Source organism: Corvus cornix, chromosome 3, assembly GCF_000738735.6.
Source record: "Corvus cornix cornix isolate S_Up_H32 chromosome 3, ASM73873v5, whole genome shotgun sequence".
NCBI classification, from domain to species: domain Eukaryota; kingdom Metazoa; phylum Chordata; class Aves; order Passeriformes; family Corvidae; genus Corvus; species Corvus cornix.
The window spans coordinates 21,016,154-21,284,692 of NC_047056.1; the positions used below are offsets into that span (position 1 = coordinate 21,016,154).

At 39.4% G+C, this 268,539-nt stretch overlaps 3 protein-coding genes across 7 annotated transcripts in view; 1 reads left to right on the plus strand and 2 right to left on the minus strand.

Moving 5' to 3' along the window:
• The window catches only part of USH2A (usherin), a 387,802-nt gene extending 386,670 nt beyond the window's left edge, over positions 1 to 1,132 (plus strand). Inside the window, 1 exon segment of the mRNA XM_039569529.1 lies at positions 515 to 1,132. Within this exon segment, the coding sequence (XP_039425463.1) occupies positions 515 to 604 (90 nt within the window). The 3' untranslated portion in view covers positions 605 to 1,132.
• Positions 1,133 to 1,474: 342 nt separating this feature from the next.
• On the minus strand, positions 1,475 to 26,924 carry KCTD3 (potassium channel tetramerization domain containing 3). The gene is made up of 18 exons (XM_039569530.1): positions 26,736 to 26,924; positions 23,042 to 23,095; positions 21,579 to 21,624; positions 20,641 to 20,714; positions 20,125 to 20,183; positions 19,837 to 19,917; positions 18,987 to 19,121; positions 18,059 to 18,149; positions 15,733 to 15,923; positions 11,801 to 11,916; positions 8,556 to 8,643; positions 8,307 to 8,423; positions 7,141 to 7,311; positions 5,827 to 5,982; positions 4,778 to 4,874; positions 3,311 to 3,495; positions 3,067 to 3,205; positions 1,475 to 2,727 (listed from the first exon to the last, which is right to left on the minus strand). Exons 1-18 carry the CDS (start codon positions 26,807 to 26,809, stop codon positions 2,145 to 2,147), a joined length of 2,457 nt encoding a protein of 818 aa, XP_039425464.1. The 5' UTR covers positions 26,810 to 26,924; the 3' UTR covers positions 1,475 to 2,144.
• Positions 26,925 to 109,237: 82,313 nt separating this feature from the next.
• On the minus strand, positions 109,238 to 238,004 carry KCNK2 (potassium two pore domain channel subfamily K member 2). 5 transcript variants are annotated; one of them, XM_010393593.4, is made up of 9 exons: positions 237,794 to 238,004; positions 215,437 to 215,511; positions 214,591 to 214,783; positions 184,467 to 184,777; positions 170,973 to 171,090; positions 136,954 to 137,114; positions 134,389 to 134,575; positions 125,897 to 126,036; positions 109,238 to 111,620 (listed from the first exon to the last, which is right to left on the minus strand). In XM_010393593.4, the coding sequence occupies exons 3-9, from the start codon at positions 214,622 to 214,624 to the stop codon at positions 111,303 to 111,305; spliced, it is 1,269 nt and encodes a 422-aa protein (XP_010391895.1). In that variant the 5' UTR covers positions 214,625 to 214,783; positions 215,437 to 215,511; positions 237,794 to 238,004; the 3' UTR covers positions 109,238 to 111,302. The 5 variants fall into 5 exon arrangements, with proteins under 5 accessions (XP_010391895.1, XP_010391896.1, XP_010391897.1 ...); XM_010393594.4 differs by lacking the exon at positions 237,794 to 238,004 and adding an exon at positions 234,010 to 234,220; XM_010393595.4 differs by lacking the exon at positions 237,794 to 238,004 and adding an exon at positions 220,381 to 220,499.
• Positions 238,005 to 268,539: the final 30,535 nt, after the last annotated feature.

The following is a 268,539-nucleotide window of genomic DNA, read 5'->3' on the forward strand; positions in this document are numbered from 1 at the left end:
GCCCAGGACACAAATCTGCAGTAACACTGCTCGTGCCCTCTTTATGCTATAGAAACAATTTATTTCTCTCCTGCTTTCAACTGTCTCTGGCCTAATGCAGGAGTGCAGGTGGAAGCTCAGACACTCCCTTGGAAGCTTGAAGAACAAAATCTTACCTAAACCACGTGTGTGATGTGGTTGTTAAGAAAACAAAAGTGTAAACATGTATTCTTTTCATAGCTCCAAGTTCTCAGTACACTGTAACAAACACTATATTATTGACCATTTGTCAGCTATATAGAGCAATTGAAGTAATTGATGGTATTTTTTTTACTGTGAAAATCTAACTGGCTTGGATTCAGGTGCTTGAATGCTTTAGATTCTTATCTTATCCTGGGAGGAAAGGGAAGACATTAGAAATGCACTTATTTATCTACTTAAGAACTATTTTTAGTGGATAGGAGGAAAGAGAAATACCCCTGGTACAGTCTGGTACAGCTTTGGTTGACATGCTTCTTTTTTCCCTTCCTTACAGTATGTAGATGAAGAGGATCTTGTCAATGTCATCAAAGGCTTCAGCACCGTCACCAAAGAGCACACCACATTCACTGACACCCACCTCTGAAGAACAAAACCACCTTTTCTAGAAAATGGAAGTGGGTAACTTGCCAAAAGCAGCCTGCATGGCCTTTGCAGGCAGGGATAGGTCTGCCGTTTCCCCACCCCATGCTTTGGAGTTAAAAGATAAAACTTTTTTTTGGGAGGGGATGTGGGAGGGTAAGTTGGCCTTTTTTTCAACATCTCTTTCACTGTATAGTAAAAACTGTGTGCTAGCACTGACAGCTCAGAAAGGTAAGAGAACAGTCTGAAGATCCCTAAGTCATACTGTAGTAAAAGACTGCGAAGGTAGAGACTCTCATCTTTGTCACTCATCCAGCTTTCCCAGCTGAGGAGGGTTGTAGGGGCACAGGAGGGAGGGAGGGAGGGGGGCAGCATGTTTGGTAAGGAAAAGTCTTTTACATGTCCAAAAACCAGAATGTGGCTAAAAGGGGCCTGCGCGGCAGGATCTCCATGTTTTCTCCTGGCCTGACAGAGCTCCACCACAAAATTGTGTTCATGCACAGGTGAATAAACAGCACTGAAGGAATTCTTATGAAGTTGTTCTAGCCTTTGTGTTCTCTCACTCCCTCTTCCCCACCCTCTCGACTCAAAAAGCCCAGCAAAAGAGGTCATTAATAAATGCTGAACTCCAAGCATGCTTTTTCACTTGCTGTCACATCCTTCCCTTCTGCTTATGTATTACGAATCCACAGGCAATAAAACCTGTTCACCATCCACAGTAAACTAGGTGCAAACAGCAAGCAGCCAGTGTGACACAGGTATGAAATACCATGTCAAGGCACTTGTAATTGAGAATTATTACACCATGACAGTAAACCTACTCCTATATTCATCTCTGTCCTTTTTCCAGAGAAAGTGACAAGGAGGCCCTCAAGAGACTGCCAGTTCTGTGTATTCTGCCAAGCATATTTTTATGCATTCTCTCAGTCACAATCAGCAAAATCCATCATCTGATACCACACATTTTCAGAAAGTACAAGCAACACTCCTCTGGCAATTTATTTGGACTAAGAGGCAAAATAATATGCTATTTTGAATAGCTTCCTCCTTAACCTGCACAAAACATTTCAGATATCAGACAGCAGCATACAGAGCAAGGAGCCCATTCATAAAACAAAACTGCAGAGGCAGCTCTGTGAATTAGGCAAAATCCACCACCCCAGACAGCAGCAGCTCTGTAGAGCAACATCTGGCTGCATCTGAAGGGTATCCTCTGCTCAGCAACCAAGTTTTCCTTTAGCACCGTCCCTTTCCCCAAAACAAAAACAATCACAACATATCACATGCCTGACCACATTTACGCAAGAACGCACAACAATATTTTGGACCAAGTACCGTACTACATTTTGGAGCATTACATAGAGCCACACATGGATGTGGACAACCCTTCAAAGCTTAGCAGCTAGGTACTTTTTCATAACCTTACAAATTTTATTCTGGTATCAGAACAAAATCCCATTCAAGAAACAACCTACAACACATAACATTATGCCTGCTACCAGCCAGAGGGCACCTGCACCTTGTTTTTGCCACCAGACCCATTTTCACAAGCCGTAGTCTTGGCAGGATGAGTCATTCTTCCGGTGTCGTGGTGAAGCAGCTGTCTTTGTAGGTGATGGAGAAGCTGCACCAGGTACTTCAGGCCCACCTTCAGCAAGGACTGGTGCAGAGGCCAGGAGAGGCACTTTCTTCCTTCCCAGGAAACCAGCTCCTTCAAACCCCATTTTCTTTTTGCTTTCTGCTTTGGTTTCATTTTCTTCTTCTGGTCCTCTTCTTTTGAGATCCAGAGAATTCTCTGGCAGGCGGTGAACCTCTGTACTGCAACACCCACCTGCATCTGTCACACCTGTGCCTCGTGCTTCAAGTGCTGTTGCTTGGACTGCCTTCCTCTCAGATGCACTGCTCTCAGCTGTTGCCTTCCTGGCCTCTGTCTGGCTTGAAATCCCATTTGTGGCAGCTGCCTTTTCTGTTGGGCTTTTGCTGGATAAGTTAAAAGCCTGGAAGTCCCGGTAACTGTGAAAGCTCTCTGTCCGCCTCGCTCTTGCCAAGAGGGGGCTTTCTCTGTATGGCCGCACAGAACCATACGTGGCAGTTTCGTGGATTGTTTCATGGTGCTGCAATTGGAGGCTTCAGAAAATACAAGAAGAGTAGATGTTAGGCTGAGAATAGCAGCCAGGTCTTCTGCACACCACTGCTCCCACCTACCACTGCAATTCCCACTACAGTAGCGATACACTCATCACAGCCACCACACAAAGGCTTCCAGATCACTTCAGACTCTCAGAGGATACTTTAGTCTGCACAAATACAAACCAGAAGAAACCAAGGAGTATGTGTGTGTAGTTCAAGCCACTAAGGGCATAAATTCAGGGGCTTAGCTACAGCATTCAAGTCACCAAACCCCTTTGCTTACCTGAAAAGTAAAACCTTTGGTGTCTGCAGCCAGTGCCACCCTTGGTGACTTACCTGGAATTAGATTCTCGAAGCCGGTTTGGCTGAACAACTGAGGTGGCAGGACTGATGTTGGGTGTGGCACAGCGAGAGGTACTCAAGTCACACTGGTCAAGCAGCTTGAGCAGCTCTTCTTCTGTGGGGCCACCAACATCTGCAAGAGAGAGAGCTCTTAGAGGCCAAATCCATTTACTGCAGTCAGACACATCTGAGGACACAAAAAAGAACCACACCACAGTCCTCGCATAACACAACTTACCTTTGTCTTCACTTTTATTAACCATGTCCATAGCTGTGGTCAGGTCCCACATCTGGATGCTGCCATTAGAATGTCCAGTGAAGAGGTAGCGGCGTGGCCGGGAGCCCATCCTGCTGGATCCTTCACATTCTCGCACAGTAAATGACGAGATGGTAGTGCAGTCAACTGCCTGGATCTCACAGATCCTACAGGAAGAGAAACCCCAAATTACCAGAATGATTGCACCTGGCAGAGTTTTGCCAGTGAAGTCAGAACTGGTTCAATTTTCTGAGAAGGCACCAAACTTGCCATGAGAAAAAGACTTTTCCGCCAGATGAAATTCCTTCCCCTGCATGCCTGGCACACTGCTCAGCTGCAGACAATCCCTTCCCACCCCAAGTCCATCTGCACTCTTACTGCTTGTTTACTGGGCAACACCAACGTGTTTTATGTCCATTTTCTATTTGCAATGATTAGAAAGCTAAGGCTCTCACAAGAATGACAGAAACCAGCCCCCTCCTATGCTAAACACTCTAGGAAATGAACCTGCAGAAACAGCAAATATAACCACACAGAAGATATGCATAAAGATCCAAAGATGATATATCCAATGTTATCTATAAAGATAACTTTTGTCATATCACAAGTGCAATTTCACTTGTCATGGCAGATCTCCATTTCTTTTTTCCCCTTTATTTCAGAAGTTTATGGGGAGTGAGGAGAAGAGAAGGACTCCCAAAACTAAGCTGCTCGTGCTCTGGGTTTGCTTTACTGGTGCTTTGCAGTGAACTTCTCACCCAAGCAGTGCCCAAATAAGTCATAGTGTTGAGGCATTAATGTTTTCATCCAGATTCAAAGTTATTAGACAAGAGATGCAAAAATGAAGCATAGAACTGAGATGCACTGTTTTTTCTGATCTCTTGTCATCTTCCTAGGCTAAGAGGAAGAAAAGCAGCTGTGGTTATTTGACAGCCATGCAGTAGAATATTATGAAGTCAAGCTTAAGAAATAATTGAATAGATGACCTAGAAAACAGTATCTCTGTTTTAAAGGTTCTAATACCTTCAAAGCCAAGTGCAAAGGAAGAGAGATACCCTGTCTACTTTTGTGAGCAGCATAATCACTGCCACCGTAAATTTCAGCATTAGTTTGGAAATTTAATGGTAGCATGGTACCATGGTTGAAAGTCACATATTCTGTAGAGGCACAGAAATGTTTGCTTTGTGAGCTCACCAGTGTTAGCCATCACGAAGTGAGTCTCTGATATCACACTACTCAAAAAGCCTTTTTTTGGCTTTAAGGTTATAACAATCGTTAAGTAACAGTTCTGTTCCTAGCACACAGACAAGAGTTCAGCCAGAGCTGTCAAGCACAGTAGAAGACTATTATGTGCAACTGCATGCACTCAGCATGGAGGAGGGAGACATCACCACCTGAACAGGTGTAGTCCTGCTCCTTTCACACTTAAAAACCTCAGCATGGATGTACCTTTTCCCAGTTGAAGACAGCCTTACAAACAGCTTATTCGTAATGGGAACAACTTTTTGGATAAACACCTGTTGATCATCACGTTCACCAAAGGGTCCTAGAGGAAAAAAAGAAAGATCACATATTTGTTTGTTTCAATTCCCTCACCTTTTTCCCCAATCAGTTGTGAAGACCCAGACTTATATGAGTATGACCACTGTAGTTTTAAAGCATCAGGAGCAGGGAGCCAAAAACCATCAGTAGCTAGCAAAAGCCAAATCAGTCTTTGTTGTTCTAAGGGACACACATTCTTACATTCTTAAATTCTTGTGTGTGTTCCTAGAGGAATTACTATGTCAGCACAAACCCTACACTAGGTCTTTATAATAACAGTAAGTACTTTGTTATTTTGCAGCTCCTAGATGTCTAAAGACTTAATCAGATTTCTTGCCATAGTACTGACCCCAGGCTGTGTTCACAGGGCATCCTATTCATCAAAGGTTCATTTGCAAGGCTCAGACCACCAAGGAATCTACCTGTCTACCCCTATTTACCAACATACATTCCTTCAGTACCTTGCTACAGCAATGCGCTAGCACCATTTGCCTCTGCAGTTGCAAGGCTTCGGTGAACTTTGTCACAACTTCAAAGTCATTTAAGAATTTTTTCCATGCTTTGTTTAACCCCAGCTGAACAGTGAACTGGAATTTGCAGACCAAATGTTTGCTATGCTCATCTGCTTAATACAGTCTCTTGTGCTTTCTCTCATTCTCTAGTTAAATCAGAATTGAAATGCTACATCAGTTTGCTCAAGGAAGAGGTATAGTATCGGTGTTCCAAAGGTTTTTTGTCCCTTCTGTCATTTGGAGTAAGTCCTTTAAGTGTACTCACTCTCTACAGCCTAAATAATAATTCCAAGTGACTATTACAGATCCTTGCCATAGTTTCAAGGGGAAAGCAGTGTATAAGAGCTTACACCCATCGGTTTACATGTTATAGGGCTGAAGGTCTGCTAAACCATTATGAGACTAGTGAAGTTACAGGCACAGCACAACCAAGAGACATCCTACCAATGTCATTTCCAGAACAATAGCTGCCATGACTCTCCGCTTCCTCCAGGGATAAGATTTTGAATGATGCAAGAGGTGTTGAGCCTGGCTGAGTCGAAATCATGCCCCGGAACCGAGTCACAGTCCATGTCCGTACATGGTTGTTATCAGCACAAACTAGGAAGGAAAAGATGGGCACTTACAAAGGATGACAAAACATTTAGATAAACTTCTCTAATGATTATCTACATTATAGTTTTTCCAGACTGAGTGATCAAAAATTTAGTCAATGTGAGGTCACATAGCATCTCCAGACAATTTTCTAACAGCCTACAAATTCTTGCTGATGTCCTGTTTTCGACTAGTTTTGTATCTTCCCTCAGAAATTCAAGAAGCTGAGACAGGTGCAACACAAAACTAAGGTCTGGTTTAGCACCAATAGCCTACAGCCCGCTTCAATCCTCTGTGTGCAGATGCTAGGACAAGGTGTCATGAGAGCAGCCTGGCAGCAGAACCCTCCTCACACAATAACCCTATTGAATTTAAATCACCAATTATCTCAGTTTTGTACATACACATGTGCCCTCTCCTGGTACTGAGGGTTTAGCAGCAACTTGCAGGGGAACAGATGACCTATGGGCTGTTTATTTGCAGTATAATTAGATACCATTTTCCTGTTCCTTTTTTTCAAATAATGGGATAGCAGCAAGATGTAAATCAGTTCTCTGCCATGCCCTGGCTGCTGGATTCTGGGTTAAATAGATTTTTACAGAGGAAGGAGCCACTGCATCTTCTCTGCAAGTAAGACACCTTCCTGAGCATAAGACAGGACAAGCAGAATAGCACAACAAACACTGGGAGACTGCTGAGAAAAGAAACAGAGACAGCCCTTTGAAGTCACAGGAAGGCTTTTTCTAGGGCCCAGGAGGAGATAGTGCACATTTTGCTGCAGCCCAGAAACCTCCTGAAAGGCTTTTAAAAGAAGACTAGTCCTGAAGGACCTATGCACAACAATAAAACTTGACAGAGATACATTTGTTTACAAACCCTTTTATTTCCACAAATGGCAACCTTGGAATAAGACACAAATGAAAGAGTGAGTTGTTCTAGTATCTGGTCAAATAAAACTTGTGCCTTTCAACTGCTAAAGGCTTTGAAGAATGCTTACTTTAAGAAAGAGGATCCAAGCAAATCTAGCCTTTCCCCTGCCCTCAAATCTGTCCAACTCATTTCTATTACATGTGGGAATGATGCAAGTTACAGAGCATAGCATACAAATACTGCATTGCTCAGGAGGAGGGGAGAACCACCAATCCACATCTGTGCACACCTTACCTGACACAAGGTGTTTCTCTGAGAGCATGATCTTCGTGACAGGGCTTCGATGAACCGTGAAGGTCTGAAAGAGCTGAGGGCCAGACCCAACTGTCTCAGGGTGCTGTACAATCACCCTCACTGCTCCAGAGCTCGTGCCATATGCAATCTCAATCCAATTGCCACTTACACCTAAAACAAGCAAGAACACAGTTGTTCCCCCAGGAATGAAAGCTTGGCTTACTGGGGGCCAGGGAAGGAGACAGTAGAAAACAGTATTTCCAAGCTTCCACAGTAAGAAAGCTATGGTTTTTAAACACTGTTTACTCATTGTTTTCCCATAAACAGGAAGGGCATTTTGCAACTAAAATAACCCCAAGGTCTGTAGCAATTCCATACTACATGCTTCAACATTGTCTTAACAAAAGCCTTCTTTCCCATTCTCTTCCTCCCTCCTGTGAAAAAAGTGAAAAAAGAAATGGCTAAAGTCAGATGATCAGATATTTTGGCACCCCTCACAGTGATATGATCTGTAAGTTCCACATAATATTTATTTTTCTGCCATAGTTGGAGGCAAATGGGAAAGCAAAGCAAAACAGGAAGAACTACAGTTAAAACAGTCACTATGGTATCGATATCATTATGCGAGTAACCACTTTCTTCCAGTCTGGGCTTTTTTGAGTTTTACTTTGCTTTGGGTTTTTGTTGTTGCTGTTGTTTCTCTTTTAATTTAAAAGATAACTGCACAATGATGACAAAAGGGTGCACAGACAGAATACCAAAGCATCATCCAGCTGCATAAGGAAATGTTTCTTACTCTGTTGGTTATAAAGTTAGACACAACAGCAAGGTTGTGTCTCCCCCTTACCCAGTTTGGCACAAACAATTTCAGCAAATACAATTCACAATCTAAGTGCTTCTCTTGTGCAAAAGGCTTAAAACCAACCAAGATACATTAGGCACAAGCATTAATATAGGAATACCTGTAAGTGTATGTACCTATTTATACAGATGTACAGGTGTAAGGGAAAACAGCTATGCCTAGTGTTCATCATTCATTTGAAGGTGATGAAATGAAGAAAAATTCTTTGTTTATGTTAAGGACTACCTTGTGTAATCCTGCTATGAAAAAAACCCCCCACATTTCTAACATACCCTCCGCGAAGAGACAGTGATAGAATACTAACTTGTTTTAGGTGTGAGGTAGACACTGAGGGCTGTTATAGCATCGTTGGAAGGATCATGGTACAATTCTGTCACAAGAAGATCATTGTCTTTCATTCGAAGTGGGAACTTCTGCATGTCTGTGGGGAGGAGACATTTATTACTCTCATTAGACAGAGTTGTTCTGATGCTACTTAAATCAACTAAAGAGAATAACAAAAATGCTGCTCAGTACCACCTCCTTTTTATTCCACCCTGCTCCCATTTCTTACCTATGTAGTAGATAGACCCATTGTTACAGCCCAGCAGCAGGAAAGACCCAGCAGTATCATAGCTTGTGATAGGAACAACATCCTGAACCTAGTGCATATAGAAAAGAAAGAATAATCAAATCAAGAATTTAGGTTGCTACTTCCTCAGTTTTCAGACATTTTTGGTATATTTTGTTTAACATCACTTGAGTTTGGTACTGGACTGAAGCCATTGTGCACACACTTGCATGTACAACGGCATTCCTTGAAGCACTGCATATTCCTCTACCAAACTGGATCTGAAGTCCTGGAGCTCAGCGGACACATGCAGACAAATCAGTACAACTGCTCTGGAAGATCCTTCTCCATGTGAAGGAACAGAGCTTAGAGAGTTGCAGCTAAACCACATCTTCAAAAGTGGATTTTTTTTCCTATATGCCAGGGAGTGTATTTCACCCTTTCTGTCCTCTCCCTTCTTCCATTTCTGACAAGTCCTTAGGAGATTTCTGGACCAAGGAACTAGATGTTACCTCTCTACACCTTCTTTTATCCCAAGTTTTGTATCCCTCTGCCAAACTGTGGAAATCTCTGCCTCTAGCAGATATATAATGAGGGCTAAAAATTCTTGTTCTGTTACAGTTTCTCACTTCCAACACACAACCACACCATGTAAACTGGAAGACAGCCCTGTCATATTTTACTTACTGGTCTACGACTCAAGGTGAAGGATTACACATGCCTTTTCTTTGCCTTCTAGGATTAAAAGGAGTGCTTATTCCTTTAAGAGGGACAGAGATCTCAAGCAAAGAAAAAGTTTAGTTTATCTTAGGTAAGATCACTTATTTCAGTAATTCTTTTTTCTTCAGCCCTGGAGAAGAAAAAGCCAAAAGCCATTTTGTCCAGAGCACTCAAACATGCACAGTATCATGGTATTTGTCCTGTACCTGTATGCTTCATTCAGTCAGTTAACTTAATGTACATTGAATACTAATTCATGGACATTTCAGCCTAAGTTCTCATTTCTCTCTGACCAGCAGCATCCCTCCAATTGCTACATAGACTTGAAAAATCATTTGCAAAATACTTACAATGAATCAGTTGGATAAAAGCAAAACAAACCAACCACAGAAACCTCCCCACATTTCAAAAAGCTCGGACTCTAAACCAGTAGCCCTTCCTAATTAAGTATGGCTGCAAGCCCCTAAAACATATTGTAAACGTTATCTTCTTTCCTTCTGCAGCAGACAGGAACACCAGAGGTGATCCAGCAGCTGCCATCTGCCAAGATGTGAACTTTCATTAGGAAACAGTCACTGGTAAAAAAGCATGGCCAGTGAGAAACCTCACTTTGCAGAGTAGGATTTTCTGTCACACTTTACTGCTTTATGTTGCCTCTTAAACTATAGCACTTAATATGCTGCTTCTTTAAGCTCTCCTCTGCTAAGAATTTCATTACTGATGTAACTAGCACCCACACCCTCCTCCTCCTCCTCCTTGTAGCATGCAACTGAAACACTGCCAGAGGAATAAGTACTAGGGAAACAACCTCAGCAGTCTGCTCAAATCTCCAAGAAGAGAAGAAGATAAAAGAACCAATCAGATGCTGAGATCAGAATTACATCTTCAGGGTGTAATACATCAGAGAACACCACATAAGGAAGAACAGATTTGCACAAACTAAGCCTCCTTAAAGCAGAACTTAGAAAGACATCAGCCTGAAAGAAGATCAAGTTCTTGCTCTGAAATGGGGAATCAGCACACTATTCTACCAAAATTTCTCTCACAGAGAGTATGACAGCATTTCAAGTCCAGAGCTGTGGACAGCTCATGGAAAGCAGTCAGTTAAATATCAGATATTCTCATTAGGAATTTTAAGATCAGCCCTGCCACTTTACATCTTTATGGGGTTCTTCAAGAAAAGAATGTGTTCTAAAGGGAGATGAAGATCTACAGGAAGACAGTTGTGGGTTGTTTTGGGTTTTTTACTAACAAAAGAGCCCAAGATTCAGAAAGCACCCTGAAACTTTGTTTTGGGTTTTTTTGTTGGTTTGGTTTTATGTGGGTGGTTTTTTGTTAATTTTTTGTTTGGTTGATTTTGTTGGTTTGTTTATGAAAGGAGCTATTCTCATCCTCTTGAAAAAAAACCAGCCAAAATGTTTTATAGACATATTGGCATATAAGCCTCTCAAAGATTTTCTACTCTTCAATAAGAAATACTTTCACCAAATGAATAGTCAGTCAAACTGAGGAATTATTTAGGTGATCAGAAAAATTTCTGTGGCTCCCCCAGAAACAAAGATGATGAATAGGACATCAGTTTTTATTTCTTATGACTTGCTCCTTTAGAAAATATTATTAAACACCAGTTTGCCACATAGCATTAAGTTGTCTCTTAACAGAAGATTTTGCAAGGCATCAGTAAAACTTTAAATAATGTTTTGTTTAATTCAAGGCCATGCTAACATGTCTGTGTCTGCTGCAGAAGCAGTGCTATCCCACACCTATTACCTGTGTTATTTGTTACTAGTACTGTCACATAAGAGTCAAATCAGAACTTAGTCAGCAAACAGTGCAGCAACCTCAGGTCAGTTCTGCCTCTTGAGATTTGCAAGGCATTTTTGGGATTGCTATTGCATCCAGGTTTTGTGCCACAAAGGTGTACATCTGGCTGTGTTATTTGAATGCTTGACTGTTTCTCAGACTCATACTGACTCCAGGGATCTCTCTATTTAATGTGCATTCTGACAACAGGAATCAAATCAGTGCAGCCAGAAGCATCCACACACAAGACAGTCATCTTTAAAATATAATCATGTGCTCTTCTGCTGAAGAGGAGTCTCCCATTGTAAAGCAGCTTTGGAGACCCCCAGATACCAGATTCCCTTCTTGTTTTCTTCTTCTTTCAGATGGTCCAGAAATTGCTGTCATACATTCCCCACAATTTTATTTCCTATGATCCTAGTGAAGTTTTACAGAGTTAGTAATCCATAACGAAGTTTAAATATATTGGCACTTGACATTTATTACCCCAAATCACACCATATCCTTTGATTTAAAAGCCTAAAAAGCTTGGTTGGTAGTAGCACCAAACAAGTCAACATTCTGTTCACAGGCACAACACCCAGGTGATAAACTCTGTAACACAAGTCAGGGCTGAAAACACTATGATGAGCATTTTCCATATATTTTTAGATTATTTTATTCTCTTTTTACTAGAAAGCTTTTTTTACCAGCTTGTAAAAAGTGATGTGGAAAATTGAACAGACCTGCCAATGCTGAGTCACAGCGTTCCATACTCCCACTTTCCCTGTGTGGCTTGTAGCCACCAGCTGGTTGCCAATGAAGAAGAGAGCATCTACAGGGACTCCAAGACTGAACACTCCTACAAAAAATGAAGATGCTGTGAAGCTCATCTAAAGTAAAGATAAAAACACAGTAACAATGGAATCTCTCCGTTATTATCACAACACATTTATTAGAGTAGCAAGCAAAGTAGCTGGGTTTGCAGTGTGCTAGGTGAGGCACCATGCATGCAGCAAACTGGGTTCCATTAAATGGCAGCATGATGTCTTCTCTGCTAATACCATTATTATTTGGAAAGGAGAAAGGAGGCAAGAGAAGCTAGAAGAGCCCTTATGAAATATACAAACCTTTTTCTACAGCCATCAAGTTCTCAAACAGCTTTAAAATTAAAAAAAAAAATCATATTACATCAAGCAGGAGTTTTTGTTGCTGTTTTGTGGTTTGTTTTTTTTTCTTCCTATGACTACGAAGTGTCATTTAAGAAACAGTAATTCCAAGGGTTTTACAACTTTGTACCATACTAGTTTGCAATTACCTGTTAAAGTATTAGAAGTTCTTGATCCCCTTTTTTTTAAGTCCAGTCAAGCAAAAATATTTTGAAAATGTATTTGAGGAACTAAATATGGCTACAAGGCTTCAGCCTTATTCTTGGGAAAATACTGAACAACTTAGATGTGACCCTACTTGAATACATTCTAATTTCTCTTCTAGCAGAAATGCTTGGACCCAGAAAAATAAGCAGCCTGCAAAAGCCTACTTCTTTCTTTCTATCTCCAGATCTTTTAGTTTGGTTGCGGTCCATAAGCAGAGAGTACAGGCTAACAGGCTATTGAAACTTGAAGCTATAGAGGGAAGCAGTTTCATATTCAACTATTCATATTCATTTCACATACTATTCAAATTTGGAAAATAAAACTTACCAGCAAACGCTGACCTTCCAAGTAAAGGAAATGTGTCATCAACATTTCACTCAATAAAAATCAAAACAGTGCAGAGCCTGACAGGCATCAGTGGCTGTGGTTATAGTTGACCTTAACATCTGGGGCCTTCCACAAAATCGATCGTTTCTTTAGAGCTTCCAAGTCTCACCAAAGATCCAACATGAATAACTTTAACTGAACTGTAAACTTGAATAGCAAACTACATTTTGTACTACTTATTCTTCATGTATTTAAAAGTTACAGCAAACTCAAAAGGTCTGAGGTAATTTCCAAGTTTGGCAGCAAACTGGCCCTGCAATTGACTTGGTTTGTAAATAATTCTAGGCTATGTTTTTCTGCCTGGTAAGTACAAAAGTACTGGGGATACATTACAACACCAAAGTGTCAAGCTTCACTCACAAGTTTCTTATTCCATCTTGCTCACTCTACATATTTATATTACTTCTCACTAGTATACCTTAACTGCAGCAGATAGATGTCGTCAAAACAAGAGTATCCAGTAGCAGGAAAATTCCTCAACATTGTTTTGGACAAATTCAAATGAATAGTGTCATTCCCACACAAGAATCAGGCCTCTGTAAGACCCAAGAAGGAATCTCAGGAAATTGTTTTAATTATGGTGCTAAACCATTTTCCAGGGCAAAGCACAATCATTCAATGCAGATAAGATTCAGCAGTACAGGCCCATGAAAAAGGCAGTAATAAAAAAATCCACAGAAACTACTAGAATTGATTACTCCAGAGAAGGATGAGGTTCAAGGAAATCAAGGAAGACAGCTTGAATGGTCTGGAGGAATTTGAAGTGTCAGTCCTGCTTAGGCTCAACAATCTTGAGACTTGTCCACAGGGGAGACAACACTATATGTAATGACAGGCTCTTGTCCTAAGGGTCCCTCTCAGTAAAATACTGCTTACAGCAGCAACCCCAGCAGCAGTGTCTTGTGTAAGTAATATTGAAAGGGAAGAAAGCGCTCTGGGAGAGCTCTATCACAAAGATGCCAGCCCACACAATTTGCTGGGGATGGTGTCGCCAGGCTCCAGCAACTGTTTGGAACAAGTAGTTTCTTTCACAAGATGACAGCAGTGTACTGTATCTCTAACACAAAGCAGCACTGCAAGCATTTGTCTCTACAAGGAAACAAAACAGCTACATTCAAGTTGTAACTACTAAACGCAAGCACTTTCTTAAACCAATCAACATGACCTACTATCCAAAGAACAGCAGTACATTTTGGTCAATGTCACTCTGACTGGGAAATTCATCCTGTAGGCACATTCTCTCTGCTTCGCCCCTCCTCCTGCCCCAAGTGGCAATTACTCTGTTTCACACTGTCACTTCAGTGCAGTACAGCCTGTTTAGCAAAGTCCTTGCTTCAGTTTTGTTGCCATTTTCAGTCATAGTCTAAGCTATCAGAACTTTATGATACTGGCATATTTTAGAGTTTTGATTTGAAAATAAAGTCTACAATGGTTTTTTGTGTTTCTTTGCACTTGATTTAAAAAAATCCAAGATGCTGCTTCTTGTATCTTACTGCAAATCCCAAGGTAACACAAGCAGCTAACTGAAAGCAGAAAATGCAGGAGGAATGTAATGGCACAGTGCTTAAAGCAATGCCTGTAACAGGAGTACAGCTGTCACACCAACTCTTCCCTGTCCTTAAGATTCAGTCAACAGGAGCATAAGAGAAGAAAAGGCTTCTCAGGTACGATAATTACTCACTGTGTTTAATGGAGAGAATTTCATCTTCAACTGTAAACACACCTTTTGTTTTTCTTTAATACAGTGGAATCTCCTTTTCCATTTTGCTAACCATGATTATATATAAGAACTCTAGGAGTCACAAGTAAAAGAGCTCATACAAGACCTTTGCCTTTCCCCATCTTCAAATATGACTTAGTGTTTCCACATATTCATGCAGGGAAAAAAAAAGCAACACCCATTAACATGGCTAAAAATTGCCTGAAGATCTGTCAAGTAAGGTCTTCTTTAAAGGCACATGAGTCAAAACTTGAATTTGGCCACTTTGACTTTAATTTATGGCCACTATAATTCTCAAGGCTTCAACTATGGAGACACATCTAATAACAAATTAGCTCAGCATTAAGTTTCAGAGAAAAGTGCTCACATAACCAGACTGCTGTCACACTTTGTTAGCAGTATCCACTGCCAGAGGAAACAGACATTACTGGCATAGCAGTGGTTATTCAAACACCAGGGATTAGGACAGAGGAAGTTCCAAATACCGTTCTCGTCAGTGCCTCCCAAATTTGCCCTATATTTGAACAGCAATGACTCAGACAAGCCATCAGAACAGTACCAGGGAATATTTACTTCTGGAAATGTCTTCTTGCTGTTTCTAAAGCTTACAATTTTGTGTCCTTCAGTGTCAAGGTGTGTAAGCAGTAATTCCTGTATGCTAAAAGGAATAGTGTGGGCTTTTTTTCCTACTCTGACACCCAAGTTATAAACCCAAGAAATTTTCATCTTCCAAATTCCGTTTATGAACCACATTTGACAGAGAACTGAAGTATTTTCATCATCTCCATGTAAAAATGTGGCTTTAGTAACACAAAGAAAAGGAAAGAGCAGAATCTCTTTGTATCTGTAGATTTCCACCTCCAAAGCTTAATTCCTCTGTATTATGGCCTAGATTCAAATGGAAGTCTAAGGGAAATTTTAACTCTTAATTTGAATTTTTACACAAAAACCTCAAACTGAACAGTAAGTATTGGTTACTATCTCTTGAGTAAACAGAGTTCTCTTTTATTCTCCATCTCTTTGATTTTGAGACAGGATTCCTGGTACAGAACTGAAGAAAGTTAATATACTCCAACAGTTTGCTGTACTATAGCTTGTTTGGTCAATCTGTGGAAGTGAATACTGAACACAAGGTGTCAGACTTCTTTCTAGTTACACACACAAAAGAAGAAACAAAACAGGAAATTATAGTTACCAATTTCACTGCCACTACCACCATCTTGAATGCTCCACAAGATAATGCTACTCTCTGAGGCAACTGCAACCATCTTGTCCTTGTCTCCATGAGGTCCTCCAACCACCTTGGCATTGAGAGCCACTCGCTCAATGGTCCAGTCCAGATAAGGACTTGTGAACACCTGCTGCCACCCAGATGACTCCTTGATTCTGGAAGGGCAAAGGGGAGAATGGGGAGCAGATGTCAGAGATTCAAGAACAGACAGCCCAGTCTAATCCTGAACGAGTGTGGATGATTCAGTCTTACACTCTAAGCCACAAAGCTTCAAATTCTAGTTAAGAACTACAGTCTACAAGAGCTGCACTTTTTCCCGTTTTGAAGTCTGATATTGCATATTATTTCAGTGCTCTGCAGCTACTGGAATCCTGTGCTGGGCTTTTTCTTCATATAAGCACATCTGATATAGAAGTTATAAGATGAACTCAAAAGTCTGGGTTAGACAAACGCTAGATAATGAGGTTCAGCATAAGATTTTAGAAGAAAACTCATTAATATCCTTATATATCATGCAAGAAACCCAATCATGCTTTAGCACAAAGCTCTGCTCTCCAGCCACAATTTCTGTTTATGGTATACTGTAAGCAGATAATACTAAATTGAGTGTAAATTTTATTTTTAGAGGATCATTTCCCTGTGCATTTTAAAGACTTACATGGTGTCAGCACTATTTATCTGACAACTTCAGGCAATAATTTAGATAATTTGCAATGGAGCTAAAGCAGACTAGATCTCTGCAGTCAAATGCTATAAATATTAAAATTAAAAGCAGGAAGATATGTGTACTTTTCAGCATTTTTGCCATTATTTCACTTCAGCATTGCATCCTGCTTGGAGCTGAAGCACCCCAGATCACTGTGCTCTAACCATTCAACATGCAGAAGTTGTAGTGAAGAGATTTAAGAGCACAACTGCAATAGCAAGACTTTGTCTTGGTTGCATTCATTCTCACAAACTTTATGATCAAATTTTAAAAACTTTTGTCATACTTTAAAAGAAAAAAAAAATCTTTAAGATGCACTGTGCTTTGCTGCAGAAGAATGGAGGATAGAAAATTCCACCATTGTATTCCTAGAGCCCATTCAGGTTTTGAAAGCAAAAAAAAAAAAAAATACAAGACTGCTACCTTGAGTATCTGTGAAGAAAAGCAGCACTTTAAACTGGCATGTTGACCTGCACCCTCTCTCAGCAACCATTCAAGTCTGACATGGTTCATCAAAAGCATCAATAATGGCATAATCTCAGTGGCAACAAGACTTGTTAAGTAGTTTGCCAAGCAGGAAAGAGGAAGAATTTTTCACTTAAAGTGAGCTAGCAGCCAAGGAAAACAGTCAGAGGTAAAATCCTAAGAAGGGGACAATTAGCACAAAACCAGTTGCAAATCATTTCCTCTTTCTCTGTCAGACCACATGAAGCATAATTGAAAACAAAACCCACATTTAATAAAAATTAAAGCCAAAAAAATTGCAGTGGTGAGTGCTAGTTAGATGTGATTTAAGTTACAAAGTTTAAGCAACTGAGTTAGTATTCTAGAGAGTGAATAAGGCAGCAAACTACAGCTTTAGCTTGGCAGTAATCAGAAAGAAACAGTTCACACTACACTCTTCTCCCTTCTGTTTTTGAACCACAGTATGACAGCCCTGTTAGACTGGTATGGGCAACAGCCTTGCTAAAACTTTCCATTACTTTCCATTGAAAAGACAGCCACCAATTAAATCAAGACTACGAGATGTGACCTAAAACCAGCTTCTGTAATATGGAGGTATTGCTTATGTTCACCTGATCTTAAAAAATAGCCAGTCTGTTTTCAAGACATTGAAGATATTTTTCAGCCATCCAAGTGAAGCAGCAAGTGTTTAACAGTTTTGTTCAGCTAAAAACCATGACATTTAAGGCAAGGCAGCAAAATTATGCAGCAAAAATTCATTAACTGTTTCAAGTTCCTTGATACTGTAACTTCACAGACTGTTTCTAAACCCACAGCAGGAAAAACTTTGAAGTGAAGTTTCATTTAAAAGACTGCTTTAAAACAGGCTTTTGAAACAGTTTTACTGCAGTCAATTTGCAACTTTTTCAAACAGTATCAAGAACTCACGTCAAGGCAGAAAAATCTGAGTTCCTATCAAGCAGTTTATTTTCACCAAAAAAAGCAACAACTCGTATTTAAAGAATCAGACTGAAGGCATTTAACTACTGCTATTTCAGAGTAAGCTTTTTGCTTTGCTCTTAGCCAAAGATTATATTTTTTTTTAGATTCCTGTAACCCGACAAAGAACACTACTCATACCTGTAGCAAACAGCAAAATGGGCGTAGGCAGCTACTATCCAATTGTGGTGGCCAGCTACTATTAAGACTTTCCGTGGGTCCACAGGAAATCCTAAAAACAACAAAGCTGAAGTCAGGCAAGTGACAAGCAGAGACATCTATAACAGGACAGAGCTCTCTGCTAGGATGTGCAACAGAAACTTTCATAATTAAGTTTTTCAAGAAATATTTTCAGCAATATTCTAGTTAGCAGTATTGTTCCTCACAGCCTTGATATGCTAAAGAACTAATGCCTGATGACTGTACCGTCTACCTCATTTCCCCCAGGACTGCCTGCTTCCAAACCTACAGCAGCTCACTAAGAAGAATCAGCAACTCATATCCTTATTTTATGTTACATACATTAACATAGTCAAGATTTTCCTAACACTGCTACAATTTACAGGATTGCAACAGAAATATGACATTTCTAACAGCATCATTTTGCTTGCAAAGTCAAAAGCTGGAAAACGACAGAATTAAGGTCTATCTCACTAACAATTTTTCTGTGAAGACTACCTTTACTCTGAAAACTTGACTCTTGCAGGGTAAGTGAGGCATCAGGAGCAAGAAAGAGGTGGAAGAACAGGAAGCAGGCCCTGAACAAAGACCAAAGAGACAGTGGCTCTCTGGTTTTATTATGGCTTTAGTACAGTGTGAGGCATTTGTCTAAGGGGTTGGGCTAAGACTGCATGAAGAACTTTGATTTGCCTTTCTCTCAAGCCTCACATTTGGATTGTGCAACAGTGAGCCTTCAATACTGCATAGGGAGTAGTGTTTAAGTATTCAGCAATTTTAACCATGCAAACACAGAACAGCAGATTTAAACCAGATACAGGCACACAGTTCTTATTTCCCAGAGACAATCATCTTTGCAATTTGATTTGGTTTTAAAACTGACACTCCTCACCTAGTCTGACTGTACCTTCCCCTGTACCAGCAAGTGTAGGCTGGACACCACCTCCATGCATCTCACTCTCAGTCTGACCCGTTCTGATGTCAGTCGGTGGCCCAGTAGTATTACTTATTTTACGGCTGGGAATGCCTATTAAAAAAAAAAAAAAAAGTTTTGTCCCCCTCCTTAAACTTTAGCAATATAACAGATTTTAGTTCACTTTCAAAATATAGGATTAACACCTGTGCATTTTGATCAAAAGTTTAATTTATCTGCTGTAAGAAACAGGAAATATTGTAACACTGAAACAAAAAGTGCTTTTGCTCTGTATGTTGACTTTCACAATTCAAGGAATTATCTTCAAAAAACTTGTTGATAAATGGCTAGACATCCTTTAGACTTCAGGCTAACACATGTACTGTGTTCATCTCTACAGAGAACTAAAAAAGTCAAACAGGTACTCATATTGGTAAGGAAAGCTCATTAGGGGTGATTTGTCACCTAGGCAATAGGACACCCAAGGTAACTACGTTCAGAAAGAAGAAAGCACCTCATGCTGATGACATTAAACTGAAAGGCTCCTGGAGAACCTCTGCTCTAGTCTACAACCAAACACAGCCTGCTTAGTACTAACATGCCACACCCCTTGCCCAGTACTCTAAACATGCTGTTTGTTACAGCACAGAGATGCAAGTCTTGGGTTTTAACCACAATAATGTTCAGTTCAACCATTTGTCCTTAGCTTTCCATAGGAAGGCTTTCTCAGGACAGTTTGACAGCCAGGGTAACCACCCCAGCCAATCATCCCCACAAACCAAAGCAGCAAGTGACTGCATGCAACATCAGATCATGAACACAAGAATACCTGGAGGAGGTAGGTAGCCATGAAAAAGGACACTGCCACAAGATGAGCGCTCCAGTTCTTCACACAGTAGCAATCTTCTCACTAAGGAGGAAACCCAGATATGACCACAGCTTTCACTTCCTTGATAACATTACATTATCTCAAATATCCTTCCTTTTTTGAAAACTTTTACTTTGGGAAAAAAAAACAAAACCCTTTGCCCTTCAGGGTCATAACTGTTCAGGATTTGTCAGTAGACCATTACTACAATAATAAATATGAGCTCACATTAAGAAAAAAAAAAATTACCTAAAGGAGTGATTCCATAGAATTCAGCTTCATGTCTGAGAACATTAATACTCACTCCCCTACAGAAATAGAAAAAAACAAACCAAAAGCAACAAGAACAAAGTGAGTCAATATCTTGAATATAAAGACTTGCATATAACTGGATATTACACAATCTAAATACCAAGCTACCTAACAGTTTACAGAATTACCACAAAATGCATTTAACATGTTGATGTTTGAGATTTCAAGGTGATCTTAATTTAACTTTCATTAAAATAAAGATACAGAAATAATAAAGAAATACACTGCAAGAAATGGTCTAAATTATAAGAATCTACTAGCAAAATAGAATGTCGCCGTTTCTGCCTCCACCATGACATACATGTATTCTAGACACGGCCCCACATTTGGAGGGAGCTCAGCCATATACCAGGCACCCAACCAGATAAGCAAAATGTAATATTTCTCATTTGAAAAAGTTTCTAACGCTTCTGATTGAATTAACTTTCATTTGAAATAATTAGAACTTCTTACCGTAAGTCTAACTCCTTTGTGCGAAGAAAATTTAAAATGGGTGCAAATGCTGCTGGATCTCGATCAATAAATATCTACAAAGAAAAATTTCTGTACTTGAGTACTATTATGGAGCAACCATCAACTAAAGTGCTATTTTATGCTGAATGTGGGAAGGAGAAGTTGAAGATGAGGTAGCAAGCAGACAAACAAAACCCAAAGTTTTTGAGCCTCTTCTTTGTTCTCGTTATTCTACTATCCACTAATTTAACATTCCTAAAGGACATATATACAAACACAGTTGCAAATAGATGGCACTTAATAAATCTGTTCTTTAGGTTCTCATCTCCACAAAGGAAAATGGATGCTTCCACTTTCTAGCATATGTTCAATATGCAGTAACTGTAATAAGATCTCAGGAGAGGTTTAGACGTTTTAAAATTCAATTACCATCAAAACTACCTCTACACTTTTAGAAAGTGCTTGTGTGCCTCACTATCACTCAACAACATTACTGTAACTGTAGTTTCCCATTTAAGAATATCATACCCACAGACTGGAATGACCATTTTGCTACATGTTTTTGCCAAAAAAAAAATAAAAGCTACATTTCCACGTTGGATTACTCAACTACATACATAATGCCTATCTAAAGAAAATTACAACTCCCTGCAATACAGCAGTTAGCATTTTCTCTGCTTAAGAAAAGCAGAGTTGCTGTTTCTGCATTACCTGCACAATGCAGAATAAGAATAGAAATATGTACATTATTCCAGTTACACTTAGCTTGAAACACAGATGAGAACCCAGAAAGCCAGAGATGTCACTAATTTTGATGGAAGTTTAGCCTGACTCAGGCAGTGTAATTCCATTAGCACCCACAGTGAAAATGCTTTAGGAGAGAACCTAACCAAAAGCAGAACATTGAATTAACGAGTTACAGCACATTCATTACTCACAGCACCAGTTTCATCCTTTAGTGTTGAAATTCTTCCACTCAGCAAACTGAAAAACAGGAAATCTTCTTTAGATGTCCCCCAGAAATGCACTGACACAAGCACAGTATAGCAACACTCTGGTTACTTAGCTCTAGTTGGTGACATTTTGGTAACACAGTGTATCTGAGCAAAGAAAACAGCCAGAATGCTGGAGGAGTGAAATATCTCTCCTGAACAAAGGACAAGTGTACGCACACCTAAGGAAAGGCTGAGAGCTGCATCATAAGGACCTTCAGATTCACAAAGAAAATAGACACAAGGCCTAGCCTGAAAGGATGAAGAAGTTTTCCAAGGCACTTAGAGGGCTGTATAGTTTGTTAAAATCTGATTAAATTGCTAAAAGCTGCTGAAGCAAAAAGGAAGAGGAGACCACCCAATCTGCAAGGATTTACTGGACAAGAATGGGATTAATTATTTTGACACAATTTTACTTCAAAGTTTTCTTCCATCAGATCAAAATACTTTTTCTCCAGACCCATATACAACACAATGCCAAAATCTCATTTTATAAGTAAGATGGACACCAACATCAACAGCTTTCATTTGATTCTGGATGACAATTATATGAGATTTTCCAGTATTGGATAACTTTCAGGACAACCTCCTTAGACAGCATATTTAGTGTTGAGAGACTGGGGAATACCATGAGACTTCCTCCTCCTTGTGCCTTTCCTTGCATGCCTCAAAAAAGGTGACATTTCCTTGGCATTTCATTTATCTGAACATTTCATTAAAATAGGAACAGGAAATGCTGCATATGTCAGCTGCCAGGCTTTTATTGGGAAAGAAGTTTAGAATATAAAAATTAAACGTAAGGAAGCAAAATTGCCAGCATTTAGGTTTTCCTTTGTGGGTTTAGGATTAACCGAGGTGATAGAGGTACAGCAGCTGCAGAACAAAATACAAACCTAAGCAGCACAACCTGCAGAAGTAGTAAAGGCAGTGACATAAAAGGAAGATGTTCAATAATTCAGCACTTCCTGTATCACAAGTTAAAACCCTCAAAACCTTGAGTTAACTCAGAGTAGAGCAATAACTCAAAAAAACCCCAAACCAAACAAAACCAAAAATGTTACAGGCAGTGCTAATGCATATGGCCAGCAAGATCACGACTGGTAATAGAGTCACAGCCACTGGCTTGTCCCTTTCCTGCAGAATTGGAGGTTATTTCCACAATACTCCATCTAAAAAGTGACAACTCCTCAGCACATATAAGCTGCCATGGCTACATTCAAGCAAGAGGATGCCTCTTGAATAACAGCTTATTTCAAATGAATCTGTCCCATTGCTTGAGAAGGGGGGGAAAAAATTAAGGATACTAATAAAGATACTATTTACAACGTAAATTAAGAACTGAGAACGTAAATATTATTTTAATGACTGTTAATTTGTCTTTGTTAAATGTGATGATATATTACAAATACCTGGAAAAAAATGAGTCTGGAATCCACATCAGTGTTTGTCTTGACGTGCTGAACCTATGAAAACAAAGTTACAAGTTCAGAAACAGCTATAAAGTTGGAAAGAAGCCTGCTTTATCTAACATTCTTTGATTTGCCCTACAAAGCTAATATCGAACAAGTCTGGGAAGTTTGAGATCTTTTAATATCTGCACAAAGTCAGAAGTTGCAGACTCTTTGCACAGATCGTCCTTCAGCATGAAGCAGGACTGTCTGGAGACCACAAAAGTATCATTTTTTTATCTGTTTGTAACACACTGTCCCAAACATCCTGTATTTCCTGGTTCTCCCACTTCAACATTCATGCTTGCAAAAATAAAAAAGGCCCACAAAAACCAAACACTGCTCCACACACAAAATCCAAACACTAAAATATAAATTTATCAACAGTGTGCAATATTTGTCAATAACTGCACACTACTCTGCTGCTCTTACTCAGGACTGAAACGGTGCTACATTATGCACTGCAAGAGACTACAGTGAGCTTCAAGTTAATATTTCATAGGAACTTGAATTATTTGCCATTTTGCTATTTGGGCCCCTCTTGGGGAGGCAGAGGGGCAATAACAATAACAGTTAAAAGAAAAAAATCATTGACTCTGAATCATATTGTGAAATAATACAAATTATAATATTACTTATGATGCCAGACAGTACTTTACATAATAAATAACTATGGATTATTTTATACTACTTCTGGTTTTGATTTAACATGAAGGAAGACAACTTAACTAGCAGCTTGGACAATGAGCTCATGCTCTGCATCACTCTCTGTACATATCCTCTTACTAGTGCCATGACTAAGAAACCTCTGGTGACCTCTTCATTAGTGGAAAACAAAAAAAAGAATATGCAAAAGTAAAATTCCATTACAACTCTCCATCTAGTACAGGATCACAAAATATTTTTGGAATAAAACTAAGTCATAATTTACCTAATTTTCACTACTAGTATTGTCCAGTTTTGAAGGGGAGAAAAATGTAAACAGACCCCATTACTTTATGCCCCCTAGGAGGCAGAAACACAAAGGCTTTACAGAACTACCACCCTGCATGAAATGTGGATTGTGCATCTGCTCACTGCAAACATCACAATGGCAAATCTGTCCTGAACAGAAAACCTACAGTACCAGTGTTCTAAGCACAAGCATGCACAAAGTCTTTTCTGGAAAAAAAAAACCAAAAAACCACTTCTCTAGCACTTCTAAGTAGTTTTGCTCAGCTTTTCTTATCAGTAATACAGGTGACTACCTCTGTCTACATTAAGAGTAAGGGATGATTCATTTGACTACATTATAACATGTGAAAACAATGAATTACATTAATTTTGTCCAGAATTAATCCAGACACTGCTTGTAACTATGGGGATTGATGCAGCATCACCACCATCTTCTTTCAATTTTATCAGCCTATTTAGACAGCACCAGGATTTCCTGTCTATAATTTAGCACTGTGGTACCAGTTTAGTAAGAAATAGCTCACACTAACATATACTTTAGAACTTTTAATACACAGACATTAATCTATGTAAACAACCAGAGTCCTCCTTTCCAGGATGCAGAAAGCAGCTTAGCCTGCAGTATTTACATGCATAGTTGTATCTGCAGCTCCATACAGCAGTCAGACAGGCATTGTATAAGGAAAACTAGGCAAACCCAGTGCAATATCCTCAAAACACTCCTAAGCATATGCCAGCTTTCAGTTATTTTAAAGCAAATATAATCAACTGGAAACAGACATGTCAAGTGTCAGTTATAAAACAAACATTTTAATAGTCTGCTGTCCTTGTGGAGTTACCTTGTAACCAGAGGGAGATACAGAGCCAAAAGAATTCACCCAATTTGTTACAGTAATTTCTATGAACATTAACTTGCAAGAGACTTCTGTTCACAGTAAAGGAATCCTCAGAAGTTGTGACCAGGAAGTGACGGAGCAGCCACACACAACAGAGAAGCCCTGATCATCCCAGGGAGCAGTGGGAACCTAGTGTCTGAACATGGAAAAGTTGGGGTGTCTGTGGTACATGCTCCAAAGTATAACTGGTGTCAGAAACAGAGGGGAGTGCTCATTTCCTCTTCTCATACAGTTCTACAAACAAAACTAAGAGTTCCAGGTTTCTAGTGAGTGTAATGAAGACTAAGGAAGAGGAGGAAATGTGTACAGAACCGCACTCTTGCCCATTTGCTGTGCACATCATCCACTCCACTATCAGCTGAAAGTCACCTGCCTTTCCAAGCTGAAAAACATGGCTCAGGTATAGTTTTCAAAAGACATGGGCACTACAAGGGAAGCTGAGCTTGCAAAAGACCAAAACTTCTCACTCAGAAGTACTATAGTAGAGGGTTTCCCTATCAAACAGGAAATATCCAAGCACACATTTCCTACTCCTTACATCCAAATGTTGACTAGAATCTAGACCATCAGCTAGAAATTAATTACATGCACTTGTTAGGTTGCCTCATTCTTCCTACTTCTCTGTGTAGGCAAGGCCTCTGAAGATGTGTATTTTTTACCTGATGTGTGTCCTGTACATAGTTCTCTGCAGAGGCATTTAATAAGGAAGATGAAACTAAGAATTTGAAGCAGCTTTTAGATTCCACAGGTAATAAAACCTTAGAAGATGAATTGCCCTGTAATTTCAAAGACAGAGTCTGCTGAAGAACTTATTCTGCATTAACACAAAATATGGTCCAAGCCTACATCCAAGTTACACTGAAAGCATCATTATAGGTGAGTTTTGCCTGTGCAAGTTACAAGCAGTTTCTCTGGGTTGAACCAGGTTCTTAATGTTTTATTAAAACACAGGGATTCTGCATCAATTTCTATGGCACTCTAAGAAAGGCAGCAGCACAGTTTAGTTATCAGATCAAGTTCATGTTCTGAGTAATGCAAGAAAATTCTTAAAATAGCTGTAGTAGTTCCTACTACTTATAGCTGGCTCCACGCTGTACACACTACTTGGGAAAACACATTACCTCAGTTTCCACTAGCTACGGTAATCCGAATGATTTCACGCCTGAGCATTCTGACAGGAATGTTTGCACTGTTTATCACGCAGATTCTGACCACAGCTGTCCCACAATTCTCTGCCTCAGCCTGCCAAAATGTCTACATCTGCCAGCTTCCACACTTTCCAGCGTACATTGGAAAACAATGCAACTCTTTATTCTCATGGATACCAGTATCATATCAGCGATTTTAATATCTTAGTCTCTGAGGCAGCTAGACAGACTGCTCACCAGAAGCCTATGCTTGTGATGGCAAAGCAAAGCTTCTATCCCTGAAGAAGCAGTATTCGCGGAGTCTCTAAGGTGTATGTAGAGCAGTACGTACCTAGGCTGCCGTGGCATTGCGGGCAGACACCACGCGGAGCTGCCAACACACCCCGTGTCCATCCCCCGGCACACCCGGCCCCTGCAAAGTGCTGGGCGAAGGCTCATCCCGGCCGTCCCGGCGGCAGCACCAGAGCGCAGAGCCCACGGAACCCCGCCGGGCAGTCCCAGGCGGGTCGGCACCGCCGCCCTCCCGGGCCGGGCCGGCCTAGCCCCCATAGCCGGGCAGCGCCTCCGCCGTGCGGGCCCGGCAGGGCCCCCTGGGCGCTGCCCCTCGCTCCGCTGCCCGCCGGAATGCGCCGGCCGCCACCGGGCCCGCCCGCTCACCTGGTGCCGCCCACGTTGAGCTGGATGATCTCCCCGCTCCCGGCGCCAGCGAAGCCGCCGCCGTTCCCCGCCATCTTCCCCGCCGCCTGCTCCAGCCGGCGCCCGCCGCCGCCTCCCGCCGAGACCTCGCGGTCGAGGGAAGCAGCGGCGGAGCCAGGCGAAGGCGGCGGGGAAGGAGGCGGCGGGGGGTCGGCCAGCGGCGGCCGGGGCAGGGTCGGCGCCCGGCCGGGCTGCGGCCCCGCGGGCTCCCGGCGCTCAGGCCCGGCCAGGGGCAGTACACGCCATGGCAGCGCGGCAGCACCGGCAGGAGGAGCGGGGCCGGCGCGGGCCAAAAGGCCGCAGAGCGCCGGCGGAACGCGGCCCGTGCAGGAGGCGGGGCCGGCCCGGCTGCGGCGGGAGGAGCCCGCAGCGCCCCGCGGGCAGCGACGCGCCCGGAAGGGGCCGGCGGGAGCACACCCGCCCCGGGAGCGGCGTCACGCCTCGGGGAGAGGAGCCGCGGCACCGGGATTCTCGTCTTGTGTGGTTTTAAAGGAACGGGGAGCCGCCCGTGCCGCCATCAGGCCCCAGCGACCCCCGCCTAAAATAAAGAGAAGGGCGACGGAGCTGGTGAAGGGTCTGGAAGTGCAAGTCCTGCGAGGAGCGGCTGAGGGTGTTCAGCCTGGAGAAAAGGAGGTTCAGGGGTCACCTTATCGCTCTCTACAGCTCCCTGAAAGGAGGGTGTAGTCAGTCTCTTCTCCCAGGCAACCAGTGTCAGGACAAGAGGACACAGCCTCAGGCTGCACCAGGGGAGGTTTAGGTTGGACCTTAGGATGAATTCCTTCGCAGAAAGGGTGATCAGACATTGGAATAGACTGCTCAGGGAGGTGGTGGAGGAAAGACTGGATGTGGCACTTGGTGCCATGCTTTATATGACAGGGGATGTTAGTCATAAGTTGGGCTTCAGAGGTCGTGAAAGCCATGACTAGAGTGAGGGCTCATTCGGCCTTGCATCCCCCCACTCCCAGGCACCCCAGGCTTAGAAGTTCAGGCCCCTAGTAAATGCCAATTCCATGTGAGAGAGGCATAGAAACAGAAAATTGCTTGAAAACAAGATGAGAAGGCAGTAGGCAGTGCTGTGTAGTTTAAAACCTGGGTTGCAGGCCACGATCATTAATCAAATTCACCAATTAAAGGACAAAAATATTAGACATGACATATCTGAGCCCACAATGCAGTTTCAGGAAAAAAATCCATCGCAGCACCCCATAAAGAAAAATTGAGGTGGAAATAAATGATAGTGCGGTTAGTAAAGGAAGTCATAAAATCATGGTTTGTATTTTTGAGGGTAGGCTTTATGATCAATTCCTACACTCAAACAAGGTAAAGAATAAGCAAACATGAGCCTGGTATTTTAATGTAAATTTTAAGTGGAATTTGCCTAGACGTTGAAAACCCACTGAAAGGATCCACACTTTTTAAATCAAATGTTTTTCTGTGGGAATGAATGGATAGACTTCAGGCATGCTCAAATATTGTATTTTGAAAACACTGTGAGCCTAGGAGTAAACTGCTTGAAGTTACCCTGGCTGCTTCCCAACTTGCATACCTTGGAAATTAAAGGTTTATTCCTCTAGTCATATTGTAGAGTTGAATTGACCAAAGCTATGAAGAGGCCCTTGCCAGACCATGAAGTTTTTTGGAGGAATGACTTCTCTATCACCAGACGCTATTGCTGTCACAGCTGTGCTAGCAGTCAGGAGCTGAGTGTCGAACCAGCATTGTGTGTAAAAGTCAAATACTTCTGTAATGTGTTCTGCATGTGTTAATACAGCTGCTTCTATGGTGTGTTTTGCCCTACAGCCCGAGGGAAAAGGAAAATTGAAAAGCAGCTGAACATGTCACCAAGCCCTAGGCTTTCATACTTTCTGTATGCTTTGGAGTCTGGCTGTAGTTTGCCTTTCTTCTTGGGCTCAAGAAGAGACATGCTTTCAGATTTCTGCTGAGTTGTCTTCTCCTTTCATGGAAATTATAGTAATAGGAAGTAATAAATGTTCAGGTGTGCTATCAGGCACAGAAGGAGACTGAACTTCTGTTATGTTCTGGTGAAGTCCTCTAACCATTAAAATATGGGATAAGAGAATGGGACGGGATATTTCTTTTCTTGTTGTTGCGAGGAAGACTGACACTCCCTACTTCAAGCCCCCAGCTTGGCTCCTAAACCATGTTTGCCTCACAGTGTCTAAATGCCATGAAATTTAAGTTTTGCCTCTTCTTAAATAAAACTTAACCATCACTGGCATTTGTCATTCGCTTAATGAAATTCCATCTGGGAAGAAGTAAAGCAAGAAAGTCAGCTGTGCATTGATGCATTCTCTTACAGCTGCAGTCCTCAAAGACTTCCACTAGATGCCTCTATTGTTATTAAACTTCCGAAATGTAATTCCTGTTTAGTCTAACCATTTAAGCCATGTTATCAAGACCTTTTCTCTTGATGTTGCAACTAAAGTACATTATTTGCAATCACTAAAAAAGCCCCCAAGCCCATTTCAAAGCACACATCTCATCAGATTTATACAATATACAAAGCAACTTTATGCTGCTAGTTTCTACGATCATTTTATTAATTCATAACCCCCTCCCAACTACCAGTCAAAAAAGGGTCACATGTGGACTCATATGCAAAAAGTAGACATCTGAATAAAACATATGTCCTTCCAAGTGATGACTGTACTGTTTAAGAAATAAGGAGGCCTGTGCAATGGGTTGTTGGCTCTGTGGTGACGCACACTAAAATTCAATTTCTTTAATTGCAATATTCAAGCTAAGACTACAAGGAAGGATTTCTTTCCCACTTTTTTCCATTTGGGTATTAGTACAGCTTTCTTGTGGAACACCCTGTATCCTGGCTAAGAAGCTAATTATTCCATTCAAAAGAAGTCAAATTCTGCTGTATAAACTGTAATAAGGGACGCCTCCCAATGGTACCCTTGCCCTTAAGCTACTTATAATAAAAGTCCAGAGAGGAATTGCTACTCTTTGGCAAGTTTGCCAGGTACCTGTTTTGCTAATTATTAACTGAGAAGCAATGTGGGTCCTGAAGGAGCCAAGGGAAGTTTGGTAATAAATTCCTTCTCTGTCTCCTAAGTAGATCCATAGAGAGGGAGATTTTCTCACAAAATATGAGACCTTTGTGACAGGGATCTTGTCTCTATAGCTTCCTGTAAACTGTCAGTCTTGATTGCTGGTGTAACACAATAACAATGCCAAATAAAAACATTTCTACCATCTGCTCTAAAGGGAGGAGCCTTGGAACCTCCCTACTAAAGTCACTCTGGAAAATGATGCCATGAGTCACTAGGAACAATGGTTCATGCATGCTCAGTTTTTCCTCAGTTTTTCAGCTTTGCTTACAATCACTTTGCTTGAAGGGCCTAAACTTTGAAGGTAATTCACTTAGTAGCTGGCATCCAGTAAAGAGTGCTAGAATAACTTCAAATAAGCCACAGGGGAGAGAGAAAGCTCGTGGGATTAGGCGGAGTATGCATTTCTTCATTCCTGAACATATGGTTGTTGCTTGCAAATTAGGAAACAACCTTTCTTTTCAGCGTCCAGATGCGGTGCTGCACAGTGGGTGGCTCCCAAGGAGGTTCCCTTTGCCCAGAGCAGCTCCACCCCACAGCTGAATAAAAAGGATGTTACCAGAAATGTCTATAAAGGCCTCTTTTTCCCATCTTAAAATAGAATGAAAGGAAGGAGATGATCCAGAATCAGGTCAGAAGCAGCTTCCCAGAAGGGGAAGAAAGAGTCATCAATGTTCTGTAAAGAACTCTGTATCCGGGTGTGCTGAATTCTGTGGAAAATTATTAAATCCTTCATTTTCAGAAAAAAAGGACCCAAAATCTTTGGCTCAACAAGTCAAGGGGAAATTATTTTTATGGTCCAGCACAGCATTTGTTCTCAGCTACCAAGTTTGGGATGTCCACTACTCCTGCTACAGAGCACTACTGAGGTCTGCTCCCCAGCTGACTGACTGCCAGGACCACATGCCACTCAACAGCTTTTCTGTCAGAATTTCTGCATTTGATATGTTCCCCTGCTAAAAAAAAAAAAAAAAAATCCAAGTCTACCATCTTTTTGAAAAGTCCTCTTCTTTATAGTAGTCTACACAAATTTAGTATACAAGTAAGGGTTAAATTAATCACAACCTAATAATTTGCAGTATATCCTGGTGGGGCTGGGTGAGCTGAGACGGCTCAAGTACAGTAAATTTGCAAGTGGTTTTACTAGTACGTGCAGTGTCCACAGTGTGGGGCTGTTTGCTAGTACATGTCAGTTGTGCAAGCCCAGGCTTTTTTGCTTTCAGGGCAGTGGCAAACACCACTGCTGCAGACTCCAGTTTGATTTGAAAACCCCTTGAAGTTCGTGTGCAGTGGACGCATTTGTTTTCATCATTTAAGTCATTCAGCTAAAGTTCTCTACATTTCTGTATGAAGTCAGATTCTGTTTATGAACTGGATGTAGCTAGTATCAAATATCTTCCCTGAGACTGACATCTATCCTACTCAAACAGGGTTAGATTGCAGTAAAGGAGCAGAGCTTCATTTATGTTGGACTGCTGTGCATTAAACATCCCTGTTCTTCAGTCTGGGTTTGTTTGTAAGAGCCACAGAGAGAATTAAACAACATAGGAAAGACTTTCTAAAGAAGAGAACACAAATTTTGAATATAAGTATATCAGATATATCTGTGAAAAACTTTGATATACTCAGTTACGTTGTTGTCTTTATGCTCCTTCTGTCACTTTTCAGTCCAACAGTGTTGATTATGCTCAAGCATTTCAACACTTGCTTTGTGGTTCCTTGTTTCAATTGCAACAACTGGAGAGTTAGAGACAGACACTTCATATTCTGTATGTGAAGTTGATACTGGAGCACCAAAAAGCTTTTTGACTTCTGTGAGCTAAAAGAACAGTTGTCATTTGGTCTAACCTACCAGCAAAATAACCCTATGCAACACCTTCTTCCTCGGTTGGACTCTTACCCTATGTTTGTAATAGATCTGGATGTCTTTCTTGATAGGCTGATGGGCAGCCACTGGAATCAAATCCACAGCATCAGCAGGTGACCTGTAAGCATTTAATTACCTTTCCGTGTAAAATTCATTCCATGTCTGCAATACATTCTTGTCTGCATTCTTTTTACAGCCATCAGTTTGCCTTCTAATGAAGAAATGTTGTAGTGAGTATTCAGCTGGGTATTTGTGGGCTGATCTAGACAACTGCTATTTAAAAACCAAAGTCTCATACCATACAACAGCACAAGGGGGCATGAGTTTTCAAAATATTTTCTTATTGAATGGTTTTCATTGCTGGCTTTGCCTGAAGGAAGAGATACCTGCTAATTCCTAGAAGTCCTTCCAGCTTGATCTTCTGTGTACTCATCGAGTTGATGAGTACTTAAACCCAGATATCCAGAAAGCTCATTTGTGAGCAAGGTGCCCTGAATTCACCTTGCCTCATTTACTGCAAAGGGTTCAAAACTGTGCCGTATCTATTTTTACTCACTGATTTTTTGAAATCACACATATCTGTGTGAACATCTGGGTGAAGCTTTTGGAGATTGAAAATATAAATTTAAACATGAGTTCCAATCTATTTTTCATCACTGTTAATATTTTAAGCAGGAACACCTATAATGTCAGCACCTTGCCTGAGTGACTGTCAACCAACACTTAGCAAAACGTGTGTGTGTGTATGTGTGTATATATAAAGACACTTGATGCTTGCGTCTACATGGGTAAGAAAAGGTCATTTTAGCAAATATTCTATTTACAATAATTTTTAGTAGCTAAGTTAGTGCCTGAATTTTTTGTCTCTGGAGTGGAAGAATGCTCTTGTCTGTTGTGTCTAAAATTGTTGGAGGAGGAGGATCATTTTTACCCCCTGTACATCTCTTCATGAGAGCTTTTTAATAATGTTGGCTGCCTAACACACATTTTAAAATCTTTAATCTTAGATGGTGAGGTCTAAGTAATGTTGAAACTAGTAAAACCTTCCATACAACTAACTAGATAATGTGGCTTTTTCTGTAGCAGCCAGTGCAGGTACAGTATCTCTAATCTGATTTTACCAGATTCTGTTCCTTGCAGGATGCTGTTCTCCAGTTGCTTATCATATTGCCAGTCTTCAGGCAAATTTCCCAGGTTGTTTCTCTCATGGGCTCTGTTTGGAAACTGAAAACTGTTCTGGATATCTAAAATAAGGAGATAAGATCTCATTTTAGAGAGGCTAACAATTCTTGGGTTTACTTGAAATATTTAAACATTACTTCAAATTTGGCAAGATCATCTCCTTTAAATATGGGGGATATGGGTTCTGTCAGCAACCTAATGAATAGCCACTGAAATTTGACCAAGCTATTAGTATCTGGGAACATAAATCCCAGCTGTTCAAAAACAACCTAGACTCTAAAGCATAGTCTGAGAAATCTCACTTGGAAAGGCTGTCAAATTTACAAATGTCCTTAGCACGCTATTATTGGACCAACAGATATTTCATTGTATTTTAAACGAATTTCCACTTATGAAGCAGCTATCCCTTTCTTCCTCCTGAAATAAAGTATAATTAAGAGTTTTCCAGGGAGGAACTGGGAAGCAGTGATTAGGCCTGTACATGCAGAGAAACAGAGCCTTGATCGCCAGCTGCTGGGCAACACAGCTGCTTCTTCCAGACTGGCCTGGGTGGTCCATAGGAAGCAGAAAGACCCGGAGTCAGGTGAGGGGGAGAGCCAAACTTTTGCAGGTCACCTGGAAGACTCTTGAGAATGTTACCTTTTCCTTACTTATTCTCCCTATTCTCATCTTCATTGACGATGATTTCTGATGGTGGGAGGTTTTTTGTTGTGTGATTTTCTTTGTCTCTCATATCTCAGTTGCATGGCAGAAACCTGTATTATTTTGGCATGGTTCATTAGCAGTATGTCAAACAACAAGAACATTTTAAAGTGCAAAATCCACTTCTAACAATATATAAAGGGCAAAACTGCATTATTTTCACACCTTGCCAGAACAATTGTTTCTTACCACAGAAGCAATTAATGTTACATCATCTTTCTTTTCATATTACAGTCACAGTGCTTGACTCAGGAAAGGTAATTTTCAGTTTTCTGTGTTACCATTACATACACATATGGAGTTTTATTCATGAAAAAATTATTCTAATTTTGAATAAAACTTCTGAAATCTCTTGAGAGGCTAAAGATGAATAATAAAGAAACCATTCAGCGCTTCTTGAAATGGACTCATTACAATGAAGATTGCCAATATTTTTTTCCTTTCATGTTTCTGGAAAAAAATCCCTAGAAATGCTGCAAAGATAAAAAAAAGTCTTCCACAGCAGAACTAAGACTTCTGTTTAAAAATCTATTGAAACATTGTCTTAGCTAATATTACTAGAGGGACAAAAAATATTAAATATGCAAGGTTTTTCATAACACAGAAGTCTCCAGCCATGGCTCAGACAGAGACCATTACTGTCATTTCACATTTATATCAATTAGTGTTCTATCCTTACCTTGCATACTGCTTTTCATCTTGTCGTCAGATATTGAAATAGAAATGTGAAAAGTTTCCTTGGGGTATGGTTTAGGGAGGGAGAGGAAGTAATTTAGAGAAGATGTTAGAGGGAATGAGTTGTGAGAGAAGAGTGGAAGCCACATTTAGGAGAAAGTATAACAGTTAATATTGAAAGGTCCTTGGTTTAAGTCAGTATTAAAATAATTAACTGAGGGGATCTTTCAAACTTTGGTGATAGCAATAAAAGACATAAATTAGCAAACAGAAGAAAAGATGAATGATGTCATTTGCAGTCTGTGAACCAAATAAATGGAAGAAAATGTGTCTGAAATATAACAAGGACACAACAAAGAATTTTGTATTTTAGTTAATATATCATGCTTTTAAACAAAATTAGCCATACATGTGCATAATGAAAATACCCATAGCTACACTTCATGTTTATTACCAGCAAAATGTCACCTCATGGTGGTAAGAAACCCATAATTTTGTTGTTCAATAAATTTCTGATACAGGGTTTCTGAATTGTTCCATGACAGATTTACTTTTGGACATTGAAAATCATTGAACTGGCTTAAAAGGGACTCACTTTCAACAGATGGGAACCTTGCTTTTTCTAAAGTTGTCTTGAGAATATCCTCATCTGAAAATCCTAATATTAATATATGAAAATTGTTATGTTATTTTCAAAATCATGACCGTAAAGTCCAATATCCTTTAGCAGTCCCTCGAGTCAGAGTTAATAAAATTCCAGCTATAGATTTTTCACCCCCACGGTTGGCAGAGAAATGCTATATAATTACAGGCTACAGGCTGGTTGATGGTGACTTCATGAGTCACACAAAAGGATAATGGGACATTTCTTTAATAAAATGCGTTTAATGAGTAATGTTTCTACTTATTCCTTTCTCATTTTAAATTGATACTTTAGCTTGATATCTCTGATTTCCTACATTTCCAGAAAAATGCTTCACATACTAGAATATACATAACTATGAGTCATGGGCTTTTCTGATTTTTGTTAAATTGTCAGTTTAATAACACAAGGTGTGAGAAGACAGTCAGCACCACATCAGATAAAATGCCAGTAGCAGCTCACTGGGAATGAAATAGCAGCAGTGTGGTTTCACTCCAGACTTCTTCATAGAACTGTGTTCCTTGATGCCATTCAGTAGTCCATTCCCATTTAAATGAAATTCACACCTGATATAGAAAAGAATTAAATTTAAAATGCTGAAATGTAATAATATAGAAATAAATAGTACATAAACTATAGCTTCATCTAATATTATCTGCATTTGTGCTTATTTTTTTCATTCTTAATTCATAGGATTATGAAATATACTTTTGTTTTCAAACAGCTGGGGATGACATTTCTGGTTTGTAAATCTTCAAATTGATTAATTAACACTTAATATATTACCATATTTATAATCTCAGAAACATTATATTTTAAACAACAACAAAAAAAGTTTTTTGCATTTCTCCAGGCTTGCACCTCTGTGTTTCTCCATTTACCCCTTGCTAGCCTATTTATCAGACCACCTCTTTTTCTCTACCTTGTACCCATCCAGCACAGGCTCCCCTGTCAGAAGGCAGTCAGCAACTACTCTTACTTGCACGTGCCACACACAAACACTCAAGTTACTGTTTCTCTTGGCCACCAGGTTGTGTTCCAGAGAAAGAATCCAGTTTCCAACCAATGAAATACTTTCTTTCCTATTCAGGATCACAGAATTGAACTGAGAGCCCGAACTGGAGTAAAGGGATACTGTTTAATCTAATCTGGACTTAATGCCATGGTTGTAGCAGGTTTGGTTACAGCACAGCGCAGATGCTTTAATAATGTTCAGACCTTCTTAAAGACCACAATATCTCCTTGTCATCCTGCTGATGACAATGGTATTTGTCAGGGCCTTCTTTATATCCAGGCTGTAGTGACCAAAGTTAAACAACGAAAAAGTGTCTTCCTAAACCTTGTCACTGACTGGATATCTTACGCCTGGGAGCACAAATATACTTTATCCTATGTAAAGTAAGTGTGCTTGGTTTTTTTTTCTTCATGTCCAATTCCTGTGGAGCTTCCTCTTTCTTTGAGTTACATAATTTAGTGGCTTCAGAAGGTTTTTTCCCCTTTTTCAGTCAAGCCCAACAAAATGCATGCCAATTATTAAAGGAAGACATAAAATTCTTCATCCTGTGTGTGGTAAGATTATCACTAATGCATTCAGGACAACAATTTTTCTTCATGATTGAAGCAATATAAAGTCTAAGACATTGTTTGTTTTGTAGTAAAGATCTGAAATTGATGCCCACTTAAAATACATTTTTTAAATTTTGTTAACAACATTTTGTGATAATGAATCATCTTACAGAAAACTCACAGCTATTTCTTATTGTGCTAAAGTCTCACAAGAAACTTAACATAGGGAATTGTTTAAACCACAGTAGATTAAAACCCTTAAAGAATTAGTAATATAAGGAAAGGGAAAAATACAAATATTTTTCTTTATTGAATATACAGTTAAAAAAGTAAAAGATGCCCAACAATATTCATATGCTGCGTACTGACATTACTTGAATGAATCTCATGAATTTTTAGCTGAAGTCTTTTATACCATGACGAATATATTGCTATTTAAGAGCTATTCTGTTCAAAGTAAAAAGGATACATACATAAAAGCAAAAATGATAATCAACTTAAACCAGTCAAAAGATAAACCCATTTTAATGGACCAGCTATAACATGAAAATAGGCAGCATTTATGATCCATCTAAATGGATATGGAGAGAGTGATTAAGTATTCAGCTGAGAGCCATATGACGTTGAGGTGGGTTTTCTTTTTAGTCCCTAGGAAAAAAATCAAATCTAATGGAAAGTAAAAGCTCTACACTTTGAGTGCACTTTTTGGAAATCTGGAAAACAAAAGTGTTTAAGTCAAGAGGGTGATAAAAGAGGATATGGGGAGTTGAGTGCACTTTTCTTTAATCTCATTAGCTATATTGAGAGTAGCCAAAAGCTGAATGACAGCTTTACTTAAATTCTGTGATTCTCAGAGGCTTTGGGTATTTGGCTATAGCATTAACTGCATCAGTTTTAATGTACTTCACTCTAAATAATAAAATATAAATACTAGTCTTTCCTTCTTTCAAAAATGAGAAAATGTCCTCATTAAGGCATGGTATAAGACTAAAAAAGATTATTGCTTGTATTTCGAAAAGAACTGCATACATTCTAGCTAAATTGGCTTTTCTACCTACTTTGCAGACATTTACCCTATTATTCTCTCATAAAATAAAACTAACAAATCATAAAGCTGTTTTCAAAGTTTTAAAAGGGCTATTCTATTTATTTGGCATTTCACATCATTCTCCCTTAAAAAAAATTAAAGATGCTTGAGAATTGGTACTTTAATATCCTGAAAACATGGAAACATATTCTCTATAGGAGTATCTGAAGAAAAAGATAGCTTCTCTTTCTTTTAGTCTATGTATAGATGAATATTGCCAGATTTCTAACATTGCTCCTTATCTAAGACTTCATCAGGTGCCTGTAGTGATTCATGCAAACATATTGCAAGTACCAAGAGATACTGCAGAGTTATGTATTGAAATAGGAAAAAAACCCCACAACTAAACTCCAGAGACTGATAAGAATACAGTAAGTGTAAGATTTAAGGAGTTTAGTTGGCCTATAATCTTAAATGCTCTTTTAAGGTGCGTCTAATCCTAAAGGGATGATCATACTTGTTTCTCTCTCTTCATTCTTGCTTCTTCTCTTCCTCTTCCTGCTTTGCCCTTCAAATGCAAATCCAGAGAGATGCCAATTTACAGCTAACCAAGGGCACCTTTGATTTACAAACATTTCTTCCAAGTTCACCAGAAAGAGAGATCCTTTCCTGATCATAATCCATAGTAAATGCATAAGCATTTTAAAATAAATGATACTCAACTCTACTTGTCCTGGAGATTAGGGCAAACCATGAAACTAGATGATTCTAAATCACTCAGATTGTATTTCCTCCTTCTCTTTCTTTTGTAGTGGAAATCAGCTGTGATTCTTTATAAAATGTTAGGACAGTCTCAGAGAAGGCTCCTTTCTTAGTTCTTCTGGCAGCCAACAAGAAGTGAAATGCCCCTCTGTGAGGAGGAGTAGAGAAACAAATCTCCTCTTTCAGTTAATTCTCCACTGAAGACAAATCATTGGTTTTGACTTCCAAATATTGCCAAAGATTGTATTCTTATATTAGGAATGGTCAGTACTTTGGGCCATCAGTGTCAAACTGAAGGAGGAACAAGCAGTTTAAGGTATTCCCCCTAAAAGACAGGAACAAAACTCTGCATTCTATTCCACTGAGTGTCTTAGAATATCAATAAATTTGGAATAATCAAAGATACATTTTCTTTAAGAAGTGTTCTTTATAAGCAAAAACATGAAACACGATGCTTCTTTAAAAAAAAACCAAACTTAACTTGTGGGATTGTGTTCTCCAGGATCAGATTAGGGTATCTATTCACAGGGAAAACTTTCCCTAGTATGATCTATCCAGTATGGACTGTGGTTTACCTATCAAAGGTCCAAAAAACACCACTGTAAACCAGGCAAGGAGCTGGTCACAGTATTTGATTTCTGTTAGAACAGCTCTTCAAGCTCAATGTAAATAGACAGCAAAATGTGGATAAATATGCAGTAGTATTTCTATATGGAATCATAGACAATCATATTTAAAGTATTGTGTAAAAATAACCTTGTGTTTTAGAGGGGTTGGTCCCCATTCCCTACCTTTCCTTCAAGTAAACCAGAACTTCAAACTTTGAATTTCATGCAACTTAAGATAAAACATCTGAATTTTTTACCTCTGAGTCACCTGAATAATACCATTATTGAAAGTGATACTGAACACATACCAGTGAGAGTACCCCCCTGGGTTTTAAAACGTTGGAGTAACAGACTCCTTTACTTGTCCGACAATTGATTGAGTTTTCAGATCTCTTCTGGGGTTTTTAAATGAGTTAAAAGCATGGCTCTTTCCTACTGTTCTTTGCTTTTAGAAGTATTACTGTCTATGCTCCATAATGTTGATGCTAAGCAGGATGAGGAACAATAATACAAAAAACATTAATAAAACCATAATCAAGCTTTATGAGAACATATATTTAGCAATGGGGTAACCTCAAGAGAAACAGAGACACGTATTCTGAAACACTGAGAAGGAAATGGTAACCTATAATGATCTTACACATCAAGGTTCTATTTGGATTTACTAACCAAACATCTAGAGGCAGGATTTCCTTGATGGTCACGGTCCATCAGCATTTATATTAACATCCTCAAGAAAAGGCCCTGAAGCAAAAGCATTTTTGATTTAGACTGTTTCTCTTTGGAAGCACAATCGATTTTATTCCTCCATATAGACACCTACTCCAAGTCCTTATGGCCAAAATGATTAATTTAAAACCTCTTCTATGTAACATAAAATTTAGTAGAAAACTTCTGTGTTTGCTAAATTTTAGGAGCCTCCATGGAAATCCACCTGAACAAAAATATCCTTCTTTTTTTTCATTGCTAGAAGAAAAAAAGTTGCTAATTTTAAACTCAGTAATACTTTGGGGGAGGTTGTTCTTTCAGATGAGCACACAAACTTCTGGAGAAAAAAATTATGAAACCAAAACCTTATTGACTTTGGGAACAATTTTATGAAGGAATAAATTCTTTCAAGTCATATCCACTGGTCATGGGCATTATAAAAGATGCTAAGAAAGACAGAATATACATAGACCTCTTGAAACAAAATGGTCTACAATAGCTGTGCTGCCAGCACATCAGCAGGTTGTTACTGACATGGAAGTGAGTGGTACCAGCTACAGAATCACTAAAACCACTGCTGTAATGTTGTGTGTTTCTGGGCAGTCTTCTAGCCACATGATGAGGTCTGATATTTCTTCATTTGTAAAACCTGATTTGATTATTGGCTAGAAAGAGTAGAGTCCCAGCTGGAGCATACCTGGCCTTTAATTCTGGGCTGTCCGAGCCATGCTACGTGGGTAAAGACCAGGAAGAAACCTATGTAGGAAAAGAGGTCATCAGAGAGCAGAATCACTATAGAAAATGGAAGTGTTATGCAAGATCTTTTTGTCTAAGAGAGGCTGGAGCATGCCCAGAGAAGGGCAATGAAGCTGGTGAACAATCTGGAGCACAAATCCTGTGAGGGTTGACCAAGTGAGCTGGGGGTGTTCAGCCTGGAGAAAAGGAGGCTCAGGGGGGACCTTATCACTCTCTGCAACTGCCTGAAAGGAGGGTGCAGCCAGGTGGGGATTGGTCTCTTCTCCCAAGAAACAATCAATAGGACAAGAGGGAAAGGCCTCAAGTTGCACCCGGGGAGGTTTACATGGGCTAAGGTGTTGGTAAGCATTAGAACCAGCTGAAGTGGTTGAATCACTATCCCTGGAGGTATTTAAAAGGTATGCAGATGTTGTACTTAGGGACATGGTTTAGTGGTGGACTTGAGTGTTAGGTTAATGGTTGGACTTGATGATCTTGAAGGTCTTTTCCAACCTAAATGATTCGACAAAAAATCTTCCAGAATCTTTTTACCTGTTCCTGGAGTTTGACAAGGTCTGTTTTACAGTTTTTCACACACCAAATTACTGTTCCCTTGTTTGTTAGAGTGAAGTGCTGCTAAAAAGCCAGAATAAGTTTAGCTTCTCTGCTATTGTTCTCGATGTTATGCATGTATTTGTAGCAAGTTAGGTAATTACACTTTGGTTGCAGGAACTTGCAAGTTGCAGAAACTTTCTTAGATTGTCTGTTCAACTTTACAGTATTTAATAAAATTTGCCCATGGCAAAGAAATAAATCAGGGCAGTGATACCTCCTTACTCACATAAATAATGTAACAGTTATATATTGGTTTTGGGTCAATAACTTCAAAAGCAATATTGTGGTCCAGGCAACTGGAGCCTAAGGTCTCTTAAACATTTGTATCCTTGGCTTATGGAAATAATTTCAATAAACTTTTGCTTAGTAGTCTCCTTGGAAAGAAGGAAAAGGAAACACCATCTGTTCTAATCAAACACAGGTAATTCAGATACTGCCTTCCCACATATTTGAATAACCCTTTAAACAAAACATACCCCTTTTGAAAGCATTAATCAACACATCCACACACATCTAACTAGAGTGTACATAACTTACAATAAATTAGAAAGTGCAGACTCAAATGTCAAATCCACCATAGCCAAAATTATTTTACATCTGTAAGATGAATCCTGTTACTTCAGGGATACCCATACTCAAATTGTTCTCGCCCAGCCCTGACACCTGAAAATGCAAAGAGCCAAGTAAGTTCAGGAGAAAAAAAGCACCCACACTAATGCTTAATTGTTTGGGGTCTTTTTTAGTAAAAATATGTATTTATTTCTAATATAGACTTAGAATAGTTTCTTCACTTTTCAATATTCCTAACTTTCACAAGGACCTTAGTGTAGTATTATAATACACTTTTATTGTTAATTAAAATAGGAGAAAAAAACAGCCCACGCAGAGCAGACCCTGAGATATAATACAGCTTCACAGCTCTTGGTGTTGAAACAGTACAGAACTCTAGTAATCAAGATTATATCTGTCAGTGCTGCAGCTTAAACTAAGCTGAAAGTTAAGGACAAAAATGTTAAAAGAAAGAGGAAAGCAGCCCAGCATGGTATAGAAGATTATAGAATAGCCATTCTCTTATCTAAAGGGATTCATGATTTTGATAATTAAAAATATTGAAATAATATCAATTTTTCATAGTAATAAAATTTCTGAGTTGTGGTATATGTACAGGTGTATTTAAAAGAAAAACCTGTGAGACAGTTTTATAAGCAGGCAATATGGTTTCCTCAATCCCTTTTACAACACAGGCTTGAAAAGGGCAAGATGACAGAGACATTTGAATGCACTGTACATTGCCTTTTATTGAGTCGGCTTCATTAAAATGGGGAGTATGTAAAAGACTGGAAAAACCCCAATAACCAAAAGAAAGTAGACCAGTGACTATAAGGAGAATTCCTTGTAATCTACTCCGCTGCTCACTTCAGAGCTGTTGTCAAAAAAGAGCTGACAAGAGTGAAAATTCTACATGGCATCTGCATTGGTGTCTGTAAATCCAAGCCATAAGGCACCAGATCAAATTTTCTCTTAATTAGAAAAGATCCTTCACCAGAAAGCCAGCAGCCCATATCCCAGTCAAGAATATTCTATTACACAATCTAAGGAAATATTTTATTAAACACTGAGTAACCAAAATTTGTATTAGTTTCAGTTTCTAAATTTGAAATGATAACTGAGGAGTAATAAACACATTGATCACCAAGACAAAACCACAGTAAGGAACTTTTTTTTTTTAAATTTTTGTTCAACTATGAAAACATATTTGGATCCACTGCAGCTTTAATGTCTAAAGTTCAGACCTTTTTAATATATAATGCAGTCCTTCCTTATACTGGATGTTCACTAATAATGGTGTCTACCACATAAAATGTTAGTTTTGTAGATAGGTATTGATAGATATTAATGATTCATCTGTTAGGAAAGCAAGGATGTAACAATGAGTAGTTTTATTGAGTACATCATACTGCATTACAAATCACAAGACTAAAACAGATTCCAAGAGTATCATCCAAGCTAGACCCTGCTCTGTGACAGGATCAGGTATCATTGTCAGTACAGACACTACCCTGCCTGCATACTTTGCACTGAATGATTGCTTTGAAGTAAATATATTCTTTTCAATAGCTGGTATATCAATAGCTAGAAAACTCACCATTGCAAGTGTCATGCAAGCTGTGAGGCAAATACTGGCTGGTGCAGGGGGGCAGCCAATGCCATGAGTTACACAATGCCTCTTGATGACAAACAGTTGCCTCTTCAGTGCTAAAAAGGTGTAATTACCCTACAGCCATGTTGTTCAGCAGGTCAGGTATATTTACTTTCATGGTCAATCTTGTCCAGACATTCTGGATCCTCTAATCAGTGGTGAAAGTTTGTGAAAAATATTTTTATAGGTGTATAAATAGAGAATGTCTTGAAAATCCTTACTGGGGTGAATAGCTCTTATTTATGGGAAAGACCATGGAAATCCATTCCTCTGTTAATTATGCAGATTGACTTAGTATGTGGCATACAGAGAAGTGTTGCTTTGCTTTAAGTTAGTTCCTAGTTTTACAATGCTGGAGCAGAACTGCAAAATTGCAGTAGAAAAACCTGCTGGTTGTAAACTCCTGACTACAGCTCAAGGAGAAAGACAAGGAACATTGTGACAAAGCACAAAGCTTAACTGGGGAAAATAAAGCAAAACAGTAAAGCACAAACGGGTATTAAAACTAAATTAATATAAACACCTCACCCTGAGGTCTTATTTCATTAGCGAACTATGGATCACAGTAGTACACACTAAAACATGCCAGCTATGTTTTATTATTTTGTTTTCCATCTCTTTATGTTATTTAAAACATGTATCATGATGGCATTCTAATGTAGCCGTGTATCAAAGAAATAACTTTAAAACAGTCTGGCTCCTACCATCTCTTTCTGAAGAGAGCTTATTGTGGAAAGAGGAGAGAAACTGATACATTTCTTCTTCCAAGGAGCAGCAGAAGCAGGGCTGCTCCACAATGGGGGATGAGGCAGGAGCTGTGGGTGACCCTGACAGCATCCTAACCCACCACAGCACAGTCCCACAGGAGCTCAGCTGGACAAACGAAGTGCTGCAAACAGGTCCACTGGCAGACACCAGATATGTCCGGGGATGAATCAAGTCCAGGGGTCATTCAGGGAGCCCCAGGACCCTGGGACTCTGCCAGCCAGAGGCAGCAGGGGACAGGGCTAAAAATAAGCATAAAAATCACCTTAACAAAGATGTAGATCAACAACTCCGGGCTGGGCTCATTTGGAGGTACTGGAGCCCATGGGCTCCGGGAATGAGGAGTCCCTAACAATTAATGCCTTCAGGCATCAGAATGAGCATCAACCAAAGATGCAATCATGAGCAGCATGATGGAGAGGGCCTGCAGCTTCAGACTCTTGCTGAGCAAAATGGCTTTTGTTAAAGTATTGCTCTAGATTAAATGTGTTCCCAACTCTATGTGGCAAATTCACATGGGAGATCCTAGATTGGCCAACCTGTTGTGTATGGCAGATGGGGTCTCTGAAAAGAGCCAGTGTGCTGAACAGCAGAAGTGACAGCACCAGTCCTGTGGTGGAGGTCTTGGAGACTTGTTCGAGAAATGGAAAAAGCTATCTCCACTGGGATAACAAGAGTACTGGTTGAAAAACAGTGTAGAGAGGTCTGATGCCTTTTTTGTTCAAAACCTGTGCCTTCAGCAATATGGATTTTGCAGCACAGGCATTTGCAAAGTGCAAAATCAACTCTGTTTGCTCTTGTGCCAACCTCTTAAAGGTACGTTCTTTCCTTGATTATATTGGCTTTGGAGGTATTAATCTCAATTTATATGAATATGAAGACAGATAAGATTTAGGTCCTTAAACTTAATTTTCAGTTGTCTTGAGATTACTTATGATGAATTCCTGTTTCAACCTAAGTAAACCCAGTAGTGCACAAGTACATGTAATTAAATACACAGAGCACAGTGAAAGCTTCTTTGGCAGACTGATAAATAACAGAGAACAGCACTTGATCTTTTTATCAGATCCAGTGACACTTCAGCTCCCATTAATATGGTGACCATAACATTAACAGAGAACCAATCACTAATGCCTATTTCCTATTCTGTGAAGCTGACAAATAGAACAAATTTACCTTTTCCAAATGCCATAATTTTGCTACTAAACATGATGATGAAAAATTTCTCATGAACATGAGCCAATTTTGGTTTTGTCCAATACTTGTGGGCAAACACGATGGTTATTTGGCTGTGTAAATGCATAATTGCTACCTTATAAAACCACAGTGATGCTGCTTGTCTTACATAAAAATTCCTGCCTTGCTTATGACCTGAAAATGCCTTGGCTTTATCCTTTATACAAGGTGAAGTATAAATTGTACCTCTTGTGCTGTCATTTCACATCTCAGGCTTTTCTCTTCCATTATCACTTTTGTTGTAGCTCTTCACCCACTTTTTGGAAGATATTATGAGCAGTATGGTGGGAGGAATGTTACATAAATGATTCAGGTGACACTTTGTACTAACTAGATGTCACGTTTCTTCAAAAGTTGCCTTTTGGGTTGAAGATTCTCAGAGAAATGCTGATCTGTTCAACTATCAGGTTTATCCTACTGTAAAAAAGAAGAGAGGTTTTCACAAATTATGAAAAGCTTCAGCTTTATCCTGAAAGCCATATCAGTCTTGATGACTGGTGTACAGGATTTACTGAATGTGGTTGAATCTGATTGCTAATGAATGGTCTTTTGACTCATCAAAGAAATCTTGGTTCTTACTTGTGACATCGATGCAAAACAATAATTAAAAGCTAAATACAGAATTAGCATGCAGATGAAACTGCCTTTTTTTTTTTTTTAAAGACATGGTCTATTCAAAACAGACTTGCTGCCACAGCACAGCTATGACAAGAAGTTGTGAATTTCTCGTCAATGCTTTTCTAAGACTTCTGTAAACATGTAAAGGACTTCAGGCCAAATCCTCCAACATCCCTGTCTACTTTCTTCCTTACAAATCAATGAGAATGAGGTCCTCAAATACCTTTCATTTAAAGTACTATCTTTGGGAAAACAAGTGTAAAAGCAAATAAAAATTAAAGCAAATTACAGCAAAAGAGAATGACACTTGAAGCACAAGTATTTAAATTAAGGTCAAGGTTCTAGTTAGATACAACATCATAAAAAGCTAAATATATCTTTTAAACACTTCTGTCAGTGAATTCTGGTAGGAAATAATGAGATTACAAAATGAAACAAAAATGCTACAGTAATAAATACCTTACCCTGCATTAAATATGCAGCCAAGTCTTGATTATCCCACACAGATTGCTGGGTTGCACTTTGGTTCGTTCTGGCTTGAGTTTATGGGCAAGATTTGGGCCATCCAATTTGCTGAGACCTATGGGTACCTTTTGATTATTGAATCATGGCTTGCAATCTGCTGCAGCTTTGTGATTACAGTGCAAATGAGTTATTCATAGATGATCAACTTCTTCTTTCTTGATGGTAATGAGGAGACACCTATCAGTTCAAACATAAACAGGAAATTAAGAGCCAAAGTAATGACTCTCTTTTGCTAGCAAACATTTTCCTTTCCAATTACACATGCATATGAAGGATTACTTCTTAGAGGGATACCCATTGCATGAAAGCATAAGCAATATTTCTATACAAGTATATAAATAAAAGCTCTAATAAAAAATAATAGATGTTGTTAAAAACACCAGAGATTTTATTTTTACATTCAAAACTGCTAACTACTAAATGAGTTAACTGGTTCAGGTCTCCTTATCAAATATACATGAGTTCATACATATTTTGGAGCCAGATTTCTCAACAAGTTATGTTATAAAAATTTTCATTTGAAAGGGGATGCAGAGTAAAGCTTAAAAATTTATTCACTCTGAGCAAAGTAAGGATATCCCTATAAATATAATGAAGAGCATATATTAATATTTGATCTAACTTTGACATGTTTAGTAATTATTTTCCAGCAAGATGAAGCCACTGTTGCAATAAGGCAGCTGCAGAATGCAAAAGAAGGAGGAAGAACAGGCAAGAATATCTGTTTGCAGTAGAAGAATGAAATGCTGTGTCTCTGATGAAGTGCCTCAGCCATGGGCTGCTTCAGCAGATACTGAAGGCATGGGACTGCTTTTGGTGACTTTAGCATGTTCAGAAAGAGCTCTTATTTTTATATATTCATCTGTCCATCCAACAAGGCAATATTTTTACAAGAAGATATTCTGAAACATCTGCTTGAGCCTACAAGACTGTCAGTGGTTGTCAATCATTGACTATTTTTAACAATTTCTCTCCCATTGCTGGGTCTTAAATTTCTCTCTGAACTTTTTCCTGTTAAAGTAGCCATTCCACCAAAAGATCTCATGGAACATAGTGTAAACAGTGAATTCATAACACAAAACATGGGAACATACTCTCCAAAAGTCACAATTAATAAAATGAAAGTAATGTTTCTTTTTTATTGTGGCTCTCATTAGATCTATATCTAAGTAAATTCAGACATTAGGAAAACGGGAAAGAGGAACAGTTCTTTATGAATTCACCATGAGCTTTTCAGTGTGAGTGAAGATTCATTAAAAAAAAAACATTATTCAGGATATTTGGGGAATCTAGAGGGAGTTTTTCATTATATATGAGGTGTTTTCAGTATCATAACAAATGCATGCCACAGACCCTCAAAATGAAATGACCTGAGCTCCTGCAGAATAAATAAAACTTGTTTAGAAAAAAATAGGAAACTGAATAGCAGAAATTTCTCTATTCCTGACAGTTTTCCCCATTTTAGCACTCCAGTCTAGAATATCATTTTTAGGAGCAATGAAACTAAACTTGACAGAAGCTTAGACTGTGAAAAGTTATAAATAATTTGAACCAATCTAGGAGTTTGCACGCTCATAATTTTTATCACACTTTCATCCTCAGAAATATCGTTAGACTTCTTCTAGCTTCTCTGTATTAAAGCAGTTCATCAGTTGAAGAAGCTGAGTTTAAGTAATATGTATGACATTCATGAGAAGCCATCTGGCTTTTGTAACATCAAGGCAGGATGCCTTTTTGCTGCCTGATCTTCTGAGTGACAGCCCATGTCCTCCTTGCTTCTCAGGATATCTGGTTGATGTTATTTTAGATCCTAACTGTTCAATCCTTCCCTTCCCAGTTCCAACTGATTCTTAGTGCTTTTGGGTACAGGGACACAGAAATTCTCTTTCAAAACTCTTTATTTCCTTCTCTCCCACATCTCTAGTGAAGGGACACCTGCTAAAACAGACATTTCTTTCCTTTTGAAATGAAAAGGTCTGAGGAGGGGAAACACCAAACCTGGGAGCACAGCAGGGGTTTACACCTAGCCAGGCCAGAAGCTGCCATAGGCAGCACACCTAAGAGCTACCATGTGCACAAAAATAACATCTGTGCTGACCAGTGAGGAACAGGGATCAGTGCACAGCTGTACAGCTCTTCCTCAGGGAGATATGTGCTAGACTGAGAGGGTGGAAGAAGGCAGGAAGGATTAGATTTCTGATGTGGCCTTGGAGTCCTCCACTTACCAAAGATCATCTGAACACTTCATGAATTTGTTCTCTTAACACGACACTGAAGCAAGAGGAGAAATCTGTGCTTCTGATTCAAAGCTCACATCTCACCCTCGAGGCTGCTGACCACTACACACACAACCCAGGGCCAGACATCATCTAACATGATTTTATGCCTATTGTGATGGGTGCTGCCTTTGGGATAGCAGGAAAGAGCATACCTACTGCCCTGGGAAGCGTAGGAAGCCCTTGCTCCCAGTCTGCAACCTTGGGGTAGCCAACTCCACCAGATAGCAGCACAAGCCTGGGAATCTCATCTGCTTTAGCCTATATTCCTTCTAAACCTTCCTGTTATGTCTACACAGACATGCCTTTTAGTCATTGAAGACAAAGTCTGTCTCGGCTTGGGAATAAAGCAATTTAAATCTGCATCCATAGCTGGTCATGGGTTAAATTTCCCAAATGTCAGCTGACAGCACACACTGTCAATGTGCAAAAAAGTGCTCCCACTTTTCTCTCCACAGTGTGCTGGCCTGTAAAAATGATAGAATTTAAACATATACCAGCTATTTTGATAAGATACATCCTTAGAAAAGAATGGAGGATTGCTGGCTTTACTGCAGAGGGTAGATTCACCCTGTGTGAATTTGTTTTGTACAAGTATTTTTACTTTTACTTGCCTCTGGGTTTCAGGAAGGAGAAGGGGAACTGAGAGGGAATTGTAGCCAAGAGGACATGCTGTTTGCAAGCCTTTATTGTCTCTGAAAAATGCATTAAATACTTTTCTTGATAAGTTTCTCCCAGGCAATGAATTACAACAAATGAAAAATGTAATTAATCCTTCCTGTGCCTCCTCTTTCCTCCACCTGCTTTTCTGGACACTCAGGAAAGGCACGTGAACTGAAGCTAATTTTGGTCTTCAGGTCTCATCCAGTAGTTTCAGAATGTCAAAACAAGACTTTATGTTTAGACACACAAACACAGATTAAGGACTTGTCCCTGAACTGTTCACTTAGGGTGGACTGGAATCTTTGTCTATTTATCCTGTATGTGGGATTTACACTAGGGAAAAGATATAGACTCAGAAAATTCTATCTCTGGCCATGCTGCCTCTTGTCCCACAGGGCAAACTGGCTACAGCAGCCACTCCACACCCTTTCTGTGCCTCTGGTGGCCAAGTTCATGTTGAAGGCTAAACTCTTATTTCATATGTTAGACATCAAGTATTGTCACAAGAAATGCAGACAGGTGGTTTTGGAGGAAATGCAGGAACTGATGGGTTTGATCACCTTACAGGGGACCCAATTCACAATAAAATACTTGCTTTTGGACAGGAGATTTAAAGAAAGAAATCCACTTCCAGACCTACAGATTGTGTCATCAGTACTCACTTTGCAAAGCTCTTTTCTATAATTTCCAGCAATTGACTTGGCTTTAGACAAGATGGAAAAGGATGGAATTAAGGAGTACTACTGTGGTGTGTGTTTCTCTGTAGACCAGTTTATACAGAGTGAGAAGTGACAGGCCCTTCAATAACTTTTGAAGTTTTTATTTACTATCACTTTTCTTCCCCCTGACTCCACACGCAGAACTAAACCAGTGCAACTTAAGACTTTATATTTTATTGAAAATATTTTTAGAAGTTTTTCAAGGATATAGATGCTGAATACCACTGAATATCATGCACTTAAGTTATGAAAACCAAAGGGCCTTTGATCACAGTTTACTATGGGTTTCATTATTTAGTATTCCAGTTCCAGAAAGAAAGATACTGTTTTGCAATATCCATAACTTTTTTTTCCCCTCTAGAGCCTTCTACCTTGATAAAACAAGAATTGCAAAATATGTTTTCAACTGCTGGGGTACTTTTTATGTTATTTTCAAAAAACCCAAACCCAAACAACAACAGCAAAAAAACCCAAACACACAAAGAAACCACAACAAAAAAATCCTACCCCCCAAGAAACTAAACCTAACCAAAAGAGAAAAGATAAAAACCCAACAAAACACCAACTAACCAACCCTATATAATACCAAACCTCTACATTTCCCCTCCAATTTAAATAATTATTATTTTAAGCACTCTCTTGATTGAAACATATTACGGACATTTACTGTAATGTAAACAACAGCAGTGGTGCATTGGGATTATGGGGAGAATAACTGGAGACTATGGGGAGAATAATTGGAGATTATGCCTCTCTGCAGCCCCACGCTACCCGAAACTCTCAGCTTTGTTCTTGTTCTAACTCTAAACCCTAATAAACAGCCTTGGCTTATCACAAAACACCCAGCCCTGGCCTACATGAACAGCTCCTGGGGGAGGAATCCTCCTGTCACCTAAACAATCTTTGGCAGCCCCTTTGCAGCCCAGCTCCAACAGCAGGCCTAGGCCATCTCTCCACCCCAGCCACAACACCAACCCAAGCTCTAGGCCCTGTCAGAGGCTTGTGCCAAGTCCATGCTTGGGGCACAAACAAGTCCTCAGTGAGGAAACCTTGCATCGTTCACCATCTTTCAGCAGCCCCTGGCTGCCACCTGCAGTTTTAGTCTCAGTCTGTCTCCTGGATAGCCTTAGCCCAAGACCCACAGCAGTGACAAACAGAAACAAGTCTCGGGGGAGAGTTCTTAGAAGAGTCTGTGCTCTCCTTTGCCAGGTTCCTTCTAATCCTACACCACCTGAAGCTCTGGACTTTGTAGCTACCCAATCATTTACTCAAAACCAAAGGCTAGGCTTTGACCAAGCCTTAGCCAAAGACCAGCATCATGGTCTACATCAACAAGCTGCTGAGAAGCATTGTTTTTGCAGTCTGCAGCATCCCTTGTCACACCTGTGTAATCCAGCACCACTTGGAGCTGTAGGTTTGCTCTCTCTCCCAGCCTTAATCCTGACCCTGTGCTTTAACAGAGTGCTGGCCTTAAATACTCATCCACGGGCCACAGGAGCAAGTTCTAACAGGAGAAGGAGTGGTGCTTGTAAAAGCAGTGGTGTTTGTTTTGACTAACAATATATTTCACTTAATGCACAGTGCTATAAATAAGTTATAACTGTATATTTTTAATCTAGGAAATTACCCTGGAAGAATATTTTAGCAGGTTTTTTTCCAGAGTGGCTTAAATTACGGGAGCTGCTTTGCCTTAGGGATGCTAATATTTCATACTTATATTAAAATATGGATAAGGTGAAATAGTATTTCATTGTTAAAACTGTATTTAATTTAGATTCAATTTAATACTTGGTGGAAAACGTTAATTGTTCTCTTTTTATGTGCTGTTGCTTTATAGCATATTAATATACCAGGCTACATCCACAGCCTAATACTAAAGTTTAAGCTTCTACAAATACAGACTTACATTAAAGAATTTACACTGTGAAATAGATGTAGAAAATTCCTATTATACTTATTTTACTGGTGTGGGAAGTAAGCAAAAATATCATAATCAGAGATTTAAAAAGGAGAGGCAGGTGTCTAAACAGGGTCTGAGGCAGATTTTAGATAAAGTTGGAGTTACTGTCCTGGAGTCTCCAGTCCACGTGGATATCTAAACGAGAATCATTCTGATCCTGTTGTTGAAGATATCTGGCCTTAAAATATCCTTAACCCCTAAAAATTCTGCTTTCAGACACACAAAGAAAAATATTTTTAAGAGTCCTATAGTACCAGATGATCACTGCATGTCTAAAGGCACAGAAAGCAGAAACCCCTCTTGAAAAAAACCAACCTCCAAGCTTCCATGTTTATTCATTAGGCATTAGACCCTACTCAAAGGACAAGTCTTTTACTTTATCCTATGGATAATAGAACAGAATTGAATTGCTGGCATCTTCCACACATTGAAGTGCTATTCTTTTTTCAAATCTGTTCCAAGGCTTAATGTTCGTAATGAAATTACTCTTTCAAGGGTGATTTAAATACACAACTCTGAGGCTGAGCTGCCAACATTTGACCACCTTCAGAAATAAAGGTTTCATGCAGAAGCTTTTGTGTAATTTGTTGTATTATTGACAGCAGAAAATGCCACAGATGTCTCAGTGTTACGTATTAGGAAAAGAATTGTTGAAGAAGGAAAGTTTGGGATAAAGCTGTACACAGATTCAGAAGTTTTTTATCAAAGTTGTAGACTTGAGACTATAAAAATAAATTCTTGAGAAGGGTTTCTTCTTTCTAAATATGTGTAGGAGCCAGTAGACAAGTTCTTTGTAGCAGGCATCAAGGAAAACAAGGAGGTGACAGTCTTCTGCTGTTCTCTTTCCCACCATGAGGACACCTTTGTTAAAGAAAGTATTACTCCCTCTGTTCTGATTCTTTTTTCTTCCCTTTTTGATGTAAAGACTGACATATGTAATATAAAAGACATGTTTCTCCAGATTAAATTATCAGTGCTCTGCCACTATCCTCTTGTTTGCTTCTTTCGATGCCCTTGTGCTCAGGGTCTGAGCCATCCAAACCTCCAGCTCTCTGCTCAGATCTCAGTTCTGCTTGTGAGTTCTTGGCAAGGCTTGGTTATTCTTCCATGAAGTAGGAGACGCACAAGATCCGGTCTGACAGTTTGGGGTTTAAAATAATTCACAGAGCTTGAAACAAAGTATTGGCTTGTTTGAAAGAAAAATTTTGTTATAGAAATTGTTAAAATGCACATTTCTGAATAAAACACTCACTGCCTGGTGTTGTTTAGTTGCAACCAAAATTTCCCCATTAAGTGAGGAACATACTTCTCTTAAACAGCTATAAAATTTCCCAAAACCGTGGTCCCCACAAGAAGCATGCTCCATTTGGTGACATCAGGGAATTGTTTTTAGAACTAAAACATTCCTGCTGGTGAGCACACTTGCAGCCTTTCCAACCAAGGAGAGATAAAACCAGCAGCCACTAAGCTTTGTAAGGATCACCACACTCAGTCAAATCACTGATAAAATGTCAAACCATGACGCAGGTCAGACCTGTGACTGGGTGTGACCCCTTAGTTTTATACCTTTCTGGGGGAGGGAGGTTGTGGTGACAAAAACAGCAAATGGGACAGAAAAGAAGGGTCAATAATGGATCTGCATATATATAAAGCAAAAAGGGAGGTAATACTAGGAGAAGAAGTCAGTAATTGAAAGCAGAAGGACTGGTCATTTCCAGATAGGCAAGTGGTATTTTAAGTGATGGAAGATACATTTTGCTTAAGCAGTTTCTTTTGATTAGTTTAGGTGGTTGCTGAGCATCCTGACTTTTTTAAAATAACGTTTTTGTTCCCTAGTTTTCTTCATGAACCACACAGGGACCCAAATACTGAGCTCAAAGATGCTGTTTCAACCTGAGGGTGAGGGAATCAGGTGTTCACAGGTTTAGTTCATTTCAAAGCCCTGCAGGAATTGGTAATGGAGGACAGGTCTCCAGAGATATTTCAGCACACAATCCTAAAGAAATCTAACGAGAATGTTGGTGCCTATTATGTCATTTTATAAGTTGAGTTCTAAGTCACTCAGTGTCCTAGTTGCAGAGGTGGGGGAGGAGCTTAGTGTGGTGTGGGTGCATCTAAATTGTTATTCTATACCACCCCCAGCATCACTCAGGGCTGTGGTTTTGGGATGAAGCTAAAGAAACTCAGCAAAGCAATATCGGGGTAGGGAAAATTCAGAGGTAACCACAACTTTGCACTGAAAAAAGAACCCTTTTTCTCCTTTTCTTCACCCACCAGAAAAATTCTCTTGAAAATTTTCAAGAGCGAATGATTTGCTTAACAACAATTTTAACATAAAATGCATGCCTTATGACACAGTTTTTTCTTCCTTGTTCCAGTAAAGTGTTACTATTCAATTTTCAGTGTATAAATTCTCAGAAGAAACTTTGAATGCTTGTTTTTCTATTAGACAAAAGGTATCACTTTCCATTTGTATCATTTACTTGGGCATATTAGAGCGATGGAGGAGAAGGGAAACTCTTGTATGTGGATAAAAGGAGAACAGAGAATAGCTATAGATGCAAAAATTTGGAGTCATGTAAATCATTGGGAATTTGGATTGTTATATAAACTGATAATGTATGCGTTCTCTTGGCATAGATAATCATTAATTGCTATTATTCATGCAAGTTGAAGAGTCTGCAATAGAGATGGCGTATGATACCAGCTGTGGGATTTTTTTCCACACTTGTCTTTGCCAGTCAATACATCTCATCTGTTAAGCCAACCATGATATTATCAAAAATACATGAAAATGCTTTGAAATATATTGTTTTAGAACTAAAGTGGCACAGGAAATTGAAGGATGCTTATGTGAAACATGAAAATTGCATCAGAGCATCTTCATAAACTATATATTTGGGCCATTATTCATATCTTCTGAGAAAGAAGATGGAGCAAGCAAGACAAGCTAACTGGCCTTCTCCAATGCAATTGGATATGCCATATATTTAAGACAGAGATACAAATTCTGGTACGCTAGTACTGATAAAATCAATTTCTATTCCCATTTCCTCCATCACCCCCTCCAAAGAAAAGGAAGGTAATTCTCAGCTTCTATCTGCCTTTTCATCCTCTCTGCTCAGCCTGCGGTAATGGAACTAACCCTCATGTCTGCATTGGGGCAAGGATTTTACATTGGTAGTTAATTCCTTCTCTTCAAATCAATTTATTGTTGGTTTCCTATAATTATATAAATACTGTGTGAGAGATGCATATCATTATTAAACTGTTATTTTTCTTATTTCCTTCATTACACTGGTGCTTTGGTACCCGTGTTTTTGCCCAAGCATCATGAAAAGCCAGGATTAAATTGCACATTATAAAGAAAAACTTACAGAAAAAATTGTAAATTAACTGTAATGCACTCAAAAAGTGATGCTGCTTAATATTATTCATGAGAAGACCAGTTTCTCTGCTGCAAAGGATGCCTCATTCTTAGCCCATTCTCAGAACTCAATTTGTCTAAAGGGTTGCTATCATACCCTTGCATAGTAAACACAACATTCCTATGTGACTGAAAAGCATAATATCAATTCCTATAAAAATAAACAGTCAATTTGAAAAAATATTAACTCAATATTTGCAGCATTTCCCCATCAGAAGAGTTTTAGATTTCTGGATAAATGTCAGAAACACAGTTCTGTATTTCTACATCACTACTTTATTCAGTGCATTTTAGCTGAGGTATTGGTGAAGCAGCAGCCTGGTTTTAGGGCAACCTGGTCCAGAGATTGGTCCCAATATTGTATTTAAATCCCCTAAACCACAATCTCCCTCTGCAGGACAATCCTACACCCATCTTACAGAGCCAAATTCATATTTGTAAATAAACAACAAAACTTTTAGAGGGTCTGCATACAGTGACAATGACATAATCAATCAAGATTTAAATCTAAGCAGTTACACAGTTACCATAACTCTGAAACTGGCAGAAATTTGCAAGTGAGGCTTTTAAAATAAATTTTAAAAATCAATAATCATGTAGTCGACCTGACAGAAGCTTATTTTCGCCTTACAGCAGATGTATAAACAATTCTGTTCATTACTAAGAAGTTCATCTTATTCTATTAGGTGGTAAGTGGGGTGTTAAAATTTATGTCAAAATATGCAGTAGAGTTCTATCTTTGAAACATGAGCCAAATTTACTCTGATTTAAGCTAATGCACATGCCTGAAAATCCATTGACTGCAAATAGGTGTAGAACTTGGCTTAGGACATTCCCTCCACATTGATTACAGTTTTCATTGGTTTATTTCTTCCATTTTTTTAATAGTTGGTGTTTGCCTATTATTGCTGCAGATGTTGACTTCAAAGTCGCAGACAGTAAAATTATTTGTTTACTACAGACTTCCTTCTGCCTGTTATCCTAACAATGTCTGTTAACTTCATTGATTAGTGAGACACTGATAACTTGGTCTGCTAAAATAGCACAGGAAGCTTGCATTCTCCTGGTTTTTATTTCCAAAGTGTTGCAGACCCCCTGTCATTTTTACTCAGCTTATGGTCTTTTTCACTGAATCTTACCAGGGATTCATGTGTCACCCCCACTTATATTAGTAACCTACTGGCAATTAGGAAAAAACAATAAACCCTCACCCCAAAAAACCCAAACCCAATACAGTACCTGACACCAAGGACTAAAACTGCAAATAGGCCACCAGCTGACCTTGATTATTATGACCACCTTCACCTTTGTCTTCCTCCCAGCCAAATTCTCATGGCTTATTTAAGCTCAGGCTCCAGAACTGTGTTGTCAGTTAGCCTTGTCCTTTGCTGTCCTGACTTGCTGACTGTTTTTTCTGGATTAACCTCAAGCCCTGTGTTGCATGTCCAGCCCCATCTCCTGTTGCCCCTGATTGGCATCCCTCAGTGGACACTGGATTTATTTTGCTTACCTCACCATGCCTGGGACTGTTAAGGGACCCTAAGAGTGATCCAGCCATGTCCTCTGATATTTTGGGACTGCCCTCTTGTGTCACCCTTGGCTCCCAGATCGTTCTCTCTCTTGGAGCAGCCCTGCTCTTGCTGACATTGGGTATCTTTGCATCTAAATCTTGAGCTTTGGCCCAGGAACAGAGCACTTATGGAGAGCATTTACAGAAGGTAGCATGTTCAATTAGAAACTATCCCATGCAGACCAGAGGGAATCATTAGGAAAATAGACATAGAAAACAGGTAGGTATTCCTATAGTTCTTACAGCTTGTGCTGTGGTAAGAGGCATACTGGAACAGATCAGAGAGTCATCCCAGCCCATTGTTTTGTCTCTTTCAGTGACAAATAGTAGATGTTCATAAAAGATTTCCAAAACGGGCACATCTCAAAAGATTCTTTCTTGCATACACTTCTGAAAGTATATAGATATAGAAACATCTGAGACAAGGTGACATCAAGTTTCTGCTTATAATCACCCCGAGTGGACATACCCTCTGTGACCTTTTGAATCCATTTAGATGTTAGACCTCTACAACATCCCACAGTAACCAGTGCCACTATGACGTTGTCCATTGTGTGGAAAAGAGCATCCCTTCATTGCGGGCCCACTGCATGGACGTTTTCTGCTTCTTGCACCAGCTGCTCAGAAACCAAATCTCAAGCAAAGCCACAAGGAAACTCAAGACAAAGCAGATCAAGGGGAAGAAAGGAGCAGCAAGCACAGGTGACAGTTCTCAAGCTGCAAAGTTGACAAACAGCATAACTTGTGTCCTCCTCCACTTTTCATGACTGAGATAACCCAAGAACGCGTTCCAGAAAACACACTGCATGCAGCTCGAGAGCCTAAATAAGCCAAAGCTCTGAGCACGAACAGGCCCAAGCCCCTTGTTTTTTTCCTTCTCAGCAGAATCCAAGTGACAAGAGTTCAAATCTGGATGTGCTTTATTTGGGCGCGAGGTAAACACTGGAGCCAGGGAGGGTTCCTGGGTGAAGTCAGCATAAATGCAAGGCATGCCTTCCCACGGAGCACGCTTTTTGGTGAGAGCAGTGAAACAACAAACAGCGCCGCAAGGAATAACAAGAAATTAAATACTTTGTGTTCGAATCTATCACAAATGTTTATCTAGCAAATACATAGTTCAAGTGCCTGAACTATCCAGATTGCTTTAATTTTTAAAAAAAATCTGCTGTGCTGACCATGTTCTGGGGGGGGGGTGGGGCAGGTTTTATTACAATCCATGGCACGTCGCTTCCCTGGCTGCACAGCAGAGCTGTCAAAGAAAGCTTTAAAGACCCTGTTTCACTGGGAGGAGCAGCCCCCTCCCATTTCCCAGGCAGCAGAGCTCGCATCATGAAACAAACAGGAGCTCCTGTCCTTCATGCAGGGCTTTAGTGTTTATTTCTTTGGAGGTCTAATCATGAAGGTTACTGGAAAATGTTCAATCTGACGAAAAAAATTTTCCCTGTTCAGCCATTTTCACTTCACAGTCAAGATGTGACAGACTCTGATAACTTTACAGAGTAGCTGGTGGCATTTCAGCAATTGCTGGCTGTCAGTCCATGTTCACCTATTGACACCTGCTTGCAGATTTACTTTGAAGTGAGCAGACAGGTTAAAATGACTATCAAACAGAAATCAAATATTCCGGGCTATTTTAATTATCAGGTTGTTCAGTGAAGCCCTCCCAAGGGTGCAAACAATATTTCTTTTTTAATCTAAAATGCACCATTCCTTTCTCTAATCTGAAGAATAGTCTCTCTGACACTAAATGTCATTTAGCCCATTAGTAATGGATTTTATCTGCACATATTTTCTTTTTAGTTTGACAATATAAGTATTACCTAGTTAGCCAGAAGATTTGAAAAGAACAGACTGTAGTCAAAAAATGCTCTACTAAAAGCAATCAAATATAAACAATTATAAAAGTAGGAAGACATACCTCTTACAGCAAAATTTTTTTAGTTAAATGATTAATTCAAAACTACATTTGCCTCTATTTTCTCTTAAAAACTTATCTATTTTCCCTTACAAAAGGGGAACTAAAGCCTTCATAATAACCCTGTGAATTGCTTACTCAGAATGCTGATGTTTTTTATGTTCTGCATTTTTATAGGCCAAATTCCTGCTTTAGCTCTGTGTTACTGTGGCATTCAGTACCGTCAGGGCTGCTAAATTATTTCAAGTCTGCAAGGAATAATAATGTCTTGGAATAGTGTTCTGCTGATATTTAACCTTAAAGGCTATGTTTCTGAGAAAACACTGATGTCATCCTCCCCCCCAATACAGGGTGCTTCTTTTATCAGCATAACAAAGCAGTAGAAGATAAAACAACAGACAAATTCCGAAGTTTTTATATCTGAGTTCTCTGCCTCAACTCTGATTTCACCCACACAAGTCTACCATCAGCACTATTTTGTCCTCTAATAAGGTCTAGCAGCACCCAGTTTTTTCCTATTGACTTGGGAAAAAAACCCAGATTATTGATTTACTTGATATTATTATTTAAATGGTTTTGTTACAAAAAAAAGGCAATAAAAAACGGTGGTTTCTAGTTTTATCACTTTTTTAAAATTCTACTTGCATTTTCTTCAGAAGCCAGCAACATGTACTAAAGCATCTTAATGTATTTCATCACTGTAATCTCCAGATCAACAGGTAGGCCGGAATGATTTTATTTATTTCTCTGCTAGATTAAAAGGCAACACGCTACCTTGAAATGCTAAAAATTATGCAATAAATCAAAGACCAAAACCATAATAATCATAACTCCAGTTCTGTGAAGATCAGAGGCATGAGCCATCTGAACTTCCGGACTAAAAGTGTGAGATTCTCCTGTAACTTTGTGTTGTGGTGTAAGCACAGATGGCAACTAAGTACCACACAGCTGCTTGCCCACCTCCCCACCCCCCAGGTAGGATGAGGAGAATTGGAAAAAAAACAATAAACAAGGTGAAAGAACAATTTAATTATGGAAATAAAGTAAAATAAACTACTGCTCATAATAATAACAACAACAATAAAACAAATAATTGCAATGAGAGGAAACAAAGAGAGAGAGAGAGAGAATTCCTCCTCGAAACAAACAAGTGATGCACAACACAGTTGTGCAGCCAAGTCCCCCCAGTTTAGGTACTGGACATGATGTTCTGTGGTATGGAATATTCTTTGGACAGTTCAGATCAGCTGTCATGGCTGTGTGCCCTTCCAGCTTCTTGTGCACCTCTGCACTGGCAGAGCATGGGAAACTTAAAAGTCCTTGACATAGAGTAAGCACTACTCAGTGAGAACCAAAACATCAGCGTGTTATCAACATTATTCTCATACTAAATCCAAAACACAACAGTGTACTATCTTCTAAGGACAAAATTGTCCCAGCTAAAATCAGGACACCTAATTTAGTGCAGTCCTAAATCTGGCCTTTCCCTGATTCTGTCCTAACTCAATAGTTTTATTTATGCTGAGAGCCCACTTACACGTGAAGTTAAGCAACCCTATTACAAATAATTCTCAGTTTCAGCAGCCTCTGGGAGACAAAATGATGCACCATAACAATAATCCATGTATGTCTGCAGAGCCCTCAGGAAACACCCATCTGCACTCAGTTCAAGCACACACCTCCATGCAGGCCTTTGTTTGCAGTGCTTCAGACCCCCATGCACATTTATTCTTGGCCATTCCTAAAACCATTTCCCAGAATGTCCAAAAGACCACAGTAACTTGTTAATCCTGGCAGAAACTTGCACCCAGAAAGCACCACAGAGTCCTGAATGTTAATGCTGATGTCTATCTGCAATACCAGCAGGCACTCCAGAAAGCCTGTGGAAGCTACAGGCTCCTGATTTTTTTGGCCAACTCTGTCATGTTTATGTATAAACGTAGTAATTAGTGAGATAAAATGTTTGCATGTACCACTCACCTGGTAGCAAAAGCAGGGCAGTTTGCCTGATGGACTTTGGAGCACCTCATGCTCAGGAGACACATATTTGATGCTACAAGCCCTGAGTGGATTCTACATGTGGAACAAGCACTCTGGCCTGGAATGTTTTTCTAGTACTCCTGAATGACCAAACCTGGATTCATACTTTGAGAGAACAAAGGATTTTCTTCTGCAGTTACATGAAAATTCAAGAAACTTTCTAGAGCTGAAGAGCTGGCAAATCTGCCGTGAAGATCCAGGCTTCATCTCACTCAAGACAAGCACAGAAGCAACAGCATTAAATCCTCATGGTTAGTCATAACTTAGGCTAGTTGCTGAATGCCAACTCTTAGCAGATGCTATAAAACGCATAAATCCAGCTAGCATGGAAGTTAATTTCAAGGATAATCCATGTCAAACAAATTATTTTCATTGGTTGCTGTATCTTTATATTTCATCAGGTGAGATCATCTAAGATAGGCAAAGTATTGCAGTCTTCATTTCCACAAGCCTGAAAACACCAATAATGTCTAAACTGCAGCCCCCCCAAATTATAGAATCATAGAATTGTTTGGGTTGGGAGGGACCTTAAAGATCATCTAGATCCAACCCCTCTGCCATGGATACCTTCCACTAGACCAGGCTGTTAAAAGCCCCATCCAACCTGGCCTTGAACCAGGAACAGGGCGTCCACCATTTCTCTGGGCAACCTGTCCCAGTGCCTCACCACTCTCACTACCCTTCTTTATATCTAAACCTCCTCTACTTCAGTTTGAAGCCATTCCCCCTTGTCCTGTCACTATGTGCCCTTATAGAAAGTCCCTCTCCAGCTCTCATGTAGCCCCTTTAGGTACTGGAAGGTGCTGCAAGGTCTCCCCAGAGCCTTCTCTTCTCCAGGTTGAACAACCCCAAGAGTCTCAGCCTGTCTGCTCAGAAGAGGTGTTCAGCTCTTGCATCATCAAGATCAGGTAATACCACAGAGATATTTACCTCTGATCAGAAGTATCAAGCCCTTTATTTCTACAAGGCTTCATTAAAGAGAAATGTTGATTTTTGACAGACTTCTGTAAGCACTGTAGAAGCAGAGCTGCTCTCCGGCCACGTGGTAAGGCTGCCCAGCTCTGGGGCACCCCAGGCTCACAGTGTCCACTGCCGGGTAAGTCTCCCATCATTGATCACCTGGGATTTGTTTTTCAGCCTAACCAAACACCATTAAATCAGATCCCCTCAACTGACTAGAGTTCTGCTAATCTTCCTTTTCACATTTGTACTTTTTCCTGTGAGAATGTACATAAAGTAACATTTAAAGTCTGGAGTTTTGCTTTTATGTTTTAGAAGAGATCAGAGTCCATCAAAATAGAAGTACATTTCCTCATGCCTTATTAGAAGTTCAATAAATTTTCATTAGTTCTATATCACTTTGATATCTCTGAAGTGCCAAAAAAAATAAGATATTTGCAAAGAGTCAGAATAATCGAGATTACTCTTAAAGATTATGGGGGCTTTATGCAAACTAGGTTTTATCACCTCAAAAAGATGGCATGCATGTCTTCTGAATCTCCCAAATTTATAAAATAAGGTGATTAGAGCTGCATGAATTCCAGATTAGTAAGAGGCTGTGAACTGAACCACAGAGAAACAGCCCACATTGTGCATTGACAGTTATTCACGGTTATTGTTATTTTCAGCTGGAAATGACTCTTGAAGAATCAGCAGAGCATTCCCTTACAGGAATTGTTTGTGCCCAAATCATATGCAATCACACAGGCCAAAGAAGAGCAGATTTTTGTTTCTTTTCTCAGGCATTGAACCCAAATAAGTGTTGACAAGTATTTTTGCTTGTGTTTCTAATAAATCTGTACTAGAGGGCTGAGAAAAACCAATACTACAAACCACATTATAAGGACACAAATGAGATAAAAGTGCAGAGGGAAGGTAGAAATAAATTCTGTGCCGAAGGAATTTAAATATTCCTTGGAAAGAGAAAGCAACACATTTACTCGTGTGTTTGTCTAGCTGTGGGTTCCCCAGGACACTGGATGGAGGGCAGCAGGAAGGGCCACCAAGACAGGCTGGGGTCTCTGGGGCTCCAGAAGAGGCTGCAAGATTTGGGGTTTATTTATACAGGGTGAAGCATCTCCAACAAGAAAGCAGGGTATGTTTGGAGGTTCATGCTGTGCCCCGGCTTCTGCCTAAACTCCTGTTTCTGTCCTCTAGAACCACCTGCACTTTTGCCAGCAAGGTTTCTAAGGCACCTACCTGGTTTCAGATAGGAAAATCCAGGCACAATCCTCTATTGCACTTCCACCTGAAAATAATTAAAAGCTCAAGGGTATTTTAGTAAGAATGTGCATTTTTTAGGACCTCAGAGACAGCCTTAATTAGTCTGATCTTTTGCAGGCACTTTTAGTTAAAGCAAATTGAGCAACAGCATCATCTTAGCTTGCAGTTCACGCTAAGATTTTTCTATAGTTTCAGCAGATACAAAACTCAGCCCACAAACTTATCCTCACAGTCAGCACAATCTGTTTGCAAGGGTCTGAGTTTGCTAAACTGTTTCCACTTCAGTTAAAATAGAAATCAATTAAAAAAACCAAACCAAAACAAAAAAAGGCCCCAACTAAAACAGTGCTAAACTTAGGGTCTGTTCACAGAATGGAACAAAATGCCGTTTTAAATATCCTGGATCTCAATCTAAACAAGATTACACACTTATACACATGACCATACTGTCACACAGAGCTGCTGCAACCCCCTCAAAAGGAGCAGAGCTGAAAGTAGCACAGTTTGTGCCTTGGAGCCGTTCACCATATACAGCACCTTCCCAGCATGTTTTACCAAATGCTTTAACTGCAGCAAGTCACCATATGCTACAACCACAGCATGCCACAAAATGTCAAGGGCACTGCCACACTTCAGACCCGCTCAGATTTCCTAAGTACAGCTCCAGGAGGACCTTGGAAATGGATGGCACCATGACACCTAAGGTATTAAAACCAAACAAAAACCTTTTCACAATCTTTGCCTGGCCATTAGGGGTGTCTGGGGAGACAATTTGATCTTAGCCCTAAATCAGTTTAACCATGAACATATAAGCAAAATTCTAGCATGTGGTGCCACAAGAATGTTGGAACACCTTTTCTTGTTTTGTCTGCAGTGGGTCAGCAGTAGTTCACAAAAAGTGAGCTGAATGTTGCATCAAGAGGAGAACGTTCATGCAAAACCATTCTCACCCTACCTCCTAAGAGGACCAGCTGTAAACAGGATTAGAACAATAAAAATACAGTGAAAACAGAGTAATCACTAGATTCCAACAAGGACCGCTAACTTTTTGAATACCATACTCCTATGTTGTTGCTACTTCTAAAAAAGTTCATCCAACACTAGCTTTGGGATTGGTTTATCTACAAGTAACCCACAAAGAAGGTGTTTGCATGATTTTCTTGAACTCTCTTAAAGTCTTCTACAAGATAAGTGCTCATGCAGAAAGTAGTGCTGGGGCAATTCACATGTGAAAAACCTTCCCAGGCCAAATATAAGATAAAAAACTCACCTTTTTCATGGTTACTACATTAACATCTATCTGGGGACTTATTTCCTGGCTGACACAAAATCTATTTAGCATGTTGTAGAGTTTAGCACATGTTAAGCTGGAAATTCCAATCTCTAAAGAAATAGCAAAAGTGCAAAGCAGTGCTTAACTCACAGAGACACTGGGGAGACTTTCTGGTTTTGCAAGCTAATGTCTTTCAGCACCCAGACTCTTGTGTGTGCCCATGCACTTCCCATATAATTTGTTCTGTGAAGAAGAGAAAAGAAAAACAAAACCCCAAAATTTCTGCTTTCTTGCCTTATTTTGCATCTGTGCAATGTACAAGCCACAGCCATGATCAGCATCGCACTGTACTAGGAACTGCACTAATGGAAAGAAAAATATTTTCTCCACCTTAAATAATTCATAATTTAAACCTGTAGGGCAAATGATAGTGAAGGCTGAAGTATCTTGCTAGCCAAAAACGTAATCAACTGCAAGTATGTTCAGTTCCAAATCATCTTATGTTTTCACTCATTCCTCATTTGATGAGAAAAACACTCCTGTTGCCATCACTGAGAACCCTTAACTAATTGAGGAGAGAGTTAATTTTCCTTCCCTCAAATCCCACACAGCTTGTGAACAAAATCGGGGCCATTTGTCTTGTTTGTCTCTGATGTCTGCCTGCTTTTCAAGGCTCTTTGCCTCTTTGCCTCAGCCTGTTTGAAGGAACTTTTCTTTAGGTACTAGAAGCCAGTTTAACTAATTTACACAGAAAAGAAGTTGCTTACGTGCACCAAATCATAACCAGAATTGGTTCTATAATGAGAGGCAAGGTAGAAAATACTCCAAGAGAATAGGAAATAACTTGGAGTGAATGATGGTGGAGAAAGGACCCTCTATGCAATATGTTAAAAAAAGGGAGACAAAATGAGGTCAATGAGAAGTCAAGACTTGCTAGGAAACAGTGGTGTAAATATGCCTATGTGCAACATGTGAAGGTAAAACAAAGAGCTGCAGAGCAGGGCTGCTAATGAAGCCAGCTTTCCTATTGATTTCTGTCTCCTGCTCGCTGTCTCAGGTACGAGTTCTGACTGAACCTTTCACTACCAGGGGGATTTTGTGAGGTCTCTCCTGTCTGGACTCCCTAATGAAGCACAAGCTCCAACTAAGCAGAAGGAGAACCACAGTTAGTCTGCATTTTTATCTGCCTACCTGTTTTCATGGGCCTTAGAGAAACCTCACTATTAAATTGTATTGAAAGTAACTGATGGACTAAAAAAGCTTCAAGGAAAGAAATGGATGCAGAGAGAAGCATATCAGTCCTGCACAGCATGGTTCAGGTGTAGATAAGCCTCCTACCTCCCAGAGTGGGGAAGATAAAAAAAAGAAAAGGAAAAAAGAAAAACCCCACGATTGGTAGAATAAAAAGAACACAACATCAAATGAATTAGGTCATCCACATCATGCCATGTAGAAAGGCACCCAGAAATTTTTTAAATGCACAGACATCCTCTCCTGTCCTATGTTCCACTTCACACCCCTTTCTGCTCCTGGTTATACCCAGGTGGACTTCCGTGCATGATTCCCAGTGACCATATGACAATTTGCATCTGGTGGTAATATGGGCTATCAAGCCAAAGCATTTGCTATGTAGATTATTTGAACTAAGCATTTTTACACAGGTAAGCATTTTGTCTTCTTTAAAAGATGGCATGGTAAATCAATAAGTGCAAAATGTTATTACATTATAGCAGCAGAAAGTATATGTAGAGCACTGTCTGGACTCTATTAGAAAGTTTAAATTGTCATATAGTGGACATTACTAAAAGGACTTACATACAAAGAAGAGTCCTGCTGCTAGTATGCTGAATTAAACAGCTGTGTGAACTGGCATTAGTCCTGTACCAGCAAGCAGCACGTTTTTGCAAGCAGAAGTCACCCCTCAATGCCATTCTGCTGTCCCTGCCTCCTGCCACACTGCTTGCTCTAACCATGGTAGAATCACAGTGACGAGAAACCTACGTACATTCCCCTACATTTTATTTTAAAGGTACTGATTCGTTGTACTTTGTTCTTTGCTATCATATAAATCAGGCTCCTTGCACTGCTACAGTTTATCTGCTTCTACTCAGCCTGGGGAAGACATCCTGAATTTCCTGGTCTCCAAGAGAAGGACGGAGCGAGCCAGCTGCCAGACTCCTGCAGGGATAGCAATGTTTGTTTGGACACTGTGCTGGTGCAGCAGACACTGGGATGAACTAACACACACTCACTGTTTCTGCCCCATCCCACCTAAAATAACGAAGGACAGGCAGCAGCTGGGAGCTGCCCTCGAGATGTTCCCTGACAAGGCTGCAAGCTCTGCAGTGCAAGGTGGGTCAGCAGCAAGCTGGAAGGGCACCCCAGCACTGGGGAGACTGGGAACAACTGCTGCCAGCATGCAGGAAACTACCACACACCTCTCCAAATGTCAACTGAAATCAGAAACACCCATGCACAGAAAATCCTGAGTCAAGATAATTGAGTTCAAATAACTCAGAGGGTTTCGGGGTTTTTTGTGGGGATTTTTGTTCTCTTGATTTTTCTTTTTTCTTTTTTAAAGCACTTTGATCTAGCACCTCAGTGTCTCTCCACTCTATACCACCTTGAAGTTCTGTCATCTCCCCTTTTCAAAATGACAGCTGAAGAGCAGCACAGAAGGATCTTCTGAAGAACCAGTTTGTTCTCTGGTTGTTTATGGATTGTTATTGAGACTTTCTCAAACACATGCTACCAGCAGAATATGCAGACAGGCATTCTAGCAACACAGCTGATGCATTTGAAGCAGAAAAAGAAATACGTGGAAAATGTAAAATCAGCCCTGCAAGCAGGTCCATTCACAGAGAAGATGTTTTCTTCAGATTAAATCAATTCTGAAGTAATTATGAGACAAATATCTGAAATGCAGTGTGTTACCACTCAATTTTTGCAGCCAATTAGCTGCCTTCTATGCTTGGGTTTAAGGATAAGAATTTAGGCATTTTGTTGCTGGGTCAAGAGGACTAGCTTGGAACTGGTTCCCAGCACTAAGCAACAGCCCTGTGTCTGCTTGCAGGGCTTTGGGTCTCTCCTCTGGCACAGGCTTACAAGCATTTTTGAGAAGATAGTCAAGCTTCAAACTTTGTGCAATCATTGCTGTGGAGAGCTGTCTTGTCACATCCTTTACTCTGAGTTGTAAGCAAGTTGGTAGGATAAAACACGTAGACAATTTTGAGCAGTTGCATTCTGTGATCTCTGGCTCCTTTCCCAAGTCATATATCAGTCACAATATTGTGTATAAGCTTGCAGTGATTTTTTTTCAAAACCTGTCAAATTCAGTTGATGCAAGATCAAAATCAGGAGAAGGAAGAGATCTCCTTTTGTTTTCAATTTAAGGAAGTGCATGACAGACAGCTCATTTACACTGCTGCCCATTGGTGAATTGTTATTACACTATTTAGACAAAATTGTCTTTTTGGCAGCTGTTCATTAGTGGTAACTGCATTACAAACAAAATAATTTGGTTTAGAGCTTCTCATCTTATTTTTGTAGGAATTAAGGAACAGAAATGGTTCTAAATGAATCAGAGTATGGATACCGAATTAGCAGTAATTGAAGTTCAACAGATTATCCAGTACTTCTTTGTCAGTAACCAAGAGCGTGAGCCCTCCTGGTAGCACACAACATCCTCACAGCTCACATCCATCAAAGCCGTGCAGGGCAGTTTCACCACCTGTCATCTTCACCACCTTCATCTTTTCTCATCCCCTGCACCCAGAAAGCAGCACCTAACACAACCACAGAGCTGCCAGCTCTCTGGACTGAGCAGAAAAGAAGGAGGTGAGAGCCCTCTGACTCTCCCCTCAGCCACAGATCATCAGTGGAAACTGCCTTCAGCAGCCTGGGGCTGCTCATGCCATGGGCAGACTCTAAAGCAGGTCTCATCTCCTGCCCTCACCTTCTCCTGCCTCTGCCTGTGCCATTCCCAGCCCCTCAGGAAGTCCTGGTCTACAGCTGTGGTCACTAAAAGGTGCTGCCAGGCATGTAGGCAGGCTCCTGACTGCTGCCCTTCCACCCTTCTTAAATATGAAATAATAGGGTGGGCTCCTTCAGCTTTTACCTTTCGGAGAGGGAAATACAGCAACCAAAGCAAACCTCACCTTAACCGAAAAAGTGGCCAAACAAAACCCTACCTCTCCATTTACATAGAGGCCTCCTGTTACTATCACCATTTCAGGAAATCTCAGTACTAAAGGCTGGATTTTTACCTGGTCACTTTCCACCTGTCTCTCAGGAACTCTTTTCCCAGTTTTCATACACTTTCAACAGTGCTCAGTAACCAGCTGAGAGACCCTTCTTCCGTAGGTTTCTTACTATATTACTTTTTCTTTATTTTTTTCTTGTCCAGAGCTGCTTGCCTTGGTGACTGAGTGCTAGTTTTGGTTACTGATTTAAATCTCCACCGAGTATTCTTGCACTTGTTTGGGCAAAGGAAAAATTTCCCCACTAGTGTTTTCAGTTTTCTAGACTATCACAAGCTGTATCTAACCACTTTGAACTTCTGTCTACAAAGCCCATGGCCCAAACTGGCATCAAATAAAAGCAAATTTGACCATAGAGAAGGTAGAAGCTGACAGAGGTGGCAACTTTATGTTAGACTTTGTATCAGACAGAGCTGCAAAGCCAAAAGGGACTACTTGTAAAAGTATGATAAATTCTTGCCTCAAGGATGATCGATAGGTAAAAATATTGTTTTAGCATACTGTTTCTAATATAGGACATCTGAAAAGGAGCATTATTAATGACACTTCTTGTGGTTCATTACTTCTGTGAGGAACAGAATTGCTTTGTAATTTAAAGATGAGAAGATTCTGCACATATAAGCAATAGAGTAAGAATGTTTAAAATTAAAAATCTTACACACCTGCTCACACAGGAGCACAGTTTCAGTCAATGAAGGGCTTTGTGCAGCTCTGTCCCTACGATGAAGCTGGACATTCTTTAACTAAAAAGCCCTGATATATAGTGTATATACAACATGTGCTTCTTCCCAGAATATATAGAAGTGTGGGATAATAGAGGGGTCTCTGTAAATCATCTGGTCCAACCTCTGCTCACCAGAGCTACCCTCCAGAGTTTGCCCCTGGGCAAAGGCACCAGAAAGAACAGGGTACAGACAAAAGCAGGGAGGAGCCTTTTTGTTGCCAGGGCTCCCTTGTGATCCAGCAGCCAGGCCGCCCACGCAGAGCAGTTTCATGTGCCCCAAATGACCAGGCATTTCAATATAAGCACATAATCTTGTGGTGTTGGGCATCCTCCAGCAGATTTCTGCCAACTGGCTGCAGCACTCTGCTCACTAAATCACAGGGCCCCACAAAACACAGGCAACACACAGCCCCTACCTCTGTTTGCCACTGCTGCCCAAGAAGCCCAAACAACTCCAATGAAGTATGGGCTTGAAGTGTAGCTTTATATAATATTTCATTTTGAGTGAAAGGAAAGATGATTTTTTCTTTCATTTTGATGTAATTTCTTCATAATTTGGGACTTACAATTTTGATGGAGCTCTTCAGGTCTAGAGGACTAAAGAAAACCGCAGTCTCAGATTATATGGAGGTCAGGATCTACCCAAAATTGGAGTCATGGAGCATGGAGTGATTTTACTGCTGATTTTTATCACTTACTCATACTTATTCCACACTTTCATCCCAATGGAGTGCAAAGACTACATTCTCAAAAGATACTGGTACTTTGTATGCAGTAATATATCTTTCTTGGAGATGCTTGTGAATTTAAAGATGGAAATTATAAAAATCACTTGGAACCAGTAATCTGGCAGAACTGTACTTTGCACCCAGCTTATACTAGCATGCTTAATAATGTGCACAAATTGTGCATAATTACTTTATAAACTAATTGCAATTTTTGTGGAGTTTAAGAGACTAAGTATATAACTAAATCATTACCTAATTTGGACTTCGCCTTAGAAGGAGAGAGGTTTAGCAGTAATATGCTGCTGAATGGGGGCTATCAAGAAGACAGGATTCCTCTTGGTGGCACAAAGAGAAAGAGTAAGAAGCAATTTTTGAACACTTGCTTTTTGAGCAAGGGAAATTCCAGATGGACATAAGAAAAAAGGTTTTGGTTAAACCTTGAAACAAAATGCCTCATAGAGACTGAGAATGCCCATCCATGAGTTTAAAATTTATGGTAGACTCTTGAGGGCCATTTTATGTTGTTCTCTGCTGTATCTTGCCCTCAGCTCTAAGTCACTGCATTCTTGAACCTGGATCTGCATAAACCTTCAAGGGGCACCATCAGATACAAGTGGAATTTCACTCTAAATTATCCCCTGCTATCTGGGGAGAGAGAGAAGCATCCATTTGCAAAGTGAACAAATAAAATGCTGGGTTTTTGAAGGAAATTCATGATAAGAGACATTCAAGAAGGATCTGTATGTCTGACTCCCTTTTAGGGTGGTATCTTTCTGTGCTGATGGAAAGCATTCTCCTGACTATCTCAACAGTCCAGGGGAGTGAGACAATGAAGACATTTATATCGCTGTTATGCTTAAAAATCTGAATTGTAAATGTTGACAGGACTGATCCTCATTTACACTTGGATGCCATTTTTACTTCACTCGCAAATAAAGATGATCAAACATTAAGAGTTGGAATTCATGCATTTTTAATACACACTGGTACAGAAGGCCAGAAAAGGCCAAATGAGGTATTCAGAACATCCCTTCCCTCTGATATAAACCACAGTAACTCTGCCAGGATTAATCAGGCTTTGGCCCTCTAAACATGAAATAGCAGCTAGCCTAAGGCTCAGAAAAGGGGCTAATTCTTCCTTTTACTGAGATTGCAGCTTGATCAGTACTTGAAATTGTATTGCTCTTCTTTTGTTTTCAATTTGGAATAGCTAAACTGAAAAGACACCACTCATTCATATTCTATGCTTCAAGGTTCTCCCAGCAATCAAGAGGATTGAAACTTGAAAGCAGCACACATTTAACGACATGGCTAAGGGTCCTGGATTTATTGCATTAGAACTCCAGCAAGTCCTACTACCTCTTGTGCTGTTATTACTTCTATTTTCAGGTTGTAGGGGTTTGGGGGTTTTTTGGCTGTATTTTAAGTGTGGTTGTTCTCCTTCCTTCAAATAAATTATCATTATGTCTTGAAGTTTGTCCTAGCGCATGGTCAGCCTCTCACACATCATTTTCTGTGCATCAACAATGCAAATTGCTGCTGACAATTTATGGACACAATTGCCTCTAAAGTTCTTACTCCTTTTTGTTTTAAGCCTGTGAGAAAGAAGCCTAATTAATCATTGTGGCTAGAAAAGTCCTCTTCTTTCCCAGGAAATAATTAAACAGCAGGTGAAATATACTTTTCACCTTGTGCCTCAGCCTGGTACAGGCTTCTCCCAGTTTGATTTCATTCAGCCTCCCTGGTAAGAGAACTGTTAAAACCTTTCAGTTATTTGTCAAAGGTACATTCATTCACTAAAATCTGCTTAAATATCAGCTTGCTTCTTATGTAGAGGAAGATCCTGTACAGCAGGAAGTTCCAGCTCTATTCTTAATTACACATCTGTAAATGCAGAATAAAAGTTTAAATAAATAGAAGTACCTTCTGCATCCCATCCGTAACAAGGCTGGTGTTGAACCCACTGATTTTTAATCAACATATGTAACTTAAGAGCAACCATCCACAAATACCACAGCATATATCAAAGTAGAAAATCCTACTTGAGGTAAAATTGACCTCCATATGAGAAATACCACACGTTATTAGCACTAACATCGGATTTTTGCCCAAATTGCTTCTGCTCTGACCTGTGTTTCCTTAGTTTTGTCTTGGAGTGGTCTGGATTTGATTTCAAGGATTAAAAAAGCAACATAATTTTATTTTAGTCTCATCCAAATTTCAAAAATTTCATTATGTTTTTATTCTCCTTCATGCTTATTGGGAGGAGGATTTTTCCTGAAGACAGACATTTTAATCTGCCCACATTTGCCAACATACTTACCAGGGTTTTCTGGTGGACACATAAATACAGAATTGGTTTAAAACTGCACTCCAGATACAATCCCTGCTTTGTATTTGCTTTCCCTTGTCCTGCTGGTGTCACTGAGGGCTGTAGTGGTGTCCTGAAGCTGGATAATATTTGTTAGGTTTTTTAGTGCCAGCTTCAAGATCTGAATAGCGTGGTGTTTCCTGGGTTGGACTTCCCATCTCTCTCCTTTCCCAACATATTGTGTGTGGCTGAGATGGAGGCAGAGCAACACATCTTGCCACACAAGGCAGCAGAATAGCACTGGGTCCTCCATCACGCCCCGGAGGCTCATATAAAGCCAGCAAATCTTGAAAAATCACATGATGACTCAAAAGATGAATTTTGCCTCAGAAATACAGAGAAAGATGATTAGAGATATTTATAATACTACCGCCTTAACTTCATGCTCTAATGTTTGTTTTTGAGCCATTCACAGTGAAATGTGAGTAATACAAAAGCTTACTCACAGGTTATGGAAGTTTACCCTCTTCTACTAGTGACTGAGTAAACAGCTTTTCTCCTGCATAACACTGACAAGTCGAGTATTTCACCCAGGGTTTCAGTTTCCCTTTTAAAAACTGTGCACCAACTCAGTTGCACAAGCCTCCACTTATTTTCCCCAGAACCTGGAAATATACACAAATGCAGTCCTGCTTCCAGAAACCTTCTTTCACTGAAGAAAAAGGCATGATCTACATTTTCCTGAAACAGGAATTCTCTGTGAATTTTGTCTACAGATTATCGATCCTCCAGATATCCTTCACAGGCTCCAAATTTTGCTGCTTTCAGCCTCCAGGGATGCAAGCCAGATGAGATCTTCAGACTGCCTCGCAACACCATTTTAAAAGAACTCAGTGGTTTCTAGTCGTGATTTGAAAATCAGGCTGCTTACTGAAAATTAGCACAAAGTTTTGGCTCACAGAATGCATATAAAATCCAAAGACACCACTTTCATCTCTGAGATTCTTCCAACAGAAATGTACTTGTTCCTATTGTTGAATAACCTAATCTTGAAAACTACAGTGTATGGCTTTTGAATATAGTTCTCTACCCAGCAGTTATTAATGAAACATATGTCATCACTTGGTTTCAAGCAGTCTGGTGCATGAATCACTGTGATTGACTGCAAAACCTGCAATAGCCTCACAAAGGTGAGGATTTCACTTGATATGCTACAAATGAATGGAATATTCTTGATTATACTGTGGTACACTTGGGGACTCTTTTATGGCCTGTGTATCACTGCTGGTTATCACAATGAAATACTGATTTCTATTCTGGTAACTCCTTCCTTAACTCACAGAAACTGGGCCAAAACCTTAATTTTGGGGGTAAGAATTTATATGTATATTTAAATTCCATATGATTCCACTGTTTTAATGCATGTAAAAGTAGAAATTCTGCTGCCAACTTAGAGCAAAGAGTTCATAATTTCAGATATTTCTATGTAAAAGATTTCATGTGGAGATGGGGGCTTTGTCTGTGTTGGCAGCCCCACTTACACTTGATTGCTTGCACCAATTCTGTTCCTAAGAGGCCCTTAACACAATGGTCTAAATATGAAAGCACTCAGCAGTTGAACAGCTAAACTCAAGTAGTTCTCAGGGTTTGCTAAATCAGAAAGTAGAACTGTGTTGTTTTCATGGTAACAGTACATGCTCAGCACCTCTAGAATGCATGGGATTGCAGGGTGTCATCTGGGGACACTGTCCCTATTCTGGGACATTTACTGTAAAAGTTATGGATGGCCACCTTGTCTCAGAAGGATAGATGCTATTAATCCATCAATGGATGACTGTTATGCATGCACAGGTCACGTTTAATAAGTGCATTGCCTGCTATTCTGGGCCACAGGACTCATCCAACAATTGTTATGATTTACAGTTCATTAATTGTAAAGAACTGCCAACACAACCATGGCCAAGAATGAAGTGATGCACATATTGGTGCAAGAAGAGTAGTTAAGAAAATGAGATTTGTGCTGGAGCCCACATGAAAAATTAGAGGTTGAGAAGTAATCAAGTTTACTATTTTAACACCAATATACCTGTGTCGTAATTTTATCAGCTACAGTATTGTCAGCAGAGTACTCTTAGAGAGGTGTTGAGCATCCTTTAATTATAAGGTTCATTATTTATTGCTATAAAGACTAGACAAAGCGTGCTTTATCATGGTTGTGGTTATTTCCTAACAGAATTAGGCCTCGGATTCCTCAAGTGTTTTGAAAAGGTGCCTGCAATATCATGACTAGAAAGAACCAAGTTTATATAACATAAAAGCACTACAGTGTCAAAATAGAGTACCCAAGGATTTTAACTCAAGAAAACCTGAGTGAGTTCTCTCTCCTAAGGCTCAGTGAGATCACTGAGTTAAAAAGAAAGTGACTAAAAAGGTTCTGAACTTGGACGAAAGTACTGTCGCTATTCTTATGTCCTACGCAGGTTTAATTCTATACTGCAGATGTCCAATTATACTGACACTGGGTACACCCCTTTCCCAGAAATGCTTGAGCACCTATGAGCTTTTCTTACTGCTTTTTAAAAAGAGCAGCATGAGACATTAATAAACACTAGATAGCCAAAACCAAGGAAACCCAGCTTGCCAAAAGGGAATGTAATTGTCCTGATGTATCCAAGCTGACCCACCTGGTACTTCTGCTGTTCCCATACCAGGTGTTCCGGATGTCTAAGCTGGATTAATAAGGACTGCCAATTACAAAATTGAGAAAAACCCCATCTGTTTAGGAGCTCTCAATATCCAGGTGCAAGGCTTAGAGTGAAATACTCCCACATTCTTCTGTTTTATCACTGAGGAGCTTGATAATGGTCGACAAGTCCCTTCCTGCTTGGAAAATTTCTGATAAAGCATTCATATCCTGGACCCTACAAGCTAAAGACCAGAGTGTCATGGATTAAATTTCCTCCCAGTAAAGCAAGCGTTGGTAAAACACATTTTCCACTGAGTTCTCTCACAAGTAGTAACAGCAGTTTTAGAGCATGAAGGTATTGAGGCAAGCAGGCAGTTCAATGAACCTGATGGGGGGTGCAGTAACAAATTTTCCTGCGCTCCTCTTGGAGATTTTCACATACAAACATGGCAGACTATGTCCTATAGGATGTCACAGCAGGTACATCTACACTGATACATCCACATTGCAAACCTGTAATATACTGTCATTATCCAGCATACATGAGGAGAATAACTCAAGAAATAGCAAGGCAATAGCTCTCAAAAAATAATGCACGGAAAACATATTTCAAAGAAGTAGGATCTCACAAAGACAGGTTAAACCAGGAGAAGATGAAATTAGTATTTCATTAATTGGGCTTACCCTATATTCAAGCATAATAGAAAATTTTAGGCACAAATATTTGGAAACGAGTTAATTTAAGGCAAAGAAATAAGAAATAAGCCTCATTCAACATTTAGTATTAAGAAGTGCTTATATTCTATGCTAAAGAAGTATGTTTTAAGAAATCAATATATTCATGCTTTTGCTGTTTCAGAGTTTTGTCAGGATTAATATAGGAATAAATAACATGATTTTGAGTAAGACAAAACTTCCTTCCTGTTCATATGCAGAAATACTTTCAAAGACTCTTGTTAAACCTTCAAAATGGTCAAGGTCTGGCACAGAACCATTTGTCAAAAATATGTCCCCACCTTATACCTAATCAAAATTTGAACCTATTTAGCTAGAGAATGGTCTATTGTTAGCAATCCACTTTCCCTTTCTCTTTGACCTCAGAGAGAGCTGGTGCCAAGTTGGATTTTTTTTTTTTTTTTTTTTTTTTTGATTATTACCTGCAAGACAAAAAGGTCAAGAGCTGTATAAAGTGATTTCCTTCTTGGAAAAATTCTTAGCAGGGGTCATTGAGAGAGCTTTAAACTAGATTTGAAGGGGGTTGGAGATGTAACCAGACTTGACAGAGATAAATTTTGCAAAGGGGAAAACTATAGTGACCATCCAAGCAGAAGAAGGAGGCTTAAGAGGGGACACCTTCAGTGAGCAGGAGCACCGAAAGACATAACCACAAGGCAGGACCATGGGGCACTCCTTTTCAACCCTACTGGGAAATGGAAACAATCAAATGCTTCTGTGAAGTTCCTGTACACCAACACATGCAATATGTGGAAGAAACAGGAAGAACAGGAGATCTGTGTCCTGTCCCAGGGCTTTGACCTAATGGTGGTCACAGAAACGTGGTGGGCTAGCTCCCATGACTGGAATGCTGTCACGAAGGGCTACATGCTGCTGAGGAGTGACAGACCAGGAACGCGCACTGGTGGAGTTCCCCTCTGCGTGAGGCAACTCTTGGAATGTGCTGAGCTCTGTCTCAGGGTGAGTGATGAGTGAGTTGAGAGCTTATGGGTCAGGATAAAAGAGCTGGCTGGGTAGGGTGACACTGGTGTGGGTGTTTGCTACCGAGCAGGAGGAAGAAGTGGATGAGCACTTCTACAAGCAACTAGAAACAGCCTCACAGTCGCAGATCCTGGTTCTTGTGGGGGAGTTTCACTACCCTGGCATCTTCTGGAGAAGGACAAACAGTCCAGGACATTCCTGGAAAGCACTGATGATAACTTCCTGTCACCAGTAGTGAAGGATCCCACAAGGAATGCTGTGGTCCTCGATTTCCTATTAACAAACAGTGAGGGCCTTGTTGGAGATGTGAAGGCTGGGGGAATCCTTGGCTGTAGTGACCATGAGGTTGTTGAGATGAGTATTGGGTGAGGAGGAGGGAGGCTAGTGAGAACGTAACCATGGATTTCAGGAGAGCTAACTTCAGCTTCTTTATGGATCTTCCTGGAATAATCCCATGGGAAAAAGTCCTTCATGGAAGAAAGGCCTGAGAGAGTTGGTTGATATTCAAGGATCACTTCCTCCAGACTCAAGAATGATGCATCCCGATGAGCGAGAAATTGCTAAAAGGAGCAAGAGACTTGCATGGATGACAAAAGAACTCCTGTTGTTACTCAAGTGCAAGAACTTCCAGTCACCGGCTCAGTCTGACTATAGAAACCCCTAAAGGAAAAGGAGAAAGCCTTAAAAGCTCTTTATCATAAGCACTTTATTAACTTGCCACCTGCTTAGACTAGAACGAGCCTAAGACTTCCAGAAAGCCAAAGCTTCAGTAAATAATTCCAACTCGAAGTAAGACTGACTTTTATATGTGGATACTGTAACTTTTAAAGTCATTTTTAAATTTTAAATCACTGAAGCTGCCCATCTAAAGACGACATGGGAAAATCAGGAATCAGGACTTATCAGAGCTGATCCTTGGTCTCTGAAGCTCATGGCCCAGGCCCCTGTTGCCAAAGACCCATCTGTTCACATATCTTCTAGAGCCAATGGCAGGAGCCTGCTCAGAACCATTCATCCCACCCAGCATAGCCCAAAGAACATGGGCTCCTCATTTGGGCCCTCAGGTCAGTAGAATGAATTTTTAACCAAATACACAAGCTGGGACATGATTCCTGACTTCTGCAGACTTTTAACTGGCAAATAATATTTCAATACTTTTTCATTATTATTTATTCTGCCAAAAAAAATTTAAGTGCTGGCCTGCTCTCTGCCCTAATTTTCACAACACCAAGTGCTGTTATATGAGAGAAAAATTATTCATGCAAAGAAATAACATTTAAAAAGGCAAAAAAACCTTCCAAAACCACCCTTTGAACTTAAATTTTTCACCTGTTTAGGTAGCCCCTTATTGAGGACGAAACTTCCTATGAATGGACTTTCAATTCAATTTTGAAAAATGCATCTGAAAACTGAAAGTTAACAATAATCTTCCTTTTGTCACCGAAATTGCTTAGTTTGAAATTGCATTGCTTTCTCCTGCTTCGTTTAATTTTTTCCCCTCCACTTTGTACCAATGGAAACATAATTTCTTCATCTTTGTAGCAGAATAACAAATCATTTCCCTTGCACTTTCTAGTTAGCTTGTTCTATATTCTTGTGGCATATTTTTCAAACCTGTTCAAACCTGACCAAACATGCTTTGTACTGTATTTTCAAGCCTCAGTTATCACTCTATAAAAACCTAGCAAGTTCCCACAATTAGACCTGTCACACTAATTGATTAATTAATTTTCTATAGCACAAGAGACACTTGAAGTATTCTAATAATGAACAGAAAACTTGAGTATCTCTTCCTTATAGTAACAATTCACTTGATTTAAGTGTCCTGTTTTTTGACAACAAATTGAAAGCTGAGTAGCTTAAAAGACATCCTTGGTGCTTTTATCTTTTTCTTGTTAGTGAATATGTTAATCCTAGTCCAATTTTTGTTTTTTTTTCAAAATACTCACTTTTTGTTGGGAATAATCTACTGAGGATAGTGTTACTCCTTATGGAGAGGAGCAAGTGGTATATATTCTTGGACATGCATCTAAGAATTTGGTCTGAATTCAATTTCTGGACCTCTGACTTGTTTGATATCTCATGCAAAGATTGTTTATGAACTAAACTCAGTGGCTACATCCCATACAAGTGGAAGCTGATAATGTGCAGGAGGAAAAAAACCACCTTGAATTGTTCACACCTGAAGTTAAGATCACAACAGCAACATGTGAACATGGGAAAAGAGGGGGACACAAGCAGAGAAAACATGTGGATGTCACAAACTGGGGTGGATTTGTGAGTGCCAGGAAGATCCCTAGATCTATGTTCTCAGTGTTCTTGAGTACATGCTGAAAACAAAATGAGATTATTCTTTTAGTTAATTCTCTGAACTTGAAATAAGGACTTTTGGGCTCCACTCTAATTCCTGCTGCATACAAGATTTGGACCAATATTTTTCCCATTGCTTTTCACTTTGATTTCTTTTATAAAATGAATGTGATAGTTTGTCAGTCTCAGTTCAGATTACATATTCTCCCTGCATTTACAAGATGGTCTTTCACAGCACGCTCCTGTGACTTCAGCCTGTTTCTTAAGAGCCAGCAATGATGTGTTGCCAACTGTTAGCAGTATTTGACTGTCATCCCTGTGATCTTTTGTACTTGCTGTTTCACAGAGGGTTTGCAGAAGAATCAGTCCTCTCTCAAAGACTGTTCTAGCTTGCATTGCTATGGAGGAGCAAAAGGATAAGAAAGCTTAAAAAAGACTGAATATTGAAGGTTTTTTTCATTTAATGATTTATAACTCAACCCAAAGGTGGTTAGCAGGTCATTACTGTCGCCACCATCATCTTCTCTCCTTGACCACCATAGGCTGCCAGTCAACCAGCACATAAACAGAGGGGCTCAGGACCAGGATGTGCACAACCAAGGTGGGGACTTTTCACACTTTCCTTAGTGAGATGCAATAATGAGTGAGTATGATTGAGGATCTTCAAGGCTCCCTCTGCCCCTTTTCATGCATTGCCCCTCCAGCGTTAAAGTCATGTAGATCTGCTAATGAAACACCCATAATAGCCCTTAGGCAACTTGTTCTGCTGGAAATAATTGAGATAAGAATAACAGGAAATTGGTAGATATTGGCAATTAGGACATTTATTGTAATTGATTGTATAGCATGCCTTATGTTATTATAAGGTTTAATAAGCAGACGACCATAACTAAGTCATCTCTGGCTGTGGAGAGCTATGACCAATATGTGCCATAAAAATAGGAGCATCTGTAGTCATTGATGTTCTCTGATCTTCTAAATGCATGCTGGAAATTGTATTATCCAAGATAACAGAAAGGGAAATGTCTTGTTTCAGAAATAGTATGAACATAATCAGATTTGAGAAACCAAATGATTTTAGTAATATGGGGCACTGTGCACTGAGAGCAGAGAAATGGGTTCGTGAGTTGTAGTTCGCTACTCAGTAAATGACAGAAAATAAGCCACAGCGGCTTCGTCCTTTGCTGTTAGCATGATTGCTATGTTTGACAATTCAATAAAAATTCTGTTTTTTCAGGTGCCACACATAGGAAACATGAGTTGGGGAGACTGCTCAGCAGAGTAACTTCAGAGTAGCCAGTTGCACTATAAAGTTACTTTGGAGGAAAGAACTTCATGAAAGTAAGTCAGTTCAGTGAAAGTCTGCTCTAGGAGTCATGCCTTCCTTAATCTACTCATTATGTTCCTGCTCTGTTCATATGTGAATTCTTTGTGTATTCTAAGTGCTCTTTTCTCAGCTGTGGTTTCGTGTGTGTCCCCACTCATCACTGTGACTTACACCTGTCAATCAGCATCTGCCACCTGAAGACTTTTACATAGATATTAAACTTTCTGGGGCAGAGAAAAACTCTTTATTCAATGTTTACAAAGCTCCTAACACAGCAAAGAGCTGGTGCAGAACTGGTTTATATAGGTAATGTGGCAATTCAGATAATCAGTAATAAAAAAATACTTACACAAACACTACATCTATAATTCAGTTGCAGTAGAAGGAATCAACTGTTTCTACTCAAAGGTAGATCAGTCACATCTACAAAAGCTTGGAACTCCAAGCCTCAGGATAGCTACGGACTGTAATGATGTTACAAAGACAGAAGAAAACCCTTTTCTATACTGGAATACTCTCCTCTGAAGTAAGAAGAAATGACCCATCATAGGGGTAGGACAAGATGGATTTTGAGTCTATTCACTGTATAACTACGTATATGCAAAAGATTGCAACATGAACACAACTATAAGAGAAGACCAGGACATGCTCAGCAATGCTAAAAATACATGGCTTATGTTTTTACATCAGTCTAGTTTTGTCAAATGTAGTTCTTACTGCTTTCTTGTCCTTTTTTGTTTAATAAAGCAGTGAGCTAATGTTCATGCCACTGAACACTATATTTTCCTTTCCCAAGGAAGCCATTGATTTATAAGCCACGGTTTGGATCCTTAGCGGCTTGGAAGATTAACAATTATACACCTTTGTATATTACTCATTATTATGTTAAAATAATTGCCATATTAGAAGATTTGAATTAATCTGGAAGTTCATATAGTACTAATTTTACATTAGGCTGTTAAAAGATACTTTCAAAGACCTTTTAGAACAAAAGATGCTAAAATTATATTTAAGATACTTTTGTATCATAAAATGGTAGAGACCTTTAGTCTATCAATTATAACATAGCTATTATTAAATCAGGCTCCCTCTGAGTTAGATGAGGTTAGTAGAGACATAAAATCAGATTTTGGACTTGGAGCCAGGAATTGTAGCATACTATTGTTTATGTTCATGGCAAAGGAAAAGAAAAAAAAAAAGCCATTTCTGCAGTGTCTGACTGCTCCAGCTAAAATATTTACAAGACTATTTAACAAAGAACCTCTTGATTAAGGTACAACCTAATTTAATATATTTTACATTCCCTTACCACACTTCACAGATTTTCTCAATCCAGTAAGACTTTCTACTGAGGGATTTAAGACAATAAATCCAGGGATTTGTATTTCTGTGTAGGTACATATTTTTAGCTACTTATTACAAGGCAACTTTTTCTTTTGTGTATAAAACTGAACCCCTATGACAAATGGCTTTTCAGAAGATTAGCTGGTTGAGAGACACTTAACACCCCCATGTGCTGATGTTTCACTGAGCAGGCTTTCAAAACAGGTATTAAATTACATATTTTTCAACAAGCTGATTTATATGAAGGAACAGCTGGTGAGTAAAGAGAAGAATGAGTAACAGAAACAATGTGAAAATGTGGGAAAACTGGCAGCATACGAAACTGAAAAAACTTTGGTGAATGCCACCACACCTCAAAGGACCCTCTTGTTCATAAACAAATGGGTACTTCCTCTCTTTGTTATTTGTGCATCAAAATATAGTTTCTCTAGGCACTGCTCAAGTCGTTTCAGGTCAAAGTCTCAGCAGAAAAAGAATCAGGCAAATGCAGCACTGTTTTCTGCTGGATTTGTTACCAGGTTCGACTATTCCAAAGAGCCTTAGGGAAAACTTAGGTCCACAGAAAAGCACGTGGATTGTGCATAAGGAGAAGAGTTCTGAGGTCAGTTTCTGAAATCTCAGTCCAATTCAAAGGCTGCTGAAGTCTACAGACAACTTCATCATAATTTTGTATATAAAGACCAGAGCAACATCTTCACAGAGCATCGACAGGTAACTTGCAAAGTAGTCACTCGATATTTCTCTAGGTGTACATGAACAAATTCCCTCTGCAGTACAGAAAGGGGATACAATAAATAGTGTGAGGGGTTTTCAGCTCCCCTATACTAGTATTTTTAAATTCTAACACCACTAGTCCAAAAGGGTAGGGAGTTCTGTGGCTTTTTTGGAGGGGTGTGTGGTCTGGGGCTTTGGGGAGAGGGAGGTGCTTGATTTTTGTTTGTGGCAGTTTTGGTTAGTTTTTTTGTGATTCCAGCTTGGCTCAAAGATTTTTATCACTAAACGAAATGACAGGATGGTGAAATCCATTGGACAAGAGCAGCTGCTCAGCTGAACAGTTCGTCTCACCATTCCCATTACCTTGTGAGCAGCCTGTTGTTTCCCACCGTGGGTAACTGAGCAAGGGCAAACTCTGATTTAAGGAACAACAGCCATTTCCACAGACAGTTCAAAACACACCTCAGAAGCCTTTCCCCCAAAGCCACTTTGCATCTCGGGTTGTGCAAGGCTTTGGGTGCCAGAAGCCCCTCTGGGCAGGTGGGGAAGGAGAGGGAGGCATGTGTTCGCTCCAGCAGAGCAACAGACGGAAAGGTTCTGTCTCCTCCCTCACCTTGCCCTGGCACAGCCACCATGCCAGGCAAGGGGCAGGTCACCATTTGGGGAGGGAGATTTAAAGCCAATCAGCATTCCTGGCTCATTACTAACTTCACGGCAAGGGAAGAGGCAAGGTGGAGGTTGTCAACCATAATGAATGCTTGTTTTAAAAGCACTTTGCATTCCTTGCCTGACATGTGCTTCACAAAAGCCAGGAGCTGTTGTTATTAACAACTTGCAGCATAAACACACTTGGCCTGATTTTCCTCTCCCACACAAAAGGCTTCACGCTTGTTTAGGTCCTGACTGGGATGGAATAAGGAGGCTTTCTGCACTCAGTGCAAGGGAAGGCCCCAAGAGGTGCCATACAAGAATCTCCACAAGAAAAGCCAGCAGGAACAAAAAAATTATCTTGGTTAAGTGCTCCGTTTCTTGAAGGCTGAGCATAGAATCAAAACAACATCCACTGTATAAACCTTTGCTTCTGTGAGCTTCTTACTTGGATGAGTGAAAAATTGTGTTGTTTGGAGAAATTTTTTTCACAAATTCTTTTTTCCTTTTTACTGTGTCAAACTGCTTATGATACAGCTAGAGCTAGGGAGACATCAAAGAAATTCTGCTGAGATGCTTTGATCAGGAAAACAAATGAACCACAAAAAAAAAAAAATAGGAAAGAAAGGAGACAGGGTTCATCAGCTTGGATCCTGAAACACTTCTCTGTAAAGCATTAAGATATTTGGAGAGGAAAAAAATCCCCACCAAACCCTATCCAGTTCTCAGATCAGTCCCAGAGGTTATAAGCTTTAATGTTGTGCGGGTCACAGGAGGCTCTTTAGTTCGTCCTTGATCCTTTCAAGTAGCTGGAAATAAAAACACGGTGCAGAAGCTGCGGCTTCAATTAGACATAATATCAAAAAAAGGTTGATAGCTCTCCCTTGCTAATGAGGAAAAAAACAAGTGCTCTGGAACAACACCACCCCACCCTGCCAGCTGACGTCAATAGAGCAATCACACACATCTAAATGTCATAATTCAGGGTATCTCACAAGCACATTTTACACCTTTTTGCTTTACTTTGGCTCCTTCAGAGATGAGGCTAAATCTATCCCTTTTCTAAGTTTTTAATGTTTTCCTCTCATCTTTTTAGCACTTCAGGAAAAAAACTCAGTTAAGAAAGAAGGCACGGGCTTCTTTGGCTTCTTCCCCCCGCCCGCCCCCCCCTTCTCCTCTAATTTGCAAATTACACCAAGGAACCAAAACAGCTACCTCTGAAATCACAGTTATTCTGACCAATATGCCTTACCAGAGAAGAGGTGTCAAAGATCTCCCTGGAGAGATAATACTAATTTTGGAGAGGAGATGGATGAGAGAGTTTAAATATCAGTTTCAGTCCTCATTCTGCTTAACATGGTTTGTTGTGTGTGCAGGTATTTAGGGCTTCATACAGCACCTCTGCCTATACTTTTGTGCTTTTTCACATAACTCAGTTTATTGTTTGAAGAGCAGGAGGAGATCAGCATTAAAACCAAAACCAAACCAAACAAACAAACAATTGGAGAAGCTATAGAACTGGGAAAGAAAACTAAAGGATCCTTATATATTTAGACCAGATTTTAGTACCACTTTACTCTTTTAGCACCCTTTACTCCTGAATTAATACAATGGACAACGATCATGCCAGCTTGGGTCTTATCCCATAGGATAAAAGTAGGGCTGATGCAATGACTGACTACTGAGGTTCCTTATGAAACATCTAAATATTCTAGTCTGCAGCAAAGACCTTGAAAATATACCTCCACTATACAGTGGAACTCAAAAAAGGACCAAGAATGTGAGCATATTTGTGGGGTTTTTTAATGAGCATTACTGTAGCCCCAAGTAATCAAATCTCTTTCAGTAAAAAGGTATTACTTTTCCTACATTTAACGAGAGAGTGTTAGATTCAGTTATATTGCCCTTCTACGTGTGCAAGAATTAGTGTTTTCCTAGCATCAACAGCTGAGAAGAAATAGTGTATTTGCTTGGAGGCACTTTTGCTTCAAGTTACTTTTAATTTAAATAATGTATCAGTTTGTTTGGGTTTTTTGAATATAATGTAAAATATAAAGGATACAATGATGCCTTCAAACAGTAGCTCACAGCCAGCACTTCACATATTATTGTAGGGTGAAGTGCAATTTCATACAAGGTGGGAAACTGAGCTCAGCTCTCCATTCCCACCTTGAGTGTTTCTCAAAGATGAGATATGTCTTGAATGAGTCAGGTCTGGTTTTTGGAAAGCAATAGCTCCAGCCCAGCCCCACAGCAAGGCCTTGCTCCCCTCCAGCATCACCCACTGCTGCTGTCTTCCCTGGCAATCAGGGATAGAATTGAGGGGTTCACAAAATGATTTACTAATGAGACAAAATACTGGCAATTTCCTCAACTGAGACTTAAATAAAATAAAACAAACAACTTCTCAGAGCATTATATATTTTAACTTCTTCAAACAACTAGGTTTTTCTACAGAGTCTTTAGCACTGTACATGTTTTTTACAAGCCTCCTAACCCAAATTGCTTGTGGAATTACATAGCTGTAGCAGTTATAATGGAAAGTGTCAGGAAACTTTCCTAAGACCCTACTTTTGGTTAGTTGTGATTTTGCAAAAACCCTAATCACTCTAGGGATTTTCTATCAAGGATGCAGGCTCCCTAGATCCTATTAATAGGATAATTATTAGATTATCATTTGCTGGTAACTGGTAGAGACTTGCTGGACCTTGACAGCTACAGTGTTTAAAAACCTTGCTGAGTGTAGAGTCACCATGCAGAGTCCTTCCTGTTGGAGAGCTCACACATTCATTAGGATAAAACCAAAGCTGAGCATGCCCCAACCTTTTACAACCCCTTCACGAGCTCTTTCCAGAGCACTGAAATGTTTGTGCAGTCATGGAGATGTGCAATGAACAACGAAAGTAGGAAAACAGGTTCTGTGGAAAGCTCCAAGTTCAGAGCTTTCCAAGCACATTTTTTCATGCCCATCCCCTCCCCTGTGCCATCCAGAAGGGAGCATAAGCACAGCAGTTGAGACTCAGAAATGGCACATTTTAAAGAACTTTTAATTGCTCAGACTTTGAGGAAAAAGTCTTTTTCCCATAAAATTCAGGCCCTCGTTTTGTATTACTTGCACCAAAAATCAGTTGTTATGATTGGCATTTTCACAAATGACCATGAAATTCTAGCATTACAGCCATTCATTCCAGGCATCATCCCTTCAGAAATGTCAGTACTACTACTATTAGTAATAATAACCTCCTTCAGTACACATCCCTTGCTTTTTTATTCTTTTGCATAAGAAGGTGGAGTGTTTCCAATCAGACATTTCTAAGTTTATAGTCACCACTGCTCTGATGGTGTTCTCTGGGATGGCCAACAGCTACACAGGTATAGTGACTACCTGACAGTGCTTTTTAGCTTACTGAAAAAAATAGGAACTAAATGGTAAGAAACCTGCTCATAAGGGTAGTTGTTCATTGAGGAGGGAACATTTAACTTCCAATTTAATTTCAGATAGAATAACTGGAGCACTTCTATTGCTCCCTTTTCACCACTGAATGTGGCAGAAAAAGAGAACAATTATTAGGCATTCTATTCCAGGAAAAATCCTGAAGTGAGTTGCTTGAATTACACCTTAACTTTTTATCCCTAAGGATAAGATCACCACCATCTGTAAAATATCTACATATTTGTGGGTGGAAAATTCTGTAAATGAGTTTTAAAAATAAATCTGCTTTCAGAAATAATTAACCCTCCTCCATAATTCTTTCTTTCCTGGGTTAGAAGAGAAAAAAAAAAAAATTTTAGTTACCCTCAAGCAAAGGTGTGGGGTTATGCTGGTGGTATTCTTGTGTTTTGATCTTAACTGAATGTCAACAAAACTCATAAAAAATTAAAATTATAAGGACTGAAAATTACAGAAGACAGCAGGTTCATGAAGCCCTGGAGAGCTGCACATTGTCAGTTCATACACAATAAAAGGCAAGCTCAGAATGCCTTTGATTAAGTCTGTTCTTAATTATTGAAGAACAAGGTAATACAAATAAAATATATATATATGAATCTGCAGCACTATTTATACCTTTCCTATCTAAACATTGTATGTTTAGTTCTTCAGATGACAATCAGACAGCAGAAGTTATGGTTGGCTCTGCAGAAGACTCACTAGCAAAAGAGTTGGGCACACTGATTTGCAGTTTGTTGTCAGCAAATAAGTTAGTAAATTGTCTGCAGGGTTTTTGGCAGTTCAACAAGGAAAATAACCAGCTTGATTAAGTGGTCATCACTGAAGAATCTCAAAAAATACTACTTTAGCAAAAAACAGCCAGAAAACAACCAGGCCCCATCATCAGAAGTGCTTTAATTAGAAGCAGTCATGCAGCCTTTAAAAAATTATTTCTATTTCAAGAAAAGGCCTAGAACTAGATCTGAAACAGTTTCATATTTGTATAGTTTCAAAATTCAGCAGAATTCAAATCTAAACCCAGACACAGCTAGGTAAGTGATCTACTGAAACAAAGCATGACCTTTTCTCTTCCCACAGAGCAACTGGGAAGGATAGGAATTTTAACTGGGTGAAGGGGAGAGAATTCTTCTCTTCTTGAGCAAAGTAGAATGTATTATGTTTTATTTATATGTACATTGCATTAGTATTCCATGCTTTATTATAGCTATATAATGCTTTGCATGTTGTGTACATACTGTACAATTAAAAAGCCCTAAATCACTGTTATAACATGGAAAGGTAGAGGTAAAATTTGCACCCAAGTCAAATTGATGGGTAATTCAAAATAAGCCTCTCGCCTCTGGCAGGTAAAAAGAAAACCAAGTAACTTTTAGATGAGTACAGCTAAGGGGTAAACTCTACCTGATGTAATAAACACAGGCCAAATAAACAGCAGCGTCTTCCTGAGAAGAGTTTTCCCCTGCTTTCTTTCAGACTCTTTTCTCTCTATGAAGAAGAGAACATTTTTTTCAGCCCTTACTTCAAAATACACAATAAATCTTAAAAAACTTCACTTTTTATAGTACTCCCATTTAAGATTAATATTGTAGCCTCATTTACTGTTAGATAAACCTTGATCTAATTTTAGAGAATTGCTGGAAAACATCTACATACACACACCTGGAAGCAAAGCCCCTTGTTAGGTCACAGATCCTTCAATGAGGTCCACAGCACACAAATGGCCTTGGCCAGCTCAGATACCAAAATCCTCTAATTCCTAACATGGTGGGACACTTGCCTCTTCCTCTTGCCATCTTCCTCTCAAATCTCACATGGGCCGACTCTGCTTGACATTATGTACCTGTTCTCTAAATTTGTACCACAAACAGTCACCCAAAACACAATTTCCAGGAAATGATACCTTCACTAACTAAACTTCAATTTTCAGAAATAAACAGCTGAAAGTACACTTGCTTAAAATTATTTCCAGCGAGAACTAAATCCTGTATCTAGGATCCACAGCCCTGATTTAGAAGGTTTTCATCATCTACCACTCCAAACAATGGCTGGAGTAGTATGATTTCTTTGCAAGGCAAATAGAATATTTCCTTACTTGAAGAAAAAGAAGACATCCAGTTTAGTTGAAATATATCTCCAGGGTACACTTCTAGAACTCAAACTAATTTTTTAACAAACAAATATAAATTATTCTACTGGAAACTTATGAAAGCCACCAGAAAAAAATAAGTCACATATAAAATTGTCAGTACCCATTCAACAGTTACATGCTCAGTAATTAAATTTAGACTTCAAATGCTGAAGGAAAGGCCTGCATATCCTTGGAGAATCCAGCTCTTAACATTACCAACTATCAATATAAAAGTAAAACCCTAAATTTAAATGGTATTTCTTGTCCCTACAACTAAATTAAAAGCAGAATCAGACATTGAATTGGTAAATCCAATGACATCAACATAAAGTCCTTAAGTTTAGTCAGAGGTGATCATTAGGAGGCAGCAAATTATTTCTTGTCTCAATAGAAACAGAAATGTTCTCCAAACTTATTTTTTTTAATTGTCAGGGAAAATACCCCAAGCAAAAAGAAAAAAAAATCCAGGTATCAAAACTCTCTTAACCTTTCTAAAAGACCAGATATGTTCTGGGCTTTATCCTTGATTAAAACAGACATGCCACCGGTGCTCCAGAGAAAAGCATGTACACTCAGCTGAACTTCTACCTCTTTGGTTCAAAGGATAATATCTTGACATTAATCAGGGACATATAAAAGCAAAACCAGTCAACAACAGCAAAAACCCTTTGTCATTTCAGCATGGTCTTCAAATAGGACCAGTTTGGCTGGTTTAGACCAAGTTGTAGAAATACACCTTTATTTGCAGCTCAAGGTGAGCATTGAGATTCTTTGCTACTAAAACAGCAAACCAAATCCAGCAACAAATGGCTGGAGTGCTGCCAGTTTGAAGACAGAACTGTGGAAGTGTATTAAGGAGTATTGGTCATTAGAAAGGAAACAAAAAATCCTAATTTTGTGTTGTTTGACAACAAAATTTGTTTCCTATTGCAAGATCTTTCATGTTGTTTCACACAAACTCAGGTTTTGCAAAGAGGACATATTTTTAGGCTGGCTGTGTCCAGAAGCAATGGAAACATGGTTCCACTCTTACCAATCACCCAGGCTACCTTCCAGATCAAACATGTGCCTACACTTTTACATTACCGTCCCCAGCTGCAAGGAGTTGAAGATTCCAAAAATAAAAAGCAAGTTTGAAGAATGCCTGTAGTTTCTGCCCTGACAGAATATTGATATTCGGAGAGATGAAAAGCCCCATTTTATCCAGAGGGCAAGAACAGCACAGACAGGGCCTGGAAGCTTTCTGTGTTGTCCTATCCCTCAGAAAATACTGAAACAGCAAACAACTTTGAATGAATCCACATTGTCTACTAATTCCAATGGATTTCAACTCCCTCTTCTCTCCTCTCCAAAGAATCTTGAGCACCCAATATAACATCCCTAACAATAATGATAACAATAATGATAATAATAATGTATCGTTCATTTCCAAAGCACTATAGACAGTAGTAGATCATGGAACAGTACTCCTGTTCCCAAAGTCTTTGTCTTTCCTTTCTTGAAGATCTCTTCTTCGTGAGGGACTAAGAAGGGTAGACACAGGGTTTATGGTCAATCACATCATTAAGAGAAATTTTGGTGGTGATTTCAGAGGTATGAAACCTTTACCTGAAATTTTTGGCATCCTCAGATCGACTGTACTAAAGCTAAAGAATTTCCTGCATAATCCTTCATTTTTAAAGAGTCTTGTCTTCAGGTAAAGAAGACTGATAAAAATAGTACAACAGTTAAATTTCTGTAATGAGTGTGCTGCACTTCAGTATTTTTCTATTCAGAAATATTTCACTGTTTCTAGAAAATAGCTCCAAGAACACTAAGGCACACAGTAAGGTTTGACTGTGTCTCTAGTCACTCGCTTCAGCTGTGGATGTTCAGTGAACAGAACTGTTTCTCTTTGTTTCTGCAACAGTTTCTCTGACTAGGTAAAGCAGCTACAAATGAGATCCGGAAGCCAAGGTGATTTAGTGGAGCCAAGAGTTCTCCCCACAAAAAAATGGCCAGCGTATCTATATATTTTCACATCACTCAGAAACAACATAATTAAGACCAGGTGAAGAAAGAAGTGATTGTTTTTAACCTTAGTTTAGGTTTCATTTCATCTAATCTATAATGGTAGGATGAAATGATCAGATATTTCTCTAGTCAGTGTTCCATCCAAGCATTTGCCATTTCATTTTAAGGAAAGTGGGTGAATAAAGGTATGCCTTGCAAGCAAATGGACTGCTGCTTTTCAAGAGCCCTTTTCTGGTACTGGTTAACCTAAAAGTAGTTCCAAACAAAGGTGTAGATTTCTCAAAGGAGTTGCCAAAAGCCTGATGTAAAGCTCACAGACCTGAAAGATGTCTGGCACCTATTAACATCTGATCCACATGATCCGTAATGGATTTTATCAGCACTTTTGAATACCCAGAAATGCAGAATGTAACTGATCGCACATTTAATTCCTACCAACTTGTCAGCCTAAGCTAATGAAACAAAAATTGGAAACCAGACTCAGCATGCCAGGACAGCAGCAAGCTGAGTAGGCTTGCAGTTTTCATTTTTATTTGTAGTGAGTTCAACAACATAATTATTCCAGAGCTTAAGAGTGTCACTGAGGTTTGGATGAAACTCTGCCAAGCTTCAGATTATACAAATAATTATTTGGATATAGTTTGGAAAATGAAGAGACTAAAGAAGATGTTTTTTACTAAAAGATTCAAGTATTTCAATCTTTAATACCCTCTTTCTATTGGCAGAAGTAGAACTATATAAAGCTGCATTTAGGAAGACTGCCTGTTGCTGAAAATCTAATGGCTGCTTCAAACCCCAGCCTGTTATTACATTGTTGCATTGCTCGTATTAAAGTACAATTACTCTCTTAGGTGGTGCAGTTACACTGAATTCTAGTTACTGTTAGAGTCAGTGTAAAGCAGATACACTCACAACAGCTGCAGCTCCTTTTGGAGCTGTACTGTTATTGAGACCATATGGCCATTTTGCTGGTGGTGTTTCCTCTTTTATTCTCTTCTCTTGACAGGTATTTTATCTTTAAACGTGCTAACACCCTTCAGAGCTGGCCTGAACAGTGTTGTATTTTTATCCTGAGATGCTAACGCCCTTACACATAATCAAAACTCAAGGGAAAAGAGTACAGGTGTTCAAAATCCACCCCTCTTTTTCCTCATTAATGTCATGATTACAGCACAATTCGAAAATAAACAATACAATTTTATTTACAATACATGTTTGTTGTTACACTTCCACCTTTTAGTGCTGGAGCCTGTTGCTTGGAATTCCAAAGTCATTAACTGCCAGAGTCACCAAATTCAAAACTTCAGGTTTTATTGTTTAACCTGGCCCTGTTGAAGGATTTTCCAATAAGTCTGTGCAAGTAATATGCAGAAATTAAATTCACTTAATTCCAAAACTAAGCTCTATATGACCACACAGTATAAAACTATTTAACTACCTGATACTATTGAACTACCTGGGTTGGGAGGAAAGCAGCCCTGTGGGTATCAGAAAGCTGAAGGTGGGGGTTTCCTCAGGTCATCACTACAGAAGGACAGAGTCAACATACAGTTTAATTTCTTTGCAGAGTGCAGCTCTGTGTGTCCTATTCTAAACAATCTTGATTTAATTTTGAAGTCCTGTTTGCCAGTAGTTTGACTACATATTAAGCCTAATATATGTGTCCTGCTTTCCACTGGGATAGAGCTCATTTTCTTGTTAGTGGCTGGTGCAGTGCTGTGTTTTGGATTTAGGATGAGAATAATGTTGCTAACAGACTGATGGTTTAGTTGTCACTGAGTAATGTTAAAAAATACTGCCTAAAATACTTGTAGAAATAGTCTAAATCAAGGAGTTTTCAGTTTCCCATGCTCCGCCAGCAACCCAAACCAGCCAAAGGGCTATTCCATTTCATAGAATGTCATGCTGTGGTGGTGCATCCTTCTCCCCTTCTCCTCACACTACAGGAGCCCCTGGCAGGCCTTGACTAAACCAGCTGAGCAGTGAAGTGCCCCTTTCCCAGACCAGCTGGGCAGCAAGGCATCCCTGCCCGTACCAGGAGCTGCCTGTGCAGGAACATCAGCTGCCTGACCAAGGTGGGGAACAAAGGATAATCAGTCATCCCCTGACAGCCTTGGGACGTTCCCTACCTGAATCATAGTCCAAGTGAAACAGGACCACTGTTTCCAGTAGTTCCCAACTTGGGATATGGTCAGAATGGAAACTTACTGATGACTAAAGCTAATCATCTTGCGATCTTATTAACAGCAGTCCCAAATGAGGCCTGTGGAGCTCTCCTGGATTGCAGCCGGCTGCACCAGCACCTCCCCCTGACTGGAATACCTCTCAGAACCCGTGAACCCTCAAGTCTGCCACACTCAAAGGACCATCACTGACTACGAGGCACAGGCTGATACCCCTGCCACACACAGAGACTCCTCCAAGTGCAGCTCATGCCTGCTGAGAAACACCAAGAGATTGGATGTGAGTATTCCCTGAACCCTAGGGGAGTTTTGGATAGGTGCCTTTATCTCTATGAAGATGCATACACACCCCTCTGCCTGGGAATTGATTATGGCATGAGTGTTGTTATTGTGAATCTATAATGAAGTCATGATTAGAATTGTAGCAAATCCTAGAGAACTGCTTTTTTAAATGTTAAGTTAATTGATGATTAAGTGCTGATAAACCCTTTTGCACCCTTATCTTTCTGTGCACATATTCTTTGCACCCTTTCTCTCTTGCATCCCCGGTCCTCGTGTAAATCATTCCAAATTGATTCTAATTCAATTCTCTTATGTGTGCTTCCTCTATGTAGTAAGTAACAGAGTGAACCTTGCCATTGATTCATAAATTCATATTAAAACCTGCTTTTTGCTAATACTTTTGATGGTGATTCTTTAAGCAGTCTAACTACTCATTTGTGAGAGAGTCCCAGTATATAAACTGGAGAGAGTTGGCCTGGAGCCGTTGACTACTGTTTGGGGACAGGATGGGCATCAGTCAGGGGGTGATGAGCAACTGGATTGTGCCCCACTTGTTTCTCTTGAGTTTTTTTACTCTCTTTATCTCCTTTTCATTATTATTACTATATTTTACTTTATTTCAATTATTAAGCTGTTCTAACCTCAACCCATTAATTTTACCTTTTTTCCCCCTGACTCTCCTCCCCATCCCACTGGGAGCAGAGGAGTGAACAAGTGGCTGCATGGTACTTAGTTGCTGGCTGGGATTAGACCACAACACTAAGAAATATAAATATATAAATATATATATAATAGAAGATTAAGAAATTTGCCTGAAGGAATATTTTAGACTAAGAGCAGTTATCCAAAATCTGCAATAGAAAAAACCCTCAGAGCTTCTAAAATTAACAGGAAAAACATACACAACTGCAAAGTTTCTAAATATTTTAAAAATAATTGCATATTTCTGATAAGAAAAGTAGTTTAAGATGCTTTTGATGAAATGCAGAAGGGATTTTGACATGCAACAGCACCTCAGTGGTGCAGTCAAGCATCTTACATTTGCCCTGGAATGGTCCTCTCTGGGATGAGAGAAAAGCACCATGCCACAAAAAACAGCAAAATTGACTGTTCTGTGGTTTTCCTGGTAAGAGGAGAGAGGGATATAGAAATGAATAAAAATAACAATTTGAAAAAAAAAAAAAAGAAAAGAAAGAAAAAAAAAGAAGAGGTGGGGAAGGAAAAGAAAGAAGTAGGAAAAAAAGAGGCAGGGAGGGTGGGGAACTGCTTGTTTTATTGTTCAGCTGTCATAGAAAAGAATGCCACATGCCTCCTGTTGTTAGGACCTTTCACCAAGGAGTCATCTGTGCTGTAGTCTTGCCAGCACAGTGGCAACATAAAAACCTTATTTCTCGATTTTGCTTTTGGGAACAGCAAGCTGGCAGCAGCATGCTTCTTTTTGGGCACAGGCTATTCTTTCAGCCCTTGAACTGATGCCTCTTCCAGTGCTTTCAGAGACACGCTTCAATTCTTATTTCATTCATGCCAAATGCAAAATTTCTCAGAAACCTCTACAGGCAAAGATAAGAACATGGTCAGACAACCAGCAAGGAGTGACCCCAGAAACGTTTTGCAGGTTGACATAAACGTGGAGTTGCCAGAGGGTGACAGACACACGAACAGTTCACAAACTCTCCAAGTGCATTCCCTCGACTCCTGGCTCCCTCAGCTCATGCCAGGGATGAAGGTGGATAAGCTCAGTCATACATATGCCCAAGCAGACTAAGAGTGAGAATCTCAGGGAGAGATCTGCCTTGGGCTAGAGAAGAGCATTTGCAGCTCCCAAAGCAACAACAAACTACAGTGTAGTCAGTACAAAGAGAGCACCAGAGTGGAAGCAGGCTGAGGCAGGATAGAATAAAGAGAGGAGGAAACATCTATTTCCCCCAAACACAAAAAGGAAGATACTGTAATCAAGCACACAAGCATCTGGCAGATCCAAACCAGAACCTGGCAATGTTTGCTTTTTAATCCATTTCTCTGCAGGAAAAGTAAACAAAGCATTTCTAACTCTATTTGCCCACAGTACCTCCTCTGACATTCCTGCGTGGCCATCCAAAAGCCCTTGATTCCAGACACTGTGGGCTCCTGCACATGGCTTCCTGTGTCCTATTGCTATAGCTTGGTGTCAGTGTCAATAAACAGTCAATTCAAAGCCAGGACTGGAACCTTCATGTGAACAGGGACAGTGAGAGCCTGAGTGCTCTGAGCGAGGAGGGAACACAGCCTTTCCAAGAGGGCTGCAGGGCAGAACAAGGGGACTAAACCAACAAAGAAGGACAAAGTGATAAACAACAGTTGTCTCTGGAGAAGTTTTAAACACTAAACCTATATATTTGTTAATTAAAACCATGTATTGGGTTTTCATGGCAAGGCTTTGGTAGCAGGGAGGCTACAAGAGGTGGCTTCTGTTAGAAGTTTCTATGAGCTTCCCCTGTGTCCCACATAGCTAAAGCCAGCCAACTCCAAGATGGACACACCACTGGCCGAGGCTGAACCCACCAGCAATGGCAGTGGCACCTTGGGGATATAAAGTAGTTAGGAAAGGAAAGAAAAAAACCTGTGCAACACCAACCGCAGCTGGAGACAGCACTGAGAATGCGTGAGAGGAACAGACCTGCAGGCACCGAGGTCAGTGAAGGAGGGGGAGGCTGTGCTCCAGGCAACCAGAGCAGAGATTCCTGTGATGAAGACCATGGTGAGACAACTGTGCCCCTGCAGCCCATGAAGGTCCGTGGATGAGGAGAGCTCTACCTTCAGCCCGTGCAGGAGTGCCACTCTGGAGCAGGTGAATGCCTGAAAGAAGGCTGTAACCCTCTGGGAAGCCTGTTGTAAAGCAGGTTTTTTGGCAAGACTTAGGACCCTGTGCAGGACCCACACAGGAGCAACCTGTTCCTGAAGGACTGCACCCCATGGAAGGGACCCACGCTGAAGCAGTTCATGAGGAGCTGTAGCTGTGGGAATGGCACATGTTGGAGAAGTTTGTGGAGGACTGTCTCTTGTGGAGCAGGGGAAGAGTGGGAGGAGTACTCCCCCCGAGGCAGAAAGTGCAGCAGAGACAAAGACTGATGAATGGATCACAATCCCCATTCCCCATCCCCCAGGGACACTGGTGGGGAGAAGGTAGAGAAAATCAGTAGTAAGGTCAAGGCCAGTAAGAAGGGAGAGGTGGGTTGAAAATGTTTTAAGATTTAGCTTTTATGTCTCATTATCCTGCTCTGACTTGATTGGCAATAAATGACATTAATTTTCCCTTGAGTCTGTTTCGCCTGTGACAGCAATTGCAGCGTGATCCCTCCCTGCCCTGCCTTATCTTGACCCACAAGCCTTTCAACATTCTTCCTCTCCCCAGTCCAGCTTAGGAGGAGAGTGAGAGTGAATTTGGTAGGCACCTGGCATCCAGCCAGAGCCAGCCCACCACAGCTCAAAAAGGCAGGCTTGCAAGGTGTTTTTTTAAGAGCCAGAGCAACAAAGTCACCTAATATTTTGATTGTTCATGGTGATTTTCCCTGAATTATCTCATTGTTGTCTCTGTATACCCCAAACCTAGAGCCAGGTTTTTCAAAAACACTTTAACATTTCCTAGTTTGATAAATTCACCTGACAGCCCTACAGGTTTTATTTATTTAAAAAACAAACACACACAAAAAAAATCAAAAAAAATCTACCCTGAAAACCCAGAAAACAAAACTTGCAAACAGAGTCACAAAAATAAGACTAGGAATAACGATGTATTTTTAGGTATCATTCTTCACACTGCATCAGTTCAGATGAATTTGGATCAAAGACAAAAGTGAATAGAAAACAAAGGGCCAAAGAGTGAACTCAAAGAAAAGCTGACTCGCACACAACTTCTTCCTTTAGGAAAGTGAACTAAAATGTGGACTTGCTTGACTCCTCTTCTGAAAAGCAGTAGCACACACTGATAATTACTTTGTCATTGTAATTATATCTGGCGAAACCCCACATTCATTAAGTAACCTTCAGCAATAAACTTGAAAAAGCATTTTTTTCAACAAGCTATCAACATAAAACCCATGAAGAACTGTAACAGGCAACTCATCTGATTTTGCACAGTGCATTTTCTTTTTCCGTAAGCGTTTGATTAATGTGCTGCTTCTGCTCAATTTCTCTCTCTGCAGCATGGTTGCTGCTGGATTCCCTACCATCTAGCTTACTTAATATTATTGGGACATTTCCTATAGCTCTCCAGGAATGCCATAATTGTAGGAAGAATATTAACTTGTCACCACCAGTCATAATATTTTCTGCAGCAGGCATCACTAACTTGGCTCAAGTACAAAGCAGCATCAGACTTAACAAAATTCTCACTTCTAGGTTGGGAGAAAAGCAGCAACATGGTGTGTTAGAAAATATTAGTTTCCTGAATTGTGGAGCAGTGTAACTCCCCACCGCCTGTCCCTTGATTCCCCAGCTGGACACAGTCCACCTCTGGAGAGGGCCCTGTACTTGGCAGCCACATAAACCTACAGTCCCTCCAGTCATGGACAATCTTAGTGGAAAGCAAAACAGTAGCAAACCCTCACCCCTCTGTTTAAAACAAAACCAAAAAAGCAAGCAAACAGAAAAACCAAAGCAAAACACCAATGGTCAAGACAGACTGTCCTCCCCCTTCTCCAGCATGGCTGGAACTCAATACCCTCACAAAATGGAAGCAAGTGACCACACACAACCCTCCTCCCTAGTTTTAGCTCACTCACCAGGCTTTGTCTGGGTGCACCCATGATGATCCAAGGGCACTTCAAATCCTCACAATTCCCTGTGCAGGCTCTCCCTGCGACTCAGTGACCAAAAGACCTCACCATCACAGCCACTCTCAGCCCTTGATATCACCTCTACCCCCACAATCAGTTCCACCAATGCAAACACCTGGTGTCACCTCCCCCACCACAGCTGCCAGAGCAGAGACTGTTGAGGCCTCAACCACACCTTGCTGCAGGTCCCAATTCCACCATGTTTTACCAGAAAACTGGGGTCAATCCTTTCCATCCCAGAGAACTGTATTTTTGGGATTAGGCTATTTTCCAGATGCAGCCTGACCCCTTAGGCCAGTACCCAGGGATGCCTCCCAGACTGGAGACTCTGGCAGCCAATCTCTGCCCGGACAGCTGCCTAACTCTCCATCACTTTGCTTTACAGGGGCAGTGAGTCAGCAATAGGGCTCAGCTGTGTGGGACTACCTTGCACCTGAGCTGCAGAGCCTCCAACCCCTCAGCTCCATGATTTGCCATCCTCCACTTCAATTTCAAGCAGGAGAAGTAAAAGTCCTGCCTTGATGGCCTGACTTGCTGCCTCATGGTTCAGCTTCCCTTCAGGGATATATGAACTCATCTACTCCAGCTAATGAAATTCAGTCTCCCAGAGAGCTCCAGGGTAAGAGCTATTGTGTAAAAAGGGGCAGTAGCAAAACCCACTTCACCCTTCTTTGACTGCACAGTAAGAAGTCCTGCAAAGTGCTTTGAGGGGGTAAAAACCTCAATAACACATTAGTTCAAGCACTGTAAAGAAGCATGTCCCAGCATCCTCAGACACATCTTGAGTATAAGGCTTCCCTCTGCGTTTTTGGCATTTCTTTTGTTTAAACCAGGTCTAGGCATTAGGATTAAATGGGGAGATAAAGGAAATGGCAATTTAGCAAACCCTGATGCTTCTTAGCAGATGGCAGGAGAGCTGAGTTGCTGTTTAGCCCCTTCCACCACATCCCTGCATCATTAACAGAGTCACATTTAGCCTGGCTAATTTTGGGCAGGCTGAGGGCAGCAACCTTAGTCCCCTTCTGATGATCTGAGAAATTTTCTTGACTGCTGTGCTGCTATAGGGCTTCCATAGTATGCACAGGGTTCTGGGTCTCTATCTGGGGATCAAACAATGGAAAGTTAGGTTCTGTATTTACTATTTTTAGATACATAAATTCTTTATTGGACCTAAATCTCAGAGCTCTACTGAATGAAGGCATCAATTATTAAGTCTCGCTTCAGTAATTAGTCTTTCATGTTAGCTGAAAAGCTTAGCATTCCCTCATTTGATCAGAGGTCTCTGTCTCTGTCATTTCAGATTTATTTATGTCAAGCTTGATCTTTTAAACTTGAGGACTTATGAATTAGAAGGAAAATGTTCTTTAATATCATAAAAGCGAGGGCTAAAAGTTATTCTAATGTATGCTAATTAACTGTATATTTTATCCCACAAAAAACCCCAACCCAGCAGTTGAGTGGTGCTTTTACATACTGTAAGAATTTAGCTGCGCAGAGGTCACTCAAAAATGGGGCAAGACTGAATGGATGAGTCCCACCACATGATATTCCAGCCTCATCTCTTGTGCTCGTCATCTCCATGTGATTCGCAAAGCAAAATTTAGACATACTGTGTCCTTTCCTTTGTGAGTCTTAGGTACATAAAGATTGCCTTAGAAAGTGTTTTTTCAGGGTGGGTGTTTTATTTTTTTCTTTTAGGCAAGTGATACCATGACCATTTTTTTTCTCCTCAACGGGCTTGAAGGTTTTGACAAGATTTTCAGGTGGCGTGAGGAGTGACATTGCAGAAGCATGAAGATAGAGATGAGTTCTTCCCCTTCATACACTTCCTTTCCTAGCTTAATTTATTAAAAAAAAAAAAAAAACAAGCCCTCATCTGTCAGCCTATCTATCCCCCTACACATGGAATAAACCAAGAGTGACAAAGATGGGACAAGTGCTCCCTTGGGTGGAAAAAGCATCTTTAGTACGTTTGCCTGCTCTACGGAATGAAGAACCTCAAAAGAACATTGAAGCAGCTGTTCCCTCACCTCCAGGCAGCTCAGGACACGCTCTGTCACTTATTCAGAAATATGCCAGTTGAACCAGCAAAGCTCCCAGAAGCTCAAGTGATTTGAAGTGCCACAGGAAAGCAACTGCTCTGCTTCCAGCCTGAATCCATGTTTGTCACTGTGATGTACAGGGGGCATCTTTCCAGCACAGAGCCAGCAGAAGAGGTCTGAAGGGAACAGAGGTTGCACAGCTTAGGACAGCTCCAATCCAGTGCCCCTCATCACCACAGGCATCAGCTACAAGATGTCCACAACAGCTTTTGGCCCTTGTGCCGCTGCTACTGGGGCAGTGAGCTGAGGTGGCTGCGGACCTCCATGGACCTGAAAGTGACTTGGGGTTGTAGATTTGAGTGCCAAGCTGAATGAACATTCAGGCAGATTAGCGACGTCATTACACTTAATTGCACTTGTATTAGGTTCCCACTCACTGCATAAATTGTTCTTTTGCAAATACTGAGACTTGGTGTTGATTTAGAGCAAAGCCTTTCTGGCAATGTCCTTGCTTTCCCACTTTTTTCTGAAGACAATATCCCTCTGTGGGTTATTGGAGCAGAAGCAGTTGTGATATTTATATGTGAGGCACAACTGCACAAGCAAGTGAGAAAAAACTGCAAGAAAAGACTTTTGTTGTTATTGCCCTTATTCAGAAACTACACAATAGCATAATTTCAAGAACGGGATCAAAGAAAATGGTTAGAAAGACATTTTAACAACACATTTCATCCAAATTTTAGAACACTGGAGAGGCACACAGCATTGAAATTCTCTCCACAAACACTGTATTCCTATTTTTTGCCCAATCCTTCAGTTCCTTTGGGTAGGAACTGTTTTACCCTACTCCAGGAGGAGGCTGGGGGATAGAGTTAGTCAAAGAGATATAGAGATGAGACTGTGGCCTCGTATTCTGCCCAGCTGGAAGGACATCCTTCTAAATAACTCTGCTTCCCATGAAAAGGCTCTCATGTTGCCTTTAGTGACAGCTTATTTGACATGAAAAACAGGACTCTGCCTCCTGGGCTTTTGATTCTTGGAGGCAACACTCAAAGCAAGGCTCTCCTTTTATATTTTCTCTTGTATATTTTTTAATTTCATGTACCTGCCAATGGACTTGGATTTTGCACCCCTGAAGCACTCCACCAATCTGGCTACATCATGTATCAAAGCAGATTCATGTCTAGCCTTTTACTGAAATTTGCCAGCATAGCTTTTAGTAAATTAATAATTGCTGTCATCTCCCATGCTGAAAGGGAATATGGAGGTATCCATTGCTCCAGCCTAAAGCACGGGGCCACAGTCTATTCCCTTCATGCACTTTCCAGAAGTCTGTACTCAAAGGGTTGCCTATTCTGAAGAAAAATTAGGATATTTAACAAGTACTGCTTTCCAGCCTAACACTAGGAAGTTGCAGTGAGCCAGCAGTTCTGCTCTGGGGAGAAGTCCAAACCCCAAATGCTGGTTTAATTTTACATGCCTGTCATTATGATGACTTGACAGATGTTTAGAGTCCTCTCAAATAAACCTTACAAACAAAATTTACATACTATCTGTGGTTCCCATACTTTTCACTGCCATTTATTTATTACATAGGCACAAATCTTTCCCAATAAACTGCATTAGTTAAGGATTGTAGTGTCATCCCAAATCCATGAATACAGAGCAGGTTTTTTTTTAACATCCTAATTCAAAAAAATTTCTTCTATAAGCAACAATTTTCGTTTCTTCAGAGTCACCCTGCACTTTGCTAGATATGCAGGGCAATAAACAAACCAAGGGATCAAGGGAATGTCAGAAGTTCCTGGCAGTCCACATGGTGGGGGTATTCAAGATGACTCATTTGCCTTGCCACAAGAGAGAAATGAGGCATTTTGGTATCCAAGCCAGTGAAAAACACAACAGTATGATCACACCATGAATCTGCATTTCTGCAGTATGAACCAGCCATGAACAAAGAACCTCTTTGTGCAGGGCAGAGAGTAGAGCAGAGAGCAGAGGTGAACCTTGTCTCCAAATCCCAGGACAAGAAGAAGTACAAGGATACAGACAGACATGGAATATCTCAGCAAAATAGAAACAAAGCGAGTGACCACAACAAATTTGCTCCAGGTGTGACAGTAGCCATAAAGGACTCTGTCTTTTTACCGCTGTAAAAGAGAATTTGTTAGAGATTGAGGAGAAGGGGATAAAATACTTGTAGAGAGCTTCTCTCAAACAGAAAGGGAAGCATGCGCTGGAGCTCAGACCCTGAGATCAGCTCAGTTGGTTACACCAGGGTGATAATAACACACAGAGTTGTGGGTTCAATCCCCATATGGACCATCCACTTAAAGGATGGCCTTGATGATCCTTGCGGGTCCCTTCCAACTCAGAATATTCTACCATTCTGTAATCTGCAGCAATAAAAAGAAAACAAACAAACAAACAAAAGCCCAAATCCAGAATGCTTTCCAAGTTAGGTTTTTTTGTTTGGTTGGTTGTTTTTAGTTTTGTTTTACGGAGACATCCCAATGCTATTGTTACCTATGCTAAAGAAATCTTGCTGGTCCCTGAGTAAGACACAAACTGGAATAGAGTACATAAACCTAACTCTCAAACTCCTTTTTTGACCAATGAACAACACAAAAAAACATAAAATAAAATGGGGAAAATGGAGAGATGGAAAGGGTCACATTATAGTGGAGGGATATTGCTGGAAAATACTGAAGAAAGAATGAATTTGCCGAATTGTTGCACTGTTTTGGGTTTTGTTGTTTGGGGATTTTTGTAAGGAATTTTCAGGCAAATGATTTTTAATTCTGGTTTTTATAATTATCTGTAAGATTTTAGAGGAATACACAGTCAGGTGTAAAGGACTTGACTTTAGAGAACCCTGATTTTTCGTGCCAATTTGTAATAATCCCTTACCTCAGGTATAGCTCAAATACAGACAGACTGTCAAAAGCCTCCAAGATAATAACTGTCTCCAAAAAATTTCTATTACTTCTTCGAAATCATTTTTAGTTTCTTTATTTCTGAGTTAGTGGAGGATTACAGACAGTTTCAAACCCAAGCTATAGATCTGCAGAGATGAGATAGTACTTCAGTTGCCAAGGTATGTCTCTCACACAGCTCGCAAATAACACGGGTGGAGAAAAGGACACTTGAGAACTTGATATAATCACCACAGCTGTCCCTATTGTTCAGGATAGTATCCCCTGTCTTCCTCTTGTTCCAACTCTCTTCAAAAAAAATTCTTTTTGCTGCTAAATTACCAAACTGACAGGCAGACATGCTGGAAGAGATTGGAAAGCAGCTTTATGCTGGTTGAATGCAATTCCAACAGCTATGTTAAGTACTGAAAGACATGGCAACCCCATGCTGATCTGCATGTGATCGTGTCCTCTTCAAGCATCGTGTCATGCCACAGTCTCCACAGCAACATATTTTTTTTTAAAATTCTGGCATATTAATAAGGAAAACACTGGTCAGATGCTTATTCCATCTTAACCATTTCTCATGTATGTTTTTCTCAAATAGCCCTTTTTCACCTACAGTGGAGAATGATTTTTAACTTCTAACAGGACCAAAATATGCCAACCAGAGGTATACAGCACATAAATTTGCTTCGATGAGTTACATTTATTATGCAAGATGCCACATTAAAATGTATGAAGCGTTTTAACTTTAGCCCACAGACATAAACAGAAACAACAGCAAGAAGAAAGAAAGGAAAAGATCCTGACTTATCTTAGCTGTACATTTCTGCACTCTGCTTTTTCTGTACAGGAAACTGTCTTAGGATTTGTAAGAAAAAGGAAGAAAGGTCTATGATGTGTTCTGTAGTTAAGGGCTTTACATGTTCTCCATTGTAATCCTTTACTCTTGGAGCAGGCAGCTCTTTTAAAGGACAGTAAGTATGGAGCAGTGTGCAAGTGCAGCCCTTCGGTACTGGCAGTAAAAGCTAGTTTCCTTTCTAAACCTGATTTCCATGATCACCAACCAGCAGCTTGAATTTAGAGGAATTTTTTCATTTCTAATTCTCGAGGAGCTGTTTTCTTGTATTTTCTGTCTACACAAGTAAAAACCGTATCCAGTGCTAATTCTGTGCTAGTCTTGCTCATTTAGAGACAAGGCAAGCTCAAAAGCAGCATGCAGCTGCAGTGATAAAAAAACCCTTCAGCCTCTGCTCTGATCTTGGTAGAGCAAATAGGAATCTATTATTCCAAAAATCTTTCTCTACATGAAGCAGTTTTAAGGACTTCATATTAGCCAAAGTGAAATCTGTCCAGCATTCAGGTGTGTCCTGCCTCTTTCCAAAGGACAACAAGTTGTTCCTACAACAGCCAAACCCATTTCTTCTTACTCCACCTGTGCCATATGAGCAAGAGAAAGTGTACCCATCAAGCTACCCTGTCAAGCTATCACGGGCAGCCGAGTGGCACCCAGGAAGGTACTGTACCTCTGCAGCTGGGGCACGTTCTGAGCTTGCAAAAGAGCAAGAGCACAGTGATATAATGCAGGCTACACTCTGACTCTCTTCTGACAGTCCCTGAGGACACCAAGAAATGAAAAGGTCTTTGTGTCTGTGCCACCTCCACTTTATGAAGTACAATAGTACATGACATGTTACTCCCACTTTCACTTCTCACAGCAGAGCCTAATTTTTTATGCTTCTTTTTGCTACAAACCACTGTGGTGTTCTCTATTAAAAAGGCATTCAGACTTTGTGACTTATCAGTCTGCAATTCAGAAGGGCTCAGGCTGCATGTCTTGGGCCATTATTCCAAAAGTGCAGCATAATGCCTTTAAATCTGTACATTCCCTCTCTTCTGCTACAGAACAAGCAAGGTGACAAATGGTTCTGAATGTCAATACATAACAGGGGAGGGTATGCTAAGTATAGCTAGGATAGTTAAAGCAGAACCTGTTTATCATATTTTCTACCAGGGCTAGTGGCTTTGCATGCTTGAGTGCATGAATACTGAATAGTATAATCTTTGCAGAAAAAGCAAAATCCACACAAAACAGAAGCAGACCAGGTGTCACTGGTATAAAAGTCAAAATCAGCAGTACATGATATGTGTTCTCTCATGTTCCCATGAGAAAGTTTTCAACATACATGTTCACTTTTCTAGTCACCCAGCAAAGTTAGTCTCCGTACCCCCTGAGCCAAACAAGACTAAAATATATGTCTCACAGCAAGTATATTGCTTCAGCAAAACTTCTGAGAACACCCTGTTTATTTGAAGGATTAAATTAATAGTGAAAGGAAATAAAATGGACCTAACACTAAACTGCTGTTTAGGAAGTCATTTCAGGCTGTTGATTATCTTCTGAAGAATGTTGTTATTTATTACTAATGACAAACAGTACATTCCCATCAGGATTTCTATTATATGTGTGTTATATGCCTTTCTCTGGAGGATGAAGATCTGGCTGCATATAATTAGTCTTGAGAATTAGCTATTATTAACAATTGAATTAATCTAGTCAATTCTTCTAAAGAAGTTTCTCACTAAGGACATTTTTTTGCCAAAGTCAAAATAGAGATGTCTGTATAAATATTCTTGTGACATTCCCAGAAAAGTCAGTGCACCCAGAGAATTTACTGAATGCTGTGGAAGCAGAACATAATACCTCCATTTTAACCACTAAGAATTCTAATACCAGCAGCCCAGTTGCAGTGTATTGATCACAAACCATGGAGATGAGTTGCTTTCTTCATAATTATCTGTCTCCAGCAACGAGGGAGGCAAACAGCTAATATTCAGAAATAACTAAAACTGGCAATCAATAAGATATTATTTATTACATCACCAGTGTGTATAGACTGTTATAGCTCATAAAAAGTTGCAAAGTCTATTGATTTTCTAAGATACTGACTTAAAACTGAGCTATATTTTCAAATCACTGAGTTTACATGAAACTATAGTCATTATACCAAAGTGGGTTTTTCAGTCAATTTAAGAAGGTGCAACAATGTCGATACATATTGAAGGCACAAATATATCTGGGTCCAGAATATAGAGCTGCATATGCTACTGTATCAGTTGTTATGAATGAAGGGGACTTGTTGTTCTACAATAAGTAATGTACTTGTTTACAAGCTTATTCAATATATTCCTCTGAAAGTTCATAAAAGCGTGATAAGCAATGGCCTAAAATTGAAATACTCAAGTTTTCCACATATAATAAAACTACTCCTATTGATTCTCACAAAGGCTCTTTACAATTGTAACAATAATTTGGCAAAGCAGAGAATGCTTGCTCAAACAAAAAAGCTGACATTTTTAATTTCCATGTAGCTCAACAGCTTATTATTTCCAATAACAGTAAATCAGCATCTTGTCTACCTTTCCCAAAAGGAACACTTTGTTTGCTATAAGGTTATGCTGTTCATTTGAATCTGCAGGGCAACAGGAACAAAAAAAATTTATTCATTTTTTTAAATGACAAAATAATTAACTCTGAAAGTCATGCAAAATGTGTATTTCTCCATATATATAAAATCCTTTCCTTTCAAGCAGCTCTGCAGGGTAGGAAAGAAAAGTTAATTATCACATAACTGTATGACAGGAATTTATTAGAAGCATTACTGCTGTATTTCAACACTGTAGGTAGTTTTCCTGACAGGAAAATCTCCTTCCCGGGAGTTAGTTATAAATGTGTACCCACTTTAAATGTGCATTTAGATCTGACCAATCAGAGCAGCCTCTTTTCCTCTTCTGCAGGGTGTGTTCTGTTCCTCTTTAGAGGTCATTGATGTAGGAACAATGCTGGAGCAGCAAGAGCTCCAAACAAATGCACAGATCTCCCACCTGCCGTCCTGGTCTCCCAGTGTGACTTAAGGAAGGTGCCTTTCAGGTCAAGGGTGGGAACCTTTAGAGGTTTAGCTCTCTGTGGGCTCCTGTTACCCTGAAGATTTCCTCCTATTGAATCAGGAAGAGGTGGAGAGAGGCAGATATGGCTGGGGTGCTCATGAGATTCAGCAAGATTCTGGGTTTGATCCTTCCATGCTTTTCACTGCTCCGTCCTCAAGGCTCCCTAAATATTAGGAAAAGGAGGAGAGGCAGCCTGGAGCTACAAAGCACATGGAAGGGATGCCAAAGAAAGCTCTTGCCCTGGCACTCAAGCAAGAGTGGGGCATGGTACAAATTCTCTGCAACTCGATCTCCCTGGCTCTCACACAGGACTATCTAAAAATGGAGGGTTTGACCAACACAGACGCTTTACCAGACTCCAAAGTATACAAAGAGAAAAAAAGTAAGATTATCACAGCCAACAGTAAACAGAGTCACAGAATTACCAGGTTGGAAGAGACCTTCAAGATCACCGAGTCCAACCCGTGCCCTAACACCACCTTAACTAAACCATGGCACTGAGTGCCACATCCAATCTTTTTTTAAACACATCCAGGCCCAGTGACTCCACCACCTCCCTGGGAAGATGATTCCAGAACTTTATTACTCTTTCAGTACAAAACCTCTTCCTAGCATCCAGCCTAAATTTCCCTTGGAGCACCTCAAGACTGTGTCCTCTCGTTCTGTCAGTTGTTGCCTGGAGAAAGAGACCAACCCCCACCTGACTACAACCACCTTTCAGGAAGTTGTAGAGTGTGATAAGGTCACCTCTGAGTCTCCTTTTCTCCAGGCTAAACAAACCCAGCTCCCCCAATCAGTCCTCATAGAGCTTGTGTTCCAAGCCCTTCACCAGCCTTGTCGCCCTCCTTTGGATATGTCCAAGTGTCCCAATGTCCTTCCTGAACTGAGGGGCCCAGAACTGGACAAGGTACTCAAGGTGCAGCCTCACCAGTGCCGAGTACAGGAGAAGAATGAGCGATACAGATCACTGTAGCTGCCCCTTTGAGAGATGTCAGATTGGCTTTCTTAATGAAGGGTTTAATACTGAGAAATAAATTGTTCTGTTAGGTGGCACATGTGCCTGTATAGATTCCTATGTGCCACAATTTGTCTCTCATCCAGAACATTTTCTGAATGCCTCTTTTTTTTTTAATATAATAGCAAATAGCCCCTTACCATTTTCACAAGCTTGCTTAAGTACCAAACGTATGAGCAGTCACAAATGTTTACATGTATGGGTGGCAGAAAGGAGGGTACAGATGGATCCTAATTCATGCTTGGGTAGTTCCATATTTGGAAGGGAAAATGAGCTATGCAACATTCCCAGAGGCAAGAAAGGCAGGTTTTTTAATACAAAAATCTGCTCTTATGGGAATAAAGAGAAAAACATTTGAGTTCATCAAGTATTATAAAGTAACTGAGTCATTTTCAGCATTTGTGGTCTATCACTATATGTGGAGAGCGAGAAAAAGATTTTCCAATAACTTTCATGGCACTGGCTATGTTTGGATCATGGTAACTCTACCTACCTACACCATCTGAACTGTGGCATCTTTTCTTCTTCAGTTATTAAACTTCCAGATAAAGGATTTTATTTGTTTATGCTTTGTTCCCCACAGGTAGATCTATTTTGATAGGGGAAGATAATTTAGATCTGTTACAAAAGTGAAAAAATAAATATCTTATACATAAGTTACCAGGGCTTCTTTTCCCAGGGATCATACTCAATATTCAAAGCAAATAAAAACTGAATGGATTTAAGTATCCATACTTGTATCTCAAACATGGCTACAGGATCTCCAAAAAATGCACTCTTTTCAGCAGGTCCTGAGATGCCCAAAATTTCTTTAAAATTACAGAAACCACAAAGCCAAGCACTTCTGTAGGTTGGTAACTGGAAACAAGCTGGTTAGAGTGATACAAGGCTTTAACCTAAGGCGTCTCAGGGAACCAAGGACAATAAACTTTGAACATTACCTGTCCCTTTCTGAAAAATCAGCTCCAGAAGGCACTAAACAACAAATCAGAGTGAAACAATATTAAAAAAACAGTCTTCCTCACCACCACACTGGTGTGGGCTCTCATTCCCTTGGCCAAGACCTAATTAAAGAGGCCCCTGTAGAATAGTCACTGTAGGAACAGCTGCTGCAGGGTGAAAGGCTGCTGCTCTCAGAGCTGCTTGTTCATACACTCTGCAGAAAGGTACTAGCAACCACCCGAAAACCAGCAGGACAGAGGGGCAGAGCCCCCTGCGCCTCCCCCAGGGCAAGGATGGAGCAATTGCCAGAAGCTCTGTAGCATATGATGAAGAAACTGAGTCCTGATAAGTTTTTGAAACAAAATAGCAAGAAACACAACTTAAGGTATGGCAACCAAAGAGCATCATTTTTAATATCAAGAAAAAAAATAGTAATTTCTGAGCTGCGTAAGTCAAGCCTTTATTGCTAAACCAGCTTAAATTAAAGCAGGTGGCAAACTGCTATAGTCTGTAACCAATGAAAGCATAAAAATCAGTTTCACAAATTGCTCCTTAGCATTCCAGTTATAGCAAGCAGGAGATTCAGGAAAGCTTATTTTAATGAAAAACTTTATTTTTCATTACAATTCACAGTTTATACATGGCAAGAAGAACCCTTGCCATGTGGACATTCAGAACACTGTGCTGGGGAGACAAGGGTCTTTGTTATAAGAGCATTGCTCGGTGCAGTGTCATGGAACTTTCTTAGTTTTAAAAGCGTACTCTCTGTAAATGTTAATTGACTGATATTTACACTGAATTTACATATTAACTTATATTTATTAGAAAACAAGCTAAGCATCCAAAAAACATGAACATTCATATCTTGCATGTTATCTAATGGTCAGAGATGCTGTAAGATTTGCCACTTGAATCATGCCCAATCAGCAAAGTCCCATTCTTTTTTAATTTACAGAGCCTAAATTTTTCTTTAAGGCCTGTTCTATTCATTTTCTGTACAGCCAGGTTACAATGGACTAACATAAGGAAAAAAATGCAAAATTATCCATTCCATCCTGCATTTCTTCTGAATCTCATGTACACCTATAAGCAAAACAGAAGGTACAAAATTAATGTGTTTTCTTAAAACCAATAAAGAAAACCCCATAGTCTGGTTTAGATCTGCTTCTTGTCAGCCTATCCTGTCTGAACAATCATCGGTATTCAGATTGTGCTATTTATCAGCTCTTCTTCATGCCCGCTCTGATATTCAGAGCCATCTCTATTTGAAATGTAGAAAGTCACAGTGATACCAGTTTCAATTGCATTCCCACGTTAGCCACAGCTCTGGCACAAGCAGCCCACGTGACATTCAGGAAAGCACTCCACCAGGGTTCCTGGGTAAAATATCATGTAGCCTCTGGAGTAACTTGACTTAAAAAGGAAATTAAGATTCCTTTTCATACCAAATATCTGGCAGAAGGTTTATGCTTATTAAAAATAGCTGTATTCTTCTGCATTGTTTTTTGGATGTGATTATTAGAACACAGCAATTAAAAGCCTCCCCCTGCCTTTCACCAAAACAGTAATTTTTATTTGCTCTTGTCATCTACCAAATGATTTCGTGATAGATAAGCTGCAGATTTTTTTGGTACATCTGATGCAGAGAAAAACAACTGCTGAACACTGCTTGGAAAACTAAGACCTGAAAAGGGTCTGCAAATCCTACAAGTCAGCATGAACAAGTATCAGCTGGACCTGAGTAAAACAAAATGCTTCTGGGGGACAGGTTTGCAACTTTTGAAACTGCAGTGCCTTTAAATTTGGAGCTAAGAACATCAATTGATGATTGTTGAGTTTTGGCATTCATTCGTGCTGGTTGGTATCTTCACAACAGACACCTTTGAAACACCATCATCTCAAGAAGAACGAAAGCTTAAATGAAACACATTTCTCATGCAAAAACCCAAACAAACAAAAGTTGTACAGGAACTGTAGAGGTTCTGGTTCTTCAAAAGATAAGGCACTGACCAAAATTTCTTAGGTAAAAGGCTGCATAAGTATTTCTTGCCATTTACAAATGTGTTGTAGTCCAGAAATGGTCCATTCCTAGGCTCAGTAAGGTAGACCCTGAAATTTTAAGGACTGATCCCTCAAAGCTACATTGTTACCATAAACAAGTGAGATTCATTCGTGAGGCCGTATGGCACATTAGAAGTGAAAAACAGTCTGGGCAGATAAAGGCAGAAAACATTGCTTGTTCCAGCATCTTTCGGAACCAGCAGTGCCATTCGTCTTTGTGTCTCTGAAGAGATGCGATGGTAACTCGGGACTGTAGTTTTTCTGTGGAACTCATGCACACATATAAAATGCTGCTAGCACTGGTCATCAACAGGGTGGAGGAAAAAAAGGTGGATGGCTAGTCTAAGCCAAGAGCTTCCCAAGGAATGGGATCCAAAGTCATGGCTACTTAATGTTCTCGATCACGGCTATCTCTTCTGCTGCACAGTGCGGCGTCAAGCCGTTCATGTAAATGCTGTCCGTCTTTGTCAGAGCTGGCAAGAGGTCCTTCTCGCTGGTCAGGTGGTTCACTGACAGTGTTCTCTTGCAGGGGGTCAGGTCTTGGTTGTGGTTGACAGCAAGTTCTGCAGAGAGTTTCCTTTTGATGGAGGTGGCCCGCTGGAATTTGTCGTAGATCTCCACGCTCAGGCGCCTTCGGGTCTCCTTGAACTCAGCGGTGACATTGGCTGTCCACTCTGCAGCGTGGGCTCTGAACTCCCCAACCTGCAGCAAAAATCAGGAATAAAACAGAGGCATTATGGAACCAAGGACTTCAGACACTGTTTATCTTCAGGAGCCTGGTGAGAGTGCAGGGCTGCCAAAGAGCTGCCACCGGCACAAATTTCTCATGCCAAAGACTCAGTCTTTTATTGACAGCAACTAAAGAAGAAACACTGCACTAGTAAGAGCTAACAACAACTCCAAAAACACAAATAAAAATATTTTCTGCTGCTTTTTTTTTTTTTAATTGTTATCATAGACAGCCAGCAATACAGGGAAGCTGCAGAGGCTTGACAGCTGCACAATACCCAGCTGGTCAGGGGATGCTGAAATCCCAGCAATCCAGGCTGTGTTATGTATTGTTACTAGGGTGAGGGTTATTTATGAGCACTTTCACTGTCTCTGGAAAGATCCTTGGGAGATTTGGCAAAGAATTTTCTAAATTTAGACAGAAAAGCCTTTTTAAAGGGACCATCAGGTGTTTGCTTTCTCTTTTCTGCACTCGCTCAAACATAGCACCAACATAGCAACAGTTAAAAGTCACCTCAGTGGCATATATGCTTCCCACCCTCAAGCCCAAAACGTCCTTATTTTTCCTCAGATATGGCATAAGGTAGACTGAGCAGATCTACTCTGAAGTAAACTATGGCCTGTCATTTATTTACTGTTTATATTTTTGCACTTGTATTTCAGTCAAACCACTGTTACACTAAGTTACATAGGTAACTAAAAGAGGCACCCTTTGATGATGATATCTCATTACAACTGCAAAGGAAACCGATTATTTCTCTTTAAATCTCTGCTCCCTAGTCAGCTTAATACTGGGAAGGTACAGCACAGGGAAGATAAATCACTCATAAACATAACTCCAAAGTGAAGCACTTTAGGAGAATTTAACCCACATAAATAAATTAGTCTAATTGGTACTGCTCAGTCCAGAATTTAAATCACTGGCAAGAAAACTCTGACTTGGTAAGCACAGAAATGAAAAAAGAGTTTACACAGAAAAATACAGGGAGCAAACCATCAGAGAAAAAGCCACGAGCTTATTCATGCTTTGCAGTGCACTGGAAAACAGGAATATAACGAAGGTTAAAATTAATCAGCTCATCCAGGAGTGACAGGGTTTCAGGAAAACTTTCCCCCTCCAGAAACAAAATAAAAAGATCTCTTTACTCAAGGGTCATTTTATTACATTCATCTCCACTTCAGTGAAGATGATAAATGTGGACAAATATGTATTTTCTAAAACAAGGGTAATTATCTGCAATACACAGAAGACTCACCTAGCTGAATGATTATTAGTATTTAATTTGTGCAGCTAGGATCAGATACACTGCACTTCAGATCTGAACATAATGAAATCTGCAATGCTGAAACATCTCAGCTGCTCCAATATTTTTACTTGTAGTAAACAAGTAATAAAAATATGATAAATAGTATCAGTGCAACCCTGGAGCAATTTTCTCTTTTTCCTATGCCTTACTAAAGACAGGCTGCTCAGGTTCTGGAGAATGGTTCTGTCTGGGGGAATAAAGAGGCAGCACACAGGTTTCTATTTTACTGCATATATTTATATGTACCCCTCTGTGTAAGCATTTAACAGACCAGGTATTTTACTCAGGCACACATCTCTGGCATTGCATATGGTCACATACAAGAGATGCTATCAGGCTTTTAAATTGTGTCTCAGCACAATTGAACTGTCTCCCTGTAATCTTTCAATTTTTTTTTTTTTTTTTTTTTTTTTTTTTTTTTTTTGCAGTTCCCATGTGATTTCATGTTATCCAGGAAAAAAAATCAACTGGACTTGCTTCTGAAGAAAGCAAGTCTCTGTAACCTCTAGGATAGGCTCAAAATGTTCCTGGTGATGGTCCTGTCTCACACAAGGCAAGCTGCTCTTGGGCATGCAAGTTATTCAGGAGAATCTTGAAATTGTAGCTCTTGGGGTATCTGATGACTGAATTCTAATCAGATTTCTTTGGGAAAGCAAGTTTGTGCAGCCAGCTGACGAGCATCAATAAATGTGCCTTTGGAGATAAGCTCACTCTAATTAAGGTGGTGTGGAACATTAGCACAGTGGACACAATTCTACCTGCCCATACACCAAAGTTGTAATGTTGGTTTATATTAAAAAAGTAGGAAAAAATACAAATTACAACATGCTGTTAGTAATACTATGACTAAGTAGAATCAACACGCGTTAGTAGGAAAACAGAGGGAATTGGCACACATTAGAAACCAAGAGTTCAGTGCTCTTTGTACTATACATGCCCCAAATCACTGCTCTCAGCCCCTACTTTTCATGTGAACTGAAACACATTCAAAAATGTTACCTCTTCTAAATAAAGCTCTTAGTTCCATGGCACTTCCAGACTCAAGCACAACAGGTTATAAGAAAAGAAATGTGCAGTTTTAACTACCAGTGTACATTAGTAATTTTCTTATATAATTTGATCCCTCCTTGATCCATAGGGACATATCTGTGTATGTTCAGGTTCTTTCTGTCCTTAGGTTATGACACTTTATCACACTGCATTACAGCTCCTCTTCATCTGGGTTCTGACAACCAAAAAAATGTCTTATGCAAAGCCACTGAAATGCCACTTGCCTGTGCTGCTCAAGAAAATGAAATTCTTTGCATACCTACCTACTGTGACAACTATTTACTTTCCTCCAGCTCTGTCGCCTCATTACAACACAGCTCTGTAGATTCTACAGCTGTCATAGTTGGAGGCAGTGTGACATGAGGACAAGGCCTCTTAGTCACAGAAATTATTGACAACTACATACTTAACAGAAGGCCAAATGTCACAAAATATTTCAGAAGCAATATGAAAAACATGTCACAGTGATAGCACCTGACTCAGCCATACAACAAGCAGCACTAATCTGGTGATGCTTCTCACTTCAACCTTCAGGGAAGAGAAATGCCACTAGTAATGGGGACATGGTCCCTATCCCAGCTCCTGAATTGACTTCCTCCACATCAAAATCCAAATTAGACTGCAAGGTGTTAGACATATTTCACAAAGAGTATCAACCTAGCTACACTGTACATCAACAGCTAGTAACTTTATTATGTATTTAAGAAGCAGGAAGCAGCACCCTACTGCCTCATGATTCTAGGGAAGACAAGTCTCAATAACAAGTTCTCAAGAATTATGGTATATAGTAACACAAGTAAATATTCCACACAGAACACTTCCCCACAAAACCAAACCAAAAAATAAAAAAACACCCAAAAAAACCGAAACCCAAAAACCTCAACCCCCAGAAAAACACCCCAAAAACAACACCCACAACTTTTCTAACAAATGAACAGCATTGGCACAATTCCTTGCCCAGCACAGGTTCCCTGGCCTCCAGCTACCGCTGCCAGGATATTCCATATGATCAGCACCATATCCAACAGCCCTATGGGGATGTCTCAAATACCACGGGTCATCTCCAGTAGCACCTCCAAATGTCTATGCCAATATATCTGTGCCTACCTGTGGTGGAAATCTCACATTTGCTCTAGTAGGATATAATGAGAAATTGCCTCTGAACCATTTGTGAAGAGTATTCTACTCATTCTTGTTAAAGTCACTTTTAGGTTTTTTGGGGAGTTTGTGTAGTGAAAAACAGACATCAATAAAACACTGCATGAAATTCCTGAATGACCAAATGAATGACCAAACAGTTCCCAGGCTGCACACATACACCACCACCAGTATAACTTCAAGACAGATATACTAAATTTAACAGAACTAGGAAAAAAAAACCATGGACTTTAAGCCATCATTCCTTCTCCTACTCCTGCCAAAATCCATCTAAATGAATAATGTCCTACAACTGGCTCTCAGTCAATATCTCTAGCAGGACCAAAAGTTCCTATCCAGTTTCACTGCCACTGTGTTTTAGCTTTCTGTCTAGCTGGGCTCCACACTCAGCTAAAGGCCAGCAGCATAAGACAGCATGTAAGTATGTCCAAGGGGATGCTACTGTTAAAACTAAAAAAGCATTTGAACGTACTGAAGCACCTGCTTCATTCTCCACTTATACTTGTCAAGAGTTTGAGAATCTTTCTGGACACTCACAAAATTATCCAAATACTTATATGAGCAAAACTTCCCTCCATTCAGGAAGACCACTCTTCCTATTAAGAGTCTGGAAAGCACAAGCCATGTAGCAATACACAAGTAATCTGTATTTTGAATTAAGCCACATCTGTGCTCTGGCAGGAAAACAAACAAACAAAAGCATAATTAAGGACATCCTTAAATAAACCAAGACAAATGCACTTGCCTAACTTAACTTTGCCCTAGTTTTGCTCCTCTGTCTCAGGGAGATTCTTGAAAAATCCCAACATTACAGTATAATCAGTTAATCTACTTGTATTTACAGAGTGGGAAGAAATCTATCCTGCTTGGATGGAGCTCAGATATATGACATAAAAGTTATGATATACTCAGGAGGAGACAAACCACTGAGTAGCAAATAAGAAAAAAAAAATAGCGTTATATATATGTCATGCAGGAAAATGAAAACATATATTTCTAAATAATGTGTGCAGCTTTTTCTGTCATAGCTGTGCTTTATGTTGTTTCCCATTGGGATACAGGGCTCATATATTTTATGATGAGCATGGTTGTGCAAGCCAAAAAATTGAATTTAAAAAACAAGTAGATGAGCTGGAGGTATCCATTTTACTACATTTTAGGGTGAAAAAATGTGCCCTTCCTTACAGATATTCTTAATGGTCTAGATGTTCCCCAGTATATAATGCCAAACATTTATCCCTACTCCATTCTCCGAATTTTCATAGCTTCATTTTTCCTCTCCAGTGTACTTTATCCTGCTACTTAAAAATAACACATCCAATTAACCTCTCTATGATATGCTACTCAGACAAAACTAGAAAGCGCGTTACATGTCAAATTATGCAGGCAGCAGAGTACAGAACATAACATTTTGTCTTAGTTCTCAGGAAACTCACCCAGCATTCACAGAAATTGAAGTTTCTTTTTTAAAAAAAATGTAGGTACAGAGAGGGGTGATGAGTTTAACAACTCAGCTGCTGGGTGGGTTTATCCCTGAGTGCATAGGGGGAGTTTCCTACCTGCCATCTCACTTTCCTGGGCAATCATATGGCACCTTTTCCCACCCAAGTTGCTGCTGGACACAAATTTCTATTCACTACCTCAGCTGGCTATAGGTTAGAGAAGACCAGAATGCAGAAGAGAAAAAGATAAGTTTCACAAAAACTTTTCATGAAACCCATGCATTTGCTGCATATTAAGGGAATCTCATTTATAGTCCACCTAAAATTCCCAACCCAGTGATCTGGCTTTCAGTATTTCTACTTTCATAGTGTTATTAGTACATACACAAAATAGCTGTGGACAGGTGTTTAGAGAAGAGTGTGCTCTACTTGTCCTTAAATGTAAACAGCCACAAAATGCAAGAAATACCACAAGCACTAAATGAGATACCTATGCTGAGCTTTCTCAGGTGTTTAACACCATCTTCTACTTGATCCTGTCAGGACCTCAGTTCTGTAGCAGGGAACTCTTCTTCACCAGGTCTTTAAGGTACCAGACTTTAATTTCAAAGTGAATGGCACATATGAAGCACGTGAAGCGGTAAGTGATGCCTATTTTGGTTCCACTTCCCTGGTATACACATCCCTCTGTTTTTCAGACAAATATCAGGGGGAAAAGGGTCTCTTTTGTGAAATTGTCATCTTCTGAGGAAAGGTTTCAATTACATAGACAATTGTGGTTTTGTTGCCATGGTGGTCAGAAATGTTTTGGGAACAATGCTTTCCTGATGGAAACTGGATTATTCAGTCCTGTAATAAGCAATGCTCGCAAGTTCATTCTGGTGGGCAAAGATTGTTTGGTTTCACCCACATAACTTCCATGAACACATCTGATGCCTTGGATGAAATAAACCACATTCTCCAATGGGAATGCAAAGAGCCCACAAATTTTGATTATTTTATTTGTGGAGGAACTCCTATGGTGGCAGCTGTGGGAATATCTTTTGTGGAGATGTGACAGATGGCAGATGCGAGAAATGGCCTTTTCCTCTATCATGGTTTTATTCAACAAAATAAAAATAGCCTAAAAATATTATTTAAAAACCATGCCTATGAAACAGAAGCAGATATACTAACAGTGAACACAGTTATTTTGTTTTACCTTATGTTTTTCCATAAATATGAAGACTGCTGTGTTAGGTATTTCCTCAGAACTATTATTGAATATTGCCCATCGGATACCTCTTTGCATAGAGCTGCATGTGTGTATGTCTCAGTAGTGTAGACAAGTTATGGGCCTGATTATCTCTCTCTCTTACACTCTGCTTTGTTGTTAACTTCCAAAGATAAAGATTAAAAAAAGATGATGTTGACATTTTCCCTTTAAAAATAACTTCTATTCAGTTGTTTCAGCTGCCTCAGAGAGCCATCCAACCCCTCTTTCATCCTGGTGAGAGTGAATGACATGCACCTGTATTAGCCACAAGAAACTACTTAGGTTTGCACAAAGCTCTATCAGTTGAGCCTAAGGTGATTCAGGAGAACAGTGTGTATCCTCTGCCTGTGCTACAAAGCCAACCACTTGGCTGCAGCCAGGAATAGCAAACATTTTCAGGACTATACAAGAACCATAATGAAACCCAAGCCACAGGCTGTTGAAAGACTGCCTCAACTTTCTCCCAGAGGAAAGAGACAACAACTGTTTCATAACTCATTGGGCTTTTTTTATCTTATAAAGATATGCTAAAAAAGAACAAACTTAAAAAAGGAATTATAATTTTTACTTGGTAATGAGCAAGGAATGATTATAGTAACTACATGGTCAAGGCCCAGCAAGAGATGTTTATTTCTTAACTTTCTAATGTCAGTATCTGGAGTGATATTTGTGTGAAATAGCTCCACTTTGGCTGTTCATCACTAATAATACAACTGCACCAATCCCTTGTGAAAGGAAGTATTCCATAGCTTCCTCAGTCCCCTTTATCTGCAATTACAAATCATTTTCCTCAATGTCGACACACCTACTTGCAAGGGCATTCTGCTGAACTGGCTTTGTCTGGGGACTCATCCTCAAGACACTTATCAGATTCATACACTCAGCATTAGTAACATGTTCTGGAGTCTTTTCCTAACAATATTCAAGTACTGAGATTATCCTAAAAAAAAAAAAAAAAAAAAAAAAAAAAAAAGGTAAAGCTTTCAGGAATGTTAATCATGAAGATGTCAGTGATATTTAATCTGGAATCTTTTCAGCCCACAATAAAGTAAACCTCAGATATATTTACTGCTGTTACAAAGGATCAATTACATCTTACCTCCAAAATTAAGATTTCTCAATGTAGACCATCACAACATATATTCTGGGAATCTTCATGAGTAATTAACTCCAAGAAATGACATTGTTATAAATGATCTCTCTTTAAAAAATTTCTCTTATTATGAAGTGTAAGTCTCTTGCCCTAGTTTTATTTTTGCAAATTCAATAGCTCTTGCCATCACTCCCTTGCTGCATGCAGCCTTCACTGGAATTTTCTCCTTCTCTGAGCACTGTGGGAGAGCAGGGCCAGGCACAGTGCCTGGCATGAGAGACACTGACAGTGTCCCCGTGCCCTGGGCCATGCTGCTCCTCATGGAAGTGTACTTGGCAGCACATGTCTTGTAATCAGCACCCCAGCAGGACCTGGTATTCAATATGCAATAATAAAACAGCAGTCTCTAAATGCCTGGTATGCCCAGCTAAGAGGCATTACACAAATATAAATATAACCACAGCAAAACTGTGTCGATGTTATCTGTGTGAGTGCTGAATCTGAAGTGAAGTAAGTATCACATGTACAAAGTACACAAAACTACGAGGAAAGATCTCAAAAAAAAGTGTCAAAAGCCATCAGCTGTTTAGTTTTCCTGGAATTCTCAGAACAAGATGTTCTTTCCTATTCACTATTGCACATATTACCACAGCAGACTTTTAAAAAACTGATCAATATAGAAACTCAGTATTACAGACTGTTGCTAGGGCAGATTCAAGAACATCACCAGCATAAGTTAAACTCATAGAAAGGAAGAGATCAAGCTGCACTCAGAACCAGGTCAGTCACTTCCATCTCCTCCTTACACCAATACTACTCTTTATACGTCCCTGAGACTCAGGGCTGTGATAGAGAGACTGTACTCTCACCTTATATTTTGGGATTGTTTTGGTTGGTTTATTGTCCTGTTACTAGTCAAATTTGACTGGAGACATGAGGTTGCTTTGACTGTAGAAGGATTTTGTATTTCTCCCAATCTCATAGAAATTATTGAAACAATCACCTTCTGAATGTGACTGTTCCTTCTCAAATAGACTTTTCTGCACATCTTGGATGTACAGGAAAAAAACCCCTCTTAATGCTAGACAGACTTCTCTTCAGATTTTTCCCTTGTCATTTTTGTAGCTCTCTGCACTCTTTCTGAAGTTTAGACCACAAATCTAGGGATTGTTTTCTGGTAACATACCTTTTAACACCACCTGCAGCAGTAGCACCACTTTCCTACAGAAACTCAATGATCCCCTGCTAGCACATCTTAGAATTGTTACCCGTATTAATCATTGCCTTGCAAAATTACTTTGCATGCCATGGCTTTCACATTATACTTGTGTCCCACAAATATTTGCAATTCAGTGCTTTCTAGGAAGAGACATCCATCACACCAGCCTGACCAATCTAGCAAACTTGTGGATCTAAAATTCTTTAAACTGCTGCAGCTGGGTTTGGTTTTTTGGGTTTTGGTTGGTTGACGTTTTCTTGTCTTTTGGGTTTTTATTTTGGTTTTTTGTTTGCTTGTTTTTCTTTTATGATTTGGATTGCTTATCTGTTTTCTTTTGCCAGGAGTTGGGGGGATTGGTTGGAGTGGATGTAAGAAAAGCAAAAGCCCAAACGGTTGTTTTCTTCAGCAGAAGCTGACCTATCTCACTTGGAACAATGCGAAATGGACCAGCAAATGACTCACATCTCTGTAAACAGTCTCTGATCACCAGACTGAAGAGCTATTGTCTACCAACTTCATTTCTAAGTGAATGAATTTTGTTTCTTGAAACAGGGAGAGCCAGGTCAAAAGTTCATTTACCAACTGAACAACTTCTTCCTCCTCTTTGGTCATACACCCTCACTACACGGCCTCCAAGGACAATCTGTTTGCCTGGAGCACCAAAACCCTTCAAAACTGTTTCTCACTTGAGTCCACTAATTTTTCCATCTTTTCACACATACAGCCTACATCTAGGGTCCCTTTTCAGGGGATATGAGAAATCAGCTTAAGTTCTCTTTATGTTGGGACCCTTATGCTGGGTGAGCACCTTTAGCCTGAAGCTAATAAAAAGGCAACAAATAATATGGGGAGTGCAATAATCTCCATGGCATCATCATGACAAGTCTAATTCTGTTTTGACAGACTTGAGTGACAGCTCTGTCACTGGTGCCAAGAAGATTAAACTGAATGATGACTCAGATGAGTCAAATTTGTTGAATTTGTTTATAAATATCAAACATAGCAACTGCCTCTTGAATTTCCACAAGAAGTAAATGTTATTTCGCATGAAACATTAGGCTTGGCCCATAAATCTGGATCCATGTTGTTCAATTCAAAAGACAGACATGCAGCATGAAAAAAAATCACTTGTCCAAACTGAGCTAATGTCTAACATAAGTCAGTCACCTGGACTCATGGTATACAGTGAAGAGAACAGGCTTCTCCAGGATCTATAGCCCAACAATCTTGCCTAAGGTTGTTGGTTAGGTAGGCATTTTTGCTGAAAATGCTGGAATTCAGGAGCTGCTGCATACAGAAGAAAAAAATACGACAAGAAAAAAATCCTGCTGAAAATTTACCTTTCAAAGAGACTAAAATCAGAAGACTTTAAAAGTGCTCTGAGTAATCAGAGTGTAGAGAATAATGAAGAGGAGGGAGTTTAAGCCAAGCTAGTACAGCTGAAGCTGAACTTCAGAGACAGATCGCCTACTTAAGATTATAGCACACAGCATGTTCCAGTGACTTTCTGACACTTCATCTATCTTACTGTATGAACTGCTTCCAGATCTATCCTTCTAAAACTCCCACTTCTGTCTCTACTTGTCTTTCACTTCCCTCCCCATTTGATGCATTCAAAATTCTCTAGAGTGTTTCAGGAGACAAAAGCCACCTGAGCAACTGACTGACATACTGGTTATCTGGATTTTAATATCAAAATACAGAAGTTTTGTGCATCAGTGCATATCTGATCAGATTGTTTTTGTCTCAGATCTACTTGGATATGGCAAGCTTTGCTGGTAGAATATTGAAAAAAATACATGTTTTATTTTGTTGAAACAGTGAAATGCATTATCGCCTCAAAGTCTTATGTAAACTGCTACTAAGAAAAAATACAACTGCATTAAAAATATGTATGAATAGAACTATAGATTTTAGGTAATATTCATTTTCAGCATGCTTCCTCCCTGGAATAAGAAGGACTCCCCTTCATACCCTAAGTATGCTGATGTTTATTGATAGTTTTTACCTTGGACTATAGGAAAAGGCAAAAAAAAGAGACTATGGCTGCCTGTCAAAAGAAATCTACTTCCGATGATACATAGTTTTGGTTGTTGGGGGGAAACAAAGAAGGGCTTTTCAACACTTGCAACCTCTCTGACTCCATTCTGGACTCGAGTAACATTCTCTACACTTTGCTGCTTGGTCTTAGACTGCTGAAACCAGCACAATTGATCACTACTGAATGATCTACTCCCTCCTGTATTTAAAATGTGGTAGACTACTGTTTTTTCATGGAAAGTAGGATACAAGTCCTATACAAAATCATCTTTATATTTATGTGTTGATTCCCATAACAATCCCCATAATTTTCAGGAAATAAGGTTTTCATCATCCTATTTCCTAGGAAATATATTAAACTGCTTCAGTATTCAGGGTGCTATTAATCACAGTTCTGTAGATTTTATCATGGACTCTGTATCTCAATAGGTTTTAATATATAACATTGCTTCCAACTTCAAAGGCTACCTTTAGGTATAAGAGGCTATTTCCTCCAGGACTGACAGAACACTTCCCTAAGACAGTTAAAAAAATAAACCCCATACGTGGAACTAGGGTTTTGCATTGCACTGATGTATATTGGAACTGCAGAGAGGTTCCTCTGCTATAATCTGCATCCATAGAAGCTGGAACAGTCCACTGTAAATTTAGGTTTAACTGGAAAAAAAGACAAGAAATCCAGTCTCATCTGGCTTCTGGCACAGAAGAGACTTGATAACTACATTTCCACTAAACTCTTTCAGCATCTTCACTCAGATTTCCCCGGGCAGATAGCAAGAATGAGCTAAGAGCAGCAGTTTTTATCATAAAATGAGACCTGTAAAAAGTGAATATTTTTAAGATGCTTATGGCCAATCTTGTAACAAAATGCAATATATTTGTATTACTTTCTTCCTACAAAGTTTCATTAGGATGGAAGAGAGAAAATAAACCAAAAAAAATTTCTAACTAACACACAAGGTATGTCATAATTCAATTCTCAAACTGGTCTCTGCCATTGTTAAAACTATAGAATTTTAAACTGCTAAAGCATTTTTATTTCTCTCATGAATTCACACACATGCCTGAGCAATGGGTTAAAAAATAAAGAGGGAGATTTCTGACCATCAGAGATATTATTAACTGAACAAACTGCACCAATAATGTTATGTCTGTCTTTAATCTAACCTAATACACATGAGACTTGTATACAGCAGTATTCCCAATATTTGCTTCAGCCAAGACAATTTGGGTATATCTGAAGAATGATGTTTTCCTTGCTGTAGACAAAATGAATATGCTTGTTTAGGCTATAAAGGTGAGAAAGAATGAAAAGATACACTAGGTTACACATTCCCAGTGCCTGGGAAAAAGAAGCTCTGCACTGCATAACCTGGCAAACAGTTTTCCCTGATAAAAATAGGAATGCTTTTGATGTGTTAGAGGTATTCTTAAGTTTCTTCAATTCATGTGTCTTTAAATATTTTCCAAAGTTAGTCTGTATTGAAATAGATATATTTCAAGATAAACTAATATACACAAGATACTACAAATTTCAAATATTCTTAATATATTATCATCATTATAAGACTGAAACCTCAGTGTGCTATATAGTCAATATACTAAGATCTCTGGATAAGATGCTGTCTGGATAACAGAAATGAATATGAGAAAACTGAGGTTAAATATCAAATTAATTCTAGAAAATAGTGTGAAGAACTAAAATGTGTCAACAGTGTCTGAGAAAATACAGCAAAAAGAAGCCTGAGAACATTTTTTGCATAGTCTGAAGTCATAGTGCCTCAGTCACATCATATTTTTTCCAAAACATCCAGACACAAGTAACCCAGGGAAACTAAAGACAGTTTAGGAAATGCCCCAAGTTGAGAATAGTTAGACAGCAGAAGACTCCCCAGAGGAAACACCACACTTAGAATCACAGAATATCCTGAGCTGGAAGGGACCCGCAAGGATCACTGAGGTCCAACTCTTGGTCCCGCACAAAAATTCCAACATGTGCCTGAGAGCCTTGTCCAAATGCTTCTTGAATTCTGGCAGGCTTGGTGCTGTGACCACTTCCCTGGGGAGCCCACGCCAGTGTTCTCCTGCTTCTTCCTATTGCAGAGGGGAAAATGGGAGACCCCAACCTAATTCTGAAGTTCAAAATAACCCAACACAGCCATGCAGGTTACTGGCACTTGAATTGATGCACTGGTTTCCCTGCAGCTGGTGTAAGCTGTGTAAGGCTGCCTGTTAAAGGCACCCTCAGGGCTTTTCTAGAAAACAGAATTGCAATCCTGCAAGCTGCTGAACCTGCAAATGGGAACACTCCAGTGGTACCTGCTGCTCCCTGTGTGTGGAGGGCACTAGTAAAGCTTGTTGTGGAAGGGAGGCCATAAATACCCTTTCAAATTTACAGCATGTGGCAAAAGATGACACTCTTAAACTGAAACTGTTCCAACAAATATTGCCCTCTGCTTCAGGGCTAAGTGGTTATGGATTGCCTGCTGAAAGTGTACTTACAGCAGACCTGTCACAGAGCTGTCTCTAACCACAGAGCCATGAGCCAGCAAGGGCAATGGAAAAGGGCTTCCTACCCCACATTCCTCACAAAGTGGGTTTAATCCTGCCCAGGAGCCCAGCTCCCACCCTCCTGCCTGCTGCCAGCAGTGCCCCTGCTCCTGCTCAGGAGGTGGCAGGCACCCTGAGGGGCTGCAGTCGGTGAAAGCACACAGGGGTAAGCTACCCTTCAGAGCAAAGGCTTTGGGAACTCAAGGATTGCCAGGAATACATCTAGGCATCGATGCCATGCCCTACAGCTAGGAAAACAATTTAAAACAATGTAAGTAGCAGGCCACTGCACAGTAGCCAACATATTCATTCCATCAAAAACAAATTAGAGCTTTTATGTTTGAGTATCATAATTCAACTGATGCGTGCAAAGGAACTCAAGCTAAATTAGAGGGAAATAATATGTTGCTTCAAACAAAATTAATTTCTCCAACTCCCAGTAAAACCTGAACTATGCACACTACAATTGAAGGAAATTTTATTTACCCTCTAACATTTTCAAAACCAGGACATTTTCTTAAATGGCAAAATTTAAGGTAAAATACTGTTGCAACATTGGAATAATAAATACACATTTACAAGTGAAACATATTTCAATTGAAAGCAATATACCTGACTACAAACACCAAGTAATTCTGTGGAAGATATTATGGTAATACACACCCAGGGATATTTAAATAATTCATTCCAATATCTTGCATGATATGAAAAATTTATTTTCTTACCACTATAAAACATAGTATCTCAAATATAACTACATAAGTACTTTCTTTACATACCTATATCCCTTGTAGAAATGAAGCAGAATTATTTTTGCCTTAAAAATTAAGGCCTACCTTCTACTGCCTAGAACAGTAGTTTAAGATTTTTTCCCCCATAAATCAAGTGCAACTGTTCATATACACTTAATTTAATAATACATTTAATCTAATTTGCTATGCAGACATGCGAAAATAAAATACTATGTTTGAATGGGCTGCTATGTAGTTTCCTGCAGTTTGAGCTGCAGCATTATAGTTCATACAGAAAGGGCTTTGACCTATGCACCCTAAGAGCAAAAGCAGCCATAAGTTCATCTGGCTTCTATTCAAAGTTTATAAAAAGGAGTTTTCTTCACCTTTCAAAATATTCTTACCTCTTCCTTTGTCTTTTTTGATATGACCCTTAGCCAGTCTCCAATCATGCTGAGGACAGCTGCAAAGTAAGCAAGCCCGACAAGGATCCAGAACCACACCACTGGCTTGTAAAAGTCTAGGTATTCAATATCTGATCCCCCTGAAAAACAATACAGTTAAAATTAAATCAGACTTAATAGTTATAGGTGCAAAGATGTTTTTAAAAGTAATTTTCCTAGAAAAAAAGAAGTTAAATGTCTTAAAACGTCTGTATTTTTACCCATGAAAAAATTCCTAGCAAAATACTTTGTTGAATTTGAACAAATTATATAAATTAGTTTGCTCTTGGAAGCAATGGCTGGAGTATGCAAATTTTAGACAATGACTGCTAGCCATTCATAATAGTTACTGAATGAACACAAACTGGTTCAACTTCTGATATACTATCATTTAAGATAGAGGTCAGTGAAGACAGCTTGAATGAAATGACTTCCCACCTGCTCCAAATAATGATGCTGTATCAGAGGTTTAAGTATTGTTCCCAAGTATGCAATGTGTACATATCCTGAGAAATCTGGTTTTGTAAGAACTTTAAAACATCTCAATGCTTATATAAAACCTTTAGCCTCAGTAAAGAAAGAGTAGCACCTGCATTAACAGGTGCCCCTGGTGGGTAGGCAAATATTATAGTCTCCATTTTGAGGAAGGAAACCAGAGTACAGGGACTTAAGTTGAACTGATCATACTCCCCCCCCAAAAAAAAAGGTAGATAAAAGAGAAGTCAGCTGAAGGCAGCTTTTTTGAATCCTACTGCAATAAGCACCAGTCACTTCTTTCCAATGTTAAAGTAAAAAGGAAAAATTTCAGATGTTGGTAATACAGCTTCCAGGTGTAATACAGCTATAAAGAACAGATGTCTTATTTCCACACAAAAAAAATTATGTTCATCCAGAGCTCTTGACAACACCAAATAACTCACATTTCACATCTTGCCATGCAATAAAACAGAAGCCTTAAACTTGTAATTCAGCTATGTTACAACAAGTAAAACCAGACTTCTAGTTTGGGCTGGTGCAAGAATTTCGATGTGTGTATCTGCCCACAGTTGAAGAGACTCCATAGTAAAGCATTCTCGGGCACGTTAAAGTAGCCTGTACAGGTACATAATACTTTGTTTTACGTATCTGCATCCTATAATAAAACAAATCAAAGGAAATTGGCCTGAAAATATCAAGCATCTTGTTACAGTACTGATATTGACTCTCATGGAGAATAACGTTTTTACTTAGCTGTATTATCACAGAGATTGCATGCAAATAACAAAGAGAGATTGCATGCAAATAAAGAGAGATTTCATGCAAATAGCAAAGAATTTTACTGATGACTAGATTTGTATGGAAGCCCTCACAGACAAAAATTTTGTTTTTTTCATGTCAATTACATCTTTGCATCAAGAAATAAAAATGCATTGAGCTGCAATGGTTTACTTATCTACTCAAGAGATTAATCCACATTGTGCAAGTGGATATAATTTGATGCCTTCATAGTCCCAAGCAGAGGTAGAAGACAGGGCTCTGTTTGGAACAGAAGACATCCAGCTACCAAAGGGCTGAGTTTATCACAGCACAAGAAAAAACATCAAGTTATTTGTTAACAACATCCATCTCATGCCAATCTAGTAAAACGGAATTTTAGGGATGATTGACCCAAAATTTTTTGTAATTCAAAAAATGGTTAATTACCACCATGTCTTTGCTCTAGTAATGGGCCACATTCAGTGGCGCATCCTCTTCTTCAGCTGTTCGTACAATGCACAAGTGTCATAGAACGCATCCACGTGGTTGGTTTTTAATTTTTTGGCATATTATGTTTATAAACCGAAACTGGAACCTAACTCTGCCAGCCTGCAGGAAGCACTTCCTTCACAGTTTATACTCATTTTATTTACAGCAAAGTTAATCACCAAGGCAGGAGTTAGGACATATTCATGTTCAACCAAGTTTTCGATGCTGTCTGGCCAGGAGATGGCTCCATCTAGCCATGCCCAAAGGAGTTCAGCTTCCCTAAAGTTAAAGGGACAAAAGGTATCCAAAGAAATACTCAAGGGTAAGGTTTCACAACTAAAACCTTTATTAGCAGTTGAGCTTCTGAATTTCAAGGACTCCTTGGGTGATTTCACAATTTAATCAAATCTCAGGGAGAGAGAGACATACCTAAGGATGTTTGTACTGTCTCCTGTCATGCTCAAACTGCCATAATGCAGTTACCTGGGAATGTCATTAAATAGGATTTCATAGAGAAATGTGATCACAACTCAGCTGTACTGAATTTAAACTAAAAGAATTCATTAACTACCAAATTTACTTAAATGGGTATGAATGCATTTGTGTATGAGTACGCAAAGCTAAATGTACTGAAGTATATGAGATAATCTAATGATTTTATGGGCAACATGGTAAAAACCATATCAATATGATACACCATCATGTTTCTTTTGCAAAGCAAATTGGTTTATGCAGCCCTCTAGGAAGCAAAATGCTGAGAAGGCAGAAGCTGAATTTTGTTGCTTGTTTGGCAAACCCAATTTTGTGGGCTGAGGGACAAAAATTTTCCCAGCTTTCTTTAGCCTCTACCCAAAATAGGTTAAAACCACAATGAAGAAGAAATCTAGCAGTCTCACTGCCATAATCTGTTACAGCAAGAGCAGCCACAGTTTATTGCCAAGATGTTTTCTGGTAATGATTTGATTTAAAGTAGCTTGAGGTCTATGAGAAATCAAAGTTTTCCTATCCATCTTCATCAAAGGCTATTGCATTGCTGCTGCCACCATTCTTTATCTGCCAAATAACTTTTATTTGGTATTTTCAACACTTTGGAAAATGTAAGTTGTTCTATGGCCCAAACATATTCCTTACTAAGGTTGAGAACTCTGTTTCAGTGAAGAAAGGCATTAGAGAATATTTCAGGAGTGCTTTAGAACAGATTCTGGTTCTCAGGTAAGAGATCAGGATTACAAATATATCTTTTTTACTTATTTATTTATGTAAAACAAGTACTTTTAAAGTAAATAATTTTCTTCATTGTTGTCATTCTTTTCCCCTTTTTTCCTACAGCTAAGCAGCTCAAAATAGAAACATGTAATTATTTCTGTTAAGTTGGTTGGCTTTGCATTTTTACTTCAAATTTAGAAGGAGAGAATAGAAAGTGCTGTCAACATTGAGTATCTCAATTCCATACCAGCAAAAAATTCTGGGTTATTCAAAAGTTGGCAATGCAAACAAGGAAATGTCTGATTTTTCATCAGCAGTACAAATTAATCGGATATAGAAATATCATATAATCCAGTTTTAATTACAGAATAACAAGTAGCTGTCCACCATCCCTGTTGTGACAAACCTGATGAACATGCTTAATCCAGAAATGTCATTTGTCCCACTCCAAATATGGAGGTTCAGCCATATTTCAAATCCTTCCTATTTGAAAGGAATTACCTCTGAGGACTGCAAAAAAAAGGGGACAGAGAAAGACTAGCTCATGTGGAGATGCGGAAATACAGAAGGCTGGGGACAAGATATTGCGCTGTCAGAGATGGAATGTAAGTAGGCCATATGAGCCACGTGATGCCACTCAGAGGAAAATGGAGAGCTACTTCAGAATACAAAGCACGGATCTAAAACACTCCTCACATGCTGTCCTACACAGACACCAAGCAAGACAGTGCTCCACCTTAACCTTAAAGCATGGCTCACACCAGAGAGCCCCTATTACGGGCACCACGTCCTGAGGGGGCAAAGAGCTCCTCCAGATGCCAAAAAAAAGGCATGGAGCCTGTGGGAGAGCACACAGCTCTCCTCCAGGATGCTGGACACACCCCTGGCTCAGCATGACAGCAATTTCTCTCTGCTGGTGCATGGTATCACACAGTGACAGCAGATCAACTGGGCTGCTATGACCACCAGGTCAAGTGCCCCCGTTTGGTGACATTAAATGAGACTAAAACACCTCAGCTCACTACAAACTGGGTCTCAGACCAAGCAACAGTGCATAGACAGGTATGTGTATTACACTGGCAATACATCAGTGTGTTACAGAATGAAACAGTGAAAAAGCAGTAAGTTAAAAATCAGGGCTCAAAAATGGAAAATAAGCCAAGCAAAAAAAAAAACAAACAAACAAACAAAAAAACCCACGTACTCACAAAAGTAACAAAAGAGTTGGAATACATTTTTAAAGTAAGACTTGCAGAATTCTGTGATCTGTTTCACTGAACCGGTTGAGACAATCTTATATCATCATTATGCCCCATTGTGAAATAGACTACTGATATGCTATTTATATTTTTGCCTTCTACTTAATTTAGTCAAGTTTTGGACATGCCACCTAATTTAGATTTGAATCCTCTTAGATAAATGCCATTAGAAATATTTGACTATGCCTTCCAAACTGCACTGCAAGTTAAAGAATTTATCTGTACATGTGAACAGTATGTTGTCAATTATACACATATTCATGTGCCTCAGTACCAACCTTAGTATCCAGAAATATATTTCATTGTACTAAAATCATGGCACATTCAACATGAGAAGATTTCTTTTTGTCTTTCACAAGGTATTAATAGTTTTGATTGGGTTTTCTTCTGTCATGTTAAAGTCAATGTTTTCTCTTGAAAACAAGAAAAGGGATGTTTGACTATGTCCTGATATTCATAAGGCAGTGCAGGCTGTAGTACAATTTTTCTTCTTTGTTTTTGTGAGAAGCTACAATAATCTTTCTTCAAATAAAAAAATTGTTTCTCTCCCTCCAAAAAAATTCAACCATTCCAAAAATTAGAAAACAAGTCATTTCATAAGACAAAGAAGTCAAGTTTTTCAAATACAATTCATATATTTTCTTGAACATGCATTATAAGGGCTTTTCATCTTTTCCTTTCTTGCACACACTAGGAGTGATCAGTCTTTTATGTTTGCCTTAAGGCTTCTCTTGCTGATGGAAATCCCAGCTGAAACTTCCACAGGCTCCAAATAACAACTTAGACTCTGACTACCAAAGGGAATGTTTCCTCCCTCTGGTTTCTGGGAAGAGAGTACATGGTCTCCAGTACAAAAAAGAAGAAAGTTCTAAAAAAAATCCTGGAGAACAAAAGAATTTCTAATATGACAGCCTGTGCTACAGCCAAGGACACCGTTATATTCCTGAATCCCAGGTTCTTCTGTTGGCTCCCTTTTGCTACAGCTATTGAGTAACACAGTGTCCTGTACCTCCTGAAAGTTCTTCTTTTCGGCTCCTACTTGCAGTGGCACCAGAAAGCAGATAGTTTCATGTTAGTGAAAAATGATAGGTATTTCAGAAATATTTCCTTACACATCAACACATATGTTAACACAACCATGGGATTTGTTTGCAGGGGTTGTAAACTTAGGGGTTTTTTTTCCTCTGAGATGACAGTTCACAGAAAAAAAGATTTGAAAATTTTCAGATATATAGGAATTTCGGGGTTTTGAGGGAACTTTATGGGCCAAAACTGACACATGTTTATGGATTATCAGAAGTGCCTCCATGCACTAAAACAATCATCAATTTGACTTCTATTGCAGAAAGTACACTCTGATATAATTGCAAATCAGAGCATCACTGCCCACCAATTATGCTTTGGCTATAATGCTAAATGGAAGAAGACAATTTTCACTGTAAGTATTATTTAAGGAGAAAAGAATCAGCAAAATGAACAAATTAATGCCACTGAGAGGATTTTTTTCAACTGCATTGCATCTAGACACTGGAACATCATTCTGTTTGCTGCTTTTTTCTCACCATGGCAAACCAGAACCAAGACCAGCATGCTCTACAACCACAATATTCTATCATGACCACCTCTTTTATAGCCCTACACAGCATTACATGCCTTAACTCTTCATGTTTCTCCCTTGTTTGTGACACCCAGCTTTCCTAAACTTCAAGAAGAGTTCTCCAGACAAAGCCTACCACAAAAATATCAGTGGCCCTTAGTGTCCACTCTGCAGTTATGACTTACCTAAAAGAGAAACAAGCAAACCAAAAAATCATGAAGAGAAGATACTAATGTGTTAGGGTGCAAAAAATTCTACATACTTCCTCAAAATTAATAAGGAAGCCTAGCTCTTAGGACAAATTCTATCAGCTCCATTGAGAACTTGCAATGTCAGTTTCCTTCATCATTTCATTCTTACAGATACACCAATGACTGCAAACTTCCACAATGCAAAGCTCAGCCAATTAATACCTTACCTATTTTTCAAAATCTTTATTTAACCAGCCAATTATGTACTGCAAAAGAAACAATTGGACATTTTTGAAAAATCCTTCAAGTCACCTGCCAAAACCAGAGTATTTTAGTTCACCCAAAGTTGATAATATTATCAGCTTTATCTCTGTCAAAATATAGTCCCATGGGAATGTTAACCTCCCAGTTATGATGGAGGCAGCCATCTAACCCTGTTCTCTCGAGCGTTCTCTCTGCAATTACAAATCCCATTCCTCCTTTAAGTCAATACCATACTTCAGTTCAAATAAAAGTCTTATGCATATTGCTCAAAGAAACTAGAAAGCACTTCTGATACTTTGAAATAATGGATTTACAGTAGGATTTTTAATTAAATAAAGAACATCTATCAAGTGAACCATAAAAGGCCATCAGCTATAGAACAATATAATTCAAGGACATTCTGTAGGAAGAGAAAGTGTTTCCTGGTAAAATTAAAAAGGAGACGATGTAGGAAAAAAATTATGACATCAAATGGTCTACAAATAGAGAAGTCTATGGAAATTTATAATGGGAGTAATGATGAATGTACTCAGTGTTCTAGTTAGAGCCAAGTGGGCCATTTCATATAATGCTTTACAGTAAATATAACCAGGCCTTTATACACTATCATTTTTATTCCCTGGCATACATGTACCCTTCAGGAATGAAAGTCTAAAACACCCAGACTCTTGACTTGAAAACAGCATAAATTTTTTATTTCATGCTAGTTGTTATTTGACCAGAATCACAAATTATGAAGATGAAATGAAAAGAAAAAGAATACGGGAAAGAAAATGGAAAGGCAGAAGTCAAGACACACACAAAGACATTTGGACACATCACAAATAACTATGTAAAAGTCAAAAGAAATTTGATTTGCTATTTTATAGCTCTGTTCTGTAATTTACAAGAATCTTTGGCAACCTTGCAAGCAGTCTAAAAATTAAGGCTCCCTGAATAGCTTAGTATTGTCAACAACAACTAAATTTACCCCCATTTTACCCAGATCATTTACAAAAATGTCAAGCAGTTCTGATATTTTAGAGGTCCTTGTTGAACCTCACTAACCTGAAAAGCTTTTGCCAGTGACAAGACCCCATTACTGCCATCAAGGCAAAACTTCCAGCACATCTACAAGAGGAGTTACCCAACCTGAGAGCCTCAGCTTGGCACACTTGGACTCACACAACAGCCATGGGTACAGACAAGACACAGGAGGAGCCCACAGCATATGAGTGTCTAGTTAAAACAGTTCCCTCCAGCAGAGTAGCTCACTGAGAGCAGACCAGCACAAAGGTCCTTGTCAGCCACCTCTGGCTTGCGCAGAGTTCAGGGGTGGGAGAGAGGTGTTTCATGAGAGAGATGGTGGAGCTGCATCAGCAGAAGCATCAGACCAGGCCAAGGAAAGCAAATCTCAGGCTCAGAGCACAAAGCTCTGAATTCCTGAACCTCACCCTCTACACATCACTGACTCAGACTGACATGCTTTCTCAGCACAGACAGCATATACTTACTCAAATCTAAGAAGTGAATGAATGTTTCTGACACCTTTTCAAGAAAAAGATTGACACAGAACTGGCCCAGACTTTGATATACTGAGCTAAAAAAAGTTATTTGCAAATAATTCAGCTTAATGGGACCATAGAAATTGGACATGTTAGCTACAGGTTGTGCTAAAACTTCTCCTGACGTTACAAAAAACACATGGGCAAACGTGTACTGACAACCAAGAATCATAGAAGTGGGATGCAGCAGATCCTACAGAAATCAGGTATTTCAATGCCAGAAAGAGAATTCTGAAATATTTTGAAAGCAAGGGACGCACACAAAACTTATGTTATATAACTTCACAGGGCGAGGTATTTTAAACAAGTCCAGCTGAAAAGATATATTCAGATTAAAATGCTCTATTAGTGTTTGCCCTTCATAACCTGTAAGAAAAATAAAACAAACCCCCTACCTAATTTATATTCTACTTAATTTTTAATAGTATAAGAAGAGAAAAAACAGTAAGTAGAGACATGCATCAGGAATTTCACTGTCCCAGCTCCTGTCTCCACACTGTCACATTAACCAAAAGGAGGACAGGCCCCATCACATGAATGATGAAGGATAAAACTGGGAGAGAGGCACCACAAGAGAGATACATCTGTCTCAAAAATAAGAAAAGATGCAGAATAAATACCACTGTACCAATCATTATAAGATAAAGAGTTATGAAAAAAATCTTACCTGCAACATAGTCACCAAATCCAATGGTAGTTAAAGTGATCACCACAAAGTAGATTGCATCGAGTGTGTTCCAGCCTTCTATGTGCTTGAATATAACTGCAGGAAGAGCAACAAACAGCACGCAGCCAAACAGTATGAATATTATTGTTGAAATGATGCGAATCTTTGTCTGACTCACATTCCATTTCTGGAAAGGGAAGGGGAAAGACAGGAAACCCATTGTTAATAAAACTGCACCGTGCACATCAGCACCCATCACCCCCAGTGTGCACTACACAGCTCTAGAGAGCAGTGCATTATAATTCTCAAACAAACAGAAAAATTCAAGCAGGATTTTATTCTGAAATGGGCTTCAAAGCAAACATGACTATCCTAGGAAACATTTGCCAGCAGTAAACGCAGAGCAGGGCTGGACTCCTCATGGCTGAGCAGCATGTGTAGCATTCACTAATATTAACAGCTGATGATGTGAAAGTTTTGAGGGCTGTCTAGATATTCAAGTGAGTTGCAAGTAGTGCATGCACCTGCAATTTCTCTAATTTTGTACATCCACAAATAACCGAATAAATAAGGTGAATTTTAATCATACAGTCCTCTGTAATCAAATAATCAGCTAAACAAAATCCTACAAAACAGAGCTGGAAGGGAGGTAAGAGATCCCCTTTTCCAAACCTGCCCAAAGACAAAAACCCACCTAAGCCACTGCAAATACTTTACTTGTGACCACACTCTTGTCATCAGATAATTTTCCTAATTCTTAACCTATATCTCAACTCCTTCAGTTTAAGTGTACTATTTAGGTGTGTATCCAAGACAAAGAAATTGTTAATTTTCTCTTTCCAGCAAGCTTTCACGGGTGTTCCCTTTTAGTTACATGTTCTTTAAATCAAATAAATTTATTTCCTTTTCTTCCCTTCCCTATATTTCTTCCTATCCCTTGGCACCAGCAAACTAACCCATGTTTCATTAAGTGTTGTACTCAGAAGTAGATATGAAAAAATAGCACAAAGTAGAATGGAATGACCGTTTCGTATGCTTTGCCTGTTTACAGTTTTACCTACAGTGCATGCTTTTCCATGGCAGTATGACATTAACCCATGTTAGCATGCTAACCTCTAGAGCCCACAGAGCATTCCTATAAAATTGCACTTAGCTGGTTCCTGACATGCGGCTGCATATTTTATTATTCCATCGTATATTACTTTGGATTTGTCCTGCTTGAATTTAATCCTGTCTAGTCAGACTGCTTTTCAAAAATTTTAAAATCATTTTGATCCTCCAAGTTTTAGTTCTCTCCCCAGCTTGAGACCAACTGCAGATTTAATGAATCATGTCATTTAGCTGTTGTGTATGAACATTTTTTCTAAACTGTACTAAAGCTAGAACAGACCCCTGCAAAGTCCCATTTTGCGTGCCCAGCGAATGTGACATTTTCCATCCACTCAATGCATGTTGGTTCAACCTAAAAGAAGGAATTATACAAGAAACTTTCACAGAAATCAACTGAAAATATTGTTCAGAATGGACGTTTTCTTGTTTTTAATTCAGTGGGAACTGATTGTGTTTACAGCCAGCATGACCAAGGTCAAGTTTTGTAACCCAAACCAGAGTAACAGCGTGTGTTATGGGAACATAAAAATCCCTGCTCTGACCCATCTGCATCTCCCAGTTCTTTAGGCAAACTAATAAACAGAATTAGGGAGTGTTCCAGGCTGTAATATATAGACCAGTGTTTTCATTCAGATATTGTCGGAAGGCAGCAAGATACTGCTTTTTATGTTGGGGAATTCTTGTTGTAGGGATACACCCATTACAAAAAAAAAAGGAAAACCATTCTCTCTATGAGCAAGAGAAACACAAATTGATCTCAGAACTTCTCTAATTTTAGGAAAAAAAAATCAGTTATGAAAACCCAGAAAATATAAAATGTTCTTATGGAATGTTCTTGCTTTTTTTAGACAAATCTCAATGGAAATCTGTGTTATTCACCAGCACCTTGTCTGGACATGAACTGATGTTTCAAAGCCAAAAATGCATGCCTTTTCTTAAAAAGCTTTCAAGTTTGTGTTTGCCTATTGCATAAGGCTACTCAGCACAGGCCCAGTTTGCTTTGCATCAAAAATAAAGCCATGTCAGACCCTTTCTATATAGAAAAGGTGTCCTGCATGCAAGGGTAGGGCTTGATGTGGAAAACCAGTCCTAACACCTGCAGTGCTGATGCAAGCAGCTACAAAGTTGGTTACTAAGCGTTCACTGCTTCAAAAATCTCAATGAATACATTTATCACATGCTTTAAGGGAAAGCATCACAGCAAGCTTACGAGTAAAAAAGGCAGAGCAAAAATAAAATTCTTTGGATCTTATTCCTCATCCCAGCCATAATCATGATAGGGAATGTCTTCACCCAATTCCCAGAGGTGTTCATTAGCAAGTGCCAAGTCCTTCCTACCTTTTCCTGTACATCTGATTGCAACGAGCTATACCCTGTTTTTCAGGCTTTTCATTTCACTTATGAAATTCAGAACAAGCAGCAAGAAAACCCAAATGAGGCAGTCAGCATACTCACAACAAAGGTATCTTCTACTTTGGCAATTCCTTTTCCAAAGATTGTCCCTAGTTGATCTCCAACACCAGCCAACAGAAAACCAAACAGAGGAATTCCCAATAAGGCATAGATGATACAGAATATCTTTCCACCTTGTGTGCGTGGAGAGATGTTTCCAAAGCCTAAATTACAAACAACTTGAGATGTTTAAGAGGTTATACACAATACATTATAAATTTTAAAAGAACTGCAGGAACAGAACAGTTAAAAACAGGCTAACCAGGTTAAACATATGACACAGCAAACATTGTGAGAAATTAAATGAAAATGTAGGTCATACCATCCTCCCTGAGCTACTCTTACCATCTATTACATGTAGTGAATAGCAATCTATTCCTTAGCCTGCCAGTGTCTGTCACTGGCTGCAGCACCTGTAAACAACGCACAATTTTCCTTCAGATGAGCCAAGTTTCAAAGTGAAGCAGCTTAAAAAACCCCAAACCACCTGGATGAGCAAAACAGGGATTTCTACCATAAAAATTCTTCCTTATTAAAGATTTTTCATTATTAAAGGCTTTGGTTCCTTTGAACAAAGCTTAGAGTAACAGTTCACATCTCTGTCCCTTTGAAAGTGGAAATCATTTTGTCTTCACAGGCTTGTGTAAAAGAGCACCCCAGATTCCTCTGATGGCTCAGTTGCTGCTGGTCCACTTAGAACAGAGAAAAAGAAATACCAAGAGCACAGGCCCCAGCACCTGTGGAATGCCCTCAAGTACATCTCCCAGGATCAGTATTTAATGATTTGGACAAGGTCACATAGGCAGAACCCTACAGACAAGTTTCATGAGCTTAAGTCCTGAGTTTTAATTCAGGAGATTTTCCCCTCCAAAGGATCACTAATGTTTTGAGGGAGCAGTAGCTGTAACACCCCAGAATTGCCGACATTCTTTCACTTTTTAACAGACCAACATGCCCTTCAAAGGAGGCAAGAGGGAAAACTTGTCATAAAAAGGCTTATCTTTAGAAATTAAACAAAAGTTTATTTTAACATTACCTTTATTGTTAGAAAAATAACTTGCAAATAAAAGCAAAGTGTTTTAGCATGTAACTGAGAAATTTGTCTTAGTGTCTTAAATTTTTCATAAGAAAAACATCATATGCACATAAATCCCTCTAAGAAAATCCAATTTTCCTGAGAACAACCAACATTTTATTTTTAAAGTAGCTTAATATTTTTTCACAATATAACTAAATTCCTACAATATAGAGCACATTTAATGTATATCTTAGCTATTTATCAGAATTTGTATTTAAGTATTCTGAGCATGTTTGTTTAACATACAGATTTTCTTTATGGAATCTGTTATCCTAATTTTTGGTTCTGCTTTCATGTAGGTGAGCTACACCAAAGTTCTGTTGCCAAAACTACTTTTTCCTTTCAGAACACACAAGACAAAGCTGTCCCTCGCTTAACTTGGAACAGGGTTGCTCAGAGAAGCGGTGGATGCCCCATTCCTGGAAGTGTCCAAGGCCAAGTTGGATGGGGCTCTGAGAAATCTGGTCTAGTGGAAGGGGTCCTTGCCCATGGCAGGGAAGTAAGAACTGGATGGTCTTTAAGGTCCCTTCCAACCCAAGCTATACTATGATTCATTAAAATAAAAATAAATCCCACTGGGAATATATTTTACTCCTAGATCATTTGCTCTAATATCAGTTTTCAGATTGCAATTATGTAAACAACAAATGGAAGGTTGATGGAATTCAGTTAGGGAAAAGACAGCTGATATTAAAGTTTTCCCCAAATCCTGACTAATATACCCTGTCAAACAAAAAAAAGGAACAAAATCAACTACAGGTTGCAGAGCCCTACAACTTTGTAAATGTTCCCTGCACTAGCATAATGAAAAAGTCTGAGTCAGAAAACTGCAAAAAGTCATAGCAACTTTAGACCAACATAATATACTTCTCCATAAACCAGAGTCAGGACTAAAATTACAATTCAGGAAATTTCAGCTCCACTGAGTTCACTCTGTCTGTCCCTTCATGCACCGAGGAGTAAAGAGTCATGTCTTAAAATAAAATCAGCTCATCACCAATCAAAAAGGGACAAACAGATCCAAGCTGATCTGTTTCCATAAATATGCCTGTTTATGCATCAACAGAAGCTTGAATTGTTCCAGGTTATAATTCCTGGGAGGTCTTAATGCAATTCAGAATCAGGGGTCTGGATGCACCAGATTTAGAAAACTCATGCTAGGGGATTTGGCAATCACTTTTTATTTACTTCTCTGCAAAAGCGATGTCTTACAATGGTGACAAAACACCAGCCCAGTGGAGCACATGCCAAGCAGGCAGTTATGCTTGCCTGGCCCCATAAAATAAGCAGGCACTCTGTGAGCATCCCACAGCTCTTAGAGAGGCTGTTGCTCTGCAGCATGCTCCTCATCTACTGCTAATTGATATGAGGACACCAAGTTCACACTCAGCTCTGGGTACTCTCCCTAAATCAGACTTATGTCTTCCTGGAAGGAAGCATGGTACTTCACTTTTACACTCAAATTCTTGGTTTTCATCCTAAAAACTGTCAAATGCTTTTCTTCCATAAACAACAGAAAAGGCATTGGGTGATTAATTGTATGATTAAATCTCACACATTACTGGATAAAACAACACTTCACCATGTAGAAGTTTATTTCTGTCCAGATGCTCACTGAACACAATACAAACTATGGGTAGGGTACCTACTTTAGTGACCTGATCTACCAAGGGGTTTCCATCACACATAAATCGCATTTCCTACTGTGTCATGTTTTATAACCGTCTGCTGCTGTACACTGCAGCCTACTTTGTGAGTTACACAAGTTGTCCTTAAATCCTACTCTCAGCTTCTCCAGTGAAAACCTAATCTATTATTTATTCAACAGGAGAGGAAATGTATTTATATTTCATAGGGTTGATGTAATTCCCAAGAGATTTGTGTCAGAAAAGTATTATTTCTTCCTTTAAATAATTATAATAGAAACAAAAAGAAGAATTCTGTTGCTAGGTAAAAACCAAGGAAACCTTCATTTTGGGCACTGTGCTGGGAGAACAGAACATGGTCATAGGAATGCTGCTGCATATCCCTGCTCTCCTCCATGTGGAGGGCAGGAACATCTGGCCCCAGTGCAGTAGCTCCCCTGGCATGTTTTCACTTCTGAGTTCCCCCTTCCACTCAAGAGGCAGCATAAAGTCTGGCTAGGACTGCCTTGCCCACAGAGAAACCTCACAGAATCAGCCACATCACAACATGGTCTGCTGCCTTTTCCCTGCCTTAGGAGCTGCTTGCCTGGATGGGATGGGAACAGGATGTGCACACTGCAACTGCACAGGCAGCCTCAGTACCTTGCTTATTCTTCACACTTTCAGTCCTGTGCAGCTCATCCCTTCCTCTGTTTCTACTGAGGGGGAAGTTCCTAGAACCAGGTTATTCCCCATTTCAACCACTGTGCTTGGGTTTGATTGAGGAAATTAATGAGTTCATTGGAAAGCTTCCCTCAAAGATTTTAACCAATGCTATCTGCCATGAACAGTACAGAGTAGAAAATTTAACTTCCCAAATGGGATCAAATTTCATCCAAAAAACTGTCAGTATCCTTTTCAGACTATTCTTCCCCAATGCACTCTCCTCACTTCACTTTCACAACAAGGAAGATGATTTGCCTCCTAATTTCACCAAATCCCTTTCACGTCCTGCTAAAATCTTAGTGTTCCTTTAATGGACAAAGGACTTGTCTCTGACAAATCCTTTGTCTTGTCCTTCTGTGGACAAGAAATGCTTTTTAGAAGGAGCTTCCAGTAACCCCTGAGTGAATTAAGAATAAAAGGCCATAGTAAGTAGATTTTAAGTAATTGCTCCACTCAACAAAATAATTCCATGGTTTCAACTCCACACTCTTTAGAGTCTCTGAGATTCAAATCAGATTCAAAGGGAATCTGAATCCCTTTGGTCAGCAATAGAGGTGGAAGCAGAGGTATGCAAAATGAAAAGGGGGAAAAAAACCCAAAAAAACCCCAATCAAAATGATATTTTATAGGATTCCTTACTTTCACGTTGTCTTTTTTGACATATTTCAGGGAGAACTAAAGCATCTGTAACTTTCCCATGAGAAGCAGACTCACTGTTAAGCAGATATTAGTAACTTTAATAACTATATATTACTACTTTTGAGCAAAACAATGTCTGAAGTTTCAAATCCCAGTTGAGTCTTCCCCCCCATGACAAACAATACATTATATTGCAAATATAGAAAATCTTGAAGTGCTATAAATTCTCATACAATTGACACGACACTTTCGTTTGGATGATAAGCATCTTTGTACTCACACCTTCATAAAATGGAAGACTGAAAACTAATTTAATTTTTTTCTATTTTAACTAGAGAAAGAGATCCCTTTGCTTTCTAGTTAACCAACATCTTCAGAAAACTCTTGTAGATACACATCTACAAATGGAGTTAGAAATACAGAGACTCCAAATGAGCATATTTTTTACATAAAATTCCCAGACAAAGCAAGGAATCTACTGAAACTATCTAGCATCAATAAAGTATTTCTCATGTGAGAGCTCATAGGTGCTTTTGAGAATTCTAAGACTAAATTTTACTTGCTAAATTGACTGGAAGAGAGTGCCACCACCTATGATTCATTTATTTCAAATACCTCAAGTGGGATTGAAAGTTCTGGGGAAGTTCTGAAACATTTTCATTCTATACAAGGAAATGTAAATTCAAATACAAGTAAATGCTTTCTCCCTGTTTTTGATAAAACTCAGGTTACACAAGGCATCATTCATGACATAACAAAAAAAAAAAAAAGTGAAAATTTTCCCAAATTAATGTCATGTATTTTGAGGTATGAGAAACTACTCTCAGCAGTAGGTTTGGCTATGCAGTCCATTGATGGAACAGCACAACACTGCGGGATAAATGATTTGGTGAACAGGCACACTCTTAATTACATAAAAGTGAATTACAAAAGTTGATACTGAGATTTCACAGAATGAGAAAAAAGGCAGAGATCCTGGCTGCTGACTCCCAGGAGGCTGGAGCCAGGGGAAGCAGCTGCTACAGCCTCGGCCTCAGCCACCGAACTCTGTGTGCCACTGAAAGCGGTGTAGCCATGGGTTCACATCAACCCTGACTACCCAGCTCAATTACAATGATTACCCTTTTCAAAGGGCACACGTGTTTTGATACTGAATGTCAAATTGATTTTAAGGATCAAAAGATGCTCTTTCCAGGCCCTGAGAGCTATCTGAAAAAATTATAAAAGGTAGCTCATTTCTAGAAGATAAAATCCTTTTTTCCCTTTGGATCACCGCTTGGGCTCAGGAGATTAGCATTAAATACATCCCTGCCCAACAGTGCCAAAGCAGAGATATGCACTTAATCACAGATGAATAAGATATCCCTTTTAGCATAAATAATGGGCTAGACATAATCATTAAACACAAAGGCAATGTTTGTACTCACACTGACTATGGGGAAATCCCTTCACACACTGCAGAAGCAGTAAAACTTCCATGTTTGTGTTCATCGTGTGGAAAAAAATAATCCACATTTTTAAACTGATCTCTTTTCCTTTCATTTTCTTAACTCTGTCCGACACTCCCAGTTTGACATGCTTGTGTATGTCAGTGTTATTTATTTGCATATTTACAAACACGTATTCCATGAGGTTTTATGGCTTTGTATAGTACAAGGGCTTTTTCACTTCTCCGTGTGACATCCCTCCCAATATTTCAAAGTAGCTAGAAAACTCCTATTCCCTTTTTTACAGGGAGGTGACTGAAGCACAGTGGGAAGGAAAGTCCAGAATTCCCTATATTATTTAGGTCCATAGCTCACACCAGATCAGTGGCTGAGGACTGTGCATTACACTAACCCTTAATTAGTGGAAGTTAGACATCTGAAGCCCTTAAACACCCTCAGTCAGTCTTGCTCAAGACAGAGGTACACAGACACAGATGTTGCCAATATTTACAAACTCTTTGGACTCCTCTCCTGTCAGGACCAACACATGTGCACACACACACATTCCTGAACATAAAGGAAGAGAATTTGAAGGTTGAATAATTCCAAGGATTACTTTAAAATCTAAATCCCTAAATGAATTGAATACAAATACTCTTGCTTTGAAAGTACAATGTTTCTGTGCTATATATACACAAGAATTCTTTCACCCATGCACATACTATGTGATACAGCCCTTGCTCACAAGCTGTTGCCTGTGGATCCCAGCATGAGTATGCAGATAGTGCTCTTCCTTCAAGTTCATTCATCAATTGCACATACAGAACATAATTTAGCTTTTAAATTTAAGAAATTCCTGCATGAGTCCTGCTGAAGGAAGAACCCTGTGCAATAACAGAGATGTTTTAGACCATGGTCTGCTACGAAACTGAAAATCTCTACAGAAGTTTGGCATAATTTCTTCATAGAATTGTTTAGGGTGGGAAAGACTGTTAAAGACTGAGTCCAGCCATTGACCTAACACTGCCAAGCCCACCATTAAACCGTGTCCCTAGGTGCCACATCTACACATCAATCTTATGCCTCCAGGGTTGGTGACTCAACCACTTCACTCACCCACTCCAGCTTCTAGAAGCCAATTCTCACAGTTTTAGTCAGTGATTTGGGATCCATGTTGTCACAAATTACTGCTGTTTATTGAGTGTTTGGTATTCTTTGGATTCCAAACTACAATATTCTGATTTTTAGCACTAGCCCGTAATTCTGTGTCACAAAACTGCAAATAGATTATTTAGAAGGTTATTAAGTTCTGTCTCAAGCCTGAAAAAAAGACATTACCAATACTTCTCTTCTAACCAGGAATAATAACAGGAAAGCCTAGACTGACATTAATAAAGTGTGCAATATTCAAGAACTGACAATACAGAAGTTGATCTCCTTTCAGTGGTTTCTTTTAATCTGTGTTCTGTAGGAGCACTAATCAAATCAATAAAACTTCTTGTAAAAGAACAGGCTATAAATATTCATAGAAAGTAAGTTTCCTTCAAGTCAAAGTGCTGTACTGGAGAGGTGAAAGAGTATTCCAAGAAAGGTCTCTGTATGAATATGGCAGTATTCAATAGCTCACACTGAGTTGCTAAGGCAATTTCTAAAGGAACTGGGTAATGATTGTTAAAATACTCTTAGAAGATTAAACATCTACTCAGATGGCTCTGCCTCCCAGCACAGATTCTGCATTTCTTTCAGCTGTCACTTCGCCCAGTAAAAAGTATCTACATCTCATTGGTAGTAAGGTTTCTGAGCTTTTTTCAATTATTTTCTTTTTGTTGTTGTTATTGCTTGCATTAATTTTACTTATAATTCTTATTCTAGCGAAGTTGAATCAGCTCCAAAACCCAAAAACTCCCACTTATTTCCTCTTAGTGAAATTGTTTCACAGGAGCAAGATGTCAGGCTAACACAGCTAGCAAAAACATGATGTACTTTAAAGTAAAAAGTTAATATTTCACCATTTCATGAAACTTTTACCAGCCACATATTCTTATCAAGTGTAAGCACATATCAAATATGACAAAGCAACACTCCTTCTGCAAAAGAATTCATTAGCAATATACCAATGTGTGGATAAAATACTTGGTTCCAGGTGATCCACAGAAAAATAAAAATGGTGAATTTTAGATGTACTGACAAAAACAACCTGATACTGCAACTTTAATGGAAATCTGAAAGAATGTTTTCTGGAGTTTGGTGGATTTCTTTAAATACCATTCCTTTTTGTTCCCTAGAAGTAATTGAAGAAACAGGTTTGCATTCTGTTTACAAATAAATCAATTCTCAGTGCTGGGTAAAACAGGCTTTTGCAGGCCTCTCCATCCTAGGGGCAAAGCAATACATATGCTTTCCTGCAGAGTGGAAAACTGCCTGTACCTCTTTCTGTCTTCCCTATGAAAAATAAAATGTGGCAAAAGCGCTCGCAAATTAAAGCTATGCCAGACTTAGAGCAACAAACTATAAACACAACTTGGTAGCAGTGAAGACACAGATTAAAAACGAGAACTGAAAATTCCATAATCCTGCGCTCAGCAGATCTGGACCTCAGATTGTGACAAGCTGATACAAGTGGCCAAAATGAGTGCAGCTACCCTGACCTGTTAGGGAAGCTACAATCCTCTTTCTGGTTTTAAACTTTTCTTCACACAACCAGTTTCACTTTAAGAGGCCTTTCCTCAGGTCAGTGTTTAAGAGTACTATTATTTTGCCTCATCAGTTTTTTCTTCCTGTATCTATTCTTCCTTGTAAGCTACACATACCCAGCCCATGTATCCGGGGAAATCCTGGCAAAGAGAGGAGTCCAGGGGAGATGGGCAGCAAGGAAACTGCCAGGATAGAGAAACTCCTCATTTGCACATATTTAAATACACACTTGCTTAATCTTTGCAAGACAAGTGGGAAGAAGAAAGAGAATATATGTCATCAAGAGGAAATGTATACATACACATAATATTGTACATAATGTGAAATAGCTGAGTATTTTATTACTAATAAAAATGCTTCTCTATGCAGTCCTACCAGCATATAATAAAACAAAATTTTACAGTTAAAAAAGAAGGCATACTACCAAGTTTCTAAAATAAAATGCTCTGAAGATTTTTATTCATAGTGTTATTTTCTTTAAAAAGAAAATTAATTTTTTTGGCAGTGAGGTTCACCAAGTGCATGAAAGTGTGAAGTAGTCTCCTATTTCTTGTTATTCTCTTTTTCCCCTCCAGTAATCTTTGGAATTAAGACTAATACAGACTCTCACAAACAGAAAAAAATGAACCACCATGCACAAATAGCTTCCGCTGAATTCCCCCCTTGACTTCTAACTACTTAAGTGTTATGTGCCTGATTCAGCAGAGCAAGTAACATGTTTAACTTTAAAAAGGTTTAAATTGATCTCTGTTTAGGTAACACTTAAATGACTGAGCATGAGTATACTCATTCTTTCAGCACATACCTCTGCAATGATGAACAAGCACATACTTTGTCAAAGGAAATTCTTAGCACATTTTCAACTGATTTTTCAACACTGTCATGATAGAAATCACTCTGTCACCAGCCCTTTAACTTCACAGATTTCCACACCATGTAACAAAAAGGTTTTGATAAAATGTCATTATCCAAGCAATTCAAGCAAGTGCAATTACAAGACTGCAGAAATATTCTGAGGAACAAGAATTAATTTCTGCTTCCACAGTTTTCAGTGACTTTAAACTATGTAGGTATGTGGGTTTTCCCTCTGCAGTGAGAGTGCTTCAGAGGACAGTGGAAGATGAGCCCTCTGTGGCTCACCAGCATCCCACCAATGCCTTCTTCATTGAGAGAAGGGTCTTACCATGCCTGCTCCATGCCTTTGTCCAAGCCACTTAGTGAACTATCACTCTAGACATTCTCACTTCATTCTTTGGCAAAGAGAGCAGTCTAAAGATAGGGGTCTATAGAAAAGAAGTTTCTTACTAAAGTCTGTAAATCTAAACAGAAGCTCCTAACAGAGCACTAATTGAAAATAAAATTATCTCTGTGCATGCTGTAAAACCATTAAAATTATTATTGTCAGGCAGTGCAAAATAAATTCCAAATTTTTTGCTTTTAGTGCACTGATGCATTTTTTTTATATTCCCAGCCTGCTTTTAAAAAAAAGCCAGTATGATTTATAGTAGAGAGGAATTTCAGCACGTAGCAAAATTGTGAGCAATTATTTCCTTCACACCTTTTTTTAAGTATTTAGGCTATGATTTTTCTTTTACAAAGCAAATGGAATCTTTTAGAAGCCTCTAATCACCTCACCTGCACATATGAAAGTAATTCAAACTGGGATAGAATGCTTCATGAGAGAATAAGTCTTTCAGCTAAAGATCTTATATTTATATAATCTTGTATTTCAGCTCACAGGGAAAAGAAACACTATAACAAAAAATATATAAAAATTAGTTACACATATCAATACTTCCAAGCATTATTTCACTTCTTTTCCTACCCTCCAAAGCCCTGACCTGGAATACAAATAGCTAAGTTAGTGTAGACTGAGCCATCTCCCTCTACAAACACAGCTCTGAGGCTTGCTTGGACAGTGGGATATGGATATACCCTCCTCTAGTCGGATGTGAAATATGGTCTCAGACCAATCACACCAACCTAGAATAAAAAAAATATTTATTAAGCAAAAGAAAACCAACTTGAGCATTTGACCTCAGATCATCAGCTCACACATTTAATGCTTCTCACCCTCATGGCTGTGAAGCCGTAAGATACAATCTGTCTCTTCCCTGGTGTTCCCAAAAAACCCCCAGGTATTTTCCCCAACTTTAGATCCCAGTGGAGATTATCAGCCTTCTGCCCTATTTAAATCTAAAGTACTTGAGGGCATTTCACACCCTGCAGAGTCTGACTGCCCCCATGAAAGCAAATGATGACCCAGGCAAGGTACCAGAAGCAAACGAAGCCCTGGATTGCACTACCCCGACAAACAGTAAAATGAAGGCAGAAGAGGAACGGGAATGGTCTTTGAGGAGTGCATATTGAGTCATTCAATACAAAAGTTTTAAGTTTAATGGATGAAGGTTTGATCTGGTTCCTACTTAGAAGGAATAGCTTTGCCAAGTTTAAATCACAAAAGCCTCCGTTTACTTTTTCCTGTCTCTCCTTAAGTGTCAGTATATGTTCTGAAAGCCACAGTTCCCTTTTCATCAAAAGCACAATATCTCTTTGAACTGAAAGACAAGTAAAACTTTTCCTGAATATATAATAATATTGTTTCTCTTTCCTTAAAACAGGTAAGCATGCAGAGATATGGAGAGCAAAGCGGTTATGCAAGCTAAGGACAATAAGTCTTAATGACTTTTAAATAGAACTGTCCCTGCACTGAGAAGACATATTAATTAAAGCATACCCCGTGCTCTTATTCAGCCTTTTAAGGTGAATTAAAAGAGGGAGGTAAGAACAGTAATATTTATATATATATATTCCTAGAAGAAGAATAATACTATTAATAGCATTTTCAGCAGATAGCATATATTGATATTAAATTTTCTAGTGTTATTATCACATTCTGAAATGCATTGCAGAAAATAACATCTGCCAATTAGCCCCACTGAGGGTCACTACTACTCCATTACTACCAGAATAAGCAAATAGTAGCTCAGGCTCATCCTTAATTATAGGGAAAGTTCATCAACATTTTAGCTGCTGTGAATTTCATATTAGGTCCATTTAGAAAAGAAAATGTACAGAATTTAAAATTCCCCAGGCTACATTTCAGGAAAAAATCCTATATAGAGAAAGAAGTCTGCACTCATTTTCTTTAAATGCATTTAGTACTTTCACACAGAAAATACTACTTGTCAGAAAAAAAGTCAGATGTAATCTTCCCCCCCCAAGGATTTCCATTTTTATTTAGGACTATATGATCCTGAAAATCATACCAACATAAGCAAGAATGTATATCCTGAAGAGTTTCTAAGAAGTCAAATGCTGCAAATTAGTTTCTTCAATTTTTTTGGCAAATAGTAACAGCTGGTTTTGCAGAAGTCTAGGTAACAATTGCAAACAGAGAAAACAATGCAATATATACTTCCCAATATTACTCACTTTATATTCAGCTTGAATAAGGAAGTTAGATTTACTAGCTTGTGCCCAAATATGAAAACAAAATTGTCTCCTATTTTATTTAAATGGAATTAGCATGGAAAGATATTACTCAAAACATTTTGCAACTCCAGCTGCTTTTACTTACAGGTTGTCATTTTCCTGAAGCAACCAGAACAGAACCCAACTGGTATAACTGGGAAAACAGTGACTGTTTTAAAAATATCCCACCCAAAGCCAACATTAATTTGTTTACACTGCAATTGTCTGAGTCTACTGGAGACTATTCATCAAGAGAATACCATAATCCTCAGGTTATAAGAATTAATTTCCCAGTGAGGAATTAAGATATCAAACTGAAACCTAACAATTTTTAGCTTGCTTTAACCAGGACTTTTTTTGGGGGACCAGAAATATTTGTAAGAGCACCTTTTGTCAGTTTGGTATATCTTGCAGCTTCATCTCTCAACACAAAAATGGGAGAAAAAAAAATGTTTGTGGCCATTTTGCTTTTTCAGTATGGCTCTGTGACTCCTGGTAGAAAAAAGAGCCATTGAATGAATTATTTATGTTTACACACCAACAGGTGGAAGGTAAATGACCCAGCAATACATTCTGGCAGCCCAGAAAGCCAGCCATATCCTGGGCTGCATCAAAAGAAGTGTGACAAGCACCAGAGTGATTTTCCCCATCTACTCTGCTCTTGTGAGACCCTACCTGGAGTGCTGCATCCAGCCCTGAGGTCTCCAACAGAAAGCTGGATGGGAAAGTGCTGGTGCAAGTTTAGAGGAGGCCATGCTCAGAGGGCTGGAGCACCTCTCCTACATAAACAGGTTGAGAGAGTTGGGGCTGCTCAGCCTGGAGAAGGCCTGCAGAGACCTTACAGTGATGCCTTGACGTGGCCACCTAAAAACCGAGGCTAGACAAAAATAAGAGAATAAAAGTAGGTATTTATTTGAAGGGCCTTCAAAGGTATTCCCTGGGCAGTCAAAGCCTCCAAGGGGCTACACCCAAGATGGACCCTGAGTCATGGGTTCTTCACACTTTTATAAGTTTGGTCCATTTGCATATCAGGGTTAATTCTCCAATTATAATTTCAGCTAATGATGTAATTACCCCAGGTTTACCCCTCCTCTCAAAGGCTTTTAGTTTACACATTTTGGGCCCTGGTGTCCTTGAAGAGCAAACCCAGAGAGGTTTGTTATGTCTAACCAGCATGAGATAACAGCAGATAACAGGCCACACAAAACTTCAGAGTTACACACTAGGCAGTACAGGATTTGAAAAATATAAAAGTTAAAATCTAAGGCATCAACAGCACCTTCTGGTACCTAAAAGGAGTCTACATGAGAGATGGAGAGTGACTTTTTACAAGGGCATATAGGAAGAAGACAAGGGAGAATGGGTTTAAACTGACAGAGGGCAGGTTTAGATTGGGTATCAGGAAGATTATTTTTGCTGTGAGAGTGGTGAGGCACTGGCACAGGCTGCACGGGGAAGCTGTGGGTGTCCCATCCCTAGAAATGTCCACAGCCAGGCTGAATGGAACTCTGAGCAACCTGGTCTAGTGGAAGGTGTCTCTGCCATGGCAGTGGTGGTTGGGATCAGATGATCTTTAAGGTCCATTCTAACCCAGGCCATTCTATGATTCTATAAATTACGTGTCTATTCATATTCCCAAAGTGGGTTTCCATAGTGTAAATCTGATTCTTTTCTTTAAGTGATGATGTACAAATGTTACAGTATTTATCATCTGTCATTTTAAATTTCTCCACACCAAAAATATATATTGAGGCTCTCAGCTGGCTACCAAGACATGAATCAAAATCTTACTGCATCCCAGGTGTTTAAGTTAAAAGAATTTAAGCAGCATATTTTTCTCCCCAAAATAAGACCACAAAGTGCTGGTGTATGTGCTAGTGTAAGTATGTGTTTCTGTGGTCCAACATACGCTAGCTCCAATCAAAAGGATGAAACTCTGGGACCTAGGGGTTTTCCATACTGTAGTTTCTAAAAATCAATCTAAAGTAGTATTTTTGTACTCAGAACATAACAAAAAGAAAAAAAAGAGAAGAATATCCCACTCTACAAGAATTATAAGTGCGTGAATGGCTGTAACAGTTCTTCCAGAAGGGACTGCTGGTATTTTGGGTTACTTGGTAGCTGAAGCCTAGAGCACTATAGGCATTAAAATTATGAACAATCAGACTAGAAATATTTTCTTCTAAACAAATCTACATAAATTTAATTTATACTTAGTTCTACAATTCAGAAGGGTCAACACAGATAAAAAGTTTTGAACCTAAACAAATCCTTAATGAAATGCTTACAGATGGAACCTATTCTCAAAAGAAATACTGTTCCCAAATTCATCCTTCAGTAGAATAAAATGGTTATAGATGCCTTCTAGAGGAAGGCACACAAGTGAAGCTAAATGATCCTAAGCTGCCTCTAAATGAAATAGCCATTATGAGAACAAGTAGACATAGGACTCGCATACAACCACACTCAGGAAACAGACAGAACATAAAAAGATTCTACATCATAGTATCATATTCTTTTCATGTCTTCAATTATACTAATGTAGCATACACACACAGAAATTAATTGGGTGCAACAGATGTGCCTCTCCTTCTTGTTACTCGCATCAAGAAAATTGCTTCAGAAATTAGCTCATGCTAAATCAAAGTGTTCCAGAAATACAGTAACAGTAGCTCTTATGAATCCATATTGCTGCATTTATTGAAGAGAACAAGAGATGTCCTTCCAAAAAGATAGTAAGACTAAGCTTTGAACACTCTTGCCTTCAGTATTTACGTATACAGGTTACAAATACGTGTAGACAATAACGAAAATAGACCAAAACATGAATGTCCACAAAAAGTCAGTCTCCTATCTCTTGAAGTGAAAAAGAGGAATCAAATTTAAAAATCAGAATCTTCAATGGCATATAAAACCCCTCAAAAAAATATACAGTGTGTACTGGACACAGCTCTGAAAGTGAAATTTCAGGTTTCCTGTGCTGATGAGGTGCCTCAGAACTTGGACATCACAAAATGTTGTCCATGAAACACAAACCACTTTCCTTATCTTGAGAAGGTTTTTGCCAATTAAAATGCAAATCATCTACCAGAATAATATAACCATTTTCAAAAAACATCTCTAGAAAAATAATCTGCCTTGAAGGTTAAATGTATTTTCCAGTATGCATTGACAAAAAATAGAAAGTTAGAACCATTTTAATTATACATTTAACTATTTCTAAACAGGCAATGCCTCTTCCAATTCTTCTCCAAGCAAAGAACACTGTGACCTGAAAATAAGTGTATGCAATGCTACAGAGAGAGAACACTGGCTCTATATACCAAAATTATTTCCCTGCACATCTTTAAAAAGGCTACTGGATATGACTAAGCCACTTGATGCTACCTCCTCTATCCTGAACAATAGCCTCCAGCTGCTCATTTTCATACATCAGTAGAACCGGAGGGGAAAAAATATAAATCATAAATGTGATGTCTACAACGCAGAAATACAGAGGCCAGAATAGAGCTTTCCAGTGCAGCCCCCTTCAGCTGAAAACTCCATGGTGTGCCTCAGCTGTGTCATTCAACCCTTTTTGCCCATTAACCCTAGGTACGCACTACAGAGTCCTAATAAACATCCAGTGCATTGCCAGTCTTCCCTACTGCTTCCCACTCTTAACCATCATTTCGATCAACTGAGAGTCTACAAACTACCACACAGACTGAACAACTGAACGATTTAGACTAGAAAACACAGGTTTCCACATAAAAAATATCCCCAAACCCAACATTTTCTCCAGTCAGTATATAATCTTTGCACATGGCAGCACCTGGGCAACAAAAAATTAATTTCTTACTTGGCATCAGTATCCCTGGATGCAGGCTGGCCTGTGAAAATGGTGCAAGACTAGGAGAAACTGGGGAAGCTTTGTCCTCAAATCAGCTTGAGAGAGAAGGAACTTCAAATCAATTTTTTAGGATTGAACTAAGAGCTACACGCTTCTTTAAGTGGCTAATGTTTCCCTTTTTCTATCACTCACTTGAAATCCTACCACTCTCAAGCTATATTCGAGAACAAATATCAGTTCACAAAGTGAATGTCATGCATATGAAAAACACAGAGCTTGAAACTGAATATATACCCTGGCCTTTTGACTGTCATGTAATAAAACTAAGAATATAAATTAAAATGCAATTCTTCCTGTAAGAGCTCATCATTTTGTGATTAACAAAATCAGCTATTCAAAATTTCTCCACATTGTTTATGAGAAAAAGTAAGCCAGACATGTTGCTAACTCAATTCCTCTTTTTCAGGGAAGCCACATGAGTGGTGCTCTTTTGCTCCACTGCATTTCTAAGCTGGTACAAAGGTTACATCTGCTCACTCACCATCCTCAGATGTTACTCTCCACAACTGTTTCTGGCCTCAGCTACCAGCTATCCCTGTGCTGCTTGTTATCCTCTACGACATGGAGGAGGAATTGCATCTTTTATAGCAGTGACATGAGATGTCCCACCTGAAGAGCCTTGAAACCTCAGAGCACAAAGAGCAGAAAAAAAAAAAAAAGACAAAGTTCTTTTTCACCTACTATTACTGAGTTAATTTTCTTTTATTTTCTCCCACACTTCTTTCATAACACCCTCTGCAGAGAAGTCTGAATAACTCCTGAACCCCACAGAATTTAGCTCCAATAAAACCTCTCTGACCAAAACCAAGAACAGGATCCAAGGTTCAACCAGAGGTTGTGACCACAGTATGAATCCTCAGCAAAGTTGCTAAGACAGTATCTTCTAGCAGACAAATATATTTAGTTTTTCGACCAGAGATTATAGCTGCATAAACTACATCCTTGCTAGGCCTCCCAAAACTCTTGAAAAATCCTTTAGAGACATTGCATAAGACTACGTTATCCTCAAAGGGACTGATTGCATGCATCCAAGATCACTGCTGCTATCACTCAAAACCAAATTCTGATTCAAATCAGAAACTCAAGCTTAGCTGTCAGCCAAGAGCTTCAGAAGGACAACACTGCAGAGCATGAAGTGCTCTCACCCTTCCACCACTCAGGGAGGTATCAGGGCAAAGAAAAGGGTACCAGAATGTCACCACATCAACACCACAAGTTACGGGTCAGCATTGGTGCAGCCATTTGGCTGTGAAAACATCTGTTACCCCAGTTCAGACTGGAACTTCAGGTACCAGAGGTTTCAAATCAGTGTCTACTTATATATACACCAGCTGAAGGGATCATTTGCATCCCAGAGACAAATACATTCAATGGATTTTATACAGCAATTACCAAGGTGTATCAGGTGCATGTAAACTAACACTTAAAACACCATCCAGAACACATTAGGCACAAAGTATATATGAGAGAGCTCTGATTTTTCACAGCTGGTCAGCCTCTCTTCTGCTTGCATCAATTTGAAGAGAAATTTCTGTATGAACAGAAGTTGTTACCATACACTTATTTGTCTGGAGGTGGCAAAAAGTGACTACTAAAAGGTAAAACCATATACTTCTTGTAGAGATGCCAACACATATACATATATTTAATAGACCTTGGTGCAAACACATTTGTGTAAACATATGTTCATAGCTTTAAATATACATTATTTGAGCAGTCAGGGAATAAAGAATTTCATTGCACACAGATTGTGACACACTGTTCTTCCTATGGCATGGCTGAGCCATGTTATTGCAGCCAAATACCAGGAAGTCTTCATATTCTTACATTCAAGAAGACATTTTTTTGAAGGTCTTTCACTGTTCCAGTTAAGTTATTTTAACCCCCATTAGCTCTGAGGAAGCTGAGGTAGGTCATGGGAACATCTGCAGCTGCCCTACAACACAGCTACCCTGTTAGAACAGGTAAGAGAATCTCCAAAAGCTCGCAGTGCAGGAGTGCCTTACTGGGTTGGACTTGAAACCGTTCTATATGAAAGGACAAGGATTTAGCAGCATCAAAAGAAACTCATTAAAATCTGAAGTATAAACAACAGAAAACTAGAATGGCATAGATTTGAAGAATATCTAATATAATAGAATTATAGACTATTTAAGAATATATATAGCCAAGAAACCCTAAGAAGTAGTTTCAGTAGAAGTACATTTACACTGGACCCTGGTGGTATTCCCCAGATTGAAGGAAAAAAATACTATTTTTTCCAGCATATTTGAATTAATATTACCAGAGTGCCTCACAGCAAGAACAAAATGTCATGACTACAGAAAGACTTGAAAAGCGTATGTCTGTACCACAGATCAAATAGAAGAGAGAAAAACTCTGGGGTTAGGCATCACTGAACTCACAAATACTGAATCCAGGCGTGCTTCCATGCATGTGCTGTCTTCTAGCCCCAAAATCATCCCTTTTCCACAGGAGTCCTTCAAGGCCATGATTCACAGAGAACTCCCTCATGCCTCTCAAACCAGGCATACACAGATGTTTGTAGGCTCAGGACCCAGCATTTTGACTACACCACATGTCACACAAGCATTATTTTTAAATTTCCATGGTTGGATATAGTTCCATCTGACTCATGTTTAGATTTACTAGCTGCATGTATCAATATTGCCAAATGTTAATCTGTTTTTCTCTCTGGAATCTTTAGATTTTAATTTCTCTAGAAATTTCTGTGTGATTTAGTATTTGGCTATATTTAATGATAGTGCCATATGCAATGTATTATGTGACAGATTTATTACTAGGCGCTCATCACCAGACTAGCCCAAAAAGTAGATGATAAAAGTGATAAAAAGAAGCATCTCCAAATGGCGACCCTGCTGTCTCAAGGTCCCTTCCTCACTCAGATGTAGGCTGCAGCCTTTCCTGGTAAGGTGGTCCTGTTAGTTCTGTGGTTATATTTCCAGGTGAGTTCAGAGGGAGGGCAGATGGAAAAGGAGACAAGGTGGGTGTAGATGAACCAACACAAAAAGGATGTTATCAAAAGATACGTTATTAAAAGACTGGGAGAGAAGGAAAGAGACTGGAATAAGCAGCCAGCACAGGATGATGAACACCCGCTTGGGCTTCCAGATAACTCAGAGGAGCATCCCAGCTTTGTACGTGTATCCTCTCTACAATTTTTCCAGAAGCCGTATTCCAGACAGAGGCATAACATCCCCAGAGACAGAACACACTTTGCGCTACTCTTGTGTCCAACGGTCCCTTGTCAATGAAGCATTCACCATCCCGGCTGCTTTCTCAGCTTCCCTTGCTATGAATTTTTGGCGTTAGTTAATAAGCAGATCTCTGTGGGAGCATTTTCACAGAGGGCTGCAGTTGAAGTTTCCATCCTCTCTCTGCATGCCTACTTAGCAACATGCTGTTCTAGCAGGCATCTGGCAATCTTTCACGTCTTCCAACAGCTTTCAGTACTTCCTTCCTCTATCCTATCATTAAACAGGTGCTTTAAGTAGATCACACAAATTTATCTTTTGGAAAACCTTGAACTCTCTGGATGAGGGTGAGAATGAAGTAGCTCAATCTTTGCATCTAGTGAATGAACCATCTTACAACTGTGGGAGTGCACGGCCAGTCAGGGGCAAGCTGCCATGACGTATTTATCACTCGTCTGAAACACAGCACAACGCGCTGTGTCCCCAGCAAAGACATGCTGCTCACTGCTGCAAGCATCTCTGCTGGCAGGGAACATGGCATGCCCAAGACTGACAGGCCACTTCCACAGTGGATAACTTTGTTCATATACATGCCCATGCATTCAGATGTCTGTCAAACGTAGGGTTTACAGAGCATCGCAGTGTAAAGCCTCCCACTCCCACCAGCTCATGAGGAGTTGGTTTCTCAAAGTCAAATACAAAATTTCTCAATTCTAATGAGAGCTGAATATGGCTCTCATCATATCATCAACATCTTATTGCTAGATCTAGGGGAATATCTCTGTATTTCTTCCTTTGATTCCCACCTCTATTGCCCTCTCAAGGCTGCAGAGCACTGGACAAGACTTGTTTAGCCAGGCAGAGCCTGGAGAGGGGATCTCTCTAACATGAAACCAACGTATTACAAACTATTTTCTTAACTAACAAGTAATTTTGACTGCTTCATTACCTACCATATCTCCAAATCAATTTATTTTAAATTTGATCTCTTATTTTCAGCAAATTACAGAAAGGATGATTGCTTTTAACTAGTCTCCATGAGTTACCACTCAGAGAAGTATCAGACAATTAATATATAAGGTTGGGGTGCTTAAAATATCAAATATAAAACATGGTGGGAGAAAGAAAATGACTAGCACAGATGGGTCTTTACACTTCCACTGTCAGTTCTGTACTCGCTATTTTTATGATAATCCAGTAGCATGTCATTATGGAAATCTGAATTTAACAATTAAGTGAGAATAACACACATTTTAAAATGTTTTGTTGTGAGAGTGGAGGCATAAGTCTCTCAATACATGCAAGATAGTTCAAACAATTCATGGGGAGCCCTCTTATAATCAGGATGGTAAAAGAACATAAGTGGAATAAAATGATAGGAAAGAAAAGTGTCTTTGAGTAGAACATTGGATACAATTAGAAAAACAACAGTATTTTGGGTAAATTAGGCCTTCCTCAGCCAAGCCCAAAAAGCTTATCTGTTCTTCCAGCTGCTTTGAGTGGCTCTAGTAAAAGATAGTGCTTTTTTCCTACAAATCATACCTCTTCTGACAAAATAATCACCTGTTAGTAAATTCTAGTCATATTACAGCCATTTTTCTCAATCATAATTTACTGTGTTTTTTATCAGTATGTAGTAAGACTTGCTCATAAAAGCACAAATCCCTAAAAAACACATTCTTCCAAACTCTTAATACATCACAGAGTAATAGTGATCTTTCCCTACTGCAATCTACTCCTGCATACCTTTCCCATTTTTATGAACTTCCTTCACTAGACTCACCTAAGAAGTCTCCTTTTTTAAAGATAATTTTAAAAATTAATTTTAAAATAATTCTTAAAATTAACAATTTCTTTCCTATCTCTCCTTTCCTATTGTTGTCATTGATCTCCAAAGGTGTTTTAAACTCTGTAAATCTCTCTAGTGTACAGGATTGAACAGTCTCCATGTTAAATTATCATGTAGGTTCATCAGGCTCACTACCACTGGGGAAACTGCCAGGGATGGTTAACCTGAAACGTGGCAGAACATGACATAACACACAGAGCACAATCCTTGGGCCCTGCAGCACACTGATTTTCTTTCATACAAAAACCCTTCTGCACCAAGCCCCAAACAAACTGACAATGTACACTTGGACGTGAAAGCAATTCAGGTTTCTCACCACAGCAGTGGGGTACTCTATGCAAACATCTCTCTCTTAAAATAATTCAAAGCAAATGAAAATCAAGAAGGAAAAGTTGGATTCTTACTCTGTACACTAACCCAAAAATCAACAGGGATACCAGCATTTTTTTCCTATTTATGCAACACCTACCAAAACCACTCTGCAGCTTCAGAGTTACCTGTGAATCTACATATATAACAAGACACCAAGCAATGAAATCTTTAATTCTTGCTTTTCAGTATCTTCCCTCCCATCTGACACTATCTTGACCTTAGTATTCTACTTACAGCAATTGCTCAGCTATAATGTGTGTGCATTTCTGATGGCACTGACTCATTTCTTCTCTAATTATTGCTGCAGAACCACACTGGCTACTGCTCCTTTTACCCCAGTCATAACTAAAGCACAGCTTGAAAATTGCAAGACAAAACCACAGAGCTAAGAGTACCAAATAACAGTGTCTCCATGTCTTCACTGACCTATAGCAGACAAAGGGTCTACAGGTGTAGTTGAACAATCAAATCTATCTATTTGTAGGTAGACATGAAAATTCTGAATAATTTGACAGCAATGACTAATTAGCAGTCAAAAGTTCAGACAAGAGCATGAAATGCTTGCAAGTACAGATTTGAAAGCTATTTACTAGGGTAATAAATATATATTAATAGGAATCCGTCATAAGTCATTACAAATTTATAGATGTCTCTTCACACAGATGATCTACAAACCATCTCACAGCAAAATAAGGCATTTTAGGCAAGTGCAAACCTAAATTACATTTTGATGTAGCCTAAGAAAACATCACTTCAGGGCTCAGACGAAGCTCAATAAATCCCATAATGAAACAAAAAAATTAAAAATTTCTCAGTCTGGGTGATCTATAATGGAGCAGTGAATCAGATAATGGATTCTTGTTCTGGTAAGCGCATTTTCTCTGGCCAGTTCTTAACTAGACAGTAGACAGATAGATGGTCAGAGAAGTTCTTTCTCAGGCTATTGAGTTACACTTTCCAATTGCACTGTCCAAAGCATGGAGCAAAGTTTACAACCCCTAATACATGTCCTTTCACGCCTACCATCCTTTCTTCCAGCAGGGAAAAACCACAGCAAACCAGAGAGAAAAAGTTTCTTGGCCTTCATCAGGATCACTGCCATGATTCTTAGTGCCCTGACACTTGCCAGATTCCAGGAAATGTATTTTCATGCACCCATTTCTCCAAGCAGCAACCATGGTTGTTCAACAAGCTCAAATGCTGGGCTTTCTGCAAGTAATCTGTTTTTCTGACCAGAGTGAAGTTATCAATCTGTGGTGCAATAAAAGCATGACTCGGTATCTGCAGGCCAGTTTGAAGAGAAGAAATAGTTTAACCCAGAAATGATGCTGGCAGATTTCTGAAAGCGTTTGATGATATCAGATGGGTTTCAACCTGTTCCAGTGAAGAACTGAAACAGGCTGCCCAGGGAAATTACTGTCCCTGGAAGTGTTTAAAAAACATGTAAATGTGGCACTTGAGGACACGGTTTAGTTGGTTAACAGTTGAACTACATCTTTTCCAACCTTAACTGTTCCATAAATATATGATTCTATATTTATGTCCAAATCTAAGACTATATTCAGACCACCAACAGAACTTTCGAGTGGGTGCCAAAAATGTATAATCAAAGACCTTTTTAAGCCATTAAAATTAACAGAGTTATTCCCTACAGAGGATGTTACCTACTTAAAAATTGAAATGAGAAGCTCTAATAGCCCCTGACATTACCTTATCTTATTTAACTAAAAGATTATAGAGTAAGAATAAAAGATTTGCCACTACAGTGGGAAAAAAAAAGAAGTTCCAGTCTTCTTAAGTTAGTTTGTTGGGGAATTTTTAAAATAGTATTCAAATATCACATAAAAATAGATTATGTAAATTAGAAGTAGTACAGATCCTTAATCTGAGAGAACTTTGATGCCAAAATATTTTTTGATTGCAGAGCTAGGAAATAAAAAATTAGCAGTTTAAACTGTGTAATACAAGATACCCCCCTAACATGACATCAGTTAAAGTGAGCAATACAGACACCTGGGATGCTCGGCTCTGTTGTTACCCTTACGACCCAAAATAACTGATTCCAAGAGTTTGTTACCAAAATAAACAAGACAGAAAATAGCACAACAGCACAGAGCCCAGCACAGTGGATGGCAAGTATCATGCATCACACAGCAAAAAAGCCTCAAGGACCTATGAGCCAAAGCCATCCATCCATGTTTTCCCTGATATCTGTTTTGTGCCACACTATCCAAAGAGTGAAGCAAAACTGAGCAAGTCACCACTAATATATGATCCAATGACATGACTTCAGAATCAAACTCTGCAAAAATTACAGGTGAATGAATAATCCTCACTATGGCTAATTCCAGTGGTTGAAAAACTAAAAAAGACTACTAAAATATTCTGAATTTGGGAAAGTAATTGTAGGAAAGAGGAGAGAATTTCCTTCCTTTGCAGCATCTTCAGACAGAAGTTTTCACAGGCTGACAAAATGCTACCATGTACTAAAAACAACCTGATCCTTCAAGTATCTATCTTCACCAAAAAGAAAAATCCTTCCTGAACTAAAATAAATTGTACAACTAATCCCAGTGACAGAGAAGAGTTTATTTGATAAGCCCACAAGTAGCAAGTGTTGTCAATCCATTCTGGAGAGGTATTTAACTCAGATTATATGCCTGGAAACTCAGATTATATGCCTGGAAAAAGGAAGTAAAATGAAAAATCTGTGCAGCAACAGGTGATGACAGCAAGGAAGCAATTATGCAGAAGTCACAGTTGAAGCCTGGCTATCAGAAACAAGGAAGGACTAAGCCAACATACCTAATTCTTCCTTTTGGTTACAATTTCAGAAATCCCCTTAACATTCTGGCAGATACAAAACAGCACCAGTGTTTTCAAATCATATCATCTTTAACCAGACATAGGTTTAAAACCGGATACTAGAACTTAAAATGCACATTTTATGAAGAGTACCAAGTTCTGTGGGATGAAAACTATGCTTATATTCAAAGCATTAAAAGCCTCCTCAGCATGGATAGGTTTTGTTAAGTATTTAAATTTTCAAGATTGCAATTATTTTTCCTGCTTACAGTGCTAAATACTTTCCTTATTATCCCTCTAAATATCGAAGGGATATTCCCATACCCACAGTATCTGAGCATATTGAATTACTGTTTTCAGATGGACAACTGGTTTTAGTAAGGATCCCTGCAGGTAAGGCAGACTAACTGAAAACATGATCAAATTTCTGTCCAGGGAGACTTGAATTTACACAGTTTGTGTTGTTGCTACGAAGAAACTGCAACAAAGATGTCTAAATGAAGTAGTGTCTTGTCTTTAATTACACTTGGCTTTCTCCATGCTCTGGTTACTGATCCAGCAAAACTCATCAGAATCCCACACAAGTGCAGAAAAGGGAGGGAATCAAGTCTCTAGTGAAGCCGTGAAGGAGAAACAATCTGCAGATTTGTCCCTACAGAACCAAAAATCAAAATACTTAAGATGTTGATTTCTTACAAACACCAAGGAGTATTTCTAACTGCTCTTATAAAAAACCCCCAACCAAACAAAAACAAATTTCAAAAAAAAAAAAAAAAAAAAAGAGACTGCCTCACCTAGAAGAGGACGATTTTCACAAAATAAATTAGCTAGAAGGAAAAACATGTCATTCTCCCCAGTCCTGCTGTGCAAGCCCAGACTAAAATTTTAACCACTAGTACTCCATATAAGAACACCTTGAGCAAGACAGTAACTCATCATATGTTTTACAGGCTAATAGCTGTGCTACCACACAATTTATTTGCTTTTAGCTAGTATGTAGTAGACAATTACCCTCCCTCTAGCTTACATCACTTTTTTTTCACACCTGGAAAAGCATCTATTCATTGGTGAAACTCAGCATGACCAGAAGGTAGGTAATGCACATATAGGACTTTTCTACACTATCACCTAAATTATGCATCCCCCAAGTCTTCCTTACTGCCTATCTTACTCTTAATTTGCAATTAATGTGTGTCTTCTGTAACTGTCTGCTTCTGACAAATGAAAAATTGAAATCATCAGACTGTAATATTGTACTGAACAATTATATTTGCACTAGCAGTTCAAATCCGTATTTATCAATTTTTATCCTCTTGATCTTGTGCATATATCTGCATATGCAGTGCTTGTTACTGTAGAAATAAACTGGTACTCTTGAAAAACATGGATTTTTAACACACACTGAGATGCAAACTACAACTTTACTTGCAGGCATACCAACTCATACAGCTCTGGAAAAAGGATGACACCAGAGGGTGAGATTTTCCAAAGCACAAGAGGATTCAATACAGACAAAAATCACTGAAAAAAGTTAATGGGTTTTGTTAATTTCCCCTTTGCCTGTATTTCTACCCAGCTTCCCTTCTGGTTTTCAGGGTTTTTTTTTAATGGAATCAAGCTTCTGGCAGTAATGAGAAATCTATAAAATACAGAGAGTTCCCATTGTATAAAAAAGAAACACTTTCATAAAATGCTAATGGATATTCCCATTTGCTGTAGTGATACTTGAATGATATTTTACTCCATTATCCTGGTGGCACAAGGCAGCAGATTTTATACTGGCAGCAGTTCACATCAAGAAATCCTTAAGGTCTTTTAAGCTACCTGTATAGCATGCTTTCTATATTCTTTGGGGGGGAAAAAAATGGTTATCTTTCTGATATCATTGAAAGAGAATCAACTGGTAATTCCAGCTGTTAGGAATGGTTCAGCCAAGTCTGCATAAAAACATTTGGGTGAATATGGGGCAAAGAGTCTACCTAGGCCAACTGACCCTGTTCTTAAGCAGATCTGAGCTCTCCAACTCAGCACACCACTGGAATATTGAGGCCCAGCTGTGCCCCATGAGCACTAGTGCCTGCCCTGCTCCGACCAGCCAGCATGCCAAGGGGCATTCCTGGGGCTTGGGAGATGCACAGATTATGTGTACATCAACCAAAGCCTTGATATGACACAAGCAGCCTTCTTCAGACCTTAGTTCCCAAGAAGAAAAACCACCTCTCCTACATTCAGATCAACATGATAGGCAAAGAGAGTTTGATTTATATTAGGCATGTTCTTACCTGGTATAAAAACCACATGCTATCCAGTCAGATCTGCAAAAATTGCTCAACAAGATGTCTTCAAAATCCAGAACTTGTGCTAAAAGTACCAAAAAAGTGCCTACTTTCTACAGTGATCAGTAGGCAGGAATTTCAGCTGATAGTCAGGTACGCTCTTGAAAGAGGTTATGTGCCCCCATGCTAGTCTTATATTGTGAGTCCCCACTCAAAAAAAAAACCAAAAAAACCCCCCACAAAACCAACTACACAAAAATCCTGTGATGGATTACAGCTGCCATTCCCTCTTTAAAAGCTACTTCTGCTTAGCAGCTCAACTAAACAAACGGGAAACAGCTGTGAACAAAGCAGCACACAAAGATAAACAGCTTAACATGCTCAAAACTTACCAACAGAGTGTCCTGAGGGGATGCACACTGTGAACAGGTGCTTTTATTTTGGCCTCCAAACCTTACCCACTCAGTGACCCCGATGTAGAAGCAAAGCACAAAACATTTGCTTTTTTTTTCTGTTTTCCAAAATCCTGTGCCTCTGTTTGCTTATAGGATTTGATTCTTGTGGTTGGTTGCATCACTACTTATCCAATCACAAAAATAAACAAAAAAGGAGCAGGACATAATTCCATTCATCCTAGCATTCTGCACGCAGCGTAACCCCACTTGGCAATTCTTCCTCACATCCTTTCTTTTATTGATAACAACAAGATTTTGTAACCTGGGAATGGAAATGGACATGATCAGGAGCCCCAGAAACCCTGTTCTGATCAGCCATTGTTGAGATATTTGAATAAAGAACACAAAATCCAGTTTCATTGGCACATTGGCATTAACAGAGTAAGCTGTGAAAGCTTCACTGCTCATTTGCAGTGTAAATTGGGTACTGTCACAACTGACAAATTGACATTTTTACTCCACAGCACAACTTGAAGTTCCAAGCAGAACTGCTTTAAACAGAATCTGTTGTTTAGGAAATTACCAAAGGTAACGGAGTGATGGAAAGCTGCAAACCTGGCAATTTGTTTTAACACAACTATTTTCAGGTTTTGAGAAGAAGAGAAGATAAAAGCTCCGAAAGTGCAAGTACATCAAACTGCAAAAATGGTGCGTCCTCCTTCTTGCTTTGCAGGATCCAGCAATAAATAGACACCACAGCAAAATAAAACTGTCAGTGCTGCCTAGCAGGAAGTTTATCAAAGACATTTAAAAGGCTTTTTTATGAAAAACCAATTTTAATGAAGTCACATCAGTCCAGAAAAACATTCCAGGTGGTCAGAAAAAATATTCCAGAACATAAATGTAGTCAGAAACTCAGTGTTCCAAGCAAAGTAAGTAGTTGGGAGAGCTCTGAATCTAAATTATAAAAGAATAAAAATGCATAAAAAGAAAGATCAGGGCAAAAAAGATAGGAAAAGTGGTATGAAATGTCACTGATGCCACCACCTTCCTTAAAGAGACAGCATCCCTTCATACCATCCATTGCCAAATTTCTTGTCCAGAATTCAGAACTTACCAGATAAGCAAAAACTCTCTTGTACATTCACACACCTAAGAGGCTACATCACCCTAATGTTTTCTAATATAGCTGATAACTTAAAGTAACAATACCACCAGAAATATCAGATCCTGAATATGGCCCACAGAACATGCAAGTGCTTGCAATTTACCATGTGCCTGCACATCAGATTCCTGTCTATCCAAACAGAGCCAATAGCAAAAAAATCATTTCTCTGTATAATGAACGCTGTGTATCATCCCATAAACTTGCACTTCTTCAATTTCAGAGCTACCCTTGGCATTGTTGAGGATTTTCTTTCTCTCAGTCATTTCGGTCAGTGAGGCTCAATTTGTTTTCTGTGATTTGCTCATTCAATTTAATTCAATTTTTCTGATATACAAGCCCTCAGTGTCTCTAACTGAGCTCTTCATCTAATATAATTTCCTTTTAGCTCCTCACCATCGTCCTTCCTCCACCACTGTCCCAGGTTCCCTAGTTTTCAGCAGTCCTATCCTAATTATTGCTCCTGTATCTTGTACAGTCCAAGTATTATTTCTTCAGCATTCAAGTCAGATAAGCCCTCTTTCTCACTGCCTGAGCAAATGCAGGAGAAAATTGAGGGCATAGTGGTAATACACTTTCAACTCACTGTTCCTGGGAGAAATAATTACAGAGGAAATCTTGTTTAGTCACTACTGCCCTGGGAGACAGTATGCTCAGTTCAGATGAAATATTTGGAGAATTGCGTTGCCAAATCCTAACAGGTCTCTCCAGAGCACAATTGAAGCACTATTTGTCAACAGCCAATAACTGGGTCAAATTCAGACACTTTTTCAAAAGTGCAACAAAAGAAGCAAAGGAAATAAATTAGAATGGAGCAAATAGAGACTAAAAATCGAATTTAGTTCCAACAACATTAAGGACAGCAGCACAGGGACGGGAAGGTAAGCACAACACTAACCTGGAGGAATGACTGAATTTTGAAGAGATCTCGGGGGGATTTTTTCTAAAACTAAAAATTCTTTCTGTTGGCATCTTATCAGATGAGATATACATGTTTAACACACTTTGAGAGTCAATGTGACTCTCAGAGAGCAGCAGGAGTTTTCAATGGAGTCCTCTGCAGAGTAAGAGATGGAAGGAGCATTTCCACTTCATTCCCCAGTGACCTCTGTAGCACGTCTCTTACTACCACATTTTCACAGATCATAAATTTTAACCACTTTTTCTTCTGCATTGCTCTGCAGCTGGTCTTATCAGCTGGTTATATTAAGCCTTACCTCACACATACCCCTGCTAGAAGCACTATGAAATCTGGGTGCATGCAGCCAGGCTATCAATGGAGGCTGGGATCCTCAATCTTGCCTTGATGAAGAAGATTATTTCTAGTTGAGGAGCCCTGAAAGAAACAGGTTTTTGGGAGCCCTATATTCCAGTTTCCACCAAGTAGTCAAGTGCATTTAAGTAATGGACCCAAATGCAGGTTTGATTACTAATATGATGGAGAAAAGTCACATATCAGAATATTTTTCAGGCAAATGTATTTTATGTTTTTTTAATTTCAGGAGTTTTTCTCCAATCCCCTCCTCAATCAGCTTGGCATTTGCACTTCACTTTCTTTAGCTCGCTTCTTCTCTCTTCCCTTACAAATATGTAAACAGAAATCCAAGTATTTATACTCTGATAAGCTGCAATCTTTTAAAATGAAACCTTCATGCTCATCCTCCAAAGCTTTGTTTCTTCTTTGTTGGCACAAAGAAACAATAAAAGAAACATGTTCTAAGATAAGTATGTGATATTTCTTACTTTTCTGAACTAGGAGAACAATTTTTTCAATGTCATTTGCACTTTTTTATCTTTATAATTATCTGACATAATAGGTAATACATCTGATCATGGACAATATTTGTCTTCTTATAATGTCAAAAGTATTTTGTATATTTTAGTTGTCAGCACATTATTCTGTTACCTTTTATTTCAAAAATGCAGAGGAATGGTGCCAGAAGGGACAATTTTAGCAGCAGGATTTTATTATTGTTTCAAATCAACAAGCAACGTAGTAAGACTTTTTAAAATACCCTGCCTTCAAAGCAAATCTTGTGTCCAGGCAGTGGGAAAATGGCAGAAGGAATGACTCCTTACAGGGAAATTGCATTTGAAGCTACGTAACTAATTGCAGCTTTAAAAATGACAAATCTAGTCAAAAATATAAATCTCTCTTTCAGCATCTTACTCACATCTGTCCCTAAAGTGTAAATATTTACAATTTTTTTCTTTATATATATATTGTTTTTTTCTTTTTCTTTTTAGTATTCACATTCCTTTGCACACTTTAATAATGGTTGCTAGGCTTTTGGAGCCCAAGCCCCCATGTTCCCATAGCTAGCTGCATGAACCCAAATTAAAGACTTTAGTCATAAATGAACTTCTCAGGAGGTTCAGTTTCCAGTGAACATGAGAAGTTTACATTCGAAAATCAAGGGCTGGTGACAACAAAAAGTGGAGAAGGACAAAAAGAAATGATGTGTTCTTCCTTTTTGGGTTTGTAGACCAAATTTTTAGCAAGTGCTGGATTTGGACATCAATAGGGCTGCAATGCATCCTCGAGTGCTAAGGCATTAAAGGAGCTCTGTTTGAAAGGATGGACTCTGGCAAACCACAGCTATCAGCAAGGTTGCTGGCACTCCCAACTGCCATCCAAGACACTCCATCTTCCAAGAGGCTGAATAAATACTCTTCCCATGTGTCTACCTTGCAGTGCTTGAAAAAATCGTTACAGGCTGGCTGGAATAACAGTGGAAATAATTCATCTCTTTTAGCTGAAGATCCATAGCAGACTAGTAGAGGTTCTTGTAATACAGTTTCTGCTATTACAGAGGACTCCATGTTTTTTATGTGCTGAGAAGCCAGACATTTGGGAAAACAACTGCTGAGCTCAAGGCCTTGGCATGTCTTCTTTGTTTTTTCATTTCTCTAGATACAGGTCTCAAGCTTCAAGATGACAGGTCTGCTTTTCTACCCTGCTGCCAATGTAAAACCTTCCCCGCCCCTAAAATATAAGGCTGGGGGGAAGTGGGATATGTCCAGGTTATGTCTGTCGGCCCATTTCTGAGTTCAGCTACCTATTGAAGGAAATGATCCAGAGGTTACAAATCATGCACAGTGCCAGCAACAAGCTCTCAGAATAAAAAGAGGAGACCTAAAGGTTATTTTTCCCTCCTCCTCAGCACTATCTCCAGCTTTATGATTAAGTTACCATTTTTCTTGCTTTTCTCCTCAACCCTCTTTTTTTCTTTTCTTTGGTCATGTTATCTTAGAAGAGGACTGACTCGATAATGACATTTTCAGGTAGACAAAAAAGAGGTTCTTTTGTACTTTGCAGTATGCACAGTATCCCAGGGAACAATGCAACAATATTTTTCATAGATAATTTCATATTACTATTTCACTCTGCTACCCTTTTCCCTGTTAGAGACTGTCTGAAACCATTCTATATGCACAGACTAATAATCATGTAATTTCACGTTTCTTTGTTGAGATGAGGTATATTTGTTCTGGAAACATATTCACAAGCAAGAACACCCAACTGAGCCAGTCAAAGCTACAACCCTTCCTGAAACAAGTTCTGTGCTGTAGCACAGTAGTAAATGCAAAGCTAAACCCAAGGATCTGTTCTAAAGAATCCTTGTGAAATTGTTTGATTATGACTCTCAACTAAATCCACTTTTTAGAAAAGATCTAGCAGCAGTATCACATCATATTCCATTCAAACTGATTTTGCTCGTTTTATATTATGCACTGTAATATTTATTAGGTAGCATGAAGGATTATAACAGACTTCAAAAAATGTCACATAAATACTAAGCCACGTTTTCTGTAGTGTTGCCTCTGCTTTTGTGAGCTGGCTTTGGAACTCTACAGATGTAATGGCACCACCAGAGTGCCTTTCAGAAACCTACAGGAGATCCAGAAGATGGCTCTAATCTGCTGCCAGCAGCCACCAAAACAGACAGTCAATATTTTTCATGTCGATGTTCGACACTACTGGGATACAACAATAACAGTAATTGCAAGACAATAACTTATTGCTTAGGCAGATGCTAAAGGCTTTATTTATTATCCTCTCTCCCCAGAAACCAAATATTTGTGGGGTGCAAGTGCTACTGCTGATAAAGAAAGGCTTTGCTTTCATTAAAGAAAGGTTTGAGACATTCTATTCATAGACCACCAGTTCCATTTGAATGTCTTAGATTCCGAGATATCACCAAGAAGAGTGTGGGCTAAGTGATATGGTAAAATAAGAGGTTTGGAAAGCTACAAAATCTGCTGCGACACTGGAAAGCTATCACTGCCTCTAAAGGTAGTAATCCCTTTTCTCATCTGCAGGTACTTCTTAAGGTATACAGACTAAAGGACAAAATATTTACAAATTTTATTCATATTTATCAAACCTCGTTTGCAAATTATTTCTGTAAAGTTGTTCTATGAATTTATAAGGTCCTGTCTTTGTCCACAGAAGATATCTGTAGCATTTATCTGAAACCTGTGGCAAATCTCTGGAGATGCTCATAAGCCACATTTTCACTCTCTTGAGAAATTGAATTATTGTTACCATATGGCCCCTAACTGGAAGGAATGCCTTCACTTTCAAAAAGTAACTCATATACAAAAAGGTAGTTCTGAACACAAAATCACTTGCTGGCACATAATAACACAAAGAATAAGGGAAAGCACACCCAGCTGTTCTGTTTGCCACCATTTTCCCAGGTAATTTGCTTTTCCAAGTGCTTTTCACCACAGCCCCACCTTCTGTCACACCACAAGCCCTGTGAACCATGGTTCACAGCATTAAGACAACGCCAACCACTACAGCTTTCATATAAGCTTCTTGTCCTTGGATCCTGAGAAAAGCTCAAAAGTGCAACTGACTGGGAGTTTCCCATCACAAAGGGTCCCTGATGAAAGAAACCCAGTCACTCCAAACCCAAAATATTTTATGGAAGACTTTCTTCATCCATTTTTTCTCATGTTGCTATCACAAAACCCGAAACAAATATTTACTGTTGCCTAGTGTGACCTGCTTCTGACAACTCTGGTTTGCAGAAATGACCTGAAATACTAATTTTCAAATGCATTTCCTATTGGGTTATCTTGCCTCTTGGGAACAGTGGATCACAGGCCTGGATGCCTTTGCAGATTCCCTGCTCTCTTCTACGCCGGACTCACACATGTTTTGATAGAATCAGGTCAATAGATTAAATCAGGAAACACTTTGATTTAGAAAAACCTTAGTTTTACTTGGAAAAAAGATAGTGAGACAAAATGTTCCACTGCTTTTAAATAATTTTTGAACTTTTAATTCCTTTTCATATGTTAACTTTTATCCTTATTGGGAAGGTAAACAACTATTATGCGCTTTCTACAGGACCATAGATGCTTACAACATAAATTTTAGTGTTGTCCAAAGAGGATAACATAAGACTGATCACAAAACTATCCTTTCAAAGTTCTTGCTTTTTTTGGTTATAATCTTTAACTTTAATTAGATTTTTCAATACTTGGGGCTTTTCATCACTGTGAGGAGGTGCTACTGTAAAATCAGTAAGTTTGCTACAAATCAAGGAGGTAAGAGTTTCAGTGGTTGTTTTCACTAAATCTGTGTTTCAGTTACTCTAGACATGGAAAAACATTCTACAGGCATAATATTTATACATACACATACAGACGTATATATTCAAACACAAAAATTACGCTACTTATGCACTTCTATATAATGAAAGAAAAAAGGTACAGACAACCCTTGAAAAGAACATCCTCTTCCATCACAATAGTGGTAATTATTGCAACCATGTTACAATTCCTTATACATTACTCTCGTAATGCATTTCTCTTTTTTTTTTTCTCATGATTTCATCTTCAAATTTCCATCTATCTTGGTGAATGCCCCTTTGTGAGCCATGAGCTACATTACATTTTTTAACTGCATACCATTTGTACAGTATTGTAATCAAAGGGAAGAAACTGAAATATCAAAAGCTGCTTCATTTTACACCTGCTCAGAGGGACAGTGGCTCTTTCAGAATTTAGAGAAAATAACAATACCAAACAGGAGAGCACAGACTTTAAATTCCATACATCTCAGTCAAGGTTTACTGCACATGTGCTTTAAATCATGCCCTATTTAACACTTGTGACTGTACAGTTGACCAAATTCCCCCCAGAAAATGTTTCCACAACCTCTTCCAGTCACCTGACAGAAATATACAGAAACATTTTTTTTCTACAGAAAAATCACTCAGCAAGGGCTCCTTATTTCTGTCATGCAGCTGGAAAGTAACTCTCTACTTAAAACAGAAGATTTGGAAGATTTACCATTAACAAATATATGCAAACACTGGAAATCAAAAGAGTTTCAGCTCATTGACCATAAAAAGATAATAAGCTGTGTCCTACCTATGGTGGTAATAACAGTGCCAGCAAAGAAGAAGGAACTTCCCAAGTCCCAGTGACTGATCTGAGCAGATGTGTTTCCTAAAGGTATGATTCCTGCATTTATTGCTGCCACTACTTGCTGCAAGTTTAAAAAGATTTTTGTCAATATTCATGAAGCAATTGTATTCGTATACATCACACAGTAAATTGATTACATCACTTATTTGATCCAAGCATTAAACCAGAAAACGATTTGTGTTGATCTGCTTGAGCTTTATCACTCAGTCAGGCTACAATTTATTCTTCAGCAGCCACTCCAGGCAATTCAGAAGAGCTGTAAAGTCCAGATCATTAGGGAGAATGCAAAATCCACAATATCTGTTACATCACTATCTTAGTTAGAAGGCAAATACAGGTATTTTTACTGCTGCAAGTGTTTGGTGAAGAAAAACATGCATTAGACAAAATTTATGATAAGAGTTTCCCACAATGTTCCTGTGTTGTGTTAGGCAAGCAAATGGACTTCTTAAAAACAGTCATTTAAAAACACCAAGAAAAAATGCCCATGCACTCTTCTGTATCAGATTAATTCCAATTAAAGAAAACACTTTTGTATAACAGATAATTCAATAACTTAAAAAATTACACATACAATTATAAAACTTTCACTCTAGCAACAAAAAAATCAGTCAAATATCAAACATGTATGTCCATACAACTATGTACTTCAGAAAGGTTCTCAAAAAATTCAGTTCTAGCAACTAAAATCAACAAGCTTGCCACTAGTGACATTTTCATAGTCTCAAGAAATAATAAAGGTTTCCTCTTACAGCAGTGTCACCTACTGTAAATTCTTATTACAAAATGTATTCCTGTTTTGTCATATCACGATTGCAGATATATACTGGTATTTGAGTTAAACAATACACACCAGGAAAAAGTATTTTTAGACTTGCAATAAATATTTCAAAGAATGTAAGTCTGCATTTCATTCTGGAACTTTAAAACTTTAAAACATGATTTATTTCTAATCATGATCCTTATAAAAATTATTGGTGTCTAACAAAAGAACAACAGAGGAAGCAATACCACAAAATGAAAATGAGCATTTTAACTAACTAATAGTTCCTGTCTGGCAAGACGTCCAACAATCATTAGGTACATAAATATATTCAGTGATAGGACAGACCAGAACCATCTTCCATTTGAGCAGTCTGTTGCAGAGGAACAGTGTTGTACAGTAGCAATAATTTTTTTTAGTCCCAAAATACGTTGATAATTTGCAAATTAGAACATTTGTGTTACTAAACAATTCCCGCACTGTTGATCTGGACAGAAATTATGAAGTAATGAATGCTGGATTAACTAGGACATCTATTTTTTTATTGTGGGACTTAAATCCAACATTAAATCCAACATTAAATCCAACTTAAATCCAACTTAAATCCAACATTTCCAGTTGGCCATTTTCAAAGCTCAGATGCACAAAGTAACCATTTTGAAGTCCACTGCTGCCCCTCTGCAGCCACAGGGATCTTGCTGCCAAACCTAAACAATTTCCACCATCCAGGGTTGTCAACAGAAAGCCGGCTGGGGTATTTTTACACAGACTTTTAACAGCTTTCACTTTAACTTTTTTTTAGGGCTTTTTTTTTTTTTTTAATAACAGGCACACATCGAAGAAGTGTAATTCTCAATCCTACTGAGAAAGGAAAAAGGATGGGAGAAGTGAGGGGGAAGAGAGAGTTTAATTTTCCTTTGTGTTGGAAGGATAAATCTTCTTCTGCATTTGTACAAGATGTACAACTTGGCAGGAGCAAATACAGCAGCACTGGTACTGACAGGTGTTTCCATCTGCGTAAGAAGGGACACATCAGACTAAGGAGAGTGAAAACCCTCCATTGAATTGATTTTATAATTTACACAACACAGATATTCCTTTGATTTACAAAGCCCAGTGTGCTGCATTATACAGAGCATGCTGAGTACAGCCTGAGCACTGTCACATTTCAGGGGACTGAAAAGGGCTGTCACAAGTCCTGGTACCTGCACATGGGAACACGCCCTGGAGTGAGGACATCATATGATAGAGCATGGGATCAATGTAATTTTTTGGAACCATTCTTGTTCCATTACAGTTTCTTGTATTGGATGACGGCGCTACCCAGAGCAATGCACCTGTTTAAGCAGTCTAGCAAGACCAAATTTTATACAAATCCAGATGCAAAATGTTTTCAGGGCTTTTATCATCACTGCACATTTTTGAAGCCGTATGTACCTCAAGGCCTTTTATACGAAAGGTGTTCCAATCGAAACTGCTCAAAGACCCACTACAGCTATGCATTTCCTGACTTCATCTACCATACCTATATTTTTCCAGGAAAAAAATAATACAACTTAACCCAAAACTGCCCAAAGCACAACAGATGGCTACAAAAGACAATTAGCTGCTATTATTATGTCTCTGATTTTATCCAACTGCTAATCAGGAAAATAATCAGGGCTGCTTTCAGAGATGCTTCCTTTTCGTACAGCCTCCTAAGTTCTGACTATGCACACTTTTAGGGACTTTCTGAGTAGGAGGCTGCATCTGCATCATGGTGTTCAGATTGGCTTGGGTGAATTGCTTTACCATTAATTTCTCTAACTTCTTTTGGAGCTCACTTGTATTTTAGGAGCCAAGTCATTCTGTGGCAGTGAGATCTGCAAATTACTTGTGGATCATTTAAAAAGCATTTCCCTTCTGAGAGTTTGTATGTACTTCAAAGTAATTTTGTAAGTTCTTATGTTATAAGGAACACTTGAATAGCAATTTCTAATTTGTCTCCTTCAAGAAATTAATGATCTTACAGACCCCTCAGCTTTCTCTTTCTTTCCGAATTAAAGATGTTTTCTTATTAAACAAAATATTCACCTTTTTAAACAAATCTGTTGTATATCACATATAAGTTGGGGGTTTTTATTGCCAGTATTTCTCATTGACTTTCTTTGTATATTTACTGATTCACATTTGTAAATTTATGGATTGTTTTAAGCACAGTTTTAGTCATAAAGGGTTAGATGATGACCTCATCATCACTGGGCTGTTGTTTTCAAACACACAAATGTTATGCTTTCTCCTGGGCTGTGACCATGTTGGGAGAAGCCAGACATAGATACTAATAAAGCTGCTGCATTTTATTCCTTCAGAGTCATCTGGAAGAGTCCTCCTGACTAACAAAAGTGACAGGTGGGTAAGGTTATTGCTTTACTGAGGTCTATACTACTGTCTCATAATGTCTTTGAATGTTGCTTGCAGATTTTTCAGGAAGGATGACTGCATTTTCAGTTCTTTGGATCAGAGGATGACTTTTCTTCTTAGTGTGGTCAGTTTTAGCCTTCTTTAGCTAAGAAGATCCTCATCCAAGACTATTCCCAAGAAAAATTTTAGAAGAAAATAATTTATTGCATATCTCCTAACACTTGTACATTTCAGGGCACTAATTTCAGGGTAATTTCCTATGTCCACCGTACAAACCTACCTGGAGGATTGGATATTAACACTTCACTAGCCCGGAATAAAAACCAAGGCTCCACTAACTTCACTGAGGGCCAGCATGTCAGCCTTAGCCCTCAAGTAGCAGGCTTATTGCTCACTGTCACAGCTGTCACATTCAGTTCTCTGACACCTTAATTCTTGGTCGTCAGCCTCTTTTTTTGACTGACGCCTTACTACTACAGCAAACTTCATTTGTCATGAGTTTGACTGACTTCCTTCCTTCCTTCCTTCCTTCCTTCCTTCCTTCCTTCCTTCCTCCCTCCCTCCCTCCCTCCCTCCCTCCCTCAATTCTTTCTGTCACTTGAGATCTTTGGCTTATCCTGACTGACACATTAGTGACAGTAACTCTGTGCATTTTGAATCTAAAGGCAGAATTATGAAAATTCTATATAATCTGCACAGTCATCATACCGTGCAGCGCTTAAACACTTTGTGTGATCTTAACATGGGAACTTCTTGACTTATCAAAATTATTTTCCAGTATTAAAGTTAACTGACCTCCTCAGTGGCAATTTTTCTAGGTTTTTATTCCATATACAAAATGAATTGGTTTAAAAATCAGTTTGCTTCAACAGTACAGAACCAGTCAACATTAGAACAGGGATGTGGACAGATTAAATTCTTAAATTATGCAGATTATTTTGCTTGCATTACCTTCTTCCAGAGCTTTGCCTAGTACTTGTTTCATATGAGGTGACTGAGGACTGAGCAGAGGGTGGGTCACCCAGAACATGGCACCCAATCAAGGCTTCTCTGCACAATGATTTTTAAAATAATAGAATATGGTTATACTTGTAGTAATATGTTTTTCTTCTTTAATGATCTTCATAATGGTGAAAAAAAATCAGGCCCTTTTTTTTTGATAGTGAAGAGAATTGAGACAAAATTTTGAAAGATTTAAAAATTTTAGAAAATTCCTATTTTTTGAATTAGGTGAATTCTTAGACTGCCTCTGTACTGTATCTCAGGATAGACGTGAAGCGTGTCTGAGATCAAGTCCTCACTTGCACTACACCCACACATCCCAGCTACTTGGCTTTGCAGCCACATTTGGGAACAAGCTTTAGCAGAGTATCAGAGAAAAGAGGCAGAGACGATTGAGCTCAGAGTGGAGAGGTCAGGCATGACCAGAGCTCCAAAAGCACACAAGCATTGCTTTCACAACATACTTTTTTTGCTTGAAATCAGAACACTGGGGAAAGGAGAGTGACAACACAAATCACATTTTGATTCAATGTCAGTTTTACATTTCCTATATAATTTAGAAAAGCTTCCTGGTCAATAAATTGTGCAGTTTTGTGTTATTCCTGTGTTCATGCAGGCATCTCTCTGTAGAGGCCATGCTGAACTTTGCTTTGCAGATTAGGACATAGAATACTGTGACTTTTCTTCTGTCAAAACAAGAGAGAAAACAGTCTTTCAAACAGCACCGTCATTTTCTGAGGACAGAAGACAATTCTAGGTCAGGGATTTTATCCTTGCAAGGAGTCTATGGCATTGACTGACAAAAGCCAGCCTGCTGGCCAGAGAGCTGCATCCACTAAGTGGGTCTGCAGAGACTCAGGAAAATAAGGAGAGGTTATAAAGTGTGAAGGCTGGCCTCTGGTAGTCAACTGTTGTCTTACATGGAAATCAGGCAGAAATAAGTATGTGTCAAACCAGTCACTCCAATGCTCATCTCCTTGTTCCACACCAGGCTCTGAATACATGTTTTTGTACCATCTTCCAGTCACTTCATTCTCTGAAATGATGTAACACAACAGTTCATTACTCTCAGCTCTTCTACCGGAAGATTAAAATAGAAGCACCTCAAATTATGCTTCTGATAAAATCCAGTGCGTGCTTTCTTTCGCTACCCAGCTTGCCAGGAGTTAGCTTGTACTTCCTGGCAGTCACTTGAAAAGTGATGTCAAAAAGTCAGATGTGTCTCAAAGTTTCTGAAAACCATTTTTCAGCCTGGATTTCTTCCTTAACTGCCATAGTTCTGCTGCCATTTGACAAGGGCACTCTCCCTTTACATGTATAAAGATACATCTCATATGGCCCAGCTACTGCTCAAGTCCTGTGTTTTTATTTCAGCTTTGGTTTACAAGGAATGGAAATCATAGTTCTCAGTTCAAAGGCACACCAGGATGCTTTTAACACTTAGCAAACAACTCTCCAGCCTCAAAACACACGGTTTTGGGCCTTGATGTTGAAAGAGATTGCAATAATATTTGTATTATAGTTCTGTGATTCCTTGTTTTTTCTTTTTGGTTTTTATAACGTATGAGTATACTCTACACTGGAGACTAGTACCCCACATGCTGAAGAACTGAAGTACTCTTTTCACTCTCTTTCACAACTACTCAAACTAAAAACATGCAGAAACGTAACAAAAAAACATTTCTATTTCTAAATATGTATTACAAACCCCATGGGTTTCTAAGTATATAAGTTCTCTGTGTGTACATACACATATATATGCATGTATATACACATACACGTTCAGGGAAGAAGGTTTTTCTTTGCTTCTTGAGATTACAGACTGAAAGAATTATGCAAACAGCTGTTCAGCAGAACTGACTTACTAATGAGTCATATCTGCCACCCTTTCTAAGACAAAAGCTGGCATTCAGATGCAATCAGGCTAAGCTAAGTTCTAGGTCCTATAAAACTCTTCATCTGAAGGAAATGAAATCTTTACGGGTCTCAACACCAGAAGCAGCAAAAAAAGTTTGAGACCAATCTGCTTGAACAAAGAAGTGACAAGGGCAATTAAAATTTATTTGTTATTCTCCCCCCAAATAATGCTCATGAAGGATAAAAACCACTTTACAAAAATCCTTTTGGTTTAATTAATATGTAGAAAATGGCTACAGAAAATGGAGCTGTCCTGTCCCTGGAGGAAATGCTCCCAGACAAGAGAAAGTTTGGCAAAAAAAAAATCCCTTCTTCCAGGAGCTGAGTACAGAATCAGAAGAGGGAGAACAGCAGGAACCTGAGCAAGTAGTACACAGAACCCAAGGGCTTCTGCAACCCATCCAGACCCAACCACAGCAAGTGGGTGTCTGTGGGGAAGAAAGGTCTGGGTAACGGTGTGATCAAAGGTCTTTCACAGAGATCTTTCATTTAATATATATTTCTCTGATCTGGGGATTCAGGTAGAATTGGTGGAGTGAGGAAGGAGACAACTGCATTCAAACATTTATTTCTGAGCAGAGTGAAACAGAAAGGAGACACAGACACAGCAAGAGGAAAAGAGACACATGATGCTGCTGTACGAGTTAGGACTGCCAGGACACCTAGAGTTAAGAGTACATAAGCCAAGTGCTCTGATGGGCAGACACCATACTAAGGACAGACACACGCACAGGCCAACAACTCAAACTACAGTTCCTGTGCCTCATGTTTTAACTGCTTTGAAAGTCCTTCATTTCTTTTTTCATTGCCTTGAAAACACCACCAACAGGCAGCTCTGCTGCTCGTATCTGCAGTTTGTCATGAGCTTCATAATTGAAATGCAGATGGCACATTAAAAAACTGATGCAATGGTATTTTGGATCCTCAGATAAATAAATAAAATATACTGCAGCCTCAATTTCTTCTATGCTGGCCTATCAATCTTTTCAAGGCTTCAAGTTTTACAAAGCATAAGTGATGCTTCCAGGCTAGGATCCTGACATGTGATGGTTCCTGTTTTCTTTTGAGAGTCTGGAAGGAATGCAAAAGGAGAGACTAAGAATATTTAGGGTTTAAACTTGTACATTCAAACTACCTCAGAAAGTTCCTGCTTAGAGGACCCGTAAGCTACAGCTCACAGGACTGAAAATGTCTACAAAAGTTGTGATTCAAAGAATTAATAAAATTTTATTTGAGCTTAATAGGTTTAGTTAATAAATTTTAATCTTGTCTAAATAAATTTTGGGTTTGTCTGAAAACAAGGACTTTGCATCTGTGTTTTCCCATCTACTTTATTTTAACAATTTTCTACATAATTTAGGCTTCAAGGAGCTTATCTCATTGAAATCAAACAATATATTCCTGAAAAATTATTTTTTTCCACGATAATTTTCTTGGGGCTACAATGCAAGATGTGAAGAAGCCTGTGAAAGAGACAAAATCAGCTACTGGTAGAGGTGCAACTTAACGTAGCTACCTACCTTCAACTATAAAAATGAAGCTGCAGCAAATACATACTTTAAAGTAAAATGTTTTTACAAGAAATTAGTCACATAAGCCATGATGACTTCCTGGTGATGCCAGTTTGAAGAAAGAAACACTGCGCCCATGTCATTCATAATTATGTCAGGCTTCCCTCAAGAGAGAGATAAAGAAGAAAAAAAAGCATTTGTCCTCAAGGGAGATTAAAAAAAAAAAAAAAATCCCCATTTTGGTCTCATTCATGATCTGAGAACTGAATGGAAAAAAAAGGGGAAATGCAGCTGACACAAATGTGAGATGAAAACAGGAATGGCACATAACTGTGGACCCCTGCACGGAGAGCTGTTCTCCCCACGTTAGCCACAAGCCCACATAGAACTCAAGAAGACCAACTTTTGGGATCCAAGTGAATTCAGCTAATCCTGGTGGCTCATTAATTATTTCTGTTTATTTTAAATGCAAGCACGTTTTTGTGGGCATTCAGTTTTCAGAAGAAGCCACGTATGCTGAAAGGGGCTGGATTTAAAACCCTACAGGAGTATTACTGCTGAGACAGCTTGGTGCAGCACCCTGAAAACTTGTTCAGATTTCAAAATGAAAGCTATATAAGACAGGAATTACCACACACAGCGCTTGGAACACATTAAAAGATTGTGCTGTTTAGTACAATAGTATTTTTTTCACTTGTTAGCATTTCAGAATAAATATATTTGAAGGATCTTTCTGCTAAAGAAGAAAGCATTATTATTATTATTAACTTATGTTCCATTGTATCTTTACTTGAAAACTCTTTATTAATTTTCAGAATTAACTCACTAAGATAACTATAATAATTCACACCAGCTAGCTGGGATATTCTAGATATTTAAGATAATATAACTGAAATTTTTCTTATTTTCCATTTTTGAATGCAAAGCAATGCATTAAAAAACTAGCTTGGGTACTAAAAGGAATTTTTTTTTTCCATTTTGGTTTTAAAAGGTTAACATAGACAAATAACCGCTGAGTAATATATAATTAGGTGGTATTTACATAAAAAGCTCTTCTCTTTTTTTTTTTTTAATCAGTTTTTTCTTTGGCAGGGAGACAAACCATTGCTTCTCATTGCCAATACATCCCATAACACAAAATATTGGCCGCATTCTTGCGTCCTAGGAACAACATGAGTTCTGGGCAAGGAGAAAGCTAATTCACTGGTTTTTCACGCACCTTATTTCCTCCACAGGATATTCAAGATCCTATAGAGGGAATGAGGTGTATGAAACAACAGTAATGACAATTTTATGATGTTGCTGAATATCATATTCAGTCAGGCTCACCTGCTCCCAGACACAACCCCAGGAGATGTCAGGAAGGAAGACACAAGCATCTCGTGGCTGCACAGCACTGCATGAGGACATGAGTGCCACCTGAACATCAGCAGTGTAACCCAGGGTCTCTTTACATTTGTTACCATGCACAGGTCTATAAATATAGCAGGAGTTTTTTCTAGGTTCCTGGCAATACATTTTGTTCATCTGAGTTTGAAAGATGTCTCTAACATTTTAAATGTTTAGTGGTAAGCTTGCTGTAGGAAGTAGTCAACAAACTAAAAGAAAATTAGAAGTAGATTGAAATAATTAGATACAAGAGCTCCAGTTAGAGAATTATTTCATTCTTTAATGCTCATTGTTATTTGTGCATGTAGCTGGATTACTCCCAGGTTTCTATCGGCTTCTACCAACAAAAAGCTCAGTGGAGAGGGAAAAATTGTTGGACAGAAGACATAAAAAATCCTTAGTGTAAAAGAAGACGAGGTTTATATGTTTTGTCACATATACATTAAATCTACACAGTCTGAACTATGTTTACTCTTTTATTCTGTCACCTGACAGTTACTTTGCGTTGCATGGCAGGGCCAAGTTGAGAGCAGGCACAGACAGAGAAACCAAAACATCATTCGTGATGAATTGCAGTGTGTTCTTCTTCCAAAAGAAGAAACAGTAGGAAAGAATCTGGCCACGTTTCTTTCTGCAGCTTTATAATATATTAGATATCACACATAACCTTTACCAAACCAAGGCTTTCTCATCTGTTAATAAGTGAGATCCTTGCAAGACCTTCCAACTGAAACTTTTAAAAAGTGAAGTTTAGCATCAGACCATACACAGCTTGCTACTCTGTTGTATTCTCATTACTCACCCAGGTAGTGTTTGTACTTTCACAAGCCTCCCTCCTGGGATATTTCTCTAGTTGTAAATTTAGATATACCACCACTGAGTGCTGTGCACTGCCCACCTCAGCACCACTGGGACAGCATCCAGTGATGCACTTAACGCTGTTGGTAATACTGGCTTCAGGCTACAGCAAAAGGAGCTGAAATTGCCTGGAAAAACTGGTCTCTTGGGTGCATAAATATGCTCTGCATGACTTCTGCACATTTTTAATATGCTACTAAATAGAAGTGCTCACAAAAAGCAGAGGAATTATGTACCTGGATATACCTCCCAGGGTCCTGCCTTGCTGTGGTTCATTGCAGGTATATTCTGCTACAGTGAGGCAACAAGCAACTGAAGTGCTTTAGATTGAAAGAGATTTGCAACACTGGACCAGCAAAGTCAGAGACAGAGGAGGTCATGAAGACCATGTCCTTTTTTTGTCAGCATGGGAACAACACTGCTGGACTAGGCTGAAAAGTTATGAGGAAAACACAGGTCCTTTTTCTGAGGCAGCTGAATCTACCTCAGTGCCATCATCAGAGCACTCTATTTCATTAACTTTGCACATTTTCTAGGCTGCATAGCAGCTCTCTGTTGCCCCATATTTTTCATCTATATAAAATATATGATGTCTATAAAAGCATAATTCTCACCTAGTACACTCAGAGGAGCCACACAATCAGTGTGACAATACAAAGTTTCAGGAACTCAAAACCCAGGGAATAAACCTGAAAAGTTGGCAACAGTATATGTTGTTGTTTTGGGGTTTTGGAGACTGGTGAGAGAAAATAAGGATGGAGAAGACAGGAATGGAAAAATCCCTATCCTGTGTGTATTTATTGAAACACACAACACTGTTTTAGACATCTTTGTGACAAAAGGAAGATTTCAGCCAAGGTGCTGGAAACTCCATGACTCCTGGGTGTTGGCAAACTGGACTGTCTTTCCACTTGTACTTTTTTATAGCTGAATTTGTGCTCTCCAAGTAGTCTCTCTAATGTGCTCACCTGAAAAACCTACCATATATTGTACTGCCAGTGGACAGTCTTGGGACAGTCAAGCCTGCTTCAGAATAAGGATTAAATTGCAGAGCAGAAGTTTGTGAAGATTGAAAAAGCCTGGCATGACAAGCACCTTGAGCAATGACTAGCAGGAAAGAGCCAAAACAGTTTCTGGATTCCCAGAATACTAAGTTCAAAAAGAAAAGTTGTAATGAATTTCATTATAGTTTGACTCAAGGTAAATACTTGATTAAAGAACACATTGCAGCCCGTAAGCTCTGTAATTTTCTTCACACAAGACTAATCATTCCAGCTCCCTTCTACTTTAGTACATATTAATTTTCAGTTTTATAGCTTTCAGTGAATTCTTAAATAACATTTACTTTTTCCTTACACACACTATTTATTTTTATTCATACAGACATCCAATGAAAACTGAAGAAACACTGCATTATATTGTAATAGCAGTCAGACATAATCCCAGAGAGACAAAATGTATTTCACTAATTTAGTTTCTGTGACAAAGTAGCAACTAGGGAACAGATATGACCCCACATGTAAAATAGCAGCCTAGACCTGGAAAAGTGAATTTGAGACTCTCTTTTAGCTTTGCTGTCCTGTTCTACTTTGGGCAAGCAGAATTTCCCAACCCTTAGGCAACATGATATCATTCACTAACACTTACTCTGCGTAAAGCAAGGCACCCAAATGGGCTCCCTGTGCCCCAGCTCTTCTCCTATAAAAGGAGTGTAACAGCACATTCCTACCTCCATCTCATGGTTCTCTTTACAGACAATGAGAAGGGAACATGGGCAAATTAAGTTTTCCATTTAACCCAACAGCAAGCAGAGCAAACTCTTCCCACAATTCTCTCTCATCTGCGTGCTGTGGGAGGCTGTGTCACCTCCCCGTGGTTCACACACCTGTGTTTTTCTGGTCGTGGCAAGATCATTAGTGGAGATGGAAGCTAATGCTGGTATGGTTATCTGTGCTCTGATGATTGTACTGAAACTTATTTATTTTACACTGAACATCAAATGGGCATTGAATGCTGATGAAGTGGTTTTTTATTATCAATCTGTGCTTCTGGGCAGAGAATCATAAATGCTAGAATATCTAAGTACTCCAGAGCAAACTTCAACAGTTTTTGCCTTAAGGTCCATCTCACAGATGATGTAAGATAACACGGCTTCAAAATTTCTTTTTTTATCTTCACAAGTACAGTATCTGACCTAAAAATTTCATAGGAGGATATTTATAGTAGCTACAAGAGTTATTTTTCATCAGAATGTGCTTGTATATTTCTCTGAAAGGTTATCTCACATTCTGCTGGTCAAACCACTGGAGCACAGTTATTACACAGCATCTAAATCACTATCAGCAGCATCTCCTCAGGCATGCCTGGTCGAGACTTATGGAGACAGGAACTGTCTGACAGGCATTTAAAGGGTAGCAGTTTTGGAACACATTTTAGCAATGAAGCAGGGGAGAAGTCAGAAAATACAAGACATTTTCCCAGCTTACCTTTAAAACTCATAAGTAGTGTACCATAAAAATAACTCAGCACATCAGAACTCTATATTTAAAACTGAAAAAAACATGTCCATGTTGATGCTCAAGTGTAGATCAGTGTAGAGAGGTAAATTCAACTTCTAAACTCCCAGCCATATCTGCTGGCAAAAAACACCTCCAGAAATCTTTGCTGCCCACGCATCTGGCATGATCCAGAGTTCCTGCTCGCCATGGTCTGGATGTCCAACACCCTCTCCTCCTCTCCCTGTCCCATCTTGGGCTCTGTAGACCCCGACAGCCCCATGGCTACTGTTAAGGAAGGAGTCAATCCTTGCCAACTCTTGACTGTTCACTCCAGCCTCCCGTTTCATTGTCCCAGGCCCAGAACTGATGTTATTTGGCAGCCCTCTGCTATTCCCTCCGGTGCAACTGGATATTCATAAGATGGGATTTAAGTTGGAAGGGGATTTATAAGGCTCCCGATCTAGTTCTGTGCTACTGCAAATAAATATTTCCTGTGGTTCTGAGGCAGGTGACCTGCAAGGGTAAAGTCATGTTAGTAGGAACACACCAATGTGCATCATTTGTGGATGTACCTTTAAGAAGCAGAGAAAATTGAGATTTAAGATCAAAGTAGGAAGTCCATGGTACTTTCCTGTACTTAAAACAAAATCAATATAAAGAAACATACAGCTGGAAGGAAAGCTAGCTTGATAAAATCACAGTAAATTACGAGTCCTTTAAGGCAATGGATGGTGTAGCTTCTTCCTCAGAATTAGGCACTTCAAATATTGACAGAACTTGTAAGGCACAATCAATATACCAATTCCTTTGTGAACTATTAATTATATATATTGCTGATGAATAATCATTTAATTAGCATAATGGGAGGCTTCAGTGAAAAGGCCATCTACCAAGCATACCAGACCTAAAAATAGCAATAGCTTTCCAACCATGAGGCTTTGCATGAAAATGCAAATGTTCAACTTCTGGTCTTAACACGTTACATCGCTCAGCCAATACAGAGCTTTGCTTATAAAGGTTTTGCCCCTTATCACTGCAATACTGCCATATAGAATTTGTTCCTCTAAGGCAAGGTGATGAGGGGTTTGGTATGGATTACCTGAATCAGTTCATCAAGCTCTGTTGCATTCACACAGGAATGCTGAGATACAAACGTCTGCTTCTGAATCACAATGGTGGTTCTCTGGGAGGTCTCGTGAGGCTGCTCCAGGGCTTTAAATACTGTTGCTCCAATTATTAAATACACGACTACCACCAGAAAAATTGTTGAGACTGTCTTCCATTTCATAACATTAATGGCCGAATCGCTTTCCTCCCGTGAAGCAAGCACGGTAGGCTTGGTAGAAAATGATAATCTTGGTTTGGAGTTCTGAGTGGCCGATTTGGGATCCAGCAAGTCAGGTGCCGCCACTGGCAAAAACAGAAAAAGAAAGTTAATGTTTACAGTGCCACTCAGATTTCGTTAACTAAACTTCTTGCCAAGAGATTACATGAATTCTGTTGCTTCCAAATGGAATTCTTAAACTCTTGAATCTTTCTCTTAATGCCATGATAGCTTACAACAGATCTGTTGCTCTGAATAATATCCATTTTACATGCATATGCACATTTGCAACATTTTCTGTCTGTCCCCTTATGATATTCAATCATTTCCAAAAGCAGATTTCCACTACACCCTTGCATTTCATTACATTACTCCAAGGTAGTATTTTGCTGCAGAGATTCTTTACGTCTGCTGTTCTCTCAAGCACTGCTAAGCAGCTTTCCAGCTGTGTTCTACCTCAGCGTTACAGAAGTATGAAGAAAATACAAAACCTCCCCTGTCTCACCTATTTTGTCTTATGTTCCAACAAATGCTGCCAGAGAACAGTTGTATGATCACTTCCAAACTCCCCAGACACAGCCATAAAAATAAGACATTGCTCATCATACCGGTCTTAACGGGCTAATTGTGTATTGATTACACCTTTCAGAAAACTCTGCTACAACACATGTGTGCTTACTGGAAGCGCCGTGCATTTGTTAGAGCAGGTATTTCTATTTACAGCTACAGAAACCCATCGGGTTAGGAAAAGAGCAGCGGAGTGTGTTAATCAAGTACTTGGATAACTCATGTGACTACCAGTAACTACACTAAAAAAAAAATCCTCCACATCAAGTGCAGGTAAAGGTCTCCTGTGGGAAGATGGCCACAGCAGTGACCACACAAGTTATATTTAAATTGTTTTGAATAACCAGTATGTTTTAAATGGCCAAGACAGCTCTTCCAGCCGCTGGTGGGAAAGCTCAGATCTACATCTAGAGGAAAGTCTCCCACAGGACGGCGGAGATGGGATGCGTCCCTGCAGGGAAGGCGGTGGTACTTGACAGAGTCACCACCTGGGAGCCCGCCGGGCTCCGGCACACGCCGCGGCTCCGGGAGAAGGGGTCGGGAGGAGAGTGGCAGCCCCAGACCGGGCCGAGCGAGGACCCGGGGCACCCCTCACAGCCCGCGGGGTGGGCGCCAGGCACTCCACGCGCGTCGCAGTCACGCCTCCCACTGCTCCGGCCCCCTCCCCACGGGCACCCGGGGGTCGGGCACAGCCCCCCGTCCCGCACCTTGGCGGGGTGAGCCCCTTTCCCGCCGCCTCCTTCTCTCCCGTGGCGGCCCCCGAGCCCCTCCGAGCCGCCAGGGCCGGTGCCGGGGAGCGCCCCCCGGGCGGCCGGGGCCGCCGAGCCCTCCCGGAGCAGCGCCGACCGCCGCGGCCGCCGGCGGCGAACAAAGGAGCGGGCACCGGGCACCGCCGCTCCGCCGCTGGCCCCGCCGCCCCCTCCCCGCGGCCGGTGAGATGCGCCGGGGGCCGCCCGCCGCCCCCGCGGGGTGCAGCCCCGGTAGCCCCCGGGAAGCTGCCGCCAGCTGGGATGCTCCGCCGCGGGGAGCGGCGCGGGGGCGAGGCGGCCGGCGGCGGAGCCGGGGCGCGGCGCGAGCGGGGCCGGGAAGGGAAGGGAAAGGAGCCAGGCAAGGTACAAAGGAGCCCCGGGCCGCCGCGGGGAGCATCCCGGGGTCCGGTGCGGGGGAAGCAGGGGCGCATGCAGCATCCGCAGGGCTGGGAGCGGGGAGGCACGCCATTGTGCTCGTACTCACTTCTTATTTACCGACCCGGTGCCCTCTCCTCGCTCCACGGGCAGGCATTTTTTCAATGCTTGGGTAGATACAGTTAGAGCAAATTTTTAAAAAAAATTAAAAATTTAAAAAAAAAAAAAAGGAAAAGAAAAGAAAGGCGGGAGCAGACCGAGAGGAAGAGGCTGATGGATGGGTCTGGAGGAGAGGGAGCGGCAGGGGCGGGCGGGCTGGCAACGCGGATCCCGCCGTCTCCCCCCGGCCCCGGGTAGTGCGAGGTGCCTCACGTCGCGCATCGCGCATCGCACATCGCGGCGCTCCCGTGTGTGTGAGTGCGTGCGAGCGTGTCCGTGTGTGTGTGAGTGCCTGTGTGTGCGTGTCCGTGTCCGTGCGCGCTCCGGTGCGCGGGGCGTGCGGAGCAGCCCGAGCCCGGCGGTGCCTTTTGTGGGGCGGCGAGCAGCCGCACCGCTGCTCGCCCCCCCCGCCCCTCCGCGCCCCCTTCCGCGCCCCCCGCCGGTGGGGGTGGGCAGCCGCTCCGCGCCGCTCCCGGCCCGCCGGGGGTGCGCGCCCCTCCGCGCAGGCTGCCCAGCTGGGCGGCCGGCAGAAGCTGCACGGGGGCCGGGGAAAGATGAAAGGGGAGCCGGGGGGAGGCAGAGCGGTACCTGCGGAGACCAAGGTCTCGCCTGGAAATAAGCGAGGAGGGAGAGAGGGAGGAGAAGGCACTGGCCAACCCCGCCGGCGAGGCTGGACCTGCCGGCGGGCCCCGCTCCAGCTCCACAGCCGGCCGCCTCGCCAGAGCCTCCCCGTGAACTTTTGAACTGTCCGAAATGCCACCGAATTAGCAGGAGAGAGGGGAGAAGCGGGGACACCTCGGCCCTCGCCGGGGAGCCTCGCGGGGCTGAAGGGCCAGGCGGTTCCGTCCTTCCCGGTTCGGCCTGATTTTAACCCGGTGCTTGGCAGCCTGGTGTGCTGCTGCAAGGAGTTAACTAGGTGGGATCTAGGAGTCAGGGATGGTAGCTGCTCTCCTATCGCACGCACCGCCTGCGCACCGCCTTCTTCCATTTCAGTCTGATAGATACATCAGAAATGCTGCTTCAACTGTGCTTTCTGCCACTAAAAAGCCTGAAATTATCCTTGCTGTCTTTGCCGCAGGCTAACTCCCCTTTTTCCTGGTCATCTGTCACCTGTGACACTATTCATGGGTCAGCTGTTTACACTGAGGTCTACACTCGCCTAGAAGACAAATCCTAGAAGAGAATTTACCAAGAGAAACCAAAAACTGCTCCCTCAACCACTCTAACAAGTCTAAAAAATTACTCACCATAACAAATGGGTATAAGTCTCAAATATTTAAAGCCAGAGGCTGTATCCGTAAAATGGCCAAAGACAGTCATACATCGGGTGTTTAATGGGCTATAATCCCACTTAAATCAGCAGCACCATCAGCAAACACTTTAGAAGTCACTTATTTTAACGCTTCTCCATATCAGTGTGACATAATACAAATGAGTGTAATATCGAGTTACTTAGGACTCCAATTTCAGCAACATCAATCATACCACTCTCCCCCAGTGCATCCACAAGTCTCCACAAGATGCAGCACAGGGCAGGAAGCTGCCTCTGCTATTTCAGAGCGAGCTGTAGCTCATTGCTGCCCATCCCTGGGAACCAGCAGAGCCCCTGTCAAGTAACGGCAGCCACTGGGCCCAGTCCAAAAACCCCTTGCAAGCAGATCTTCAGTCGCAGGGTTGGCTTCATTAACACAGTCCCAATCATCAAACACAAGAGAAACTGCTTCTGACTACTGATACTCCCTCGCTCAAGGAATTCTCGAAGATAAAAGATTTTCACACCTGAATCTTTTTGACACAAAATAACCCCTCCCAAAACATCGTCTTTCGCCCTTTCTCTCCAGCAGATTTCTTAATCATTAGCCTATGTAAGCACTTCCTGTTCCTATCTTGTGGAAAAGAATCAGTTCACAGGATTTCTTTGAACATCCTATGGGAAAACAGGTGTGAACATTTTCCTCCATGCTGACCTGTGTTGCTATAAAATACTATGGAAAATAGTACTACATGCCTTTCTTTAGAAATCTAAATATTTGGAATGAGATTTTGTTTATCCTTGAGTGAAGGAATTATTATTAAAAGCTTAAAAAAGGTCATACTTATTGCCTACAAATTGAAATCTATGGGAAGCCTTCCAATAGCTTCAGGAGGGTTTGGAGCAGGCCTTAAATTTAGGGATTCCACCCAATGGGAAGAAACCATTTTGAGATCCACTCCAGGAATGACTGCGTTGGTACCTTAACCTTAAGAGCTGAAGAGCTGTCTCTGTGAAAGTAGTTATTTCCATTAATTACCTAGTAAAGATCTCCATTGTCTACTTTCAGTTTGCTGATATTTTCCACCTATTGTGATCCCAAATGCAGTCCTCAGCTGGAGCTTACCACTTACTTAGAGTGGACTTGAGCTCTGCATTCTCGTTTCTACCTGGGATATAAACACTACACATACAGCAGTGATAGACACCTTCAAATCCAGTAATTCTTTTTGTAGTCTACAATAAAAACTACAGTGTACAGCAGCTCCTGTTTTCTGGAGGCCTTATACAGCATCAGCCTTTACTCCATGGAGTCATGCTCACCAATTTTTTTTTTTTTTGCAATGTACACCACACATTGCTTGAATATTTTGTGTGACCATTTTGCCCTCAAATTTGGAACTGACATTTGACCAGCTTGACGCATCAAGCCTGAGCTTTACTAAACAAACACTCTTAAATGCAGCCCTGGCAAAACTTCCTGCTAACCAACACAGAAAAAATTAAGTAGTAAAAGGGGCTACAACATGGAATTCCAGCCTTGCAAGCAAATGGGTCTGCTGCTGAGCCAAGGAGATTTATCTGAACAAACTGGAAAAAAAAAATGTTTTTAAGATTAAGTATAAGCGTGCTTGTGTATTTCACGCTAACATGAGGAAAAACTCACAAAGTACAGGACTGTCAAATGCTGTCTAAAAATGTATTGGCATGAGTTTAGGATGACCACAATACTCACAGACGGTGGCTGCTGGAAGCTGCTCAACTCTTTGAAATATTAAAAGTAGGCTCAGCCAAGAGAGACAGGCATGCAGCATGCAGAGGAAGTCAAAGTTGCATGATAAACATAGCAATCTCATATTCATGGAAATAACAGCTGCAGATGATCTAAACGTAGCTTTGATAGGACAGGAGGTCACTTGTAAGGAAATAGTTATTCCAGAGAAATATTACCCTATAAAGACCCATTTAAAAGTCTCATGTAAAAAGTACTCTTACCTGTCACTAGCACTTTCTTTTCCTCTTCCTACTTCAGGAGCCATCCCCTCCCTGGGAGGTGATGAAGAACACTTGCTTTGTGCCCAGAGCAAGAGGCTTCTGCCAAGCCCCCAGCTTTGGGAGCAGTAAATGCTCTTCTCCTTTAACCAGCTGTGTAATGGGAGGCACCACTGGTTCCAGCCTTCTTCAATCTTATTTAGTTACCAAGAATTTGTACATTCCCAAGGGACTGTTATGACAAGGGTTCCAGTGAGAGCATTTGCCTCACTGACTTCAACAGCAGCTTATTAATGTGGGCACCTGTTTAATTGGCCACAGGGGACCTGTGCCTTTGATTAAACAGTGCATTGCTGTAGGCTTTGGGACCTGCTGAGCGCAGCATCCTCTCCTCTTCCTCATCACATGATAGCAGGAAAGCTTCTCTTCAATATTTGGCCAAACCATACACCCAGTTAAAGTCAAGGATAAACCTCTTCTACTGCTAAGTTTTATTACCAGAAAGCATTGCAGAAACACGACTGGACTTACATAGTAAGTTAATTTTAAGGCTCGTTTTACTTATTCAGCAGGAGTTACAAATGACTTGTCTCTTGACTTCTTTGGAACCATTAAAAGATCTCTGCCAGTTCTTTATGGATAATTATGACATTAAGGCCATGCCATGTCACTGTATTTCACCATTAAACCATTAGTTGTATCCTGCTATGGGAATTTAAACTAAACGAGGAACTAATGGCACACAGCCTGCTTCTCTTTGGAGCAAACAAAAAGGCAGACCATGTTCTTCACAAGCAGTAGGGATGCCAGACTGCTTCAAGTGACCGTGCTGAAAACACACCCTCCCAGTACTAGGGAGAAGGCAATAGGCAGGAGACACTTGCAACTGAGTGATACTCAGCCCTCCTCTGCCTCTAGAAATGGTAAAGCCCTAAAACAGTCCCATTGAAAAATACATGATCTGTTCTAATTCACAGTTTGAAATTAATTAGGCATACGCGGGGGAACTAGAATATGTACTGCAGAATCACAGAATCATAGAATGTTAAGGGTTGGCAGTGACCCTAAAGACCATCTGGTCCCAACCCACCTGCCAGGAGCAGGGACACCTCCTACTAGACCAGGTTGCTCAAAGCTGTATCCAACCTGGCCTTGAACAGCTCCAGCTTTGGGGCATCCACAACCTCTCTGGGCCACCTGTTCCAGTGCCTCACCACCCCCACAGTAAAGAATTTCTTCCTAATATCTAAATTAAATTTACCCTCTTTCCAAATTATATCAATTTCCTTTTGTTCTATCACTACAGTTCCTGACAAAAAGTCCCTCTCCAGCTTCCCTGTAGGTCCCCTTCAGATACTGGAAGATTGCTGAGTTCTCCACGCAGCCTTCTCTTCTCTGAGCTGAACAGCCCCAACTTTTTCAGCCTGTCTTTGTAGGGGAGGTGCTCCAGTCCTCTTACCAACTTCATAACCTCCTCTGGACTTGCTCCAAGAGCTCCATGTCATTTTTAGGTTGGGATCCCCAGAGCTGGATGCGGCACTGCAGGTGGGGACTCACCAGAGCAGAGTAGAGAGGGAGAACCAGATCCCTTGACCTGCTGGACCTGTTCCTTTGCACGCAGCCCAGGATTTGGTTGGCTTTTTGGGCTGTGAGTGCACACTGCCAGCTCATGTTGAGTGACACCACCCAAGCTTGCCAGGGTCCCTCTGGATGGCATCCCTTTCCTCCAGCATACCGACTGCACCACACAATATTAATGAGTTTTATCTCCCTAGCATGAGTGTCTGTCCTACAGTGTGACAAATTATTTATTAAGCAGAAAAGCCATTGTTTCTCACCTCATAAATTACTAGAAAAAATGTTTATATGTGCTCATCTATTTTCATACAGCTCAGTTTTCAGTCTTAATTAGGTTCTAATTCTTTCCATTGCTAGTAAGCCTTATCTATTTATCCACTTGCAGCAAGAGGGAAGTTGTTTTAGAACCCATGAAGTATTCACTGTTGTAATTAATATTGTGAGTGTATATTTTTCTTTACTGACTTGCAGATCTCCCGGTGGATTTCCTCCCTGCCTGTGTCGTGTTACCGGACCTAATGGGATTTATTTATCACATGTTCTGCCACTGTTTTTTCATATTTGTTTCCACAAATCTATTATGCTTGGACAGCTTCAGAACCAATGATTATAACTAAGTTTCAGAGCCATTCTCATCAGTGATAAATGTGAATTGCCATATGTCACCATTATTATGGATTATTTATGCACAGAAAAAACTTACTAGTACTTTGAATTACTGATCTCCTTGAGGGACAGCTAGTAGTGCTTTGGGATGATTACAAAATGCTTTTCTGTAGTCACCAAAATGTTCTACAAAATTGCTGGCTTGTAATTTGTTTTCCATTTTTGCCATTGTGGTCTCTTCATAACAAGAGGCTGACAACGGGAATATATAGATTTCATATCTGTCTGTCCACACCCAATAGTACCAATCATGCAACTGATTTTCATGGTGGTACTGGATGATTTATGAGAGGGAAACATAATCTCTGTATTGTCTTTGCAGACTGGAAAAGAGCAGGGAGTATTTTGAAAGAAAAAACATACATATGACTGCACACCTCAGGCCTGATGAGAATGGCTGAAGTTTGTGTTGACTCTAAAGAGAGTTTTCCTTGAGTCCGTAAGCTTACTTTAAACCATGTCTTGAGGAGCTGAGGACTTTTTGTATTTGTAAAGTACTATATCCACATTTTAGGGAACTCTGGAATTAGTGACACAGACCTATGACATGACAATCTGTAAATAAAATAAAATACAGACAGAGGACACTGGAAATCACCTAAAATAGCATTAGTGATTTTTTTTAGAGTAATCCACAAATAAGATTTGGCAGAAACAAAACAAACCGGACAAAGAGAAAACAAGAGAAAATAGCCCTGGCAATACTAAATAAGTATCATGCAGGGATAATGAAAGGACTTGCTAGCAGAAATAAAGAATACAAATGAGGCGATGAAAAAGGAGAACATTAAGTATCATCTATGTTATAAAACCCCCAGACTCTACTCTACCTGGCTTTAGCCATAAAAGTGTAATGAAATCTATGAATTATTTTCAAATATGCACAAGAGACTGTTTTCTGGCAAACTCTTTGTTCAGCTACATAGAGATATGTCTGAAAAGGATGTTACAGATTTTTTTAGAGAAAGATAGCTTTTGGTAGTCTTTTTACTCTTTTTTTTTTTTTTACTCAGTAGCTTGTTCTAAAGGCTGTTCTTTCTGCTGTGATAAAGATGCCACTAACACCATGCAGGCAGAAAGCTGGGTGAGCAGAGCCCAGTTTACATAAGGTGCTCGGGGAACAAGAAACATAAATTCCTGCCATTCGGATGTATCATGCATTGGCATTGCTCAGCACTTCCATCCTTGAAGGCACTTCCTTCTATTTTCTTTAAAATGTAATCTTGAAATTCAGGGCTTGGTGATTTAATCTTTGACTGGCAGCTATAGACTGTGTTGGCACGAGAACAGGCTACAGGTTCATACTCATCTTTTCAGCTTTAAAGTGGCTTCCAATCTATATACTCCTGCCAGAAGAAAGGTCTTTCAGTTGTGTCCTGCCACTGATGTCAAGCATGCAAGAAAACTCAGCCATGAGCTTGTACAGTTTTATGTTTTATTTTCTGTTGGTAGTGGGAACATTAAAAGCTGGGCTCTGGCTCCAAGGAAAATATAGGTAGAAAATACAGGGCTGGCCCATATTTTCATCTTTGCACAGCAAATATAAATATACCCCAGATGTAATACCCCAGGCACCAAAGAGAACCAGATGCGCTTAGGGCTGTGACTGGTGAGAAAGTTATTTTGTATGATCCCTTCCCATAAAACAGCTAAAATTAATATTATGAAATTTCCATTACATTTTAGCAGCCTGGACATAAAAGCTATTCTATTTCTAAAATTCTCAACAGATTAATATTTTTCTAATCATTTTCCCAAAACAATTAATTGCCCCATCACATAAATGGGCAAGTAAAATTGTAAAAAAACCCATTATGTTAGTGTAAAAGGTACTCTTGAATAAAAAGAATTATTTTTCTAAATTATTTATATTGGCAACAACAATTTTTGTAAACTTTCTGTGATTTTGTGAGTGTGTGTGTTAAAAAGGGGAGTACAGCAAATTAATGAGCATGATTGCCAGGAAAAATTTAATAGAAAAGCCATAAAGAAACCAATTCCTGAAATTATTGCTTTCTTAGCTTTTCATGTTCTCTCTCATAACAACTTCGGATATTAAGGGGATTATGACTCAAAAAATTTACCTAAGGCTTTATCCAGTAAGAGTATCTCAGTGAAAGAAATACAACAAAAGCAGTGAGCAAAGAAGCCTCAGGCTGAATATTTGCACCAGATTCTTGTGGACTTATTGGCAATTTCTTTATTTTAGAGGGAAGATCTGGTGATTTTACTAACTCATAAAAATTGCCTGGAATATTTTGGAAAGTCAGCCCTGATCACAATATTATAACTAGCAAAGTAGATTTGTGGGAAAAAACCCCATCCCTTACTCCTAACTTACAGGGTCACAGGGAGTGGGGTCCTTCCTCCAGCCAGCAAATCCACAAAAATACATGTAATCCAGATGTGAAGGATTTTGGATATCCTGGATATATCTGCTGTACATCAGAGCAGAACCCCACACAAGGAGCTGTGTGGGAATTCAGAGCAAGCTGCTGTATGCCAAGGATTGTGCAGCATAAAACACAAAAGTATTGCCAGCTTCCAAAGGCAGGGCAGGTGTGGCCTTCCCAGCAGCACACTCAAACTGGGAACCCTGATCCCTCAGCATGGCAAACTGGCTTAATTATGGTACTCCCACTGCATGTATGTGTTGCCTTCAGTTCTGGAGTTACCCTTTTGTCAGCTCCTTTGGGGGCTTTTATATCATTTTGCAAGTGAGAGGCATAACATCCGACCTGGACAGAGGTGTCTAGAAGCAAAACAGTGATCCCAAAAAAAAGAAGTTTATTTTAATTTCTGTGTGGCTCAGTTTTCACCACTGGTGGTCTTGAACAAGCTTTCTGCTTCTGGACACAAACATGCTTCCTACCATTCTGCTCAACATTATGCCCAATTCTTATGCCCAATTGATCCAGAAAATAGCCCTTCATTTGGCCTTTTTGGAAGGCTAGCAGGACAAACTTTATGCAAACAGTAGATACGCTTTCTTTTAAAACACAAATAAAAGAAAAGCCTCCAGTGCATAATAGTGCAATGATTGCAAGACTCTCTCAGAATAAGCAAAAAGGACTCTAATTGTTTCTTCTGCATAAAGACACTTAAATCCACATCTTTAACCTTCCTGGAGAGAGCCTATCACTCCAGTGTTCAAGTAAGCCCAGTTCAAGCAAGCCACACTTAAGAGATCACTGATCCTAACACATTACTGGACTCCAGTGCACTGCCCTGTAATTTTATCTGATCTCTGGGAAATATTACAGAGCTGTATTTGTTGTTCCCACTTACATATTTGTGCACAAGAAGTTTTACACTTGAGTGTTATAAATAGTAATATACTCACGTGGGTGCTCAGCAAGTATCACCTCCCTTGCCATCAACAGAAAGAATTTTACTGGAAACAGGTAAATTACCTGTTTACCCCCAGAGCAAGTACTGAGCTTGTCAGGCTGCTTTGCCTTCCTATTGCATAAAGGGTTTCTTCAGAGTCAATTAGCTGCTGACTTCCAGCTGAGCTACAGTGTCACAGAAGGGCACTCCAAAGGCATCTTTATAGAGCCTGTATCAGGCAGGATGGAAGAGAACTGGATCCCAGGACCAGAGGGCTGTGGTAAGTATTTTGGAAGTTATTTTGGCTTAAGTCCGTACTAGCTACATGGGAAAGACAAACCACTTTGAAGCTTAGCTAAAATAACAGGTACCTACAACACATTTTATTGTTTCATTTCTCATACCTCTCTCCAGAAATACTCACTGATAATTTTTTTAATAATAACATTTTAGCACAATAAATTAGTTTTCTTTTTGACTGAAAGCTAGATAAAGCAAAGACAGATTTCAGGATGGCTGACAAACCTTAAGCAGCCATGTCCTCAGTATCTGGCAAATCCTTCAGTGTATGTCAGACTATTTGTACAGTACCAAGCACCCCAAATACCTCCTCTAGCTCTAAAGATTCAGTCTGCCAACTGGAAAAAAAACAGATTCCAGGTAGGAGGTTAGTCCTGCACTATAAATGTTAATCGGAACCTTCCCAGCAGGCATCAGGAATAAGGAGTTGGCATGAAACTTGGGGGACTGCCCTAGGTTTATGACAATCCCATAATCCAGCAGGTATTAAAGTACTCTAATGTAATCCCAGTTCTTCCTACAGGATTAAGGATTCATGAAGTATGAAATGGACAGAGGTAGAAGGAGAGAAAATATTCCTAGCTTAGTGTTCGTGCATTTACCTGGCAGAAGAATTCAGGAGTTCCTGCCCCAAGGACTGTTTATGTATTTTAACCGATGACAGTTTCAGTAAAAAATCCAAGTACACAAACAAATTACATCTGATAATTTCTACAGGTATTTATCACTGATAGTCATTATCAGTCTTAGTCAGCAAACACTAGGTTGACATCATTTTTCAAATTCTTTACCAAGTTTACTTGTTTGGCATGCAAGAAGGCAAACCATCAAGGATGCTGCAACACGCAGAAAATTCCTGCTAACTCAGTTCAGAGTAATTAACAGAATTAATCAATTTCAATTGAATGAGATCAAAGAAATCTCCTATCAGTTGACTGTTTAGAATAACTCAGGGAAGATTAATTTCTATCCCAGTGTTCTCTTGATCTCAATAGGTTGTTGATGACAGGAGAGTAGAAAGCAAGCTTTTTATCATCAATCACTTTCATTATTACTTGCCTACCTGCTGTGTACAAGGATACACACATTCCTCTATTTTTAGACAAGAAAGCAACCTGTCAATAAGTGCTGAACTGCTTGCCATTCAAAATGACCACTTAGGGAAGAATGTAAGCATAGTGGCTGCTGCGTGGAATATTTAACAGGAAGCTCTTTATGGAAAAACACAACTTATACTTCAAGTGTCACAGACAGCCATGTTTCCCTCCAAGTAAGTAACATTACAGCTGTATGTAACAATTACTGATATCCTAACAGCAATTCATCCTCAATATCCCACTTGCACATGCAAGACATCTCTTGTATCTACATATTTATCTACATATACTGCACTTACACACTAGCTAAAAGCCCTAGTTATTACTTATACAGAATGTACAATGTCAAGCTGGAGGCTGGAGGGTCACCAGCTTGTGAAAGGAATTACATGGTCTAGTTGCCTTCAATGAGGGAGGACAAGGGTAAGTGACCCTGTCTTTCTTCCAGTCCAGATTCACATCTCATCAGTTACTGTGTATTGATGCAGCACATTTTATTTACATCCCTAAAATAAAATCAGCCATCGTTATCTCTCTCTTATGGTCATTAGCAGTTGTGATTTCACCTCAGCTCTTCTGAGCTTCAGACTTAGTTGGCACAGTGATTTCAGAGTCACCATGCTCTGCACTGACTCACTGAGCTTTGGTTAAACACATCAGATGCAGTCCAAAGTCAGAGTCTGAGTTTCCTGTGTGAGGAAAGTCAGTCACCCATGAGAGGAACTCACAGTGGTCTTTCAGGAGCCGCTAGAAGCTAGGCACTGAGCAACACCAAGGAAAGGAGGTGCACTAAACCCTGTCAAGATCTGGGATTTAAATCTCTCAAGGGAGGAACTGTCCACACTTCAGATCCCAGGCATTGTTTTGGTGGGCTTCTTTTAAAGTGCTTAACAAGGACAGAATGAAAAATGGGAAGAGTTGGAGGAAAAAGGGAGAGAACAAAGTCACCACTTAGTGCAAGTCAGTGGCTGAAACATTCACTCAGGAAACAGGAGAGGAGATCTATGCTCACATCTACCTCCTTGTGAATGCTTTAACCAGCAAGCTGTTGGGTGGAGTATTGTTAAGCCCAAAATATTTAGCAAGCTGCTTATGATTTCAGCAATAAAGCATTTTCTATTGACACCCATGTCCTAACAGGCCAAAACTGAACACTTCTATCCCATTTTTATGTGTACCTGATTCAGGCAAATTCCCATCGACTTCAAAGGAAGCCTGGAAACTTGGAGCAGTCGGTTCTCACATTCTGTGTGTCAGTGTCTGTACTTACACTCCCCTGCAAGCCTTGGCACGCCCCAGGGTCCTGCTGCATGGAGCCTTCAGACCAACGCCCGGCTACAGCGTGCTGTGGCTCATGTTCCAGCTGGGCCTGGGCTTCCCTCACCATGGGAACTGGGTCTGGCAGATGCAGGGACAAGGGGGTGGTGCACAGCTGCATCTTGCCCCAGCACAGCAGTGACAGTCAGCCTGCACCTGCTTCTGAGCACTGGCAAATGGGAAGCGCTCACACATACCATGGCACAGGAATAGCCTGTCCACTTAAGAAGTTGCCATGGGTGTTCAGCAGAGTGCAGCTCTCAGAAAATACTCACTGCAGAAAGCACAAAAGGCAAACACTAACAAAACTGTGCCTTAAAAAAGTACATGCATCTTGGATTTGGATAAAGGGGAACTACAATAGAAACCACTTACCCATCATATTTAAAATCAGTGTATGAATCAAGCCAAAACACAGTCACATATTAATTTAGAATGCCAATTATTCAAAGTGAGTTATTAATTTATTCCTTAACATAAATTTTCTCTCTAGTACAGACTATGAAGTTTAGGTAGGTAAGATGTGTGCACTGGCCTCATTACAATAGCATATACATGTTAAACTTTTTGAAGTGGTCTCTATTTCAGTAATTCTTTGAGGTGAAAAAGCACTGTTACATCCATTTTTATCAAGGGGATCTAGAAAACAGTGACTTGAGAACACTAGGAGTTTCCTGTGGACAAGAAATTTTTGACAGGTTGGGCTTTATCTCTTTGTGTACTAAGTATGCACTGAGAGAACTGGGACATTTTTTTCCTTTGTAATGGACGTTTCTAAAATCTCCAAAACATATAATGGATATCATGATCATGGATAGAAAGTTTCTTTCATCATGCACATGTTTAAATACTTGTGATTTTCATTCTACATGTTCCTCAGTGCTCTTTTACAACAGTAATAAGTATTTTAATTTTTTTTTTTTTTTTTTGTGTGTGTGTGTGTGTGTATGTGAAATTTCCCTCCTAATTTTTCCTTTGCTGCCTGTATCTTAATTTAGTTTGGAGTTTTTTAATTTGTTTTTCTTTTTATCTCCAAATGGTTCTGGCCTTCTAGCTTTGCAGTCTCCCTGCAAGGAGAAGCACTACACATATTTCCAGCTTCTGTCTCCTTCAATAACAAGTAAAATTCTGTTTTCAAGAGACTGCCTTGCAATTACATTTAGTTTGTATACAGCTGCTATTGAACTGACTTTGTCACTGTACAACCTGGGCTTTTTTCTTTGTATCCAAATTGATTTAAGGTTTCATATTGATCTGGGTATCAATATCCAGTTTATAAGCCACAATACCATTCATGTTCAAGGGCACATTTCAGTCATCTCAAATAGGGCTCTATCTGAGCAATCTCCATGGAAAAATCTTCTCTGCTGTGCAGAATACCTATACTTAATTTCCTTTTAGGTACAGCTTCCCATAGATAGCTTTGTTTCTTGACAAACTAGTAGCTCTATCAAAGGCCAGGCATTGCTTTGTTCCCATTTTTTTTTCTGATAAATGGAAACTTTCACATTACTTTTCATAAATTCACTCCATATGAGAACTGAATTGTTAAAGTGTTTTTTTTATTATTTTGTCAGCCTTTTATTTTTTTTTTTTACTAAGACTAGTTTGTCAGCCCAATCTTCTGTAGCATCATCTCTTTTCTTTCTAAAACTTGCATTCTCATCCAGAAGTGTTTTCCAGCCTGGAACACTAACACATGCTTCTAAATGTAAGTCAGAATCTCATACCATGTTTCTCTCTCAATTTTGGTCTCTCTACTGTAGCCTGGTCTCAAAATTAGGATCCCATAAACAGCAAAAATCAGATTTTTTTTAAAATATTAAATAAATTTCTCTTTTGGGTATCTCACTTGCAATTAATTCTCTCAGAATTTCATTCCTTCAAAGAGTGGGACTCTCTTGAAATTTTTTTTTTTTAGCACAAACTGGTAATTAGACTGCTCTCCTTTAATTGTAGGCTATTAAATTACATCCACTGCCTCTGGCCTGAGGTTAATGGAAAAAGAAGAGTAGCTAGCTTTTGTGCACCTCACTCTTTAGAAACTTTTTTTTCTGAAGGGAAAAAATACTCCTTTAATCTCTCTGCCTGATGAATTTCATGAGAAGCCCAGATGCAATAGCTGTAGTCCTTACCTGCTATTTCAAGTTCTCCATCCCTCACATTTTCCTTTGCTTTTCTGACACCAAATGTGTGTTACTTTCCCTGCTTCTTCTTCAGATACCATAGAGTGCTCTCAGTGGTAATTACTGCGAGTGCCTGGGTGGGATCTTATAACCCTGAAGAATCTTTCTAATGGTTAAGAGGTAAACTAACACATATGTAGCATGGATGTGTAACACTGGAGCTTGGGAGAAACGGCAGCTGATGCTTCTCTTCTTCCTCTTGGTGTTGATCTCTTCTGGTTCAAAGCACAACATCGCACAGGAAATGTTACGCTTCTGCCTTAGACTATTCACAGTCCAATTAAGCTTAAACCCTTGCTTCAACCTGAGTCTAAGATAAGCTTTATGGCCACAGCTGACAGGAAAGAAATTTTTACGAGCAGTAAGTCTCCAATAAGTGGATGGAGAGGGTTAGTACATTATGAATGAAACCCAGAGTGCCAGCCCCTTGAGCAGAAAGCCACCTAACATCACATATTTGTGATACTGATCCTTTCAGATGACCTACAAATAGCACTACCTGTGTGAGCCACCGGGTTCTGGTTGTGACCCCCATGTTACCACTGTGTGACTACAAAGATGTGCCGCATAATAAGCTCGGTCCTTGTAGTCTGATTTAATCAAATTTCTCTTAAATCCACACTTTTGTTCATACTGATTTTTTTTGCTAGTATCAACAGTACATAGGAGGTGAGGTTTGGCCAGCAAGTGCCATCAGAGTGCTGTATGCCAATCCTGGTGAAGTGTCAGTAGGAAAAGTGCACTTAGTTCTAGTCACTGGCGAGCCACAAAAATTAATCCAAAGAGAAACCATAAAGATTTCTAGATGAATCATGTAAAAAGAAACTGGAAGAGCTCAGCTCACTTAGTCTGGCAAAAGGAATGCTGAGAAGACATCTGATTACTGTGTGTAGATCAATCAAAGAGTCTTTTTTGAGCTAAGGAACCATATTGGCAACAAAATCAGAATTTATTCTGTGAATAAATTTTGGCTGGAAATCACAAAAAGCAAGAGAAGACCCAACTTTTGGAGCAATATCTCAATAAGGAGGATGAGAACACAAACTTAACATTGTAAAATAGAGGGTGGCCAATTTATAAAAAAATATTTATCTGACACACTGCCTGAAAAAACAGGAGTTTGGTCTCAGAGGCTCAGGGGAAAGACGGTCAAATTTCTTGAACCCATACATCACATTCTGTAGTCGTCACAGAGCCACATAGATTTCAGAGAGCTGTGGGGAGAGTAGATAGCTCAGCAAGCCCCAGATCTTTTAGTGTTCCCTGGTGGATTTGGGCTGGATGGCCTCTGTTCCCCAGCAGCATCCAAACCAATGCAGCCCAGTGCCACATGAGTGCTGTAACCCCAGCAAGGGAGTTCATCTGGCATGCAGCTCAAAAAAAAACCCCAAACCCTTCATCCCAAACCCTGCCAGCCACACATGGAGATGTAACATTCTTCCAACCCACAGCTCTCAGGTACCAGTCTGTCTCTTCTGCAGACTGAGAAGAAAAATCATCTGGAAGAATATCTTTTGGAATAAGATTTTTTTTTTTATAAGTACTTGTTCTCTGATCTCCTGTAATTTTAGCAACAGTAGCATTAAGAACTGCAGTGAAGACTGAACATTTTAATGCTAAATTATTATCATCAGGGTTAAATGCTGTACTGATAATTTAAGAAGATTTGAGATTTAAGATGCAGTAACAGTGTCCTGAACTGCATGTTCTACCAAAGCCGAAATACTCACAGCAAGTAAGTGTCAAAGCCAAGGGTATGTGCCATTTATTAATAGAAGATGAAGCTATTGCTGAGTTAAGAAGTAGCCTCAAGTTACTAGTATAATTAAAAACTGTGATTAAATATTAAGATGAATGAAAAAATTTAAATTGTGAGCTGTCAAAGTGCCAAGTAAATAATTTAAAGACAGATTTAAAAAGCAGTGGGAACACCCTTTTTCTGCTCTTGCTACTTCTTCATATTACTAAACCTGTTTTACCCTTTCTAATCAAATCCTCACATTCTTCTCTGATATTTGCATATGGCAGCAAGGTTACTTTCTCCTACAATATATTTCTGTTTATAGTATGTGCTTGTAAACTGCAGAAGAGGCTGTGCTTGTTCCTATGTGAAAAAGAAAAAAAATATATCATTGGGAATAAGAGGACAACCCTTTCTGGGCAGTCACAGGGAACAAAATAGATGTTTGTGGATAGAGCAAGGAAAATTAATCAGGAAAGTGTGTATGGGCTGACCATGAGTTGTTTGATTATCGAAATATTTTCTTTTCAGGACTTTTCCATCTCCATTTTCTCAGCTGTTGCAAATTATTTTTCTTACTTTGGATAAATACCCTTTTCTTCTTTTATCAAAGGGCATCAGAGGCTGATGCTGATGAAGAAGAAATAAAAAGGAAGGCAACTGATGCTGCTAAACTAAGAAGAAGTGTGTGCACTGACTGCAGGGGTAGTCAGGTGGTCAGAAGATGGGTTACTGCAGTTCAGGGCCTCACCTGGAATATTGAATAGTAAGAGACAGTTTTACTCTGCTTGATCCAACACCTTAGCTAGCCTGGCAGTATCAAGTAGTTGCACTATTGTGTCTACAGCAGAGATGAAATGCAGGTTCCCATGGGAAGCTTCAGTTAGCCCAGTGCTTTTCTGTGAGCAAAGTTTTTTTTCTTGAAGAACTGGCTTCTGTCATCAAAGATATTTTAATACACCTCAAAAAAATTTCTCACCATCTCCAGCTCATGGTAGCAAAGAATAGAAACAGAGCCCTGTTCCCACTGTGCCAGATGTGCACTCCTGATGCCTTGTTCTGTCTGCCACCAGCCTGGATGAGGGCATTGGTCTTTCATGATTGGCAAACATCCCCATGTTCTCTCTTTGCAGAGATGCAAATAGGCACCCATAGCTAAAGTACAGGGTATAATTACATCCATGCAGAAAAACTGTGCATGGCTAAGGCACTCTGAAAGGTTGAATAAACTTAGTAAAAGCAAAGTTCTCATCCCACCATTTTTCCCACAGATTATGGGAAACAGACCTCTGATGCACATTTTAATGTTAGTTTAAGATTAAAAGTACACAGTGCACAGTGGATCAGTAAATACATTTTTGAGAAGCCAAAACAGAGGTTTCCAGACAAATGTCTGCCTAGCTGTAGTATTTTGAAAGAATGTTTGAGAGTTCAATATAGAGAACTATAGACTTTCCCCCATTCTTAACTCTGAGGACTGCCAACCTGTGCAAGGAATGATCCTCTTCTGAAGAACTGGTGATTTTTTAACAAGAGGTCCAACATAGAGGCTGCTTTAGAGCACACTCTCAAGTCCTGGAGGCATCCACAGTTCTGCCATCACTGTCCCCTCACAGTTCTGTCTGCCTGTACCTTTAAATATACTTGAGTTTTTGTGGAGAAGCTGTTCTCCACCCACACCTAAACCCAGGAGTTCTGGACAGCTTTTACTAGGAATCCCAAACACTTAAGCAAAGCTTGTTGATAAGCATGTTTCCTGGATATAGAAGCATTTTTTCTTTCCTGTCATTATACCTCTACTGCGAGACATTTTACATCCACTTGTTTTAAACATGATCTTTTAAGCCACCCTACTCCATGGCTTTGTACTTTTGAAAATGATGTTCTCATCCTTACACAAGTGCTCAGTTTTCTGTGGAAGCAGTAGCATCTGTAACTTACAGAAAACTTCTATAGAGGACTTCATTCCTCATCTGTGTGCCTTCTTTTTACCACACAATAGCAGTCTGGATGAGCTTTTCATGGGGCTGTCCCCTTCTGCTGGATACTTATCTCAGTTGAATAGAAAGCTGAATTACATTCTTGAATATAAGTATCCCAGCCTCCTTACAGCCTGCATAAAGACAAGATTAAAGGAATGAAACACCTAAAAGACCAAAGACATGTATTTTGCAAGGTTGGTAACATATGGTTTCTTCTCTCTGAGGATTTTACTTATGCTAAAACAGTTTTTTCTTCTTTTACGTATACAGTATAGGATTTTCAGATGCAACTTTTTACTATATTGTGTATTTTTGATGCATACCAGAAGTATAACGATTGCTACAAATTCTTTGTTCATTAAATTAATCTTTTATTACCTTTAGTAAAAAGGCAGAGCTTATGTATTACCTTCTTTTGGATTTTTTAATATCAGGCTGTATTTATTCAGCAAGAGAACCAATACTCTTGCAGCAGTTGTAAGTAAGATTCCCAGAACACTTGCTGTACAGGCAAATGGCAACACAGTTCGTGTGCAGGGCCCAGGCAATGAAAAAGAAGAACTGTCTTGTTAAACATCTGCAGTGAAATACTGGTTTCACTGAGCTACAGCGCTGGTCCCAATTGAGTTTTACAATTAACTTTACTTTTGTATCATACACTTTGTTAAAGGCAAGAATTCTGGCCCACCTTGAAGAGGACAACTACTGTCACTTTCTCCTTTGATTTTGTGGCTTGCACAGGCCCTTTCTCAGTAACTCACAGGACCACCATAAAGCCACAGCTGTCCCTTCGGGTAGCAATTGTCACAGCAATTGTCAGAAAGGACTCAGCTCCCAGCAGCACAGACAAAGAATGAGGGAAGCAGTAGCATGTAGTATCCCCTGAGTGTCTTGCTCCTGTTTGCTGATGGTATGAAGATACCTGATTGTGGCAGAAGTGTGAGAATGCCTATCATTTTTCATCATGTTATTTCTATATATACGTCTTTCCACTTCAGTCCCAGGCCAGATTATATATGCAACTGTGTTTTTTATACTCTTCTTGACCAATGGTTTTCAAAATTCCTTAAAATTATTACAGTAACATTTGAGAGTAGTCAATGTCTTATCTGAAGCACCAGAGCATTCTACTAAAGGCCTCAATAAAAGTTCAGTAGTAGTAGATATAATTTAATAGAGTCATAGAATGGCCTGGGTTGGAAGGGACCTTAAAGATCATCTTCTAACTCTCCTACCATGAACAGGGACCCCTTCCACCAGACCAGGTTGTTCAGAGCCCCATCCAACCTGGCCTTGAACACTTCTAGGAATGAGACATCCACATCTTCTCTGGGCAACCTGTTCCAGTGCTCCACCACCCTTACAGTAAAGAATTTAGTCCTATTGTCTAACCTAAACCAACTCTCTCTCAGTTTGAAGCCATTGCCCCTTCTCCTGTCTCTACATGCCCTTGTAAGTAGATTCTGTCTGTCTTTCTTGTAGGTTCCCTTCAGGTGCAGGTTGTAATTAGGTCACTCCAAAGCCTTTTCCAGGCTGAACAAACTAAATTCTTTCAGCCTTTCCTTGCAGGTGAGGTGACCCATCCCTCTTATCAACTTGGTGGCCTCCTCTGGACTCACTCCAACAGGTCCAAGTCCTTCCCATGCTGGGGATCCTAGAGCTCGATGCAACACTCCAGATGGGGTCTCAGCAGAGAGTAATGGAGAATCACCTCCCTCAATCTGCAAATTTGATTTGGTTCTTTGCGATAGCACAGGTTACTCTAGAAGTAGCACATCTTTACAAAAAGTTTGTAATATAAGTTAATAGTTATTTTCAAAACGTTGCACTCAGCTCCAGTGTTTCATTTCTGCCTGCCTGGACTTCTTCAGAAGCAAATACTTATTCTGTGAGACATCAGACTACATACACAAGGCTCAGCCAGTAATGTGCACACTGCAGATGAACCCTGCTGATCTGCCTGCCTGTCTTTGGAGAGTTGGCCAGAGCACTTTGGGCAGCTGCGGTGTTGTAGTACTTAAACATGATCTCACACAAATGTGTAACCACATGTTCAAGGCTCTGCCTCGTTCACATGAGAGCAACACTGAGGTGAAGGCGGATCTCTTCTGCTCTATGGATGGGTTCACAGGTACAAACAGCTTCCATGGCCTCACTGACTCACACCATGAGAGCTCTCCAAAAAGGAGGTGAAGACCCAACCGTCAGACCTACTGAGGCTGTGCAACCTCAAGCCATTTGTTTATGGTTGGGGATATGATCTGGTCTCTTGTCTTCGATGTGACAGAGATCAATCTCTACAACCTCTGGTACAGTCCCTGCATCCCTCCTGGTGGTAACATCCCTGAATGGATCCTTGTCAACCAAGGAATGGCGGCAGAAGAAAATTTTGAAGGGATCCTGCAGCAACCTCCAGAGAGTTCTTCAGAGGTAGAGTTACAAGCCTGAGGAAACAAAACGTGGTGCCAGCACTTGCTTTACCATTCTATCAACTTTCCTATGTGTACATAAGTGCTCACAATACTCTAAGCTGTTTCGTGAGCAAATATAAAGCAAATGGTAGGTGGGAAAATTGAAAGATCTGTTTGAGAGAATAATGGCAATATTAGCAAGATAAAATCATTATGTAGGCATGTCTCCCAGTGAGGAGATTTTGTTTTGTAGATGTATTTTTGTTAAGAGTAGGAACAAATTAAAAAAGTACTAAATAGAGCAGAGGAAATCCAAACAGATGCCCTTACCTCAACCAACCAAGAATCCAGTACACATTTAATGGCAAGTCAATGGGAATTTTGCCTTATTCAGGAGTGCTACAGTCCCAGACACCCTTAATGATAACATTCTTCATTTTATAAATTATACTACAACCCATACATTGTTTATCTTTGGTCATATAATGTGGTTTCTATTTAAATTTAGGTTAGAGTTTCACCAGTTTGCAACAGATTTGACCTTTCGCTTGCCTTTCTCTATTACCTACCAACATATTTTTTAGACAGTGATACATTTCAGGTTTGGAACATGATGAAAATGAAAACAGAACAACACAACAGCAAGCATTTTTCAGTGACATAAAGGATAATAAAACTGGAGATCCTGTGATTACTGTGCAACTCAATGATTTTTAAATGAATAGTTCAGCAAGAAACACTCCATTATTCAAATGATTGTTAAGAAATATTTTTTTGGGGTATTACAGTTTATAATATGATACACCATCTACTACTCCAAAACTGTGAGGGAGAGAATGAGCCAAATAATATTTCTCTTAAATAATCTACACATACCATTTTTTAGTACAAACATACAAAATGAAAATACTTTTTTTTTTTAGCTTTGGTGCAAGGCTTAGTCCATGTTAAATACAGAAATAAGCAACATATTTTGGCTTAGAACATGGGATTGGCAAGGTTTCTTCTATTTGTTGGTCAGTTCTGGACTGCTTGGTATGTTGGTACAGAATCCCACTGATTTTATATATGGAGACATAAATACTTAGCAGGCAGCAGGAAAAAGTGAGGTTATGAGCTTCCCTAAGTTGTTTTCCAGCTGATATATTTGTGTCCAATACATTGTCCCAGTACAACAACAGCAACTAAAACTACCAATTCATTTTGTGGAAAAAATGTTGTTCTTCTCTGGGCTTCTCTTCTCACCACATATCATCAGTAAAAAATATCATGTTATAATCTGAATTCTGATCCCAAAGTAAATAAAATAGTTTCCTAGTTTTGCCATCAAGCTCTTAAATAAGTGACTGTTTTAACTTGTGAAGAGTCCAAAACTAAGATAAAAACTGAATCGAGATGCAAAGAGATTTTAGGATGTATTTGGGGCTTTTAAATTGCTTTATATCCAGGCTCAAAATTTAAGGGAAATAGTGGGGGCTTTGTTACATGTAACCAGCAACAGGCACTCTTCATCTAACAGAGGTCAGGTTAATGTTTAAACAAGTAGTGTGGGATCTACTGATCTCTTAGAAAATTCCTTGACTAAGGACACTCCAAGTGATGGTACTAGCCTTTAATTTGACCCCAAACCCAAACCTGTAGTTTTTGATGACTATCATTTTACTGACATATATTTAATTTTCAGGGACCATAATTTTTTTCAGTACTTATTCAAGGAAAAAATATCCTGTACCAATGAAAACAACTTTTGATTCTTTGCGACAGTCATATTTTAACATATTTCAAAGAAGTTTTTCATTCCTTTGAAAAGTGATGCTTGTGGATCTATAAATGAATTAAATCATTTGTTTAAAATCAAATGAGTGTCTTTAAAATATCCTCATTTTTACACCAAACAGGCAGAGCATATGAACCAACCTTGTATGGACACACCTTTGCTGTTCACCCTCTCTGGCACTAGAGATTTATCAGCCCTGTGGCCTCACATTTCTAGAGCACAGCCCTACACAGACAACACATTTCTAGAGCACAATTTCCTGCCTGCTGGAAGCAGACTTCAAAGTAGACTTTTGCCATTGTCACTTGTTTGTAAATCCATCTCCCAAGCCAGAATAGAAGATGTGAATCCACACTTAAAATCAGAAAGCTGCCTGGAAGTGCAACTTTGTGGCCCCTGGCCTCAAAATGTGAAGTTGTCTGCTACAAAAGGACTATTCTTTCAGAAAAACAAAGAAGCTCTGAAGTCTTAGCTTTAATTTAAGGAAAAAAGAGCTACTCCATGTACCTTGGTATTTATTATGTATGCTAGATAGGGGTAAAAACATCTTCCTTTTAACTTTAACGTTAGTTAAAGCATTTTAGACATTATGCAATGGAGCAAAGGAGTGATGTTCTTTTTCTTTTTAAAAACATACTGGGGTATTTTTCAACTTGTTTTAACTTGAAATTCGCAAAATTTGATGCTTCAAGCTTGCTACTTGGCAATTTTTCTGTTTCATGCATCCTGAGTTTTTTTGTAATTTCTTATTTTTTTCTGAAGTAAATGTAGTCATTAGAATGGATTTCTGCTTGAAGAATTATGGACTGGCAAAGGAATTTTGCTTTTATGCCTAAGAACAGCCTGTCTTTATTGTTCTGAGAGTGCATATTCTGGCAGAATGTGTGTTAAAACATATTTTAGACTGCAGTTATTAAAACCTCTTTCAATATTATAGAACACATGAGTCTTTTAAAAAAACCCAACAAAATAAACATTATTAGTTAGATTGCAGTGTCTCTGCAATGCAATGGATTTATTTCAAGAACTAAAATACAATCTTCCTTTTGGAATGCTGGTTTCACTAAGGCTTAATAAAGAAAAAAGCTTACTGTTAATGATGCCCTGTAAACTATCAGCATTTCAGAAAAAAGATTAAAGTAAAAATCCAGAGCTTTTTCTGCCACAATTTTCTCTTATTTTACTGAAGTGGGGTTGCTTTACTTTAAGCACAGAAAGTATACAGGAGTTGAAAATTGCAGAGTTGTACAAAGGTGTCAGTTTGGTATAGTTTGATAGAGGCAAGAGTTTAAAAGCTCTCTGCAGAAAGCTCTGTTTCTTTTTGACAACACAGATTAGTTTGCCTAGACTAGCATTCAGTTCTCTTTTTCCCCAGGCCATACAGACTGAGCACTAAATATCACAGCCTTGTCACTGCTGGCTCTGGGCCACTCACCTTGTGGAAAAAAAACAGAAATAAGCATGTTTTGGGTCAAACCTTCTGACTGTTATGGCAGAAAAGATGTAATGGGAGGAGGGGGTCCCACAGTGCTGCTCTGAGCCTGCTTGTCAGTCCACCCCCCTCAGCTCATTTCCTGGAGGAGTGCTCAAAGGGCTGGCTTTGTACAGGTGAACAAAATGCGTGAAAAATCTAGTTTGCATAAGAAGTGTGCAAAAGGAAGGGGACTGCACCCCCTCGTTCTCTTTCACTCCTGTCTCACAACCCCAGCTCTGGAGCATCCACAAGGCAGGATCAATATGGAATCTAAGGACTGCTGATAGTTTTTGTTCTTTCTCCCTTTTCTGTCTTTATTTCTCTCCTCCCTTGCTTTGCCTGGGCCACACATGGCTGTCATATCCTACCCCATGCTCCATACTGAAGTTTGGTGTGGGAGCGGGGAGATTGTGTAAGTGTGTTGCGGCTTGTAAGCCAGCACCTTTGACAAGGCTGTTGTGGGTGCTGAGAACTTATTGAAGAGTACTGTACAAAATCCAAGGGCTTGTGGAAGTCTGCTGTAGAATTTAAGAGCTTGTTAGCCAACACCTTTAGTGTCTAAACAGTGGGCTGAGTGCCTGAGTTATGGAGGCTGCACAAGAAAGCAGAAGAGTTCCCAGACACATGGTTCAGTGTCTTTGTTCAGCCTGATGAGAATTTATAAGGAACATCACAGCCTCTGCTGATGGGTCAGGACACCTTGTTCCCACCACCAGGACCACTTGTTTTGACACACTGTATCCTCACACACCTGCAGGGCAGCACTTTGCCACAGTCACAGTCATTTATATAGAACAGAGCATCTACTTACTCCACTCAGTCCTAGTCACACCATTTCAAGCAATGAACAGTGACCAAACAAAGCCAAATTCCATCTCCTTCCAAAGCACTGGACATGAAGCTGAACATGGAAGGTAGGCTGGTGTCGTGCAACTGTTACCACTGATTTTGATTTAGGAGAGTGCTAATGCAGCAATGCTTCTGGAGGCCAAAACTCAAAAGTCACAGGCAATTTTTAATCAGTACTTATTCCAAAAAATCACACTGGACAATAATACCCAAACATTTTGGATTGTTTATATCAACAGGAAACAGATCCTGCCCAAATTTTGTGGGTTTTGTTAGTCAACATTAGCAGGCAGAACAGTTAGGAAAGGAATTCTTAGCTTCTGGCCTAAACTCCTGGGGCTGTGAAAGAGGAAGTAGAAAAAAACCCAGCGAAGTTGTGCTGTGGAAACCTGGACTACAGTATATTGCGTTTCACTGTGAACCTGCATTTATCTTTACAGGAAACACTTCAGGAATAAAAATATCCCTCTCCCAGCCCACTCTGACCTCCCTTTAGAAAGATAGGCTCTCTTTGAGTAACTCAAAAAATCAGAGACGGACAATTGTCTCAAAACTTGAAACTGCTTAAAAGTGGTCACAACTACTTTAAATCATGTACTTTTTTTCCTCTTCACCAGTGAAAAATAAAGAAGGATGTAATAAATAAAACAATGGAAGGAATCCAAAAAGGTATTTGTCTTCATGTTATTTTGTGGCTTACCACATCATACTGAAGATTTCAGCATTATACCATGTTGAATGTTATGTGAATTTGCCTGCCAGAACAGTGGTTCCTATTTCTTCCAAAAGTGGATGTAGGAAGTAAATCCTCTCTTTTAATTGCAGACTAGTTTAGATGGGAAGTGATTGTGCATACAAGAAAGTTAAACTACCATCTATTTCATCTATGTCAATCAATCATATTAAAATAAAAATACGAAAAGCCTGCTTAATCTCAACACGAAGCCTCTCAAATTCTCAAACACGCTTTGTCAGTACTGCAGATCTTCTTGACTTCATACTTGACAGGTATTGGGAATTAATTTCCATCTGGTTTTTTGTTCAATCTTTTCCAAACCCTGACACTTTTTCTTCTGCCAGACATTTTTCAGCTTTCCCTTGTTCCTGCACTTGGTATACTTCCAAATTCAAGATCTTGACCAAGTGGAATTCTCACCAAGGCCCAGGAGAAATGCAAAAAACACATACTAAGCATACATAAATTTAAATAATCTTTGCAATCTAAGTCCTTACAGCTGTAGGGCTGACAAATGCTCAGCTGTATTTGTTGATGCAGCTCCTTAACTAATCTAGAAAACGAGAAAGGTTAAAGACCAATGAAAGAGAGGCTACAAGAATGAAACAGCATTCCTTTGGCTGCAGCATGATCTAGGATGTTCTAAAAATATTTGCAAGGTGAGCAATTAGCCAAACAATGACTGCCAATTCGGGGGCAGTCTTCTGCTCTTTCTCCTCCACTTTCCAACATAATGCCTATTTCTAAGGCATTTAGAAATACCAGAAATATTTTTTTCCTTCCATTCTTCTAAAAGACTTTTACCTCAGCTTCTCCAGCATCCTCAGAGAAAGATGCTGAGCTGCTGTTTGTGCTATTAGACTGTTTATGATTTTTCCTTGTTTCCATTCTTATTTCACCATTCTTAATTTAGATTATGGCTTTTCTGGAAACAACTGTCATGCAAATACTGAAATAGCATCAATAACCCAAAGGATGTACATATTAAATGTTCATTACACACAACCTTCAAATCCTGTCTGATCTTGTTGGCTTGTGTGCGTTATGTTTTATTTTTCATATTTAAAGTGTTTTATGGTATTTACCCCCACGTTCCCCCCATATGGTGCAGCAACTTTCTTTTGACATCTATTCTAATATACCCTTCAGATTTAATGCCACAGGTAAGATACAGAAAAGGCCTATATTCTGCTAATCCAAGCTCCTATATGAAACTTCCACTTCAGAAAAGACAGAGTTGCTACTTCCTTCCCTTTACTTTTGAAAAGTACTTTTGGGTTTTGAATATTAAGTTGGTGTAATTTCCCCCAATAGGCAGCAAATAACTGAATCTATATTCACACATTCTATAAAAAGCAGATTGCATAATATAGCATGATGGTTCTATTCCATTATGCTTCATTACTAGGTTGGAAATTACTCACACAGTAGGTTTTTCTCTTTAGTATTCTATCATTCTAAATTATGGGTGCACTTTAGGTTACTCTTCATGTTATTTTGTAGTAAATAATCTAAATACAATTCCTGCCTGGCACCGTACTAACAGCAACATCTCCCTTCCCAGGTGGTCCTGGGGCCTTACTTGAATTCTAGCCATGTAATTACATTCAACCTGCCTAAGGTCTCCTTTAGACCTTGCAAATGTATTCTTCATTTGTCATGATTTTACAGTGGTGCCTCAAGCAACAGAACAGCTACACTTGGATGCTACAGCAACCTTGGTACTTCGGTATAACTTACTTCAGCTCTTTTCCATGCCTTTAAGATTCATGGGAAAAAAAGTGATCATGGGATAAAAACCTGTTAGAAAATAAATTGGTGATGGTGTTTGGTTTCAGTATTTAAAAATAAATGGTTGAGTACATCAGCTTCCTAAACATGCAAAACTGCTCATTCCTCAGCTGTAATGCTCATGGTTGACAGGTTGTCTAAAGACTCTGACATGAGAAAGCAATGTTAAACTAAATCTAGAGAAAAGTATGTAATCACTAATAACCCCAAGACAGCAGAGCAGGAAAGGGAGTAAAACAAGGAGAAATCACCAGCAGGCTGAGACTTTTCAATCAGCAACTCCAGACTGAACATCCACCTCTGTGGTACACACCTTAAAGCAGTAAAAGCAGTATAAGATTACAGTTCTATTATTTCAAGGGAAAGTGATCCTTCAGTTAACAGGGCTAAGTATTTTGGAAGGCATCACTTCAGCATGATTAAACATCTAAAAGAAAGACAAACTCTAGCTCGCTTTCAGACACATTGAACAGTATACAGTAATTCAAAAGGGATACAAAACTGCAATCAGCAGAACTGCATCAGAGAATAAAGTTCTGTTGCATGGCATTAAAGGTTCCACTACGAAGGCAGTAAGTTGTTGATGCCCAATCCAAGATTATCTATTACTCAAGATTGTGTTGACCCTTATGCTCTGTGAGGACTACAGGCAACCAAGCAGGAGGAGAAAATTCCTGCTTACAAACAAAAAGCAAATACATCATATTGGAAGTAAGCAGATATTTTCTAAATTTTTTGGGGGGGGGGAAGGCAAAAAAACACCTCAAAAAAGCAAGGGAAATATTCTGAACCCAGTTTCTTTTTCTAGTAGCTCAAAAGACTCATCTCTAATTCAGAAACCTACAGTACAAGTCCCTGTCCCTTGTCTGATAAAGACCTGCAAACAGGTTTTCCTCTTTCATTTGATCTAAGCACTGAAGCATTAATTTTTTCTTTGTAAGATTTTGACTGATATTTCCTCAGGGCCTGAGAAAACTTTCCAGTCCTAACTTACATACCTGCTGGTAATTCCCAAACAGAAATTCAAGGACTTTTAATATCTGACTGCGGTAGGGACTATTTACATTAAGGTTTTTAAGTTAAAACAATGCTTTAAGTGTTGTTTTTTGGATAAAGATCACTCTATTCAACAGTTTCCTAATTTCCAAGCTCCAAATTAGTCGTCACATTGTTACATGTAAATAAATATGCACAGTATGTAAGTGATGTTTGTGATCAGGACAAAGGGTATCTTCAGCTTCCCAAATAAGCATTCTCAGTAATAACGTACTGGATAAGTGGTCTAATTTTCCTAAATACCATGCAGATATAACAAATCTTCAATATATATACAAGTGCTGTGTCTAAACAGACCTTCCTACAAAATTGACATTTCAAAAAAAGGTCATTAACTAAAATAAGACACCCTTATGTAGAATGGATCTATATGTCATTCAAGCATTTTCTACAATTCAATTCTTAATCAATTAATCTAATTCTTCATTCTAGTTCACCATCTCAATAATGGAGACTGATTAAAACCTGCAATGCTTAACTAAATAAAGTATTTGTCTTTAGTAGCGGTACTTACAGTAAAAATTATGTCTTGCTTGTGGGTTCCTCATTTGGTGATGTAATATTCAGAAGTCACCATGCTTTTGTTCTAAGATACAGCATTTTCTTTATTGCTGTCTTGAAGAAGTCTTCTGAACAAGTCATCTCGTCATAACATATTCTTGTCCGAAACACTCTTGTTTTCTCTCTCCGTATTTCCTGTCCAAATACTAAATACACAAGTAAAGGTAAACTGGTAAGTTACTAATTATGACATGTGGCATTTATAGAATGTTTTAAATGTTCCTAGTACTTTACAAAGGGCAGCTGATAAACACGTTAGGAAGTGCTTACAAACCTGAACCAAAATTACTTGAGTCTCTTAAAAGATTGAATAATTTTATCTGAAATATTCCAGAAGGTTTAAAAAGAACATACCTTCTTTAAAATAATAAATGAAAGCTAGTGCTCCCATTAATTCTTCTTTTCTTAAGCATCATTCACATGAGCCATATGCAGCATACAGTCTAATTGCTGCTGAAAGGCCCCCAGGACGGCAGGTGTGCCTCCAAGTAGAAAATTTGTTCCATTGTTTAAAGAAGGAAGATGTACATTGCTACAATTCCTTTTCTTATTTATGAGTTTCCTAAGGAGCAGTGACAAAATAGGCTCTTTTCTCAACTGTTATTGATCAGGACACTGATGAAGAGTTAGTGGTCTTAAGGAGGGAATAACATAATCCTTAGAATTTGGTTTTCTTTTTTGTAAGTATTTTTGAAATTTAATTGTCTCCCCCATCCCTCCTTCCACCCCATGTGCTGCAATATCATGAATATGTCAGATACACATTTTGAAAAAGGATCCTGATTCATTAGGTCCTTACCTTCCGTTGTACACAGACTTGCCAAGTTCAGATGTCATTAATTTGAGGCATACGGCTTATATTTTCATTGAATTCCTTAAAAGAAAACAATTTGTTGCAATTATTCCATATTCTAGAAAATCATATCACAGAGAAATCTTACACAGAAGATCTGGTCTGCTAGTCATAATATTTGTGAAAATATAATTGTCACAACAGTCACCTAACAAAGCAGAGAAAGAATAGCATTTTAAGTAATGTGGTGATATGGCAGTCATATAATCTTATTCTTAAATTTCTGACATATCATTTTAAATATTTGAAGATATGGTGAGGGATTAAGAGAGTGAATGTAACCATCTCTCTCTCTCTCTTAAATATTCTGTATAATCCACTTGTAAATATATGCATCCACAAAAAGGGAATATCTTCATCAGCAAAAGAAAGTCTAGCTTGACCTCTGGGATTTTAAAATGTAGCCAAACAATTATGAATGCTTCATTTTCAAGCCACTATTTAATATCCAAAGTCTTTTTCAGGCAAGAGATGAACTCCAAAATAATACAATCAGAAAAAACCAGCACCTGTTTCTGAAGGCTGTGTTACAGAGAACTCCTATTTCCCACTCCTATTCAATGAAAAATGAACTTTTTCTCATTAATTTCACAGGTTGCTAATATGGACAGAACCAGAAACAGAACCATGTGTGATAGAATTAAAACATAGTGCTCATGTACAGTCATATGATGTCATTTCTGAAGATTTTCACAGAAGTTCTTGATAGGGAGAAGCGCCATATGTGAGTCCCTGTGGTAGATACTTCAATAGTTTCTCACACCTAAATTTCACAGCTTTCCACCAGGAGCTCTAATATTTTGCTTAAAGCCTTGACGTCAGGCAAACATTGTAGACTACCAGGGTTTTTTCTTCTTTGATTGTTAGTCTTTTGCTTGCAGTTAAAAGTTGGAACTATGAGTTGTAGTTGACAAAGGCCAAACAAAATAGGAACACAATAGTATTTTTTTGACTTGAAACTTTATTCTTACCAAGAGCTGGATAACTATGGTGGAGATGGACATGCAAATTAAAGGAAAATCTGCCTTGCAGCAAGACTTACCAGTGTGTTATTTGTTACTAGTAACTAGTGTAAGAAGTTCTTTAAATTAGAGAATGTTTCTATTTTTGTGCATTATAGTACAGGATCCCAGCTACTCTGTAAGTAACTCAACTGTTCTGATAGACACTGCTGCTCTGCTCCCATTTAATTTGAAGTGATACAGAAATTTTCATCCATCCTTCTGTCTCTCTGTGAAAACAAACTTGTACATGCTACCACCTTAAGAACTGACCAAAATCAATACCACAGAAAACCAAGCCCCAGGAATTTTAGGTAAAAAACAAATATGGAGTTCTTAGAACTACAAGAATGACCAAAGGTGGTCAAAGCAAGCCTGAAAGTATAAATGATCATGAGAGATTTTCCACACAGCCTGTGTTTCTGCTCTAATTCTGTTTTGATTGCTTGGCTTTTTTTTCTACAGGCAAGACCATTTTTCTGGTGTGCATGTTTATGAAAATGCTTTCAGATGATTGATTCTCTTCACTGGGGCCATTTTTGATCATTTGGTTGTTACAGAAGCACACAAATTGCCTGGTCTCACTTCTCATTTCTGTTAAATTGTGTAACTCATTTCTGTGAGCAATTGCCACAACTCCCTATAAATCTCGTGTGCCTGCACTTGGGTACTGACAATAATTAGAAAAGTATGAATTGAGTTCACTTCATATGAGACAGTTAATGAAAATCTTCATGTGTAAATCCAGAGCAGGAGTTAGACTCTATGAATAAGAGAGTAATTGACAAGTTTTCTTGGAATTCCTAAGGGAATGAGATCTCTGCTGGGTTTTCCACTGAGAATTAAGGCAGATCAAATTATCTTTTCTTTGATAAAATAATCCAAATCTCATTTGTAGCCTAAGATTATGCAGCCTTAACTCTGATATCAAATCTCTTCATGATCTTCAATTTGAGTAATTTGCATTTCCTAGAAACTGAAAAAAGCATTACAGCTAGTATATCTTATATTAATTTCAATCTTGTCCTTACCGTCTATTTCCTTCCTTTCTTTTCCCTATTCTTTTCTCTCCAACCCCGTCACCAAAAACATTTTTTCAGGAATCTCTTTAGTCTCTGCTGTAGAACACACGTAGATAGCCCAGAAGATTTTCATGTCAGATAGAGAAATTTTAGGTTTAGAAAAGCCCCAATAATTAGTTCCATACATTTATCTGCTTTAAGAAAAGATTTGGGCTTTTTTTTCCTTTATCCTGTCCTCTTGTCCATTTATCTATATTTTATTTCCTGTGCTGACTGCAATTTGCAGTTGTGAATATATTCCCCCAAAAGTCCAAATTATGCATTTCAGTAGAGTTCAACAATATTCTTAACCCCTCAAAATTGCTTTACCTGTCTCTCTTCTTCCATCAAAAACTCCATGAATCAATTCCAAGTTTCTTCTGGTGTAATTTTAGCACATGAAAATACAGTCAGTTTTGACTGGTGTCCCACAGCCACACACAATGCATACACACAGCAATCTGGGCTTTGGAGCAGAGAAGCAAAGTACACCAAATCTTGGAATTGACCCCAGAATCATTTTCCCTATTGTACCAGAAAAATTTCTACTGTGCTACATCAGCTAATAGAAGACAGAAAGCATTCAAAGTTTCTGCCTTCTAGCATAAGGTATAAACCTGTTGACATACTGTATTGGAATAAATAAAACCGATTACTCAAATTGCCCTTCTCTGAAGAAGGTAATAAAAGACTTTACTGCTGACAAAGTTCAGCAAAGTTCAGATGCTTGCCTCACACCTAAGGCATGGAAAGCTACCAAAAATACATAGAGGAAACACTTGAATGTCCCACAAGACAATTAACACCAGCCAGTTACTAAAAATACTAGGCTAAAGATACCACTTACTTCATCATCTGGGGTAACTGGCCTCAATTCCCAGTATCTGAGAAAATGGGCCAATTCCAAACATAGCCCAAGTTCAAAGCCAGTGCGCAGAGACACCTGAACACATGGGAATGTTGTTCCTTCAAAGCTTTATCCCGTGAGCACTCTTAGTCCTTGTCAGGGGGTTAAAAAACAAATAATCAGACCTCAACATCTTCCTAAACACCAACATCTTCCCCTCTGTCTTGCATCTGAAGTTATGTCATTTTCCTCCTGACCAAAACCAGCTGAGTTTCAGGAATTGCAGGTGTTGATTTTAACCGAACTCTCTGAGCTGAAAGAGAGTGCTCACATGCTGTCTTACAGTGAATCAGCTTTTAATGAGCTCTTGTTTGCCACATCTTAGCTTCTAGCTATTACTACTCACATCAGCCACAATAGCTGAAAATTGTCCTACAGGTAGGCTGTAAACCTGCTGACCCTTGAAATGGGCAAGTTTAGCATTTCAGCAAGCAAGCCCTAAATGAGCTTGGGGAAATAAACCAGGAGTGCACTCTTTGACTGAATCTGTGACTTTGTTGAAATGACAAATGTTTTCCTTATTTAAGTAAAGGCATCAATTATACTGCCCTGTGAAGATACAACTTTCCTATAAGTGTATTGTTTTATATATTCATACCAGATATGCCATTTATGGGGATAAACTGCACCACTGAAAGACTGACATTATTATGAGTAAGATATTCAAAGCAAATATTTTTCTTATCAAATCCTATCAGATTAATTTAATTCCTTTACTAATCAGTGACAAAGAGCACTTTGTAAAATTCCCACATGCAACTCTTAAGAGTTAGAAATGTAAACTATTTCTCTAAATAAAAATTTGTCCCCTCTCAAAGACATATGCATCCTAAATAACCAATCTTCTATACACAGGTGCCACAATGCTTCTCCATTCAATCTTGTATTATTTTACTAAGGCAATATTGACTGTATTCTACTGTAGAAATACAAATCCTTGGGCAAAATAAGATACCTTAACTGTGCCAGAACTGGAAGAATTAGGGATAAAACTGCTCCTGCATAGTACTTCAGCCCCTGAATTGCACATCAATTACAGAAAAGTCATACAATACCTACAAAATTCTGATCTACTGATACTATTGGAGGGTAAAGGTTTGAACCTATGCACCTTCAACAGCACCACAGGTAAAACTGTAGTATCGGCACCATTGATTTCAGGTATAATTAAAGTACTTGTGATGATGATTTTGTTTTCATCTAAGAAATAGGAGAGAGATCCAGAGAAATTAAAGTGTGAATTTTAGATGCAAAATTATATTTTTAAAGGCATAAACATCTATGTGCACCTGTTGGCACAAGAAGTATTATTAAACAATAGGAACATTTTTTGTGTTTTCATATTACATATTACACTGACACAAAACCACAGCTGCAGAGAAAATAAAAGGTGATGAACCAAAAACTGAAAAGAAAATTATTTTCCCTCAGTGTGACAAGAATTTAAAAGATCCAAATGAGTATAAGCATTTATGTGATTATTTTTATGTAGAAGTATATCCAGAATTATGTACTTGTTATGAAAGGTGCAAAATAAATTGTTTGTATCAATTCTTAATAAAATTTTTACTAATTTAAATATTTACTTGTATTTAAGCTATTAATGATATTAAAAGTGAAAGAGAGCCACAGGACTAAGGATGGATATGGAAAAATAGTGCAAGAATGAATATGAGGAAATAGCACTAGAATGCAATAACAGAAAGACTAAGAAGCAAAATGAGTTTTAAAAGAAATGATTGATAGAAAAAAAAAAAAAGCAACCAAGAAGAGATTCTATTAATACTTCAAAATTTAGTGAAAAACAAAGGAAAGTACAGATTCCTTACTTCAGAAGGGAAAAAGGAAACAACAGATGACTCACAAAGGTTGAAGCCTAATGAAATAAGGAAGACTGTGCAATTAACATAGTCCTACTCACCTTGCTAAGCTGGAGTTCCCCCCAAGAAAAAGACACCCCATGTCTCCATGGAAGAATCTATGTAACCGTGAGGTAAGTAATTGGCAGTCACCAGGATGGTTTTAAATTAATATTTATGCTGTGGCCATGAATGTCTGGGAAGGAAAAATGAACTGTTATGGCCATTTTACATGGAACAGTGTGGCATGAGAATGTATTTGGCTTTTAGGGGAAATTATAGGAGTATGACAACTTGTGTTTCTAAGAAAAGCATTCTCATCTTGAATGATATTGCATCAGCCTTAGAAATGGCCTCTTAGCCAACAGTTAGGGGAAGGAATGAGTGCTCACAAAAAGGCTGCCAATTTGGAGGGGAGAATGGAGTATGAAAAGGGAGAAATTTGGGTAACCAAGAAGCCAATTCCATTCTGTTTTATCTGGCACAGCTTTCAGCTATTTACTGCATTCATTTTTTCTTATAAGATCATCCTCCTCCAAAGAAGAGAGAAACAGCCTTTCCTTAAGCAGATGATCTCTTCATACATGCTCATGAACTGCCAATTTCAGCCCAGCCAAGGATGGATTTTGAAAGCTGGATTCTGTTCCTCCTGGATGAACAGAATCAGATGGATGCTGTCTGCAGCTAGATCTGCAGTAACTTGCTATGCCCAACAGGTCTGTGGAGCTAGGATTGATTTGAAGACTGTGAGACTGTATCGCTAGAAAGAGACAGCATAAATCCATATCCCTAGCAGGAAAATGGAGTTATTTACTGTCACTTTTCAGAAACTGACTAAAACTTTGTTTCAATTATACAAGAGAACATTTCAGTTATAGAAAAGATGGGTGCTTTTATATATTTGAGGCAGATGGATCGCTGCTGTGTCTTAGAAAAAGTGTTGCATGTTAGAAAAACAATAACCTATAAGATAATATTTAAATATTTACACACAAAATAGGTGATGCCAGACACTCAAACATTTCACACGTCGTTTGCATTCAATTAAGCTATTTTTTTGGATGATGGCAATGAGACATTAGGAAATTGTAATGAGCCTTTCTGATGAGTCTGACTTCCATCCAAGTAGCATCTCTGGAGCAAGACTGGCTTCCTAAGTTGTTCACTTCCCTACCACCCACTCAGAATTTCTGCTGTAAGTCTCAAATCTACATTGCTATAGTAGAGAGGTGAAAAATCTTACCCAAGAAACATCAACACATAAATGGATTGAACCAAGAGCCTGTCTAATAGCTACATCTGTCTTTCAGTGCTGCTGGGCAGTCTATTCCAGATGGTGGGGGTGCTGTGAACATCTCCAGTTGCCTTCATCTGAAGGAAGGCAAAAGCTCCATAGTCCTTTGAAAAGGTCAATATTAGTGACTCTCTCGGTATAAGCATTAAGAAAATCCAAGCCGGCAGGTTGCCTATTATTAAATACAATAATTATATTAATGGACATCCATTACAGATGTACCTCATCCTTTCTAATGGTTTCATAATCATGAGGAACAAAATTATTTCTATTTCCCATGGAGTACATATGTCAGATTTAACGGTCTGAAAGATGAATAAGAACTGAGCTGCTACATCCAAGCTAGCATCCACGAAAATCAAAATGTTCTCCACTGCATTTAAACAGAGGGCATTAGATATTTTCAGGTCATGATCTGAAACATGATATAGTGTTTTGCCCAAAAAGCAAAAGAAATAAACAGAAATATTTCCAGTCATTTCTATACAAAGGATAGAGGATCGTTGTGAATCTGTTTAAATCTGTAGCCAAACTATTCCAAAGGACAAGGGACTTCAATGTTGCTGTGAACTGTATTGTTCTTCCATGGACTTAGGGATATTTGGGTTCTATAAATAGATTGTTGAAAGCATGCCTTTCCTCCTACAGCAGTACAGGGAGATGCTGCTAACTGGTGCACTTGAGGAAGGGAATTTACTTTTCACCAATTCACCAGGTGAGGGAAGAGTCATACCAGAAATGGACCCTGTTCCTGCTTCCTCCTGTGGCATTAGTTCCACAGTCAGGAAGAAGTCTTATGGGGATACAGAGGTGTCCTCCTACTCCTGTGACCAATAAATTTACATTTCAAGGCCAGCAACAATCAGACTAGATGGGAAAAAAGAGATATAGGCAAGGAAAAAAGAAAAAGATAAAAGAAATACAGGAGAGGACTCCATCTCTACTACATGGACTACAGCAACTTGGACAAGCAAGCTGAAGACAGGGACAGGAAAACTGAAGAAGTTTTCACACCTTTTGTCTATCTCAAAACCTTTATAAGCTAAGGTGGTTTCAACTGACCCAGGGAAAGCTAAGGAATATGTCAACAGGGCAATGTAAGTAACCAAACCCAACTCAATTTTCGTGCCACCACTAATAATCATAACAGGAGCAGTTAACCCAATTCCAGCCTTAGCCTCAACCATTAACTTTTGCAACAGAAATAAATGTTCCTTCCCACATTGCTGGAAATCTCTGCAGCAGCTCTGTCACAACACAAGTAGCAAGAGAAAAACTGTTTGACAACCTTGTTTAGCCTTTATCTTCCCCGTGATGTGGAAATTATATCTCTCTGACCTTTTTTCTCACCAACCTGTCATTTTACGTGTTGTTTCTGCATTTCATCCAAATGTTGCCAGTTACCAGAAGAAAAAAAAATCATCACAGATATCCCTAAATCCAGCTGAAGGCACTAAATGTAACAATGTGATGAAATGATACCAATTACATTACATTAAAAATCCAAGCACCTAAAAGCATGAAAATAAATAATTAAGAACATCAATCTGCCGCCCATGATATCACCACATTATGCCTATTTCAACATAACACCATTAACTGTCACACCTTGGTTGTTTTAAAAATGTATAATTTTGTTTTCTTGATGTCAGTAGCTAAATCTGTTCACTGAGAAGATTGGGTTCTGGGTGGAAGGTATATAGAAACAGGAAAAATATAGGAAGAAATGTTATTTAGCTGTTAGAAATAAGTAGTATTGAATATAGTACCTTGGCTTATCCTGTCTAATGGGAAATGAAAGACATGAGGTACATTAACTCGAACACAAAATGCAGTGGAGGTCTAGCAGAACCAGAAAAAAAAGGCCCAACATACAAAGAAAACCAGAGGCAGGATGATCATTTAGTCCAGGCATAGGACTGCTGTAGAACAGCTTCTCCAGCGAAGACATTCTAAACTTGCAAATGACCATCCCCACCCCTAAATCTCAGCGTTTTCTGCCAAGCTTATATTGTGTCTAAGCAGTCAAGCCATGCTTTTGGAAGGGGAAATGAATCATCTGTTATTATTTTACACCAGGTCATTCAAAGCAGAAAACTTAATCTGACCTCTTTAATGTAAGAACACTATATTTTGGTCATGCCAACCTGAACTTTTCTGCATAAAACTGGTATAATAGAGTTCTAATAAGCATTCATACAAATATTTACAATTCAGCAATTGCAGTTATCTTTGTATTCTCTTTTTTTAAACCAACAAGGGATATTTCACAGAGATGAACATGCAAAACACACTTCAAAACTGCATTCACAAGTCTAAATTTCACATTCTCACATGCAGGAACTGGGACCTAATCTGAAATCAGTCTCTTTTACAAGTCCATGGGAACCGTGCCATTCACTTCACTCCTGTTAGAATATCACCTATGTACCCATTTAACTCAGGGGCTAAAACATCAGGACTGAATTTTGCAGGCTTGCTGTTGCACAATATTTTTTATTTGTTACTGTTTAAGCAGAACTCCTTGAAGTACTTGAGAGACTGCTCATGTTATCTGAACCATTATCCTAAAGGGAGACATGAATAGCTTTGAAATGATTCAGGTAGTATCTGGAAAAATACATGAGAGAGATGAAACCTGAAGATGGATTTCACAAGGTGAAAGAGAATAGATCATACTGAATTATTCATCCAGCTCCAAACATTGATTAAATCTATAGCTGGTAGCTGAGGGCTCAAGCCAACACAGATTTACAACTGAACAAAATTTAGTACCAGAAATAGTTCCATCAGTAGTGTTGCAGAACAAGCTGCAGATTCTCCTTCCCTCATTTTTGAGATACACTCAGTTAAGATCTTATTATCATGCTTATATAAGAGAGGGGGAGAAGAGGACTTAGATTTTTCTAACTTGCAGCTCAAAGACAATAGATGCCTCTTTGCTTTACAAAAAGAGACTATTCTATAACATTATTTTGTTGTAATAACAGAAGTATGTAAGTTCAGGCAGTATGTGGAGATGACTTTAAAACAATGTTACCTATTGATAAAAGAATATGGATAGTTTGTTTAAATTCTTGAAGCTGTGACAGGAACAGACAGAAGTTACTTTCTGTCTTTAAGTTGGCAACATCTGAGTAGTTGCTACTTGTGAGTGGGAAGTCATGGCCGTTGTAGGAAGCAGGATACCTGACCTGAGCAGTCAAGAGTCTAAAATGATTTAGAAAGTCATGTGCCTTATGTCCTCTAAAATTTATAGAAATATAAGTGTTGCACAAGTAGGCTTGATAAAATCAGACTACTCTCATGGTCTCTTCCTAACGCACATGGCAGACCTCTGCTGGTGTACCAAGCATAGATTCAATCATGCAAGATGGTTCTTGGGAGACACAGCTTGTTGTTTGCGTTCTGCATATGGACAGTTTTCTTAAGGGAAGCCAAGTGCTGATGAAATGCCATGGCTTTTCAGGCTCCCTTTTTCTTGATGACTATATATTCTGAAGTTTAATATGTCCAACTGGAGGAGTAAGATGCAGCAGAATCTACAGGGCAGAATCAGCCCTACAAAGTGCCATGATTTCTGTACCAGTACAGTGCATGCATATATGTAATCTATACTGAAATGACATTTGGCATCCACACACTTTCTTGTGTTCTTTAGGGCACAAAAGCAAACAAAGAGAAGTCATCTTTATTTTGCTTTTTTTCAACAGAGAAACTAGAAAATGTCAGACTTGACTTGTGCATAACACTTTCAAAAGATTCTCTAAGTCAGTTCTCCTCCTATTTCATTTGGTTTTCTATTGGCAGAATTATATTTGCTTGAATGGAATCACTCTTGATCTACTCAAGTATGAGAACAAAACAATCTAATTCCTTTGTCTTTTCCAAATCAGCATTGTTGTGATACTCCCAGTTCTTTCAACACTTCTATGATTTTCAAAAAATATCGTGGTACAAAAACTAGTCTTCTTTAATCTGTTCTATCTTGGTCAAATTCCAAGCTGCATGTCATTTTTGTTGCTAATATTACCTCATTTCAAAATAAGGCTTTGTACATTTTTTCAGCTCACAACTTTCCTTAATATAATTGCTATAATTGTACTTTAGCAGGAGCGCTTGAATGGTTGAGAAAAATATCTTATTAAATCAATGATAAAGTAGGGACTGAATAATTATATGCTGGAAGGGGATAAAATACACCAGCAACTGTACGTGACAAAGGTTGCAAAGTGCTTTGATGATCTGACTGTGGCTCTCTGATTGATGAACAGCAGTAGATATGCATAAAAGAGTGTGGGTGCCTCGAATGTGTCTCTGCCTTCAGAGAAGCCAGAGAAAAGGAAAAACAAAGTGCTTTGCAGAAACCCACTCTCTTGCCTGGACTGATATGCATACAAAATAAAGAATATGCATTAAACATGAGTGAGTGGAATGCAGAAAGTATATGTCCTCATATATACTCTGTTTCAGCATATTCATCCAAATTAATCTCCTGTGCTATTTCTGGGTAGCCATTTAACACAGGACAAATGTGGCTCGCTCTTGACTTGTGTTCTGACATGAACCAAACCAGCTACAATAACTGTGAAAAACTAGGAGATCCAATCCCTTAATCACCTGGGGAGAAGTGGCAGTGCCAGGTGAAAGGGTATGCAGCCACTCTGCCAGAATTGATCAGGGAATTCACTACAAATATTCACTGCCATTCCAGTGGCAGAAGACACCAACAATGACCTTTCTGCACCTCTGTGACCTTGCTGAGGCAAGAACTCCACCTTTTCCCAGACTCCATGGGACAGACAGATATCAATTCCACACAGCTTCAGCTGCCACAAATGTGGAAAAAACTTAACCATAAGAATTCAGCCGGAAAGGAGAGCTTTGAGAATCTGCAGAACACAAGAACCACAGTAAAACACTTCCCTCTTTGTAGTATCTGTACACACCAGTGTCTGCACTGGAAAACACTCCCAAAGAGCATTCCCTGGGAACAACATTAATATCTGCACTTTCTAGGACAGCAGCCCAGTCTTTGCAGTTGGTGTTTTTGAAGGGTTGCATGGCAAATATGAAAACAAATTTTGGCCAGTATAAGAAGGGGATGTGAAAAACAACAGCATACAAATTTTTAAGGTTCTGGGAAATAAAATATGACAGAATTATGGAGGGGAGCAGGGGGTTTTCTGTTGATTTGTTTGTCTTGGTAATTAGTAAAATCAGATGATGGAGAATTTATATTTGAACTCATTTGTGTTAAACTTTTAAAGAAAGTACCCACTGACTTTTTACCTACATTCTGCTGTTTAATAGAAACCCCATGCCAATGGAATTCTTCTGTAGAGTGCTACTGTTATAGCAATAAGTGTCTCAGTTTTCTCTCCTCCAAAAATTCCTAGAAGGAATCATAATTTTCAGCAAAATATAGTTGTTTTGTATAGTTAAAACTATGGGTCATACTACCTACATGCTGTATCAATGACAAAAGTCCACTGGCTGGAAAACAAAGTACTAAATTCACTGGACAAATACACATTGGTGTTGGTAAAGAAATTATTACATACAGTGTCTGTAGCTAAATCAATGCTATTCCTTGTTACTATGTTACACAGAAATGTCTGCAAGTAATTCCTGTTTCTTAAAATGTAAACTTTATGGTGATTCAAGGAAATGGAGGATAACTTTTCACAGCTGTTATATGTCAGCAATGGAAGACCTATTCTTGCCAGTCTTTTGATTAGTGTCTTCCCACTACTGTGTCCTTCTGAAATTATAGGTAAATCCCTGTGAAAAAAAACCCCACATAGAATATTTATTCTTTTGGATTTTCCTATTTTCAAACCTGTAGAGAAGATTCCTTTCCTCTTGAGCACAGGTGGTTTCAGTGTTTTATTTTTATCTGACCCAAATATCCCAAAACCTAAAAGTAGCTGTTTTTATCAATGCACAGTCATTAAGAAGCATCACACCAAAATAAACAGCATGTTTTCAGTTGCATCCTTCCTTAAAACCCAAGAGCCAAAGCAACTGTTAGACGATCACAATTTAGTGGACAATTCTTCTTCTCTTGCATTCTGTACTCCTTAGTTCTGTCGGTATGACCTGGAAGATGTTCCCACAGGAAGTTATCCTAGAGCAAGTCAATTGTCATCTAAGGACTTATATCTGGAACATGGCCCTTTTGTTTATGGACACAGCTTGAGGGGGAGACCAGCACACTGTAGTGCAGCCCTGTCATCCAAGAAGCTCTTCTGTCTGCAATGAGATAAAAGGTATCTTGACTTGGGCATGTAGAAATCTAGAGGCTGATTAAAATTCTGGAATATTCTGACAACAGCTGCTTTAAGCAGAAGTTACCAGATGGTAATATTTGTGTGGGTACCACGTCATCTGGCAAGGAACAAGCTAATGATGCACAAAATGTTTTGATGCACAGCCTTCAAGCAGTAAATTTAAAGTGATATGAGGCCATGCAAGGACTCATCTACACTGCTCTGCAGTGATACAAATGCGTGATACAAATTATTCTTACCAATACAAGTGCACAGATAAGGAGACACAAAGTTATTTGGCACATAATGGTTGTTGGTATTAAAGTGAGTGTCGTTCCTCAAAATGACTAATATTTGTGAACTTCTATGTAAATTTGCAGGAAGTTATAGATCATATTTTAGATAAATTGCAGTTGGGATGGTGGGTGTTTGGAATATAAAAATCCAGCAGTCACATGGAGATTAAAGCACAGGCCTCTTTCAGTCATATTTTTGAAATGGAACACAATGACAGCCTAAAACCCCAAAACCAACCCAGCCTGTCAAATTTAAGGAAAACCACTGGAAAACTCAGGAAATACTATTTATATGGGAATATCTTCAACACAGACAAGACTAGAGCCCTTGTCTGCAAAGAAACACTTTGTATTTCAAGTCAGCTGGTTTCAGAGCTATCTGCTCAATGTATATGTATAAGAGGCTCTGATTCAACTCCTTTGATATGAATTACATGATTGATAACAGAAAAATGACAGAAAGAGTAAGCTGATTTCTTGCAGTGGTCTTGCAAGAATATTTGAAGACTCTGAAGGCTCAAAGCATCAATTTCCTGGGGTTTTTTATTTGCTGAAGAAATCCACAGAGCAGAGTTCATCCAGACGTAAAAGTATCAGTACCTTTTTAACCATGTGCTATTTCAAGAAATACATGGTTGTGGTCTGCATTTCAATTATTACTCCAGAGTTCACATCCTATTTGTAACCAACTTGTCTATGGAAAATGCAAAACTAAAAATAGGCCTTCACATGCACCTTGATTTCACTCTTTCATTCAATTCTTCAGCACTTGCACTACAAAAATGAGAACCTTTTTAAAGTACATACTTTTACAGATCAGGGCTCAGTCGGAATCTCTCTGAAAATCACGTTGAACAGGTAGCCTGCTGATTTAAATTGCAGTGTTGAAACCTTTATAAAAGAATACAAAATAATACTGAATGATTAGTTCAACATTCTTGTGTTCTTGAAAGCTCTGAATTTGGGAATTTTGTTTGTTTTGCTGAAAAATGCAGCTGTCTTGCTTTGAATTAAATAATTTACTTCTCCTAAAAAACATTTTCATAAAATATGAGAAGTCTTCTAACAAATAACCAAAGTTTGACCAAGGTCAGATAAATTATGTTCATGAATATATACCTCTATAAAGCACAAATATATTACTTATTACTATTTTTACTCCTCTTAGGAAAGAGTCCCTTAGCTATGCATATGCTGCACAATCAACTGTTTAAAATACACTAGAGTGAAATTCACTATAGATGATCTAAGTCTGTTACTGGTCTGTGACTGGTGGTTATCCTTTGTTCCTTTAGCTTGCTATTTAGGACTTCTGAGAAAGCAATTAGAGTGATAATTGTTGTCCTTAGAAATTTAAGACAGAATAATCACATCAAATCATATAAAATTATTTGTGTATTTTTTTATTTGTTCTGTTGGACAATTTCTCCAGGACAACTATTATATTCAATATCCTCAGAATATTAGCATCCTGCAGTAATGTATTTAGGTTGGGCATGTTTATTATATTTATTAACCAAAGGGCAAAAATAACAGAATGAGATGTAATAGAACACATACATCTTCTGTGCAATTAGCAATCAACATATTTAATTGTTTCTCATACATGTTTGTTGATTTAACTGGAAGTCAACAACAGATTCTAAATTCAATACAATTTACTTAGTACAGACCAAATTCTGTTCCAGAGGTTTGAGCAACCCTGAACTTCAAGTACTACTGTAGCCTTATAAGTTTCTGGAGCAATGGTGAAGAATTCCCTCTAAAATGTATCTGGATGTCTGCATTGGCAAGAGACATATCCTGCACAGCCCTGTGTCCATCAGCAAGAGTATGGTCACATAATGTCCTGCCTACCTGTTGTCTGGGGCTCTGGCACATGAAGAAACCTGGACCATGTTCTCCCTTCATTCTCCCAACACCTGAGGTGTGAGAGAAGCTCTTGTGCAAGAGTGTAAAGCCAGAATCCAACCGTGCTCTTTGGAATGAGCTGGGGAGCAGACAACAGTAAGAAAGAGCTACAACTCACCCAAAATGCCAATGGCACAAGGCCAGAGGCTCAGCCCCAGCTCAGGATATAGGCACCTGAGGTCACCACTGCTGTCCACCACTCCTGAAGTGAAGCTATCAGGTCAAGGATGTGGAAGAGTGCCACACAGCACTGCATATTCCCATATGCAGAGGGGAACCGGTGCAACTCCCAAAAATTTCCGAAACCACCCAGACTAATGAGACAGTCAGCTCAGCACCTGAGTACCTGTCTTTGAGAATTGACACAAGTATGCACACGGAGCAGAACACAAGAACAGCATAAACAAAAATCAACTTTCTTGGCAGACCCTCACAGACTTATCACACCATTTATCTCGCAGATTTATCTGTTATAATTTTACCACGAGTAACTTCATTGACACTTCTACTTTCCCCAGAGCTGGGTCTAAATCACAAATTTCACGTGCAGCTCTAAATTCCCCTGAATTTTCAGATTAAGAGATATGCCAGAAATTTTAAGTTTATTTTCCCTTAGCTGGGAAATTATTCTTACAAAACAATAGTTGTCTCCAGTCCAAATACAGTAAGTGGGCACATGTTTGATTCTTCTGCCTGCAATTGTACAATTATGCTTTTCCTATGCTGTTTATTTGTCATGATTTCACTTTGATCACATCTATATACTGAAACATTCAGCTGATGGAACCACTGGCTTTCTTTTTGAATAGTGGATAACGAGCGATGAAAGTACAGAAAATGTGCATCTGACATAATGCTGGAATTCAGATACATGATAAAATATCTAAAATGCTGAAGGATCTTATGGCTTAAGTAGCTGTTCTGTCTCCTGAATCATCACATGACTAAAAGTGCTACATGGAACTGGGATTAGAGACAACACAAAGAGTCATTTAGACCAGGCATTGCAGTCTTCAAATAAAATGTGGATGAAAATTGCAGAGACTCTGGAGGTCATCCTACTGTCATTAAAACAAATTGCAAAATTGTTGCAAGAGAGAGGGAGCAGGAGCCAGCTATCTGATAGGTTATTAAATACTGAGCCCTATTTAAAAGTATGTAATTTCTTCAATACTCAATCTTCAAAGTACTTTGTCATACACTATCTGGTTAACCTTCATAATATAAGAATTGTTTCTACATTTTGAAAATACAGTTACTAGGGGTAAAATAACAATTCTCTAGCAGAAGTGGGGTAACTGTGCCTCAGGAGCTGCCTCATTCTTTCTGGCTCTGAGTAAATGTCAGTATCAGGATTTAAAAACAGAATTTCTTGGCTTTTCTTCTCAGGACAATATCCAAAACACTGTGTCACTTTCTATGCTGCATGAAAACAGACTTAAAATAACACCAGCATCTTCCACCTTGTACTATGTATATCCCTTAATTTTAAAAATATTACATGTAACTCTATCCAAGCTCAACAAAAAGAACCCATGATCTGAATCAGAAAGTACCAAGTATAGAACTCCCCAAGGTCACACCCTCACTAGCTTTTTTACACCTGCACTATACTGCCTGCAAAAATAGCTACCCTATAGGCTAACTTCTGGAGAAATTCCTGCTTTTGCAGATCTATTATTGTTAGGATACAACAATATCAAAGTCATATAAAGCTTGCCAACTGTTTGATCATCTCTTGACACCCTGTGGGCAGAAAAAAAGTACAATTTACACAGCTCAATCCCTTAAGTCAAAACTGCAGAGATCCAAGGATTTCGTAATTTTCTAGTAGCGAATCCATCTCTAACCCACAGCACTGCAATATGAATTGAATATAGAGTAGACATAATGCCCTAGTAAATATTCTAGATTAACATTTCAATTACTTTTACCACCTTAGTAACAAAGAAAAAATTAATAACATTACTGCAGGATTAAGTAGTTACTGTCTAATGCTTCCAGTCTTATTATTATTTGTTCAAACCCATTACATATGCCAGTTCTCAGAGAAGGCAAATGAAACCTATCTTTGTTCAAAAATAACATATTGCAACAGGAAGCATTCCTAGTGATGCACAGGTCCTAACAAAACCAGCAGCTGGATAGAACAGAGCCAGTTTGGTCCTAAAAGACGTTTAACAAATGGGATTTTCATGCCAATCTGGGCCTCCCATTTTTAAATGACACCTCCTAACCCTCTGCAAGGATGGGCCAATAGTGTTGGATGCTTCCTAGCTTTTTTCGATGCAAGTGTCTTCATGAGAACAAACCCATGTTAATCATGTTTCTTCTAGCATACTAATATAAAAACATGATCCTCATTGAGTCTATAAAGATGCTCACAGGGTTTTTTATTTTACTTATCTCTGTTATCAAGCACAAACTCAACTTCAGCATGAAGCTGCTATGACCAATTTACAATGATATGTCTCCTTTAAATTACTTGTTTTATGCTCTCTTTACACCAGTAAGTTGTATTAAAGCAAGTCTTTCAAATTGGTGTATTCCATGTATTGTTTAAAGCCTCTGATTCTAACCATTTTATCCACTTCAAGATCCTTTTATAGCTTCCTGTGTAGGTAAGCAGGATTTAGCACAAAGGAGAGTCCAACTCCAAATATAGATGGTTGTGTTTAGCACAGTGTTTGTTACCACATTAATTTCCTGCATTCCTGTTCCAACTTGAATATAATTTCCCAGTGCAGAGAAACCTCAGTTGTAGACAGTTTACGGAGATCAGCCTCAGGCCACAAGTACTCTGAAAGAGAAATGTTCTTCTTTCCTTGGAGACTCGTGCCATTTCTGGAATGAAGGCAGATTTGTCAGCATACAAACGAGGATGTTAAGTATACTTCTTGGAGCAGGCATACCTGAAATTTTCCCAGGGCTAGCAAAGATTATACTTTCTCTGGTACCAGTACTGGAATTACGTATTTTCAGAAGCAAGGGAATGAGGAGTGATCACACTTTGAGGAATGATCAATTCTTCTCCTTCCGTCACCAAACATTTCCAGACCCTTTCCCTTGTTCTCATGAGGCTGGTCACTCTCTTTATCCCCCTATTTAAACTTCTGAGAGAGGAAAGAATGTTTTATCGTTATCATGAAAAAGTGGTTGCACAGGGATTAGGGAAGGGAACACAAACGAAGGAAAGAAGGTATGTAGGTAGGTTTGGGTTTGGTTCCCTATCTGCCTAACAATCCATAAAGAGTAATGGCACTGCAGCACTTCATAGCACATATTGCCTTGTGTACAGTTAAATAATTTTTTTAATTTGGAAACTTAACATTCAGCAAGAATGCTGGCTGGCATTACACAGCAGCTCCTTCATCCAGGGAAGAATTCACATCTCCAAGAAGGACATATTCTTTCTGCTGTCACTGAGCCATTTTTTACTTTGTGCCAAAGTGTCTGCAGAAGTCTGTCAGTCAAGACAAAACACACAGACTCAAAAACTTGGCCATGCCATTGCTCACAGTCTGCTACAGACCCGAGAGCAAGCCAGACAGCATCTGTGGAGGATACAGGAGGAAAGGTGACCTCCAGTTCACCAGCGGGTGTGAACAGATAGGAGAGATGTATTGATTCTGCTGTTCTGGATCCGTCTCACCCCCACCCCCATGTTCACACACATCCATATGAAACGCTGCTGAAACCCCCAACACAACGTGGTGCATCGCATCCTTTGCACGTTCATTCAGGACACTCCAAGGATGCTGCCTACCCATCCTCCTTGTACAGCATCCTACGTGGGACTGTCCCTCTCTCACACTGCCATTGCTACCGTTCCAGCCTGTCCTCAGCCCTCCTGCTTTTCTCAGCCCCTGTGCAGATATCACTGTATCATTGCAATTGCCCCAAAGCAGCCGTTCTTACCTTCACATCTTGCACCAGGGTCCTCACCAGCAGCAGCTGACATAGATCCTGTGACTCATGGTCACAAGCCTATGTATATCCTATGTAGTGTTGGTTTGGTTGGGAAGAAGCTTTGGTTGGAAACAGAAGAGCGAAGAGACAGAGATGGATGTACCATTCATCTCTCAGATATGACTGGAGGTACATGTTGCTGCAACAGATTTACAAGTAGACCAACACTTTTTTTCAATTTGTTTTCAGTGCTCTGAGTTATTTTTGGCCAAGAATGCTATTCTTTGAGTGTCTGAGCTCCTCTGGAGGCTTCTTCTTCCTGTGAACCGTGGACTGGTTCACTGAGCAGCCTCCAAGTCCTGTGTGGTAAGCTATCAGTTCCAAGAAGAATGAGTCAAGTGTTTGCCCACACGAAATTCATCCCCTGTTATTTTAGGAAGAAGCAGAGAGGCTCATAACTCATTCTCATCACTGCTGGGAAGCAGTCACCAGGTCTCTTGCACAATGCATTGAACTGTGCTTTCATAGTGATTCAGGCAATATAATGTTACAGCCAAGGTAACACATGACATGGCAATGCCATGGAATGTGCCCTTGTAACAAAAATTAAGTATTTCAGCAGATATCCCTGCACTTCAACAAGGATCATTCATCTACATCCAGATTGAGATCTGTTGAAAATATTTTAAAACAGATTCATCTAATTATTTTTAAATTTGGTAATGAAATAATTGCATTACTAACAATGTTAGAAATAATTTGAATTCTTACTAATACCATGAATTAAATCTCATACATGTCCATCAGCATTTATATTGCTTGTTTTTCCTTTGATTGTGAAGGGCTTGGAATCACTGGATCATGAGTTTTATTTCGGAAAAACGAAGCTCAGTCTGCAAACCTATATTTGATCTTGCTTTTTCTAAAATAGACTGAATCTGTGTTCATCCTTCCTTTCACTGTGCAGATGCATCTTCTGCAGTGAACACAGAAAAGCAATACTCAGCAGAGTCTCAGGTGAAGATGTTAAATCTTCCACTCCAAGCCTAATTTGACACACAGCCTCAAGATACTCTCCTTTATCAGACTGAACCTGTCTAGCTTGAGTGTCACTCCAGACACAAAATTCCTGCAGTGCTCCGTATGGAGTTCATCCTGGATGGGTTCATCCAGGCTGAGGTACTTCATCACTGTAATGCCTAATTAGCTCCATGACTTCAGGACCTGTAGAATCTTCCAGCCCTGCCTACAAAGTCCATATCATAAGCTGAAGGTGCTGATGGCGTACCCTCAAACAGGCTTAGAGAACAGACTTCTTGCACCAGCTCCCAAATCCTGCCTTCTCTTACGGTGTTGCATTCAGCTGTGTAGTTTCCTGTGAAGGCTCAAGGCACAGCGTCTGCTCTACAGATGTGTGATGAACCAGTTTAAAGGACAGAATAAAATGCCATGCAAAACCAGAGTGGCAAGTGGTCACTGTAGCTGAGATTGAGGTTAAATTACTTATAAATCTCCTCTGTCAACAAGTTATTTAAGGCTTGCCTCTATATTTTTATCCTTCCTGCTGGTTTGAGTTTCTGGATCATTATTGCAGATTAATGATAAGTATATTAGTAAGACAGACTTCCTCCCAGAGGTTGGAAACATGTATTTTAGAAACTTGTTCCTCTACCACTTTATTTCAGCAAGAATTAAGGTTTCTAAGAAACAAATCAGGCTATTTATGTATTAGATGAGAAATAGCAAGGAGAGATTTTACTTTTTAAATTTCAGCAAAAAAACAAGAGTAACTTATAATTGTGCCATTAAGATGTAGTCTGAAGAAAAATGAGCAGATGTGAGTACATTTCTAAGCACCCATCAGTTTAGCTTGGTGATGAGTGAGAATGCTGATTTTTACATTCTGTGTAAAAAAGAAGATGCTGGAATAATCTCAGCAGCACCTTAATTCTGCAGTCTTTATGGTGTGTTTGGAGTTGGAATATGCACAATCTCCACTGATGTTCACAGGGCAGTGTAAGCACTGACAATCAGCAACTTCACTAAAGAAGTAAAACCTGTGCTTCAGGGACCCCCTAAAGAGAATGGTCCCCTCCCTGAGTAATAGTTGTATATGGCAACCACAATCAAAAAATACTTTTCAATTCTAACAATTTGAATCTCACATTGACTCAAATGTGACCCTTTGCTAATGTGACCACTTCGCAGTGTGAGAGGTATGTTGGTTAAAGTCATGTGACTGCAGCTTCCTGGAAAGAAAATTTAGAATAATAAAGCCACAGACAGCTGCAGAGAAAACTCCAAACACATCGTGCTACACCCAGCTTTTAACAGTATCCACTGAAATAAACACAGAGAGAAAGAGAGAACCAAAGGGTAGTATTAATTCATAGGAAAATCCCACAGATGGATTAAGATTGCTGAAGGTTGGGATTATACAGTTATGTCTGACAGTTATGGTTTTGAAAACTAGGTTCTAAAGCCTCTAAGGAGTTTTTGCAGCACCACTACATTTGAAGTCTTAGACTTGATGGCTTTTTTACTCCAGGATTGTTCTCCACATCTGGATAAGCCCTATACACCAAGATGGTGACTAATAAATGTAGTAAAACAGATAGAAAAGCTCTTTAGGCCTTTTTAGGGATTCAGCAAGAAGGAGACTGACATAGATTGGTTTACAATTTAAAATGGAATGACATCACACTTTTGCCTTGCTTACCAATTCTTTTGGATATACCACGTGCAAGTAGGGAAATATCCATGGTGTTGATCTGCTTGTGCTTTTAAGATAGAGCATGGGAGGAGGGAAGCAGACAGGAGGGAAGGAGGGAAGGAAGGAGGGACGGAGAAAGGGCAAGCTGGTTAATGTTTTTCTTTCAGCTTGCTTTTTATGAGTCACACCACTAAGTATTTGCATTAGCAGGTCTCCTGCTGCTGCTAGATCATTCAATTGTTTGTTTAGTTGCTGTGCCTCTTGAAAAGTCCAGCAACACTGAATTTTTATACATCTTCCTTGTATGTTACTAATGAATTAAATCTTTAAGAAACAAAATGTTCGCATCACTGTTCTACCTGCAGAAGTAGCAGTCCCTCCAGTCCCAGTGCTATTATTCACTCAAATAAAAGGTTACAGAACCAGACCAGTATTTATTACTTCTTTGTATGTTGTCTCCTGATCAAATTGTATCAGAAAAAGTGAAAACAACAATATAACTGGAATGTCACAATAATCGAGTTTAAAGTTCAAAGATTCTTATTCCCACTTGTGAATTGAAATGAAAAAGTTGCTTAATCTTGAACAACGTTTGCAAACCCAAACACTGAGTATAACTTTGACCAAATCACTTTGAAAGAGTTGTATTTCTTTCTTTAGGTATGAGACAAACATTGCCCACAAATGTATCAAATCAGAAGTTATATACAGTAAGATTGAGACTGCCTTATTCTTACAAAACAGGGTCTTCAAAAAAATCTTATTGCTGAGTTTGACAAAGGTAAGGCTGTAAGCAAAACTCTATCATGGTCACCATGAAGAGAAGCTGCTAAGTCTAATTAGAGAAAAGGAACAAAGAACAGCAAACAACTTATTTTTTCTTTGTGAGGATAACCAGCAATTTTCTGTTTGATCTCCTTCCTCTCTTGCTTATTCCTCAGCATTCTGAATTTCTTTAATAGTTTGCTTTCAACAAACCTTTTTTTTTCATTTTCAAGAGTGCCAGCATAAGATATGCTAATTAAATACAAGCTACAAACCTGTCTTAGATGAAAAGGCAATAAAAGCACACAAACTTACCTGTTCACAGAGAAGGATAGTTCAGACTAGAGATCCACTCTGTGAGAGAGATGGAGTCCCAAGAGGAGCGTTTGTAAAGGAAGCTCTTCAAAATATCTTTATATCTTCTACATAATATGTTCGTTTTGGTTTTCCTCCTCTTTAATCAAAAAAATGACTGATGGGAGAAAAGTAGGTGTTTAAAGGATGTAAAAGCCTTGTCTTGGTTGTAAAATGAACAGCATATTAAGAGAAGCTTCTCTTGACTGCAGGCGTGTGATCTACTCAACTTTCTTTTGGTTCAACCCCAAACAGCGACTGTGGATAAATGGTATCTTCTTACTTATGACATCTGTTCCCTGTGTGAAATCAGACATGCGTGTCCTGACTTCAATAACAAAAATGCTTTTTTCCTAGCTACTTGTTATTCTTGCTACACCAACATAACTGAGAGAGTATGAGCTATAGCTCTTGTCTGTCTAAAACAGAGCTATGGGATAATTAAAGGACTATTCAGTTATTTCTATGCAAATTAACTGCCTAGGTGAAATTTAAAACATAGCTTGCTCTTCAGAACATTTGTCACTTGTAGTGATCTGCTAGGAGACAAGAAGTTAGAAGACAAAAATGTTTAGTTGCCTGATTTAATTAATCTGGAAACTTTTAGGTAGAAATTCTGTCTTCCACTTGCCACGTGAGCTTGTTTTTTGAAGTGACTGAAAACACTGAACAATTCTCTGAAGCTGGAGGTTTAACCTCCCTCTTGTACAATTACTGCTTCATTCTAGATCCATTCTTGCCCTATATGCCACTTGGGCTGAAGATGGCCTTCAGAGAGAGGATTTCTAGGATGACTCTGGAACAGCAGGTCACTCTCTACATAAAAAATGGCAAGGCACTGCAACAATTTTTGTACTACAACTTATACCCTTTTCTGGAATGTGGTATTGATGTTTAAATGTCTTTAGGTATATACAAGGGGCACCAGTGATCAGTATGTTCTACTCAGAGTGCTCTTCCTCACCTCTTACACTACAGTGGGTGAAACCCACTGGCTATTGACTTACAGTTAATTAAAATACTCCTTCAGGTGAAGTGCTAAAGCACTATCTGGGCTCTGAAAATGCTAGATTTTATCCCTTCTAACAATCCCATGAAGAATTTGCATCAAATTTACATGAACCTATGCTTTCCTTTGGTATAACCTTTTGCCTGATCCTATGACCTGTATTCTTCCATTGAGGTTTCTTCAGTTCCAGCTCTGCACTGTCACACAGCTTCTCAACAGCTTATTCGGGAGCTGCATGATCTGACAGGGAGTAGACACAGAGTTCTGGATAAACACATTTTTTAAAAACTGCAGGAAATATCAGGGTAATGCTCACATGAGGCCTAATTTATCCTCTGGTCACTTAATGCAGATAATGGAGGCCGGTGATAGAGTGTGCGTGCCCTGGGCTATACCTTGGTTCATTACACACACGTGGCTCCCTCTAAGTTTAATGTGAATTTAACGTACCATGGAAAGAGAGGACATACCCTTCAGGGTGAGTGCACGCTCTCAAAAAGCTAATGAACTCCCACAATAATGCCTGTTTCTAAGATAGCTCTAAAGACTGAATATTGATAACTAAGCACTTTCATGACTGATACTTAACGCTTCAAGTGTTCATCGCAATCAATAGATCTTTACACATTAACATCGCTCTGAACATTAAATGTGTGGGGAGCATTCCTGCCTTCAGACCTTGTTTTTTTCCTGACACCTTCAAAGAGATGCCCGGTTCAGAAGGGCAGTGGGGCACAGCCCTCACAGGGCCTGCTGACCGTCAGAATTGCTCTTCTGGTCACTTCGGCCTTGCTCACACTCAGGTTTTTGGCGCAGGCGCCCCTCTGGGCCTGCCCGGGCCGGTCTGAGGGGCTGAACCCCGCGTTGGTGCCCCGAATGTTTAATGTGCCAAGCGGACACGTTCCACGGGTCTCTCTTGGCCGCCCGTGTGAGAGCCGCACACGCTTCGCCAGCCTCTGCTGCCGAGCCAGACCCGCTCTCGCTTCTAAAAATAGCGCGGCTGAGCTATAAATAGCAGCGCCTGGAGCGGCTCCGGAGTGCCCCCGCCAACGCTGCCGCTGCTGCTGCGGGGGAGAGCGCCCTGGGGAAGGGCCCCGAGGGGAAGGGGAGGGGAAGGGAGGGAGGATGGATGGATGGATGGATGGATGGATGGATGGATGGATGGATGGATGGATGGATGGATGGATGGGAGGGCAGGCGTGGATGGTCGCGGGGCAGCGAGCCGGGGCAGGGCAGGGCGCTCCTCCCCGGGCAGCCGCGGGCACGGGTGGATCCGCGGGCTGCTGATGCTGCTGTGTGGGGCCGGGGCGGCGGCAACGCGGCGGGCTGCCTCCCTCCATCCCTGCTTCCCTGCCTCCCTCGGCCTGCGAGGTACCGCGGCTCCCCGGGCAGCGGGAGGGCAGCGGGCGGCGCGGAGCCAGGAGCAGAGCCCTCCTAGGAGTGCCCAGCGACACCGGCGCCGTGGGCACGCACGGAGACACAGCGAGCACACCCTGAACACCGGGAATCCCTGCCCACTGTGAGGGTGACAGAGCACAGGCGCAGGTTGCCCGGTGAGCTGTCCCTCCTAGGAGATATTCAAAAGCCGCCTGGACACGGCTCTGGACCTCCAGCTCCGAGTGGCTGTGCTTGAGCAAGGGGCTGGACCTAATAACCTCCAGAGGTCCCTTCCCACCTCCACTGCCCTGTGATCCTGTGAAATCCTGTAGAGCCTTGCTCGGAAATAGCAGAACTGAGGCTCGTCCTTCACGTAAGGCTTCCAGAACCATGCTAAAATTTAATAAGAGCTTTCTAGTATGGTGTGTTGCTGTTGCTTATGGCTTTGTGGTGGAGAAGGTCTCTTAGGGCAAACTTTGATTGCAGCTAGCAGGCCTCCAGTGGAGAGCTGCTGGTGCCTTAAGAGAGCGAGCAGCAGGGAATTGCATTTAATACCTCCTCCTTTCAGTTCTGACGTTCTTTCTGCAAGGAACAGCAGGGCTCCCCTACTATGCTGTATGATCTCGCCCTGTTAACTAATTTCGCCTTGTAACAGGAATGCTCTTGCTTGCACAATGAAAATAAAAATTAAAGTCCTGTGTCAGTAAATCCTGTTAGCTTCATGGTGCTGTAGTTTTAAACAATGTTGTTGTCTCTTACTGAATTGTTCTCTGCTTGCTTTTTGATCTAACCTGTGCCTTGCACCATTTGAGAAGATAAGAAAGAGCAAATAAAAATCAGAAAACTGTCCCACACCACTGTAGGTGGTCATTTACTGAGAAGAAGAGCTGAGTCTCCATGATGAAGTCTAGCAGAAAGTGACTAGCAGAAAGTGGCTTTTATCAGAAAATAGTTTAGTTGTGAAGGTCCAGTACAGCTGTACGTTTTGAAGAGTTCATTTTTTTAAGTCTTTAGCAGTAAACAAAGTCACTTTCAACCAACCCCTAACGTTATTTGAAGAAACTACTTGAGTACATTGCAGCTAGCTGAGCAAGGTCTCATAAGACAATGCACCACACATCCTGTGTAACAACTGAAGTTACAGAATATTACATGTATCTTGCTCAGTAACTGAACCACCATTGAGTTTTGCTGCTGAGCTACGGGTTTATTTGCAGAGCCAGCAAGGTTAGGTTTTGGCAGCAAAAAAATGGACATCTGTGGTTAGAAGGCCAGGGAAAAAGGCAGAACTGCTGACCACGAAAGGGGGTCTAAGGAGGGGTTTAGAATCAGCTTAATCGACGTGAACCACTTAGAATGCGCCGTTACGAATATGCATAAAGCCTATTATTGTTAGTATATAAGGAGTTCTGGTACAATCAATAAAGCGGATTCCTGCTGATCACTCATATTGAGCGTCTGGGTTTCCCCTCTATCGCGACAGTACATAGTTTTGGAATACAAGATAGAGGTGCGGCCTCTCTGTTGCTCTCACAAACATGCACATACCTGCCCATATTTCTTCATACTTTCTGCTTGAAAACACCTGTGAGCTTCTAGAGGATCAAATTGTGACTTTATTGGGGCCAATGTCAACATCACTGTGGACTTTAGTGGGGGCTGGAGCAGGAACCAAATTTACAATGGAGATTGAAAATCACAAGTAAAATATACTTGCCCATTACAATCATTATATTTTTAAGTGTTTTATTGGGCCAATTGTAAAAGATAAAAATGGGAAAGAGACTTTATGTCTGGTCGTTTTTTTTTCTCCCTAATCTTTTTTTAAAAGAACTACAAAGAAATAAAAATATGCAGAAAGGTGTCCTGATTACTTATGGACTAGTACAGTATGAAAATATTAAGAAATTGCAACAAAATAAAGAAGTTCCCATCTAAATAAATGAAATGGTCACGAAGTTATAGAAACACACTCATTCATACACAAAGAGTTGTCAGTTGCCCAAAAATGTGGAATCCAAAGATCTTTTTTAAGACACACCAAGGAATATACAGGTACAGGTAGGTAAATAGAGACTTCCAGATTTGGCTGGTGCTGGCAGCCTCATCCATTAAGATAATGAGAAAGTCTTAACTGTTAGTTATTTACAATTCTTTGGCAATTCTTAGTCAAAGATTTTATGTTTGTAACTCAGGAAAGAAACATTAAAATATCATTCTTTTCATCCTGCAATAGCTGATTAAGCCAAGATCTCACAAACAAATGATGATAACTTTACCACTTATAATTCTCCCAAACTTTTGCTGGTCTCAGCCTTGGCTAAATTTATTATTAACATCTGATAACATATTTTTCCCTGTCCTCCAATACCACATTACCTTTGTGACAGTGCAACTTTAGAGAATTTGGCTGTAAACCATAGGTTTAATTTTATCTCAGCACATTTAGACATCAGTGGCTGTCTTTAGTTCTTCAATTTAAAACTTTGAAGTTGTTAATTTGGCCTCATTAGTTGAAGTGTCACAGTATACAGTTCACAGGAGTATTTGGAAAATTTTAAAATGCTGAGTTAAGACTACTTGCCACTTTAGAGGAATTGAAATGCTTTCAAGGCAGCTGCTGAAGTGTTTGCTAGTACTAAAATGTATTGATAAACACTGAGATCTTGTTTCTCATCCTTTTAATTGTGTTTAAAGATGGCACAAACTGATGTATCAACTACTCTGTAGGAAATTCTAATAGATTTACTGGGAAGAATAATTAATCTCTTCCTTTTTTCAGAAGGTAACTTCTGGGTGTTAGAAGATGTAGTATGAGGGCAAGAAAAAACTGGGTTATATATTCACTTGCTGAAGGGTTTTTTTTCAGGTACTTCAAAGACAGTATCCTCGTGGTAGGATGCTGCACTAGAGGGACTGTAGTTCTGATACAAAGGAACATTCATCTTAGTGACATATGTCACAGAAAGCTCAGCTTCTTGAACAGACAGTGCTCAGTGACTTGTACTGGCTCTGTAGTTATCCCCTGAATCGTGCTTCATACAGCCTCATATGGGGCTTTTTCCTTGGCATTTAGGAACAGAAGCATCGCTGTTCCTGCTATCCTTGTGCTAGAGGCTTTATGACTAGATGGAGCAGAGCTGTTTTATTGGCTTTTGGCCACCAGGAGCTTTTTGCCTGCTCTGGAGAAACTTCCAGTTTGCTGGAATCCAGTGCTTCACCTGCCCTTCACTGCTGTGGCCACACTGGTGGCTGATGGTGACTTTGCTTTGTGACACCTGACACTGCTTATGCCCCACCAGTGCCGAAGGTTCTGGGCTGAGCTTCCTGGCCACCCTGCCAAGTGCACAGCATGCCCCTGACATGACATAAGGAAAAGAAGTTCCCAATTTTTAATTTCTCCTCTTCAACCATCAGTCTGTTATTTCTATCTGATGCAGCTGCTGCAGGAAGAGGCCGTATTACCTCTGTGAACTGTGGAAACTTGTAGCTTACCGCTGTGAGCCAGCAGGTTTCAAATGGGAACTGCAGTTCCTTGGGAAGATCTTATGTTCAAGATGGTAACCTTTGACCTACCACATGGCACATCAGTGATGGTTTACAGTTCTGGAGGTTGAAAAATGGAAAATAGAAATAATACTATAATAATAAATTGTGTGACGATTTAAAGGGATGAAATTACTTTCTTGTTGAAATCCTAACAAAATAAATGATAGACTTCTTCACGTAGTTCATTCATGCAATAGTTCTGAACACTGGTTTTATCTTACAGTGCATAGTACCTGACAAAAAGAGGGGAAATTCAGCAATTCCTCACTGTGTGGAACAGAAGTTGGTTTCAAATTTTCTTGCTTTGTCAGGCAATAACATTTTAATGTCATGTCATGTAGAAAAAGTCAAAGCATGTGCATGAGTGGAGGAAATCCAGCCAAGTAATGGAAAAAATATCTAAAACTCAAGGGAGAAGAGACAGCAATTACCAGCTGCTCTGGTTAAATATTCTTTTCTGTGCTCTCTTTCAACCTTTGGATTTTATTTCTTTTTTAAGGTACATTCGTAATTCTAAATTAATGTAGTTCACACATGTCCTGCCATTCCTTGGCATCTAAACACTAGGATAAAGTTAACAGAGTAAGTCATGTGAAGGCCTGTTAATTAAGAGTGAATTTGCTCTGTTCTTTTTTTTTTTTTCCTACTAGGCATTATTTCCAGTTTTAGCCTTTATAGGCAAGACGAGACCAAATAGTAAATAAAACATGCAAGACTGGTAGAGTTGGGGCTTTTTCTGTTTGTAGGTCATTGGCCCTGATGCAGCCTGTGGCTTTATCTTGCTCAAAAAAGTGGAGACAAGTTATCAGCCAAGCTATACTGACAGAAGAAACTGAGTCTGAATAATTTTTTCTAATTTATAACTTCCATTGTATATAATATCATTTATAGGAAGGCTGTGAAGTGGCAAAACACTTTACCAGTGCTGCCCTGCATCTGACTAGAAGTTTGTTTGGTCAAATATGTCTCCAGTACTGGCCATAAGTAGATGTCTGGGAAAGTCTAAGAACAGGACAAGAACACAACACTTTCCCTTTTTCCCTTTCTCAGCCCTTTGGGGAGAAATGGCCTTCAATCTTTTGCTGACCAGTGCGGTGGACATATAAACCTCAGGGTTTTCCAGCAGCACCGGTCTCATGTTTCAGTGCTTATTTGTACTCATATTGTTTCTCGTGACTTGCTGGCTGTGCTGTGCTAGTGCTTAAATGTGGCAGATCAAGACTCATTTTGTGAGGCACATGTCTGCACAGAGTGAAAGACAACTATTGCCCTGAGAAACTTTAAACCTCTGTTTTAACTAGACAAAACAGATTGGAATGGGAAAAGGTACACATCATGGTCTTTGATCCTCTAAGTTAGGCACTAATTATAAACATATTCCTAAAATGTGACAGATAGTACATTGCTGCACAGTAACAACAGCAGAACCCTTCGCAGCAATTTGAAGCTCAAGGAAATTTCCATTGCCACAGCACTCGACCTTCTTCACAGGGAACAGAGAGAAAACATTTGCTTGCTCTGGGGGAGAGCAGAGCATGCTGGTGGAGTAGGCTGCACATCCTTAGCTGGATGCTGCCACAAACCTTCCAGGCAGTAGAGAAAGGGATACTCCAAGGCGTGGACCATGTCCAAGATGAGTCTTGGGCATTGATAGAAGGAAGAGACTGTATTGTACCCATCCTGCTAAAGTCAGCGTTCTCTCCGCTAAGAAGAAAAATAGATTTTTGGAAGAAACAGGGGGTAAAGCAGGGTAGATGTGATTTTAGGGTTTGAATTTTCAAAGGACTCTAAAATAACTGAAGTGCTGGCAGCAGGTTCATATCCATCAGCAGAAACACCATAAATTTACTTATATCTTGCTTTTACCTGCCCAGGAAGGACATATTTCTTGTTGATAAATGTGTAGTGCTTCACTTACAGCATGCTTATTTTAGAAACCCAAAAAAGAGTTCCTGCCTTTGTTACAATAAGTGCTTGACTGTGTTGCCCACTGAAATCCATGAGCTTCCACAGCATGGCTGTGAGCTCGAGAGGTAGCTCAGTTACTTTCTCAGGCAATCATGTAATTTGTGCTTCATCAACTACATTTTATATATTAATGAATAGGCTCCTTGCTGTCAAGTTCTTTCATTTGGATGCTGTGTAAATGATAACAATTTGCAGATGAGCTCTGGTCCATGAGAAGCCCGATAGGAGTCATTCTTTATCCTGCAGGGCAAGAGTATAGGCTAATCAGTACTTGAGCAGCCCACAGATGTTTAATTGAGATAAAAGGACTGATACAATTAAGGTGCTCTTTCTATTTATTTCAGAATCTTGAAAGTGTTACTAGGAAATTTTGTATCTGTCCTGGATGAGAAGAAATAATTGGTCTGTATGCAGCTACCCAGAAATGACACATAGAAGTGAGTGAAAATGTCTGAGTGCTTATAAAAAGAAAGACATCCTCCTAAAATACATCACTAGCTAAGCCATGTTCTGTTTTGCTAATGACAAGAGATAGAAAATAAACAGCAGAGTCATAATTTTTCCACATGCTTTTATGGTTTTCTTATTATTTGTCTCCTGTTCTTATTTTTCTGCCTGTATAGACACCCAAACTGTAACATCTCCCCTACACATCAAAGGAATTTGATGGACTGCCTTGATCTTTCTTGCTTTCATCTGTCTCTCCTTGCTTCTCCATGTTTTCTCTGTAGCTACAAGTGGATACCACCCAGTGACAGCAAAGGCATTTGAAAAGGAGTGTCTTTGCTCTGCTGAGGGGCCTTGCAGCTGACAGGCACACTGCTAAAATTGGATCCCATGATCAGTGGGAGGATGGCCTGGGTATGGGTTCATCCGTATCTTCACAGGGGCTGCTAGGGTATCACTTATGTAACTGTAACAGTTGCTTAATTTGCCTTCAGCTTTTAACAATGAATCGTGTGGTTTAAGATATCAGATAAATAAATACCACAAAATACAAATATCAGCGTGTTCATCCCACACAAGCATGATAAGCTTTAGTAGAGGGAGTTGAGTGACAGAACTGTTCCACAGGAAGTTCCAAAATTAAGGAAAAGAAATGGTGCCTTATTAGAATATATATTAGAACCCCTCTACTTGTGCCTTTATATCCTTTTTTCTTTTTTAATTAATTGAATATGGAGGGTCTGTCTTGTAGATTCCCACATTCCAAGGTTTCCACATTTTTTAGCAATTCATACCAGAGTGAGTCCTGAGAATCCCAGATGAGGGTCTCCCAGGCCTTCAAGAATTAGAGATTGGGCATAAACTGAGTTCTCAAAGATCTCAGGTTTCTTGCTGCTCAACGGGAGGGGCAAATGTAGTTTTGGGCGTCACAAAAGAGAGGATGGTCCTGCTACTTTCACAAAGCTGGTGGGCCTGGAAACAGCAAGTGTTGGACTGGCTGCAGACCCAACAGAGGGAATACCATATGGTGTCACTGAGTCCTGGGAGCCTCTGCTCTCCTGCATCTGGCAGTGTGGTGATGCGAGGTTTTTATTGTATTTTCATGTTTTCTGTGCCCCAGTGGTTCATCCCTACCTTCCCCACTCCTACTCCTAGTTGGTTTGCCCCAGACCCAAGCCGCTCCCCCGGTGCTCCCTATATGGTTGTTCTCCTCCCCTTGTTCTGGCTCTCTCCCTATCAATCACCCAAACCCCTCCTGTTGTTCCCGAAGGTTCGGTGTCCATCACCTGAGCCCTCCCTAATTACCCTAATATGGCCCCCGTCAGTCCCCCGAGACCCTGCCCCCTCGGATCCCTCCCCTCTTGGAAATCCCCTAAACCTCGACGCCCCATTGGGGCATGTGACCCCTCTCCCTCCACCCCCCAAGACCATTGGACCAGATGTGAGTCCATCCCTCCAGCGTCCCTCCCTCCTAATCCGCTTCTTGGTCCGTGGTTGGTGTACTCCCCTTGTTCATCCCCCCTTTGTAAGGCATGGGCGCGTGGCAGACGGGGCTTGTCCTCTGTGCATTCCCGTCAATAAAGTTGGATTAGCCCCCGGGGCAAGCCTCCTCGCTACTTTTTATCTCTCCCCTTGTCGGGGGCTGCTAGCTGCTACAGTGCCTGGAGCCGGTGCTCCAGAGGCTAGAGCTGAGGCTTCAGAGGAGCAGCTTTAAAGCTCCGTGCCTCCGGCTGCTCCCCACTCCTGCCGCACACCGCTGGAGCTAGCCTGGGCAGTGGACAGCAGCGGTCAGTGTGACATGGCAGGATTCTTTGCAGGCCTTAGTCATGAATTTTAGAGAAATCCTGTTCTTTCTCTGCAAAATACTTCTGTTTTGACAAACCTACAAATAATGCCACCAAAAATCCTATTCTTCTGGAAATTTTTGGACCAGCTTTAAAATACTGCACAAACAAAAGTCAAGCTGAGTTTGTTTTAACGTTCTGGATTAAGTTTGTAAATGCTGCTTCCATATCTAGTGCCTGACAAGGGATCCAGGCTTCTGCAGGTATTGAGATACGGACCCAGAGTGATTCCAGTCCACTAGGAAATTAATGTGGATTTTAGGATGCTGAAAAATAGTTAATGTCTATTAGTCAGGTCTGAATGCCAAATGCATATCTTAGACACTGTAGTTTTGCATTCCTGCAAATAAAATCCACTCCTTTTTACCCTAACTTGCTCTATCAGTAGAAAACCCCTATTTCCAGCATAAATGCCATTGCTTAATATGTATGATCAAATCTGTTTCTGTTTCAGAACTATTCTAAACTTTCCTTGTTCTTGTCAATGGGAATGGTCTCATATGCACCCAAGTTTCTAGCCCACTGTTGTATGTGGAGATGAATCCTAAAATATGACTATGTGAAAGAGGATATTTTGTCAATAGAGAATAACAGCACGGGAGACTAGACTGATGTTGGACCCTTCTTAAAGACTGCACTTGTCACTAACTTTTGTACTGAGAGCCAAATTTTTCAACACAAAAAGCCCTCAAATCTGGGAGCTGATGCTGCTCCACAGCTTACTGGAGACAAATACAAAGATTCAGCATCAAATCCCTTGTTTTTGGAGAATGATCCTCTCACAGCAGCAAATGCTTAGCTGTATATTTTAATCTATTTCATTGTAGATCATTTAAAATATTCAGAAATAGTCGGTCTTATGTTTTCTGTGAATGCCAATAGCAAGGTCATTTCATATCTGTGCATTGTAATTAGTGAAAATATGATAAAAGCATGTCCCTTTTCTCCCACCTCCATTCAGCACTTTTACTGTTGCATTTTTAGGTATGCTGTGGTTTATATTCAGTAGGTACAATTCCTATAGGGTACAAACCAATAGGTAAAGCATTTTAGTATCTATCTGTCTGCTACAAAAAAGACCTGCTTTTACTCACATGTAATTTACAGCCTGTGTCTCCTGTTAAAAGAACTGTGCATGGATGTAAAATAGCAAAGTATAACACTAACCAATTGAACTGATTTATTATAATCCAGTGAAATTAAAGCAGTCTGGCAGAAATGAAAGTTACTGCTGCAGCGTTTCTGCAGGGAGACAGATTCAGGTGTTACAGAAATGCAGAAAACACAAAGAAATTGAAGACACTATGTTGACAACAACACACATCATTAAGTAGAAATGAGCCCCTGCTATACCTCGGTCTTGTTCCCTCATCTAATGATTGCAAAGATCAGGGCTGAATTTTTAGTTGGGTAGGTAACTGTTGAGTGTGTGGTATAGATTCCCTACACTGTCCTACACAAATTTAACAGATGTGGTCATAAATCATGATGAGTTAAGAAATTCCTCCATTCTGAAATTATCCCAAAACACAGCAGCTTCTGTTTGTATACCTGACTTTAAGCAGTGGTGAGGCAGAAGATTTGTTCTCTCTCAGTCTTCTATGGCTCAAAGTTTCACAAAACGTAACACCATTTTTTCAAATACTGTGGACTATTTTTTGCATTCTAAGAAAAGGCAGAAATAATAGCATTTGATTAGGTGCTGAATCATTTTAAAGATAGTGCTAAGGCATGGTTTTACAAAGGCTGTGTGTAAAGCCCACAGGAATTTAACTTGTAAGGAACATTGACAAATAACTGCTTTTAAGAGACTGAACCTTTCACATTCAGAAACTCTACCAGACAGTTCCCTTGTTTCACTATGAGGCACTTTGCTCTGGAAAAGGGTGTTCATCATTCAGGGCCTGATCTTGCAGCTGACTGGAGGATGTTGCCAGGGGCATCATCTTGCCTATGCTCTGCCCTCATGCATGGTATTGGACCACCCCAATGAATCCTCAGAACCTGAACTATCATCTGATTCATTTTCAAAATACTTCTTGCCCAAATAGTTTTCTTTTTTGTGGCTTTTTATGGGGAAACACACCATTCCTAGGAGTTTGTAGGGCTCCCTAAGCCAAACATGACTGCAGCTACAAAAACTATGCAGTGTTTCTTCTCATCAGAATGAAAATTCTGCGTATTTCAATGAAGTTCAAAGTAGATGTCTTGAGGTTTATTCACAGGTCTGATACTCAGAAAATCAAGTTGCATTTCTTTGCTGTTAAATCTTTTCATCTCGTTACAATGAACAAAGCCAGCTTTTTCAGCCTCCAGAACAAAGACAATATTTTTTTCCCCCTAACTGCTGTTTATCTGGTTTGCAAGCTTCAGTTATAAACTTCTTGGGTCTGTTAAGGAGTGCCTGACTATTTGTACAGAGCCTGGGACAGTGATCTGATTGAGACTTCAGGAAGTCACCAGAGTTCAAACAACAGCAGTAACATTCTGGCATGAGTCAACTGCTGTAAAAGCTCCTGCAAGGGACTGGTTAATTAAAGATCTGCCATTCTTGTGACTATGTTCCATCACAACAACTGTTTAGTGCCTGCGTCATGTGTTACACGTAGCACGCACTTATTAAATTAAAAGTACTTTTGCCAAACAGTTACACTTTTTGATACATGCTTCTTCCATTTTATCTGTCCTCACTCAGAGCAGTTTCCCACTGATGTTTTTCTACTTCAAATAATCGTAGAGTAATTGTTGAGCTAAAGTGGTAGGATTGGACACAAGAAGACAGAGAATTACTCTGTCCTAAAGTTGCACATGGTTAAGACCTCTTTTCAATACAATATCCTTCTATTTTTCACGCCTTTTAAAGATGTTTGACATTGAATAAAAAAGAAGCAAAGGATAATTTATATTTCAAAATAAAGAATCAAAATTATTAGTAGTAATATACGAGATGGAGCTAGACTAATTTATTTTTAAATCTTTAGCCAGTACATATGAAGCCATGATTACGTTCCACTATTTTCCAAAACACGACTAAAAATGCTTAAGGAATACAACTAAATAAATAGCATTTAAAAAATAACCAAATATTTTGATGTGTTACCTTGGATTTGAGAGCAGTGACTTCCTTTGCCCATATCCTGTTGTGACTACCAAAGGATGTTTTCAAAAGACAAAAAAAAGCTGACCTTTTGATGATTTTATTAACTTAGGGACCCATGACAATTAGAAATATGAGCACAGAGGAAAAGCAATAAAGTTTACTCTGCTCCCATTTATTTCATAACATTTTTATTTTATGTCTAAGATGGCAGAGAATCTGATACCAAAAAAAACCCACCAAAAAACTCTGCTCATAATCTTTCCAGCCTTTGTTTTCTCAGAACACTGCTTAACGCTCTCTGTTACCTGCATCCTTTTATCTTTAAGAGAGCCGTTCCAGACAGGTGATTTTGCCAAAAACTAAGCTCCCGGTGTGAGGCCTGAATTTCAGAACCAGTTGAATGTACACTCTCTGAAAGAAACAGTCTCTTTTTCAGGTGTCATCAAATGAAGATCCAAAACCTGACCAAAGTCTTTGCCCTTAGATTTTGGTTAAAGGTATAAACACATGGTTTGTGAACTTGCAGCCGTGCCTTTGAAACCAAAAATTATTCTGAAATATGTGTATGACAACAAAAGAAAAGGTTTCATTGTTTAAGGGACAGACACTCCTGATTCCTCCCCCAAATTACAACATTGCCTTGAAACCAAAGAAAGAATTGTATTGATTTTTCCAGTTCTGATGGCACTTCGTATGTTCTTTGACATTCAGGATCATCTCTAAGGAGATATTTCCTTCACAACTGTCAAATCAAATCAGGCAAATCCAAGTTCACAAGTCGACAACTTCTGCTGCCAGACAACCCTTTGGAGTACAAAGCTACTGAGCTTGTGTGCCAGTTGACTTATCTGCTTAAGAAGCATGGAATTTTATGGGTGGGTTTAAAGTGATAGGATTTATCTGGTGGAGAAGATTATGTATGCACATTGTAGTGCTACTGGCTTGCTTCACATTAACCAGGAGTAGGTCTAAGATCAATCAAAATCAGTGTTTAAACTGACAAAAGTCTATTTAAATTACAGTTATAATTATTGCTGGAACTTTTGCATATAGACAAACAGTTTCACTTAGATAAAGTAAGTTAAAAATGAGGACTGAAGTTTAGCCTCCATGATCAGACTTGCAAATTAAGTTACCAGCTTTTTCTTGATTTTAGTGGGACTTAGGAATATGATTGTGTTGAAAACCGTACCACTGGACAGGTAGGGACTGAAATCTTCTGGATTTCCTATGAATTTTTGTCAGTCTGACTCCTGTGAACTTAAGTGCCTTTGGAAATTGAGACTTGGCTCTTCCACCTGTTGAATTTTACCTGTTAGCTGTAAAATTTACCCTGTTACTTGTCTGAAATAAATTCATCTGTCAGCAGTGGGACATTTCTTCATAAAATAGGAGGAATTCTGTGTATTTAGAATTTGTCTTCTTGCAACCTGCCCTTAATTCAAAATAAGCAGGGGCTTGTTTGCTTTCTTTGCTGTATTGGGTCTGGTTTTTCTAGGTCTGGCTTCTATGAGGTGAGCCTATACTGTTTTGTAGAGTATCTTCAGAAAATCTTCAGCGCTGTGCTTTTTCCCCCGCTGCTTCCCTTGGGCACATACAGCACAGTAACAGACTGAGCTGCTCCTTCTTTTGCCTTGAAGATATTTAGCAGAGATGATCTTTCAGATTGCAAAATATGTGACCTTTGCACAATGCCATGGCTCATTTTTGTGGCCTGTAGAAAATTGCCCTTTTAATGCTGTTGTAACAGAGAATTTTTCTCTAAAAGTATCTGGTCTAAAGGGCCCTATAAACTGAGAGGGATTGAACCAAACAGAAATAATCTGGCAGGGAAAGGAAACTCCAAAGTGCCAACCTTTCCATACCTGTATCAGTTGTAGTGTGGCATTCTGGCCAGGACATGACTCTTCTGTAATACCTATAGAACTTGTAGAAAGATAAACATAATTCTTAATGCTTCCACTAATACACAACCAATACATTTCCCTTCCCTAGCCTGCAGGCTCCCTGATAGCCATGGTGCCTACCTTCTCCTTGATGGGACCTTTCAGAGGACACATGACTCTCAAAAGCAGCCGTAAGTATTCGAATTATTACTTGAAAAGTGACTAAGTGCTCCAATTTTGGAATAACAGCTTAAATATTATGACACTATTAAAAATACGTATTTTATTATCGCGACAATGTAAAGTAAGCCCTTCTTAGAAGGATAAGTCCTTCTAATACCTTCTATTACAAAAATCTCACCTTCTCAATTTAGACAAACAGATTTCCTGTTCAGGATCTTCACCAAGCACCTGTAGAAGAACTGCTGGAAAGCTGTTCTGCCTTAAACTTCCCTTCTCAGAAATGCTGTTCCACTGCACCTTGCACCTTCTCCAAGTCCCTATTCCCACTTGTAGGAATTATCAGTCAGCAATGGTATAAACTCTTTTCAGTATAGCAGCTCTGCAGTTATATTAAAGTAAAATAATTGACATGTTACTGAGAACAGACTTTTACCCCAGTAAGCAGCAAAAAGTAGTGGCTTTGAATCAGCAGTCTGGTGAGAAGCTAAGTCACCTCTTGTGGTTTTCAAAAGCATATTTTTGGTTTTCAGCTACATGGAAAAGACATGTTTTATCACTGTCATTGTGTATCAGTCAAACTTTAACACTGCTATGACTGGATTTATGGTATGACATTATACCTCTAGACATGATATATTCTCCAGACACGATCTGCAGAGGTAATCTCTTGCAATTCAATCAGTGGAAACTAGGTAAATTAGTCATCACACAAGTACACATTCAGGACTATAATAAATTTCTAGGGAAATCGTTACAAAGTTGGAAATAAAAAAGAGTCATTGTTGAGAGAGTTGTCACTGTTCTTTATTACTCGTTCTTGGGTCTTGGTTTCCTGGAGATCTTTCCTTGTGTGTAGAAACAAGATGAAAATATATTGGAAGTACAATAGTCCTCAGAGTTTGGAAAAATTTTCAAAAGCAGGCAATTTTCTTTACATAGATCTGTGCTCATATATAGAAAATGTTGAAACTCTCAAATGTTGAAAACTTGGAACAAGCAATTTGCTGAATGTTGCAGCAAATGAGATCTGTGTAAGGCAGCAGAAAATACAGAACTTGGATTCTGTTCAAAAATGGGCTTAAGAACATTGCCTGTCTTTACAGCACTCAAAAGGGCTGTTTCAATTTGACTTGACGTGTGTTTGCACCATCAACAGAGATTCTTAACAGGGCTACTTAAAATTCCCAGAAGATTTCTTTTTCCTATTTCCCTCAATTTGAAGTTACTCAAAGAAAACATAAGAAAAAATTGTTTGCAAGTGTAAACTTTCCAGTGAGCTCAAATAAGATCGCCCTCTGTAATCATGGGAAATACTTAGTTGAACACCCCCTAAGTCTCCCCATTTCATTTGTTTTTATCCTTAAAGCCTTTTCTTTGAGAGAGGGATGTGCTTTTTCATGTCCTCTATTCAGAGAGATTGAGACACAAAAACACAAAATAACTTGCCAAAGTTCAACAGAAAGTCTCTGGCAAAGAAAGGAATTTTTTTTTTTTCCTTTCCTTACATAGGAATAACCACAATGTTGCTTATTGCACAATGTCAGTAATTTTCTGGACACAGCATAGAGTTAGATTTTATGAAAGACAAAAATTAGATTAATCTACTAGTGCCTTGTATATCTTTAGCATTTCAAATTTGGGGCAGTTATTCATTTTGAGAAGAATGTTCTTTTTATAAATGGATTTTCCATCCCTTTTTAATCTCTGGATATTTTTTAGATTATCACTTCGTTCTTCTGCCATGCTGTCTTTTTCACTGCATATATTGAAATCAGCTTGTCACTGCCAATCAGGGAAAGATTTGGGGCATTTACCAAAATACTATTTTCTTTCCCTTACTGACAAGAGCATCTAGCTGCTGTGATTTAGGGCTTTGCCATTCCTTGAGCTCAGGAGAGACACCCCACTTGAAAGCAGATAGGGATGGTGCTGGGTATTACTGGAGAGCTTGTTCCAGTTGCTTTTGCCAGCAGGAGGTTACAGCACAACTGGCAAAATTAATGAAAAAGAAATTATTTTTACATCTTACGGTGCGGATACTGTAACACGCATATCAAACCAGGAGTCCCGTGGGAAGGAAATATATATGGACAGATTCTTGATAGCTGTTTCTGAGAGATGTTTATTTCTCCAGCTGCATGGCCGGAGCTCTGCAGAGGAACCCTCACAGTCCGGGCTCAGGGTCCTTCTGCCCGCGCAGGGAACACAAACCAACCCATGGGAACGAGGCTGAGCAGGGACAGGGAAACCCCGTGTCTGTGCCCTCAGGGCCCCTCTGCCAGGGCTACACGGCGGGGAGAGGAGACCCCAACATTTACAAGTTTTGGAATGAACAATGACTGGTCTCAAACACATAAAAGCTTTGAAACAGTACAGTACTGATTCTAACTATTTTATTTCTTTGTTATGGCATTGACACCCGTGTGTGGTTTCCCTGAATAAAATTGGACATGTATAGGCTCATGATTAGAAAGTTTGTCATCTTTGTATTTATCTGCTTCATGTATCAGATTCCATTTTTACCTGTACTACTCATGCTCAGTTTGAGACAAGAGGTAAATACAGTTTGCTCAGAATGTTGCACCAAGTTCTCCACTGCTTCATAGCAAACATGGAGTCATTATTTCCACTGATGTCTCTGCACCTGCTTGTGTCCTGGTGGAAGCACTCTGGCTGTGCCTATGTGTTCCATGCACAATCAGAATGGATGGCCCTGGAGCTGAAGCAACAGTACCTCTCTGCAGCACATCATGTTGGGATGTGCTGCTGCTCCTGGACCAGCTGTTGAAATCAAGTCTTCATGTCAGTGCCCTTCTGGCAAGCTTAAAACCACTTGCAGGAACACCTTAGTGAATAATACTAAGTGAAGCAACAAATCCAACATCAGGTGTTCTGTCCTGCTCTTTCTTATGGTGTGTGTTCAAAAGATGACACAATCAACTGAATATAGTCAAGCTCCTTTGTAGTGAAACCTGTTTGTAGCATTGGCTCACTTGGTAGGCAAGAGATAAGAAAAAGCAACACAGCAAGGATGCAGCCAAACTGAGATTAGAAGGATTGATTCCCAGACTCCCAACCCAAGGTCTCCTACTCTTTCAAAACACAATTAAAGCTATGAAACAAAGTTATTCGCTTAAATTGTACATTGGGGACGTGAACAATGAAACCATAATTTATTTTGTTGGCTCAGAAAACCAAATCTGGATAGGGTTGGATGGGCTGATTATCTCAGTGAAAGGGTCATTCTGGGTCTGTGGATGGAAAGCCAAAGGCACATTAGGTTTCTGATCTCCAGTATTCTGTTGATTCTTTGTATTATGTGCTAGTAACTTTCCATCTACACATCCTGTCAGTTAGGAATTGAGAGTGTTTGAGAAAGAAATAATATTTTTTTTGGAAGCAAATTGAAAGAAAATTATCTCTTTCAGCCACACTGCCAGGTTAAAAATTTACAATAAGTGAATGCTTATCTATTTCTTAACTTTTTTTTCTGGGTTAATGAACTTAGATACAGAGACAAATTTTTCTGAATCTGAGAAGTCTGGTGAATTAGAGATTCAGAGGGGTGTCATGGTCAGTCTGTGTTTAACACAATTCAGTTCCATGATCTGGTTCCTTTTCCAGCCCTTCTTCTGTCTTTGTATCCAGTCCATTTACCTAACTACAGAGTGCTCGAGTTAGGTCTGGTATCACCTAGAGGTGAGACATTAATATGCATTTCTCAGTACTTTGTAATATTATCTAATAACACTATTAGCATTAATAATTGTATTAATGCTCTCTACTATTTAATACTCTATAGTATTAAATCTTTCAGAAGGCAAATGCTTTTTATTTTATCAGACATTGAACAGTGAGATTGTCTGTTATTCTCCAGAGTTCAACAATATCAAGGGCTCATGCATTACTTATTGCAAGCCATATTTCTCACGTACTCAAAAACATGAAAACTGGGAATAATCTACCACTTGTTCATTTTACATTCTCTGCTATTCTTACTTTTTGAAATAAAAGAATGAATAGTGACTTGATGTTATTGCAAGCAGGAGAGGATAAATATTACAGTATTTTTAGAACTATTATTACCTGAGACATTGCTTGTCCCACTGAGTAAACTCAGTTTTTTTGCTTCCACAGCTTTTTCTCCTGGACCTTCCTGCAAGCTTTCCAACCAGTACATCATTCAAGACCACATGGTTGCTCATTTCAAGAAATTGATGTCTGTCGAAGGTGTGTACAGTCTTTAATTATGAGAATATCTATGTAGGTAAAAGGTGAAATCAGAGTTGAGGGTATGTTGGTTGTCCCTATTTTTGGCTGGCTGCTGAGTTTCTTCCCCTTTCTTTCCTCCCTCTCGCTGTCACTTACTCAACAGCAGTAGGAGGATTTAAAAGTGAGGCATAAAATGATGTGCCCTAAGAGATATGTAGAACACTCAATTGGAACTGTAACCTTGTCTTGGGAGAAGCTTGGGAAAATTCCGACTGTTGAAAGATGTATAGTCTATGGAGTGAAACTGTTCCATGAAATGACAAGTTCATGTTAGGAAGAGGAATATTATCTAATTCCCCTGTGTTATTTTACTCGTAAATTCTGTTTAGGTGTATATGGCAGTTGACTAACAGGAAAGGTAAAATGAGAAGTAGGGCAGGTATTTGTTTAATTGGGAGACACCACTGAAGAATAACAACAGGATTACAGCTTTTGATGTCTAGAAAGTTACAGTATCAGTCCTAAGTATCCTTCAGGGAAGTTCCACTAACCACATATAGTCATGTTCCTGAGGGCTCTTCAAATGCTGTCCCTCCTGCAAATAGCCACAAAACCACTAGAAAAAAAAAATTTGGAATTAGAAAAAAATGTCCTCTGTCAATTGTCTGGAGCTGTGTAAACTTACAGGGGCTTCAGGTACAGATGAAACAGGTGGAGTTTAATGGCCATAGTTGTAATTTTTTTTCCTGCAAGACTTCCAGCCCTTGGGCTCCAAAGGCTTTCTGACCAAAAAATTCCCTGATTACATGCAGTGAGCTTTATAATAACAGAGCTATTGACAATAGATGAGACTGCTACTGTGGTTTTTTTTGCCAGGAGACAAATCCTTTTGTTAATTTACAGTGCCAAATGCTTTATCTTAAACTACCTTGCTCAAATACAGTGCATCTTTTCATTGTGGTGTCAGAATAACTCTTTGAAGGTTTCATGACCTCCACCATGCTACAGTCCATGACCATCCCACTCATATTGGGAGCTGGAGGCTGGATTGCTGCTGTGTACTTTCGTACTTAAGTGACTTTTGCTTTTTCATGGCTAATGTCACAGAAACAGTGAACTCTAGGAACTGTAGAATTCACATCCTAGAACTTTGCTTATAAATATACAGAAGCATCAGGACTAATTAAGAGCAGCAAACACTGCCATATATAATTGAAATTTTATTCTCAGCTGGTGAAGTCTAAATGAGGGAGTGAAGATCAAAAAATAAAAGGAAAGTAACAGAGGTGTTTTGCAGTCTTTTTGTCAATTACTTTCTTACAGCTCAGAAGAAAATACACATCAGATATTCTTAGTATAAAAGGAGCCAAGTGCTTTGTTCCCAAGCAGGTTTCAATTGTTTTTTTCAAATGTCAGTCCTGCTCCTCTGCAGGAGAATTCAGCAGAAATCAGTCAATCTGGAAAGATATTTTCACAGTAGGTGCTAGTCAAAATTTCCAGTGGCCAAAATTTCTAATTCTTACGTGTTTCACAATCTGAACTTACAGTCCTCAAAAGTCAGATTTGGAACCTTTAATCTTAAAATACTTATTTTACTTATTATAGTGCTTTGTCATTCACACAGGTTTTCCTTGTAGAGCTAACTTTTGCACACATATCAAAACCAGCAATATTTCAAGGATATCAAGGGTCTCTTCTGTACTTACCTGATGCTGTGAAGTGCTGATTTGCCACCGGTTCCATACAGATTTACAGATTATAGAATTTTGTGCCTCTGAAAAATCTGGTCAGGGTTGACCAAAGGCCTTCTCCAGTATCCTTCCAAATATTCTCCAATCTTTTTTGAAATACACCCTCTTTTTAAACTACAACCTGTTTGGCCTCACTCCAGACAGTGGCCAGCCCCACATGTCCAAAACTTTGGAGCACTTGTACAAACTACAATTTGCTTTGACATTTGGCAATAACCACCAAAGATGGAAATGAAGTCAGTGTCCTTCAAGTGTGACTGGAATATTGAGCTTCTAGAAGATTGCTTTTCCCTCCACAATCAAAAATAGCATTTCCTCATATACCTCAGTTACATCCAGGGATATGCAATTTGACATAGTGCTCCGTTACCATCCTTAACTTCTCCTGTATGGACACAGGACTTAATGAAGGCTGAGGAATGCTTGATTCCTCGAAGCTTACTCCATTTAATGTTTTACAATGAAAACCAAATGACCAAATAACAGAAAACGTGGTGTGCAAAACTGTTGGTAATTGTGTAATGAAATAGCTCCTTTTGCTAGGAAGACAATGAAAAACTGATGACCTTGAACCTCAGGACATCTTGAACCACCATCTTGGAGCATCAGTTGGCAGTTTCCCCTCTCTGATAGCAGCTGTACTACTCATCCATATAAACTTTCTGGGTAGCAGTAAATGCCAGTACAAAATTAGTACAGCTTTTCTTAAATCGTAAATTAAAATGAAGTTTAATAAATATAGCCGAACTGGCCCTAACTTCTATACCTAAGTATACATGGGTGAAAGCCACAAAAATCACATCCACATTTGATACTGAAGCACTTACCTTATGCTTTTATGTAGAGAGAGACAAGGGGTCAAATCCTCAAACAGTCTCATTGCAGTTGTACTTGTACTTGGTTTAACTCAACTAATTTCAGAGCATTTAACCTATACCAGATTTTGAGAACTGACCATGGACAAAGATAATAGCAGAAAATGCTGTTCATCAATAGGGAAAAATGAGGATTTAGTGGTCAGTAGATCTGTATTATTAACAATGCTAGTATTATGCAGTCGGTACTATATTCCAATAGGGAATTCAACACTTCAGGATTATCAGTTTCATCTCTACCCTTTTTGCTATGATTATTTGTGATGTCAGTGTTTCATTGGACTGAACCTACTTTTTGTTAATACAGCTGCTGTTGATTCATCTGCACCAAAGAGTTTGCATACCAGTGTTAAATGTGAGTAGTTTCATTTTGGTTTGTTTTCAAAATAGGTCTGCCTCCATTTGTTTGGTTTGGAAGCACTTGTCTTCTTCCATGATGGAGGTGTTCTGAAAAGGCATATATGTGCTGAAAATATGCATTATCAGGGTTAAGATAATAGTATTTAGTATCTAATCTAGTATCTAACTTAACAGCTGTATCCAGCACTTAGTTCTTGTTCACACAAATACAAGCTAACCTGCAAAGTGTGGGACTCACTGATGCACTTACTTCAACCAATGTTGTTGGAGGCATAGACTGCTTTACCTTTCCAATCTAAACTCAGGCCACTGGCCTTTTGAATTCCTTGCTATTCCACAGTGTATTTTTCATTTCCCTAACGACTCCGTGTGTCTCTGGATGTCGGGCACACGAGCGCTGAAACAGGTTTTGAGGAATAAATGGGGGTTTGGTAAGGGAACGTTGCACTGCACCTTAACGCCACCTCTTGGCTGAAGCCTGCAGGACCCAATGTCAAGGCAGAGTCTCTCCCGCCCTTCCCTTTTTGTAAGGAAGAAAGATTGATGAAAAGGAGCCCGTTCATCCCTTTCCCTGGAAACACAGCGTTCAGTTTGGCATGCGTTTGGTTTCCCTTATTTACCAGGTTGTGAGGCATATTCTTCTTATCTCTATTCTATCTTATCTCTCTCTGATAGTTACATACAAGGCAGCACACACCCTTCCTACACTGGAACCTCCTATTTTAAAATGAAATTTTATAAGCTGGGAAAATGGAAGCTGCTGTTTTTGCACAGTGCATGCAGAGTGGGAACCACGTATCCGAGAACTGCAAAGGGCTGTTGCTCTGAGGAGGGCATAATGGGCTCGGAAGCAAAGATAGCTCAGAGGTAACGGTGAGAAGCAGTTGTTCCAGCAAGATACGCACAAGTCAAGAAGGCAAACATAACCCTTGCCCACAAAGAGTCAGAAAAATGTATCATATGAGATCTTCATTAGACAAGAGCAAGAGAACAAGTTCAAGATCATAACACATTACAGTCAAAACTCCCTTAGCTTTGTTTTTAACTCCTCATGATCAACAGTGTTTTCCATTCTTTTTCAGATTAGAATTTTGTATTAGTCACTTTAATAGTGATTAAAAAGTGCTCTAATAATAGAAAGAAATGCCATGGAAAGTTTTCTGAGAACATTAGTTTGACGCAGAGATGATCCTGACACAGAAGTGCATGAGTAGAATCTCACCTCCTTGAGACTGTCAAGAGGACATAGTTTGTTTAGCTGGGTTTGCCACAATAGCAAGTGTTCCTAGATGATGTACCAGAGGGAAACATTATCTGTGTTTCTTCAAATGCTTTCTTAGCAAGATACTCATTTTACAGAGCTAAGCAGAACTGAACTGTTTTGTGCAGTTTTTGTTAATTTAGAAGCCTGCAATGAGTACAAGATGCCTGGTGGTCATAGAAGCTCTAACATGATACTCCCAGCCAGAGAAAGTGAGGACCCAATATAATTTTTGTCAGTAGCCCACTGGGGAAATGCAAATCACCTTTCTTGTTTAATATTTATCTTCACTAAAAGATACTATATATGAGTAAAGTCCTTTTTCAGACAGGTTAGCTTCAGAAATGTCTGTCTTGGCAAAGGAAATTTTGTCCCTCAAAGAATAAAATTCAAAATTTAGAATTCACCATGAAAATGTGCATCAGAACTTCTGTGTTCTGAAGAGTTAAGTAGGGCAGTAGCACAATGGTGGTATGGTTGCTGCTGTTGGGGTTAATGTGCAAATCATTTGAGCAGTATAAAATGATTTTATGCCTACAAAAATAGGCTTCTGTTTATTATTTGCATAATCAAACATCGTTTGCATAAACAAAATAAATTAGTCTGTTTTGCCAGCCTACTAGAATAACAGGAGGACAAAACTAATTTTCTGCTTAGTACAAGATTACAGCGTTTTCCTCTTTTCATGTGCAATTTTCTCCCACAACCAGCTCCCACTATTGCTTTTGCTAGTTACTAAATGTGGAGTGCTTTTAAATCCTTGACATTTGTTAGAACTTTGACAGATATACTCTGAAGCCATATATTTTCTTATCTGTTCTCAATCCATACACTCAGTTAGGTATAACCTTGTTTTCCAAATGTGTGAACTGTGTTGGATTTTTCCAAATGTGTGATCTGTGTTGGATACCACACGTTTCAGTGGTAGGCTGAAAAGAAAATTCAGGTCACTTGGTAGTGATGGAGACATACAAAAAACTGTAAAATTAAAGACTCAAACAGCTACAAAGATTAGTTCTGGGAAGCCAGAAGAAAATACAGAGCACAATTCTTTGTTTCATTTTAAGAATAAATGCACAGCAGGTAAAACACTGTAAAGAATTTCCTAGTATTTCCTATAAATAAATTGCACCATTTCTCAAGCTATCTGTAGTGTTGCACTGTAAGTGCAACTGTACAGACAAAGTGTGAGATGTGCAGTGTATAGGACTTTCTCCTGAGTATGTTCACATATATTTTGGATTTTCAATTCTAAGCTTTAGAAGGACGCTGTTTTAAATTTGTTGCTTTATTGGGGTTTCTGCTCTTTTAGATTTCATAAAGTTCCTAATGTTGCAGTGGGTAAGAGTGCCATTGAATTAGCTGATTTTGTTTCACATAAAAAGTTATTCTAATGACCTTTAAATATGGTTTGTAAAGAATAGCAAGTGCCAACTTTCATCAATTCGTGAGAATAGAATAGAGTAGAATAGAATAGAATAGAATAGAATAGAATAGAATAGAATAGAATAGAATAGAATAGAATAGAATGGACTATTCAGCTGAAAGGGACCTACAGTGATCATCCTGTCCAACTGTCTGACCAATTCAGGGCTGATCAAAAGTTAAAACATGTTACTAAGACATTGTTCAACAGCCTCTTAAACACTGATGGGCTTGGGACATCACCTACCTCTCTGGGAAGCCTGTTGCAGTGTTTGACCACCCTCTTGGGAAAGAAATGCTTCTTGATGTCCAGTCTGAACCTCCTCTGGCACAGCTTTGAACCATTCCCACAATTCGTATCACTGGATGCCAGGATGAAATAATAGTTGTGTCTCTTTAATGTCAAATAAACATTCAAAATGCTCTTGAAATTGCACAAACTTATGACAAAAGTTAGGGAGAAACAGTTAAGATAAAGCTTCCTGAGCAGTCACTTCTCTCCAGCATAGAGCTGGCTTTGTTGTAGCCATAAAACTGCATCTCCAATGTTTTTATGCTAAAAATCAAGGGCCATTTTTCAACTTTCATTAAAGAATGGAAACATGTGTCTGTCCCATGCCTTAAGAACAGATATATTAGCTGGAGATGCTGCAGGAATCAGGGATATGAGAAGTACAGTTCATCATCACAGGTGTTATTGTGGAGATAAAATTAAGCAGAGGTGTTTTAAGAGTCATGAGAACAGCATGATTTATGAAAGTACTGTGAAAACAGGAATTCCTTGGCCATTCCAAGTGTCTGTGTAGGAGGATGTTTACATTTCTTACTCTCAGCAGAAGGCACACTTCCTAGAAAGAACATCTAATGAGTATGGAAAGAGGGTAAGGTGTGCTGCTGAAGACACCAGTGATAAGGTTTCAGAAGAGTCTCAGGGATCAAAAAGAAGAATTCATGTTCCAATGGAAATGTGAACGTTCTGGGGCAAGAAAAGAAAATTTGATGAGGCATTGTTTCTATCTGAACAAAGGAGAAAGTCAGGTTTTTTTGTTGGAAATCTGTGCTTTATTTATTTATACAGCACTGAGCCTGAGACTTAAACTTAGCTGTGTCCTCCAGAAGGTCCTCTAAATTTCTCAGTTATTAGGGATTAATTATTAACCTTTATTATTAAGCATTTGAATCACATTTTTGGACCTTGAAAGCATAAGACAGCTCTAGAAGTCTCTTCTAACCATTATTTCCATTTTAAAATGATGTTCTGCCCCAGATTCATGGAGCCCAACTTTGAGTCAGATCTCCTGAGGCTGATTAGCTCAGTAAGGAGAGCAGAAACCTTGGCTGATGTACATATGACGCTGTCCCAGATGCGTTGGCAGAAAACTAGGAAAAACACTCATGAAAGATTAATCAAAACCAGCCCTAAACAGAAGATCCATAAAGGTAACTCACAATTCATACAGGAGAATGCAGTTCTGAAAATCTCTTACTAAAGCTCAGTGCTTCAACTCCACCACAGTCCATCAACACAGGGAAGTGCAGGGGTCCAAAGCACCCTGCCCTAATTCTCTTCCTACTCTCCCATTCCAGGAATAAGAGTGTCTTCACCAGGGCTGCTCTCATGTATTTTTTTTGGTCCTAGTTTTGCAGTATCTGCTCAGCTTCTGTTAGCAGAGTGCTGGGTATCAGTTCAGCAAAACACACACACCAGCATGGTGAAGCTGTGCTAGGAAGTGGTTGGGTTACTCTACCCAGGCTAAAAAATCTCCTGAAGGAAGACCTAAGGTAAATCTGCCTCTCTGAGCACACTTTCAAGTATCCACAACCTTGGTCTTAAGACAAACCCATTCCTTCTCCTCTCTGTTGAGCTAGAATTTGATTACCAAGTCAAGGTCAACTACCAGCAATGGTAAGATGAGCTTTTCAGACCACTGTATGTTTTACACAATTCCCTGGACTTTAAAGAGTACAGGATATTCATTTACCCAAAAGGAATTACAAGTAATATTTTATGTAAGTACATGAGGCCATGTGACTTACTTTTTCACCTTTTGGGAAGTGTTGATCATGTAATTGCTTCATATGCTGTGACTCATTTTTATAAATATGAAACCCAAACACACAAACAAATGTGTGCAGAAACATAGGCTTTAGTAATTGGAAAAAGGAATAGAAGGAATTTTAAGAGGAATTTTATTTTTCCGTGTACCAGCAGAGTATTTAAGTGGTTAGATGTGGCACATACTGGTCTTTTTGTAACCTGTGTTTTTCCCTTTATAATTCTCTGCATGAGACAGACATTAGCCAAAATAACAATTTCCATTCAGGTTTTAGCCAGTTGAAAATGAAGTTGCTTTCTGCAAGCCCATAACACCTGTGAAAAAGAAAAAGCTGTTTCTCCTGACAGATCAAAGACATACAAAATTCCAGAATTTTCTCCACAGTTTCTGTACGCAGAGTATATATTCAATTATATAAACATAATTTTATCCTTACAGATGAGGAATCTTAGTTGTCCTGAGTCCTGGGCAATTGAACAAATCATTTGGCAATCAATGAAAATTAATGTGTTTATATAGGCAAGCATCAATTTTCTATCGTTGCAGGTTTATGGAGTGTTAGCGAGCTGGTTTTTAATAATAAGTTTTGCAGTCTGTAAAAAATAAATGCTTATATCACCCTCACCAGAGAGCTGCAATGAAGGGACTATCAAATGTATGACTACTGTGTCATTCAGCTGCTATCCATGATTAAACAACTTGTCTAGTTCATAAATTCTTCTTGTCACACTACGAATCCTACGCTATGCAAGCAACTCCGTTTGGGATCTGAGTTCTTTCACAGTAGCCGCTGCATATTTCAAGATCGTCTTCTGGGAGTATCTGCCCAAAATGATGCACCAGCTAGAGCAGAGCAGATGAGTGTTATCATCCTCTTTTACAGGGAATAAATTAAGACACCAGAGATTAATTAACATACCTGTGATCGCTCTGGAGCTGGAAATTAAAGCATAGTTTTCCAAGTCCTACTATAGTGATTTAGTCACCAAACCATCAATTTCAGAGTCAGTGCTGTTGAAAGGGGTATTTGTAAAAAAAGGAGGAAGAGTGTAGTGGGAGCTACCGCCGGATGTAGAGGAGTCTCATCATAGCCATTGTGCACTGACTATTTTAACTTTGCCTTCTGCTGCCAAAGGAGAAAGTAGCAATCAGTCAGTACTTTAAACAGGGGTGAAGCATCTTGACATTTCCCTTGTACACCAAATTCTGGAACTCCTTATACTCAGTAAAAGATTAAGAAAAACAGACCACTTTCCCTACATAAATGAAACAAATGTCAAACCTTGTCTTTGCTCAAATAAGAGAAGAGAGTGTGTTCTCTCCTAATTTTGGTGAGATCTACACAGGAATTGTGTCATGTGCTGTCAGCTCCATTGACAGCCATGAATGTACCAGGTATGTACCAGAATGTACCAGAATGTACCATGAATGTACCAGAACCAGGTAGAGCAGGTGTGGCTTATGGCCAAAGGTTTCAAGAAGTTCAGAAATGCTGGAATGGGTGGTTTGTTGTGGAGGTGACTTCTTGCCTTCCTCCTGGGGAAATTCCTGCTAATGTCAACATGAGCACTCACAGTAGTAAAAGGTGCAGAATTTGGCAAGTGATTAGAAGACAAAATGGCAAAGAACAACAGGTAGTGTCACTTAGCAATGTTTTCTGGCTTTATCTGATGTTTCCGAGATTTTCTTCCCCTTTAAAATTGTTGTTATCCACTTGCTCGATAGCATTGCAGCATTTAAATATTGCTGAAAACGAGTCATGCTGAACCAAACCTTGGGGCTTAAAAACACCCATGTCCTGTTGCTTAATGTGCCCACATAGGCTTTTTGTAAGGACAGCTAGCATAGAAAAGGGCCTCTGAAATAAAATCTAAGCATTTGAGCCTCACTTACCACCGGTTTCTGCTGAAGGAATGGTCTCATTTGTGCTGAACTGCCAAAATAAGCAGTTCCCCCACCAGACAAACTGTTAGCAGTGCAAACTACAGCACCTGGCCCATAGATGTGAACTTCACAAGTAACTCTCCTGGTGTCCTTTTGTATTGCACTGGCCAAAAATCTGCTATTACATCAATTAAAAATAGCAGCAAAAATTGAGAAAAAATGAGGTTTTGGAGAAGTTGATAGGTGATTTGTGATGACTGACACATATCACTGAGTTTCACAGACACGGCAAGAATAAACTGCTGTGGTTATATAGCCTGCTTTTCCCTAAGTCTTCTCTCCATTCATTGCTATTTTAGACAGTTGTAGGGAAAGGGTTCAGATGTCCAAACTTTACTTATTTACATCCCACTTCTCATTAAAGGGTTCCAAAGGCTAACTTACATTGCCATGAGGAACATATACCTCTCCTTTGCGATGCATTTGTACTGTTTCATTTCTGTTCTTTCTATAGGTAGTCCTAAGCAAGAATAAAGTTACTTCTTAACCATCCTTTTGCACAACTAAATACATTCAGCTCCTTAAATCTGACTCTTTGGATGGAGAGTGTTTTCCAGAGTTCATCATACTTATGGATCTTCTCTGCATCCTTCCCAATTCGTAAATGTTTCTTGAGTAGTTTTAAAGCAGGATATATAATTCCAGCAGCAACTATCCACCTGTTGAGGAAGCAAAAGTAAAGGCTCCCTGTACTTACAACTGAGGTTTCCACTCTTTATAGGCAGTGGTGTTAGTCCAATTTTGGCCCCATTTTTGCTGTCAGAAATTACAGGCAGCTGTTTGTCTAGAAGAAGGCATGGATGTTTTTTCAGTGACACTGATTCCCAGATAAGACTCCCCTTTAAGTACAAACCTGCCTTTTCACAGTGGAGATGTTCCATTATCCATGCTGAAAAGTATGCTGCCCCCTTACATCTACATCACTGAGCAATGCACATCACTTCGTTACAGTAAACCACCCCTTTATTATTCATGAGTTCCCAAACTGTAGTTAGTCAAGCTTTATGAGAAATGATTTTATGTTTTCTTTCAGATAAATGAAAGAAATAATTTAATATTACAACATCAAAAATGATCCTTGCTTTAGAAACACCTGCAAATTACATTTTCAGATCTCCCAGTTCACTATTTTGTAAACATCTGTAATTTTGTCCTAATTTCTTAGTCAAAATGCCATGCAGAACATGCAGAACAAAGCCAGGGAGCTTACAGAAGTCTTTTAAACCAGCACCTTTATCTCACTCAACTGCAATCAAAATCTCTCTTTTTCTCTTATCTAGCTAGCATGGTTTTGTTTTTAACCTTTTTGACTGGTGCTGCTCACATTACTTGCTTCAAATGAGTCTTGTAACAGCCTTTCAGTTGTTATGCTCAGGACTGATATCAGTCCAGAGTTCATTTACCACTTTTGCTCTTCTTTTTTCCCTACAGTCCTTTGAAACTTCCTTGTTGTTTCAAA

Coding starts and splice junctions, on each gene's coding strand:
- KCNK2 (XM_010393593.4), bottom strand. CDS start 214,624: ATGAGGAACCCACAAGCAAGACATAATTTTTACT. Junction 137,115..170,972: donor CACTGTTATTACCACCATAG/GTAGGACACAGC, acceptor TTTGTAATTTAG/GCTTTGGAAACATCTCTCCA. Junction 134,576..136,953: donor AAGTAGAAGATACCTTTGTT/GTGAGTATGCTG, acceptor TTCCCTTTCCAG/AAATGGAATGTGAGTCAGAC.
- KCTD3 (XM_039569530.1), bottom strand. CDS start 26,809: ATGGCGGGGAACGGCGGCGGCTTCGCTGGCGCCGGGAGCGGGGAGATC. Junction 8,424..8,555: donor TGGGTCTATCTACTACATAG/GTAAGAAATGGG, acceptor TCCTCCCCACAG/ACATGCAGAAGTTCCCACTT. Junction 3,496..4,777: donor CTGTCTTCAACTGGGAAAAG/GTACATCCATGC, acceptor CTCTTCCTGTAG/GATCTGTGAGATCCAGGCAG.